We start from the raw sequence: 288,358 nt of genomic DNA on the forward strand, positions 1-288,358 counted from the left end.
GAGGCAGCTTTAGCTCCTTGTTCACACTTGCCCTGAAGCTGTAGGCCTTTGGGGCCTCAGAATTCCTGCATTAATCCACACACCGCCCCTACCCCACCCCACCATGTTTTATAGTATCCTCAGCTTTGACTCCACACATAGTTCCTCACAAGGTCATCAGATCTGAAACTAAAGATAGCCTAGCCCAGGAAAAGCCCTCAGGGAAAAATCACCTTCGGCGCAGCCTATCTTTCAAAGTTCTTGGGATCTTAATTTGCCACTCAACACATTTGTTATTCCTCTAAAAACTTTATAATTATTCTTTCTATATCTTAACCGGAAAGACTGTATATTATAATAGCTAAGAATGCAAATGCTAAAGTCAAAGTGACCTGATAAAACCCAGTCTCAACTGTCACAGTAGGGAAATTTTACTGCACCCATATGTCTGAAGGTCAGTTTATTCAGTGGTTCAAGGACATTGTCAATGATTGGGGTCTTTTTATCTTTCTTTCCTGCTATAGTTCAGTATGTTGGCTTCTTCCCACCATGGTCTCTAGATGACATTGGCAACTTCAGCCATCTTTTCTTCATGGTAAGGTCCAAAGACCTTAAGAAACATTCTCTTTGTCATGTTTCTAAGAAACTTTCCCACCCACCTCTCCTTACAGGTCAAAATATTCTCTTATGCCCATTTCCAAACCAATCATTGGTAAAATGGTATGGAGGCACAATGATTGTCTTAAATCAGTCATGATTCTGGGGCTGGGGGTGAGGTTTTTACCCTTGAGCACATGGCTGCTATAAAGATAGTTAATAGCTGAAGAAAACCAGGGTCTTATTAAAAGGACAAGGAGGGAGTTGGCTGTGGGTAGAAATAAATAATCTTGTTTTTCTTACTTTTCATTATCATTATTATTATAATTATTCAATATATTAATTGATAAAATGTATTTCATAGAGGACAGCCAAAGCTGAACCCTGAAACACTGTTAGAAATTCTCTTATATGTTTATACTACTTCATTAATCTGGACCCTTTAAATAGTGCTCCCTGATCGATTATTTTTCTAATTAACTGTTCAAGCATCTGTCTTTTTTTTTTCTTTATCTTGTTCACAAGTATAAGATAAAAGAGCTTGTCTATTGACTTACTAAAGTTCAGAAACACTAATGATATACCTATATATACCTAATGATATTGGAGGGGAGGGTGTGAGGTTGATTATCAGTCTAGTATTTCTGTCATATTTCTGTCAAAAAAATTTTATTTGGATTGATATGATTCATTTGAAATGACTCCATCTTGGCTCCTGATGTCCACTTTCTTTCCTTTTTTTTTCTTTTGGTCAAGAATCAATATCAAGTCATAAGGTCTCAAGGCTATAGTTATGCATTCTACTTTCTTCTCTTCGATATATCAATAACTTTCTTCAGCCTTCTAGATCCTCTCCACGATTCCTCACAGATTATAAATATTAATACTGGCGGCAGCTGTAACAGTGCGGGAAACATTTTGGAGCAACTTGCTATGTGGCTAGGCTTGTGCTAGGATCTTTAAATATACTAAAGTCATCTAATCCTCAGAGCAACCCTGTACATTCGGTATTGAGTTACAGAGAAGACAAGTTACTTGCCCCAGACAAAAGCATCTTAAATCTGGAGCCCACACTCTGGGCTATTGTGCAGTAATGTAATATAGCAGGCAGTCCCTTCAGTTATACCCTAGTCCTATAAGGAATAATTCAAAATATGGTCATTTTTAATCTTAGTTCTCACCAAGATCACACCAGGTTCTACCATACTAAGTTTGATTATTTTCTTTATCCACCTAGCATCTCAACCTTACTTAAATTGCTAAATTCTTAGTCACTATCTTATTAATATAATTTGCTTCTATTGATGCCATAATTTCATGTTTGAGATCCCCTTAGGGCTGTAATTTATACTACTCCCACTGTTTCCTAATGCTAAACCAGTGTATTGGACCTTATTTGTGAAAAAATTCATAAAACCTTCACATCAAAAAAAATTGACAAATGTCAACAAAATATGTGTGAAAACTTACAATAACTGTACTATAAATCACCTGTATGATGTAGTAACAAAAGTAAACATTTTCAACCTTATTTTTAGAACATGTCTGTATGTAAAACAGGAAATATTTGATTACGTTCACCCTAAGTAATGTCTGGATGTTAGCTGGCTTTAAGGGAACAAAAGTTTAATATCAACAAATAAAATTCTCTGTTAAATTCACACACATTTTGTGAATTTAGAATATTTTTATAGGAATTACAAATATAGCTATATACAATTAATTGAAATGATCCCATTCCATCACTTTTTCTAAAATGTAAAACCTTGTCCATGTATAATGTATTGCATCACTGTAGTCACTTTTTAGCACAGCTTTGGTTTTCATCATAAAATGGCAGTCAGTGAGTTACATCATATGTCCAAGGCATCATTTGTATTCTGCCTGTAGCTTTTTCTAAGTCCAGAACATTTTTCTATCCCCACCCAAATGTCAGTACACAGCTGTACTTCCTCCCAGTTTTCTCAGTGTATATGATTGCTTCTTGGTTCATCATAATAAAATACACTGTATCAATATCCATATATAGCAATGTTAGCAAATCCAGACTGAGCCTCAGATTTCATAGGCAGTAATGTAAATACCTTTAGGAGGCGATGAGTAACATACACAGCACTCTCAAGTTTTCCCTTTCCAATTGTTCTCTCTGTTTATCTTTCCCCTCTTTTACTGGATTTCTTTGGTTTTCTGACCCTGACTAGATAAGGCAATGTCTTATTCTTAAAAGTGTGGTTTGATGTATAGACAGCTTTGAGAAATTAGTAAACTATGCATCATCTCACTTAAAAAAATGCCATATGTACACATGTACATTTACTCACACGCAGAGGCAAACTAAATGTAACAAATCACCTTGTTATTTTGATATCATGCATTCACAATTCAAGTGTATTTTCTCACCTGCTAATGAAGAATTCCGATTAGATGACCTCTAGTCTGGCAAGCTATGAAAAGAAAAAAGAAACAACTTCTCATTACATAAATTTCCCACACTTGGCTGTATGAAGCACTGTAATCATCTCTTTTATCAGGGACTTTGAGGAAATTGATGAAGAAACTATTTGCATCTGAGGGGATAACAATTGATGCCACTGGTAATTAAACCACAGACTTTATTTTCCTTTTCTCACTGTTTCCACCCAATTAAGGCACAATGACCCTCTCCTAGGTGTCATTTGGGTCTCAGATGGTGGCCTTATTACTAAGAAAAAAAAGTGCTAAACATTAATTAGGGAGAATTTTTTTTCACTTTTTTGGGTACCAATCTTAACACTTTATTCTGTTTGTATTTATTTTAAAATAGACAACTACAGGAAATTCAGCATAGAAGTCTTGTGTCACATGCACAGTCCAAAATGTGGCTTGCACATTTTCAACTGCTCTGGTTTTCTTGGTTTGGAGTAGGATTTTCTTCAACATTTATTTTCTTGTCCTCTGATGAGTTCGTGAAAAGCTATGCCTTTTGCACCCATAGCTAACAAGTTCCTTTCAAATGCCACCTCACTTTTCTTGGTGGTAGAATATCTCTCAGGGTTTGATGCATAGCCCCAATCTCTGGCTGTATGCTGAAGGGGAGGAACTGGTATGGTACAGAGTATTATGATAATCTCAAAGTCAGTATTCAAAAATAGGCAGTATATAATGAAGGGGTGAGAGAGGGAGTGGGGTCACAGACAAAATACTAGATCTGTGAGTATAATAATGACCAAAATCTGACTCAGTCCTTGCCCACCTGAAGCTCACAGTCAAGTTAGGTAAAACACATTAATCAAATAATCATACAGCAAAGAAAACGTACATGATGTCTTGAGAGTTTGCAACTGGGGAGCTGAACCAACCTGAAAGGCCAAAAAAGCTTCCCTGAGAAAGTGATACTTTGATAGATGAATGGGAGTTCAGTGGGCAAGGGAACTCTGACCTTCCCAGGCTACCAAGCAGCTGGAAGAGCTTGTAGCTGGAAGAGATATGGCTCATTTGAACAAATAAAATAAGTTCACTGTTAATGGAACAGAGGGAAAAGAGAGGGTGATTGAAAGAGAGACTGGAAAAGAAGGTGGTATAAGACCAGAAAGAGCCTTATAGACCCAGAATAAAGATTTTGGTCTTGAACCTGAAAGCAATACAAAGAGATAAAGGTTTGTATCTCTGTAAAAATACAAAGTCATGACATTAACAGATTTATGTTTTCAAAGATCACTCTGGCTACAGTTTTGAGCTCTATCCTCAACGGTCTGCCTTTTTTGGAGCTCGGAGTTGTTGCTGCAGAGGATTAAAGCAACTTACTCTTCCATCACACTGAATACATCAGAGTACATAGTGACTTGTTTTTCACATCTATATTGAATTTAAGGTATTTATTCCCATCTCTCATGCCTAAAGCTGTTTAAATTACCATGGAGATGGTTTGTCTACAGTCATAGCATCACAGCAACTAATCTTAAGTGGCAAGCTTCTCTTGGTGGTGTCTCCCTCTGGAATTTATTAAATGAAATCTACATTTTGCTTTCTAAGAAAAATGCAAACTCATATATTTATTCTGACACCTATCTGATTATTGCATTTAATTACATGTAAGAGTCCCAGTCAATAGACAGGCATTTATATGTATAACAATTTTAAACTGTATTGCTAAGACATTTGCACTGTTTTTGAGATATATCTTAATACATGGAAATAGGAAATAACTAAATATTATCCCATGCTCTGTAACACACTTAAGATTTTTTTTCTGAGATAAACGTGATTGTCTGCTTAAGGCATCAATTCAAAGCAATACATCATACTTTTAATATGAACATTACCCAGTTTCTAACCCCTTTGAGCTATTTTATTTCAGTAATTCATTATCACTTTTTCTCAAATCTTGATGAAAGAAAAGCTGAAATTGCATAATTTATGTGACTAGGAAATTAATAAATAAGCTAAGGAAATATATCATCAAAGCACAGTTAATTCTAGAATACTTTCTTCACTGGTCCTCTTCTTATGAGCTGAAGACTTTTACAGTGAAATAAAGCACCAACTGTCCTGTCTGGACAAGTCTTGACAATCTGTCATGTATCTACATCCCCTGATGCCATTTGTCATTTCTCCTCTCAATTTGTAGAAATTCTAAAAATACAAAAAGACTTTCTAAGACTGGTAGCATTAATATCATGAAACAGCCATGGTATTTTTTTTTTTTTTTTTTTTTTTTTTTTTTTTTTTGCGGTACGCGGGCCTCTCACTGTTGTGGCCTCTCTCGTTGCGGAGCACAGGCTCCGGACGCGCAGGCTCAGCGGCCATGGCTCACGGGCCCAGCTGCTCCGCGGCATATGGGGTCTTCCCGGACCGGGGCACAAACCCGTGTCCCCTGCATCGGCAGGCGGACTCTCAACCACTGCGCCACCAGGGAAGCCCAGCCATGCTATTTTTAAGTTTTGTTTTCTGTTGCTCTTTTCTGGTAAAACTAGCTCCATGCTTCCACCCAGTGAGGTTTCTTCACAAAAGGACTAAAGAAAGAAGAGGAGAAAGAGAAGGAAGGGGAAAAAGAAGAATAAGAAGAGGGCAAGGAGAACAAAGAACAAGGAGGAGGACAAGGAAGATGAAGGGGGAGAAAAAGAAAAAAAGCACTTTTTTCTTTCAAATCTTAGTTGGAAAACTTGAGTGTCTGCCTTTGACCCCAGGGCCATTTCCCCAAGGACAGCAACTGCTGAGCTGTACCCAAAAGTGTCTGACCTCTGTTTAACAGACTGTGATCTTGCTATGGGCAGGAATCCTAGTAATACAAATGTCTGATTAGCAATACCAATCTAATATTGCATTTGACAATATTTCGTTCTAATGCAGCAATCTAGAAAGACATGTATTTGAAGCTCCAATTTAATACTGTTTGAAAATACATTCAGAATGAGGCCATTTTAGTGCCTTCATATTTTAAAATTTCAGAGGCATTATTTTAGATGGATACAGAAGTATTTTATATAGAAAGATATCTAAAGAAAAATAATTTGCATAATTTTCCCCAATAGATGCAGTTTAAGTGAATTTCCAGAACTGGCAAATATGTAAATACCATTGATTCATTTATTCAATAAACATGTATTGAGCATATAACAGCGGTGGGAACTGGAAATATAAGGATGATGAAAAAAATGTGCTGCCCTCACAGAGTTTCCTTTATTGTGAGGGGTCAGCATACAAATAAACAAAGAATATAATGTCAGACAGTGGAAAGAGTTGAAGAAAGTTAAAACATGTTAAAGGAATATTATAAATAATTTGGCCAGGGAATGTCTCTGAGCAAGTGACATCTGAGCAAGGAACAAAATGATACAGAGGAATAAGATGTTGTTGAAGAGCATTCCAGAATGAGGTTATACAGTGGGAAATGGCTGTGAGGTGGGCATGTATTCAAATAACATCACAACAGTAAATTGTACTTTTGCCAAGTAAGTATGTAAGACCGAAAATTATAAAACATTTTGAAGGCAGTCACTGATTTCTTATAAAACATAGTTCCAATTTAACCAAACACTTTGAGAACCATCCATATTCTCCTAATTAAAGTAAATAGCAAGAGCTTATTAATAGTTTTATTTCAATTACTTTGAGGTGGTTATGAATTTTCAAGGCCATGTCCCTGGATACACAGACTAAAGTTTTTGTTTTTCTGTAACTCACCTTCATCTTCATTTTGAATCAACACTTTTCTTGATGGAAAAGCATAATCTTATTCATCTCCAAGTCAGTTATTTCAGACCCTCTCCCTGAATGACATAAATTCAAGAAGGCTTACACAACACCATGACACAGAGGTAGGAGGTTGGAGGGAGAGGTAGGAAGCAGGAATGTTTTATTTTCTCATCTGTTGAAGTTCAAATTCCTGCTTGGTCTTTTGATATGTTCCTTTTATGACACTGGCAACTGCGGAAGAATTCTGCCTTCTCATTACGTCAACAGCCGCATAACCCATGGTTGTTTCCTGCTCTGTATCATTGTTATCACTTTAAAGATCCTTTAGGTCCTCATCATTCTCAGATGCAAAAGAAAACAATGGTTGCTTCCCCTGTCCTTTGAGAGTATGTGATGATAAAAGATGCATCCCCAAATCTCGTTTCAGGGGAGGGTTTGGGGCCCAGATGTAGGGAATATGGTCAGCAGACAGTCTCTAGCTGTCAACCCTTTCTCAGTCAGTCTCAGACTCAGTGAGCTGTCCTGCCTGAGGTCACACATATTGCTGGATGGTCTATACCCAGTGAAGAGCAAGGTGGGGAGATAGAGACCCAGCCATTTCAGCCAGTCGAGGAAACTGACTGGCAATTCTTGTTCCAAAGCTTCCCATGAGGTTGGCCAAGACTGTAACACAGACTTATCCTATCCTATCCTGTTTCTTCCCTCCTTCCTTTCAAAGATTTTAAACCCCTAATAAACATCTTGCACCCCAAATTCTGTCTTAGCATCTGCTTCTGGAACACCTCACTTGTAAAAGGGTTTACATCAATTTGTTGAGCCTACCACACCCTCTTCTGCCCGGGCATCTGATACAATTGTTCCAGTTCTATTTTCCCACACCATGGTTATCAGATGGATGTGCCATTCTGCCACCCAGGCAACCAGGGGGAATGTCTGCTTTAATCTCCCAAACTCAGAGAGGGGGATGATTTTTACCACCCAGCTTAGAACTAACACCAGAATGGGAGGCAAAGCATGAGGGTCCTTCCCAGTGAAATCATTCATTCTCAGCAATTTCTTTCTTCTGCAACCCTTCTCTCATGAGACCTCAGAACTGCAACTATAAAAATTGGTTTAGCAAGAGCTCTCCCACACGTGCATTCAGGTTCTGGATCATGGCTTTTTGTCTAACTTTAAAAGTAAAAATGTGTACTTTTTCTCTGTTCCAGGACAACTCATCCCCCACCCTCAAATGATGGGTGGATCATGTTTAGCAGCCGGAGTTAAAGGGAAGGGAGAAGGTCACAGAGTAAAAGTAAATTCACAATAAAAGAAACATACGTTTCCAGTGAGATCCAACCTCCATCTCTGTGGGGCAGTCACAGGACACACACCTAACCAGTCTAAGCCCTTCCCTGGGCTTCTTAATTACTGGAACAGAATGTGGGACACAGAGTTTTAATACCTAATGACTAAGCTGCAAGAAGTCCTAGATACTGCTAGGCGTCATGTACACCCCTCCCCTGCTCCTGGGCATAGAAAACTCACCTGCATGCCAAAACGCAGAAGAAAGGCAAGATAAAAGATCTAGGAAATCAGACAAAACCATCCTGATGACATTCAATCCCCTGAATCAGTACCTATGGACCCCAGAATTATCCGATTCCTGCTTTCCTGAAGCTGATGTTTGGCTACACCTTGGACTCTAAAACCTCTCCCAGAATCCTTCCAATATTTTTTTCCATAAGTTGGTATAAGCTGGGGTTCATTATATGGAAACAAAATAATACACCTTACAAAAATCATTGGAACATTTGAATGTCCAGTGGTGACTTTTGGCCTGTGAAATGTACCCACTTACACACACACATACACACATACACACACACACACACACACACACACAGAAGATTCTAGGCCAAGGAATAATCTGATCTCTGAATGACAACTTAATACACTCACATACTCCCAACTCAAAAAATTTATTTCCACCTGTTAATCCTGGGCTATTTGTGTCAGTATCATTTGCTTATAAGAGCTGAGAAAGATGTACTTGATTTTCCTAGTGTTGAGTGTCATATGTATTGATACTTCCTTAAAGGGAGTCCAAACATTTCTGGAAAAAATTAGTTTTCTAGTAATGCACTTACCAATGAGAGCATTCAATGATTCCAAAAATCACTGGTTCTTAATATTGGTTCTTATTTTCCATCTTTGACATCACCTAGTCATTTTCACACATCCCCTGAAGAAGATTTCATCATTTCAATGATTCCTGATAGCATAATATATTCTCCAGTGTCTGTAATTCAAATTTCACTTTGAAAACTTTCTCAGCTGCTTGTGATTGAGATTGATAGACCTAAATGACCATGGCTGCTGTAGAAGCCCAGAAGAGCTCTAAATTTTGGCTCTTATTCCTATGCATGTGATTCTTAAAGGAGCTCTGTCCAACAGAACACAACTATTCACTCCTTGTGGATAATAAAACCAAGAACCACATTTAAGGTGAGATGTCTTTACTAAGAGAGTGGGTATGTCACAATATAACAAATGCAACCAACTGCCACAACTTAACACTCCATGAATTGTGTAGTTAAGTGGTGACAAAGATGCTATTTGCTGTTCTTTGTGTATCTCAACTGCAAGACTATTGATAAACCTAGACATCTAACCTAAAAGCTAGATATTTAAGCCAGGTATCTAACCTAAAAAATAAGAATACCTGACTGTGCTGGAACTGTCAGTCCCTAAAAATAGACTTTGCCCTATTTTTGAATGAGGAATTCACCATCACTCAGCCTACCTTGAACCTCATCTTCCTCACCTGCCAGCAACACAGACTGATCTAGTTGCCTAATTGATTCGCTGATATCCGCATGAACTCCTATTTGCACCCATAAACATATTCCATTACTGGTATTCTTCAGTATGTGCATTTCTGTCTATAGGTCCTTTCCATGAAGGTCCATGGACACCTTTTCTGATGATGCCACAGCCTTACCTGGAGCCATAACACACTCCACGATATCTGTCTGGACTTCTCTTCACCCGTGTTTGCCATCTGGTAATTCAATAAGTACTAATTGTGATGTCCATACCTGGGGGAAAGACTACCCTGAAAAATTCCAAAGCTTTTCCTACTCTTCATGCCAACATACATGGCACAACCACAGGGGAATACATTAGTGAACTTAATTGCCTTTGTGCCAGCATCATCATCAAGGACTCTTTCCACAAAATGACCCATTTGATATCCTGCTTGAAATCAGTCACCATAGTCAAGATGTTCTCTAGTTGGTCTGATAGATCTGAATACACAGCCTCACAAAGTAGATATTTAGGATTACAGGAATGGTCATTTTCTATTTGTGAAATGCTCTCATAAATAAAACCAAATTAAAGCTTCCTTATAACACCATAATGCCAATAATTTCTCCCCAGGACTAGGCACATAAATAATAGCTATTGAAAATGATAATAACCATGACAGTTATAGTTTGAAATATTCAGCATATATTTCCTAATTGCCTACAATATATCATGCTAGAATATAGAGAATCAATAATGATGAAATAATTTGGATGTCTACTGTCATGGAATTTAGAGACTAGCAAAAAAGACCAATGAACAGTCAAGTACAAATAAATGTTTTTTAGTGACATAATAGAGGAAATAAGAAGTACAGGATGCTATAAGAGCACGTAATAGAAATGAATTGTGGGGAGGGAGGGTCAAGAGAAGCTCCTTGGAGGAAGTGGTACTTAAATTCAATCCTGAAAAATTAGACAATTATCAAAGGAGTTGAGGTGAAGGGGAGAGATGAGAAAGAATCTGTGTTCCAAGCAGAGGGATCAGTGTGGTAAAAAGGCTGGATGTGAAAAACAAAACAACAAACTTGGAGAACTTAAGGAAATTCATTCTAGTGGCACAAAAAAAACCGCATGAGAAGGAAAGAACTGGATGGGCAAGTACAGGGCAGATAATGAAATTCATTTAGTAAAAGACACGCTAAGAGAATTAGAATTTATGCCAAGAGCAATGGGAAATCACTAAAGGGTTTTTATACAATGGTATAATAAGGTTTGTGATTTAGAAAGGATGGCATGGATACAATGTGGAAAATGTCCTATAAGAAGACAGAACTATCCTCATCACTGCCATTATAAACTCTACTGCTTTTTGAATCCACTTTCTACTGCCCATTAATGTAAATGCATTTCTTGCAATATGGTAAAGTAGAAAATCTAAAAGCCCTCAAACTACAAAACCCATAAGACATTGAGTAGATATAAAAAACATTTTTAAATACATAGTAGGTCAGAAGAAAATATCAACATTTCAAGGAAATTTGAAAAAATGAGTAATTCAAACATGAAGAGTAAACTAAAATTCAAAACTGTAAACACCAAGTTGGTACTGTGCATGGGTAGAATGTACTGCTGCTCTAACCAAAGAGCCTTATGGATTACCTGCCTTGAGCCCTTGCCCCTCCCCTATAAAACTAGTATCCTCACAGGGGGCACCTTCATGCAAAATGAAAAGCTATGAAAATGCACCCATGAGAGGAAAATGAAAAGGTAGCATATCTGTTCTCCTAGTCTGGTTCTGTAAGAGAGAGGAAAAGAAACCTGTGCTCAGAATTTGTGATCACAGGCCTGACCTCAGTCCAAGTTTGGTGTTTGAATTCCCATCACTTGCTGAATCCAAATCTCCAAAGCTTGAAATTAATATAAAATTTTGCCCAGTGGCTGATAAATTTTTAAGACTCTTGGTAGAATTAAATGCAAAAGTCATTCTTAAAGGATACACCCCAAGTCCGGGCAATAGACGATTGCCTGCAAAGGATGAGCAGTCCAAAATTAGAAAGCACACAAGGAAACTATCCATTGAGAGCAAAAATCAGCAGATACTATAAACAGCAGATAAGACCCCCAAGACTTCAGATAATAGAACAATCTTATATAAAATACTAAGGGTACTTAAATGATTAAGTGTATATAGAAGGGAATAGAAAACCTAAATAAAAATAACAAATACAATCAGAAAAATCCAAGCAGACTTGGAAAAGAGCCAAATATACGTTTATTTATTTATTTATTTTATTCAAACAGAAAGTTACAAAAATATAATCATCCTTATCAGTTCACTCAGTCCCATATAATTAATTTTTTTCACCTTGATCTTTTGTTAGCACTTTTATGAATTCATCAGTTTTCCATTAGAGTTCTGAAAATGCTTATTCATTCAGTTCAGCAATATAGTCAGTTACCAGAAGTCTGTACTTGTCAGAGCCTTTTCCATGAATTCCTTGAAGATGAAACCCTTTTACAGGAACATTTTTGCTAAGGCATCAGAGTACACCCAGCACTGTCTGTAATGACAAAAGACTTAAAAATGACCACGGTTAAAGGTTTGATGAAAGTTCATAATAATGCAATTGACAAGGAAATTTAGTTATTTCTGAGGTATCCATTTTAAAGTAATAACTAGAATTATGACTTATTAGAACATACAAGATTTTTAGGAATTTCATGTAATGTCTGAAACATTTATATTAACATATTTCCATACAAATAACCCAAAGAAAGTTTAGTATTAGTTTTTTTTTTTTTTTTTTTTTTTTACGGTACGCGGGCCTCTCACTGTTGTGGTCTCTCCCGTTGCAGAGCACAGGCTCCGGACGCGCAGGCCCAGCGGTCATGGCCCGCGGGCCCAGCCACTCCGCGGCATGTGGGATCCTCCCGGACCGGGGCACGAACCACGTCCCCTGCAAAGGCAGGCGGACTCCCAACCACTGCGCCACCAGGGAAGCCCTAGTATTAGTTTTTAATTTTATTTTATTTATTTTTTTATAAGCAGGTTCTTATTAGTCATCAATTTTATACACTTCAGTGTATACATGTCAATCCCAATTCATCACACCACCATCCCCACCCCTACTTTCCCCTCTTGGTGTCCATATGTTTGTTCTCTACATCTGTGTCTCAACTTCTGCCCTGCAAACCAGTTCATCTGTACCATTTTTCTAGGTTCCACATACATGCGTTAATATACAATATTTGTTTTTCTCTTTCTGACTTACTTCATTCTGTGTGACAGTCTCTAGATCCATCCACATCTCAACAAATGACCCAATTTCTTTCCTTTTTATGGCTGAGTAATATTCCATCTTATATATGTACCACAACTTCTTTATACATTAGTCTGTCAATGGGCATTTAGGTTGCTTCCATGTCCAGGCTATTGTAAATAGTGCTGCAATGAACATTGGGGTGCATGTGTCTTTTTGAATTATGGTTTTCCCTGGGTATATGCCCAGTAGTGGGATTGCTGGGTCATATGGTAATTCTATTTTTAGTTTTTGAAGGAACCTCTATACTGTTCTCCATAGTGGCTGTATCAATTTACAGTCCCACCAACAGTGCAGGAGGGTTCCCTTTTCTCCACACCCTCTCCAGCATTTCTTGTTGGTAGATTTTCTGATGATGCCCATTCTAACTGGTGTGAGGTGATACCTCACTGTAGTTTTGATTTGCATTTCTCTAATAGTTAGTGATGTTGAGCTGCTTTTCATGTGCTTCTTGGCCATCTGTATGTCTTCTTTGGAGAAATGTCTATTTAGGTCTTCTGCCCATTTTTGGATTGGGTTGTTTGTTTGTTTAATGTTGAGCTGCATGAGCTGTTTATATATTTTGGAGATTAATCCTTTGTCCGTTGATTCGTTTGCAAATATTTTCTCCCATTATGAGGGTTGCCTTTTCGTCTTGTTTATGGTTTCCTTTGCTGTGCAAAAGCTTTTAAGTTTCAATAAGTCCCATTTGTTTTTGTTTTTATTTCCATTTCTCTAGGAGGTGGATCAAAAAAGATCTTCGCGTACTTCCAAAAAAAAAAAAAAGATCTTGCTGTGATTTATGTCAAAGAGTGTTCTTCCTATGTTTTCGTCTAAGAGTTTTATAGTGTCCAGTCTTACTTTTAGGTCTCCCAGCTCCATTTTTTTCCCTCAAGACTGCTTTGGCTATTCAGGGGTCTTTTGTGTCTCCATACAAATTTTAAGATATTTTGTTCTAGTTCTGTAAAAAATGCCATTGGTAATTTGATAGGGATTGCATTGAATCTGTAGATTGCTTTGGGTAGTATAGTCATTGTCACAATACTGATTCTTCCAATCCAAGAACATGGTATATCTCTCCATCTGTTGGTATCATGTTTAATTTATTTCATCAGTCTTATAGTTTTCTGCATACAGGTCTTTTGTCTCCCTAGGTAGGTTTATTCCTAGGTATTTTATCCTTTTCGTTGCAATGGTAAATGGGAGTGTTTCCTTAATTTCTCTTTCAGATTTTTCATCATTAGTGTATAGGAATGCCAGAGATTTCTGTGCATTAATTTTGTATTCTGAAACGTTACCAAATTCATTGATTAGCTCTAGTAGTTTTCTGGTGGCATTTTTAGGATTCTCTATGTATAGTATCATGTCATCTGCAAACAGTGACAGTTTTATTTCTTCTTTTCCAATTTGGATTCCTTTTATCTCTTTTGCTTCTCTGATTGCTGTGGCTAGGACTTCCAAAACAATGTTGAACAATAGTGGTGAGAGTGGACATCCTCATCTTGTTCCTGATCTTAGAGGAAATGCTTTCAGTTTTTCACCATTGAGAATGATGTTTGCTGTGGGTTTGTTGTATATGGCCTTTATTATGTTGAGGTACCTTTCCTCTATGCCCACTTTCTAGAGAGTTTCTATCATAAATGGGTGTTGAATTTTGTCAAAAGCTTTTTCTGCATCTATTGAGATGATCATATGGTTTTTATTCTTCAATTTGTTAATATGGTGTATCATATTGATTGATTTGCGTATCTTGAAGAATTCTTGCATCCCGGGGATAAATCCCACTTGATCATGGTGTATGATCCTTTTAATGTGTTGTTGGATTCTGTTTGCTAGTATTTTGTTGAGGATTTTTGCGTCTATATTCATCAGTGATACTGGTCTGTAATTTTCTTTTTTGTAGTATCTTTGTCTGGTTTTGGTATCAGGGTAATGGTGACCTCATAGAATGAGTTTGGGAGTGTTCCTTCCTCTGCAATTTTTGGGAAGAGTTTGAGAAGGATGGGTGTTAGCTCTTCTCTAAATGTTTGATAGAATTGACCTGTGAAGCCATCTGGTCCTGGATTTCTGTTTGTTGGAAGATTTTTAATCAAAGTTTCACTTTCATTACTTGTGATTTGTCTGTTCATATTTTCTATTTCTTCCTGGTTCAGTCTTGGAAGGTTATACCTTTCTAAGAATTTGTCCATTTCTTCCACGTTGTCCATTTTATTGACTTAGAGTTGCTTGTAGTAGTCTCTTAGGATGCTTTGTATTTCTGCGGTGTCTGTTGTAACTTCTCCTTTTTCATTTCTAATTTTATTGATTTGAGTCTTCTCCCTCTTTTTCTTGATGAGTCTGGCTAATGGTTTATCAATTTTGTTTATCTTCTCAAAAAAACAGCTCTTAGTTTTATTGATCTTTGCTATTGTTTTCTTTGTTTCTATTTCATTTATTTCTGCTCTGATCTTTATGATTTCTTTCCTTCTGCTAACTTTGGGTTTTTTTTGTTCTTCTTTCTCTAGTTCCTTTAGGTATAAGGTTAGATTGTTTATTTGAGATTTTTCTTGTTTCTTGAGGTAGGCTTGTATAGCTATAAACTTCCCTCTTGGAACTGCTTTTGCTGTATCCCATAGGTTTTGGATCGTCATGTTTTCATTGTCATTTGTCTCTAGGTATTTTTTGAGTTCCTCTTTGATTTCTTCAGTGATCTCTTGGTTGTTTAGTAACGTATTGTTTAGCTTCCATATGTTCTATTTTTTACGTTTTTTTTCCCTGTAATTCATTTCTAATCTCATAGTGTTGTGGTCAGAAAAGATGCTTAATATGATTTCAATTTTCTTAAATTTACTGAGGCTTGATTTGTGACCCAAGATGTTATCTATCCTGGAGAATGTTCCATGCGCACTTGAGAAGAAAGTGTAATCTGCTGTTTTTGGATGGAATGTCCTATTAATACCACTTAAATCTATTTGGTCTATTGTGTCATTTAAAGCTTGTGTTTCCTTATTAATGTTCTCTTTGGATGATCTGTCCATTGCTGTAAGTGAGGTGTTAAAGTCCCCCACTAGTATTGTGTTACTGTTGATTTCCTCTTTTGTAGCTGTCATGTTATGTATACATATGCCTTATGTATTGAGGTACTCCTATGTTGGGTGCATATATATTTATAATTGTTATATCTTCCTCTTGGATTGATCCCTTGAACATTATGTAGTGTCCTTTCTTGTCTCTTGTAACATTCTTTATTTTAAAGTCTGTTTTATCTGATATGAGTATTGCTACTCCAGCTTTCTTTTGTTTTCCATTTGCATGGAATATCTTTTTCCATCCCCTCACTTTCAGTCTATATGTGTCCCTAGGTCTGAAGTGGGTCTCTTGTAGACAGCATATATATGGGTCTTGTTTTTGTATCCATTCAGCAAGCCTGTGTCTTTTTGTTGGAGCATTTAATCCATTCACGTTTAAGGTAATTATCGATATGTCTGTTCCTATGACCATTTTCTTAATTGTTTTGTGTTTGTTTTTGTAGGTCCTTTTTTTCTCTTGTGTCTCCCACTTAGAGAAGTTCCTTTAGCATTTGTTGTAGAGCTGGTTTGGTGGTGCTGAATTCTCTTAGCTTTTGCTTGTCCATAAAGCTTTTGATTTCTCCATCGAATCTGAATGAGATCCTTGCTGGGTAGAGTAATCTTGGTTGTAGGTTCTTCCCTTTCATCACTTTAAGTATATCATGCCACTCCCTTCTGGCTTGTAGAGTTTCTGCTGAGAATTCAGGTGTTAACCTTATGGGAGTTCCCTTGTATATTATTTGTTGTTTTTCCCTTGCTGCTTTCAATAATTTTTCTTTGTCTTCAATTTTTGCCAGTTTGATTATTATGTGTCTCTGTGTGTTTCTCCTTGGGTTTATCCTGTATGAGACTCTCTGCGCTTCCTGGACTTGGGTGGGTATTTCCTTTCCCATGTTAGGGAAGTTTTCGACTATCATCTCTTCACATATTTTCTCAGGTCCTTTCTCTCTTCTCCTTCTGGGACCTCTATAATGTGAATGTTGTTGCATTTAAAGTTGTCCCAGAGTTCTCTTAGGCTGTCTTCATTTCTTTTCATTCTTTTTTCTTTATTCTGTACCACAGCAGTGAATTCCACCATTCTGTCTTCCGGTTACTTACCTGTTTTACTGCCTCAGTTATTCTGCTATTTATTCCTTCTGGTGTAGTTTTCATTTCAGTTATTGTATTGTTCATCTCTGTTTGTTTGTCCTTTAATTCTTCTAGGTCTTTGTTAAACATTTCTTGCATCTTCTCGATCTTTGCCTGCATTCTTTTTCCGAGGTCCTAGATCATCTTCACTACCATTATTCTGAATTTTTGTTCTATAAGGTTACCTATCTCCACTTCATTTAGTTGTTTTTATGGGGTTTTTTCTTGTTCCTTCATCTGGTACATAGCCCTCTGCCTTTTCATCTTGTCAGTCTTTCTGTGAATGTGGTTTTTGTTCCACAGACTGCAGGATTGTAGTTCTTCTTGCTTCTGCTGTCTGCCCTCTCCAAATATAAGCTTTAGAAATTCAAATTTTAATCGAGAGTAAAAATGAAAGTTAAATGAAGCTGAAAACATGATTAATGAATTGTTAATGCTGAGAAAATTACCAAGAAAGCAATGACTATAAATAAGAATAATGTTAATTTAGGGGATATAAAGTCAAGGCGGAAGTAAAAACATTTGATCACAATAACATGGAAGACATGATCGGAGTTAATAAAGAGAAAACATTCTAAATCAGTTATATTCTTTGGGGAAAATGCAGAAATTTGGATCTCTTTAAACTTGTTTAAATATATATGTTAAAATTTTAAGGGTAACATTTAAAAGAAATAAATAATCTCATTTCAGTGGAAGTACATAATTTTCAAATGAATAGAAAGATTAAAAGACTTAAGGCAATCTCTGTCAATCCAATAGAACACATAAGGAAAATGTAAGCATAGGAAATAATAACATAAAATAAAATGGTCAAAATAAATGAAAATAATAATTACAATGCACACAAATGTAATTTTTATTTATTTATTTATTTATTTATTTATTTATTTAATTTTTTTTTTTTTTTTTGCGGTACGCGGGCCTCTCACTGCTGTGGCCTCTCCTGTTGCAGAGCACAGGCTCCGGATGCGCAGGCTCAGCAGCCATGGCTCACTGGCGCAGCTGCTTCGCGGCATGTGGGATCTTCCTGGACAGGGGCATGAACCCTTGTCCCCTGCATCGGTAGGCGGACTCTCAACCACTGCGCCACCAGGGAAGCCCATAAATGTAATTTTTAAATCCCTAAAACATATGGGCCCCCCCAAAATGCAGATGAAAGGATAAAGGAGAAAAGGGCAGCAGATGCTGTCAAATAAAAACAAGAAATACTAATAAAAAGAAAAATAGCGTAAAACAAAACAGAATTTATAGACAAAAGAAAAATATGTAAAAGTGTTATCCGGCATAAGGAGTGATTGAATGATAAAAAGAAAGATTTTGACAGGAAGATGTTATAGTTATAAACTACACTATATGTATGTACCTAATAACATAACTTCAAAGCATTCTAAGTTCTTATTTAATTGACACAGCAAACTCATAAACTGGGTATTGTTAGTGTGTACATTTTACAGATGGAGAAACTTAGACACAAAGAGGTAAATAATTTGCCCAGACTCACACATCTAGTACACGATAGAGCTGGGACATACCCATTTGTACCACAGTCATTCAAGATTCAAAAGGTCATAAAAAAAAAATAGAGTGGAAAGCAACTCCCACAATTTATGACAAAAACAACAAATTCTTCTTTGATATTTTAGACAAAAAGTAGAAAATGAACATATGTTTCCTGGTTATCAAGCTACAGACTGACCTGAGCGTTTTCATGGAGTCCTTCCTCTCAGCTCCTACAGCACTATGTCCACTCCTCTGGCACCTTACTGTTGCCTCATACGGTTAATCGCCTTATATATTACAAGGTCTTTGAGTTTAGAAGCCATGGCTTAGAGTTCTTTGTTGCATCCAGAGTACCTTATAGAATATATTATACATAAACTATATATACATCTTTCAGCCAGTGTCTGACAAACAGCAGGTAATCAATAAATGTTAGCTCTCTGAACCTCAAAATGGGGTGGCATGAATGAGTTTCATAAGTCAGGCAGACAGGTTTGAATACCACCTCTGCTACTACTTAGCTCTGTGACATAGGTCAATTTTCTCAATTTCTTTGAAATGTGGTTATCTCATCCATTAAGAGTCACACAGTATATCCACCTTAGTGCTATAAGCATTAGTGAGAATAGTGTGTGAATAGACACTGATACATTGTAGGAGCTCAGTGAATATTACTTATACTCTCCCTCCATTAGAAAACTGATTTTATACGGTCTCCATCCTAGAGGTTTGTATTAGGCTTCTCCAGAGAAACAGAACCAATAGAGGCTGAGAAGTCCCACAATCTGCCCTGCAAACTGGAGAGCCAGGAGGCCAGTGGCATAATTCAGTGGCCTGAGAGCCAGAGAGCTGATCGTATAGATTCCAGGTCTAAAGCCTTGAGAATCCAGAGCACTAAGGGCAGGAGAAGATCAATGTTCCAGGCAGACAAAAACTGAATTCAACCTTCCTCTGCCTCTTTTTTTTTTTTTTTTTTTTGTGGTATGAGGTCCTCTCACTGTTGTGGCCTTTCCCATTGCGGAGCACAGGCTCTGGACACGCAGGCTCAGCAGCCCTGGCTCACGGGCCCAGCCACTCCGCGACATGTGGAATCTTCCCGGACCGGGGCACGAACCCATGTCCCCTGCATCAGCAGGTGGACTCTCAACCATTGCGCCACCAGGGAAGCCCTCTTTTTTTTTTTTTTTAAGTTAATTAATTAATTAATTTGGTTGCTCCAGGTCTTAGTTGTGGCTCACAGGCTCCTTAGTTGCGGCTTGCCAGCTCCTTACTTGTGTCACATGGGCTCCTTAGTTGTGGCATGCGAACTCTTAGTTGCAGCATGCACATGGGATCTAGTTCCCTGACCAGGGATCGAACCTGGGCCCCCTTCATTGGGAGCATGGAGTCTTAACCACTGCACTACTGGGGAAGTCCCAGAATTCAATTCAAGCCCTCAGTGGATTGGAGGATGCCCACCCTCATTGGGAAGGGTCATCTGCATTACTCAGTTCACCAATTCAAACGCTAATCTCTTCCAGAAACGTCCTCACAGACGCACCCAGAAATAAGGTTTAACCAGCTATCTGGACATCCCATGGCCCAGTCATGTTGACATGTAAAATTAATCATCACACTTTATTACAGACATTAGGTCCAGAGTCAACAAGAGAATTGCTCTTTTATCTTCCTGAGTATGAAATGTGAAACACAGATCTCATCGACAGCGCAGTCTCAAAATATCAGCAGTAGTCCATTAACACCAAACGATTTTTTGAAACACAATTTTAATGGACAGGATCTGAATTCAGAATGGATGAACATAGTTATTGTGACCACTACATTTTAGCAAACTGAAGCTACTTAGACAATAATAAGCAGCTCACACAGAAAAGAAGTGCTTCAGAAACATTAGAGGAATAAGATGACAGAGAATGACTAAAAGGTAGAGAATAATGCAGCCAGATGAAAAGTCCAGCACCAGCAAGTTCACCCGAGTGTGCTGCAATCAGGAACAGAGCGTTTTCTGTGTGAGGTGAGTGTATTTTAATTAGGTACATTTAGGCAGATAGTGCATATAAAGTTGGGTTGTTGACACTATGAATTCTACAAATAGCAACCTGTTTGAATAATAAGGAAAAAAATGTGCATATTTTCAAACTGCATTTCTCTAGATTGGACCTCCCACAGCAAGACCACAGATTTACAGGTTTTATTCTGAAAGAATAAACTATCCTTATAATAAAAGAGAAGGGTCCTCAGGCCCTGAGCCTTCTGACCTCTACCTTCAGTCAGATCCAAGGAGTAAACCAAAATTGGGGGAAGCTTATCAACTGTTATGAAACATAGAACTTAATCTATTTTATGAAATTTCTTTGTACTAGTGTTTGTGTCTGATACATCTTTACTGCGAGCACCTGGCATCATATGTAGTAGGGTTGTTGCTTCAGTATATTACTGAATTAGCCTAATTATGTTAAAAATAAACATCTATACTCAAACCATTTGAAACTCAAGTCAAACATTGAAACTCATGCTCAACAAAGGATAAAAAATTTTGAACCCATCAAGCCAGTTGGTAATCAGCCTGTCTCAACATTTCTCTTTGGTGTCTGTAAATTCTATTTTTCTCTTGATTGATCACAGATTCCAATCCTCCCTCTTTAAATATGCTTCCACCACAGTATAAGAAAAATATATTTACTCATGGAACTCCTGGCTTGGAAATCTCTCTCGTAGAACCCAATAATAAGGCATTTTGTTGTTCACAACTTGCAAATGTTGCTATGCAACCACATCGAGGGAAAGCGGGGTTTCAAGCCATAGGATATAGGCACACTAATTGAGGTGTTAGAATAAAATTAGTTGAATGTGTATATGTGTGTGCAGGCAAATACTGTTTAAATTATCAAACAGGGCTTCCCTGCTGGCGCAGAGGTTGAGAGTCCGCCTGCCGATGCAGGGGACACAGGTTCGTGCCCCGGTCCGGGAGGATCCCACATGCCGCGGAGCAGCTAGTCCCGTGAGCTATGGCCTCTGAGCCTGTGCGTCCGGAGCCTGTGCTCCGCAACGGGAGAGGCCACAGCAGTGAGAGGCCCGCGTACAGCAAAAAAAAAAAAGAAAAAATTTATCAAACAGTAATAAGCTGTAAGTATAAAGCAGTTTTTCTGTGAGGAAACAAAATGAGCCAGAAGAAGCAGATTTTCTAGTTAGAAGCTCATAAAGTTCTTACAGTTAATTAGGCCTATCTTTTAATTTGATCACTCAGACTGCAGCATAGGCGTAAGGCGAGAAAGAAAAGAACAGTGGGTGACACTTAGCAGCTAAATTGGGCAGGTAGCACACACCAGTTTAACTCTCTTTTTTTCCTTCTTCCATTGTGGGTAGGAAGAGTGTAAGAATATATAGAACCAGAACTTTTACTAAACCATGTGTGACAGTCATTGTAACAAGATGGAATTCATGATATTCAGAACCTCACACTTTTAGGCAAGCAAAATTTAAGGATACACTGAGAAATATGTGTGAACAGAGCCTACATGATCTGTGAAGGCAAAAGCAAAACGGAGGAGTTCAAATGGTAGTTTTCTTCTCCTACCGAAATAGATTCCCCCAAACACCCCAAAGCTTTATGTGCTGAAAAAGTTCTTTTAAAATTTTTCTCACTTGGGAAAATAGTAGTATAAATGAAATTGTTTTCCTAGAATCTGGTTGAGCAATTGCACTGCCTTTATCCTTGCCCTTCAGCTAAAGACCACCAGAAACACATCTATAATTGAACAAGTTGGGTTTATTATTCACTGAAGCAAAGAGGGAAGCTGCATGGGGAACTGTGGATCATCTCAGTAAGGGGGTGTTAGAATGTATTAGAGGGTTTGGGCTTTGGCTGGGAGCTTTTGAGGAGAGTCTAAGAAAGCAGGGCTTCACTCTAGATGCTATCAGAAAGCAGGGATGTTTCTGTGGTTGGGTATCGCAATAAAGCTCATCTATATGGACAGCCCACCAAAGTAAGGCTAAAGCTGTAATTGGTAATGAAGTAGCAGCCCTCATGTTAGCAAGGGGAGGGGGATGCTTGCCATTTTGTGGATAGCACAGTGACCTTGTTTTCGTATGTGCTTAAAAAGTTATGAGGTGTCCTTGTTTTGTCTCACTCTGTCATGGTCTCAGAGTGGCCTTGTCTGATGTTGGTGTTTTATTGTTTCTGTGCAATGGGAGAACCACTAGCTATAAGTACCAGGCCAGCACCAAATAACTCTGAAGCCTAGAGCTGTGTCACAACAGTTCCTCAATGTCAAGGGCTACTTTTTTCTTTCTCACCTCTGAATGCTTTTGGAATAATAAATCTTTTACTTATTGTGAAATTAGAATGTACATATGAACTAGGCTTGAGACCTTTGGGTACCATGTTGGATTTACCATACGAAGCAAAAGATTTACCACCACACATTATATGATCTTCTTTCGTTCACATTATCATAGATCTGTTTTCTCTGGAAATCAACACAATCCCCTCTGCTCAGTAACTAGGCTGCCTATAAATATAAGTGACAAGCACACCCCTAATGATTAAATTACTACAATAGTCAACATTTATGTAGTCCTTATTTACAGAAGAGCTTTATATCACCTTTTCTGTTATTCCTCACAAAAAGAAGACTATGGATGACCTAAAGAGAGCAGGTGGCTTTCCAAAAGGTAGATTAGAGGGGCTGAAACATGAAGTCGTATTCTGAACTGAGAATCCATTCTTAGTATGTTCACCCTTAAATTTGTACAAACTAATGTTAAACAGCATGGTGGCTGAGAGAGCAGCTCTGAGACCAGGCCACCTCCATGTGTTTTCTCTTCTGCCACTCCCTACCTTTGTGACCTTGAGAAAGTTGTTTCACCTCTCGGTGCCTCAGTTTTCATGTAGTATGAGCTAGATACTAAGAAAAGAGAATTTTTCATAGTATCTAGCTCACAGGTTTGTTTCAAAGATTAAATAAGTCAGTATGTGAAATGAGTTGAGAACAGTGCAGACGCATCATTAGCATTTATTAAGTGTCAGCTATGGTTCCAGTACCTCAGAATGTGACTTTATTGCAGATTTGGCCATTAAAAAGTTAATTAAGTTAAAATGAGGCCATTAGGGTGAACCCTAATCCAATCTGAATGGAGCCCTTATAAGAAGAGGAAATTTGGACACATAGAGAAACACCACAGCTGCATGTGCCCAGAGAAAAAACCATGTGAGGATACAGCCAGAAGGTGGCCATCTGCAAGGCAAGCAGTGAGGTCTCAGAAGACACCAAACCTGCTGACACCTTGATCTTGGGCTCCCAGCCTCTAGTACTTGAGAAAATAAATTTCTGCTGTTTAAGCCACCCAGTCTGTGGTATTTTGCTATGGCAGCCCTAGCAAACTAATGCAGACACATTTGTGAATGTTAGCCATTACTAATGGTTGAACAATCCCAACAAATTTGTTTCCAGCTCTTAAAATTTGTACATAAAGATACTGATGAGATACTGAAAGAGAACACAAAATTACTCTTTCCAATTTTTAAGAGCTGATATCTTCTCTTAGATTTTTTAACTGTTGATTTCTTTCAAGCTTCTCATAAAGATCTCTTTCCTCCTGTCCTCACAGATTCCACCTTATATATACCTGTATATAAAAGTATACATTTATTGCTTCATGCATTTAAATTAGTATATGATGTAATCCACATAGTGAAGATAAAAGGAGAACAGTTAAAGAGGAATAGAAGGATGATAAAGCCATAAATAAGTCTGTAACTAAGCTATAAATGAAAGCTAGACCATGACCAGTCACCAGGAAAAGATTCCTTCTGTTAGCGCTTTTGTTTTGAAAATTAGCAAGACCCAGTAAAGAGATTTTTACAATCCACAGCCACATACCTTCCAGCCTCTGCTGGAAGAGACACTTACGTCTACTCTGGACATAGAAAGTTAATCCATGCAGATACTGGGAATGCTCAACCAGTTCTGACAATAAAAATGTTCTTCCAGTATTGGCATATCTGAGAACAGTTACTTCCAATGAAGCCTTTCAGCCACGCAATCCTAGGTCACCTAAAACAAGGCCAGCTTCTTCACATGTCTGCAAATCTCTCTTTATCCCTTATTTTTCTTTGCTAATCTTCTGTTCCTTCTTCCCTCGAGCTGTTGACTCTACTATTTCCACTGTACATTCTAGCACCTCGCTCCATTACTGTTTAGGGGGAAAAAAGAGCTTGGAGTCAGAAGAACCAAGTTTGAGAACTGGCAGCTGTGTGAAATCACCTAAGCTAATTATTCCTTCTATTTCTCTGCTTATTCCTCTGTAAACTCAGGGAGTGCTGGCCAGGAAATAAATTAAGAAAAGAAGTATGTTGTATGGAAAAAATATAAAAATAATAAATATAGTATAGAAAAACATACATTAAATATATTGTATACAAAAATGTAAATATTATATATAGTACAAATATATATATATGTTTAGGAAAATATAAATTGTATATATTACATTAAAAAGGCATCAAGTCATTAATTTCATATTTTCATCAGAATCTATGTAAATTATCAGAGATAGAAAAGAGAAAACAAAGAAAGAATATGGATAGACCATGGAATACTGTGGATTCTTTTACTTACGAGAGTAAGGGTAGCCAAGAACAACAAGGAAACCAATCAAGTTGAGTTAAATGTCTCTTGCAAAATTGCAATGTACAAAAAAGCCTCTCCTGGTTGTCCTGGCAATAGACACCAACCCCACTCCTACTTATGGCAATAGCATTAAAATAAGAAAAAGCACAAGTAAATAGAGCAAGCATTAATTAGAAGTAGATCCATAAAAGGATAATGAAAGAACTGGGGAGGAGTGTGAGAAAGATTGTATCACCAAGACTGATGTCATTATGGGGGAGAATATGACCCATGTATAAATGGACTAACTTGAACCTGTGAACTTGAGAAACCATCTGGACCTATTCCTTCTCTCACTGTTATTTAGGCTAGGCTGCTGAAATAAAGAGAATTAACAATAATTGAGTAGCTTTAAGAAGACAAGTGTATTTCTCTCATCTGATAGTCTGAAAGGAGCAGTCCAGGCCAAAAGGCTGCTTTGCTCCATATGGTCATTCAGAAACCCAGGATCCTTCCTTCATGTTTGTCCACCATTCCTCAGTGCCTGGTCTTGAGCTTGGGAGGGAGACGAGATGGCAGAGTAGAAGGATCTTGAGCTCACCTCCTCTCATGAGCACACCAAAATCACAACTAACTGCTCAACAAACATGGATTAAAAAAAGACTGGAATCTACCAAAACAAGATATTCTACATCCAAAGACATAAAGAAGAAACCTTCATGCCTGGTCTTTATCATATGATTAAAGACAGGTCACTGTCATATCAAGATTACATTTGGCTAATAGGCAGAAGAGATTGTAGTGGGACATACCCTAGACTAGGTCCAGAAGTGCCACACATCACTTCCATTCACATATTTTTAGAGAAAATTTAGTCACATGACCATACCTAACTTGGAAATAGAACTAGCTGTGGGGTTTGGGGGGTCTAGGGGAGTTGAGAATGGAATCTGCCTCAATATCAAGACAACAAAATCATGCTAAAATAACTAGAAAGAAAGATAAATGGGAATTAAAGATGTGCATCTATCTAACTTGGATTTTTTTGTGTCTTTTTCTCACTGAATAAAAGTAGGTATAATAGAAAAATGTCTACCAATAGCTAATTCACATAAAAATTCTCAGAATTTTCTAAAAACAGTATAAAGCATATTCAAATTCTTTAGGGGAAAATGTGTTATAAAGTGTAAATCATCACCACATGTTGTTTGGGATATTTAATTGAAACAAATTTTGTAATTATTTTATCTTTTCTAATCATGTAAAAATGTAATTTAAAATCTGTTTTATGCAATTCCAAATCACTTTAAATCCTGTTCTCATTTTACATATTACAATAGCAGGAACCCAAAAGAAAACTTTTCATTTAATAAATGCAATTCAATATTATATGTTTTTGTGGTTACCTAGGTAATAGTTGCCATAGCTCTGGAATGCATAATCAGTTTAACATTTTATTCATAATTGGTGCTACACTATAGCTTCAGATCACTATTTTAAATACAGTCATAAACAAGTGTATTAACCTTCGTGTTATCTATCAGTACCAAATATGCCTATTTGTTCCATCAGGGTCAATATTTCAAGTGCCAATTTATAATCTGTTCTTCTCTGCCTGTTCCCCTCAAGATCAAGAATTTTATAAAATTTCATAATTGTATATCTATATGTGTATTGGTCTTAAAGATGCTAATAGCTATACAACTGAATCTATATAAAAAAGAGATAACAAGTGCATTTCTATTCTAAGAATATATATAGAACATATAAACCCCCAACATATTTTTAATATAAGATTTATTTCTACTAATTAGGTCAACTGTCATAATTATTTAGCCAACCACTCTCTATCTAGGAAAAACAAAAAATTTGACCTTAATTTACATGTATAATTCCTAGATCTTTAATTATTGGGTTGTAATTCATTCTGAAGAACTTAAAAGTTTTGATTGGTGTCATACCAGGCATAAATGATTACCTCTTTTAAGCTGTTTGGTAATTTTAAATCAAGAAGTAGCATTGCATACCAGAGTAAGCAAGAGCCTAACGTCAGACTTGCAATCAAATTCTATGTCTGAAACTAGCTATGTGATTTTGAGCAAGTTACCTGAAACTCAGAGCCTCACTTTTCTCATCTATAAAGGAGTTTTTCAGGATCATTTTTAGTATTAAATGAGATAATGTATGTGGAAACAATCTAATAATAATGGCATGTGTGAGCCCATAGCAATTACTATAACTTAACTACCAATTAATTTTTCCTCTACTTGGTTAATTATAGATGCAGAAATGTAAATTGTATGCTGTCTCAAACAAAAAAGTTTATATAATTTATATTGATACATTTAGCTCTTGGCATCTAAGGTAGAAACTTTTGCATTAATGAAATTTATCCAAGTCTTTTTATCAAACACAGTATTTATAGTTTAGCACTACCTGTATTCTAAAACTGTAACAGTAGAACTTGAATGCCTTCATCAACTCACTAACTTATTTCAGATCTCTCATCTGTAAGAGAAAATAAAAAATGTAGTCCAAAGAGCACAATGTATGGTGCCTTTGAAAAAATAATCTCTTCTAGGGATAAAATGTAAACGCGCACACACACACACACACACACACAAACACACACACCTTTGCATTGCTTCTCTTTTCTCAAGTTCCAATTCCCTTTTTCTTAACCTTGCTTTCAAACAAGGCTTTCCTCTCTGCTATGAGCACAATGAAACTGCTCCTGTCAAGGTCACCATTGATTTCCATTTTACCATTTCCAAAAGTCAATTCCCAGCCCGCATCTTACTTGATCTCTTAGCAGCATTTGACATAGTTGATCATCTCCCCCTTTAAAAAAACAAAACAAAAGAAAACCAAACAAACAAAATCAAAAAAATGTTGTTTTTCTAGGACACCATATGTCCTGGTGTTCTTCCTTACAGTCTGACTGCTCCTTCTCTTTCTTCTTTGCTACCTACTCCTCTTTATCTCTACTTTTGGATTATGGAGTGCATTGGGTATACTTCTCTAGTTACACTCATCCACTCTCATTGCTGTAAGTTTCATCTATACTCAAATGTAATCTCATCCAATCTCATTGCTATAAATTTCATCTATACTCAAATGGCTCCCAAATTTAATCTCCACTCTACTTCTCTCAGCTTCATGATAATCTTTTTAAACTAATTGTTTACATGTCAACTAGAAATCTAACATACACTTACTCTTAATCTAACATACACTTACACTTAATCATACCAACCACAATGACTCTGAAACAACTCTTTTTCTCCCCACTAGGACCATGAACCTGTTCCTCTCCCGTTCTTTCCCCCATGTTTCCTCAAGCCACCAGCCCAGAAGTCATCCTTGACTTCTCTCTTTTTTCATCACCTGCATTCAACTCATCAGAAAGCCATGGTGTGAAAATACACAAGAATCCTACCTCTTCTCACTGCAGCACCACTAATACCCTCGTGCAAACCACAGTTCTCCAATGTGACTTTTATCAAAATGTAAATCAGATCATGACACCCACCTGTTCAAAACGTTCCATGTTACTCAGAAAATATCCTAACCATGGTCTTAATGTTCGTATTTATTTTCATAGCCTATCTTCACAATCCCACCCCCTAACTCCTTCTGTGAATTTTCTTCATTTCAGCCACGCTGGCTCGTTCCCATGTTCAGATCTTCTCACTGCTATCCCCTCTCCTGGAATATCCTTACCCCAGATCACCAAAATGATTGAAGCTAACTTCCAAATTTCTGCTCCATTATTATCTTATCAATGTCCTTCCTCACTAACCTATTCAAAATAAACTTCCCACTTTTTCTTCTTATCCTATTTTAATCTACAAAAAAAAAAATGAAATGAATTAAAAGATGCTCCTCTCAGACCTCCCTTCAAGAAAGGATCCATTGCCCAAAAGTGAGGAGTGGGCTTAACCAACAGCCCCACTATTAACTCCTTCAGAACCTGCCTCAGCTTTGAGTACAGGTGATATGATTCTCTGGGTGACATCAGCCAACGTGTCAATACAAAGACCCAGCCATTCCTAATGAGAATTCTTTGCTCTAGAGTGCCTCAATTGACTGGTAGGAATATTGTCAGGGGCAGCATCATAGCTGACCTCTGCCCAACCCCGATTCCTTCCTTTTCTGTTCACTAATGTTAGTCCCCAATAAACCTTTTCACTCCTGTGTCCATTTCAGTGTTTACTTTCTAGAGCACCCAAGAGACACAGCAAATTATATCATATACTTGTTTATTGTATCTCTCTCTCAATAGAATGTAAGTTCTATAAAAGCAGTGAGTTTGTCTTTTCAACTGTGTATGAAAAGACATACATAGTTCCTAATGCCCAAAACAGAATCTAGGATAAGATAGGTAATCAACAATTAATTATGACTAAATAAAGAATGACTTTGAATAAGAGAATTTACTAATACATAAACAATATTATAGCACCATTAATAAAATGTAAATAAAATAGGAAAAATACCAACCACAATTTTGCCATCCCAATAAATCATCTTTAAATTATCTTTTTTTTTCTTTAGCTACATCCTTACAAAATTATTTAGTTATATACTTTTAGTCACAACATCACAAATACAATTTTTATTCTATTGGTTAATTTTAACTTAACACAAAATTTTTCTAGATTATCATAGAATGTTCAGATTATACATTTCTAGTGGTATTTATGTTTCATGAGAGAGATATAGGATAATTTATTAAATTGTTGAGGTTTCTCTAAATCAAATTTTTCAGTATTAGAAGTAACAGCACGGTAAATATCCCTTAAATGTCTGAATATTTTAGCAGTGAACAGAGCTAGGTTGGATATTATATCAGTAATATTAGGTTGGGAATAAGGAATTTTTTTTATTATTATATGACCCCAGTTTGTTGCAGTTTGCCAAAAACAATGCTATGGATGTTAGAAAAGACCTCCTCATTATGGATGGGCTTGGCAGAAATAATATAAATTAAAGGGAGAATAAGAGTTTATCATGACCTCTAGAAGTGTCTTTGAATTGTCTTTGTATGAACTCTTGAATTGCCTTCTAAATGGACATGCAGACTTAGAATTATGTTCTCAAGCTCTGTGCATACATGCTACAGATGCTAATAAGATTTTGTAACTAGGTAGTGCAAGGTTCATATCAAGGCAGTTTAACATGCCTGGTCATTAGAGCACAAGTTATTTAATTTTAATAGCAAGAGACTTTCTCTAAGTTTAATAATCTAATAATGGTCTCAGAAAATTGACAATGTAAAAAAATTATATTTTATCACATTTTAGTAATACACTGAGTAAAGCATGATTTGAAAATGTATAATCCACTGGTACTTCCTAGCCCTTGACAGAGACGAGTAGAAGCTTCATGACGTATGAGGTGATAGAGTAAGATCATTTGAGAATCCTTAAGTATCTGCCATACACTATAAGATCATTTACTGAAATTATTAAATACTGTTTCACAAAAACTCTTAAATACTCTCTTGTTCTAGTGCTCCAATTAATTCCTTGACCTATTTGCAACAAAGCTTCGTAAGGACTTTAGTCTTAACCTGCAGTACAATTGAAATTATTATACTCAATGTAATCCCATTACGAGAGCAAAACATGTATTTCGTTGTATTTAGTTAAGTTAGGCTAAGCTATGGTAACAAATTCCAAAATTTCAGAAGCTTAACACACCAGAAGTTTTATTGCCCATGTGTCAGTGTGGCTCTTCTTCATGCAATCATCCAAGACCAAGTTTCTTTCCATCCTAAGGTTTTATCATTCTCATCAGCCTCTGCAAGTAGTCAAAACAAGAGGAAAGAAAGCATGGAAGAGGCCGACCTACTATTGCAAAAGCCTCAAGGGGCTTCCCTGGTGGCACAGCGGTTAAGAATCCACCTGCCAATGCAGGGGACGTGGATCCGAGCCCTGGTCCGGGAAGATCCCGCATGCCAGAGAGCAACTAAGCCTGTGCTCCACAACTACTGAGCCTGCACTCAGAGTCCGCGAGCCACAACTACTGAGCCTGCGTGCCACAACTACTGAAGTCCGCGCGCCTAGAGCCCCTGCTCTGTAACGAGAAGCCCGCGCACCACAACAGAGAGTAGCCCCCGCTCGCCACAACTAGAGTAAGCCTACGCGCAGCAACGAAGACCCAACACAGCCAAAAATAAATAAATAAAATAAATAAATTTTTAAAAACACCTTCAGATGAGAATGACACATATTATTTCACATATTTAGCCATATAACTACACTCTAATCGCGAGGGAACTAACACAATCTAAATATGTTCATTACTACAGTCTTACTAATATAAAAGGAGAGAATGATTTTGGAAGAAAGAGTCTCTTAAATATTTATACAAAATTTAAACACTATATACTTAAAAATTGTACTTAAGACCACTCCTTAGAGATAACTACTGTAAAGTGTTGTTACGTATTCCAACTTATTGTATTCATATGTTTAAATATATTTTAAATGAGTCCATAGTGCGCCTAACATTTTTCAACTTTAGGATAAAATTTAAAATTCTTAATATGGCTAGCAAAATGCTAAATAGACAACTTCTTGGCTTCCTCTTCCCATCCATCACTGCACCCAGCCACATAATCCTTTCTTCTGTTCTTAGAACATTCCCATTTACATCTGCAGTTTCTCTGTCTGGAACCTTCCAGTTTCCTCAGGACTAGAGCCTTTCCTTTCTTCAGATATCAACTCAAAAGTCATCTTCTTAGAGAAGACTTCCTTCAGCACTGATCTAGGATAGTATCTTCAATACATTGACTCTATCTCATCAACCTATTTAATTCCTCTTTAGCATTTATCACAGTCTGAAATTATCTTATTTATCTTCATTAGGGGATAAGTTCCAAAAAAAAAGGATGTTTCTGTCAAGTTTGGTTTGTCTGGTGTATAGAATGGTACCTCGTATACAACAGGTGCTCAGTAAATGAAAGAGTAAACGAATGAGTGGTTCTATGACTTTGTAACAAACCAACTGAGAATTTAGTGGTTTAAAACAACGATTTGTCATTTCTCACCACTCTGTGGATCGGGAACTCAGGCAATACCCATCTCAGTGGTTCTTCTGCCCTAGATGATATTGACTAGTTTCATTCAGAAGCAGTTGCAGTCAACTGGAAGCTCATTTAAGAGCTTCTCAACCTTCAGAATGTCTCTCAATGTGCTGCTAATCATTCAGTCATCTAGCCTGGATTTCTTTACATCACGTCTGCTGAGATCCAAGAATGGGAAATGGAAGCTGCAGTATCTCTTAAAGTTTAGTGTAAAAATCCCAGAATTGCACTTCCACCGCAGTCTGTTGGTCTAAGTAAGTCACAGTCTAGCTCACATTCAAGGAGAGAGCAAATAAACCCTGTTTCTTAGATTCTGTGCATGTACAGTGAAGGGAGAAAGTATTGACAGTCATATTTGGAAGCCATATACCATATACCCCAGTATATGGAAATGCTGGCATAAAAGATTTGAACATTTTAAAAATCGATATTGCCAAACGGTCTACAAACAGGCTAAAAATATTGTTTTGGAGTCTGCCCTAATTTGCTCAGCAACCCTCTCCTGGATGGATCATACTTTGATTCTTATAGATCAATGAAAAGGAAATTTCAAGTCACAGAAAAACCAAGCTAAATCAAATGTCTTCAACCTGTCCTTTAGTCCAAATTAAGCATAATGTACCTAAATTATTTGAACTTGACCACTCTGATTTGGGATTTCTGACTGAACATGGGAGTCCACCCCTCTGAAGCTTCCTGAGCTCCAGAGATATTAGAAGGTAAATGAGGAAAAAGGAGAAGAGGTGCTCAGATCCATTATTATTTTCCCTGGACAGAGAGTGATGCTGCCAATGAAATTTAGCCACGGTCCCCAGCCTTATTCCCTTTAGCCATCTGCTCAAGCAAAATCTCATTAGAGGAGCTTAGCTAAGAGATAAATGCTTTTCTCTCCATTAAGTAAGGTAGGTGGGCAATTTTCCTGAACAGTAGAGACTCGAGAATGAGCTATAGATTTGTTATTCACTCTCCCTATTAGGAGAGGTGAAGATATATACTTATAAAAGAGATCTCAACCTAGTATATATTAGATTCCACTGGGAAAAATGTTTTAATTAGTAGTGTCTATGCTCCACTCCCAGAAATTTTTACTTGATTGGTTGGGGGTATTTTCTAAAAGTTACCAAGGAGTTTCTCACATGTAGCCTGAGTGAGACCTCTACCTTAGAGTAAAGAGTTTGGTAACAATTGGAAAACTTCACTTATAAACAATGTCTATAGTATTGTTTTTCTCCAGACCCATTAAAAGAAAAAAAAATTTACACAGCTGACATTCATTAGAGATTCTCCTGAAAAATTCCCCCATAGCAAATATTTGTTACTCCTACCCACTGTGTTTAAAAGTGTCTGTTTCCTCACACCCTGCCAATTAGATATTATTAGTATTTATTTTTGCTGCCTTTTGTTAAACTAAGTAGAGGCAACCACTTAAACATTGTTTCAATCTGTAAATATGTATAGAAAATAAATATACACAATAACATTTTTACTCCTTTAATTCTTTAGGTTAAAACTGATGCTACAAATCTTTTGCTTGTAATAAAGCAACATGACCTTTGCAAGTCACTTAAATTCTGTCTCAAATTCCCTATGTCTAAAATAAAGGTAATAATATAGATTACAAGTGTTGTTACAAGCATTTAGTGAAATAATATATGAAAAGTGCTTAGCAGAATGCCATACATAAAGCCAACACCCATTAAGTGATAGGTGTTTTCGTTCTATTATTGTTGTTACCTTCTGCTATATATAAGGCACATGTTATCATTTGATAATTCATTTCATGTTTTCATAGATAAATGCACCCTAGTCAGGCTTTGTCTCTATCATTTCACAAATACTGTTTATGTCAAAGCCACCGATGTCTTACATTAAACCAAATCCTGTCTGCTCTTTTCTGATCTTATCAAAGAACAGAGCCTAGTATTCAATAAGAATTTGTTCAATGTATACACAGACTTATTAACTCTCTTTATGACAGAAAAACTAAAACTTGAAGAGCTAGTGCAAAATATCTCTGGGCAAAAAAATAAGAGTAATCACTTTCCCTGAAACTTTGCATACATTCTTTAATTACTTCTAAGTAAATTTGTCAATCAATTAATGTTTATTCAATTGCGAACTAAGTGCTGTCTGGAAATAAACAACAAAACATTAGGCATGATCCCTAATATCAAGGTGTTTTAAATTTAGATGAGACAAATAACTATACATAAAAAGTTAACTACCAGGCAGCAAACATTAAATGCTAAAGAATGACACAAATATGAATAAGGAGAAATAGTTTAAGATTCAAATGCATGTACTTCACAGGATAATAATCAGGAGCAGTTATTTTTGTTTTCTTCATTGTTGAAATGTAATTGCATTTTTTAAAGATTTTGATGCCCAACCGAATATGTAATCTGGTAACAAAATTTTGAGAAACCCTTAGAAAACTATTTCAGACAATTCAGGAAAAATAAAAACAAAAATTTTAATGATGCTTATTAAGAAAAATAACTAAATTGAAGTCATCTTCAGGAGGATTAAGTGTTTGGGAGAGGGAAAAGAAGCCTGTGCTGTTTTGGGCAGAAATTGACACATTTGGTTGTTCTGCCTCATATACATATTTGAGGAATTATTTGAAAGCTAATTATATATTTCATAGTTGTAATTTTAAAATAAAGAGTTAATTGCATATTCCTAACTGCAGAGATTTCTACCACATATGTGTGTTTCCCAAAAAAATAAATTTTTTTCTTCAGAGTAACTGTCTCTGAAGTCATGACTCTTGAGGTGAGTCTAAATAATGCAAATCAAAAAAGTGATACGATTTTTAAAAAAAATCATAGTGTGGCTAAGCTTATCAGATTAGTTTATTGTTTGTTAGGAAGATCTGAGGTAATATAAGCTCATCAAATGCCTAGAGAAAATGAAGGATGCTGTTACTGGGAAAAAGGTCACAGAAAAGGGAAATGTAAAAATAAATGTTACCTACTTTACACTTTTGAAAACAGCTGGCCTGGTCATCCACCAACAGCAAAGTTCTTTAATTATTCTTGAAAGAAATGGCAGGGAGGGTCAAGTTTAAGCATAACCTATCAGCAAAAGACAACAGTCCTCAATTTTCCATGAAAACAATTCAGTAATATGTAGTCTTGAAGTCATCCTGTATGCCCATATCACCATGGTAACCTCCAGCTCAGTCTGGATGACGTCTGCAGAGCATAAGAACATTCCTTTAAAGAGAGAAGAATGCATGCAGGTCACACACATACAAGCACAATGCAAGAGAATAAAAGATTCATTTACAGGGAAGTGCAAGCTGCATGTTGTAGGCGCGCAAAGTTTGGATAATAAAACCTTTCTGAGTCTCTTTTCTTATATGAGGCATGCAAAAATTTAACCCCAACTATTGAAGCTGGGAGCACCTCCGATTTGGCAAGAAGAAAATACCTATAAAATAAAATGTGAGTAATACGGGGATATTTTTCCTGGCTACATAATCCAGAAAGCTATTTTCCCCACCCAAAACCAAGGTGGGAGAAATCTGATTTCTCCTCTGGAGATACAAAACATCTTTTTTTGGAAGCCATGTACCTCTATTCCCAGGCATTACTGTGTAAGGCATTAGTGAAATATATTTGCACATAAGGAAAGCTGCATTTAATTCAATGTTAACGATAATACATTTATCCATGTGAGAAATAAGCACAGACAAAAATAGTTAGAAATAATAATAACAAACACTTTTATAATGCTTATTATTTAATAGACACTTTACATATATTTACTTTCTTAATTCTTCCATCAACCCTGTAGTATAGGTGCTATTATTTTCCCTCTTTATAGACAAAGAACTAAAAACACAAATAGGTTAAGTAATTTTCTCAAGGCCACGCAGCTAATAAATGACTGATCCAGAATTCAACCTGAGACAGTTTGGCTCCAGAGTCTGTATTCTTAATCACTATGATAAGCCTATATTACCACACAGAATTCTTTTTTCTTTAGTTTCGAATGATAAAATGCCTCAAGTCTGCTGTTGTGTTAGTTACCTATTGTTGCATTAAAAATGGTTTAAAACAATAAGTAATTATTATTTCAAAGTTTTTGTGAGTCAGGAATTCCGGAGTAGCTGGGCTGAATGTTCTGGCTGAGGGTTTCTTATGAGCTCGCAGTTAAAATCCTAATGAGGCTACAGTCACTTGAAGGCTTGGCTGGGGCTAAAAAATCTGCTTCCAAAATGGCTCATTCTCATGACTGTTGGTAGAAGGTCTCAGTTCCTTACCGCCTGAACTTCTCCATCTAGCAGTTTGGTTAGCCTTACCACATGGCAGCTGGCTTCTCCCAGAGTGAGAGTTGCCCCCAGAAGAGTAGAGCAAAACAGTTGCCAAATTGTCCCATACCATCACTTCAGGCATAATCTATTGGTCACACAGAATGCCGTATATTTATGAAAGCCATACACAAAGGTATGGGTATCAGGAGCAGAGGATCACAGGGAACCACCTGGGAGACTGCTGATCATAACTGTAATTTGAATTTATTTGATTAATGCAAGGCAGGGCTGGGACAAAAAAAAAGGCAAGTGAGGTGTCTATGGGGTAAAATTTAAGGAGGCACCAGGGGCCTACCCTGCACTTCTGTGACCCAGAGAAGGAGTACTTCTGTATGTTTTGTTCCCTAGGCACCTTTCTTGCTTCACCCTAGTACCAGCCTTGGTACAAAGGATAACAGGTTTCCATGTTTTAACTTACTGTTTTTCCAATTATTTAGTACTGTTGGTTTGCACCTTCAGGGGCTTCCCAGATGAAATCCAAAATGGGCCCTCGTACAGAGAGAGCATGGAGAGCGGAAGAAAGAGGCAGACACTCCAGATTGGTAGGTGGCGGATTTATTAAGCAAAGGAACGCAAGGATTGACTTGGGCACTGCAGAATGAGTAGATCTCTGCTCCATCTGCCAGAATCTTAAGAGTTTATACAGAGGCCTTAATGTGGTTCAGATAGACACTTGGTCACGTGGTCTCAACAACACATTGTTCTCTCAAGGTTTGCTCCATAAACACTCTAATATTGTGATATTTGAGTTACATTTATGCCAGTTTTTCTGGGGCAGTGGTTTATGATCTTACCCTAAAAAAGTTAAAATTACTTCTTCATCGTGAATTACAGCATAATTTATTCAGACTTTGCAGTGTTTGCTCCTTTGTCCTACAAAACTCCGTCATCATTTTTAAATGCAAGAATGTGACCTTCATTACTAATTGTGATCTGGCAATAAGAACAAGAACTAAATTTCATTTTTTGAATTTAATTTTGTTTCATTGAACTTTATGAAAAAGGGATAACAAAAAATTTATGAAGTAAACAATAGTATAAAGTAGTGACAACAACAAAGGAAATAGTTTATCCCTACTCTGGCATATAAACTTCTTTTTTAACCCGTTTTCTCCTAGTCATGGTCTAGTTGCACACAATAAATCCCAGCAAAGATATACTTGTTTTGTTTTTCACTTATATCCTAAATATTTATCAATGTATTATGCACTAACCCTCTCTATGTGCACTACTGCCACATAATTCCTATATCATTTCACATCTTGTTTTTAAAAGCGTCTTATTTCAGAAAATTTCAATCACATAGGAATGTAGAGATATTGGTCTAGTAAACCCTTTTACCATAACCCAGCTTTGACAATCATCAGTCACCTAATCAATTCTAAATCAGAAGCCATTCAAACCTCACGAAATTAAATTAGATATTTAACTTGAAAATTAAGTTTTTACAGCATTTCTCAACTCCATGAGAGACTTTCACTATTTTACTAGTACATATGAGTAGCCTACCTCACCTTGAAAGGATACTTTCCATGGACTGAACTGACAACTAGACAAGAATGAACCAAATGTCTTTGAGTTGCCCAAAAGGCTAGACTGCATTAGAAAATTCCAGACTGTGTTATATATATATTAATAGATGCAAAATCATATTAGAAGAAATTGAAAGTCACCCCAAATTGAAAAATAGCAAAGCCTCTAGAATCGTCAATTAATGGTGACTTGTTTATCTTTTTCAATTGCTTCAATCATTGTAAAAAAAAATAATTTTTAAAGAAAAAAAGTTTGAGAAATGATAAATCTGGAGAAAAAAAAGAAAAAAACAAAATGTATTTTGTTATCTGAGACCTGGGGAGAGGAGCTATTGACTGCCGAGTTCAATTAGGTTTCAGAGAAGAAAGTCAGAATTAGCAAATCCTTAACAAGCCACTCTGGCAGGAAGTTAATTTTTGATTAAATAACATGATTATAGAGTGAGGGAGCTTAATTCATAGGGAGATATTGGATGATATCCAAATATATTACTTATTTCTGAGAATTAAAAAACAACTTGAAATAGCATGAAATGATCTTTTAAATAGCATTAAGATAACAACTTAAGAATTGATAGCAACTAGTGATATCTACCTAATACTTAAATATTAACTATTAGCATGGGTTTGGCAATGTAATTCATACTAATATATTTTTAAACTTTTGTTTAAAATATGACAAAGAAGTTTCCATTGTTGATTTGAACACACATAAAATAGGTAACAATGAAACCTACACTCCAGAGAGTTGATAGCAGCTGTAAAAGGAAAACTGGACTAGGTACCAAATGATTTAGATTTTAGCTTTAACTCTTTCTCTAAATTCTTATATATTTGGACCTCAAAATAGTTTGTGTAAAAAGTATTGACCTGAACTAAGTTAAATAGATGATTAAGCTAAAATTAAAAAAAAGATTCTCTAATATATGCAATATAAAAGGATAATAATTAAATGTAAATGGTAGTTCTGTTTAAGGTTCTATTTTCAAATCAGAAATCATAGAAAAGCTCCAAATGATCTGTCTGTGTTGAACTTATATTCAGACAGGGGGAAAAAAGTATACGTTACTGTATGATAATGTTAGTATATAATATCAACCAGACAGGCTTTCTTCCAAAGCATAAAAATAAAAATACATACTCAGCGTAACATAGCCATTCTAATATACATTACTAATTATCAGATATGTATTAACACTGCTTAATATACATTTCATTGTAAATCCAATTTATATTCTCCATTTGTGATGCAGCACTTAATGAGTCCAATTACTGAACTTTTGAGCAATGATTGTAACTAGCCTGGATTATTTGATATACTCTGGGACAAGGCCTATTTCACTACAGATTCTGAGTAGGAAACAGAAAATACTCTAGATCTCAAAGCGTAGTCTCTAGTTCGGCAATCCAGCAACTTCTTATATCTTGATATTCTTGCATCCTACCCCCATGCCTAATAAATCAGAAATTCTGGGAGTGCAGCCAGGTAATCTATGTTTTAACAAGTCCACCAGGTCTCTCTGAGTCACACTAAAGCTTAAGAACCACTGCTCAAGATATTTTATGTAAGAGTGAATGAAATACAGGTTAGGTGCTTACAGAATCATTGAGAAGGCTACAAGAGCAAGCTCTGAACAGGGTCTCCAGAAATAAAGAACAGAACAGAACTGACTCATTAGGGAATGACCACCTCTGGGTCCACTTCTGGAACAACTGATCTCAAGAACATATGCTGTACCTTCAGGATGCTGAAACTCAGAAACCACTGTTACTGCTTCCACCTATGTGCCTCTCAGTACCAGAAGCTGTGGAGTGGAGCCTGAGACGCAGCAGCAGAAGCACCTCACATCTCCATGACTTTATTTCTCACAGAATAACAGTCAAAGCGGACAGGAAGATTGCCTCTGCCTCCCAAATCTGACACCAGTGCACATGGAGAGATCCCCTGTGCAACTAGAAACATGGCTACATGGGAATAACAGTGCCGACACTGGCATCCAATGGGCATCATAGTTCAATCACTACCTGGACATGATCTATACTGTTTTGAAGTACGTAACTAGCATTATCATTTGGTTTCATCACGGTCTTAAAGTATAATTTAAGAGCTACCGAGGAAACAAAGGTTTAGAGGCAATTTAAAAGAATTTTAAAAGAATCACAATTAATTTGCTGCGTGTCATTATCATCATTTATGAATTTGTACACTTGCATTTTCATTGGGTAACTTGAACAAGTAAAACAATGCCCAGCTTTACCTTGGGAAGACGCACCTAAGCAATTTACATAAAGATGACAAACAGATAATTGATTGATAGATAGCAATAACTTACATTTGTATAATATAGTACTTTACTCTCTATACACTATAATTGAGGTAAGTAGAGTATAATATATGCATTTTCATATGAAGAAACCAAGTCTCAAAATTATAGATTGCCACATGATCGTAGCTGAATAATAAGTAAAAGAATGTATGTCTGGGCTTCCCTGGTGGCACAGTGGTTGAGAGTCCGCCTGCCGATGCAGGGGACACGGGTTCGTGCCCCGGTCCAGGAAGCTCCCTCATGCCGCGGAGCGGCTGGGCCCGTGAGCCGTGGCCGCTGAGCCTGCGCGTCCAGAGCCTGTGCTCCACAACGGGAGAGGCCACAACAGTGAGAGGCCCGCGTCCCGACAAAAAAAAAAAAAAAAAAAGGAATATATGTCTTCTAACTCCTAGGCCAGTGTTTATTCCAACACACTTTAATGCCTGACTATATGTCCTCTGAGAATTCTTACAACACACAGCATTATAGAAAAAAATGGGTACTGAGCCAGGGACAGGAAAATAGTGTGAGTGCAGGGCAAACAGGAACAAAGCAGGGGCCTAAGGCTGAGTTTTAAAGAACGATCAAATTCAAATGAAACCGTTGCAAATCTAATACAATTCTAGGTATATTTGTATATCCGTCAAGATAAGCTTAGCTATGCTGAGATAACAAACAACCTCAACATCTGAGTGGTTTAAAACTATGAAGGTTTATTTCTTGCTCCATTGAGGGATACATGGGAACCCTAATCTGGCATATCTTCATTCAGGAACTCAAGCCAATGAAGTAGCCATTAACTGTAACACTGCAGATCATCCAGCCAGAGGAAGAGCACACTCTAGAGAATTTCTTACTGGTAGTTAAATGACGCACTTCACTAGCTCACACGTCACTGACCAGGAGGCAGCACATGGTCTAACCCAACTACAGCGGAACTAGGAAGTGCAATCCTATTACATGCTTGCAAGGTGGAAAGAAAGCTGTAAATACTTGGGAAATAGAATGAATGTCTACCACAATGTCAAAGCCAAATTAATAAAGGAAGTTTTTATCAAGAACTTGGAACTGAAGGTCAGAGACAGCCAATTAAGGTAGATGATGCAATGTTGATATAAACTTGGTATCTGTGAGTAACCATTTTTCCATTATGGTCAGAGGGAAGTAGGAGAAGCCAGTCTACAAAGGAAAAAAAAAAGTGAGGCAAATGTTTAGAGCAAAACAGAGAAAAGTGACTAATTATAGATCAGGGTCCTGATGGCTTTCTTGATCTTGACTATAAGTGATTTGAGACCCCCTAGCTGCTCTTGAGTTCCACTGGGTAACTCAATATATATCATTACAGTTCCTGTTTTTCCTAAATTCACTCAAGTTGGTTTCTGTTTGCAATCAATAGAATATTAATTAAAGCAATCATACTAATTAATTCCATAGTATTTCTCTATCAAGTAAAATGCAATATAGAGTCCAACCAATATACTAGTTTCTCACATTAATGGGCCTTACTTTATTTTCCCTGCCCACAACATACTGATACAGAAAATTATTTTAATCTGGAATTGCTATCACAATATTAAAGAAAGGAAGATAATGGTATTAAAGAATTTGGATATTTTTCTCAAAGTTAAAAAATTGAATTCCATTAATCTATATGAACTCCAATGAAAATAAATTGTAAATTTTTTAAAGTTTTTTGCCAAAACAGAAACAAACAATGATGAGATTTTTTTAAGAACTGACAAAGTGCCAAATGACCAATCAAGTCATCTAAAATTTAAAATATTAAAATAAAATTCATATCAGCCAGAGAACAAATTATTAGAATGTATAATGATATTCAGAGAAATGGAACACTGTTCAACTCAAGCAAACAAAATGTTCAAATTCAGAATGACATGTAAATTACTCCTACCAGCGAAAGTAGAATATATAAGAGAAAATTCCTAAAGTTCCTAAAATTCTTAACATGATTCTTCCAGGAACATTTCATAACAGCTACATATGTCATGTCCTTGAGTGCAGCTGTGATCTTCCATATATTCTCAAGTTGCAAAGTGACAATTGTGGGACACAACCCTTTTTTTGTTAACTTTATATGCAAGAAAATCATTTGGTTCATACTGTGAAAAAATTAGACAATCATGAGTAAAGGCTGTCAGATAGTCCAAGCTGTCAACTTGGTCTAAACATTTCTGAAAAGACAAAGTAATTTGACCAGAACTGCCAAAAATGTGCAACTACTTTAAGTGCATGCTTGAATAAACATGAAACAATATTTGGATTTACTGATCAACGATAAGATTTTGTGTTACATTTATAAAATTTCATTCAAAAATGTTTTCTCTTAGTAAGATAGCCAACAGTGCTTTTAAATATCAAACACTGGAATCTATTTCTTCAGAAATGCAGCATAAATAAAAGTATGATATTAATCACACAAAGGTTAAGTGTGATGATCTGAAGTAAAACACATACTACCTATGATAAGATTGTGATTCAATCGTTATATCTTCCTGCATAATCCCCCTAATTTGTATCAGCAAATCATACTTGTCTAAGCACAGTATTTTACAATATTTTTCTTTTCTATTTACATGGGTTATAAAAATTGTGATTTTCTTATCATTCATAATCTGTAGTCTCAAGTAGATTCAAAATACTGACCAGCCATAAACATTAGCAGACAGAGACCCAGTGGTGAGTGGCTGTCTGCAACATGGTGGTATTGATTTATTTTAAAAATAGTTGAGTGTCTGCTCAGTGCTAGACATTGTTTTAAATGCTTGGGATTCAGCTAGGAAGATGACAGGCAAGGTCTCTACTTTAGTAAATGTTAATAACTTGTTAGAAAGATATTTTAAAACAAACAAAAATATGGGATATAAGTGCTATGAAGAAAAGTTGAAGAGAGTAAAATTACAGACATATAATGCACCAATGCCGCTTCTCAGGACTCAAATTGGATATTCCAACAGCCTCTTTTAACCTCATTTCATAACCTCAACATTAGAGTATTTGTTTATCTATAACATGTGTACACAGTAATAACTAGTTTTACATGTAAAACCATAGCTTAAAAAATATATTTATTAATATTAGCTTGGTTTTTCCTCAAAATGGAGCAACAGAAACTTTTTTATACCCATTTTAAAATAGAGAAAATGAGCCTCAGGGACCTTAAATGGCTGGCCCAGGTCTATGTGACATGCAGGGACTTGAACTCAAGTGCACTGAAGAAAATTTTATTGCAATTCTTTGTTATGTCAGGCACATGATGGATATTATAACAATGAATATGGCATATCCCTGACTTGAGTGTTTTATCCAGGATATGGTTCACTGTTCTTAATCCCTGGGTACAAACACTAAAATTAACCTGGAAAAAAATCTAACCCATAGAAAACATAGGATCCTCTGAAATAAGTCAGAGGCTTAGTCTCTGTCAGTCTTCCTTCTGGTAGATGACTGTATCACCTCCAAACCATCAGAGACTGCATGCAAAAAATTCAGGTTTTCCATCTTAAGATTGAACCTTCCTTTTTACAATTTATAAATATCACCAAAGATAAATGGAAGAACCAGAGAGCAAGCTCAAGAGAGAACATTAGCAGAGACATCCTTGTGTTCCGCACGCATGACTGACATAATCACACTGGAAGACTGAGGTGGGGGTTCCCACAGCCCTAGTGGTCATCAGCAGAGTTGTACTCAGCGTCCTGTGCAGGACGACGGAAGTGGCTCTTCTTACCATCTTAAATGTGCTTTGATACAAATAGCTTCTCGGGATCATTGATGTGCTAAATGGCTTTTGGAGAAATGGACTTAGAAAGCTAATTGAGAGGCAGTCCAATAGATTTCCCTAGAGGTACACTAGTAGATTTTCATGACGAACAGTGTTGCTAAAAATGGAAGTGTTCATGTTGGTGATAAAAGGCCTAATATTGGCTAATGTCCACAGTAGTACAGAACAATCAGCAAATTTTTAACAAATGCTTTCATTTATGCCTCCAATAATACAGGTAAGGTTTGCAAATCAAGTCTTCCTTGACTCAATGAATTCATGTTATTAATAAACATGAAAGTAACTTTTTAAAAGTATATTTGACTTTATTGTACTCTATATCTCAGGGAAATCTCTTACATATGTATCACTTGTCAAAACATTACAAATTGCATAAAACAGCATTTAAACATTAGAATTAAAATAGTAAAAGGGGAATAATTCACTATTTTTAAATTCAATTCTCTATCTTTATCCTCCTCTCAGAATTATCTAATGGATATGGCTAATTACCTTGGAGAATATGCTTCTATACAGTTTTCTTGCACTAGGACCCTGGTTGTTGGAGGTCATTGAGAGGATGTGACCACTGCTTGACCCCAAGCTGGCTCTAGGCAACTGTAGACTCCCCAACCCCTTCCCTGTTTTTAAAATGTCCATTCTGCATACCGTTCCCAGAGCAGTTTTCAAGAACAACGCCTTGAGAGAACAATGTGTTGTTGAGACCATCTGGACCGTGTACCTGACTGAATCCAGTTAAGGCTTCTATAGAAACTTTTAAGATTCTGGTGTGTGGGTGTGGAGATCTACTCATCTTGCAGATACCCAAGACAAGCCTCATATGTAATTTCCCTTGCTTATTAAAACTGCCACCTACCAGGACTTCCCTAGTGGCACAGTGGTTAAGACTCCATGCTCCCAATACAGGGGGCCCGGGTTCTATCCCTGGTCAGGGAACTAGATCCCACATGCATGCCGCAACTAAGAGTTCACGTGCCACAACTAAGGAGCCGGCAAGCCACAACTAAGGAGCCTGTGAGCTGCAACTAAGACCCAGCACCACTAAATAAATAAATATTTAAAAAAGAAAAAGAAAATACAGATCTCTCTCAGGATAGCCACAGCTTTATTAAAAAAATAAAATGCCACCTACCAACCTAAGTGCTCATAAATGGATGAATGGATAAAGATGTGGTATATATATACATATATACATGTACAATGGAATACTAGTCAGCCATAAAGAAAGATGAAATCTTGCCATTTGCAACAATATGGACGGACCTGAAGGGTATTATACTAAGTGAAATAAGTCAGATGGAGAAAGACAAATGCCATGTGACTTCACTCACGTGTAGAATATGAAAAACGAGCAAACAAAATAAATGAACAAACCAAACAAAAACAAACACATAGATACAGAAAGCGGAGTAGTGGTTATCAGAGGGGAAGGGGATGGAAGGCAAAATAAGTAAGGGGATCAACTGTGTGGTGACAGGTGGAAACGAAATTTTGGGTGATGAGCACTCTGTAGTGTATACCAAAGTAGAAATACAATATTGTACACATATATAATACATAATGTTATAAACCAATGTTACCTAAATAAAAAGTAAATTTAAAAAAAAGAGAAAAAAAAGCTGCCTCCTTTTGTGTGTGTTGGGGCAGGGAGCATTCAGATTTCACCTGGGAAGCTTCCAAGGTCACAAACCAATGCCAGTCAGTCAAGGTACAAGTAAATGAGGACAAGACCCCAGGAATCTGTATAACGATTTTGTTCTCAACAATTCCTTCCAAGGCTCCCATGCAATCCTGACACAGGCCAGACCCTTGTGTGGAGCCTATTGTGCTCAGGGGACATGGCCATGCATGTGCTGTGAGCCTGGTGCATAGAGGATGCTGGTTCTCAGGCAGCCCAAACACAAGCCTCCGGCATGAGCACCTGTGCCCAAACAGCAAGGATAATCTCCCAAATTCAAACTCATGGCTTAACAGAGCTTGGCACTGTTGGAGCACTCCATGAATACCTATTTAATTGATTAACTAATGATAAGGGAAAGTGGCAGAATCCAAAAAGTGAGCATAATACTGTCAAATTTTAAAAACAGCAAAGCAAGAAGAGTCAAGAAAAGATGATGAGACTTTCCTATTTAATTAGTATGCCTTTGATGAATCATAAAATGTGCAATATGCTGAAATCATGTCAGTTTAGACTGACTAAAGGGAGTCTACAGTACATAAGCCCCACTCCCTTGTTCTCAGATAGGTGAATTTCTCAACTTTCCAACAGAATGGTTCTCTCATCTTTTTTAGAAAACCTCCAGGGACAAATGATTCCACATCTTCCTGAGCAGATTGACATAAAAATTTCATGAGAATAAACCTAATGGTGTTAGATATAAAATTGGTGATTAATCACTGTACCATCTTGAAACTTAATTTTTCTTACTCTCCTAGTAAATCCTTTATAAGGACTGTTTCTATTTTTTTTTTATGAGTATGTTGAAGAATTCACACAAAAGGTAGAATTCTCACTTCCCTTTAATTTTTACAGATAATCTTAGAACAATTCAGGTAACTAAGGTTTTGGGGGGAAACAGTTCTTACTTGTACATAAAGAACTATTACATGCTCCATTTTTCTGTAAATAATTCCATTGGCTGGATTGACAAACACTGTCACAAAAACACAGAATTTTTTTAAAGCCATAGATCACTGCATATATATTTAGAAAAAGCCATAAATAAACATGCATTTCTCCTTATTAGGAGAACTTAAATAGATGTTTGAACATTAAGGCAGTGATGATTCTAAAACATAATGAAATTCTAAGTTAAGCCTTTATGTTTGTTTTGAAACCAATATTCATAGGCAACTGTGACCAAAGCAAACTTTTATCTACCACGTTGAGTTCATCTGCCCAGGATATGTTATTTATCCACTACCAATAATTCTTCTACAGAACAGGAATTAGTAGCAACACCATTGATTTACTTTAATGAATTCTTAGGAGTGCTTCTATTTAATTTTTATTGATTTTTCTGATAATAACAGAATTGTAAATATAAAAATTAATATCTATTTTATTTGTAGAAATTTTGGAAAACTGAAAATTATGAAGAGAAAAATAAACCACTTGTATTCCTGACAACCAGCATTCCAGCGCTAAATTCTCCTTATATTTTTGGTATATTTCCTCCTGGACATTTTTAATTCACAAATGTAAGTAAAATTAGGGTTATTTACTGAGGGTATGTGTGTCAGTAGCTATATGTCTATACACAAATACACAACATATGTTTAAAGAGTTTTGCATCATCATTCTTAATTAGACATTAAGTCATTTACGCAGCACACAATATATACTGACAACAAACAGGAAAAAAATGTGGAGCAAAAATGAAATGGATATATCAAACTCAGAGTAATAGAGTTACCCTGATAGAGCTTTAAACTTAACACTAAGCTTCCTGGCTTAAAAAATATTTGATACAATAAAATCAGGTCTGCCTCTGCTATCACATAACAAGTGGCCCACAGGGCTTTTGTAACCTTTGCTTGATTGAATTACTGCTACTGAGAGATTCAGTGAAGCATTTTCTACTTCACAGCAGTCTCCATCATTCTGATATTTACAAATATCAAAGAGCAGCAGCCTGCAGACAAAATCTTTCATTGGAATAACAAAGCTTTTTCAAAATATCCAATATAAACTAGCCCCTTTATAAGTTCCTACTAAATCATCAACCCCCTTTTATCTTACACGTTTGCAGCGTTTTCTAATTTCTTACACATTAAGGAAAGAAGCACATCAGAAAAGTTTAGAAACGTTATTCATTCAAGACTTTCCTGTGTTTATCTGTATGTTCTAGTTGTTTTTTTTTTTTTTTTGCGGTACGCGGGCCTCTCACTGTTGTGGCCTCTCCGGCTCTGGAGCGCAGGCTCCGGACGCGCAGGCCCCGGGCGCGCAGGCCCAGCGGCCATGGCTCACGGGCCCAGCCGCTCCGCGGCACGTGAGATCCTCCCGGACCGGGACACGAACCCGTGTCCCCTTCATCGGCAGGCGGACTCAACCACTGCGCCACCAGAGAAGCCCCGTTCTAGCATTTTAAATGAGTGCTCATGTGATCAAAAATAAGTGACAAAATACTAAGGTTATTAACTATTCTACAGTCACTTTCTCTGAATTTTTCATGAGTTTGATTTTCAAAAGTAAGTTGGAATTACATTTACTCTACTCCATACATTATTTCGGTTTTGTATTATCTGCATTGTATGTATAAATTTATGCCAAAAATTATCCTTGTTCAAAAGAAAATTTAGGTTCTTCTCTAAACTATGTGACTTCGGCTGAAAAATAATAATAAAAATAATAATAATAATTTAAAAGTGGGAATTCCCTGGTGGTCCAGTGGTTAGGACTTCGTGCTTTCACTGCCGAGGGCCTGGGTTCAACCCCTGGTTGGGGAACCAAGACCCCACAAGCTGCGTGGTGTGGCCAAAATAATAATAATAATAATAACAATAATAAAATTATGTGACGTATGGTGAGCCAACAAATATTTAGGCAAGTTTTGATTATATAGGCATAAACTTCTAATAATAAAGATATTTGATGGAATAAATATTTTGAATTCTTAGATTTATTCCCTAAATCAGTAAAAGAACACGTTTAAATAATTTTTAATTCCTCACTATTAAAACAGTACCTTGTACACCCTCTGCTGGCTTGAAGAAATAGTTTAACTGTAAAAAGACTTCATATATTTGTATAGTTATCTAGCATAGAAAAAACAGAAACACTTTAAATGTTACATAAAGACTTCAACTATAATAATACAAGTAAAAATAAGCATATTTATTCTATTTCAGGCTAAAAAATTACAGTTTAGTATCATAAGAAGTGAGTGTTGAAAGAATATTAACATAAGATCACAGTAATCAAAACAATTTGAGGCAGGCACAAGAAAAGACAAAAAGTGTAGAGTAGAGCATCCAAAAGAGTGTATTAGGAATTTAATAAATGACAGACATGACAGTTTAATCAAGTGGGGAATGAGGACTTTGATAACAATGAATGGTGACATAATTAGTCACATTTCTGGAAGAAAGCAAAGATTAAACCTTTACCTCTGTACAAAGGCAAGTTCCAGATGAAATTTTAAAACTTTAAATATAAACTCTAAACCCATATTAACACTAGAATAACATTTTGGAAAATTTCATAGCTCTCGATGGAAAAAGTCTTCCTCAACAAGACAGGAGATTCAAAAGTTATTAGGGGAAAGGTAGTCATATTTAACTACACATACATTGTCATAAGAGGAAAACACCATAAACAAAGTCGAAGGCAAGTGATTTGGGGCAAATATGGCAACAGATACGATAGGTAAAGACATACATTCCCTCAGACACAAAAAGGGTTTATAAGTTGGTAAGAAAAATACAAGGAACCTAATAGAAAAAAGAAACCAAAGTCTTACTCTAAGGAAATTCATAAAAGAAGAAATCCAAATAGTCAATAAGCATACAAAAAGCTGCTCATCCTCCCAGGTAGTTGAGAAAAGTGAAAGTGAAATGCAACCTCACAGCTGTTAGAATTCCTGTTATCGAAAAGATGAGGAATAACACGTGTTGGAGAGGATGTGGAAAAAAGGGAACCCGCATACATTGCTGGTAGGAATGTAAATTGGTGTTGCCACAGTGGAAAATAGTATGGAGATTCCTCAAAAAATTAAGAATAGAACTGTTATACGACCCAGCTATTCCACTTCTGGGCATTTATCTGAAGAACAAGAAAATACTAATTCGAAAAGATATATGCACCCCTATATTCATTGCAGCGTTATTTGCAATAGCCAATATAAGAAAACAACTTAAGTCTTCATTGATGGATAAAAGGATAAAGATGTGGTATATATACACAAGGAAATACTACTCAGCCAAAGAAAGAATGAAATCCTGCCATTTGCAACAACATGGATGGAACCTGACAGCGTTTTGCTAAATGAAAAATGTCAGACAGAGAAAGACAAATACCATATGATTTCACTCATATGTGGAATCTAAAAAAAAAAAAGAGGAACAAACAAAATAAAACAAAAACAAACTCATAGATACAGAGAAAAGACTAATGGCTGCCAGAGAGGAAGAGGGTTGGTGGGTAGGTGAAACGAGTGAAGGGTGTCAATGTATGGTGGTGGATGGTGACTAGACTTGTGGTGGTGATCACTCTGTAGTGTATACAGTTGTTGAACCATAATGCTGTACACCTGAAACATAAAAAATGAAAATGAAATGCACAGTGAGGGTTACAAGTCATTAATAATATAATTATCTTCAGCCTTGTGCTAATTAGCGAAATTTTAAAATACAGTAACATACAGTGCAAGCTGCTTCAGTCTTTTAAAAAATATTTGGCAATATCTATAAATCAAACACACACACACACACACACACAACTTTTGATGAAGTAATCCTACTTGGGGGAGTCTATCCAATAAAAGTGCCACAGTACAAACATGTCAGGCCATGTATTTAGTGACATTTAAGGTGATATATTTGTAATGGCAAAAACTAGGGAGCGTTCAAATATCCATCAAAAAACTTTGGTACAGTCGTTCTCTTATGCAATTATTTAAAGGAAGATGTAATTATATGCATATATATTGATCAGAAAGAGATATGTATTGATCATAATGACTCATTAAGATGAATTTAAGAAAAGCCATAACAGCAATAGGCTTTTTATATACGATTTTTTATGTTTGTGTGAGCATAAAAGACATCGAGGAAGAAAAAGAACTAGGCCCTTTAGAGTAGCTACCAAGTGGTAGGAATGAAGAGGGTGGAAGTGAATTTTAACTTCATTTATATATCTTTGAATTTTTAATTAGTTAAAATGATTACCAATACATTCATAATTTGAAATTTTAATAAAGAAGATAAAATTGAAAAGAAAGAATTAATACGAAGTATTTATCTTTCAGGACATAAAGTACATTCTGTACATATTTAAGTTATAGGCTCTATCTTAATTCCTCTTTGTTTTTCTCCCCTTCCCTCCTCCCCGCCCCTCAAAAAAGTAAAAGAAATTCTATCCACCCAGCAGTGTGTGTCCATGAAATATGGGTGGAGAGAAGTGAAAAATGGCAGGGGAATTTCCAGTATGGAGTAGGGGAACAATGACACGCCAAGCACACATATTTGAGAAAACTCCCCAAGGGGTATTGAACCCCAATCCCGTGCTGAGAACTACAGTTTTACGGATTAGGTAGGGAAAACCTTCTCCTCAGTTGCTTACCATGAGTTTCACTGTGGGGCTGGCTGTGATCACAGGTGCCAGCAATACTGACTCCCAAATAGCTTCAAAATTTTTTTAGAAAAGTAGTGTAGTATTTTTTTCTCATCTTTGGCTGCACATTAGAATCAACTGGGGGGCAAACAAACAAAAGAATAGTGTGCACATGCTGGTTGAATCAAAATTTTGGAATTGAGGATTGTTTCTCCTCTGCTAGTACATTTTAAAAGTTCTCCAGATGATTCTGAAGCACAGGGGGTTTGAGACCATTAACAGGGTTAAGCGCCTTAAACCTGGTGCTGAGACAGTTAACTAGAATCCGCTGCATGCCTCGGCCAGACTGCCTGAAGGAGGTAAGAAGATGGTTGTTGCCAGATAGAAGAGAATTTGAAACCAGGAACTTTAGACACACTGCTGTATTTTTTTTTCTTTCCATGAATTTTTAGACACAGTTTTACTGAGGTATAACTTGGGGGCTATCGTGAATAATGATTCTTCTATAAACTTTCGTATCCAAGTCTCTGTATGGATATATTGTATATTTTTTCTCTGCTTTTTAAGTAGATACCTTGGAATAGACTCACCAAATTGTATGGTAAGTGTATGTTTAACTTTTTAAAAAACTGCCAAATATTTCCAAAATGTCTGTACCATTTTACATTCTCACCAGTAATGTTTGAGGATACTGAGACAACTTTCATGTATCTTTCATGTTTCTGCACATTTTGTGAGCAGAGCAATTGACTGATCTCTTGTCTCAGGCTATCTCTTTTTAAGTATCTTCGTATAGTGAACAGCCTTGAAAAAGCCAGGAGCACGTTTGCTTACTACCTAGCAGAATAAGATAATGTCTTCCTCTGAGGCAAAGATCAGCAGATTTGAAGATTCAGTTTCAGAAGATTCAGATTCCCTAAGCTTAGGGCTTTTGAGCTGTGATAAATATCCACTGCACTCACAGCATCCACCTGGCCCTTACTGCCATCACCCTGTGGGAATTAGGGCTCAGGGACCTGATGCAGGAAAATAATACTCTGGCTACTGCTATTGTTTTAAGTGATAAACTGTCCTTTGTCTCAGAGTCAGGGGTCTTGTGTCTTCTGCCAGCATCCACAAAATGTGGAAGGCTACTTTGTTAGCTTTCATGTAGGGTAAAATCTCGGACCTTTCATGGTTTTTGGCAGAGAGTTCTAGTTTCTCCACATCATCATCAACACTTGGCATTTTCCCCTTTGGATTTTAGCCATTCTAATAGGCGTGATTTTAATTTGAATTTTCCTAATGACTAATTAAACTGGGCATCTTTTCATGTACCTACTGCCATCCTTATGTCTACTCTGGTGATGTCTTTATTCAAATCCTTGCCCCTTTTTTAATTGGGTTGTTTGTTATTATTAAGTTGTGGACGTTCTTTATGTATTCTGGATGCAAGTCCTTTATCAGATATATGATCTGCAAATACTTTCTGTGGCTTGTGTTTTCATTTTCTTAATGATGTCTTCCAAAGAACAAAATTTTTAATTTGAAGAAGTTGAATTTATCAATGCTTTCTTTTGGGGATCATGCTTTTGTTGTCATGTCCTAGTAACCTTTGCCTAAGCCAAGGTCTCCTGTGTTTTCCTCTAGAAGTTTTATAGTTTTAGCTTTTACATTTAGACCTATGAGCCATTTCAAGTTTTATATAGGTCAAGGTTTTTTCTTTCTTTTTCTTTTTCTTTTCTTTGTGTGTGTATGTGTGTGTTTGTGTGTGCATATGGTTATCCTATTGGTCCAGCACCATTTATTGAAAAGATAATCCTTTCCCCATTGAATTATCTTGTCACTTATGCAAAAAAAAAAAAACAAAAGCAAACCTGATCATTTCTACATAGGTCTGTTTCTGGGCTCCATGCTATTCCATTCATCTTTATGTCTATTCTTACACAATTTGCACCATCAATAAGTGGGAATCTGGTTTTATGGTCTATTTGATAATCTCTCCTCATTCTGATATTTTTGGTTGTTCTAATAATTAACTACTTCCATTCATCAGTCTTATCATCAAATGATAATTTCTTATTTCCTCTCATATTTTCTTGAGGGCTCTGCTATACAATACATACAAAAAATTGAGACAGTCTCAGAGTCTCATTGAAAGGGACTATACCAGGTAATCTTTTTAGAGACAGACTCATGGTTACAGCCTTTGGAGTTTAAGTGAAAATTGCTCAGACAATTTTTAGGCAGCCCGGAGGACTGGATTATGATTTTCAGGAATCGTGCTCATTCAGAAGCAGAAGATTTCAAGAAAACAGATCCAGAAGAACAGGAATTAATTACATAGACTCAAATACACTAATGAGGCATATTTACTTGTGGTTATTTCTTTGGGCATACTGTTATTATTATTTCTAAATATCTATTTTCTGATGTGTTTATGAGGATGCCTTTCCTTTTCTTATTAATCCATTTCTAGCCCTCAATTTAGTAGACTATGCTCTTGTAAGTTGAAATGAAACCTTTAGAAAATGATATCTGAGTCTCACTGACCTCTAGAATTTAGAAAGAGATGCTTTCATTGAGTCTTACTATTCATGGCAATTCATTTATTTCATAGGTTCAATAAAAATCCATCTTTCATTTTACCCGGACACATTTGACAAATTGACAGTGCAGCCAAGGTCATAATAGAGTATTATACTTGATAATATGTCGCAGAAGCTCACCATTAAGGAATAAGTGTTTCACTTCACATATGGAACCAATGTCCACAACATACTCACACCAAACTGAACTGGCATCTATTATATGAATTACAAGATCCCAGTCCCAAACTGATAAGAAAAGTCACTTCCTGGTAGGCCAGGGCTCTTAGACTATTTGGGTGATTTCAGAAAGAGAGTTCACCCAAATTCATAGGGACTGCAAGAAGTCTTATACAAAGAGACTTTTGTGCTTGGTTTTCTAGATTCAAAACAAAAGAGCAAATAAAGATTTAAAAAGTCCAATCCTATATTCCTTATGAAATTTCTAGATAAAAGTTAATTTTCTAAGGGCTTCCCTGGTGGTGCAGTGGTTGAGAGTCCACCTGCCGATGCAGGGGACACGGGTTCGTGCCCCGGTCCGGGAGGATCCCACATGCTGCGGAGCGGCTGGGCCCGTGAGCCATGGCCGCTGAGCCTGCGCGTCCGGAGCCTGTGCTCCGCAATGGGAGAGGCCACAACAGTGAGAGGCCCAAGTACCACAAAAAAAAAAAAAAAAAGTTAATTTTCTAGCCTAAATTTGCTCAACCCTGTATTTTCTATGAGCCTTTATTAATGAGCACTTCTCAGTACAGTAAGCCTATGTAAATAATTAGGTCAAAACACAATGACACCAACCATTTTTGTGGTTAGGCATAGTCTTTGGAGATTACTTATGATCATACAAGGACAATGCTCGAGAAAAACTGTCTAAAATTTGGAAATAAGATGATGGGAGAGCAATATATCCTTTCAATGTCATATTGGAATATTGTTTAACAGAGAAATCCAAAGAATATTTTATTACCCAGAGAAATCAATAATTCTATTGTTTGTTTGTCATTATCACCTATCAATTAAAGACCCAGACCGTATGATTTTACACGGTAACTTGTGTATGTTTGTCTGTTTATTTTCTTTCAGTAGAAAATATAATCCCCCAAATTATGGTTTTATTGCTCTGTAGGGTATTAACCAGTTTTGTATCTAACCAGAAAGCTTATTTGGTATTATTTTTCCAATGACAACCCAACATCTGTTCCTTTGAACAAACTTAACCTTCCTGCTAGTTACCTCGTTAATGAATTGAATACATTTTTACAAGTGTTCATTCGATATTTTATGATAATATTCTTAAACTTTAGAAAAATATACTCTGACATGTCCATGGCACAAAACTAGAACTCTTGCTCTAGCTGATTAGGGAAGTCAGAGAAGCCTATCCATAGAATTGATAACTGAAATTCATTTATTCATTCAACAAAATATTTATTCAAACGATAATATATATTTTAAAAATATTTATTAAACATTTACCACATACAAGGCTCTCTTCTAGACATTATAGATACAGTGGGAAATATGGCATACCATTTCCCTGCCTTGAGGAAACTTATAATATTCACCTGAAGAGACACACAGTAAATAAAATAAATAAGATACATGTAAGTTAGTGATAAGTTTTTAAAAATAAGGCAAAGGAGGGAGATAGGAGATATGTATTCGGAGGAAAAGATTGCAATTTTACTTCTGATAGTCATTGTAGGTGATCTTTAATAAAGACCTAAGGAAAGATGAGAGAGGGAGCTGTTTGACTATCTGGCAGAAAAATGGTCTAAAGCACTGGTCCTTAAACTTTTTTTTATCTCTGAACCCCTTCTTTTTAAACTCTTAAGATTTATTAAGGAAAGAAGTCTTTTACTATACATGGACACATACACGTATGTCTCACCATTCACTGTATTATAAGTTAAAATCACACAATTTCAAAATATTTATTTATTTAAAATGAATGAATAAGATAGTAGAGAGGCTTACATGCTAACATAAGTAATGCAGTTTGTGAAAAATAACTATTTTTTAAAATAACTATTTTCTAAAATAAAAAACATAATAAGAAAAATGACATTACTCCATAGTTTTGCAAATCTCTTTATTTTTTTCAGACTTAATAAAAGACGGTTGGGATCCCATATATGTTTCTGTATCCAATTTGTTGCAATGTGTTGTTCTGGTTGAAGTATATGAAGGAGTTCCTGCTTCACATATATATATAGTTGGGGAAAGAAGAATTATTTTAATAAAGCCTTTGGGGATAATTAATTTAATTTTTAATAATGGCTGTGGTTAGCAGCCAGTTAAAATTCCACACCTACCAGGCTGGCAGCCTCCTCAGTAATAAATACATTTCTTAGAGCTTTGATGAAGGAAGTATTCTCAAGTATCCATCTTTGGGATATGGTTGGAAGGGGCTGAGTGGATTCATTCCAACGTTTCTGTCTTTTTGAGCCTTCGGACTTCTTCCTTTAGAGTATACCAGCAAAGGTCAGGCATTTCCACATGTAAAATGTGGGTTATTGATGAGTCCAGGCTTCAATGAGCCAATTCATCAGATTATTAACAACTTTTCACATGCTTAGGCCAATATATTAAATTTCATATTCTGGCTGAATGCATCCATGACAGTGATTCAGCCTGATTATGCCTTATATTTTATCCTCCTTGGTCTAATCCCTTAAAATCCACTCCCACACCCATTCTTTAGTTTCTTGCCAATAAAGATTGGAGAGGTCCTGAACTCCTTTGGGTGTGTGGGCCATCTCCTCATAGAGCAATCCTCGTCCAGAAGCAGTGATGGGTGTGTTGTGAGGGGAGTTAGTTTGTGATTCAAGTGCAGTCATTGAAAGGCTTTTATGCAGAAGAGTTTTTTTTTTTTTCCTCTCTATGTCTTATATTTGAGTGAATTGATGGTGGGAGTGGGGAGAACATCAAAGTTCCCAGCTTCATCCTTGCTACTCAAATGATGCTTTCTCATGGTTTAAAACTCCACCCCTTCTGCCACCAATACTTTTCTATCAGTGTAAGAGACCTGGCCCACTTGAGAATTTATTTGAATTCTGAAATCCTCAGAATTGGACCTTGGACTTGGTTCTCACCCTCTGGCCATAGGAAATGAGGAACTCCTTCAAGACTTCTTTTTAAACTTTCTAATCATCCATGCCAGATATTTTTAGTTTTCAACTGTTCATTTGCCACGTATATACTCTCTAGGGCCATCAGAAAGAGCCAGGTGACACCACAACTTTTATTATTATTATTATTTTTTTTTTGCGGTATGCGGGCCTCTCACTGTTGTGGCCTCTCCCGTTGCGGAGCACAGGCTCCGGACGCGTAGGCTCAGCGGCCATGGCTCACAGGCCCAGCTGCTCCGTGGCATGAGGGATCTTCCTGGACCGGGGCACGAACCCGTGTCCCCTGCATCTGCAGGCGGACTCTCAACCACTGCGCCACCAGGGAAGCCCACCACAACTTTTATAATCACTGTTTTTGCTATAACAACAGAGTTTTACATCCACTTGAATTCCCAATACTGTTGCCTGCCCATATACTTCATCACATGCTAAAATAAGTGATCATGTGAGTAATCATAATGTCACTGCATGTCATGGATTACCCATGTCCATTCCCAGCACTCCTGAAATATGTGAGCAATCTATTTCCAAAATTTGAAGTTCTGCTTCCTGAGACCAATTTGGGTACCAGTTATTATACCAGTCAAGATCCTGGCAGGAAACAGGTGACATAAACTGGAGAAGAGGTTCGTAAGAAAACTATGTACACAGGTACAGGCAAGGTGTAGAGAAACCACAGGATATGATTTGATGTCATTTCCAAATTCTTACCCTCCCACCCTGCCCTTAGGACTTCATTTCAGTATGTCACACAAAATACAAATTTGGAAGTCATCCAAGATTATCCCTTTTCTATTACATCCCACTTTCAATTAATTAAGTACATCTAAAATAACTGCTCTTCCCTACAACATTGTTCCTACCTAGTGTGGCATCACGGTTCAATTCTTACTGAATCATGAGAATTTTAGTACAACATAAATTGCATATACAGGAGCATCGGGAGAGGACGTTAAAGAAATAAGAAAGTAGTAGGTCATGGAGAAATCCATTGTCATAATGAGGTCATTTTCTTTAATTCATAGCAAAAGGAAGAAAACGGGGTTAGCAGAGCCCTTTATATTTTTATATTATTTGTGTTGTCACAGTTGAACACTCAACTTGAGAAAATGCATTAATACAACATCAGCACAAAAGATGTGAATTTTAATATGTAGCACATCCAATTACAGCACTACAAAGAGAATTAGGAGAAAAGCAGCTATAAACATCCAGCTGCAGAGTTTAAGCAGTCTCATGCTGTGACTTTAGATAATGCAAATTTTATGTTCTCATCTCATTTTAGAAAACAAAATGCATTATATTAAAGGTCAATCTGTATTATAACCAGGGAATTATAAACTGTAACACAGTTCAGAGAACATATAGACTTTGTTCTTTATTTTGATCAGTATTACTGGGGAAATGTTCAATTGCATTACATGAGATGAAGAAGGCCAACCTGTCTAAAGGTCTCCCTATCTCAAATATAGTACCATTTATTAACTATAAAGTATCGGGGTGAAACATGTCCACAGCTCTCCCTGCCTATGCTGTATTGCCTGTTTATTTATGTTAACTATTATATATATAACTACGTTAACTACAAAATGTGACGGTAAAGAATAACGATTGGTCGCCTATCTGTGTTGTAGTAACATTTGTTAATATAAAGTGTGGATTGTTACATTACTTACAAATTAAATGTAAGCTAAATTCAAGTTTTTTACTTAGTCCATAAGGGATTCTTCAGGCCAGACAGCCTTTGTACAATTGTCTAGCTTTGGTTCAAAGGGGACTATCTGTTAGAAGGAAAGAACAAATGTCATGTGTTCCAGAAAAGGGCTCATTAAATCTCAGGATGATAGCTGGACATTTTTGTTATTCTGAAATTAATCATTATATTGTTAATGGTTCTTTATATGCACAGGAGGGGAATAAATCAGACTTAAGAAATACATGGTCCGGATCCCCATTCTTCCTGTAACCTATGCCCATCAAACCCACATTCTTGGGTTCCTCAATTTGGATATCCATTCTTTTTTTTTTTTTAATTTAAGGAACTTATAATTCCAGAATGTCATTTTGAGACCTAATGTTAATTGCTTTAAACAAAAACAAACAAAAAAACATATGTAATGAAAGCATATTTCCTCTCTAGAATATCTGTATAAGATTGAATCTTCTAGAGAACCGAAAGTTTCTAGAAACATACTACAATGTATCAGGATATTATTGAAAAGGAATGTGGTCATTATTTTGCTTCTTTTTTTTTTTTTTTTTTTTTTTTACTGAAGTATAGTTGATTTATAATGTGTTAGTTTCAGGTATACAGCAAAGTGATTCAGATATAAATATATATATATATATTCTTTTTCAGATTCTTTTCCATTATAGGTTATTATATGATACTGAATATAGTTCCCTGTGCTATACAGTAGGTCCTTGTTGTTTATCTATTTTATGTATAGTAGTGTGTATTTGTTAATCCCCAAAGCCTGATTTATGTCTCCCCGCCTTTCCCCTTTGGTAACCGTAAGTTTGTTTTCAATGTCTGCGAGTCTATTTCTGTCTTGTAAATAAGTTTATTTGTATTATTATTATTTTTTAGATTCCACATGTAAGTGATATAATATGATATTTACCTTTCTCTGTCTGACTTACTTCACTTAGTATGATAATCTCTAAGTCCATCCGTGTTGCTGCAAATGGCGTTATTTCATTCTTTTTTATGGCTGAGTAGTATTCCATTGTATATATATATATATACCACATCTTCTTTATCCATTCATCTGTTGATGGACACTTAGGTTGCTTCCATGTCTTGGCTATTGTAAATAGTGCTACTATGAACATTGGGTTGCATGTATCTTTTCAAATAGTTTTCTCCAGATATATGCCCTGCAGTTGGATTGCTGGCTCATATGGTAGCTCTATTTTTAGTTTCTTAAGGAACCTCCGTACCGTTCTCCATAGTGGCTGCACCAATTTACATTCCCACCAGCAGGATAGGAGGGTTCCCTGTTCCCCACATCCTCTCCAGCGTTTATTATTTGTAGACATTTTGATGATGGCCATTCTGACTGGTGTAAAGTGATAACTCAGTGCAGTTTTGATTTGCATTTCTCTAATTATTAGCAATGTTGAGCATCTTTTCATGTACCTGTTGGCCATCTATATGTCTTCTATGGAAAAATGTCTATTTAGGTCTTCTGTGCATTTTTTATTGCATTGTTTGTTTTTTTGATATTAAGCTGTATGAGATTAATATCAAAATTAATCCCTTGTTGGGATTTTAGAAATTAATCCCTTGTCGGCCTCATTGTTTGCAATATTTTCTCCCATTCCATAGGTTGTCTTCTTATTTTGTTTATGGTTTCCTTTCTTGAGCAAAAGCTTTTAAGTTTAATTAGGTCCCATTTGTTTATTTTTGCTTTTATCTCCATTATTCTAGGAGATGGATCCAAACAATATTGCTGCGACTTATGTCAAAGAATGTTCTGCCTATGTTTTCCTCTAGGAGTTTTATAGTACCTGGTCCTATGTTTAGGTTTTTTAATACATCTTGACTATATTTTTGTATGTGGTATTAGAGACTCTTCTAACTTCATGCTGTTACATGTAGCTGTCCAGTGTTCCCAGCACCATTTATTGAAGAGACTTTCCTTTATCAATTATATATTCTTGCCTCCTTTGTCATGGATTAATTTACTATGAGTGTGTGGATTTATTTCTGGGCTTTCTGTCCTGTTCCACTGATCTATATGTCTGTTTTGGGGCCAGTACCATACTGTTTTGATTACTGTAGCTTTGTAGTATAGTCTGAAGTCAGGGCGTCTGATTCCTCCAGCTCTGTTCTTCTTTCTCAAGATTATTTTGGCTATTCCGGGCATTTTGTCTTTCCATACAAATTGTGAAATTATTTGTTCTAGTTCTGTGAAAAATGCAATTGGTAATTTGATAGGGGTTGCATTGAATCTGTAGATTGCCTTGGGTAGTATGGTCATTTTAACAATATTGACTCTTACAATCCAAGAACATGGTATATCTTTCCATCTGTTTGTCTGTCATCTTTAATTTCTTTCATCAGTGTCTTAAAGTTTTTGGAGTACAGGTCTTTTGCCTCCTAGGAATAAATTCCTAGGTATTTTATTCTTTTTGATGCACTGGTAAATGGGGTTGTTTCCTTAATTTCCCTTTCTGATATTTCATTGTTAGTGTATAGAAATGCAACAGATTTCTGTGTATTAATTTTGTATCCTGCAACTTTACCAAATTCATTGCTGAGCTCTAATTGTTTTCTGGTGGCATCTTTAGGATTTTTCTATGTATAGTATCATGTCATCTGAATCCAGATGGTGGAGCTTCATGTTTTTTGGAGCCAGTTACACAAAGTGATTTTTTTTTCTATCTCCCATTTGTACAAAGTACCATTTCAAATTAATTAAAACAAAATATCCTTTCTTTAAAAATGGTGGTAATTATCATAGCTTTATGATAAAACAATATAATTAGGAGCTTTCATCTTTCAATAAGCCTATGTAAGGAGGAGTTGGAAAAAATAATCATATTTTTTTCACTCTCTTTCAGATCTGAAAGATAGACAGTCTTTTTCTATATTTTTTTCCATTAAAATTGAATATTTGTGTGATCCAAAAGAGTTTTTTTAATCTTTTAAATTTTATTTTATTTATTTATTTTATTTATTATTTTTTTTTTGCGGTACATGGGCCTCTCACTGTTGTGGCCTCTCCCGTTGCGGAGCACAGGCTCCAGACACGCAGGCTCAGCAGCCATGGCTCACGGGCCTAGGTGCTCCACGGCATGTGGGATCTTCCCGGACCAGGGCACGAACCCGTGTCCCCTGCATCGGCAGGCGGACTCTCAACCACTGCGCCACCAGGGAAGTCCAAGAGTTTTTTTTAAAGCACAAAAAGGAATACTTTGTAACATCCACCTGATACACATTATGGCTTAGTTTAACATAAAATGTGTTATGAATTTTTGTATAGATATTTTATGTAAGACAGAAATGTAAAGAAAATTTTATTCAAAAAGTGTTTAAAGGTTTTTATACACAAATTTCATTACATTGTTTTTCATTTTAGGATAGTCATAATCTAAAAGTCAATAATTTGCAATTAATTAGAAGATTATGGCTCAACATTATTAAATATTATTTACCTATAAATAATTAATATAAGGATTTATCAGACTAATGATATAAAAATATGTTTGTAATATAGTAAGTGGAATATAAGACACTATACAGGGAAGATGTATACCAATGCATTAGTAGTTCATAATTTTACATAGTTTTCCTTTATAAAAAATCTGCATTTTCATCTGACTCTGATATTTAGGGAAAATCTATAATATTCATTTACTTATACATTTTTTAAATGTACTGCTGCTTGGCTTATTCTTTAGCATAATTCATACTCTACAAAAATTTGTTGGCCACCAGATAGCTAAGAGAACCCTTTTGTGTATACATCTGATACTGGAAAATAAGAAAAGACAAGTATAGATAGTTCTTAACTATAATTTTTTTAGAAACATGTTATATGTGAGTTTGATAATTTTGAATATCTCTTCTTCATTTTTATAATTGTAAAATGAGTCACTGGCTTAAAAGAAACTTTCATCAAATAAGTAATGAATATCATTCCTATTTGGAAACAAGATGCTTCAATCAACTGAAGTGCAATTTTGAAAACTTTTTTCGCAAAGAACAAATTTTGAGGAATTTATTTGAGGTGAATACTATTCTCTGTATGAAATGTGTGAAGCATGGATTGCACATCAATTTATTAAATTTGATTAAGGGAGTATATTACAAAGAATGATAATTTCCTCAATGGAAAATGGCAACAATAATAGTGTTTATCAGAGGACTGATAAGGGGAGTAAATGAGATAGTGTATATAAAGATCTTAGTATAATTTTGGGCAACTGACTATATTTTATTGCAAACAAGTTGATTTAATCGATGTGTAACATCTCAAAGAAAAAATGAGATACACAATATTAAAATAATAATTAGGTAACTTACTATGTGTCAGTTACCAGTATAAGTGCTTTGCATGAAATAACTTATTTATCCACTTAAATTACTCTATGATTTACATATTATATCAGGTCTACAATCTTTCAGCTATAATTTTGAAAGGCAAAAGTCTCTGAAAACTTTGTTTTGCTTTGTTTTGTTTTTCACACAGGCAAAAATCTGACCTGAATTGATATGAGGCTATTTTTATTCTTGAATTATCTCTTAGTTTGAATATTTATTCATTTTGCTGCAGTAATTTTAATATGCTGCTTGAATCCCTACTGTGACTGTTATGTAAATATATGGTGTTTGCACTGAATTACCTATCTAAAATCCAAAACATTCTGAATTTGAAACACCCTTGGACCCAAGGGTTATGGAAAATAAGTTATGAACCTATATTATCATGCTCATTTTTCAGAAAGGTAAACTGGGGCACAAAGGTAGTAGTTTTTTTGTAATGTCACACAGCTTGTAAGGAGTAGACTTGTGATTAATTTTCATGTAAACGTTTAACATGGTTCTAAATGGTTTTCTCATCATTTCTTCCTTTTCCACTGACTCCAAAGTCTGCAAAGATTATACTGGTCAACCGAGAAGAGGCAGTTGAGACTAGACATTAATTTATTCAAATGTGTGTGTGTCATGGTTACTCCAAAGTGGTGCAAAATGCTGTGCCAGCATGTACTATCCAAAAAAAACCCAACTGTGGCTTACTGTATAATAATCAGTCTGAAATGTGGAATTACAGGGTAAGCAAATTTTTCAAAGGGCTTAAATATCTGTCTTGATTGAAATTTCACAGATGGAATTTCTAGAGTTATCCATGTAGCAGCTTGGGGTAGATGTTAGGAAATTGAGTTTCTGTCTCTGGCTTAGAAACCAAATCGTTGTGTGACCTTGAGTAAATAAGTAGTATTTTACTTCATAGATTCCCACTTCTAAATTCTAAATTATATTTAAAATTCTGTTTCTATGAAATATAAATGAAATAAATGTACATGAGTACAGTTAATTGAGCCATTTTTAGTAAGGCCTAAAAGTAGTATTTATTACTATTTCAATGTGTAATCTTGAGGCAGTTTGTCCCATTTCATAGTATCAGAAGCCAAACTCGAAATTGTCATCTACAGTGTGTCCCAAGATTGAACATTTGAGCTAGTTCTCCAACTCTTTAATAGCTTTTTAAAAAGTGGCAAAACAATAATTTTGTAATCACAACTCTAAACATAAATTCCATCCTTAGTCACATTGTAAATATGTAAGTTGATAATTCAAACATATGTTCCTGTCATACTTTACATAAATTATTAATGTTCCCCGGCTTTAGGCATTATTGAGACAGTAGAATACTGCAAACTCTTAAACTATTTCAATGAAGAGCAAAGACCTATTCCCTCCTTTCCCACTAGATTAGTGGTTTCTCATTTTGAGAACAATATGTATTCCATTATTGCTAAAGCTTCTTTGTATACAAAAAAGTTGTTGTCACGACTCCTGTGGATGGCTTACTATTTAGGCCACTAATGTAAAAACATTCTATTAAATCAAATAATGTGGATAAGCCTTCAGAGTTGATGATAGCGTATACACCCTGGGAAGCATATAGAAATATCCAGAATTATGAATTGTGTTAATCCATATTGCAGAATATATCTCAAAAAAATAATTTTAAAGGGCTAGGCATGGGTTGCTCTAAATTTTAGGCCTCTCTTCTCTGATTCAAAACTTAGATTTGTTTTTTTAATTAATTTGTTAATAAAGTATATCAAAAATAAATTTGCTTGGAAAAGCAGTTTGGGAGTAAATGTAATAAGTGAATTTAGCAGTAGTTTATCACTTTTTAATAAAGGAAGCAGTTATTGTGAATGTTTACAATTTAAAATGATACACTGATACTACGCCAAATTATATGTAGATTAGGAAAAAAGAAATCCAAACTACTCTTCTCAAAAAGCAAGCATAAAATGCAGGTCACACAGATATGCTAATGCTTTTTAAACAAAGTCAGGTTTTAATCTACATTTAAAAGCACAAAAAGTCACCTTCAAATCCTACTGCCATGGTATTAACTCAAGCAGAATTTCTAAAAGACTTTCTCATAAGGATGGCAAGTGGGAGTGAATGGTATTAAAGATCTACTTGACTTTTTCCACTTCTATGAAACCAGCTCCTTCTACTAGTTTCTCTATTTCTAGTGTATTAATATTACATATACTATAATAATAGTATATGATAATAAAATAATTTTAGTATGCATATGTATAATAATAAAAGACCAAATATAGGAGGCTCTCACAAAAAAAGTTTGGGGGGATAAGAAATGGAGTTAGGTTTTCTATAACCCTGAGATGGTGAACAATCTCTGTTCCATATTAGGAAAACAAGATCTCTCAGTGACATCCATTGGATGGCTATATCTGGATTGGTGGGTTAAGTAAGCCCTAGGCTGGGTTAGAGTGTTTGTATGGTGCCCATTTTAGGATTCCACCATCAAAGCACCTCTGCATTATATGTGATTTCCCCAATTTGGGATTATGGCATTTGGCTGCCTCTGCTTTGTATGTAGTGTGCCCAAGAGGTCAAAGTTCATCTGTCCCTTCTTGTGGTTATCCCTCTATCCCAGAGGAGAAAGTTTGACCATAAGGAATTCAGCCTACTCTAGCATAGAATCATCTTTGAGTGTCACTATATATCAGAGGTTTAGCAAAAGATGATTTTCTGAAAAATTTTCTGAAACCTATACAACTGTACTGTATTACCATAAACACAACTGCAAGTAGAAATTTTCCTTGATCCAAGCAAACCTTCTAGCCAGTGATGAACTAATTTTGGTGGATGGAATATTGCTTTGCCTTCACTAATGGATTCTGTACAATCTGTAAGGTTGACATGAGGTAGGCTAAATTTCTAAGCCTAATCAGCTAACAGGTAACATGCAATAAGCCCTGGTTTCACCAACCTGATATAGGGAAGAAGGAGTTACTCAAAATCAAACCTTAGAAAACTTGCACTGAAGACCCTTGGTATTGTATCCCACTATCATTTTTATATTATTTTTTATTTCTTACTTATACCTGAAAGTGACATGTATTTGTGTTGATCATTATCTATTATTGTTTTTAGCCTCTGAAATTGAGTTGTAACAAAAGTTGTCCCCACTTAGACCTCATGGCCTGTGTGGGTTTTGATCAGGTAAATTGGGCCTCTGCAGAGAAACACAGGAAAGTTTTCCCAAACCTCATATGGATCATGGTCATTGGGGACTAGAGTAATCACAGATGCCTTGCATAATAACTAGAATTACAAGATACTAATAGCATGGAGATATTCAGTAAAAAAAAAAAACAAACTAATTTCCCATATACCCAAGTGTTTCTGCACTAAATGCTATTGCAAAGGCACAGGCTAACTATAACCATGTATTTCGAATACACCAAGAACTGCATATGGTTAAACTCAACTATGCTGAAAGAAAACAATGATCTAGTGATATTTGGGTTAAATGACCAAGAATACCAGAACAATAATTACAAAAAGAGAATGATTGTTTTAAAGAAATTCATTCAGCTGTCTTATTTTGTCAGTTTCAGGCATGGGCTATATATCCATTGTCATCTTCTTGGTTCACAGTTCTTGGGCAAAGTGACTGCTTCTTGTCTGCTTCTGGAGACTTTTTTGACTCAGCCTGTTTAAGGTCTCATGTGAGTAGAAATCCACTGATTTGGTAGTTGGTAGCTTGGTTGGCAGTTTGCTTGCGCTGTGAAACATGAGCCCATAATAAGAACAGAAATGGTGTTCAGTAACGTCGAAAAGCATTTTCAAGTTGGTATGTGTTATGGATTGAATTGTATCCCCCAAAAAGGATATATTGGAGTCCTAACCACCAGGACCTCAGAATGTGACCTTATTTGGAGGTAAGGTCTTTACAGAGGTAATCATGTGAAAATAAGGTAATTTAGGGTGAGTCCTAATACAACTGGTGTCTTTATCGTAAGGGAAATTTGGAAACAAAGGCATGCACACAGGTAGGACACCACGTGAAGACTAGAGTTTGCTAATACATGCCAAGGAGCCAGAGCTAGAAGAAAGACGTGAAGCAGATCTTTTCCTAGTGCCTTCCCAGGGAGCATGGCTCTTCCAACACCTTGATTTCAGACTTCTAGCCTCCATCCCTGTGATGGACAATTCTGTTTTTCAGAAGGTTGGTCTGATGGCTGTGAGTCAACTGTAGCTGGCTTAAACTGAGCAGTTATCCATCCGAAGGTTTGATGGGGAAGGACGTCAACTTGGTGGGGAGAGAAGCATCTCATACAGCTGGGGTGGTAAAAGCTGCTCATTTAGCATGTAGCCCTGCAAGGACATTGCCGTTGGCTTTTGGTCTGCCTATGTGCTTCTATTTAATAACCATTTTTTTCTTTGTGAGTTTTGAATAGCTTCTACTAAATCATTGATATTGTTCCCCCAGTTAGTCAAAATATCTGAAGAAGTCACAAATCCTTTAGGTTTCAAAATCATGAGCAATTCTAAAAGCATATCTTTTGTCTTTTGCCACAATGAAGGCTTCAGTCAGAGCTATTAATTCTGCTACCTGGGAAGATCAAATATTATGAAATGGAGCCCCTTAATGGCTGCATTTTCAGCAGATACAGAAAAAGAAGAGGCCTTTGTAATTTCTAAAATAAAATCCATCTATAAACCATATTAAATCAAGATGAACTAAAAGGGGTTCTGTAAGATCAGTCCTGGGCATGCTTTCCTCAGTTATTGCTAGTCACATGTTTCCCCTTCATCCTGAAAAGAAATCAAATTACAAGAGTAAGGTTTGAACTATGTTAAACAGTGATGTTTAAGAGAGATAAAAAGGGCTTCATAAATGGAAAAGTTGCTGATAGAGAAATCTTGAGTGTTGTCTAAAAGTAACAATGATTGTTCAGCAGGTGCAAACCAAAGAGTAAGTGAGAAGCAAACAACATATTAGCAGAGGCTTCAACCAGTCTGACAGCTGCTGCCGAGTTCTGCAAGCATAAAAACTATGCCTCAGTTACTAAACTAAGGACTAGGTTAAGAGAGGCAACCTACAGGCTCCGGCGAGCTAATACTCCTAATATATCATCCTGTCTCTCATGAACAAAAGGAGAAGTGTTCGACATGGTTAGGGGTACCCAAAGTGGGGGATTGTTGAAGAGAAGCAGTGAAAGTGGAGAAAGCTGCTTTCACTTCTGCTTCGCATGGAAGAGACTCAGGAATTTTTCCTTTAATAAGTTCATGAGAGGACTGAGCTACTTTTTTTTTTAATTAGGCATTTATTGCTCGCAATAACCAGTTAATCCCCCCAAAATTCTTTTCATTGTTTTTTAGTTTAGAAAGTTGGTCAAATGGAATCATCTCTGTTCTGGTGAATGGAAAACATCCATGGCTGACAGATTCTGACCCAAATAATTTATACAATTTCTTAACAAAATTATAGCTTTTTTTCTACATGGTTTGTAAAGCTTTTCAGCTGATATTGAAAAGAGCTATATGAAGTCTTCTTGTGAACTACTTAGATTAAGAGGGCACAGTAATCTACATATTGTACAAGGATGAACTCTCAAAGAAAAATTAAATCCTTTTGTTTAGACTGACTTGTTTAGATGGAAGGAAATATGAGAATTCTGTAAATCCCTGAGGTATAACCATCTAGATATACTGTTAGTTTTCCCACAAAAATAACAAGTATTAACTGTCTTTATCTGTGTCTAGTAAGGAAAGCTGCATATAAACTGACCACTGTGAAATATTTACTTTTTCAGGGACGAAGGACAGGGCATATTTGTGTTGGGAACTACTAGGAATCTAGGGATCACAATTCTATTGCTCACCTTGAGATCCTGAACAAATAGGGGTAGCCTTTTCTGATCGGTTTCTTAACTGGCTGTGTGGGAGTACTGCAAGCACTAAGATGTGGCCATCCTTATTCTAATAGACTCAGAGGAATGAATTTTATTCCTGAGACTTCTTCAAGTTTGAATGGATACTGGGATGACCTCAGTGGGGGTTATAAGGATTCATTTGAATCTTAGTAGGTCATTTTCCAATATTCTGCTTACGTCAGTAGAGTCAATATTCTATTCACGACTAATCCAAAAAGTAGAAGGATGCTAACATTGCACCGGAGAGGACGGTACATGTGAATGAACTGCTATAATTTGGGTTGTTCTGATGTGGTGCCACCTGGCAAACCTTTAATTTCATGATGTTGTTACAGAGCAAGTCTCAAGTAAGCTTGCTGGAGCAGAGGCACACAACGGAAATTAGTAAAACTTGCAAGACTAGTAAGATCATAGATTTCAATGTCTTTTGGAGGCAACCTCCCCAGTTATTTTATTAGTACTCCAAGGAACAGGTTGAGATAAGTGGTGAGATTTAAAACAGAAAATGAAGCATCCTCATTGAAAGGCCTGCATACAAATAGATATAACGCAGACAGTGCTATATCTTGAGTGTCATTGCTGGGTCCCTAATTTGACTTCACAAGCCCCTTTCTCAGTTTCAGCAGGTAGCCACTTTTCCAGTGCCTTAATCTCTTTAGAGATGTCACATTTCCTAGAATGTTTTATACCTACCATGTGACTGAACCATTTCCCTCCCAGGCATTTACCCAAGAGAAATGAAAGCATATGTCCACACAAAGACCTATACACAATGTTCACAGTAGCTTTATTTGTGGGAGCCCCAAACTAGAAACAACCCAAATGTCAATCAACAGGCAAATGGATAAACAAATGCTGATGCATCCATACCATAGAGTACTTAGCAATAAAAAGGAACTATTGATAAATGCAACAACACAGATGAATCTCAAATTTGTCTGACTGAAAGAAGCCAGACAGAAAAGAGGACCCAGTAGATAATTCCAATTTTATAACATTTCTGAAAATGCAGATTATCTATAGTAACAGAAAGCAGATCAGTGGCTGCTAGGAACCCATCTGGGGAGCCCCTGATAGGATTGATGACAAAGGGCCATGAAGAAACTTTTGGAGATAATGGTGATGGATTTGTGATTGTGGTGTTGGTTTCATGAGTGATTACATGTGCCCAAACTCACCAAATTATACATTTTAAATATGTTCAATTGATTATACCTCAATATATCTATTTGTGAAACCCAGGGTCACTAGGCCCATGAAGTGTGCATCTCTGATGTAAGGCTCTCAGCTCCGTGGGTGACTCCATCAAGTGTTCTCAATGGCAATTATCCAAATACTTAAAGAGAGCCCAGTGTTAAACTGCCAGTAAAATGCAGATGTCCCACATTTTAGTATAAATATTTCCCTTTCAAACTCCTAGGGAGAAAATAAAGTCTATATATTAAATTACCTTTCAAGTTAATGTCCAAAGGCAAAAAACTCAAAACCCCAAATCCAATTCTCTTGCCCTTATAAGGTAGAAGTCCAACAAGTCCCTTCCAGTTTCTTATTTTGTTCACTCACAGCCAGAAATGTTAATGCCTAGATGGATTCCTACAGCAGCTGCAGCCTGTGTGTTTTACTTGGAAATGGATGTAGCTCATTCAGCTCCTCAAAAGTTAATATTAATTCAACATCAAGTCTATGGTGTGTCTCAATTTTTAAAAGGTCCAAAGAATAGAACATCCAAAGTAATTATAACACTTGCCTCACACTCACCAGATTTACACAGCAGTTATCCTGGACACTATGTTCCCAGAACCCAAGAGTTGTTATTGTCAAAGACAATTCATAGTACAAACTCTATAGTAGAAACTCATGGGTCTGTAGGAAGGAGAACTGGGGATGGCTTCAGCCTCATCATAATGCCAACCAGTTTATGCCAATTGTCAGGGGTCCATGCCCTGCACACTTCAAATAAACTGGAAGAAATTTTTCAGCAAGAAGTTAGATTTATCACCATGCATTTAGCATGGCACACTGTATCTTCTCTCTGGCATTTCAAACACTGATAGTATCTTGCAAAGTATAGATTTGCTGTGGAGCAGTCCCAATCATGGGGTGTCATTTGTGGTCCTGATCTTTCCTATCTAGTATTATCAAAATCTCTTTATATTCAGAATTTGCTCTTTTACACTGCATTTTATGACTGGCATGATTTATTTATTTACTTATTTATTTTAACATCTTTATTGGAGTATAACTGCTTTACAATGCTGTTAGTTCCTGCTTTATAACAAAGTGAATCAGCTATATATACACATATATCCCCATATCCTCTCCCTCTTGCGTCTCCCTCCTTGTACTTTTTAAATGCAGAATGCTCAGTACAGTGGGAGGACTTACCAAAACCTTAATGCAATATTGGGCTGCATCTGTTACCACTTATAAAGGATTGCACGTTACTATGCAATGTTTTACAAATATTATTGCAGTTCTTTTGTTTTAATGATGATAACCAAGCCTTTCTCATTTTACAGTGATTGCAAGGAGGCAGGAGAAGCAGTATTCCAGTACTTTCCCTTGGCTGACAAACCTACCAACAGAGACAACACTGGTAAGGTCCAGTAACAATGTTCTTACATGATAGGGTCCCACGGGATCTGGAAAGCTTAATTCCTGCTGTGACACTGCTGGGTTACCATCATCATTCAAAAAATATTACACTAGCAAGCTATGTACATCCACTTAAGGAAAAGGTTATAAATATCAAACTCTGCTTTATAAAGGCCTCACTATAATATGGTGGGGGCCAAAGGTAGAAACCTGCTTACAGGTTTCTGGAAAGACCATCCCCCTATAAAATGTACTTAATTTAAAATAAATTAAAAAGTCGAAGGGGAGTCTCTGCCTCCTTCACCATTCCATTAGTATGGAATTTCAAAACTGTTATAGTTGATTGCTAAATTTAAACATTTGATTGAAATGATTCGTTGAAAGCTCTGCTCCCTTATTTTCAAAACACTTTATTTCATCTGAATTTCATATGGTATAGAAGTTATTACATGCTTGAACCTGTTGCTCAAATAGCAGGTTCTTTCAGTTCCTTTTTTTTTTGGCCATACCAAGCAGCATTCGGGATCTTAGTTCCCCGACCATGGATGGAACCTGTGGCCCCTGCAGTGGAAGCATGGAGTCTTAACCACTGGACTGCCAGGGAAGTTCCCTCTTTCAGTTTTGAAGGCCAACCTTCATTCAGCAGCAAATAATTAAGAAACAAATCATATATAATGCAGAGCATATACAGAAAATTTTCTTTTAGAAAAACAAAAAATATTTGGACATTTTATATTTAGTATAGCTTAGCAATCCAGTCTGTGTTGACAAATTTAGTTAACTGTTAGGAGGGACAGTACATATACAAGAGAACTCATTAGCCAGCAGATATTTTAACCCTTGATTAATCAGGCAACATGTCTGACCTAATTTTTTTCTTGTATTTTTTTTAGAAGATACTCCATTTGTAAATTCAAGTTTGGTTGCCCCTTTTTAGTCTTTTTGCTCAATATTTTGAACACTTCCATTTTCTTCTTTTTGTAGAGCCTTTGAGCTTCTTCTCTCTCTTGTTTTCTCCTCTCAAATTCCTGAAATTATTAACATATATAATTTTCATTAGTAACAAACAATAGATATTGTTCAATAATTTTGTTGAAATAGCTATCACCATGCAAACACTTCAGGTTTGTCTTATATTTTGCAAAATGTGAGGTGTTACTCGTAAGTGCAGCAGTGTACCCTCTTTGCCGCTATGATACATGCTATGCCATAGAATAATGTAAAGTTATTAAACAATTTTAATTATTTGTATACAAATAAAATTAAAGCACAAAGAAGGCACATTTATTTAATGGTTTCACATTTAATTAGATCCACTGAAGAGTCAGAAGTGACGTTAGAGGTTATCTAGTCCATGTAACACAAATCATTTCCAGAATATCTGGTATTCTTTTAAATTTGCCATCTGATCCAGATTTAATTCAAGAAGCATTTACTGACTACAAGCTATATATATGTAAAATATTGTGCTAGGTATTATGGTTTTGATTATTTAAGAATTAATCATGCTCATCTGATTTGCTAAGATAAAGACTCAAATTCATTGGAGTTTAAAGAAAAATAATTTGAAGTTATATAAACCTGAAAATCACTACTTGAAATACAATATTCTTAAATATAAAAGTTAAAAATTCTTAAATAATGCAATATGTGAACTGTTTTTCAGTTTCCCCTGTAATGCATATAGCCCCCAAATGATACAGCCTTACATTTGTACGGTGACATAATTAACAAAGTGCTTTCATACACGTCACAGCATATTCCATCCTTTTAAAACTTTTTATGCTAGGATTTATCTTCACCTTACAAATAAAGGGCTGATGCTCAATTTTCACGGTTACAAAGATGTAACATTTATATATACATAAAGGAAGTTTTTTTTGAAACAGTAAATGTTTTTCAGTATAATGGTCCATATTCCATCTGGTATACTATTTCCAAAGGTGGCAGGTTTCAGAAGGTTGGTTAAAAAAATGCATAATCTTAACTAACTGTGAAACAAAGGTCCAGTTTTTCCATGGAGAAATGTTTCTGCTTTACCCTAGTCTGCCATCAGTTTAAGAATAATCATACGAATTTTAGATGTTAAACTTGCAGATTTCTTAATTACACGATTTGTAAAGCTAAGACATAAAAGAAATTATATGTCAGCACCATCTTTGGGGTATTTTTGATCGATGTGCTCTCCTTTTTAAAGTGATAGATTAATATAGCTTCAATATAAGAAACAAGAAACCACAAATAAAATAATTTTGTTGAAGCTGTGGATACTTTTGTTCTGCTCATTTGAAAAAGGCTGTTATAATTTTGGGTTTCAGAATGATAACAAAGTGTGGTAACTTTTTGCTAAGTTAATCTAGTAAGGTTTTTAATAAGCAAAACCAACTCTTTAATGTAAATTTATGAAAATCATCTACATTTTTAAAAATTAGTAGTTCTCAAATTTTATTACGCATAACCTCTTGAGGCACTTGTTAAAAAAAATGCAACTATCTGGACCTTACTCTTGAGAAACACTGTCCCAGATGCTCATATTATTAACCTATGAGCAGTACCTTTAAAATCCTATTCTTGACTACTACTATCACCTCTCAAGGGTAATATAAACAATCAAGGAATCTGAATGTTGAAATTCTCCAGCTCTTCTCAGATTATTCATTTACTCAGCAAATACTTACAGAGGGCATACTATGTGCCCCATATTAAGAAGAAAAGCTTACATATACACTTAGGATAAAGGAACATGAATCTAAATATTTTAAAAGTAGATCTTACTTGTCTCTTAGCAGCACGCTTAGCTTGTATCTGCTCATACTCTTCCTGTGCTTTTTGATTTGATGTTTTCTTTTTATTTTTCTTTGGAATAGTAATGGAACTTTGCAAGATAAATGAAAACAAATCACAAGTATTAAAAATAATATAACCAAAATTATGACACAATTATGTCAGATAGTATTTGTATAGTCAAATCTCACTAATGCAACTTAAGGGGTGGGGGTGAAGAGAACTTGAAAGGAAGAGGACATTAATTTTATTAGTAAAATGTCCAAATAACATATTAGAAATTTTGTTACAGCTTTCAAGATATAGAAAATAGTAAATGGAAAGTCTTGGAGAAATATTTCAACCAGGGAAAATACAGAAAGCTCTGAAAGATCTGAAAATGTTTAAAAATAGGAAACCAGCATATGAATGGTAGAAATGACAGACTGAAAAAGGCACTAATTTGAAGGATGTTATGAAGGACCTTGTGGGTGTACATGAACTTTAATCCCAAAGTTCTTTGACCAACTTGTCTCTATTCCGTTTCATTTATTTTTTTAATTGCAACCAAGTCTATGTCCTCTTGGAAAAAAAAAAATCCAGGTTAATAATAACAGTAGTAGTAGCAGTTAAAACTCATGTAGCACTTCCCATGTATCACATGCCTTTTTAAATACCTATATAAATGAATTCATTTAATCTTCACAACATCTGAGATAGGTCTAAGATACCATAGCGTGTAAATAATCCATTCTGGGGTTGTACAACATGGCAGCTATAAATTACATACTTACTATTATTATTTGCATTTTAGAGAAGAGGACATTGGGCACAAACATATTAAAGCCAGGTCCAAAGTCCACGATGTTAAGCACTACACTACAATACCTCTCAAAAATTAAATTATTTTTAAAAACATACATTAATAACAGGAGTTAATCATGGTCCAAGTAAGTTAAATGTACTTGAGAGGCTGAAACCTAAAACCCAGGTCTCTTAATTCCCATTCCATTACTTCTTCTATTAAGCCTACCTGACTTAATTTATAGTCATTTAAGCTAACATGAAAGCCTCCATGAAAATATTTTCACATAATTACCTGTGACTTCTAATATGCCTTAAGAAAAATCCGAATTAATACAGAAATTGTTCTGTAATCTCTTTCCTAAAACCCTACTTACATCTACAATGAAGAATTTCAAAAGATGGTAATACATACTTTATTCTTATGCTACATTGTTCTTCTGGATGAGGCTGCTCAATGCTACAATGTTCTTCAGACAAAGCCTGGTCAGTGCTACACTGCTCTTCTGGCAAAGGCTGATCAACTTGTTCTTCTGACAGAGGCTGGTCAGCTTGTTCTAACAAAGACTGGTCAGCTTTTCTAAGCTGCTTCCTGAGTCTTTCCTCTTCAGCTAAATAGAGATGTTTCAGATGATCAGGGTACCGATCCGTGAACTGGGATTCCCGTGAGGTTTTAGCCTTCTTTTCCCTCCATATCAATTTCTTGTAATTTTGCTGAATTTTTAGTTTTCTTCGAAATGCAAAGCCTTGTCCTGTTGAAGAATATATCAGTCATGAATTACTTTCTGAGAAAATAATTTGCATGAACAATGTAGTTGCTAAATTAAAATTAAAAACCTTTTATATCATCACGTTTAGGTGCTAGAATTACATTATGTTTTGCTGTAAAACGTTATTTCAAGAAAACAAGTTTAAGCTAATGGAATGAACAGTATACTGGTCCTTCGCAAAAAGACCAGGCTAACGGTAATTGTGCAGAACTAAAGAATCTCAAAGAAGGAAAAAAGAGTAGAGTGTTGCACAACTCCAACTTATTGTACTCACAAATCAAACAGATTTCTTAATTCATCTAAAACACTTAACCTAGGTCTTCACTAAATACCTCCGGGAAAAAACCCTCGCATCTATTACCTTACGTTAGAGAAAATACGACTGATTTTCTAAAGTAATTCAACGCAAACGAGGAAAGACGGTGTATGACTTTCTCAACAGCAATTATCAGAAAACTACCTATTTAAGATTTATACATTCCAAATGGGTTTTTAAAGTACTTACAAACAGCAAGACAAAATGAAAAACACAAACTAAAACGAAGCAAATAAACACAGTAAGAGAAGACTGGAGGGCTCTGGGGTATTTGTAATCAGCAAGAGTGTGGGGCAGTACATTTCCGGCCTCGCCTTCTATCCTTTACCGTAATACATGCACAAATGGACTCATAGATTCTCTCTGCTTACGGTTTCACGGGGAAAATGTAAACGAAAAGAGTTCTCATTAAAAAATGGGATTAAGTCGAGGAAAATGTTGAAAGATTTAGAGCAACACTGCCTCGCCTTCCCGTCCAGAGCTCTGAGACGCCCACGGCTTCAGCAGATTTAAGAATAGATTTCTCTGCCCCAAGTACGGCTCGGTCTGGTTCCTAAATCCTTCCCAGCTTGGGCGGATCGCGTATCCTAAGATTTCGCAGGCCCGAGGACTTGTAAAAGGCTGCCTTCTTACATACATACCCTCGCGAACGCTCCCCGCGAAGGCCTGCGGATGACTAGGTCGCCACGTCCTCCGTTTCATATTCTTATTTCTGAATCCGACCAGTGAAACTCCTTCGCCACGCGACCCAAAGCTCCCTGTCTGCCCCCTTGCTGCATGCCTTACCGGCGCCATGGCACACCAACCGCGGCGCCAGAAAAACACAACTGGCGCGGTAAAAAATACGTCATCAGGCAGAAGCAATCAGCCGCCCACCCACAGTCCAGATCGGAATTCTATTTATCCGGCCTATACTTTCCACTGAGCCCTTGCCTTGCGGCCACGTTTGCGCCACCTACAGCCCGGGAGGGTGGGCGTCATGGCGGCTTCTGGGCCGCTCCCGGTGACCCAGGACCTGTCCACGTTGCATGCCAAGTTGCAGGGGCTGCTGCGGTTCCTGACGGAAGCCCTGTCCATTTCCAGTGCACATACGGTGGACTTCTACACGGAGTCCGTGTGGGAGCAAGTGGTCGACTTGCCCCCGGAGACAGTGCTGGCGGCGCTGAGATCGGCGGCGGAGGCGGAGGCCCAGCCCTCGGAGGCGCGCCTCCAGGTGGAAGCCGAGAGTGGATCAGGTGAATGGCGGGTGGGCGGGGCGTTCAGGAAGGCGGAGAGACATCCCGCCCAGTGAAGGGTGGTGTACCGTAGCGGAAGTCGAGCGGAAACAGGTACGCGGCGGGACTGGCACTGGCGGGGCAGGGATGCGCTGCCTGGTAGCAAGCGGAGCCCCTTCTCCGCTTCCTGGAGGCGTGGGGCGGGACGCTCCTCCCGAATCCCCTGTCTTCCATGGGTGCTTGTGTATTTCCACAGTTTAAAGAGAGCAAGAAACATTGCTAGGACCTTTCTTCATTTAGTAATTAAACAATCATTTTCTTAACCGGAGGGGAACAGTGCTTATAGATTGCATGTGGAGCACAGCAGAAGATAAATCAACACCTAACAATCAAGATCATTTCAAATGGTGATTATGGCCGAGAAGAAAATAAAACCAGTCAACTGTGATAGCGACTGTGTGAGGAGGCTGCTTTCACCTGGTTGGTCATGAGCATGAGAAGGCGCCGGCTGCAGTGAGCCACAGGAAGGGATTTCAGGCCCACGGAATCGCGGAGGCCCAAGGCAGGAAAGAGCGGGGTGGGTTGAGGTTCAGATGCCTGAGTGGCTAAAGCGAGGTGCCGGGCAGTGGCAGGTGCGGCCAGGGAAGTAGGCAGAGCCGGATCCCGCGGGGCTCTCTGGGCCTCGGAAGGATACTGGGTTTGAAGTAGGATGAGAAAGCTTTGGGCAATTTAGTCAATATAGTGTCTTAATATACTTTACATTTGAAAAGATAACTGTGATAGTTATTTGAAGAACAGACTAGTGGGGCAAATCTGAGAGGCCAGTTAGAAGGCCATTTCAGTAATACAAGGAAGAGATGAGAGGATTGTGGGCTAGGATGGTAGTAGTGAAGACCGGGAATATTTGCTATCTCTTTTGAAAACTGTTTATAAAATATCTACTACTGAAACTTAGATTCTACTAAGGCAAGTACATTTTGGAAGTAGTATGATGAGAAGACACCAGCAGGATCCTGGGATTTCTTCTACTTTGTTTCCAGGCTGTCCCAACCTTGCCCTTGCTGGTGAACTTGATTCACTTGAGCATTCTCTGAAGGCAAAGCACTACTGGCGGGCCTTCTTATGATAGAACTTGGTAAATACTGGTTTCTTTAAAGTCACTGTGTATTGTTGGAAAGTTAGGCACTTTTTTTTTTTGGTCGTTAATACAGTGTATTATTGGCACACTTAACAGTAAAGCATACATAAAATCCAGCTGTTTTATAATACACGGAGCCACTGTCTTTTCACATATAGAGAAACGCATTAATATGCAAATGGAAAAATTAGTTTTTTTATAAAGTTTCACATAAATACACTGGAATTGCTCCCAAAGAAAAGTCCCCATAAAAGAACCAGGTTAGGGCTGTACAAAATATTATACAGGAAATATACTGTGAAAAGAAACAACAGTCAACTCAGATACAACAAGAAAAACACAAAAGAGTTTCAGATTTATTAAACTGCCCACAAAATTAATGGATTACATGGCTTGAAAATATTTGGATCAACAGAAATTTTACAAACGCCTACATTCTCAATGGGCCAAGTGCCCTTCTTGACATAAAAATCTACCTTGGTGCCTTTGATGACAAAAAGACATTTCTTGTTTCAGCACTCGGGCTCGATTGAACCAACTCAGGATGGAGGACCAATTGACCTTAGCTCGGCCATAAATTACCCTGCTGGGCCCTCTTAGCTGTTACCTTATGAAAGGAAAGGTGAAGGGGGAAAAGAAGATAAAGGTACATTTAAATTACTTTCCAAAAGTGGATTTTTTTCCTTTTCTTTTTTTGCTGAAACAAGTAACTCTCAGATGCAAGTCAAAAAGCAGAAAATATTTTACAATATTAAAAAGTCTATCTGTAGTTGGGTTCGGCATAGAATGAGATCCTGAGCACTGAGGGTTTATTAACAATATGGCGTTTGTTGGATGGTTGGGTGGGGCGGGGGGAGTGAAATTAACAAATGTGGTTAAAACCGAGCCAGGAGAAGCCTAGCTTTTGCTCTTATTTTATAATTACGATCACTGCCAGTATCTGTGTTACCTGTGAAGGTCTCCAGGGAGGGGTCATGGAAGTTTATTTGGAATGATCCTCTCAATTAAAAAAAGAAAGAAAGAAACTCAGATCCCTGTGGTTTAGAAATAGTTATTTGCATGGAAAAGTTTTAATGTCTCTTCCTTTCTCTGCTGTGAGTAAGGATCTGAAATAGTGATTGTAACTCACAGGGGCTATTGACAGTGGATTCTGGAGCAGGTCAATCTTACTGGGAAGCTTGGGGTGGGGGGTTTTCTGATTTGGTCTCTTGAGTGGTGGGAGGTTTACTGTTCCATGGGCTACTGTTCCCCAGGGCTGGTGAACTGGTGAAGTCTTCCTCGTCGTCCATGCCGTTGGCTGCATCATACTGCGTGTTTTCTAATCTAGTGATTAGCCTTTTGTCTTCATCCCCAAACTCCCCTCGCATCAGAGTTGGCTCTCCTACCACCATCAAATCCTCTGAGGAGGACTGGAAGTGACTCCTTCAGGGCCCCTCAATGCTTCTCCTTAAATTGGCCAGAAGGGGTCACTGCTGTTGAATGACACAGGTCTCCATCCCTCCCAGGGTTGAGGCTGCAGTTCGGGATCGCTCCTAGCCCAGGTACCTGACTGGACAGACTCAGGTTGGCAGCTGGCGTCTTCTTGCCGTCCGTGCTGTTGGCAGTGTTCCCAGTGCTGCTGCTGGTGGAATTTTTTTCTTTTTGTCTGTTTCGTTGTCGGTTGCCTTGTGGGTTCTGGCGGCTCCACCATCCGCTGCCACTTCTGAAACAAGCAGGTCTTCAGGCAGTCTTGTGGACTGAGGTTGTAAGTTTTATGTCTGGACATCAGTTCCTGCATTGGCTCCAGTATTACACGCAACCTGAGGTAGTTGACGGTGAAATTTGTTAGCCCCATCCTGATGTTTTTGGACAGCTGATCCAGGACCTGAGGATCTTGTGCATGCATGGCAAGCATGCTTCTTGGGACTAACTCTCTGTATTGTCTAATGGTAAAGTGCCATGTTTTTATTCTCATGAGATCATCAAAGGTGAACTCCAAGGTCAGCCTGCCTTCTGTACACATCTTGGTAAACATGGGCTTCCCGTGCTGGGTGACCATCACACGCTGTCTCAGTCCACTGTGATGGATGAGCTGTGGTAGGGTTCTTTTGAGTGTTTGAGAATGTAATACAGGTCAGTATTTAAAACACAGTGCTAAAGTAACGGGGGATGAGGGTCCTGCTGATAGCTGCTAGTGTTGGAGGGTCTCCTGCGGAGGCAGGGGCTGGCTGTGGCACACCGTGGGGACAAGGACCCTGGCGGCAGAAGTTCTGGGAAGTACTCCTTGGCGTGAGCCGTCCCAGAGTCTGCCATTAGCCCCACCAAAGAGTCGGGTAGGCTCCAGTGCTGGGTCGCCTCAGGCCAAACAACCAGGCACTTCTTCAGTTTACTCTCAAAATGCCTAATACCTATGATAACATGGCAACTTAAACTCCAAAAGAGTTTAAGATCATGTCTGTCCTGCTGTATTCCAGCACCTAGTAAAATACCTAGCATGCATAATTAAATACTCAATGAATATTTGTTGAATGAGTTAATGAATGACTCATTCTGGCTTCCAAAAGAGTAAAAGAAACTAATTAAATATGAAGCCCAAGACTTTCATATGGGTTTGACCTAGGCTTCATACAATGAAAGAATTAGATTGTTTACATATCCTAATAATAACAATAATAGGATTAATTGATATTTACTATTTTCCCTGCAGTGTGTTGTTTGTTTGCATATTTTCCCTTTTAATATTTACAGTAGTCTGGCAAGATGGGTTCTGTTTTCCCCATTTGTGAAATTGCCAGTTGAGGAGGTAATATACTAGGAGCACAGCTTGTAATGGAGATGCAAGCCTGGGTCATCGGACTCCACAGAGTCTGAGGTCTTTACCACCGTGATAAAGGTTTTTCTGGATTATTTAAGATTGAAGTACAAAGGGCATTTACTATCAAAACTGATATTTTGATGACATGGATACATTTCTTATTTTTTGTTTTGTTTTTATTGTTTCCCCTTCAAGAATGTAAGAATTGTTTTGTTCACTGTTGTATCTTTAGTGCCTAGAATGGTGCCTGGTCAGAGTAGGTGGTTGATAAATATTTGACGAATAAATAAATGAATAATGCCACTTATTTGTTCTCTCAGCTAGGAACAAAATACATCTTTTGAGAAACACAACCAATTTTGTGTCAATTCAACAATAATGGAATCTAGACTAGATTATTCACCTTTGAAATGTCTCTGACCCTGCAGAATTTTATATACAAGATATTCAATTGTACAAATGGTCTGCCACCTCCAATATTAAAAATAATGATTTTTTTATAATATATGCTTGTAAGGAATATTAATTTTTGTTTATGTAAAGATTATGTAAATATGGACATTTTCTCCATTACTATATAAAGTCTATTGTTTGTGTCAGAGAAGAGTATTTTTTGCTCTTTGACCAGATTTGTATCTTATTAAAGAATTGTTAGTTTCTCTATAAGTATAATTTAGCACTTAATTTTTATACTGTTTAGTCAGATGGTACAGATTCCAATTCTACCAGCTCTGTGACCTTGGGGAAGTTTGTTCATTCATTCGTTCATTCAGGGAACACTTACTTAGTGTCTGCTGTGTGCCAGTACTTATCTAGGAGCTAGGGAAATAGTAAATAAAGCAAATAAAAATCCTTATCTTCACCTTGCTTGCATTCTAGAGGGAATAGAAATAATTTTTTAAAAGTGCCACAGAGAAGAATCAAGTAGCAAAGAGAGGAGTAAATAAGGGGATGGGCAGGAGGAAGATACGTTTGCAATTGTAAATAGGTTGTCCTAGCAAAACTTCATGGAAATAACTCTGGACAAAAAATCTAAATAAGGAGAAAATGGAGTCATGAAGCTATCTGGAGGCAGAGCATTCCAGACAGTGAGAACAGGGAGTGCAGAGGCCCTGATCTGGGAGCAGGCATGGTGTGTTCAAGGAGCAGCAAGGAGACCTGAATGGATTTCCATTAGGGTCTCACAAGGAGTGTGGTTTTCTGTCAGCTGGATATGAGGAGTTACAAATAAACACAGTTCCCAGAGCTGCACTGAGTTAATGCACAGTATGTGAAAGTACACTAGCATATGTCTGGCATAATCATTTGGTATTTTATGAGACCAAGTTGTTTCTGAAAATCCTCAGTGTAGCCATTTCAGTAGATTTCTCTTGCCAGGTGATATTCTGGCCTGGTCAGAGTCCTGAAAGTTTCTTTTCCTCTGTTCATCTAAAAAGAACTAGAGAGAAAACAATATTAATTCTCCACAATTAAAAAGGAAAGATGGTGAAAATAACTGTATTTTAAGGGCATAAATTATGGGTGTTGTGGTTTGAATTGTGTCCCCCCAAATTCATAATTCGAAGCCAAAAACCCCCATGTGACTATATTTGGAGATAATCTTTAAAGAGGTAATTAAGGTTAAAAGAGGTCAAAAGGGTGGTGCCCTAATCCAATAAGAAGAGGAAGAAACACCAGAAGGGTGCGCACAGAGGAAAACTATGTGAGGACCCAGTGAGAAGGCAGTTGTCTGCAAGCCAGGGAGAGGGGCTTCACCGGGAACCAGCTAGCTCTGCCAGCACTTTGATTTTGCACTTCCAGTTTCCAGACTGTGACAGATTTCTGTCGTATAAGCCACCCAGCCAGTGGTATTTTGAATGGCATCTTGAGCAGAATAATGCTATGGGCTTTGCAGACTGACTGCCTGGTTCAAGTCCTAGCCTCACCACATACTCCTTTGGTTAGCTTGGGCTACAACTCTTTGTGCCTTAGTTCTTCATCCATAAAATTGGGATAAATAATTATTGTACCTACTTGATGGGGCAGTCTGAAAGTTATGTGAGTAAATACATGGTAAGGGTTAAGCAGAATGCCTAACAAAGAGCAGCACTTAACCCACGCATTCACTTGACTCATGTTTACTGAGTGCCTTCTACCTACCAGGCCCTGTTCTAGACCCTACTGTTATGATACTGAACACAATAAAATCCCTGCGTATGTGGAGCCTATGTTTTAGTGAAGGTTGATACCCAGAAAACTGTATATGTGCGCGCGCGCACACACACACACACACACACACACACTCGTTTTCCAGGAGGGGAAAGTGAAAAATGGTCTATCTGAGGGAAGAGTGTGTCGGGCCAAGTGAATAGCAGGCACCAGGTGGGAACATGCTATGTGTGCTGGGAGCACAGCAGAGCCATCCAGGTGAGATTGATCAGAGATGAGGTTTGAGTAGTGGCCTGAGGCAACTTCATGTGGGACTTGCAAACCATACTGAGGGCTTGGCTTTTACTCTGAGTGGAATGGAATGCTCTTCAAGGACTTCATGAGGTGGTATGCTGTGTGATTTATGTCTCAGAGGGATGACTCCGGCTTCTTTGTGGAGAAGGTGAGGGTGGAGGAGGTGAGGGTGGAAGCAGGAGGACAGGATAAGGCTATTAAAATATTCCAGGGTGGGCTTCAGGTAATGGCTGCTTGAAGAGGTCAGGCAGTTCCTCCAGCAGGTAACAATGACAAACACTGACCGGATTATTAAAAACTATTGGAAGGTTCTGGAAGGTGACCAAAGGGGGACAGAAATATGAGCAGAGTTTGATGTTGGAAAACTGCTACTGATTGGGAAGAACTGTGAACTCATGACTTTCTTGCTGGGGGTGCTCCAAACCCCCCTAGATCTGGCAGTCTGGAACAACATTCTTCCCAGCTCAAGATGGCCACAACAGAGTTCAGAGATGAGAGCAGATGGAAATTTAAGGAGCACATTCTGGAAGGAGGGCCACAGAAGGGCTGAGATTTAAGATGTGAGTATAAACTCTGGCTAAAACCCTGGATGAAGTATAGACACACACCCCCTCCCAAACACACACACACATGTGCACATGCAGGCACGGGAGACTAAGAGAATCCAGCAAAAACACTGACGAAACTAGGGGGATCGTGAACCCTTGAAAGACAGAGCTCCTGGCAAGATGTGCAGACTTGCTGCACCTTTGACGGAGTATATTCCCCAAGCTGTGTAGACAGCTTGGGTGGCAAAAATCAAAAGCCTGATTGAATTTCTGTATCAATGGGCAGAATTCAGGGCTGGCAGAGTAACTGGAAATTTAGGCTGGGGAGCGTTGGAAACAAATGTAACCACAGAGAGGATGAGCCCCCCAATCTGACTATCAAATCCACCCAAATCTTCATCTGCCTGCTGAACTACACAGGCTCAGGGATACCCTCAGGGGGCAGGCTAATGAGCAACTGAGCAGAGACACCAGCTGCTGCTCACGGAGGGGGAGATAGATTTCAGTCTGAGTCCAAGCAAGTTCACTTCTTAGCAGAATAACAACAACAAAATCCTTAGAAAAACAAAATAGATCCACTACAATAAATTATCCACAATTCTGCTTTTCAACCAAAAACTACTAGATGTGCAAAGAAACAGGAAAGTATGACTCATACTCAGGAAACTGATTCCAAGTGAGCCCTGATGCTGGATTTAAGTAGCTGTGTTCAGAGAATTAAAAGAAAGTGTGACCCAAGGGGGGAGAAAATGAGTTAATAGGAGCCGATCTTGATTGGGCTCAGATGTTGGATTTAAGTGGCTATCATAAATATGTTCAAAGAAATAAAAGAAAACAGCCTAAGAATTAAAGGGAAACACAGTATTAATATTAATTATACGACCTCCCTTATAATTGTTTTCATTGGAAGAGTACACACTCATTGACAATTATATTGTTTCACACGACCTGTTGCTGATAACACGCTGTCACACAGTTTCTGTGGGGTAGGAATTCAGGAACAGACTAATGGATGGACCTGGCTTAGGGTCTCACGGTTTCACAGTCCACTTGCTGGTGGGGCTGCAGTTGCTGAAGTTGGTTGAGGTTGGGGAACTTGCCCCCACAATGTCTCACTCACATAGGGGGGTAGTTGGTGCTGCCTGTTGGCACAGGGCCTCAGTTTCTCACCATGTGAGCCTCTGTGGGGCTCCTTTCATGAAGGCCGTTGTGTTTGCACGATGTTCTTGTTTTTGTCTGTGCTCAGTCACGGTTGTGGACTTCGCATGGCCACAGACTTGGTCTGATATTGGTGTACTACTGTAAACGCTTTCATGTTTAATAGGGAAGAGTATGGTCTGTATGCCAGCGCCAGCTCCACCCCAGCTATAAGCTGTCACAGCTGATTGTTATTGTTGTTATTTTTTTCCTTTTTCACAAGTGTATTACCTATCTTACAAAGTTGTAGTAAAGCTGAAAAATGATGTAATGTGGCTCCTAACATAGAACTGGGAATATAGCATGGATTCAACAAGTTGTGGCTAATAAATGATGAGGGTTGTGGTAATGATGATGTTGGTGGTGATGGTGTAATTAGGCCTTTCTTTCCTTGGAAAAAATAAATTGTCAAGAACTTCTGGAAATGTATGTGCTCCTATAATACCCCATATACTCTCCCATATCAACACAGGTCATCCTGTTGTCATCGTCCACTGGCTTGTCCCTATCTGCAGCTAGATTATAAACTCTCTAAAAACAAAAGTACAGTGTTTGCCTTTTTCAGTTTTGTGTTCTTAGCACATTGAACCGTTTCTGCCATATAGATGAGTAAATTTTTCTTGAAGATCGAAGTGAAGCATAGATCTATAAAGAATGTTATTGAAGGTACCCGTGGAAATATGGTACTGAACTAGTGTGGTTTCTGTCCATATTATGTTTGTCATCATTGTTTTTGTATGACTCGATCCAACTCATAGGTTTAACTTAATTTGCTATTCTTTTCCTGTGTGAAAATGCAGTACTTCATTCAGTACATTGAAAATTACAGAAAGATACCATGAGAATCTGGAGATAAAATCAAGGCAGGCATCATTTCAGGCTAAAATTTCTGAAAGTTTATCACATATATGTGTGAGATTAACCATCTGCAGAAAAAAGCCAGTAGTGATAGCTTCTAAATACTTTACTGATAAAACAGTCTCCTATATCTCCTCTCAAGGATTAAGATTTTGTTTTCCCCACTTCAAGGGACCTAGGCTGTGTCCTTAGGAAGTAATGACTACATATATAAATCTGTAACATTCTCAAGTGAATTATCTTTTGGTCTTCAGGAGTTAATTGGTCTTCATAAGTATAGAAAAATCTTCCAAAAGGCAAATCGGAAGAGATTCTGAGTTAGGATAGCCAAAATACTTTATGAAACCAACATAGATCATGACTACACAGGCCACTCAAACAGCTACCCAGCTTGATTAAAATTTTCTTTAAGAATATCTGGCTTTATTTGTTCTAGTTGTAATTCTAAAATTAGGAGACAGTGTCTCATCAAATGAGTGATATGGGTTATCTCAATGTAAAGTAATAAGTTTATAAAGTCAGTTTCTTATAACTTTGTGTAGAATCAGTTGTGGAAAACCTATTCAGCTCTCAGGAAATCCAGGTTTCTGTGCCTGCAAAGCCATCCTCTGTGACTTTGCCAAAGCCCAGGGCTGCTCTAAGACTCTTTCAAAGCCTCCAGGGCCTCTCTTGACTCTCTTCTTTCAGCTTCTTGAGGCCCATATGCTACTTCTCCTGTTTCTTGTTATCGCAACTTACATGATCCTTACCAGGATTGGGTGCTGAATAAATGTTTAGAACTGGTTCCTTTTGGTGAGCATCTGCATAATTAATTTACTATCATTTTAATTGAACAACACAGGAAGTTTTTGCCTATGATAGATTATTTTGTTGCGGTTTCTCTTAAAGTATTTTTATTGCATCTCAAGAAATTAAATTGCTTCTTGGCCATTCTAAGTATTTTTTTCTTGGTGGTGGTGATGGTGGTGATTATGGTGCATTGAAATTGTGCTCACATTTAATTAGAAACACATGAAGCCAGAAAGCATGTTGGAAATAGAAAGTGAGAACAACAGAGAAATAATTAGTGTCGTCTGTTTTACTCTGTCGTATTTAATTTTTATCCTTTCACTTTCCATATGTATTTTCCTGAACTCTATTTTCCCTTTTTATATTTTTCTGGGTCTTTTTAGCAGACTTCAAGGGTGGAAATAATTTCATACAACAAAGAGATAGTGGCAACTGTCAGCCCAGCTCCTGGGTTGCTGCTGTAATTATGGATAAGGGTGACAAAAATGCAAACAATTCTTTGGGAACTCAGGATAATTTGTCATCATATTTTATTTATTTGATATATATAAAGTGCTTTCCGATTGTTCCTTTTAGGTAGGGCCATTTAGAACTTGAATTTATATTCTAGTTTTTAATGGTTACCCCCCCAACTTCTGATTTCCCCCATATCATTCAATTATTAAGAAGTTTAGTAAAACAAAGTTCATGAAGATTCCTCTTATCTATGGCAATTTTTTCCCTCATTCTACTTAAATTATGCTTATATTTAGCCAATCAGAATAAATGTGTCTTCTGTTTTTTTAGATATTCACTTTTATGTTGCTTGGTACTTTAAATTATTTATTTATTTTTGTTAGACGGGCGTTATCTAAAAAACTCAGACTAGTAACTTAGACCATCAACAGTAAGAGAGGATCTGTTTAGTACTAAAAATACTGGAGAGAAAAGTGTTATCTTTTCAAAGTTAGATTAATCTTAAAACTATGAAATTTATATTAAGAATTAATAGCTATCTACCAATGAATAAAAGGATAATGTTATGTTGTTTTAAATATTTAAAATGATCTCTAGAAGCCAGAGAAAAAATACTTAGTTGAATTGTCTGTTATAATATTAACATTGGGTAAAGTAAAAATTGAGGAAGAGTAAAAGATAGTGATTCTTAATCTCTTAGGTCACAAATCCCATTAAAAGGCTAATTCAGATGAACACTATCATACCTCTTCCTTAAAAAGAGGCATATATCTCACACATAGATGTAAAACTTTACAGATAGCTTTTGGTGGTTCATAAGCTTCTTTAGCTCTTAGACCTCAGGATAAGAACCGCTGGTTGAAAGCATTATTAGTATTACAAAGCTCTTTGACTTCATCTTGCTTTAGACCAGCACTTGTACTCATTCTTCTTTTTCTCCTCATCGCTTTTTGTTCCTTATTATGATATATATTTTCAAACATTTCTTTAACTAATCTTTATGAAGTTCTGAAACTTCCCTTGTGAGGGGAACTGCATTTCCGATATAGCTGCAGAGTATTAGACTGGTATCTTTAGGCAATACCAATAACAATTACTGAAAATGAATTCTTCCCTCTTTCTTGATCGTTAAAATCAGAGTGGCGAATGTAAGGTTTAGGTGGGCATTTTATTTGTTTTTTCTCTATTGCAGTCACCTTAAATAATGGTCCCTAAAGAATAAAATTGATCTGGTTTTTATGAATTATACACATCATTTACAAAAATTAAACAAGTAAAGAGCAAGATCGGAGCAAGATCTGCTGGAGGTATGGTAGGAATTAGAGAAAGTGTATATTTAATGCAAATTCCTCTTGCAGGTTCCTTTTACTTGGCACATGATTATAACTGAATTCAGCTGAGTAGAATAGACACACATCTATTTTGTGTTAATGTTGAAATGTAAGTAATGGAGTTCAGAATAAGAATAGCAGATGAAATTAAACTCAAGTTAATGAAACGTACAATGGAAAGAAGTACAATTTTAAGAGACAGGTGTGACTTAATTTTACTCTCTCAAAATCCCTTATTAGTAATTTAATTTTACTTACAATTACTGTTTATCTGGGACAAAAAGTCCTTTATTTTTCCTGCCTCAATAATAAACAAACTGTAAAGTCTTTTTTTATTCTTGAAAGCCTGGAAGTCTAGGCCCAAGTCAATGTGTGTATAGAAAGGAAATACTGGTCTTCTGAGTAAGAGATCAATGGCAGCGTTAGTTACTAAGATACTGCCATCCTTGAGGCACTGTGGGGCAGTGAAGCCTGCCGTGGTGTTCAGAAAATGGCAGCGAAAATAGGAAATGAGGTCTCTGAGGTGGGAACAAGAGAAGAACAAAGAGATTGATTTCATAGCGCTTACTGCACTGAAATAGGTTCGTTTTTATTCTTTACAATTATAAAGCAATTTTTAAAGTTTTAGAATCTAAACTTTATTTTGTATTTTGCTAACAAAATCATATTTGGTTTATTAAATTGAATTTATTTTTCAGAAAATGTTTACAAATATTTAATTTATTCTTCAGTGCTTCTAATTTTAAATGGAGTTTGAAGTTGTGGAATTTCTAGTAATCTATCTCTTGGTTTTGGTTATTTTCTGAAAATAGAGACTTCTGATGTAGGAAATTAAAACACTATGGTAAAGCAGACTTGAAACTATATTAGGTCTTTAAGGCATAGTCAGGATTATAATCTATCTACTGAATTTCACTTCAAATTTAGTAAGAAATATCATTGGTAATAAAATTTCTCCCTTGAGCTTTCAAGCTGATTCTAGGACATGGTGTCCACTGCTAACCACTGGGCTCCCAAACACTGAGAAATTCTTGCTTTCAACCTACTTACGCTGTAGAACCCAGTGCTGGCTGTTGGACTTGCACGTTGTGTCTCAAGTTGCAGCTTACCTGTCCCTAGTCATGCTTTCATTCTAACAATGGAGGGCTTGCATCCAACTTCCAGAGCCCAAACTTCCTTTCTCCCAGCAGGCCCCGTGTTTAGAAACTGAATGTTTGTATTGTTCATTGTTTCAAGTTCTTCTCTAGTAGCCTATATGGTATTCTGGGCCTAAATATTTGAGTATTTTCTGCCCCACATTCTTCCAACAAAGTCCCAAGTGCTGTGTTAGGACACTCAGTTACTTAATTCGGATTTTGTGCTTTGGGAGTTGCCTACTATATTCTAGGCACTGTTTTAGGATGGTGTGTGTGTGTGTGAGGGTGTGTGTGTAATTAAATACTTACACGTATATATGTATATGTACATATTTAAATATATGCCTATGTGCATATATATGTGTACTCCTTAAAATACTGTAAAGGAGATATTTGCCCCCCTTTAGTAGATGAAGATATCAAGTCTTAGAGCAGATAAATAGATTGCTCCTGGCCACAGAGGGAGAGGCAGTCTGAGAACCAGAATTCAGACCTAGATCTTGTTCATTCATTTACCCATTCATTCATTGAGTATGTGCTATGACAAGCATCATTCTAGGTTCTCAGGATACAGCAGTAAACAAAAATATGTCCTCTTGCATGTTACTTACTATGTCAGATGGTGATAAGTGCTATAAAACATTGATACAGGATCAGTGAGGAATGAGAGTTGAGTGAGGTTGCAGTTTTAAATAGGGTTGTCAGAGAAGTTTTCACTGAAATGGTGACATTTGATTAAAGACCTAAAGGAAGTGAGAGAGAGAACCATGAAACTATCTGAGAGAAGATGGTATCAGACAGAGGAAAAAACAAGTGCAAAGACCTGAGTAAGCACATCCCATGTGGCATCTCAAAAGAATTCTAACTGGGAATTGCTGAGCCCTCTGGAATCCACACTGAACATTCGTGGCCCACATGCCTTGTAAGTGATAAGACACTGTATCCCGTAGATGAATCATGAGTTGTTAACAAATTAGCTTTATCAGGTTCAGTTATTACCTTGCACATCGTAGGCATCCCAGAATTGTTTATTTTTTAACAAGTTTATTTTTTATATACCAAATCAATTTTCTAAACTTCTGTTTCTTTGTATGATATTTTTATTTTCCTTCAAATTAAACTATGAAAAGGGTTTGTTAGAGTAGTAGTACTGTGGTTAGATTTTCCTGTTTTTATATTTAATTTGATTTCTATCAAAACTTAATGTGAAAATGCTTTTGAAATGGTTCCGTGTAATGGAACATTCAGTGTAATGTTAATATTGGCACAATAAGGATATGCATATCAATTTTTGTTAATTATATCATTCTTTCAAAGAGCATGGTTTACATGTTGAGATAACATTCATATGCAGCCATAAATTATGTTGGAGCTTTTGCAAAAAGTTTCCCAGCACATAATGGAGTAATATAAATTGACTTATTTTAAAAAGCAACAGCATATATTCTGTTTCTTCCTTAAATAGATTATACGGTTATGGATATACTTAAACATTCATAAAATTTAATATATCCTATATATAATTTTCATAGTTCAGCAAGACAGCTTTAACTTTTGACTGAAGTCTACTAAACAAGTATAAAAGATTGAAGCCTAAAGTCAACTGTTGGTAGAAGCCAAAACCTTAAAATGTATAATTAAACCTGCATTGAATATAAGTAGGTTTCCATTTTAGAAAACATGTTCAATTCAGCTCAACCAACACTTACTGAGCATTCTGCTATGGGAGTTCTATTGATAAGGAAAAAAATCACTACTGCGGTAACACTGGTGGTACTAATAGAGTTTGAACCGCGGCGGTGATGGGGGGAGGGGGGTTCCAAGTGAAAGACATTTTTACATTAGGTTTAATGGGTGACTGGATATGTGCATTGAGGGTACAAGGAGCATTTAAGATAATGTAGACTTAACTTCAGCACTGGGTGACTGATGACACTATTAAACAGGATAGTAAATAGGAAAAGGGAAAGGTTTGGTGAGCTTGAGAACTTTCAGTTCAGTTTTGGGCTTTTTGAATTGGAGACATCTGTAGGACATGTAAAAGTGAGTCCATAACATTTCTATGTCCTTGTGAAGATTGTTATTAAGAGGGCACTGTTGACTTCTTCTTGAAATTCTGGACCATAGGACATTTTTAGGGTGTGTGATGATAACAGTAGTGACCTTTGCCCTAACCCCTGTAACACAGTTAAACGTCAGAATTTAGCACATAATTGTATTTTATATCACATTCTAAATGTTTTAAATCACTTTTGTCTCACCTTGTGATTGTAAACATTAGGGCTGAGATGACGTTTTATGCTCTTCTAACAGGCTCAGAAGTACTGTTGAAGTCCCTGTAGTGGCCTCAGTGAAAACTACTACCCCAGAATCTTAGAATTTGTTTCTCTCAGTGTATCTGGTGATGCTACAGTAGTAAATGTATTGAGGAATTGCTTTCGTTCATCCCTTCATTGATTCCCTACTTACTGAATACCTGGTATATGCAAGGTATTATTGCCTTACAACTGGGCATGAAGCAGTAGGGATACTTTGTTTCTAGAAATAGATAACTACAACAACCTCTTATCATAAAAACTTTTAATTTTCTTTTCAGAGACTTATCAGTTGTTTTAAATGTAGAAATTACTCTTTTTACTTCATGAAATCTTAAAATCACTTCTGGTAAAGAGGGAGGTGTTGAGGGGAGTGAGGGAAGTGAAAGAATTAAGAAGATAAATGAGTTTGAAACTGTCTTAAAGATATTACCATGTATTGATCTCTGCCAGAGGGAATTCTTGTTAGACCTGATTCTGACAGTCAGTCTGCCTAGCACTTTTTTAACTGCTGTCTTTCCTGATTTCATTTGTTACTCACTGCAGTGGCATGTTGATCGAATGTGGGAATTAAGAACAAGGTCTGCCCACAGCCTTGGTTCACATGCCTTGCTACTTAGTGTTTGTGCGAACCTGGCTAAATTGCAGCCTCTCTAAGTTTTGGTTTCTTCCTCTGTAAGTGGGGATATGAGCACGATGTAACTAGCTTATAAGTTCGTTCCATTAAATGTCAACTGTTTGGCACAGTGCCTGGCCCAGAGTATATGTGCAATAAATGTCAGCAATAATAGTGGTGAGATAATTGTGAATCCTAACAGTACTCTGTCTTCCTTAAAGTGCTAGATAATATTCAAGTAAAATACCAGACATTTAGTTTTGAAATTTTTTAAAATTTTAAATGTCAACATTATATATTCATTGATTGTTTCTATTTTATTTTTAGCTTTAAAACATTATTATTCATTTCTCTATGTTGAAATTTTCATAATCCAACATGTGTATGTATAACCTTTCTACCTTTCCTTGTATATTGATCTCTGCTGTAAAAAAAAAAAAAAAAAAGGATAGGGATATACTGATATCATATTTAATAGAATTAACTTCTCCCTTGCCTCTCTGGTGCCTTTGCTCCCTCATGCCCAAATAACCTATCTTGTAAGAAACTTCTGTGGGTGTACAAAAAATAAGAGTAAATAAAGACAGAGCATGTAATAAAGCAGAACAAGTACTTCCAGTAGAGGGAGATATTGGCAAAACAATCAAACCGCAGAATATGCAGGTGCAATGGGTATCAAATTTAAAAATGAAGCTTTCCCTGTGTAAAAAATTTAACTAATTAAGAATTTAAGTAATAAGTTGGGTAACACTGTGGTTTTTATTTTGCTAGTTGCCAAACCCAACTCAGTGTGCAAGTCTCTGGGAATGCACTATGAGTACTACGGATACTATTACCGTCACCACGGAACTTTCCTCACGTACTGTTGCAGAGATAGAAGTAAAGACAAGATCATTGACACCTCTCATCTCTCTGAATCTCTAAAAATCGCAAGTAATGTAGGTTATAGGCTGGGTCATTTGAAAACAAAGTTACAAAAGCTATATTTTCATAATTCAAAAAGATTTTTTTCACAGAGTTCTAGACTATCTGAATAAACTGGTGTAGCCTTAAGTGACATAAACCAATGGACTGAATCAGAACACTATCCTTTTTATAAAAGGAAACATTGTTAAAAATTTAATATCTTTGCAGTTTAGATCTCCAGATTTCTGAAATTACTAGGAGGCCTATAATTAACAGCAAATTAACAACATTAATTTGGCTTGGATTGGAATTTTTTCAAATATTTTCAGTAGGATAGTTAAATTGATTTGAAGCTTTACTTTTCCAACAGAAACATCCCATTTCTTTCTGTTGGCAGCATTGTCCAATAACTGACTACTATAATAGCCCCTCTGCACTTTGAAATTTACTACTCTTATTCTATCACATGCTAAGAAATTGCTGCCCTGGAACTTGGGGATGTTGAGACTGCCCTTAAACCTGAGCGGCTCACTTAACAGTTGACTGAGTTTTCCCCTCTGTATCATGCCTAAATATTTTGATGTGGATTTTATTATTTTTTGGCTGCATTAGTAAATTCAGTTTGTAAAATGTCAAAAGAACTTTATATAATACACAAAATGTATCTTAAATAAACGCACTATAGTGATCTTGTAGTTTAAATTTCTATTTAATAGATTCAGAAATGGAAGTTATACATCTCTGCTGATTTTCTAGTTAATTAATTTGGTAAACATTACTACCATCAACTTAATAGATATTAGCTTTCAAAAGGTACTGTCTTAAACATGTAGTTTTTAGTTATTTAGCATTCTGCAAGCCTTCTTCAATTTTCTTTTAATTTTTGCCAGGGAGCATCATTGTTTTTTGTGTTTAAGTAGGTTTTTATAATTTCATAGGTAACTTTGGAGTTCTTTGAACTACTAATACATATCAGAATGCCTTTTTTTAAACCTTCATAAATAAATTAATATGCATGAAAAATGACTATAGGAAAATGAAACTGAACAAATAAAAAGCAAATCTGTACTGATGTGTATCCATTAGAGTAGTTAAGATTATGCTACAGTAATAAGCCTAAAAACTCAGTGACTAAAACCAATGAAAGTTACTATTCACGTATGCCACATGTTCATTGTAGTTTGACAGCAGTGATGCCTTTGTTGTCGTCACTTGGGGACTCAGGCTGAGGCAGGTTCTATCTTGACAATTGCAGTTCTGGGCAAAGAAAATGTAGTGACTCTTTTGATATTTTTAAAACTTCTGCCTGAAAATGGCATAGTTCACCTTGGCGAGATGTAACCACATCTGAGTTCAACAGGGTGAATGATCCTCACGCAGAGAGGGACACTGGATGTTGCAAACAGTGTGGCAGTTTACTCTTCTAAAGTGAGCATTCAGCAACTATCAGTAGTTTCTGTATGAAGCTTAGACAATGTCTGGTTTGAAACTGACTATGGGAAGAAAGTGAACTGTTTTCACCTAATCATAACCAGATTAGTTTTAGAAGTCGTACTGCCAGTGCGTTGAACACATATACACACACGCCCACACAATTCTACATGGTCCATATGATGCAGGAACTGTTTTACAATAACATTTATACCATTGAGAATATTGCTGTTCTACATGCAGTGTGCACAGGGAGTAACGACATTTGATGGACTGACCTCCTTTAAATTCACAGTTGTACGTCAGCCAGGACCATTCATAAATTTAATGAGTGCATTACAGTTTAGCACGGTTTTAAATTTCTTTGTTTCTTTCTTTCTTTTTTTTTGGCTTTTAAAAACACAACAAAAAGGCCAAATTTTTATTTGGAATCTAAGTGTTTAATGGTATAGTGTATTAAAGAGAAAACTGGCTGCTACAAACAGCTAATAGTTTAAATAACAAATATAATGGAAGCATTAGTGATATTGCCAAAATTCACACCAAAATGAAAATATTATAGTTTGTTATAAGATCGGTGATTTTTGTTTTTTGTTTTTTAAGTCTCCAACAAATTAGCTAGTGATTATTTATTTTGTTGCTAACAATTCTTTTTATCTTGATTTTTTAGATATTACTGATTTTCCGAAAATATTTTGTGAAACTTCCCAGAAGCTGGTGAGTGTGGAAGCCTTCGCTCTGGCTGCTAAATATTATTCTGTACAAAACTTGGGAATATGTACTCCTTTTGAACAGTTGCTTGTAGCCCTTCGTGGAAATCAAAAACAGAGAACTGGTAGGTGTGTTTGTGTGTGTGCATGTATGTTTTTTAGGCATTTAGAAGCAATATATTGTTCATATATGTATATATTTCCAACATTTTCTTAATTTATTTTTAGACCTTATATCATGAGCCCCGATAGACTGATTTGTTCTAAATGAGTAGGTTTTCTTATGCACCATATTAAACAGAAAACTTAGGTATAGATCTCCACATTTTTTTCCTACATCATAGTCTAGTCATCAGTCTTTTCTTTTGTAGTTAATTGTTTTATATTTCAAGGAACATTTTTAAGAATGTTATATGAGTCTTTTCATTTTATTAATTCAAATTTGATTCATAGCAGCTAAACTGATAGAGATCCATCTTATAGACACCGCAAGAGGATCTCTGTATTATTTTCATATTTAATTATAGAAAACATGAGCATCAACTGATGATTCTTATTAAGTTTTGTTTCTTTAGTAGCAGTACTTTAATTTTGTTTTATTTTTGTTCAGGTGAAAATGTGAAGCCAGATGAGTTTATGAATTTGAAAAAATCTCATGAAGTTCAGGCAATGTCAGAGCTCATCGGCAGTGCTGCTGATTACTGTGGAATAAAGCAGGTAAGAGTACTTCCCTGTATATTCATGTGTTTAAATTACTGCCACTTTGGGGGGTAGCATTCAAATTTCCTTTTCTACTGTCACTGTCTGGCCTTTAAAATGTCATTAAGTAATAGCTGATGTGAGATGTCACATCACATCTGATCCTTTAAAAATGCTCTCATTTCCCAATATACTGCAATAAAAACAAATTTATACTAAAAATAAGATACGACTGTTAATGTTTTGCCACAAATTTCACTCTTTCCAGAGTAGATAAGAAGCTATGGTAATTCTCTTTTTCTTATGTTGTAACTCCAATTTGAGGCAGCATTATGAAGATGGCATTCTGCAAAATTGTTTACCACTAGGTGTTCTCAAGGACCTGGGTTACCATGCTGTGGTCTGGGGCACCTGCCTCATTATTGTAACATAAAGAAACTTGGATTCTTTCATAGTGTCAGAATTATAATGCATTCCTGTTGTAAAAAATAGCCTTTATGAAGGGTAGTAATGTCTGAAAATAGATGTTAAAATAAAATCAGTGATTGCCTCCATTGGCCTATAAAAATAGTAAGTTATTTTTCTTATCCCTACAAGAACATCTGTGGGGGTAATGGAGGATTTTTTCCCTTCTTCAGTTTTTATTAGGTGTTAGAATCTTTTCCATGTATTCTTTCAGACTTGTGGAGAGTTTGAGATTGATTAGAAAATGATCACAGTTTGGGCCAGGCATGCAGAACCACTTATGGCAACATAGATCTCTAGAGTAGGAACTAAAAGGCAAGAGCCGAGGTAATAGTTTTCAACCTTTTCTCCAGTGTATCATATCTAAGCAGTACCTATCAGGATCGGTAACAGGCTCACCATGACAGTAATACTCAACCGGAGTAAAAAGGGCAAGTACACAATAAAATTTAACAAACTGCTGCTGTACATAACACATGGATGAATATTAGAAACATACAAATGGTTGGGAAAAATAAGCAATTTACAGAAGACTACGTATTTTATGGTATCATATTTAAAAAGCTCTTAAGCAAAATAATGGTATATTCTTAATGCAAAAAATATATGCAAAAAAACCATTAAAGAAGCAAGGGAATCATAAACAGTAATTTGAGAATAGTTGTTACCTCTGGTAGGGGAAGCAGGGAGATGGGATATGGAAAGAAAACATAGTTATATGGAATGGAAATACTAACATTCTAGTTCTTAGGATGGCTGGTGGGTTCATGGGTATAGCAGACGCTACGGGATGCCTTATTCAGAAACTCTTGGGCCTCACCATTTCATGGTGTGCCGGGCTGCTTTCTACCTAGCAGTTTCTACATTTCTTTTCCTGTGGGTTTTCTCTGTCTGCTGAAGCATGGCACTGCCTGCATACAAGTTCTGGGGATTAATTCCTCCCTGTGAGCATCCTTGAATTAATGACTAATACACGTTGATAAACAGATACATCAACTCCTGGACTTTCCAGGTGGGATGACTATGAGGTATGTGTTCTACAGTAGCTCTCCAAGTTTCTCAGTGTGATTAAACCCAGGTTGTCCTAAAGTGGTATTTTGCTTAAGAACATACCTTTTATTGGGCTGTCTTCCTTTCTCTTTTTTCTCTTCTCTATTTCCCTGTCAGTGTTTTCTTCACCTCCCAAATACATCACTTATACTTAAATCTTCGAGCGGTATTTATTATTGTGCTTTATAACTTTACATTTCAACTACACTTATTCTTTTATTTATAAATTTATTTATTACATAATAAATAACTTTAAATTAATAAAGTGGATTTATTTCTAAAGTGCAGAGAAAAAAATTTGAAATAGCATAATATTTCATGTTAGACCTTCTCTAAGGGAACTTTTTTCATAGTGATGGAGATTGTTTCTAGTGAGTGAAAACAACCTGTATTAAAGACTTACAGGGTCTTTCTCTTGAAATTACTTAATAGCAATATTTGATTCTCAAAATAGTTAAGTTTGAAATGTATGATGTGTATACTATTTTTACTTTTAAAAAGCAGATTTAATAAATGTAGGTTTCATGGGGATAGTTGGAAACCCAAATACTAAAATCTTAACTTTACTAGTGACCAAAAAGAACTAGAGAAGATAAAAAAACAATTTATTTTTGCCTCAACCACATTGCTCCCTACATGCCAAAAACCTTTGCCTCTCTCATCCCCATTACCAAGGCTTCTTACTTCTTAATTTTTATTCCTAAAATATGTTCATTCATTCACACTTGGATGCATGCATTCATTTATTAAATATTTCTTTGGCTCCTACCATGTATCAGGTGCTGTTATAGATGCTGAGGATACAGTAGTAAACAAAACAAAACGTATCTTTGCCTTTATGTCATTTATACTCTAATGAGGAGAGATAGATAATAAAATCATTATAAGTATATTTTATTGTATATGTTGATATACTTTAAGAAGAAAAAAAATAAAAAGGAAGTAGCTAATTCAGGGATGGGAGATTAAAGCTTTTGATTAGGAAGAGAGGGGCAAGTAAGACCTCATTGTAAAGATAGCATTTGAGTTAAGACCTCCTTCAAGAGGTAAGAGAGTTATCCATTAGAATATCCAGATAAAAAATTTTTTAGATGGAGGGAATAACACATTCAGTGGCCCTAAAGCGGGAATATACTTGGTGTATTCTTTCTTTCTTTCTTTCTTTCTTTCTTTCTTTCTTTCTTTCTTTCTTTCTTTCTTTCTTTCCTTTCTTTCTTTCTTTCTTTCTTTCTTTCTTTCTTTCTTTCTTTCTTTCTTTCTTTCTTTCTTTCTTTTCTTTCCTTTCTTCCTTCCTTCCTTCCTTCCTTCCTTCCTTCCTTCCTTCCTTCCGTCTTCGTTGCTGCGTGTGGGCTTTCTCTAGTTGCAGCAAGAGGGGGCTACTCTTGGTTGTGGTGTGTGGGCTTCTCTTGTTGTGGAGCACGGGCTCTAGGCACGTGGGCTTAGTTGCTCCACGGCATGTGGGATCTTCCCGGACCAGGGCTCGAACCCATGTCCCCTGCATTGACAGGTGGATTCCTAACCACTGCGGCACCAGGGAAGCCCCACTTGTTGTATTCTTGAAAGAGCCAAGAAGCCAGATTAACTCCAGTGGTGAGAGCAAGGGCAGAGTAGTAGGAGCTGAGGTTGGGGTGGCAGAAGCAGGTCATGAAGTTGTAGAGTCTTAGAGGCCATTGTGATGATTTGGGCTTTTGTCCTGAATGAGATGGGAAGCCGTTGGAGCCACTGGATCACTCTGACTGCCGTGTTGAGGAGTGTTATGAAGCAAATATTGGGTTAGCCAAAAAGCTTGTTCGGGTTTTTGTAACATGTTGTGAAAAACCCGAACAAACTTTAGGGCCAACCCAATATTTCCATTACCTTTGCACTCTTCGCCATAGTCTTTGTAAACATTCAAGCTGGCCGTTTTCAGAAATTAGCTCATATGTAAGCATGAGCTTCCAGAGTTGAGGCAAAAAGCTTAGTAACAAAGGAGGTTAGTAGCAGGAGATAAGTTTAGGGAAGTGATGAGAGATTTTACTTAGAGGCGTGGTATGATCAGTCTTTGTTTGGCTCTCTTGAAAATAGACTCAAGGAGGGAAGGTGAGAGCAGGGAGATCATTGAGGAGGCCGTTGCAATAACCTAGACTTAGGGTGCAATTGGTATGAAATACCCTTGGTAAGACTAGGGATTTTTTCACAATTCAGGTGGAGGGTATGAGAGAAAGAAAAGAGTCTTGTTCTCCACCTGGGTATGGAGATACTATTAACTATGATGGAGAAGATTATGGGAGGGGTAGGTTTTACAGAGACTATCAAGAACTTAGTTTTGAACGTGTTATATTTGAGATGCTTATAAGACATTCAAGTGGAAATGTTTAGGTACACTGTTGGATATGAGTATGAAGTTCATGGTAGAATTCCATACTGGAGTTATAAATTTGAAAGTCATTAGCTTATAATAGTAGTTAGATCTCCAGGTCAGTCAACAAAATATAACTCTCCTATCTGAAGTCTAGTACCATACTAATACTAATATTAAGAAATGTAATCACTATGTGTAGCAATATTTCTGTGAGAAAGTCTTCTAAGCAGAATTAGGAAACAAAGAAGATACCTCCCACCAGGTATTACACTGGAGACTCCTCTATCTTCAAACCTATAATATGATCCAGGAAGGAAAAGACCGTTGTGAATAAGGGGTAAGAGATCAGGATTGTGGAGGTTTTGCTACTCAGATAATAGAGTTTGAAGGCAAAAATATGTATGATTTATGTAACCTTTAATTGCAGAGTTTGCCATTCTCTTGCTAACACTGTATATATTACTGAAAGGCCAATTTGGAGAGGGGTAAAAATCAATTTGGGTCAGTAAGATATAAGTGAGCTGATAGATTTTTCTAGGAAATTTTGCCTATTACTGAAAAGGGTTTCAGATATTATATTGTGAAGACATGATTCTTAGATTTTCCCCAGCCATCTTGCAATCAGAGGAATTACAAATACATTGGCCCAGAGGCCATATGTGGTTGAGCCTCTGGTTGGTTCAGCTACTCTACTGCCAGATTTCTTAAGTGAGGTGAGTTTTTCTCAGTGATGGAAATTTGATATTCTGTCACTTGCAGCCAAAATTTTCCTCATTCACAAGTGGAATCATTATATGCAGATCTGGGAACAAACTCAATTACCTCTTGGTAAGAAAACATCTGTATTGGGGGGAACAAATGTCCTGGTGCTTACAAGTAACCCATTGGTTGCTAGCATTAAGCTGCCATTGGCATCAGTGAATGTGTTTTTGTAGAAGGAAGGGAATGGAGAGCTTTGCTTTCTCTAGAGATTCAGATATGGGGAAATTGATTAATAGAATTTCTACTCTATAGCCCTTGTATTCATGAGTATGGTATCTTCAGTTAGATTGTAGTTCCTTAGGATCAAGATATATAATGCTTCTGTATTTCCCATAATACCTAGCCTAGAGATTAACATTAAAAAGGGGGCATAGGGAATTATTTGTAAGCTAGACACTTATTTAGAGGACATCATTTATTGGAGTTTTACCTATGAATTGCAATTTTGCTTGAATTGAAATTTTTGAGGATTTCATTGATGATATGCATTATTTCAAATATAGGAAATTTTCCTTGAGTGGCTCATATTTATGTCAGGATTTAATTGATTTTAGGAATTAAAGATTAGATATAATGAGATTAGATAATGATTTCCTATGATAATATTTCTGTAATTGTCCATTTATTTCTTATGAAATGACATGAGAATACAGTAAACAATCTTGGTAATTTTATGTCTTTTATCATTTTTAGTTTTATTGAGGTATAATTTATATATTCACCAATTCTAGGTGTACACTTTGATGCATTTGATAATTGTATGCAGTTGTTTAGCCACTGTAATAAAAAATATTTCTGTCACCATAAAACGTTTCCTCATACCCTTTTGCAAGATATTTCCTCCTACATTCTCAAGGAATTACTGCTATGCTTGTAGTTTTGACTTTTCTAGAACATCGTATAAATGGAATCAAATACTATGTAGATGTTTGTGTTTGACTATTCTTTAGCGCATAGTTTTTAGAGTCATCAATATTTTTATGTGCATTGACTCTTTGTTCCTCATTTTTGGGTGTAGTATGTTACAGTATAGATATACCACAATTTGTTTTTCAATTCATTGGTTGATGGATATTTGAGTGGTTACCAATTTTTTTGGCCGCTATGAATTTATTCACATACAAGACTTTGTGGACATGTTTGCATTTCTCTTGGGTAAATAGCCCAGAGTGGGATTTGTAGGTTGTATAGTAAAAGTGTATGCTTTAACTGTATGGTAAACTGCTGATGTTTTCCAGTGACTGTACCGTTTTACATTTGTGTGTATCTCATTATAATTTTAGTTTGCAATTCCCAAAAGAGTAGTGATATTGGGCATCTTTTTATAGTGGTCATTTGTATATCTTCTGTGAAGTGTGTGTTCAAATGTTCTGCCCATTTTTTAATTGGTGGCTTGTCTTATTATTGAGTTGTTAGAGTTCTTTATATATTCTGGATACAAACCCTTAGTCAGATATATGTTTTGCAAAATATTTCTTACCCTTTTTAACTATGTATTTTGAATAGCAAAGGTTTTAATTTTAATGAAGTCCATTTTTCAATTATTTCTTTGTAGTTTATGCTTTTTATGTCCTACATAAGAAATCTTTTTCCCCCCCAATGTCACAAAGATATGCAGGAATTAAAGATATGCCTGCTTGGCATATGACATGCAAAAATCTTTTTTTTCCCATACAGACATCCAGTTATACCCACACTGTTTGTTGAAAAGACTATCTTTTCCTTTGAATTACTTTAGTTGTTTTGTCAGAAACCAGTTGACCATATAACTGCGGGTCTATTTCTGGACTCTGTTTATTCCATGGATTTATATATCTATTTTTATACCAGCACTACACTGTTTTGATTACTGTAGTTTTTTGGGGTTTTTTTTGTTTTTGTTTTTTTTGCGGTACGCGGGCCTCTCACTGTTGTGGCCTCTCCTGTTGCAGAGCACAGGCTCCGGACGCGCAGGCTCAGCAGCCATGGCTCACAGGCCCAGCCGCTCCGCGGCATGTGGGATCTTTCCGGGACCGGGGCATGAACCCGTGTCCCCTGCATCAGCAGGTGGACTCTCAACCACTGCGCCACCAGGGAAGCCCTGATTACTGTAGTTTTATATTGATTCCTGAATCAGTGTAAATCCTCAAATTTTTTCTTTTCAAAATCGTTTTGGTTATTCCAGGTACTTTGCCTTCTCATATAAATTGTAATATCTGCTTATGAATTTCTTTTAAAAACCCTGCTTGGATTTTGATTAGGATTGCATTGAATCTATATGTCAGTGTGGCAGAATTGCCATCTTAATATTGAGTCTAACTATTTCATGAACATGGTATATCTTTATTTAGCTCTTTTAAATTTTTCCTATGCAATGTTTTGTAGTTTTCAGTGTATAGGTCTTACATAAGCTTTGTTAAATTTATTCCTAGATTTCTATTTGTATGCTATTTTAATTCAGTTGGTTTTAAATTTTATTTTCTAATTGTTCTTTACTACTGTAATGCATGTGTTCTGATGGTTCATTATTCATTTCTAATGAGCTTGTATCTTGACACATTGCTAACTTGACTTACTAGTTCTTTTAACTTTTGTATGCATTCCTTAGAATTTTCTACAGATACAATCATGTCATCTATGAAGGAAGACAATTTTACTTTCAATATTTATGTTTTTTACATCTTTTCCTTGACTTATTATTATACTGCTTAGAACTTCTCTTAAAATTTTGAATAAAAATGATGAGAGTTGTTGGTTTTTAATAGTAATCAAAAATTAAAATTAAAAAAAGCATAACAGGTTATATAAATTATACATTCCTTTACTTGCTTTTTAAAAAAGTATCACGAATGCATTCTGTTACCATCTGACTAAAATCCTTTTAATTAATTCTGGTTTTCTTTAGATAATTGACCTGGGTTCTGGAAAAGGCTATCTAAGCTCCTTTTTGTCCTTGAAGTATGGCTTAAAAGTTTATGGAATTGATTCCTCAAATACCAATACTCACGGAGCTGAGGAGAGAAACAGGAAACTGAAGAAACATTGGAAAGTCTATCGTAGGCGGTCAAAATTAGATGTCAATGGACTGGCATTACAAATGACAAAAGAAAGGAAAGTGCAAGATGAAATTAAATTTAAAGCCGATATTGAGGGAGTATGTAACAGCAGTACTGCAAATCAAGAAAAGATGTCGACCTCGGACTTTCTGCAAGATTTTTCAGGCTCTGTAATTTCTAATATCAGAAAACAAATGGAAAACCTACATGTTTATTCACATCGAGAAGAAAATTTGTGTTTTGAAAATGCCTTTTCTCTTAGGGACCTTTTGCCTATTAATGCCATAGAACCTACTTCTTCATCCCATATACCCAAGAGAAAAATGTCTGAAGGAAATAAAGAGAGAAGAAAAATGACATCAAAGTCAAATGAATCCAATATATATTCACCTTTAACATCTTTTATCACTGCTGATTCAGAACTACATGATATTATTAAAGATCTGGAGGTAATTTTATTTTTTTAATTCCTTAATTTCATTTATATATAAAGGCTCTAAGACATAGAATTAAGTTTTAATGGTAGCTTACTTAACCTGCGTATCTTATTTGATTACATTAATATAAAGTACCAAGAAAATAAAATTATATTCAGGCTTTCATGATTTCCACAGCTGTCAAAATCTGACAATCTGACAATTATGATTTTCCAGAAGGGAGTACCCTCCACTCATTTGTAAGCCTAAATTAAACAGAAGTACTAATACAAAAGCTAGTCAGCTAAGTTCTCGTTATGCAATTTATGAGTTGTTAAAATTCCAATCCAAGAAAGCTCTTACATTTTATTTAAATTTGAAGTAAAGATGTACCTAGGGCAGTATTATGTTTAATGTTAGCCTTGTTAACCAAATTTGCAATTTTCTTGAGCAAGACCAACTTCTGTGTATTCTTAAAAAATTTGAACTTTTTCTAAAGTACAAGTATGTCAAGTTATGCAGAGATAATATATCTTAAAGACAACATTGTATGTGAAAACAATATTGTAGAGGAGTTTTTAGAAATCATTTGGCCTAACTCATTGTTTTAAAAAAAGCAGGGTAGCCTTTGAAGTTATAATATTCTACTCTTGTTAATTTTTTTGAAAATTCTTCCCTAAAGAATGAATAAACAAAAGATACCAGAATTCTTTATAAATTTAAATCCTTGTTTGGTAGCTAACCAGTGTTTTGTTACTTTGTCATTTTAGAATGGGGAATTTTTCTTTTTCCCAGATATTTCAGGATTTCACTAATTATGGGAAACCGGTTAATCCTCATTAATTGTTTTTCCTATATATGAAATCAGTAATTAAGTTATAACTTAACCTTCTGTTAGGGTTAAACAGCCCCAATTACTTTAACCTGACTTAAAAATGTATACATTTTTAGTGCTTATTATCATATATTTATGTTTTTAAAAGTCTTCTGGAAAATATATGATCAAAACTATATGCAGACTTTTATAAGAATTTGACTTATAAAAGATATGCTGGAAGATTATTTCTTGGGTCCTTAGTTAAGTAGCAATTTAATAACCAGAATTAACCAATACCTTCCATCTCCTCCCCTCCCCACCCTACAACACATACATACAATACTTAAATATTTTACTGTTAGGATAACATGCTGATTGCGTATTTTTGTTTGCCACCTGCTGGTATTTTTAGCTAACCTTGTGTAATGAATACACTGAAAAATGAGATTAAATATTTTGGTGTTATCTTTAGGGAGAACTACCCTAAAAGAGAGAGATTTATGTCTCTGTTATCTACCCTTAATTAGCAATAAGCCCTTTCTCTCTGAATTCCTTTTTTGTTTATAACATTATAATGTCTAAATAAAACCTACCCAAACTATGTAGTCATTGAGAAAAGCAAAATAGTTGCACAACACTCCAGAAATTGTGCTTTGAAGAGAATGTTGGTTGAAGCAACAGAATGTTCTATCAGGTTGAAGCAACTTACAGGTACAGTTATTTTCTTTAGAAAGGTAACACTTCAGCCCTGTCTATGTCTACATTATATGGGCTAAAATCACATTTTTGGTAAAATAACTTAAGTGAAAAAATTGTATTTGTTCTGAAGATAGTTATAAAAATATACTTGATTACAACTTAATGTCTATTATTTTGAATTTATAACATGATGATGATGATGATGTAAGAATAGAAGACGTTTACTGAATTTTATTGGATGCCAGAGATTGTACTAACTCATTTACCAGTATTAACTTATTAAAGTCTTGCAATAAAGTCTTGCAATAAAGTCTTGCAATCTCACTGAGGTGAGATACTATTATTAGCCTCATATTACAGAAGAGGAAACTAAGGAACTGAAGAGTTAAAACAAACAAACGGTATATTGATCAAGATTCTGTGAGTCCATGCCTATGCACCCATTCTGTATGTGTATACATCTAAATTACGCTTTGGGTAATTAGGAGAACATTTCATAGAATTTTTACATAAAATTCGTGTTATAAAATTTAGAACAAAAACTTTATATTGAATTTAATCTTGTCATATTTGATGCAGTGAATGAACTAAGTAAACTTTTGGTGTTGGAGTAAAAATGCCTACTTAGCAACACTTAATTTTTTTTTATGACAATGTTTTATAAGTTTCGATGGGTATGGGTGAAGAAGTGAATTTTAAAAATTGACTAGTAAGGTATTAATGTGTCTCAAATCATAAGTTTGTCCTAGTAATGCAGGCTACGTTGTATTGATCCAGCGTTAATTTGAGTAGTCATTAAGCAAATATTAGTTGTAAAAGAAACCAGAGAAAATTCAAATGAGTAAGTAACCAAAGACACTAGAAAATCAACTGAAAGTTATGTCAGTTTTGGTAAAAGATCGGTCATTTTGCCTTTAAAGGCAATAGTTATTTGTTATGAAAATAAAAGACATATAATATTTTCTAGGTAAAATTTCATCATTTTAAAAAGCTCTACATCTTCTAATAAACATTTAAATGTTTTTTAACCCTCCTTTTAATTTCCAAAATTTATTTTTTAAGGATTGTTTTATGGTAGGTCTGCATACTTGTGGTGATCTTGCTCCAAATACTCTGCGAATATTTACTTCCAAGTCTGAAATCAAGGGGGTTTGCAGTGTGGGTTGTTGCTACCACCTCTTATCTGAAGAGTTTGAAAACCCACATAAAGGTACAAGTTCTTCATATCCCATAATTTTATTTATTTGAGCATAATGGCTGCTTTGTATCTCTCCTTTTTTTGTTGTTGACATTATTGTCACTTTGAATTAACATTTGAGATAATATCTGATATTCTTGCAATATTAGAAATGTTACATCAAATGAAATTTGATGAACTATCACTTGCGTTGTATTTTATTATAGATTTTTTAGTCATAGTATGGTCTTAATGAATGCCGAAAACTGCAAATATGTGAAATTTTTGTGTGGTGTATTTTTAGAGAACTTCGGTTTAAAAATATTTGTAAGATATACATTTACTAAGGTAGTAAAGCTAAGTTATTTTGTCATAAATATAGAATGGACAAGGTTTGTTTTCATTTCCAAAGCCTCAATTTTGTAACGAATATTGATATTTGTCCCCTCAAAAAGTTTCTTACTGTAGTTTGAAGGGTCAAAATACTATGATTTTAAAAAGCTAGGAAACTGTGCAATTGTATGAAAACTGTGCTCCCTGGGCTGAGAAGGTGCCTGAGGAGCAAAGTACAGAGTACATTGACAGGACTGAAAGCACCTACAACCCTTCATCCAGAGCAGCTTCTGAAATTCCTCTCTTTGATCCATTTTATATCTCTTATTAGACACATGGCTTCAAAACCACAGGTTCAGGTTAGATGGTTATCTATTAATATTAGCAGTTTTCTTTTCTTTTAGTTTAGTGAAGTGTTTATCAACATCCAGTGTCCCTTGCTAAGAATTTTTAGGTCAGGAAGTTGTGTGAATATAGATGGTATTGCTTGCTCTTTTTCTCAATTTTAAAACCCAGATGACTGTAAAAATTTGATTATTTGTCATTTAGTCATTTCCAACAGGTAAAAATGATGATTGTATGATTCTACTGAAAATTGCCTGGGTGAAACAGGTCATCCTTAAAACTGGCAAAGGTTTTTGGGGAAAAGAGTTAATTGAATTTGAATTTTTTATGTCAGGGTTCTAAAAAGTATCTTTTAGGAAAAGTACACAGAAGTAAAATTGTCCATATATAGAGATACACAGAGTGAGAGAAAGAAAGCAAATTGGCAAAAAGTTAACAATAGTTTAATTTAAATGAAGAATATATGTTTGTCATGCCATTATTTCCAACTCTTCTCTGAGTAAAAAAATTTTCAAGATAAAAATTGGGGGGAAAAGTGAACCTAAAAAATTATTTATTCTAAAGTATATACCCAAATATTTACATTAGTTTTTAGCCCTTTTTGTGCATCTTTCCTAAAAGAAATGAAAAAAAAATACTTTAATACAATCACAGTTTTACAGCTTTTAAAATATTAAATGCAAAGTGTTTTCCTGGATCAGCAATCATAAAATTTTGGGTAGGGAAGTTTTTGTTCTTAGTTCAAGAGCTTCCTGTTCTATAGGTACAATGAAATGGGTTTTTTAAATAATTGGCTTAGTTCAGGGTAGGTGTAGCCACTTGGTGTGTCTTTCAATTCAGAGATACTGTCTTACAGTGTAAGATCTTTAATTTCAGTTGCCCGCTTCCTTCTTTCACTTTATCATCATGCCCCCCCAAATGCCTTCCCCTTCCAAAGGGCCTCTCTCTCCTCTTTAGGTGTTACATCTCAAGTCTGCCATCTCTGGTCGGGCTGGACCCTTGCAGCCATTGCTCAGTATCGTCAGGTCTCAGACCTAATCTCTGTACTTTACACCATGAGTGGGATCCTCTCTTTTGGCAGCGTGCTTTGTTCTCTGTCACACACATTTTTCTACATCTGACTCTCCTTCTGGAGTGATCTCCAGAGCTGGTTCTGCTGGCTTGAGATGTTTATTTCTTCACTTACATTTAAATCAAAATGCGTAGTGTACATGTGGCTTATGAGTAATTTTATCCATTCTCTGTCTGGTTTTTGTTGAGTATGTAAAGAAATTCAGATTTAAGTGGCTGTCGTTATTTTATGACAACCAGGATATGTCATTGGTACATTTTTCATCTGATGTCTGGTTCTTCAGTTCTGTTCTTTAAGGGGGTTGGCAGAAGCTACTTGCCAGGGTAGGAAAAAAATTAAGAGAGTGACCAGTTGCTCCTTTGCCTGTCCATTTTCTGTCAGTCTTTAGGTACCTTTTTTTTCCCTAGTCAAATAGTTGTTTAATATTCTTAATTATACTTATTTATAATGTGTTTTAATAAAGTGTAAACAGACATAAAGGAAGATATATATTTTTAGAGCTAAGTAAAAAGATTAGAGAGAGACCTTTGGGTTATGAGACCACTTTAGTTAACTTTTCTAACACACTATTGCATTAAATTATTTAGAAGAATTTATTGACCAGGTGTTCAGACTGAAATGAGAAATATCTTTGAATAAGGCATGTTCAATAGAGAGGCCTCTGCACAATCTGAAGGAAGAAGAAGGGTTAGTGCATCCACATCTTCAGCCTCTCCCACTTCGTTTCTGCCATGGAAAGATTTGATAGATTTATGAGTAGAGTGTAGACACTAGTTTTTATTCACTTTTGTATCTTCAGAACTAAGCACATTGCCTCAAACATGGTTCATGTTGATCAGTGTTTGTACAATGTGTGTTGAATAGATAATTGAGTGGCAGTTACCTTGTTCACTGCATCGATAGGATGACTTTGGGCCCAGGACTCAGGCAAGAAAAAGTGTTGGAAAGGTTTGTTAATGACAGTGACTGGCAGCCACAGACTCTCATTTTCCCTTCTTACAGGCAGAGTTAATTCATGGAAAGGCCTTCCTGTCAAAAATATCTTAACCATTGAGAATCATTGAGATTATCAGGTAAACAATACTAAGCTTAAGTGGTTAAAGCTAATAGTAACACCTTAATGTTATTTGATTTCCTCATAAATACCTGAAAAGAACAGAGAGTTGGGAACCTTGCTTGTCAGAAAAGCAAAGAGTAAGCAGGAAGAAACAGGACTCAGTGATATGATGAATTAGGTGAAGATGTATGCAATGTGAATACCTTCAAATACTTTGGAAGGAAAGAGTTGGAAAGCCAAGAGATAGGAGAAAAATAAGTGATAGGAATAACAAAAGCAACCTTGGTTCATGTTGCAGTTTTGCCTAGCTTTGGACTGCCACATTTTCTCATCTCAAAAACCAGGTGGCAAAAATCACTCCCTTCTCTCTTTCTCACACCCCTGTTTCCATTTTTCTTGCCTTATCTTGGCTATAGTAAAAGGAGAGAAGATATGAACCATCTCCTGCAATTTTTATAACAGTGTTTCTCAACTCTGGCTGCCCAGTTGGATCGTATATGACAGTTTCGGTGTCTAGATGCCTGGGACCCACTTCTGACCTTCTAATGTATAATCTCTAAGGGTGGGATTTGAATATAAGTATTTTTAAGAAGCACTATAGGTAATTCTGATGAACAGCATCGTTGAAAACAAGTGTTTGTTATGGTTCCTAAGAAGACAGAATTTTAGAAGATGTTCTGTAGAAATATATTCAAGGTTATTTGTAGTTATTTTAACCTCTCCCATGCAGAGACTTAGGTGGACTCTGCTCATGGGCTGTTTGCATATCCAAACCAAAGGCTGAACCCAGAAGGGTCCACAAGGGTATATCAGAGTCTGGAGTGCAAAGTAATTAACCACCCCCGCAAAAGTCCTTGAAGCATAGAGCTCAGAGTGAAAACCTGGGGAAACCAAACATAGAGGGCATAAATGCACAATAAAGTTAAGGTTTAGAAACTAGACAAAATCAAGGGGAAAAATGTAGAACAAGAAAAAAATGTCCAAGATAATTATTATGAGCACCACTAGAATTTTGATAGCTTAACTTTACTGATGAGCAGTGATGTCTGTGTGTGTGTGAAGGCAGACAACGCAAACAGTTTGTTCCTGTCTATTTAGCAGTGACTGTTTGCAAAGATGGAATATGGATGTGGTCTTATTTTGTATATACGGCATATGCTATATAGTCCTAGTATTCCTTGCTAAAATAGAAATCCACCACTGTACAGTTTGATCATTATATTGAAATAACTAACTTATAGGACAAGGTGTTCGCATGAACAAGGTTAGAGTATTTCCTGTCATATGTCTAGGACTAGGTTCCATGGAGCTATATTTCTGAATAATCAAGTATGGCATGTGTCTCTCCCTTCATATCTTACACACCTGCCTCTAACCCTCAGTTTGTTTGCACAGCTGTTTTTAAGTTTGGATTGGGGCAGTGTTGCCCTTTGGGATGTAAATTTGAGTTATTAATAGTCCAACATAGTACAGTAGAAAAGTCTGGTATGTACACTGCAACTTTTTATGATGATGTGTACTATGTAAACAATATGTGTTTTACATGAATATGTTTACCCAGTATGCTGTGGTAGACCATAGAGGTGGTCTGTCATGAATGTTAATTTTCAAAAATACCTCAAAACTCTCTGAGCAATTATGAATACCAAAGTTCTACCATATGTTTTAAAAACTGCTTTAAATATTTATACATTATAAGCCAGTAGTTCCTAGGAGAACACGAAATACCAGAAACAGTATTATTTAATGCAGTGCTTTATAGAATATATATGTTTTCCCAAGCTTGACTTGTTTCAGTGTTTTGTCTTAATATTGATCATCATTATCATAATTAATTTGAAATATTGATATTATTTCTTTCCCCTGAAGTTTGAGAGAGAGCTTCTTTTGGTTGTTTTTCCCATAAAGGTAGAAACATGCTGAGGAAACACTACTGGTTACCTATCCAGATCCACATCTCTCTTCTTCCTTGCTAACTGAGCTATGATTTTGTTCAAGCATCAGTTATTAGGAAGATTGAGCCCTGCTATAGCCTCAGAAATACGTGACTCTCAATCTAAATTAGTTATGGTAATTCCATTTATTTAGGAAAGGATATGAGACACAGTTCTTATCAATGAGGAGCATATATACTAGAGAGTTTCCTAGGAATTTTTTTTTTTCTGTTAAAAGTGAACACAAGACAGAAGCAGCGCTTTTTTTCTGCCTCTGGACTTTATCATCTGTATGTGTTTTTTCAGCCTAACGTATCAACCTGCTATGTATTCTGTCAGAAATTGATGTTAGTGCTGAAACTGAGTCATTCAGGCCCAGTCCGAAGAATGAATGGAATTTTCTTTTCCTGTATGTTTATATGATCATATCTGAGGCCTAGGAGTGTAGCACGAGTAGAGAAAGAGTTGGGGTCCTAGAAAGTCAGATCAGGTGGTTTCATAGAGCTTATTGAGTGGCCTTAATAGGAGCTCCTTCTAGAAGCAGCCCTTGTCTGGGCAGAGACTTGTGCTTGGTCTCTCCCTACCTCTTCCCAGCCCAATGTCAGGGAGTCTGCTAATATCATTAGTGCCTCCAAATACTGCAGATCTGCAGAGTCAAATATGAGTGGTGTAACCCTTGAAAGCCTATGGCCTACATTCATGTTTACCCCGGCCTTAATGTTTTACTGGGGAATTAAGGTGATCCTCCCTAGAACCCTCCATCTCCTTTTGTTTTTTTAACCAAAGGAGGGCTGTAGATCATCTTGTAGCGGCATCTTTCAATCTGGTCCTGCCATTTCTGTATCAAATAGAAATTTGTTAAGGGGATATGATACCTTTCTTACTGTAAATTGGTTCTCAATATGTCACCAGTAGGAATTTTAAGGGAGGAGGCTAGATTCTTATATAGTCATCTTCAATGTCTTTTAGAATTAACAGTTGGTTTCATTGCTTTAAATTTAGAGGTACTTCACCTGGAAAGGTATCTGGATGTTGAAGGAAAATACTTTGAGCATGTTATTTGAAATTGTAACATACTGCTTAAAAATAAGTGTATCTTATATTTTGAGATCTTTTGGATATTCAGTATATACTGTTAAAAACTCCTAAGATAGTATTAGCTAGTTATTATCAGCATTACACCATGTATTGTAGCTACAGAAAGGTATGACTAATTTCTTAGTCAAGTAAATAGCAGTGAATTAAGCTCTTCATTGCAGCAGTGCACACAATTGCTGTCTTTTCAGTAAAGACTTAACAGTATTTTCTATCTCATATAATATGTATTTTATTAAACAAATCTCTTTGTTTGCTTTCATCTTTTAATGCTAGAAGTTTGGAGGATGTAGAAGAATAAAGTGTGGTTTCTTTTTTCAAAAGAGCATGTGCTTTACTTCCATTTCCAGCCGTGTATGATTTTTCTGAGGAACTCTCCTGCTATAGTTCAGCTAGACCCTGCCTAAATTAGAACATGTATTTTTTTAAGCGTTGCTGACTCTACAAAAATAAGGGAAATCTCCATGGATCAAGAAAAATCAAAACCAAAAAATTAAAAGGAGAGAAGGCGAAGAGAGAGGAAGAGGAGTTGAAACTAGAGCAGGGAACTGTGAGCCGTAAGATAGCAGATGGTATTGTCTTGAGGCAAATGCTGGTCCCATTGGGATCTAGAGACTAACGTTGGGCCCCTACATGGTGGGGGAGCTGGACCTGAAAAGCTCATACTAAGCCATGACCTTGAATGAGACAAAGCAGTCTTCCGTCAGTCCCATGCCGAAGCAAATTCAAATCTTTGTGGGGGAATACTTCCCAAATTCTGGCCTTTGGAATTTCTACTGATTAAAATCTACCAAATGTAAGCTCAGAACTTAAAAAAAAAAAAAAAAAGGTAAATCACCAAATCTGCCTGGCTAGGTATCCTGCCTGCCCCTCACCCCATTCAACTAAAAATACTGAATGTAATTAAATTTCATTTCTTAAAAGCATTGAAATACTGGAAAGATACATAGTATTTATCAGGTCAATATACAGGAGAAGGTAGGAGTCCACAAAGATGATGGAAATGCTGAAGCTACTAAGGGTATTTGTATACCATGGCAAACTTGAGCTTTGGTTTCAAAGCCCTGCAAGGAGTGGGTTACAGATGATAAAACTTGCACTTAGGCAAACACAGAGAGGAGTCCCATAGGACAGACTCTTGTAAGTTGAGACCACAAGGATAAGGACTAAAGTTAGAGCAGCTGTAGTAGAAATAGAGTAGATTGAAACATAATTATGTAGAGGAGTAGAGATAAAGGAGAAGGATTGTCAAGGACTATTATCAGATTTCTGTTCCAAACAACTCGGTAGGTGATGGTACAGCTTACATGATGGGAAAAACTAAGGAAGGACCAAGTTTCAGGGCAAAGTTTTGAACGTGCTTAATAATTTGAGATGGCTTTATATATGAGTGATCATATTTTGGGGAAGTTTTATAAATACAGACATCTAAATACATGGAAATGGAACTGTTGTAGCATAATCACATAGGATTTATTTTTCTCTTATTTTCCAGAAAATCTGTAAGGTAGTAGCTGACATTGGTTCATATGGTTCAAGGGTGTGAGGGCCAAGGTCTCTGCAGTTTTATTGGCCTTTCACTATGGTTACATAATGGCTGCTGCTGCTCCAGCCATTGTAGTTCAAATGGAAAGAAATATGAAGATGGAAGAACTTTTCCCATGTGAGACAGCATCCTTTAAAGAACTTCCCTGGAAATTCTACCCAACAACTTCCTCTCCTCCATAGGCCATCTCTAGAAGGCTGGGAAATGTAACCTCCTAGATGGGCACATTGCAGCTCCAAATGAAATCAAGATTCTGTGAGTAACAAAGAAGGAGAAACTGGATATTGGTAGGCATTTAGCACTGTCTGCCTCTCTGTGTGTGTGTGTGTGTGTGTGTGTGTGTGTGTGTATACACATGTGTAATATTAATGCATGAATAGGTCCCTGGAAGGGGGAGAGTGATAAGGAGTGTGGGTAATATAACAGTATTTACATGTAACAGAATGTAATCATATCCATTGTCCTCTTCTTTCTTTTAATAATATAACTCCTCTTAGTTTTAGTAGAGCAAACATCACCCAGACACACAGCTAGAGCCCCTGTCTTCCATGTGAGAAAATTTAAGCCAGTAGAATGTGAGTCAGATAATGTGTGCAATTCATTTATTTATTTATTTATTTTTAATTTTTATTTTTTTGTGGTACGCAGGCCTCTCACTGTTGTGGCCTCTCCCATTGTGGAGCACAGGCTCCGGACGCGCAGGCTCAGCGGCCATGGCTCACGGGCCCAGCCGCTCCGCGGCATGTGGGATCTTCCCGGACCGAGGCACAAACCCGTGTCCCCTGCATCGGCAGGCAGACTCTCAACCACTGTGCCACCAGGGAAGCCCTGTGTGCAATTTATTTAAAAGGAAACTGCTTGCCCCCCTATTTTTTTTTTTCCACTCTTCCTACTGGCTAAGGAATAACAATCGCCTAATACTAAAGTTGGTAGCTAACTCTTCAAGGATGTCAGAGCAGCCTGACCCATATGGGTCTCTGGGTAACATGCTCTATACTGCCTGCCTCTCTCTGTACTATGACAAGAGAAAAAGATTTCTATCTTATTTAAAGACCTATGTTCTAAGCTCTTTTGTGGTACCCTATCTAGTACAGGTAGATCTAAGGTCTTGTTCTGAATGCTTCTCTTTTGGTGAAACTTTTACCTTGAGACTGTAACTGTTAGGCACTATGAATATACAACAAGCCAACAATAATTGCAACAACAAAGAATAACAAATTTTATGCATATGAATATATACGATTTATAAGTGATTTCTTAGAGGTAAGAAAAAAAGAGACTATAAGTGTTAAAAGAGCTATTCCAGCCAGAAGGTAAAAATTATTTCCTGTTAGGAAATCAGGAAGAGCTTTGTGAAGATAGTAACTTTTGAATTGAGCTTTGTGGGGTAGGATTTAGGTAGACAAAAATGTGGAGAGGGCTTCCCTGGTGGCGCAGTGGTTGAGAGTCCGCCTGCCGATGCAGGGGACACGGGTTCGTGCCCCGGTCTGGGAAGAGTCCACATGCCGTGGAGCGGCTGGGCCCATGAGCCATGGCCGCTGAGCCTGCACATCCGGAGCCTGTGCTCCGCAATGGGAGAGGCCACAACAGTGAGAGGCCTGCGTACCGCAAAAAAAAAAAAAAAAAAAAAAAAAATGGAGAGGAGCATTCCAAGTATTAGGAACAAGGTGGGTTAAGGCATGGCAGGGCACTCATTGGAGATGGATGAATATTCTAGGTGATAACCTGATTCATATAAAGTACAGAAGTGTGATATGAGGTGGAAAAGAAAAGCAGGAGTCAGTTCAAAAGGACCTCATATGGAAAGTCCATTTTGGAAATGAGAATTTTGAGCAGAACAATAACATGACCAAAAGCAGAAATTGTTAAGGCCTGTGATTTTTCAACCATGAGATTCACTGGGACCCTAGCAGTGGAACAGTGGGGAAACCTGAAATCGTGGGACCAAGGCTAGGAGAACTAATGCAAGAGAAGCATTCACCCCAAAGGAGGTAGCTAGCTGCTGACGCTGGTATTCAAAAGGCAAACTCCAGTCAGATATGAGCTGACATCTATTATCAAAGGGTCTTATTGGAAAATTGGAGCACACGCAGCGGGAGTTTCTGATCAGATGTAAAACTACACATGATGGTTAATAAATACTATGGCAAGGGCTTTCTCTGGCTCTCCCAGTATATTGACTGACATGTGGACAGTGAAAATGAAAGAGTTCTACTTAAAAAAAAAAAATGATGAGCATTTACTATGAGTGTAAAACTATTTCAAATATAATACTTTACTTTTATTAATTACTTTATTCCTCATAATACTCTATAAAGTAATACAGTCATTTCTTGGTATCCATAGGGGATTGGTTCCAGGACCCTTGTGGATACCAAAATTCATGGATGCTCAAGTTCCTTACATAAAGTGGCATAGTATTTGTATATAACCTACTCATATCCTCCTGTGTACTTTAAATCATCTCTAGATTACTTATACCTAACACAATGCATATGCTATGTATATAGTTGCCTGGTGCACAGCAAATTCAAGTTTTGCCTTTTAGAACTTTCTGGAATTTATTTTCCAAATAGTTTCCATCCACAGTTGGTTGAATTCTGTAGGTGCGGAACCCAGGGATATGGAAGGCTGACTGTACTGTTATTATCGTGTTCATTCTCAGATGAGAAAACTAAGTTACAGAGAGGTTAAGTAACCTAAGATCACACAGTTAATAAGTGAAAGAGTTAGAATTTTAGCCCAGTCGTTCTGGCTTAGATTCACACTCTTAAAACTCAGAGCTGGGGTAGAGGGATAGGATTTGGCCTCTGGGGAGATTCGGTTAAATTTTAAACCATCAGGGCTATAACCCAGTGTGCTAGCATTCTGGATGATACCAGTTTTATCAGAGGACTAGAATCTAAATGAGAACATGAGACAAAATTATAGGCAGACTGTGTGGGCATAAATAGGGGTGAGTAGGGGAAGATGCTCCTCAGGGAGTACACAAATGCTAGTTCTTCCAGGGTACAGAATAGAGGCCAAGCACTAGTTCTAGCCCTCACCTGGGTTTAAGAACAGTGCTCCTTAAATATGGAAAAGCTTGGTTAGTTTGAGTTTAGCAGCTGGGTAGGGACATTGATTTGGCAGATACTGAGACAGTTTGGGGATCGGTAAATGTGTCCTTTGGGTTAAGACAGTTCCCTAATCCCTGCCTCCCTCTCTTCAGTTTTGTGCTCTATAACTTGTTCACAGTCGAATGAAGTGACCTGATGCTGTTTTCCTTCTGTGGAATATGGTTAGGCTGAGGTGTCTCTGAGTGTCCCAACTCACATAAAAGTGCTCACCTTTTGTCTGAAGGAGCAGCACTATCCTTCAAGGCCTTTATTTTGTGTTATGGTTCGGTAAATATAGGTACTCATAAGATAAATGTGGCATCTCCCACTTTTTCTATAAGCTGTCTTTTTATGCAGATATCAGCTATTTTGTTTATTAGGATTAAGATATTATTAAATTGACATGACTTTAATAATTCTATCCTATTTTAATTTCTCCTTTTTTGCTTTTATTCCCTGTACTACATAATTAGCTTCTTTTTTACATCTTTATTGGAGTATAATTGCTTTACAATCCTGTGTTAGTTTCTGCTTTATAACAAAGTAAATCAGTTATACATATACATATGTTCCCATATTTCCTCCCTCTTGCGTCTCCCTCCCTCCTTCCCTATCCTACCCCTCTAGGTGGTCACAAAGCACCTAGCTGATCTCCCTGTGCTATGTGGCTGCTTCCCACTAGCTATCTATTTTACGTTTGGTAGTGTATATATGTCCATGCCACGCTCTCACTTGGCCCCAGCTTACCCTTCCCCCTCCCCATATCCTCAAGTCCATTCTCTAGTCGGTCTGTGTCTTTATTCCCGTCTTACCCCTAGGTTCTTCATGACTTTTTTTTTTTTCTTAGATTCCATATATGTGTTAGCATACGGTATTTGTCCTTCTCTTTCTGACTTACTTCACTCTGTATGACAGACTCTAGGTCCATCCATCTCACTACAAATAACTCAATTACGTTTCTTTTTGTGGCTGAGTAATATTCAATTGTATATATGTGCCACACCTTCTTTATCCATTCATCCAATGATGGACACTTAGGTTGCTTCCATGTCCTGCCTATTGTAGATAGAGCTGCAATGAACATTTTGGGACATGACTCTCTTTGAATTATCGTTTTCTCAGGGTATGTGCCCAGTAGTGGGATTGCTGGGTCATATGGCAGTTGTATTTGTAGTTTTTTAAGGAACCTCCATACTGTTCTCCATAGTGGCTGTACCAATTCACGTTCCCACCTGCAGTGCAAGAGTGTTCCCTTTTCTCCACATGCTCTCCAGCATTTATTGTTTCTAGATTTTTTGATGATGGCCATTCTGACTGGTGTGAGATGATATCTCATTGTAGTTTTGATTTGCATTTCTCTAATGATTAATGATGTTGAGCATTCTTTCATGTGTTTGTTGGCAGTCTGTATATCTTCTTTGGAGAAATGTCTACTTAGGTCTTCTGCCCATTTTTGGATTGGGTTGTTGTTTTTCTGTTACTGAGCTGCATGAGCTGCTTGTAAATTTTGGAGATTAATCCTTTGTCAGTTGCTTCATTTGCAAATATTTTCTCCCATTCTGAGGGTTGTCTTTTGGTCTTGTTTATGGTTTCCTTTGCTGTGCAAAAGCTTGTAAGTTTCATTAGGTCCCATTTGTTTATTTTTGTTTTTATTTCCATTTCTCTAGGAGGTGTGTCAAAAAGTATCTTGCTGTGATTTATGTCATAGAGTGTTCTGCCTATGTTTTCCTCTAAGAGTTTGATAGTTTGTGGCCTTACATTTAGGTCTTTAATCCATTTTGAGCTTATTTTTGTGTATGGTGTTAGAGAGTGTTCTAATCTCATACATTTACATGGACCTGTCCAGTTTTCCCAGCACCACTTATTGAAGAGGCTGTCCTTTCTCCACTGTACATTCCTGCCTCCTTTATCGAAGATAAGGTGACCATATGTGCGTGGGTTTATCTCTGGGCTTTCTGTCCTGTTCCACTGCTCTATCTTTCTGTTTTTGTGCCAGTACCATACTGTCTTGATTACTGTAGCTTTGTAGTATAGTCTGAAGTCAGGAAGCCTGATTCCTCCAGCTCCGTTTTTCGTTCTCAAGATTGCTTTGGCTATTCGGGGTCTTTTGTGCTTCCATACAAATTGTGAAAATTTTTGTTCTAGTTCTGTGAAAAATGCCAGTGGTAGTTTGATAGGGATTGCATTGAATCTGTAGATTGCTCTGGGTAGTAGAGTCGTTTTCACAATGTTGATTCTTCCAATCCAAGAACATGGTATATCTCTCCATCTATTTGTATCATCTTTAATTTCTTTCATCAATGCCTTATAGTTTTCTGAATACAGGTCTGTTGTCTCCTTAGGTAGGTTTATTCCTAGATATTTTATTCTTTTTGTTGCAATGGTAAATGGGAGTGTTTCCTTAATTTCACTTTCAGGTTTTTCATCCTTAGTGTATAGGAATGCCAGAGATTTCTGTGCATTAATTTTGTATCCTGCTACTTTACCAAATTCATTGATTAGCTCTAGTAGTTTTCTGGTAGCATCTTTAGGATTCTCTATGTATAGTATCATGTCATCTGCAAAGAGTGACAGCTTTACTTCTTCTTTTCCGATTTGGATTCCTTTTATTTCCTTTTCTTCTCTGATTGCTGTGGCTAAAACTTCCAAAACTATGTTGAATAAGAGTGGTGAGAGTGGGCAACCTTGTCTTGTTCCTGATCTTAGTGGAAATGCTTTCAGTTTTTCACCATTGAGGACGATGTTGGCTTTGGGTTTGTCATATATGGCCTTTATTATGTTGAGGAAAGTTCCCTCTATGCCTACTTTTGCAGGGTTTTTATCATAAATGGGTGTTGAATTTTGTTGAAAGCTTTCTCTGCATCTATTGAGATGATCATATGGTTTTTCTCCTTCAATTTGTTAATATGGTGTATCACGTTGTTTGATTTGCGTATATTGAAGAATGCTTGCATTCCTGGAATAAACCCCACTTGATCATGGTGTATGATCCGTTTAATGTGCTGTTGGATTCTGTTTGCTAGTATTTTGTTGAGGATTTTTGCATCTATGTTCATCAGTGATATTGGCCTGTAGCTTTCTTTCTTTGTGACATCCTTGTCTGGTTTTGGTATCAGGGTGATGGTGGACTCGTAGAATGAGTTTGGGAGTGTTCCTCCCTTTGCTATATTTTGGAAGAGTTTGAGAAGGATAGGTGTTAGCTCTTCTCTAAATGTTTGACAGAATTCGCCTGTGAAGCCATCTGGTCCTGGGCTTTTGCTTGTTGGAAGATTTTTAATCACAGTTTCAATTTCAGTGCTAGTGATTGGTCTGTTCATATTTTCTGTTTCTTCCTGATTCAGTCTTGGCATTTCTAAGAATTTTTCCATTTCTTCCAGGTTGTCCACTTTATTGGCATATAGTTGCTTGTAGTAGTCTCTCATGATCCTTTGTGTTTCTGCAGTGTCAGTTGTTACTTCTCCTTTTTCATTTCTAATTCTATTCATTTGAGTCTTCTCCCTTTTTTTCTATATGAGTCTGGCTAATGGTTTATCAATTTTGTTTGCCTTCTCAAAGAACCAGCTTTTAGTTCTATTGATCTTTGCTATCATTTCCTTTGTTTCTTTTTCATTTATTTCTGATCTGACCTTGATGATTTCTTTCCTTCTGCTAACTTTGGGGATTTTTGTTCTTCTTTCTCTAATTGCTTTAGGTGCAAGGTTAGGTTGTTTATTTGAGATGTTTCCTGTTTCTTAAGGTAGGATTGTATTGCTATAAACTTCCCTCTTAGAACTGCTTTCACTGCATCCCATAGGTTTTGGGTCGTCGTGTCTCCATTGTCATTTGTTTCTAGGTATTTTTTGATTTCCTCTTTGATTTCTTCAGTGATCACTTCGTTATTAAGTAGTATATTGTTTAGCCTCCATGTGTTTGTATATTTTACAGATCTTTTCCTGTAATTGATATCTAATCTCATAGCGTTGTCGTTGGAAAAGATACTTGATACAATTTCAATTTTCTTAAATTTACCAAGGCTTGATTTGTGACCCAAGATATGATCTATCCTGAAGAATGTTCCATGAGCACTTGAGAAAAATGTGTATTCTGTTGTTTTTGGATGGAGTGTCCTATAAATATCAATTAAGTCCATCTTGGTTAATGTATCATTTAAAGCTTGTGTTTCCTTATTTATTTTCATTTTGGATGATCTGTCCATGGGTGAAAGTGGGGTGTTAAAGTCCCCTACTATGAATGTGTTACTGTCGATCTCCCCTTTTATGGCTGTTAGTATTTGCCTTATGTATTGAGGTGCTCCTATGTTGGGTGCATAAATATTTACAATTGTTATATCTTCTTCTTGGATCGATCCCTTGATCATTATGTAGTGTCCTTCTTTGTCTCTTCTGATAGTCTTTATTTTAAAGTCTATTTTGTCTGATATGAGAATTGCTACTCCAGCTTTCTTTTGGTTTCCATTTGCATGGAATATCTTTTTCCAACCCCTCACTTTCAGTCTGTATGTGTCTCTAGGTCTGAAGTGGGTCTCTTGTAGATAGCATATATATGGGTCTTGTGTTTGTATGCATTCAACCAGTCTGTGTCTTTTGGTGGGAGCATTTAAACCATTTTCATTTAAGGTAATTATCGATATGTATGTTCCTATTCCCATTTTCTTAATTGTTTTCGGTTTGTTATTGTAGGTATTTTCCTTCTCTTGTGTTTCTTGCCTAGAGAAGGTCCTTTAGCATTTGTTGTACAGCTGGTTTGGTCGTGCTGAACTCTCTCACCTTTTGCTTGTCTGTAAAGGTTTTAATTTCTCCATCAAACCTGAGTGAGATCCTTGCTGGGTAGAGTAATCTTGGTTGCAGGTTTTTCTCCTTCATCACTTAAAATATGTCCTGCCAGTCCCTTCTGGCTTGCAGAGTTTCTGCTGCAAGATCAGCTGTTAACCTTATGGGGATTCCCTTGTGTGTGATTTGTTGGTTTTCCCTGGCTACTTTTAATATGTTTCCTTTGTGTTTAATTTTTGATAGTTTGATTAATATGTGTCTTGGCGTGTTTCTTCTTGGATTTATCCTGTATGGGACTCTGTGTGCTTCCTGGACTTGATTAACTGTTTCCTTTCCCATATTAGGGGAGTTTTCAACTATAACCTCTCCAAATATTTTCTCAGTCCCTTTCTTTTTCTCTTCTCCTTCTGACACCCCTATAATTCGAATGTTGGTGCATTTAATGTTATCCCAGAGGTCTCTGAGACTGTCCTCAGTTCTTTTCATTCTTTTTTCTTTATTCTGCTCTGCAGTAGCTATTTCCACTATTTTATCTTCCAGGTCACTTATCCGTTCTTCTGCCTCAGTTGTTCTGCTATTGATTTCTTCTAGAGTATTTTTAATTTCATTTATTGTGTTGTTCATCATTGCTTGTTTCCTCTTTAGTTCTTCTGGGTCCTTGTTAAATGTTCCTTGCATGTTGTCTATTCTATTTCCAAGATTTTGGATCATCTTTACTCTCATTATTCTGAATTCTTTTTCAGGTAGGCTGCCTATTTCTCCTTCATTTGTTAGGTCTGGTGGGTTTTTATCTTGCTCCTTCATCTGCTGTGTGTTTTTCTGTCTTCTCATTTTGCTTATCTTACTGCGTTTGGGATCTCCTTTTTGCAGGCTGCAGGTTCGTAGTTCCCGTTGTTTTTGCTGTCTGTCCCCAGTGACTAAAGTTGGTTCAGTGGGTTGTGTAGGCTTCCTGGTGGAGGGGACTAGTGCCTGTGTTCTGGTGGATGAGGCTGGATCTTGTCTTTCTGTTGGGCAGGTCCATGTCTGGTGGTGTGTTTTGGAGTGTCTGTGGCCTTATTATGATTTTAGGCAGCCTCTCTGCTAATGGGGGGTGTTGTGTTCCTGCCTTGCTAGTTGTTTGGCATAGGGTGTCCAGCACTGTAGCTTGCTGGTCGTTGAGTGAAGCTGGGTGTTGGTGTTGAGATGGAGGTCACTGGGAGATTTTTGCCGTTTGATATTATGTGAAGCTGGGAGGTCTCTTGTGGACCAGTGTCCTGAAGTTGGCTCTCCCACCTCAGAGGCACAGCACTGACTCCTGGCTGCAGCACCAAGAGCCTTTCATCCACATGGCTCAGAATAAAAGGGAGAAAAAGTAGAAAGAAAGACGATAAAATAAAGTAAGATAAAATAAAATAACGTTATTAAAATAAAAAATAATTAAGAAAAAAAATTTTTAAGTAAAAAACAAAACAAAAAACCGATGGAGAGAACCCTAGGACAAATGGTGAAAGCAAAGCTATACAGACAAAATCTCACACAGAAGCATACACATACACACTCACAAAAAGAGAAAAAGTGGAAGAAATAATAAATCTTGCTCTCAAAGTCCACCTCCTCAATTTGGGATGATTCGTTGTCTATTCAGGTATTCCACTGATGCAAGGTACATCAAGTTGATTGTGGAGATTTAATCCACTGCTCCTGAGGCTGCTGGGAGAAATTTCCCTTTCTCTTCTTTGTTCGCACAGCTCCTGGGGCTCAGCTTTGGATTTGGCCCCGCCTCTGCGTGTAGGTCGCCGGAGGGCGTCTGTTCTTCGCTCAGACAGGAAGGGGTTAAAGGAGCAGCTGCTTCGGGGGCTCTGGCTCACTCAGACCGGGGGGGAGGGAGGGGCACCAACTGCGGGGAGAGCCTGCGGCGGCAGAGGCCTGCATGACATTGCACCAGCCTGAGGCGCGCCGTGCGTTCTCCCGGGAAGTTGTCCTTGGATCCCGGGACCCTGGCAGTGGCAGGCTGCACAGGCTCCCTGGAAGGGAGGTGTGGGTAGTGACCTGTGCTCACACACAGGCTTCTTGGTGGCGGCAGCAGCAGCCTTAACATCTCATGCCTGTCTCTGGGGTCCGTGCTGTTAGCCGCGGCTCGCGCCCGTCTCTGGAGCTCCTTTAAGCAGGGCTCTTAATCCCCGCTCCTCGCGCACCAGGAAACAAAGAGGGAAGAAAAAGTCTCTTGTCTCTTCGGCAGCTCCAGACTTTTTCCCATACTCTCTCCTGGCTAGCCGTGGTGCACTAACCCCCTGCAGGCTGTGTTCAGGCAGCCAACCCCAGTCCTCTCCCTGTGAGCCGACCGAAGCCTGAGCCTCTCGGGCTGGTGAGTGCTGGTCGGCACCGATCCTCTGTGCGGGAATCTCTCCGCTTTGCCCTCCGCACCCCTGTTGCTGTGCTCTCCTCCACGGCCCCGAAGCTCCCCCACTTTGCCACCCGCAGTCTCCGCCCGTGAAGGGGCTTCTAGTGTGTGGAAACCTTTCCTCCTTCACAGCTCCCTCTCACTGGTGCAGGTCCCGTCCCTATTCTTTTGTCTCTGTTTATTCTTTTTTCTTTTGCCCTACCGAGGTACGTGGGGGGGTTTCTTGCCTTTTGGGAGGTCTCAGGTGTTCTGCCAGCGTTCAGTAGGTGTTCTGTAGGAGTTGTTCCACGTGTAGATGTATTTCTGGTGTATCTGTGGGGAGGAAGGTGATCTCCGCGTCTTACTCTTCCGCCGTCTTCCCCCTCTCCCATGATTAGCTTCTTATTTTATTTCTAATCATTTTCTGTCTGTGTGGGCTACATGGGCACTGAGAGAAAGGAGGTTGAGAAAGCTTCAGGATGAATTCTGCCTATAATGTAGAGGTATGTGACTTATGAAGAGCCACATCTTGGAAAGCAAGAGAGTGGTTAACCATACCTGTATCAATTTAAATACTTTTGCCTACAAATAATAGCAAGTTTACTTAACAGTGGCATAAGCAATAAAGTCATTATCTCACATAATCAGCAGTCAGGAGGTAGCAGTTTTAGGGTTGGTTCACTGGCTTCCTGACATCAGGGCACTGGGCTCACGTCTAGACTTCCCTCTCCGGGCTACAAGGTGACAGCTGCAGTTGTAAGCATCATGTCTTCATGAGAAGTAGGTATGAATTAAAGCCTTTCTTCTCAAGCATCTCTCTCCTTTTGTCAAGGAGGAAAAAAATCCATCCAGAAATTTCTTAGCAGAATTGCCTCATGTCTCATTGTCTAGACATAATTCACAGGGTACCTTCTGGCTGCAAAGGAGTCTGACAAAGTGAATATTTGACTTTTTCAGTTTCTGTTTTGGGGCAAGCAGAGTAGACAGGCGTTAAAAATGACTGTTGAATAGCTTCTAAAAGGATCTGCAGAAACATCCTTTTTCTTCTCCCCCCCGGCCCACACTTCTTCCTTGTCTCCTCTCTCTGTGTCCTGATTTTGGGGGTTGAGAGGAATAACTCTCTAAAGGAGAGGTGCAGTGATTTCTCCATATATTCTTTTGCTTTGGTACCACCACATTATTCAACCATAGGTGGTTTAGTTTTTATCTCTCACGATGGACTCTGAGCTCCTCTAAGACAAAAAGCTTATCTTTAAAATTTTTCTTTAAATGCCTAACACTCACCATAATATGTGGTATTATAGTAAGTGCTCAGTTAAAGAAATGGCATGAAATGAAATTATAAATTAAGGAAAAACTGATTCTACACTGTTTAAAACTAAAGAAGGAACAAAAGTATTTGATAAGACATCTTGAGAAAAATAATTATGTTGAAATAAGTAGTTTGAGAATTAAAGGTATTAGTCTGGCTTTGCCCTTCATAGCAAAGTTAAGAAACAGGTTAGGGAAGTTTTACATTCCAGAGATCACTAGAGCAAAATGATGAAAACACACTACCCTGGTGAGATAGAGGTCTTATTGAACTTTAAATCTCTATAACCTCAGATTATAAATTATAACTCCTCTCTTTATTATTCCTTGAGAAGAAACAAAAAGATTACAGATATTCACCTATTAACTACAAAATTTTTTTCTCCCAAGCATGTTATCTTTCACCACAAAGCATATGATGACCACAAAGTTGTAAACTGTTCTTGGAAGAAAATTGTATTTGTTCTCTTGATTATAGTAGTGATTCTGCATTTGTTTTACTCAGACCCACATTAAATATATTTTATATCACTACCTAGTATGTATATAGATAGATAAATAGATAAATAATACTGGTACTGAACTTTTATTAAAAAGTACTTTTTATTCTTTTTAGTTAATATTTGTTCTTTGAAAGGTACTGGGTCTCACAACACACAATGTGTGCTGGTATTCTTTTTCTATTTCTTTCTATTGTGTAAAATATTGATCACAATCCACTAAATTAATTTCGTGATCCAGTAGTGGGTCATAGCCAGTGGTGTGACGCTAAATATTTTAATGGTTTGCTCCATCCCTGAATAAAAACCCTAATATGTAGCGTTTCCTGATTTCCATGATATAAATACACCCAGTTTGGCCAGTTTCAAGCTATCAACCTGTTGTCACTGAATGCTGAACTGGGAAGAGATGACACAATCTCTCTCTCTCTGGAGCCAACTTCACTGCACCACTGGCTTTAACCCACAGTTTGAAATAAACACAAATTTATGTTTGTTATATGTAAGTGAATTAGTTGTCTTGTTGATGCTAGGAGAATGTTGCTCTTTATGGTTGAGCAGGTATTCCTGCCAATGGGGGGAGGTTTGGTCGATGCATGATGCAGATACACAATGCACAGTGCAGGGAGAGAGGAGGCCAAAGAAGACTTTTTTATGTTTAAATTTTTCTTGTCTTGCCATAAAATACAAATTTTATTTCACAAGAGTATAGGTCTGATTTACATAGTTGAATTATATTTATCCTTTTAGTTTTAATATATTCAAGAAACTGGTAAGATATGAATGCTTCAGAAATCTGGGCAGTTCAGTATAATTTCAATATGCCTGTTATCCTTAGATAATATTTTGAATACCATATACAGTTAACCTTATTTGAAGGCTAAAATGAATATGAAGAAATTTTCATAGAATTGTGCTATAGCCTTTGATGCTTATTTTAAGCTATAACATTCTAAGGTGGGAAATAAGTTTCCAAACTTTTACAACTAAAATTCAAATGTTATCTTTACTTGAGAGTGTGTCAGTCTCTACCTGGCAAGTCTTCAGATACCCTTGAAGAGTATTTGTAAGGAAGCCTAGGGAGTCTTAGTCCATCCTTGAAAAGGATAACAAGGAACAGAGACTGAACTTCAAAACAAAAGGGTTGGTAAATGATATATATTTGACTTAAAAAAAATTTTTTTTTGTGAGAAACTATAAGGTGCCTATCAACCTAAATTTTATTTTTATAAAGCATTATAAAAATGACACAGATGCATGTCACACACACAAAAATAAATTTTAATAAAGTACTTTGTACTGTGAATAAACTAAAAATATTAAGCATTTATTTACTTACCTTTTAACATAAGTAATACATAGATACATTATCATTAATAAAAAAATTCTGACAGTATACAAACATGTACAATAAAAAGTTAAAGCCCTTTTATGGCATCACTACCCACAGTGACACTGCCTTCTCATACTTCTTTCTATGCATGTACATATACAAATACATATATGTACAAATATTTAGGATTTAAGATACATGTAATGATTCACTAATTCATTTACCTATTCTTCTAACAAATATTTATTGCATGTCTACAATGTGCCAAGTACTTTTCTAGGAGCTAGAGAAATGGAAGGAAAAATGTTCCTGCTGTCATGTCCTGTCATTCGATCCTAGTGGGTAGAGACAGCAGAGTAATAAGCAAATAGGTAGGTAGATAGATAGATAGATAGATAGATTTATATCTATCTATCTATATATATATATCCTAATGTACCCCCTGTCCTGCCTTTCCCCTGTGGTAACCATACATTTGTTTTCTATGCTGTGAGTCTGTTTCTGTTTTGTAAGTAATGGTAACCATACATTTGTTTTCTATGCTGTGAGTCTGTTTCTGTTTTGTAAATAAGTTCATTTGTATAATTTTTTTTTTAGATTCCACATATAAGTGATATCATATTATACTTGTCTTTCTCTGACTTACTTCACTTAGTATGATAATCTCTAGGTTCATCCATTTTGCTGCAAGTGGCATTTTTCATTCTTTTTTATGACTAATATTCCATTGTATATATGTACCTCATCCTCTTTATCCATTCATCTGTCAGTGGATACTTAGGTTGCTTTTATGTCTTGGCTATTATAAATAGTGCTGCTCTGAACATTGGGGTGCATGTATCTTTTTGAATTAGAGTTTTCTCCAAATATATGCCCAAGGCTGGGATTGCTGGATCATATGGCAACTCTCTTTTTAGTTTTTTAAGGAACCTCCATACTGTTTTCCATAGTGGCTGCACCAATTGACATTGTCACCAACAGTACAGGAGGGTTCCCTCTTCTCCACACCCTCTCCAGCATTTATTATTTGTAGAATTTTTGATGATGGCCATTCTGACTGGTGTGAGGTGATACCTCATTGTAATTTTGATTTGCATTTCTCTAATAATGAGATGTTGGGCATTTCTTCATGTGCCTATTTGCCATCTCTATGTCTTCTTTGAAGAAATGTCTATTTAGGTCTTCTGTCCATTTCTTGATTGGGTTGTTTGTTTTTTTGATATTGAGCTGTTTGAGCTGTTTATATATTTTGGAAGTTAATCTGTTGTCGGTTGCATTGTTTGAAAATATTTTCTCCCATTCCATAGGTTGTCTTTTCATTTTGTTTATGGTTTCCTTTGCTGTGCAAAAGCTTATAAGTTTGATTAGGTCCCATTTGTTTATTCTTGCTTTTATTTCTTTTGCCTTGGGAGACTGACCTGAGAAAACATTGGTACAATTTATGTCAGAGAATGTTTTGCCTATGTTCTCTTCTTGGAGTTTTATGATGTCATGTCTTATATTTAAGTCTTTAAGCCATTTTGAATTTATTTTTGTGTATGGTGTGAGGGAGTGTTCTAACTTCATTGATTTACATGCGGCTGTCCAGCTTTCCCAACACCACTTAATGAAAAGACTGTCTTTTCTCCATTTATATTCTTGCCTCCTTTCTTGAAGATTAATTGTAGCTGTGTGGGTTTATTTTTGGGCTCTCTATTCTGTTTCATTGATCTTATGTCTGTTTTTGTGCCAATACCACACTGTTTTGATTACTGTAGCTTTGTGGTATTGTCTGAAGTCTGGGAGGGTTATGCCTTCAGCTTTGTTCTTTTTCCTCAGGATTGCTTTGGCAATTCTGAGTCTTTTGTGGTTCCATATGAATTTTAGGATTATTTGTTCTAGTTCTGTGAAAAATGTCATGGATAATTTGATAGGGATCACGTTAAATCTGTAGATTACTTTGGGTAGTGTGGCCATTTTAACAATATTAATTCTTCTAGTTCAAGAACATGGGATATCTTTTTATTTCTTTGAATCACCTTCAGTTACCTTTATCAATGTTTTATAGTTCTCAGCATGTAAGTCTTTCACCTCCTTGGTCAGGTTTATTCCTACTTTTTTTTTTTTTTGGACACAATTTTTAAAGGGATTTTTTTTTTTTTTACTTTCTCTTTCTGATATTTCATTGTTAGAGTAAGGAAATTCAACAGATTTCTGTACGTTAATCTTGTAACCTGCTACCTTGCTGAATTCGTTTATCTGTTCTAATAGTCTTTATGTGGAGTCTTTAGGGTTTTCTATATAGACTATTTTATCATCTTCATATAATGACAATTTTACCTCTTCCCTGCCAGTTTGGATACCTTTTATTTATTTTCTTGTCTGATTGCTGTGGCTAGGACTTCCAGTACTATATTGAATAGAAGTGGTAAGAGTGGGCATCCTTGTCTTGTTCCAGATTTTAGCAGGAAGACTTTCAGCTTTTCCCTATTGAGTATTATGTTGGTGTGTGTTTGTCATAAATAGCTTTTATTATATTGAGATACGTTTTCTCTATACCCACTTGGTGAGAGTTTTTATTGTGAATGGATGCTGAATTTTATCAAATGCTTTTTCTGCATCTGTTGAGGTGATCATGTGGTTTTTGTGTTTTCTTTTGTTGCTGTGGTGTATCACATTGATTGATTTGTGTGTTGAACCATCCTTGTGACCCTAGGATGAATCCAACTTGATCATGGTATATAATCCTTTTATGTGTTGTTGCATTCAGTTTGCTCATATTTTGTTGAGGATTTTCACATTTGTGTTCATCAAAGATACTGGCCTGTAATTTTCTTTTTTGGTAGTATCTTTGTCTGGTTTTGGTATTAGGATAATGGCGTCTTCATAGAATGACTTTGAGCGTCTTCCCTCCTCTGCAGTCTTTTGGAAGAGTTTGAAAAGAATTGGTATAAGTTCTTCTTTGTATGTTTGGTAGAATTCCTCAATGCAACCATCTGGTCCTGGACTTTTGTTTGTAAAGTTTTTTCTTTATTACAGATTCTATTTCAAGTCTAGTGATAATTGTTCAAATTATCTGTTTCTTCTTGATTCAGTTTTCATGGGCCTTATATTTCTAGAAACTTGTCCACTACTTCTAGGTTGTCCAGTTTATTGGCATATAATTGTTCATAGTATTCTCTTATGGGTTTTTTTTTTTTGTATTTCTGTGGTATTGGTTTTTATTTCTCCTCTTTCATTTCTTTTTTTGTTTATTTGGTCCTCTCTCTTTTCTTCTTGGTGGCCAGAGGTTTGTTGATTTTGTTTATCCTTTCAAAAACCCAGCTCTTGGTTTTATTGATTTTTTTCTAATTTTTTTGAATCTTTATTTTATTTATTTCCTCTCTGATGTTTATTATTTCCTTCTTTATGCTGACTTTAGGTTTTGTTTGTTTTTCTTTTACTAATTCTTTTAGGTGGTAGGTTAGGTTGTTTATTTGAGATTTTTCTTGCTTTATGAGGAAGGCCTATGTTGCTATGAACTTCCCCCTTAGGACTGCTTTTGCTGCATCCCATGTGTTTCATATGTTTGTGTTTTCATTGTCATTTGTCTCAAGGTATTTTTGAATTTCCTCTTTGATTTCATTGTTGACCCATTGGTTTTTTAGTAGCATGTTGCTTAGTCTCCATGTAATCATTTTCTTCTCATTTCTCTTTGTGTGGTTGATCTCTAGTTTCCTGTTGTTGTGGTCAGAAAAGATGCTTGAAATAATTTCTGTCCTCTTAAATTTGTTGAGGCTTTTTTTGTGAAGGGACAGTTTTATATGAAGCAGCCAGGGAAGACCTTGTTAACATAACATTTGAGCAGACATTTGAAGGATGAGAGAGGAACCAATGCAGTTATTCTGGAGAAATAGTGTTCCAGGCAGAGGGAACAGCAAGTAAAAAGCCCGAAGGGAGGAGCTTGCCTGCCTTTTTCAAGGAACACTGCAGACACCAGTATGGATGAAACAAAGTGTCAAGATCAGAAGCAGGGAGATCAGTTAGGAAGCTGATCTACATGAGAGATGATGGTGGTTTAGATCAGAGAGGAGCAGCAGAAGAAATGGTTAAACTCTCAATATTATTTTTAAAGTATTGCTAGCAGAACTTATTGACAGATTCAGTGGGGGTGTGAAGGAAAGAAGAAAGCCAAGTGTAATTCAAAGATTTTTGGCCTGAAACAATGGGAAAATGGAGTTGTCATTTAGTGAACTGGATACGACTGCTGAAAGAATAGAATTGAGGTGGAAGTTGTTTAGTTTTGGACGGGTTGAGTTTGACCTTCCTTTTAAAAATTCAAGTGTGGAGGCTATATTATCAGTGGATAGATAATTCTGGGTTTCTGAGGACAAATCTGGGTTAAAGATAAATCCCTGAGTTATTAACATATAGATAGTAAGTCTGAGTGAGATCACTTAGGGAGCAGAAATGTTGAAAAGAAGTACAGAGACTGAACCTAGGAATATTCCAAAGGAGTTTGGGAAGGTAAGGAGGACCAGCAAGATGACCTAATAAGGAAGAACAGTACAGTGTTGCTCTCTTACTTAGCAATGTATCTTGGAGCTCTCTCCATTGTTAACATATATAGATTTACTAAATTTGTTTAATGCAGGACAAAGTATTCCTTGGAATGGATGTACCATATTCTATTTTGCTTCTGCTATATTGATGGTATTTGTTTTCTAATTTTCTCCTCTAACTATAATTTTTATCTAGTTCCATAGTCTATCTGGATTATTTTTGTTTATTTGCAAAATGGTTTTAATTTTATATTTTTCTGAATGCTATTTATTGAATAATCCATGCTTTCACACATTGATAGGAAATGACACCTTTCTCAGATAGTGCATTTTTAGGTTCTCTTCTTTTCCCTTAATCTGTTGGTTCCTGTGATAATACTATACTGTTAAAATTACTGTAGTTAATTTGAACCTTTGAAATCCAGTAGAGCAAGTTCCCCAAAGTTCTTATTTTTCAGAATTTTCTTAGATAACCTCATTCATTTTTCTTTTATATGAGTTTTACTTACTTACTTTAAAAAGAGTGACCATTTTACTTCATTGGTCTGTGTAAGACATACAGATGAAATTTTATATTTTTTAGAGATCAGATATAGGGTTATTGAGTGAGTTTTCCCAAAGAAGAGATTTCAGTCACGAAGGGCTCGCTGACTGCAGCTCATTTATTGTCTGGGCTCAGCAATGGAAGCCAGGATATTCAGTGCACGTATGGTGAACAATGCCAGATAGGAAAGTCGAACAATAAGGCTTTTGTTTCATATTTTGATAGAGTTCTTTCTAATATTTCTAGTGTAGATGTGAAGAGGGTAGACCATCTTTTAGAGAAAGAGATAGTTAATATTTAAAATTTTTATTTAATATTAACAATTAGGAAGCATTTTAAAATTTGATGATGAAATATTTTATTTATCCAGAGATCTTGGCAAGAGGAAAATTGAAATATTGATCACATCAACAATTTAATAAGGCTTAGGTAGAAAAGTTTACTTGAGTCTTTCATTTGGGATTAAAGTATATGTGGTTTACAGTGCAAATTGCTAGAAAAGTTGCAAAATGTTTTATGCTTAAAAAGAGTGATTTTTAAATTATCTCATTTTCTTTATAATGTTTAGATCATAATAAACATTGCTGCCCAGATTTAAAGTAAAGCTGATTTTGATAATTTGTGTGTCAAATGAGTTTTAGAGTCAGATTGTTAAAGTCCATTTAAAAAAAAAAAAGCCTGTTGGGATTTTTATTGACATGCATTGAACTTAAAGATCATTATGGGAATAAATTATGTCTTTGATATTTTTTTCTCTTTGTAACATAAATTATCTTTTCATTTATTTGGTTGTTGTTTTAGATATTTGAGTTAATCTTGCCCAGTTTTAGTTTGGTTTATTCCTAAGGATTTTGTTGAGGTTTTTTTTCTTCATATAAGAAATATTTATTGGGTGCCTGACACATGCTAGTCACTATTCTAGGGACCAGGGATACAAGATTGATCAAAACAAAGTCCCTGCCCTCATTAGGTTTATACTCTGATAGAAGACATCAGGGAATAGAAAAACAAATAAATAGATACATAATGTCAGGTTATAAACAGGAGAAAAACTAAACAGGGAGAGGAGGGTCAGATATGTAAAGAGTAAAGCAAAATCTCTCAAAAATCACTTTATAGGGCTTCCCTGGTGGCGCAGTGGTTGAGAGTCTGCCTGCTGGTGCAGGGGACACGGGTTCATGCCCTGGTCCGGGAAGATCCCACATGCCGCGCAGCGGCTGGGCCCGTGAGCCATGGCCGCTGAGCCTGCGCGTCTGGAGCCTGTACTCCGCAATGGGAGAGGCCACAGCAGTGAGAGGCCCGCATACCGCAAAAAAAAAAAAATCACTTTATATATTTTTCCCTATCTTTTTTTTCCTATCTTTCAATAATAGTCATTGTGGTTTTAAATAAGATAGTCTAAAACCCTCTATATACAAAGGTATAATGTAAGTTGAGATTATTAATTTAGGTGACAAAAATTTGTCTCTAACAACTTAATACTTGTTTATATTTCCTAGATAAAATTATATGTCAGATTTCATTTAGGTCTAAAGAAATTTTAAAAGTGTGTATTTTCAAAGTAGAGTGAGGACATGTAGATAATCTTGATTCATCTGTGTAATTCTGTTGATTCAGTTCAACAAAGTTCTGTAGTAGGCAGTAGAGGATGTATGATAAGTGAGATACTCTCTTCCCCCTTAGGGAGCTCATGATGTAATGAGGAGTTCACAAGCAATTACGTAGAACTTTCATACATGTCTCAGAGTGATATACTCATGACCTATAGATCTTAATCAACTACAGATATGAATTATTGAAAAGATGAATGAAAGAAGTAATGAGTGATGGATGTATAAACCAAATGCTATTAAGACTAGAAGAGAGAGTAATTTTTCATAACTAAGGGATAAAGGAAAGCTTTCTAAAAAAGGTGACATTTGGTCTTCATTTAGAAAGATGAACAAAGAAGTTAGGGCCAGATTATGAGAGCCATGAATGCTATACTGAGGTCTCAGAATATTATTCAGTGGAAAGCAAAGTATACTTTGTTCCATTAAAATATTTTTGAGTGTTTAATGCAAAAGAGTTGCATACATTCATTTACATTTCTGAAAAGTAGTAATTTTTCACATAATAGAAGATAGACTGGCATGGAGCTAGATCAGAGACAGGGAGCCTGGTTAGGGAGTAGTTATACGAGCCCAAAGCAAGGATACTTTAGATAAGAACAGTAGGAGGAGACAACAATTTACCAGGCCTTTTCAGAGATAAAACCAACTAACATGGTAACCAATGGTAGGGAAATGTGGTAGGGTCGGGGTGGCGAAGGCTAAAGATGATGGCAAGGTTTTAGGTTGGTTGACTACATAATGATATATCATTATGGGGGAAGATCAGATTTGTGGGCTTAGGAAATGAGTTTATTTTTGCATATTTTTCATTTTAGAAATGTTCAGCAAATACTTTAAAATTCTTACGTCAAAATCCAGAAAGAAGTTCAGACTGAAATAATGTGGAAATTAAATTTAAAGGAGTAGATGTAATTGCCCAGAAACTGGAGTGAGGCATCTACAAGCCAAGGATTGCCAGCAACCACCAGAAGCTAGGAAGAGGCAAGCAGAGATTCTTTCCTAGAGCATTTGGAGTGAGCATGATCCAACTGATACCTTGATTTCAGACCTCTAGCCTCCAGAACCGTGAGAGAATACATTTCTGTTGTTTTCAGCTACCCAGTGTGTGGCCATTTGTTATGGCAGCCCTCAGAATGTATTACAGGGATCATCAGTACATACTGAGATATGGACAAGATTGTTTAGGGAAAGAGTATAGATAGGGCAAGAGTTCAGACTAATTTTAGGCAATTTAGATAGACTTAACTATGCCCAAATTTTACTTTAAATAGCAGTAAGACCAGGCAAATGTGATACTTGGTTACCATACAAAATTTTTAGTACCCATTACATTCTACCTAGCCGCTTCATACTTTTGTTTACCAGATGAAGGCATGTGAGTTTATGAGCCTTTATTCAAAGAAGTATAAAAGGGGCTTGGGGAGTGAGAGGATTAAGCCTTAAGAACATTTAATAGAAAATAATGAGCTATCAAGGGGCTATGAAGAGCATTAGGCCACAAATAAGAGAGAATACCATGGAAGCCAGATGAAGAGAATGTTTTAAGGAGGGAGTATCAAAAGCTCTCGAAAACCTACAGTAAGAAAAATACCCATTGGGTTTGGTCTCAGATGCTGGTGATGATGGAACTAAGAGCTGTTTGAGTGGCCTATGTAGATCTTTTCAGAAAGATACTGCTACTCTTAATATAGAGGAAGGACAAGAAGGCAAAAAGAAAGGGAAAAAGAATTTTTTAGCAGGTATTACATTTACCCAGTCAAGAGCTAATGAAGATTGAAAACGAAAAGGAGATATAATTAAGAGGATGCGTATATAAGAACTTGGAGACTAAAGGAGAGAAGAGTAAAAGGTTGTTCTAAAATTCAAACTTGTTTAATTAAGTGGATAATATTATTAACACAAGAAGGAAGAACTAGTAGAACATCTACATTTACAAGAGTAATGCATTTCTAAAGCCAGCAAAGACTAAGAAACTGGGCATATATGCAGAGAAAACCATAATTCAAAAAGACACATGCACCCCAATGTTCATTGCAGCAGTATTTACAGTAGCCAGGTTATGGAAGCAATTTAAATGCCCATCGACAGACAAATGGATAAAGAAGATGTGGTACATATATGCAATGGAATATTCCTCAGCCATAAAAAGGAATGAAATTGGGTCATTTGTAGAGACGTGAGTGGACCTAGAGACTGTCATACAGAGTGAAGTAAGTCAGAAGGAGAAAAACAAATATCATATATTAACGCATATATGTGGAATCTAGAAAAATGGTACAGATGAACCCATTTTCAAGGCAGAAATAGAGACACAGATGTAGAGAATAAACGAATGGACATCAAGTGGGGAATGCCGGGCAGGAGGGTGGTGGGATGAATTGGGAGATTGGGATTGACATATATACACTAATATGTATGAAATAGATAACCAATAAAAACAAATCATATCTCATGTAAAAAAAAAAGACTAAGAAATGAAATAGAAGAAAAAAACAAGAGGCTTCATCTACTCCAAAATTATCATTTAAAGATAGCATGAAAGTGCTCATAAAGGAAAGCAACTTGATTCGCTGATAAGGAAGCTTAATGCCCAGTTTAACTAGATTTCAGTATAAGTATATGAATACAGTTAAATAGGAGACCGAGACTTAACAATAGAAATGGTGAACACAGTGACTTTGATTCAGGACGTAGAAGGGAGCCTCATTCTTCACTGCAGTCAGAATGAAGGTGGTGAAATAGATTCTAAAGATTATATTGAATCAGTATATGAAAGGCTTTGTTTGAGGGTGTCTCTCTGTATCAGTTTTTTGCACTTGTTCTCTTACAAACTGAACAGCTGTGAGGCTGCTGTGACCTCAGTCAAAGAGGAAACTGTGATGCAGACTCAGAAAACTTCAAGGTGATTACACAATCATTGGGTTGTCCAGAGGAGTGAGTCTCTAATGTGGTTTCACATAGCCCTGAGCCAAGGCTGGCAGTTGCTGTAAACTGCCCTAGGACCTTAAAGTTCATGGGTGTTTTGGATAGAGATTTGGGGAGCCATGTGCATGGAGTAAGACTGCCCTTCAGCTGTCCTTCACACTGTTATGTAGGGTTGAAGGGATAACTTTCTTAACACACAGGTTAAGGGCACCCTTCGGTAGGCCTTCACTATGGTGGCAAAGATAAGTTTTATGAGCCCTAAGGAAGACAGTAACCCTCCTCCCTACCTCGTCACCTTCGTCAACACAAGTTAGGGAACATGCTTGCCATCTTTCAGCCTCCATTTCTCCAGTGACAGCCCTGTGTGCTCAGTATGTGACTGCTCCCCTGCTGGCTTCCATGCTATATCATCTGAAATCAAGAGGAATGCCAGGAGTCCTGTGTATCCGTGTCTGCATCTTCCCTTTATCAACTGTCAAGCCCAGAACTCTGTATTCCCCTGAAAAATTCCTTCCTCCGCCCCTACCACAACACTCACAGCTTCACCGCTATCTCTCTAAGGATGGTAAAGACCAATTCCCATTGTGCCTTTGATCCCCATTCATGTCAGCCCTCACCAGAAACCCTGGCCTCACGATTCATTCCTAATTTCTGGGATTCTCATCAAATGTATCTCTATATGTCCTTTGTCCTGACTAGTCTTCTACCTCTCCTCAATTCCAAAATTTTCTGGAATTTGGTCATTCATTACTAAAAGTGTCTTTATCTGCAGCCTATTCTCTGAAAATTCCTTTACTGTCTAATCAAAACTTAGCTCTTTGCTGAGGAAGCATACTTCCCATCCTCATCGAGCAGTGCATTTTTCTGTCTCAGTTCCCTTGTATGAGGTAATTAGCCTCTCGATTGCTGCTTCAAGACTGTATGCATCATCTAATGCTGTTTCAGAAATCACCACAAAACTGAATGGCTTAGAGACAGAATAAATTTTATTATCTCTTACAGTTTCTATAGGTCAACAATTTGAGAGTAACTTTGACATGGATTTCTTAGATTTTTTTTTTCCTGGAAATAATATACCCCTTCCATTGTAATATATTTTCCAGAAATACTCTTCCCATTTCAATCTAATGATAAGTTATAATTTTTCTCAGTCAGTTCTTTTAGATTATTATTGGCAGAGGAAATTTCTACTGTTTTCAGACAAGTAGACCTGCTTTTTTCCTGGCAACATAAGGTGAATTGCAGAGCAATGATGGCACACTAATTATACTTTTCATTACAAATGCATTGCTTGTTTCTTAAGTGGGATTCTTTTCATGTTCTGTAGTAAGTTGACTTTCATCTCTTCTTTTCCCCTAGTAGAAGTTTATTTTGTAGGTATTTGGTTGGGATATTATAAGTTGAGAAATTGCTGGCTAATCATTTTAAATGGTAAAATGTTCTGGTATTATGTTTTTGGAGATAAACTGTATCCTGTTGGAAGCACTTTGTTTGTTTGTTTTTCATTGTCTTCCCCTAATATTTACATGGCTTGCTTCCTCGTTTAAATGTCTGCTCAAATATCACATCTTCAAAGAAGACTTCTGTATTAATTAGGGCAGAAGTATTCAACCAGTGTGCTGTGGATGCTATATGGGAGTTCCCGGGATACTGCTTCCTTCATCCCATGGGTTTTGCCTCAACACAGTTATCTGTTTATTCCACTGTGATGTACAAAATTTGCCATTTTCCCAGAGGGCTAAGCTACAAAAAAAGTTTGGGAAGCATTAAGATAAAGATTTAGGTGCAAAATGGGTTCAAACCCAAAGTAACAGTGACTTCAACAAGACAGATGGATATTTCTGTTTCAGTCCAGAGGTAGACAGAGTTAGTAAGGGAGGTCTGCACCAAAAAGCCTTCCAAGAACCCAGAATCCTTCTATTTTGTTGCTCCACCGTCTGCTTGCCAACATGAACACATTCGAGGGATGAAGTAGGGTGGAAAGTGTGGGGGAAAGATCATGCCCGCCCCCCACTCCTCTTTGAGCATTTGCACACATCATTTCTGCCCTCATCCAGTTAGCCAAAACTTACCCTCTAGCTATCCTAGTGACTGCATGGGAGTCTGGGAATTGCAGCCTTTAACCCGAGCAGCTGAATAGCCAGGTAAAAATTGAGTGCTGTTACTACAAGGAAGAAGGAGAGAACAGCTGGGGGAAGGGAAAGAACTAGCTGTTTTATTGGTTAGCACTTTTCCTAACACTCTCAATAAAAGACCACAACCCCATTTCTCTAGCCCCTTACCCTTTACAGTAAAGTTTAGATATTTCTTTCTTCAGTTGTAAGAAAAAAATTGAAGTACTTAGAGTAGCCCTTTGATTTAGCAATAATCATGTTTCAGTTAAATCATAAAGCCTTCAGTAAAACTCAAACTGCTGTTTCAAGGCATCTTGGAAATTGACAGAGAAGTAGTCCAGGGTCCCTAGTTACTGGATAGGCTTCAAGGGCTCCATGATTCCTGGGCACTTGTAAAGTGAAATTGTTTATATAGCCTGGTGGTTAAGAGCATGGCCCCTGGTGTCAGACTGCCTGGGTTTAAATTCCAACTCTGCCATGTGCTAGATTTGCAGCTTAGGCAGTTTTCTTAACCTCCCTGTGCTCACTTTCTCTATCTGAAACATGAGAATAATAGTATACCTATTTCACAGAATTGCTGTGGGGACTAGTTAATACATTTAACGCTCTTAGCATTTAAAGCTAGTTATTACATTTAAAGCACTTACAATAGTGCCTAACAATATTAAGTGCTGTATAAATACTAGCATTATTATTATTTATATTCCTAGGGCAGGGTCAGTATCTTCCATCTGAGTATCAATAACGTCTATTGTAAATATTACTTTAATACCTGAAAGAAATCACTATCACAGACTTATGATCTGCATGAAATTTAAATTTTCTCTATTTTAATAAAAAATCATTTGACCTTTCATAACATGGAAGTTTATTTAGTGGAATCTACCTCAACAGTATTTTCTTTTAAAGCATTTTCTTGTTTTCTAGTTCTGTTTTACTTAACCTAATAGAAAATTTATATTCATCTCAGTTTTCTTTTAATTGCCACAGTTTTGATAGGCTTCAGCTTTTCTAGACTTTAACTTAAAATAGAAATGTTTTTTTTCCTTTTGAGAAACCCTGTGCAGTTAATAGTTGTACATAAGGGGCTTACACATCTGCAAGTTGCACGTGTAACTCTGTTAGTGAGCTGGGCAGCAGATACCTGTGATTAAGCAGAAAATGTTGATTTTTTTGTTGTTACTCAAACCATAAATGCAGTTGAGCCAAACTGAATCACAGTTGAAAATCTTACAGCCTGTCAAGGGAGTGAAAAAATAAGAGCCTATACAGCTGTTCATTTTCTGGAAAGTGAACATCGTGGCTGGAAAAAAAACTGGTGCTTCAACATTGTTAGGAATGAATTAATATTGTTCTATAATAAATTGCCAAATGTCACATTTAATAAACCATTTTATTAGAAAGTCGGGTCAGCAGTAAATGCCCAGTATCTCATTACTTATCTTCTGTAGTTACACTGAACATGCAAAGTATTTCCATTTTAAATTGCTTTTGCTAAATATTTGAGAAATAATTTTGGCAAATTGGTTGGTATCAGACCTGGAGCTTAAATACAAAACAGCTGTTGTTGAGAAAATACCATTTTTATAACATTAATATGCTTTTAATTAACATACTGGAATGAACTGTTAAACATTACCACTTACATGTTTAACTACTGTTTGACTTTCAAATGACTGATTTGCTTTCTCAATAGATTATTTACTTTAACTAAAAGAGGAAGAATTTTATTTAAATAATCCATATTTTTCTTCCAGCTGCAGAATGTACCCAAGAAAAGTGGGGATTTCCAATGTGCCACTATTTAAAGGAAGAGAGATGGTGCTGTGGCCGGAATGCCAGAATGTCAGCATGTTTGGTATGACTGGTTTTTTTTCCTGGACTTAGAGTTTTATCCAGATGTTGCAGAATTTTATTTATTTATTTTCGGCTTCATTAAATGCCAAATTTTGCAGAGTGTCATAATTAATGTTTTTGTGCATTGCAAATTATGAGGAAAAAAATGACTTACCCTTCCAACATTACTCACTCTGCATGCAGTGTGATAACAATTTATAATTATACTATAATTCTACATTATAGTACTTAATTTCTTACATATAATTACTTTAATTATCATATAAAATGTACCAACAACCAAGTCTTAAACACAGAATTACTGTAGTGCTTTATCCACAGCTCTGTGGTATGTTTGTGTTTGTTTGTAGCAGATCATTTGGCCTCCTAATTTTTTATAAAATGGGAAAAATATTATTAAGCTACCTGGGATATGAAGTAACTATCTAGTTAAGTGAAATCTTTATTTAGCTCGTGTCCTTAGACCTAGAACACTTTAGCCCACAGTCTTCTCTGTTTGTGGTGTTATGTTGGTTTAAAAAGGAACAGATGCCAGTTAAATGGTATAAGTGGACTTTGTCATCATAAATTTAAAATATAGCTTTTAAAATAATGTGTTTAATGCCCAATCCCAAGATAAATTAACTATTTTGTAGTCATTATCTCAATATTTTTTATATTGCCAGTAACACAGCAATATAAAAAAGTGTTCCAGTGTTCTGGGTCACATATCTGAGAATTAACTTCGAAATCTTATTTATGCTCAAATAATGATTTCCTTTTGTGAGTCCTCTTAAAATACTTTTCTGGGAATTTGCCTTTCTTTCATTATATTTGTAAATGATACTCATTTAGGGTCTTGTTAGAATGGGAGGTCATTCTTGGAATGACTTGGTCCCCAGAATGCTGGCAGCTTATACCCTCTAGGCAGGAAACTGAAATAGTCTTTTATAGGGAATCTGATTAGCCTAAGAGAAAAGACTAAAGATATTGGCATTAGGGATTTCACAATGAAATAGGACCTTTGTGGTGAGATCCACAATTAAAAGTCCTTACTCATAAGCACAGTGCTTCTAATCAAGTTTATGATTACCGCATTTTAATTATCAAAAAGCCAAGAATCATTAGTTGTCTAAGAAAGTCTAACATGAAAGAAAAGAGATCAGATAAACAAATAGAAGAGTAGCAACTTGGAGGAAATGGATACTATCCAAAGTAAAATAAAATAACTATTAGTATCCCTTAGAAAAATAAAATGATATAATATATCCACAAAATAAAAATGTTTGCTATAAAAATAAACATTCAACAAACCAAAAAGAAGAGTTTTTGAAAAATAAATTCCAGAATGTAGAATTTGTCAACCGTGCCGCACTTAAGAACTTTGCCTGACCAATGTCAGCTTCTCATGGAATGCCCCTCTCCTAAACTCTATCCCTGTCTTTGCTCACCTTGACTTCTTTTTTTGATGCTAATCTAGGAAAGTCTAAGGAACATATTTCTTTTGGTGCATCTTGTTTTATTGCCTTTTGCTCCATAACTGACCTTTTCTACAAATATTCAAAACTTAAGGGGTTGAGAGAGAGACAGACAGACAGAGAGAGAGAGAGAGAGAGAGAAGTATACCTTTCTGGTGACACTTTCAGATAAATTGTTAAGGGTACTAACCAGAGGGGAAAATTTAATTACATTAGTGCAATCTTGTCAGTATACTTTTAGCCTGATAAAACTGTAAAATATTTTAGATTAGTATGAAATGAATATTTGGTATATTTAGTGGCCAAGAAAAATTATTAATGTTTGTAAGAAACTGCTTATCACCTACCTGATTATCTTTTATTATGTAATCAGAATTTATCATTGGTATTTCTAAAACACACACATCAGCAACACATACCAAAAGTAGTCCTGAGTTATATGAGATTTTTATTGATGCCAAATCATTTATTATTAAAAACTTTTGTATCTTTATTATTGATAGTTTGGCCTTTTAGCAAAGCAAGTAACACAAAAATTTAATCTGAAATGAACACAACCAGTACTGTAAATGAAAACTCAGTGTTTTCTTCAATAACATACTTGTTCTGGGCCTGTTGTTACTTAATTTAATACAAAAATTGTATAATAACTATCTTCTGTATTCATAACACTCTGGTTCTTGATGTAAATGAAGGTATCCTTGAAGTCAATGGAAAAATTACATTTTTTTTCCTTCAAAAAATTTCTTTAAAGCAAGCTTTTATACCATGAACTCATTTTCCCACTAACTCTTCATGGTGTGAGGGCATGAGAAGTAAACCGGGGTTCAGAAAACAAGTTTTTAGTTCCTATTCACCTGCTAACTAGCTGTGCAGCTTGTGTCAAGACCCTGCCATTGTCAGTGACCTCGTGCATCTGAGAAAATTGCACTTGGGATAATCTGCACATTTTCTTTCAGTTTTAAAAGTACACGATTCAGCTGTATCTAAAAAGTATTATTTATGAAGACATAGCCATCTGAAGCAAATATGAGTACTTTAAATTTGTGTAGGAAGTATATGCACTGTTACATTTTTCTTGTAATGTAAAAACATTACATGTTTTTCTTTATGTTTGAAATATTTTCTAACGAAAACCTTAAAAATAAAATCTTAGCTAAAATGTTATATCTAATTTAGTTATAAAACAACGTAAGTGTAGAAATGCATGTCTAAAAAGTTGAAAGTTTCAGAAGGCCCTATTCCATTTTTAAATTATAATAAATCCTTTCATGTATGTTAGATTATGAGTATTTTTGAGAAATATTGGGAAAATTTTATAAAATATTGGGAAAATTTTATAAATATTGGGAAAATTTTATAATTTTTTTTATAAAAGTGTTTTGAATTTTAAATAAATATCAGTGTAAAAGCAGCTACATATAAAATTGCAAAAATATGTATTACTTTCTCTTATGGTGACTTGATCATATGTGAATTTGATTTGAATTTGACCATGCAGACCAAAAATATATGTACTTTTCTAAACTAAGATTTCAACTATAATCAGTTCAATATAATCTTGTTTAATAAAAGATGAAATTATACGTTTATAAAAAATTGGAAGAAAATAAGTTAAAAAGTAGTACGTATATAAATATGTTTATGTATGTCTATACATAATAATAGTTTTGGATTTATTTGATTGTTTTAGCTGCAATAAAAGTGAGCCAAGAATATGTCATTTTATTTCTTTCCTGTTTTCTAATTCCTTCTAAAATTCAAGGAGTGTATACAGTTGGGGTGTGTATGTGTTTGTGTGCATGACACACATCCATATATCAGCCCTAAATTATACAAGTGTACCAGTTAACATTCCTTAATGTTATTAACACTTTTAAGTGTATAAACTTATATGTTATCATTTAATTAATCTTTTTAAATGTCACTTTTACAAGCCCTTATACAGTGTGTTTATAAGTCTTATAAGACAAGACTAAATATATCAGCTGTCTTTGTCTTATTTTTTTCTCCTTAAAGGCACTGGAGCGCGTTGCAGTCGGCCAAGGGGTAAGTGAGCGTTTTTACTCTAATCCAACTGATGAATGTGATAGTTTTTCTCAAAGTACTCTTCATACTTGACCTGCTGATGAACCTAAAACCTGATGGATTTTTATAAGTATCACCTGTTCTTGTCACCTATTCATATTCAAACTTATACATTTTCTGTAAGTTTACTTTAAAAGAGAATTTACTTTAAAAGAGAATTCTCAGGAAAAGTAAATTGAACTTTTAGGAAAACTTCCACATTATACTCTTGTACTAATGTCTCATTTATTCATACTATATTAAACAGTCTATAAATATTTCTAAAGAATGTTATTGCTGACTGTCAGCCTTTTATGGGCTTAGTTCAAGCAAAGATAAACAAGGTATAGCATTCAATTTATTTTTTAACTCTAGTCCAAACCACACATTTTAGTTGGTTGCTTTTTAACTTTCTTCTTTATTGACTTCATTAGTCATTAGTTGCAAAAAACAAATGGGTTTTTACATATAAACAGATGTTAAATGTATCCTTCACATATTCATGTAATTGCCTTTTCCTCTACCTTAAGATTTATGAAACATATTAGGAATTTTAAAGTATTTTTTTAAGAGTTCCTTTTAAATTTTTCACAAAAGTTTTCTTATTGCCCTAAATTTTAGAAATTTCTCTTTTGCTTATTTTCAGGGAGGATTAATATGTCAATTTGAATTTTTAAAAATAATAGTAGCAACAAGTATCATTTACTGAGTGCTTTCTCTGGGCCAGACACAATGCTAAGAATTTTGTGTGTTTTTTTTTTTTAAATACTCATTATACCTATCTGAAAATTGATAAAAACTGATTTTTTAAAGGCATTTGAGCATATTGTTTAAGTGTGTAAGCTTTAGTCTCAGACTGCTGGTTTGCATCAGCAGTCTGCTGGTCTTCATCAGTTACTGGCTTAGTGATCAGAGACACATCATGATTTCTCCATAGCTTAATTTCTTTATCTGTAAAATAAAAAAAATAATAATAGTAAAAAAATAAGAGTAACAATAATACCTTCCTCATAGAGTTTTTGTGAGGATTAAATGAGTGAAAGATGTAAAATGCTTAAAACCATGTCTATCACGTAGTAAGTGTTCAATAAATATCAACTGTTGTTACTGTTACAGGTGGTTAATAATTATGATCATGAAAATAATACCTAAGTTTAACACAGAGCTTACCAAAGTACTGTTCAAAGTTTTCTTCATCAATTAAAGTGCTGCATACATGGCCTGTGAGATCGGGACTATTATCCCATGATACACATGAGGAAACTGTTAAGTAGTGAACACTGAGATTTGAGTCTCTTGACTCTGGAGCCCTAGCTCTTAACTACAGTACAGATCAAAATAGTGGTTCCTTTGGGGTCTGGAAGAGGAAAGAGCCTTAATCATAATAGTGCCCCAATGCATTTGTGCTCTGTTTTTCAATTTCCCAAGGGCTTGTTCATGTTTACAGTCAATCTTATGAGTTGGGTATTCCCCAGACTTACATGAGAACATGATATACAGCAGAAGTTTAGTAGTGCATTCTAGCTCAGTTAATTGCAGTGTTCTTTTAGCTTAGTGCCCTTTCCACTAGACCTGTAAAATGCATGTCTAATATATATATACACACAGACACACACACACACACACATATATATACACTTTAAGGGTGTACTCTTTCTGCTCCCTCCCATTTTAAAATGCATTAAACTGTTAAGTTGATTTATCACTTGTGAAGGAAAGAAAGTAAACTCTGAGCCACATCTAGCTTATTCCTGGAGTAGTCAGGCACAGGCTGCTCGGGAGATGTTGACTTCCTTCCCACTTACCCCCATCTGTATTTATCAGGATGGATAGTCCTAGTTACTCCAGGAATGCACATTCGAAGGCACTTCATAACTCTCCTTTCTCTTAGGAAACAGCTGTAAAGCTCTTAATTACTCAGGGTAACTTGGGAAATGATGATTTATTCTATCCTGCTTGTGTTCCTCTGTGCATTCCATTTTTGTATGTTCTCTTGCTTAAAATACATTTCTTGGTCTTTTTTGGTGGCCTTTCTACAATCAGTTTTTTTTTTGTTTGTTTTTTGTTTTTTGCGGTACACGGGCCTCTCACCGTTGTGGCCTCTCCCGTTGCGGAGCACAGGCTCCGGACGCGCAGGCTCAGCGGCCATGGCTCACAGGCCCAGCCGCTCCGCGGCATGTGAGATCTTCCTGGACCGGGGCATGAACCCGTGTCCCCTGCATCAGCAGGCGGACTCTCAACCACTGCGCCACCAGGGAAGCCCTACAATCAGTTTATAATAACAATATAAATGTACATTTATTTCTAAATTATTTGGATACCATTTTACATAATTTTTCTAAAAGACATGGGAAAGGAGAGCTTTATTTTTAAGAGTTTCTTTGCTTTCCTAAATGAAAGTATATAATAAAAAAATGAATGACACCCTATCCCTGCCAAAGTGTCAGAGAGGCAAAATAGCATCATGACTTGGTACTACTGGGACATCAGAGCTAGGCTTCTTCAGTTCAAATAACAGCTCGACTATTTTTAGGAGTTTCATATAAAATTTACATAAAAAGGAAATTCCTCACAGGGAGATCAGCTCAGTGCTTTGTGATGGGGGTGGGATAGGGAGGGTGGGAGGGAGGGAGACGCAAGAGGGAAGAGATATGGGGACATATGTATATGTATAACTGATACACTTTGTTATAAAGCAGAAACTAAGACACCATTGTAAAGCAATTATATTCCAATAAAGATGTTAAAAATAAATAAAAATCCTACCTATTATAGCTAATCAACTAAAAAGTTAAGAACTTTGTAAGCCATTTATAATACTAATATTTCACTTCATGTAATAGTTTATTTCCCAAAATGCCTTGTATTTCAGTAGAACAGTATAAGAGTAGGTGTTAATATATGAAAAGGGATTTCACCATTTTTGTGAGAGAACTGAAAGGATTTGGGGAAAGTGGGGAGCAGATGATAGAGATCTGGGGCACTGAAGAAAAAAATTACTCAAGATGAAAAAACATCAAATGGAAAATATATCCAGAGAGAGGAAATTCTTAATGAAATATTTGGAGAAATCTTCAAGAAAGGAAAGTTTAGAAATCAGATTTTGTCTCAAGTCAAGAATTTGTATTTGGAAAGAGATTTTACATAAGGAGCGTGCCTTTTGAAGGTTATAAATTTTAGTGTGAGCACTCAAGTATGTATTTGTGTCTGCTTTCATTGAGTTATTTTAGGAGTTGAGTTGGAGACTGTGGTATCCCTAACACCGTTTCCTACTGTAATCACCCTCCTCACTGTTGTCAACATCCAGAGAGGATATAACTTGTGTTGTTCAAAGTGCTCTGTCAAGACCCTACAAGTCAGACATTCTCCAGTGACTTAAGAAGGCAATGCCGTCGGGTGAAGACCCAGGAAAATAATGCTTGACCCTCGACTCCCAACTTGTGGTTTTTTGTAGTCTCAGCACCTGGGGCCCATAGTGTAGGAACTTGATGATAGATGGGGGAATGGGACAGTAGAGTAGGTTTTCTGCCTGAGCACACAGGCAAAATTTTATTTTCTGTTAAACTCCACCTGAATCCAGATGTGTTCTCATTGAAAACAAATGAAGATAACAATTTGGGCTCAGAAGGAGAATAGAAGTTACAAAAGGATAACTCAGTGAAGTACACATTCCACTGAACTCTATCTTTAAAACATTACCCATAGTTGGAGAGTTTTTAGTTTTTAGCTTACTTGACTTCTCAGAAGCATTCAGTATTGCCAGCCTCCCTCCATATTTGCTCATTTTTCCTTTTTTTTTTCAATAATAACTTTGCATGGAAGCAAGGTGGTTGTTGCTGATATCTCTGTTGGATGGGGATGTGGATGGAGTTTTGGCAACTTTTTGTATTTTCTTAGTTTAAGGGTACCTCTTACATTGCTACAGTGAAGCACTCTTTCTTTTATGTATAGTACTTTTTTACCTTCTACTTTGAAACTCTTATGCGTCATTAGGGACCTTCTCTTCAGCCATTCCTTTATTCCTACCTTTGCACCTTCACAGACACTTCCCGCCTCTTTTTCCCCAGGAAATGAAGTCCTGCTGAGACTTCAGTCTCTGATCTCATGCCCTTTCCAAGGCCCTTCTTTTCAACTCTGTAGTAGCAATGCTGTGATCTTTTAGGCCTCAGACATATTTTAGTATGTCCTTACTTAGGGTAGTACCTTCTCTCTCTGGCTGTGAATCCTTGGTAATATCTCTAATCCACTACCATTAGGAAAGATGCACATTCTTATCTCTTTTGCACACATCCTACATGTCTGCTCTCTTACACAGGACTGACTTGGTTGGTCATGAAGTTTATTTCTACGTTTTTAACTGATAAACACTCCATTTGGGTCATTAGCTAATTTTTCTTTGATTATTCCTTTTCTTCCTCATCCACTACTACTTCTTTCATAGTTTCTTCTATTTTCTCAATGAGAACTAGCCTCCAAGTACACTGTAACTTAGAATAGAAAAGTTATAAAATTATCCCCTATGTTTAGCAACAAACTCAGGTTTCTAACATTCACTTATGGTTCTGACTCTCAAGTATTGATTTGATTTCTCTTTTTTATTTGTTTCTTGTGCTCATATATATCTGCATTTTTTTCAGCTGCCTACTGAATCACTCTTCTATCGTGCCGTACTTCAGGATATTATTAAAGATTGTTATGGCATCACCAAATGGTATGATGATTTCATTTCAATAAGAATAACTATCCTGTATTATAAGTGAAGTGACTTTTAGTTTTCAGGTGAATTCATTCAGGGTCACTGTTATTAGTAGAAGAAGCTTTGAATTTGAGCGTGATTTCAGTAAGTAACAAAGAACTATGCAGCAACCGTATCTTAGGTTAATCATTATTAAAGTAAGGGGTTCTAATGATTCCCTTTTGTCCTGAAAGGTTGTTGTGATGATGAAGAAATATATGTAAAATGTACTTCAGAATTTGAGAAGTATTGAAATGTTATATGTAAGTAATTCAGTGAATATAATATTATAATATGAGCAGGGGTTATATTTAAAATATTTCACAACCACTACAGCATAAACACTTAACTAATTAGAACAGATATCAATCTTAAATAGTCAGTGTGGCCATTCATGTCTCTACTGGTAGAATAGTAGCCTTGCATATGTTTTGTTTCTGTTTTCCCCAGATAATGGCTGCCTATACAGAAAGGCAAGGATTAGGAGAATTTTTCATAATATTGGTTTAACAACTGCCATACTCAAGCATACATCCGCAGTCCCTTCAAGTTTCATGAATGTTTCTTTGTACTAGTTATAATTTTAGGATTCTGATTGCCATTTCGTTATAATAGGATTATTCTTCAAACTAAAATAGGGTAGTTTTCAAGTTTCAAAAACAAATCCAAACTTATTAACAGAAATAGAAGCTATTTTCAGATTAGGTATAATTTCTCTAAGAAAAATAGTCTATTTTTTTACTGAAAGAAATTATGACATACAAATATCTACATATACCATTGTTTTTGTTTGTTTTTTTGCGGTACGCGGGCCTCTCACTGTTGTGGCCTCTCCCGTTGCGGAGCACAGGTTCCAGATGCGCAGGCTCAGCAGCATGTGGGATCTTCCCGGACCGGGGCACGAACCCACGTCCCCTGCATCGGCAGGCGGACTCTCAACCACTGCGCCATCAGGGAAGCCCAATATACCATTGATTTTAATTCTCATTTCTATGTAGATAACTCCCAAATCTGTGTCCCTATCTCCATTCTCTTTTCCATATATTCATCTTCAAAATGTCTGAAAGTGAATTTCTCATGGTTCCTTTCTCTAAACTCACCCCAAGATGCTAACCTTGTTGGAAAAAGTCACAAAATTGTGCAAATTCATGTCTACTCAAATATTGACTGCCTGCCTTCCTTTAAGACCTCAAATTTGTTCATTACTGTGTTTGTTGTTCTCTTGATGACCTCTTAAGATCATCTACACCCTTTTCTGAACCTTTCTTCTCACTTAAAAATTCAAACCTCTCCAATCCTCCACATTCCTGCCTGCCTTTATTACTCAGTAGATGTTATTTAAGACTTCTTTGATTCCAGATCTTTATTGAGCTTTCAGCCATATTTGATCATGTAATAATTTTCTCCAAACTCTCGTCCTCATTGTCTTCCATTAAGCTGCATTCCTCTAAGTTTCCTTTTCCTACCTTGAACTCTCATCTGTCTTCTGTAAGCATTTTTCTTCTTATTCATCCCCTTGGTATATCCAGAAATTCTCTAGTGTTTTATATTTAGCTGCTGTCTCTTTATATTTCCTCTTTCTCTTAACAGTTACCCTCACAGCAAATAACTTAAATCATGTATCCAGCTCCTACGTCTTTTTTGAAGTTCAAATCTCTATTTCTCAGTACAGAGCAACAGCTTCTGAACAGCCTCACTTAAGTACCTTAAGCACCTTAAAAATACACCAGATTCAGCCACAGCCAAAAAACAAAGTCAGCTTCCCACCCTTCCTCTTTCTTCTGTCTCTTGACTTCTTTTTGTCTGTCTGTCTTGTCTTTTTGACTTTCTTTTGTCTGTCTCTTGACTTTCTTCTGTCTCTTGACTTCTTTTGTCATTTCTGGGGAATTGCATGGCCATTATCAAGCTTTAGAAATCTTAAAATCATATTTGATTCTTTTCTTTTCTCACCATCAAACCACACATTCTAATTAGTTGCCAAGACTTGCAGGTGTTATATTTTTTAACCCAGTGGTTGTTCATTGTGGGGCAGGCAGCCTATCAGGTTCTGAATGCATAGGATGTAGTGTCCACACAGGAGCCTTCCGTATTCTAGTCAGGATGGCATGTGCAGAAACCAAAGAAAATGATAGAAACCTGCTTCCAGTAATAGCAGACTAAGTAATTAGGGCTAACCCTCCTTCTGAGAAAAACTAAAAATGCTAGAGATGTGTATATATGCAAGTGTGTGGTGTGTGTGTACAAGTATGTGTGTTTGTGTATATGCAAGTATGTGTGTATTTAAATTTGTTTTTAATTGGTTTGAGAACATCAGAGACTATCAAGGAAATTAAAAATTACACAGCAAATATCTAGGAGAAGATGGAAACCAAGAGAAATGAAGCCAGCTTTTAGGGCTTCATTTTCCCCAAGATGCCATTTCTTAACTACGGAAAAGGGGAATTCCCTGGCAGTCCAGCGGTTAGGAGTCAGCACTTTCACTGCCCAGGCGCGGGTTCGACCCCTGGCCGGGGAACTAAGATCCCGCAAGCCGCGCGGCTCGGGCCAGCCAAATTTAAAAAAATAAAATAAAACAGCAATAACAACAACAAAAAAGAATGATCAATAGCAGCAATGTTTATAGGAGCAAAAGTCTAGGAATAAAAATTTCATTAATAGGAGAATGGATAAACTGTTGTGGAATACTGTGCCTTAGTGAAAATGTATGAATTACAACTACATGCATCCAAGTGGATGAATGTTGTGAATCTAAACGTTATAGAAAAATTCATATATAATTTGGAAACAAGCACAAACGGTATAATTAATTCAGGAATGTAAATATGTGGTAAACAATCAAGAAAAGCATAAGAATGATAAACACAAGCAATATTCAGTGGTATAGTATCCTATGGGAGGGAGGACAACTGAGTGGACAAAGTGATGAGGTGGGGAAGATGAGGGGCACATAGGAATTTCTAGAGACCATTAATGTTCTATTTCTCAAGTTTGGTGTTGCATATAAGTGCTCATTTTATTGACATTCTTTATACCTTATACATAGTATTTTGTAAATACTTGTTTGTGTTCAGCAGCAGTGAAATTATAATCTCATTTCAGGCTACACCCCAGGGTTAGTTGAACTACATATTATACTCCTAGTATCTGTTGCAGTCACCTCATTATAGTAATAAGGAAAATTAAGATAAAGTGGTTAAAAGCTTGTCTTAAGTCATACAGCCTAAAAGAACCAGAGCTAGGACCAAATTCATAGTCCACAAAAGTCTTCTTTTTAGTTTAAATTCTTTGGGATATTTTTAACATGAGTGGAGTTATAGGTCTCCCCTTGTTAACAAGATTAACTTAATTGGAATCTCTGGCCAGCAAGATTACTAAAGACAGAAAATAAGATCACTGAATTATTTCTTCTGCATTTTGTTTAGCTTTCCTTGCTAATTAAATAAATTATCTTCAAGTGATATACTGTTTCAGACTACTTGAAATATTATTCCGAAAGTTTCTTTAAGTTTAATTGTTTATATAACATAAGATTAGAAGTAAACTTTTTTTTTTCATTTTAACATCTTTATTGGGGTATACTTGCTTTACAATGGTATGTTAGTTTCAGCTTCACAACAAAATGAATCAGTTATACATATACATATGTTCCCATACCTCTTCCCGCTTGCGTCTCCCTCCCTCCCACCCTCCCTATCCCACCCCTCCAGGCGGTCACAAAGCACCGAGCTGATCTCCCTGTGCTATGCGGCTGCTTCCCACTAGCTATCTACCTTACGTTTGGTAGTGTATATATGTCCATGCCTCTCTCTCGCTTTGTCACAGTTTACCCTTCCCCCTCCCCATAGCCTCAAGTCCATTCTCTAGTAAGTCTGTGTGTTTATTCCTGTTTCACCCCTAGGTTTTTCATGACATTTTTTTTCTTAAATTCCATATATATGTGTTAGCATACGGTATTTGTCTCTCTCTTTCTGAGTTACTTCACTCTGTATGACAGACTCTAGGTCTATCCACCTCATTACAAATAGCTCAATTTCGTTTCTTTTTATGGCTGAGTAATATTCCATTGTATATATGTGCCACATCTTCTTTATCCATTCATCCGATGATGGACTCTTAGGTTGTTTCCATCTCCGGGCTATTGTAAATAGAGCTGCAATGAACATTTTGGTACATGACTCTTTTTGAATTATCGTTTTCTCAGGGTATGTGCCCAGTAGTGGGATTGCTGGGTCATATGGTAGTTGTATTTGTAGTTTTTTAAGGAACCTCCATACTGTTCTCCATAGTGGCTGTACCAATTCATGTTCCCACCTGCAGTGCAAGAGTGTTCCCTTTTCTCCACATGCTCTCCAGCATTTATTGTTTCTAGATTTTTTGATGATGGCCATTCTGACTGGTGTGAGATGATATCTCATTGTAGTTTTGATTTGCATTTCTCTAATGATTAATGATGTTGAGCATTCTTTCATGTGTTTGTTGGCAGTCTGTATATCTTCTTTGGGGAAATGTCTATTTAGGTCTTCTGCCCATTTTTGGATTGGGTTGTTGTTTTTCTGTTACTGAGCTGCATGAGCTGCTTGTAAATTTTGGAGATTAATCCTTTGTCAGTTGCTTCATTTGCAAATATTTTCTCCCATTCTGAGGGTTGTCTTTTGGTCTTGTTTATGGTTTCCTTTGCTGTGCAAAAGCTTGTAAGTTTCATTAGGTCCCATTTGTTTATTTTTGTTTTCATTTCCATTTCTCTAGGAGGTGTGTCAAAAAGTATCTTGCTGTGATTTATGTCATAGAGTGTTCTGCCTATGTTTTCCTCTAAGAGTTTGATAGTTTGTGGCCTTACATTTAGGTCTTTAATCCATTTTGAGCTTATTTTTGTGTATGGTGTTAGAGAGTGTTCTAATCTCATACATTTACATGGACCTGTCCAGTTTTCCCAGCACCACTTATTGAAGAGGCTGTCCTTTCTCCACTGTACATTCCTGCCTACTTTATCAAAGATAAGGTGACCATATGTGCGTGGGTTTATCTCTGGGCTTTCTATCCTGTTCCATTGATCTATCTTTCTGTTTTTGTGCCAGTACCATACTGTCTTGATTACTGTAGCTTTGTAGTATAGACTGAAGTCAGGAAGCCTGATTCCTCCAGCTCCGTTTTTCGTTCTCAAGATTGCTTTGGCTATTCGGGGTCTTTTGTGCTTCCATACAAATTGTGAAAATTTTTGTTCTAGTTCTGTGAAAAATGCCAGTGGTAGTTTGATAGGGATTGCATTGAATCTGTAGATTGCTTTGGGTAGTAGAGTCATTTTCACAATGTTGATTCTTCCAATCCAAGAACATGGTATATCTCTCCATCTATTTGTATCATCTTTAATTTCTTTCATCAGTATCTTATAGTTTTCTGCATACAGGTCTTTTGTCTCCTTAGGTAGGTTTATTCCTAGATATTTTATTCTTTTTGTTGCAATGGTAAATGGGAGTGTTTTCTTAATTTCACTTTCAGATTTTTCATCCTTAGTGTATAGGAATGCCAGAGATTTCTGTGCATTAATTTTGTATCCTGCTACTTTACCAAATTCATTGATTAGCTCTAGTAGTTTTCTGGTAGCATCTTTAGGATTCTCTATGTATAGTATCATGTCATCTGCAAAGAGTGACAGCTTTACTTCTTCTTTTCCGATTTGGATTCCTTTTATTTCCTTTTCTTCTCTGATTGCTGTGGCTAAAACTTCCAAAACTATGTTGAATAAGAGTGGTGAGAGTGGGCAACCTTGTCTTGTTCCTGATCTTAGTGGAAATGCTTTCAGTTTTTCACCATTGAGGACGATTTTGGCTTTGGGTTTGTCATATATGGCCTTTATTATGTTGAGGAAAGTTCCCTCTATGCCTACTTTTGCAGGGTTTTTATCATAAATGGGTGTTGAATTTTGTTGAAAGCTTTCTCTGCATCTATTGAGATGATCATATGGTTTTTCTCCTTCAGTTTGTTAATATGGTGTATCACGTTGATTGATTTGCATATATTGAAGAATCCTTGCATTCCTGGAATAAACCCCACTTGATCATGGTGTATGATCCGTTTAATGTGCTGTTGGATTCTGTTTGCTAGTATTTTGTTGAGGATTTTTGCATCTATGTTCATCAGTGATATTGGCCTGTAGTTTTCTTTTTTTTTTTGACATCCTTGTCTAGTTTTGGTATCAGGGTGATGGTGGCCTCGTAGAATGAGTTTGGGAGTGTTCCTCCCTCTGCTATATTTTGGAAGAGTTTGAGAAGGATAGGTGATAGCTCTTCTCTAAATGTTTGATAGAATTCGCCTGTGAAGCCATCTGGTCCTGGGCTTTTGCTTGTTGGAAGATTTTTAATCACAGTTTCAATTTCAGTGCTTGTGATTGGTCTGTTCATATTTTCTATTTCTTCCTGATTCAGTCTTGGCAGGTTGTGCCTTTCTAAGAATTTGTCCATTTCTTCCAGGTTGTCCATTAGAAGTAAACTTTTTTCATGGACTTAAAAACTATAGCATTTTTACTCTATTGTAATTGTGAATTAGCATTTAACACTTATGTTAAAACTCAATAATTTATATAATTTTTAAAATGTTATAATTAGTCCTTATCTGGAAACTTTCTAAGGGAATAAAATGCCAAAGAAAACATTTAATGGGATATGGGATAAGAATCCTTTAGAACACTTCAAAAGAGAGCAGAGAAATTGATGTGTATACTTTACTTACTTTATTATTCTCTTTCATAATGAGTACTGTAAACAGCTGTAGAAGAAATACATAAATTTTGATGCCTGTAATTATGAATTAGTTTAACTTTCATTATGATTTTGCAGTGATCAAATAGGTATGTGAAAAACCAGATCATGAAAACTGGCTCACCAAATTAAAGCTACTTATTTAATCCATAATGTGTGGTCAGATTCACAGGTCTGTATCTTTTAAATTGAAGAGTATTTTGAAGATTTTTGTAACTTCCTTAAGTGATTGCCATTTTCAGCAAAATTTTATGTTAAGTCTTAAGAAATACTTAAAGGTCCTTTAAGTCTTTCAGTAGGTATTAGCATATAAAACACAATATAAATAACTTCATAAGTATTTTCTGATGATGGAGAAACTGAACTTTGATACTTTCTGTCCTTCCTGTGCTTATTTTTATTTAATATATGTCTACTTTACCTTTTCCTATAATTTCCTAAACTAATGTTGCCTCTTTGGAAAATGCTACAAGGAAACCATGTTCTTACAATTGTATTTTGGGGAAAGCATGTGGGTGGTGTTGGATTCACTTGAGTAGAATTTTAATTAGATCTAGTGCATTCACTTTTATTAAAAGAAAGAATACTGATTCCTTTTTAGCATGCTAACCGTGCTTTATTCTGACAGAGGGCCCCCTTTTAATCTGTTCTTCAAGTCCCATCATTTATCTTTCAGAAACAGTTATGTCACTTTTCTCACTTCAAAATGTTTGATAATTTCTCTTCTTTATACTCAGAAACTAAAATATCCTTATTATGGCATTCAAGGCCATGTCTAAGGTGCCACTAATGTCCTTTCCAGACTAATTCACCACCCCATTCTTCCTTCTCTGCACCCCAAGCAGCTGCCCATGTACACTGTTTGTATACTGGATTATTCATCATTTCCATGCAATTATTTTTGGACCTCGTATGCTTCCTTGGAGCTCCTTTGCCTACCTGAAATATTCTCCTCCCCATTTCTGCATCTTTTCTTTCCCTGACCTCTGGCAGGTGAAATCCTAGGCATTCTTTAAAACCCAGTTTGGAAGACATCTCTGGTATCTTTCTCTTCTCCACCTCACTCTCTCCTCCCATAGTACTTAATCTGGGATTCACTGCTCTTATTGAATCTAAATGTACAATGAGTTGTTTGTGTCTGCTCCTCTGCCACCTGGTGAGCCCTGATGGCCAGTTTTCAGCTTTATTAATTGAAGTCGTCTATCATAGTGGTTAAGAGCACAGATTCTGAAAATCCTCTTTGGAACCATTTTCCCATCCAACTACTATCCCATATCTGTTCTTTCCTTTACTGGAAAACTCCTTGAAAGTGCTGCCAATTTCTTTCCCATTTCACTTGAATTCCAATCAGACCTTACTTCCATCACTCCATCAAACTCCCCTTTTCAGGGGCACTAATGACCCCATGTGGCTAAATCTCCTGGTCAGTTCTCAATCCTCAACTTACTTAGCCTGCCATAAGTATTTCACACAATTTACCACTTTTTACTTTCATGTGCTAGAGAAAATCCCTCATAAGATAGTCACCTTTTTCTTTTTTTTTTTCCAGTTTATTTTGCTGACTCCTCTTCCTCTTTCAGACCTCTCATTTTTGGAGTGGTTTTTTCTATCAGTTCCTACTACCTAGGTGATCTCATCATGTCTCATGGCTTTCAGTACCATATATATGCTGGTGAATCTCAAATCTAGAGTCCAGTTAATAACAAGCGTATTCTTCTAGTTGCTCAGGCCAGGATAACTTTGACCTCTCTCTCTCACACTGCCTGGATCCAGTCCTTCAACAATTTTATAGTCTGTCTAATTAAATATATCTAAAATTCTACCACTTCTTAACCATCCTCAGGGCCACCACCCTGGTCAAAGCCACCATCATCTCTCATGTAGATTATTGTAATAACCTCCTAATTTGTCTTCCTGCTTCTGTTTTTGCCCCCTAGAGTCTAATCTCCACACAGTAGCCACAGTGATCCTGTTAATATGTTTAAGTGAGATCTTGCTCACTGTCTTCCCATGGTTTCTTATTCACTTGGAAGTAAAGCTAATATTTTCACTATGACCTACAAAGCCTTATATGATGGAGCTACTCATTATCTCGCTGATCTCATTTCTACTATTTTCCCGTTTAATGTCTGTACTGCTTTCCTTGGTATTACTTGAAAATACCAGGAACACTTTCTACCCCAGAGCCTTGCCACATAATGTGTCCTCTGCCTGGAATGCTCCTCACCAGATATCCACATGGCTAGTTCACTCTCTTTCTTTAGTTCTTTACTCAAAATTATCATCTTTATGATATCCACCATCACTCCTCTCTAACATTTCTTATCTGCTTTCTCTCCTCTGTCATCAGCTTCTCATTAGTTCATATTGCCATACAGTTAGTCCCCTACATACGAACGAGTTCTGTTCCGAGAGTGTGTTTCTAAGTCCAGTTTGTGCGTAATTGCAACAAAGTTAGCCTGGGTACCCAACTAACACAGTTGGCTATATAGTACTGTACTATATAATAGGCTTATAATACTTTCCACACAAATATACATAAAAAACAAACAAACACAAAAAATAAAGAAAACATTGTTAGTCTTACAGCACAGTACCTTGAAAAGTACAGTAGTGCAGTACGACAGCTGGCATCCAGGGGCTGGCATCAAGTGAACAGGAAAGAAGAGTTACTGACTGGAGGAGGGAGAGGAGGTGGGAGATGGTAGAGCTGAAGGATTGTCAGCAATAGGAGACAGAGGGCAAGCTGCAATTTCACTCACACCTGACGTTGATGGCACAGGTTCTGGTTCCTTGCTGGATTCAATTCTATCTACCCTCTTGAAAAAATGATCCAGTGATGTCTGAGTAGTAGCTCTTTCTTTCTCATCCTAGAAGACATTATAGGAATGGATTGCATTCTGAACAGCTGATGCAACCTTTGTGTACCATTCTACATTCAGGTCCTGTGCCTCAGAAACGGTAACAGTGTCTCCTCAAATAAAGAAAATCCCCTTGCCGTTCCCTGCGACGTGAATCTCTTCAGTTCTTCAGTTACTTCTTCCTTTTGTCACTCTACTCTCGATTATTTTCACCTTTGTTTCCATCATTATCGCTTGGCACTTCTTAGCAGTACCAGCTACATCACCGCTGCTTTTACACTTGCTTCCGGACATCCTGGGCTTGTAATAAAGATACTGTACTACGTACTCTATACAGTACTGTACAGTAAAGTACACAAAAGCACAACCTCTTGTAGAGGATTCACGCACATGACAATGTACGCCAGACACATGAACTAACTTACGTGATTGGACAGGCAGACTCACGTTCAACTCTTTATCGTTTGGTCATGTGACAACCACCACATAGTAGATAGTTTTAGGATATAGAATCAGAAAGAAGTTTTGTTTGGCATGGGGATTTTGGTTTGCTTGCTTGGTTTTTTCAGACAGAGAAACTTGAGCATTTTCCGATGTTAAGAGTAAAGACTCAGTGAGTAAAGAGAAGTTGAAGATACATCAGAGGAGGCAGAACAAGATGGCATCCAGATCCCTGATCTTAGGCATTTTCTTGCAGAAAGCAATTATATTAACTATATTAATTATATTAACTAATTAACAGAGAGAAGGATTTCTATTTATCTTCACACACATCAGCAAAAATTAAGACTGCAGTGATTCTGTGATGTCATAATGTATAACTGTAAAAGGTAGACTCCAAATCTTTAGCGTTAAATAATGAGAAAAATGCAATAGGCACTTACTAAAAATTAAAATTAAAAATGGGATTGCCCCATATTCCATTTGTTAACGGTCCTATTCTTTGCTTTTACTTTCTATATAGGTAAGTTTTGAGATTTTTTTTGCACCTCTCTCTTTTTTCTCTTGTTTCTTAATTACTAGAATTGCAGTATTTACCCTTAAAACTAGACCCTCCTAAAGTCTGATGAGTGAAGTATTCTTTTTCTTGTAGCTGCAAAAGAGCAGACTGCATTCTACATCATAAACTCTCTTTACACCTATTATTTTTAAGAAGGTTGATTTGTAAGACACCCAGACTTTAGAGATTAGTGCCATGTCCTGCAAAAGTAACCTTTTACCTCCTAAAGTTCTAAAAGCCTGATTCATTATACTAAATCTTGTGTTGCTTTGGTAATAACATTTAAATTGACATTCTGTTTCCTGTAAAATATACTTTTTTTTTCTTAAACCAAAATGGACTTATTGGTACTTCCCTTCTCCTTCTATACCGTGAAAGTAATAAAACCATTTTTTCTGAATTTTTTAACAATAGCACTCTATTTTCAAATACAGTTTTACATAGAACCAAATAAATTTAAAAAATTTTAGAAAAGGACTTATTTCTTACACAATTATCCTTTTCATATTTTATGGAAAATTGTAACCCTTTAAAGTACCTCTTTGGAGTCCTTAAGGAGAACAGTTAAAGAGTAAAAAATTGTTTAAAAAAAATTGTTGTAACCTATTTCTATAGGTTTTAAAAAAAATTGTTGTAATCTATTAAAAAAATTGTTGTAACCTATTTTTTAAAAAAAAATTTTAAAAATTGTTGTAACCTATTTCTATATTTTACATGTTGGCCTAATTTTAGTATGTTACTTTTATAATTTTATCATTTGTTTTATCAGTATTGCTGTTCGCAGTACTGTTGGAAACTGAGACATTTTGAAACTTAATTCCTCCTCTAAGAAAGCTTACCCTAGTCCATTCCAGCAGCTAAAGCACTCCCTACTCTGTGCTGTATTCTGAGCACCATCTTGTGCTTATCACATTGAATTATAGCATTTGTTCACCTGTCTTCCTTTATAAACTGTGGATGATTCTACCCCTAGAACCCAGCACAATAACAGGAAGATGACCTCCATTCACTGAGTGTTTGTCAGACACTGAGCCAAGCATGGTACATACATAGACTCTCATCTTCAACCTTCTACTGCTGAACAAGGAGAGGCAAAGAGAGGTTTTTAAGTGGTAAATACGTGGTAGAGCAAGGAATCAAACTTATTTCGCTCCTGAGTTCACATGGAGTCTGCCTACTTCTGTTTGTCTATAACACAGATGTAGACATTCTTCATCTGCAGTTTAACAATATCAAGTATAAATCCTGTTGAAGAATTGTGCCAGAGTTAATATTTAATAGTAGTTAATATCCCAGACTCTGAAGCCAGACTTCCTGAATTCAAACTGTGGGCAGTTTACTTAACCTCTCTGTTCTTTAGTTTCACCATCTTTAAAATGGGGATAATAGTGGGACCTACCACATGGAGTAGTAGTAAGGATTAAATAAGTAAATGCAGCAAAGGACTTAGAGGTCCTGGCACATCGTAAACATGAAATAAATACTAACTGTTATTATTTTGTTTACATTGCAGCATTCCTTATATATTTGTTCAGTAGTTCTCTCTCTCTATATTTTAAATCACATTTGCTTATTTGTATAGTTAAGCCTGCCTTCCTAACTCTACTTGATTAGCAAATAGATCTATTTACTGTATTAACGCATTTCATGTTTTAGTCTGACTAGATGTTTTTGTTTCTACAAGCTGCAAGAGATATTTATTTAATTATTTAATCCATTTATTGAGATCCTGCTATATTGGAGCATCTACGCTAGGCACAGGGGATATGGTCATGAGCAAAACAGGTGGAAACTCTGCTCTCCAGCTGCTCACAGCAGTGATCTCAAACATATTTTTAAATTTCACATCTCTGTCAATAAACATTCTTGAGCATGCACCCCCAAAATGAATACTTAATTATTTGTAAGTGATATATGTGTCTTTCTACTAGTCTATTGTATAGATTTTTAAATAAACTGAAAAATTGAAAGTAAAAAGGTAAAGATAAATAGAAATTAAAATTCTAATATTCTCTTTCCCTTGGGGTGTGTTCACCCCTCTTTGGAGTCCACTGACTTAAAATAAAGACAGACACTCAGAGAAACAAAAAAGAGTAAGCATGTGAAGGAATAGTTCTCTGTGTTAGGAGCCTAACTTCATCTGGGAGGCCAGTGAAGACTTTCCTAAGGAAGCAACATTTAAGATAGGATCTGAAAGGATGAGTTTGGGATTCCCTAGGCAAAAAGATTAGGGGTGAAGTGTAACACAAATAGTGTTTATAGACAAAAGCATGATGTGTTCAAGAAACTAGAAAGACTGTCACTGTGAATGGAGAGGCAGTGTCCTAGGAGTGTTAGAGAGGTTGTCAGAATGGACCAGGTGGTACAAGGCTTATTATATACTATGTTAAGCATTTAGATCTTAATTCTAAGAGTCATGGGAAATTCTGGAGGAATTAAAGGAGAAGTAACATGATCAGATAATCACCTTTCTAGTTCTATTTGGATGATACTTTTCTCCCTTACTGGTTGCTGCTAAAAGCAGGTCCAAAATAGTATACCTCAGCAAAGGATTTGAGGGACAAGTCTTATGTAGCAAATTATTGCTTAACACACTAAAAGTAATCTAATAATCATGTTGTGAGATTTTGTAACAGAAAAGGGGTAGTATATTCTGAAAAGAAAAAGTAAGACGAGGGCAAATTAAAATTTTAAATGTTTCTCTTATTTTCAAGCAATCTGAAATACAAAACCCAGGAAACAAGTCGATACCACCTACACTTATACTGTCTACTGTCTTCAGCTTACAATGGTTAGCACTTTCCTGTGAGCTTCTCACTCTGGCTCTTTTAACTTTGTAATCGAAGAAAAATCCAAATGATAATTCCAATTATGATAAAAACAACAATCATGATAGCAAAAAAAACAACTCACATGGTGGCACAGTTCTGAGCACCTTACATGTGTTACCTAATTTCATCCTCACAGTGACTTTACAAAATTGGTACTATTAATATCCCGTTTTTATAAACAGGGAGCTAGTAAGTGATAGAGACAGACTGGAAGCTACACTCTTATCTACTGTGCTCTGCTTTCTCTCTTAAGCTACTCCATTAGGTGGTGATAGATGGTATAAAATAAGAACCAGGGGCTTCCCTGGTGGCGCAGTGGTTGAGAGTCCGCCTGCCGGTGCGGGGGACACGGGTTTGTGCCCTGGTCCGGGAGGATCCCGCATGCCGCGGAGCGGCTGGGCCCGTGGGCCATGGCCGCTGGGCTTGCGCGTCCGGAGCCTGTGCTCCGCAGCGGGAGAGACCACAACAGTGAGAGGCCCGCGTGCCGCAAAAAAAAAAAAAAAAAAGAACCAAAATCACTATCTCATGGGAAAGAATTGCTTGCCCCTCTGGATTAAAAAATAATAATAATAAAAGTTTAAAAACCTTTTAATATGAGGAGCAGGAAGTTAATATTAAATGGCTTTTTTTCTTTTTCTGGCTACACAGTTTATCATTTCAGTATACTGTGATACATAAGATGTCCATATCGATTATATGATATCTCTTATATATAAATGTGTAAGATCTGAGAATTACACAAAAACTAATAAAAAATATAATTTCTGTTTCCTGGAACCTATACCTTTTCAAATGACTATTATTTCAAAGCAGTTTTCTGAGCAGGAAAGTGGTAAGTGAAACTGCTCTTCTAACAAAATAGCATGACAATGTAGGCAGGAGTGAAGGGACAAACATCAGCTTTAATTAGGAAGTAGCTGTAATAATTAGGACATGAGGTAATAGCAAGTGTAATTAAAGTGGCCATCTAGAAGTGGAGCTGAAGTTATATATTTGAGGTATATTTCAGTGGAAGAATTGGTAGAGCTTCATGTCTGACTAAGCATAGGGATTAATATTTATACTGCCAAGAGTAAATGAGCTTTTATTCATTGTTTTTGATACTTGGAGGTGGTAAATTTTTTATTCTCTTGATTTTTACATTATACTTAAATACAACCAAAACTGTGAGATGTGATAGTCCAGCATTGCATTATTTAAATTTAAAACCATCTCATATTTTGTTTATGCTGTAATGAAAATCTGCAGGGCATAAATGAGATCAAGTCAGACCCAACTCAGCAGCATATGGTGCTTTCCCAATGGCTGGCATTGAAGTTCTGTTTGCATGGCTGTTGGATGTCACCACTATTAGCAGGTGTTGCCATGAAATGTGCACTGTAATGTTGAGCCAGTAAAGTGAAAATGTGCTTTGCAGCACAATGGAACCTTTCGGAATACCTATAGTTCCCTTTAAAAATGAGGCTTTTTTAATACTAAGTTTACAACTTCTTTCTCACAGTATTGTCTTCATAATATTGTCTTCCACTGTTGTATGTTGAAGGAATTCTCAAAAGCAGATCCCGAATATTTTTGTAATATGTAAACTAAAAATGTTCACAAAAATATTACTACATTATTATCACATGTGGAGCTTGTGCCATATGCACAGAAGGTATTTAAAAATATTTCATGACTGAATTTAAAATCATCTATAATTTAAATTGGAAAAACTAAAGAGTGATTTAATTTTGTTTTGCAGTGATCGGCATGTTGGTAAAATTTATTCCAAATCCTCTTCCTTTCTGGATTATGTCAGAAAGTCTCTAAAGAAGCTTGGATTAGATGAGTCCAAGGTCAGTATATGATTACCCATTGTTTTTATAAGAAACAAGAGAACTTCTATGGGGTTATGAATTGAGATAATACAAAATTATTTGCCCTCTACTTTTCTCTTATTCATGAAAAATATCTAAATTATATTGAAACCAAACTTCAGTTACCTTTATTCCAGTTCACCTTTTCTGTCAATATTATATGGATAGTTTGCTGTTGTATACCTCCAGAGTGATTCCCCTTTCAGGTTTATTCAGGTAAAAATGTGCCAATTTTCAAATCAAAATAGACTTAGCAAGCAAGAGCAAATGGGAATTGTAAGTACATCAGGAGACGATGGTTTTAATTTTAAACTGCATGTATTTAAAGGCTGTATAACCCATTAAAATTAAAAATCTTAAATTCAAAAACACTTTGAATGGTAGAATCCTGGAAAGTGGTAATGTCATAGAAAGCCCAAGGTAATAATTGAGAACATATTGTTGAAGACACAAAAGGTAAGCTGATGGACTAGTGGTAATAAATAGTCTAATACTGAGAAAAAAATAACTCTCAACATGATTCAAATGAGTTATTAACTAAAATATTAAGTTGAATCTGGATCACTTTGGTATTTTGAATTGATTTTAAATTGAAATAAAGAATAAAATAGTTGGTTAAGGAATGGTGATTAAGGTGGTTAAGGTTTCTTCTTGAAAGAGAAAAATTATACAGATATGGTTAAGTTATATCAAAGCCAGAGGGTATTATTATTTATTGTACCAGTTATCCATTTACTCCCCAGTTGCTTTATTACTTAAAGCAATTAGACTGGTACGAATAAGTTTCCTCCTGTAAAATAGCTCTGAAAAAGCATTTCTAATTCATAGGATTTAAGAAAAATTAAATGAGGTAATAGACATAAAATGCTGAATACAATGTACATAGTAAGTGCTAACTAAATAATACTAGTTTTTATGATTCTTATCTTTGTATATGTACTACTTATAATAATACAATTGATATGACTCCTATAAACATTTTTATTTAGTCACCAAAATGAAGATCCTTCTAGTCTTGCATAAATAAGAATAGACAGTGTTATCTTAGCTATTTTATTTCTGTTTTTTTAAAATATTTTTAATCAGACTGGTCTTCCTTCCAATTAGTCTTTCTTAATGCATACATTTACTTCATGTCTCAATTCCGCGTCTTACATTTACTATCAGGAACACAAACCTAAGCATAATTTTTATAAATATAGAGCTAAGTTTTTACTTAAACTAAAAATGTATTATCCTTTGTCAAAAACCAAACTGTAAAAATCCAGAAAGAGTGTTACTTATTTTTCGTGATGGCTTTCTCTTCCCAGGTTTGTCTCTAATAATAACCATAGTAAATGTTTCTTAATATGCTTATTATATTACTGATTAGAATATTAATAATAGCTAATATTTACTAAGCACTTACTATATTATAGTTATTATGCTAAAGGCATCATAACAGTATCGCATTTACTCTTCACTAAAAGAGTAAGATACTATTATTATTCCCAATGTAATGATCTAGAAAGAGAGGCTTACAAAAAGGCAAGTCATTTTCTCAGAGTTGAAGAGCAAGTGGCAGAGCCGGAACTTGAACGCAGATTCAACTTACATCAGAACCTCCGCTGTCAACCACCACTGTACTGAGAAGTGAAATTAAAAACAAAAGGAAAAAGACTAATGTAGCTAAGTATCACCATAAAATATCAGTCTTAAATGATTACCTTTATTAGTTAGCAAAGACAATTAATAGTGCCCTGCTGATTTTTCTCTTAAAACTATTTAAGTTCATTGAAAGATAAATATGTTGAATAAAATGGGTGAGGAAAAGAAAAGGAACAAGAAACCCAAGCTGGAAGGGGAGGAAAGTACAGAACCTAATAAGGCATTTCAAAGGTGGGGGGGTGAGAGGAAGCAAATAGATGAGTACGTGTTTTGAGGGGTTTTTTGTTTGTTTTTATGTTAAACAAGCGGAATTGAGAGTTGTGTCTGTCAGGCCAGAGTGGTTGGAAATAGGATAAGTTATTAAAACCAAGCTTATATTTCTGATATAATACAAAATCCTATTATTTTTCTCCCACATTATGAAATATCAGTGCTAAAATGAAGGTTTTGACCACAAACACAATAAGAAGAGATTTATGAATAGTTTTATTTAAAAAATAAAATTAATTTTCACAAGATTCTAATTACTAAAAAGTATCAAAACCGCTTAAATTTAAAATATTAGATATACCAAAGTGTTTAAAAGATCTTTGACTAAATTTATAATCATTTATTAACAAACTTATATATAATTGAAAGTGTGGTGAATACCACTGATGTGTTTCTGATCTCTCAAAGCACATCTCTTCATATTCAAAACTATGTAAGCAAGTGAAGTGCCTAGAAACCTCCTAACATGTTCTGATACTTTCTTAGTCACAAGAAATCATGTAAACATGAGGAAAAACAACATTCCCAGACAAATCATCATTCCAAAGACCAGAACAGAACAGCATGTGCTGGATATATAAGTGGTTCATACACAGCTTAAAATATCAATCCATAAGTCCTGTAGTCAGTTGTGACAGACAGCATTGGACATTTTCTCTTAGAGCAGGATTTTGTCAAACTCAGCACATTTGGATAATTCTTTATTGTGGAGAACTCTCCTGTGCATTGGAGGATGTTTAACATCTTTGACCTCTACCCACTAGGTGTCCGCAGTAGCACCCTAATTGTAACAATCCAAAATAAATAAATTTTTAAAAAAATCTCCAGACATTGCCACAAATGTCCTGGGGGTCAAAATCACCCCCAGTTAAGATCTGCTGTCTTCAAGCATTTGTCATTTTAGTGATTCCATTAACATTCCCATTATAGACCCCATATTATCTTAAAATGCCATGTTACACCAAGAAACATAGAGTGGGGAAATGGGGAAAAGCAGTGATTCTGTTCTTATATTTTGAAGACTTTTTATCAAAATGATCCCCTCCTTGATTTTTAATTTTTCATAGCCTTAACCGTTTAAGGGTGATATTGTTTCACCCCTGCATAAGATACAGTTCTGTTTAAGAAGAGTGTTTAGATTTCACAGTAAAGCCAAGCCACTGAAAACAATAAATTGTGGCAGAACATCAGCTACCTTATATCAGCAAGTATACTGTTTATAATAGATGGACTACTTAGAATGACATTTTACAGTAATATTACTTGTAATTGAGTAAAGTTCAATTACTTCTTTGTAAAATATTTTAATACAACTTTGCAGTTGTCTAAAATAACAAAATCCTAGTGATTAGCTTTACCTAGACCTTAAAAAAATTAGGTATTTTTAAATTTTATCTTCTGTCCCAAACTTTGGCATCTCACCAAATTTCAGAAAACCTTTAAAATTGTATTCAAGGTTTCATATTCATGGACCACAGCATTTTTTTCTTCTTTTGTATTAATTTTCTCTCTTTCTCCTTCCACATGCATGTACTGCACACACACGGATACATGAGCATACACACACACACACACACACATCTGTAAATTTTTGAAGCATCAGATTTTAAAAGCAGCAAAACTACTATTGCTTGCTAGACAACGAACGAGCTGGAGCATTTGTCCATAAGAAGGGGAAATAAAAGGAGCTTATGTTCTAGAGCTTGCATGTATGTGTGTTTGTGTGCTGTATACATATGATGAATATTCAAATAAATATTACTCTCAGATATTGAGAATGAAATAGACAATAAAACTGGTGATTTAACAGGAGTGGGGTGTGTGCTGTTGAATGGACAAAGTTGAAAATCACTAAGATAGAACCTTAGTGGAAGGGATAGAGGATAACTCAGAAAATTATCCTTAAATATTTCTCCAAAACAGGCCAACAAAAGCAAAACTTTTGAGACCAAAATCATTTAGTTATTCGCCAGCAAACATTTATTTTGAAGAATCTCCCATGTGCCAAGAAGAGTGGAAACTCTGGAGCTACAAAGATAATTAAGACATAACCCATGAGAAAAGAAAACAAGTAATTATAGCATGAACTTACAATGTTTGACATATAAGTATGTATGCTTGGAGTGACTCACTCTGCCTGTAAGATTTCTCAGAGGACATTGATGCCTTAGCTTGGTTTTGAAGGGTGCATAGGAGTTCATTAAGCAAACAAGGTGGGAAGGTAGGGAGCAGGGAATTTCAGGTGTGTGTGGTGGGGGGAATAGCTTGTACAAAACCACAGAGAGTAAGAAACATGATTCTGGACTCAGCACAGCTGGAGCATAAAGCAAGTAGAGGAGACAGTGGTGAGAGATGAGGCCAAAGGACTAGGCACATGTGGAGAGACCAAATAAACTGATCTTTGGACATTAGATCAAAGATTAATTAGTAGTAATCATAATCACTAGGTGGTTTCAATAGAAGTGGGAGGGCAACAAAAAATACAAGGAGCTCATAAACTTCCATGTAGTAATATTCAGTGGTTCCTCGGTATCCATGGGGAATTGGCCCCCCACTGATAACAAAACCCAAGGATGCTCAGGTCCCTTATATAAAATGGTATAGTACAGTCAGCCCTCTGTATCTGCGGGTTCCACATCTATGGATATGGGGGACTGACTGTATCCAGAAATGATCTATGTTATATGAGGTCATCTGACCCTAAAGAAACAGCGAATTCCTGATACAGTTTAAATATATATAGGAAGCCTGTCATCTTTGGTGATATGCAAAGAACATGTGCATTATTCCCATAAGTAAGTTCCTACTGCGTTTTACAACCACTATAATAACACAGGCATACCTCAGACTGTGGGTTCAGTTCCAGAGCACCACAATAAAGTAAATATCGTAATAAAGCAAGTCACGTGAATTTTTTGGTTTCCCAGTGCAGATAGAAATTATGTTTACACTGTACTTTAGTCTATTATGTGTGCAATAGCATTATGTCTAAAAATATAATATACATGCCTTAATAAAAAATATTTTATTGCTACCCTCTTGCACTGTTGGTGAGAATGTAAATTGATACAGCCACTATGGAGAACAGTATGGAGGGTCCTTAAAAAACTAAAAATAGAATTACCATATGACCCAGCAATCCCACTACTGGGCATATACCCAGAGAAAACCATAATTCAAAAAGACACATGCACCCCAATGTTCACTGCAGCACTATTTACAATAGCCAGGACATGGAAGCAATCTAAGTGTCCACCAACAGACGAATGGATAAAGAAGATGTGGTACATATATACAATGGACTATTACTCAGCCATAAAAAGGAATGAAATTGGGTCATTTGTAGAGACGTGGATGAATCTAGAGACTGTCGTACAGAGTGAAGTAAGTCAGAAAGAGAAAAACAAATATCGTATATTAACGCATATATGTGGAACCTAGAAAATGGTACAGATGAACTGGTTTGCAGGGCAGAAATAGAGACACAGATGTAGAGAACAAACGTATGGGCACTAAGGGGGGAAAGTGGCGGGGGTGGTGGTGGGATGAATTGGGAGATTGGGATTGACATGTATACACTAGTATGTATAAAATAGATAACTAATAAGAACCTGCTGTATAAAAAAATAAAATTCAAAAATTCAAAAAATAAATAAATAAAAATACTTTATTGCTGAAAACTGCTGACCATCATCTGAGCCTTCAGCAAGTCCTAGTCTTTTTGCTGGTGCAGACTCTTGCCTCGATGTAGGTGGTGCTGACTGAGCAGGGTGGTGGCTGCTGAAGGCTGGGGTGGCAATTCCTTAAAATACGGCAACCATGAAGTTTGACCCACAGATTGACCTTTCACATTTTCTCTGTAGCAGGCAATGCTGTTGGATAGCATTTTACCCACAGCAGAACGTCTTTCAAAATTGGAGTCAATCCTCTCAAACTCTGCTGCTACTTTATAAACTAAGTTTATATAATATTCTAAATCCTTTTTTGTCATCTCAACAGTCTTCACAGCATCTTCACCAAGAGTAGATCCCATCTCAAGAAACCACTTTCTTTGCTCATCCATAAGAAGCAACTCCTCACCTGTGAAAGCTTTATCGTGAGGTTGCAGCAATTCAGTCACATCTTTAGGCTCCACTTCTAATTCTAGTTCTCTTGTTGTTTCTGCCACATCTGCAGTTACTTCCTCCACTGAAGTTTTGAACCCCTCAAAGTCATCTATGAGAGTTGGAATCAGCTTCCTCCACACTCCTGTTAATGTTGTTATTTTGACATCCTCCCATGAATCATGAATGTTCTTACATCTAGAATAGTGAATACTTTCCAGGATGTTTTCAATTTACTTTGCCCAGATCCATCAGATGAATCACTGTTTATGGCAGCTATAGCCTTACAAAATGTATTTCTTAAATAAGACTTAAAGTCAAAATTACTGCTTGATCCATGGGCTGCAGAATGGATATTGTGTTAGCAGCATAAAAACAGCATTTTAATCTCATTGTGCATCTCCATGAGAGCTGTTGAGGTGCATTGCCAATGAGCAGTAATATTTTGAAAAGAATCTTTTTTTCTGAGCAGTAGGTCTCAACAATAGTCTTAAAATATTCAGTGAACCATGTTGTAAACAGATGTGCTATCATCCAGGCTTTGTTGTTCTATTTATAGAGCACAAGCAGAGTAGATTTAGCATAATTCTTAAGGGTCCTAGGATTTTTGGAATGGTAAATGAGGTCAGCTTCAACCTAAAGTCACCAGCTGTATTAGACCCTAACTGACAAAAGAGATTTCAGTCTATTCTTTGAAGCTTTGAAGCCAGGCATTGACTTCTCCTCTTTAGCTATAAAAGTCCTAAATGGCATCTTCTTTCAATATAAGGCAGTTTCATCTACATTGAAAATCTGTTGTTTAATGTAGCCACCTTCTTTAATTATCTTAACTAGATCTTCTGGATAACTTACTATAGCTTCTACATCAGTACTTGCTGCTTCACCTTGCACTCTTATGTTACAGAGACAGGTTCTTTCCTTAAACATCATGAACCCACCTCTGCTAGCTTCAAATTTCTTCTGCAGCTTCCTCACCTCTCCCAGCCTTCATAGAATTGAAGAAAGTTAGGGCCCTGCTCTGGATTAGACTTTGGCTTAAGGGAGTGTTGTGGCTGGTTTGATCTTCTATCCAGACCACTACAACTTTCTCAGTATCAGCAATAAGACTTTTGTTTTCATATCATTCATATGTTCACTGGAGTAGCACTTTTAATTTCCTTTAAGAAGTTTCCCTTTGCATTCTCAATTTGGTACCACATCCACCTACCTTGAGTTCTAGCCAAGGGTATATCAGCAGCCTCAGTCCTACCATCTACTGGTGAAAATAAGGTCAATTGCTAACCTATCTTCTGATCAGGTAGCGTGTGGGGAGAATCTCTGAACGACTATGTATCTCTCATCCAATCATACGACCCATTCCCCATGAAGTTGAAGTCTGGTCCACCTTTGTGTACCTGGACCCCCTTATATAGATCTATAAAAAGATGATTTTAATAAATAAATGGAAGAGAAGAGAAAAATCTTCCATGGAAAAGAATTCTAAATAATTTATTTGGATATTGCACCCTCACTCCTTAAGCATAACTCCTCACTCCTTAAGTGTGGGCTGCAAGTTGTGACTTTCTTCCAAAGCATACAATGTAGAAAGGGGAAAAGGAGGAACATTACAGTGAAGAAACCTGACAAATACTATCTCAGCCAAGTACTCAAGGTCAATATCTACAGTGATAAATCATATGGATAGTATGTACCCTTAATATGATGTGAGGAATATCATACTTAATTCTGTAGTCTTCCTCTCAAAACCCATAGCCCCAGTCTAATTATGAGGAAAACATCTGACAAATCCCAGTGAAGGAACATCCTACACAATGCTTGACTCGTACTCCTCAATACTGTCAAGGTCATCAAAAACAAGGCAAGTTTTGTGAGTCAACTATACTCCAATAAAAAGAAAAAAGAAAAAAAACTAAAAGGCGAGTCTGAAAAACTGTCACAACCAATAGAACTAGATACAATGTAGTAAACTGGATGGGATCCTTGAACTGAAAAAAGACATTAGGTAAAAAGTGAGAAAATCCGAATGAAATGTAAACTTTAGCTAATAGTAATATATCATTATTGGTTCATTTACTATAACAAATAACTGTATTGTAAGGTGTTAATAATAGGGGAAACTGGATATAGGGTATATCTAAACTCTGTTATCTTCAAAATATCTTTAAATGTAAAACTTCTAAATTATGTTTATTTTTTAAAAATAATGTGAGCAAAGCTAATGTTTATTGAACCTTTGCTTTGTGCCAAACATTGTGCTAAAAGCTTTGTTTATATTATCTCACTGAATGCTAAGGATGGCTTTATGAAATGAATAGTTATCCTCATTTTATAGGTAAGGAAATTGAGACATAGGTTAAGTGGATTTCTTAAAGTCCAAGTCTAGGAAATTGGGGAGGAAGGATTCCAATGCAGTCTGTCTAACTGTAGAGCCAGTGCTCCGTTTTTGTCATATCCATATAACTTATTAACAGACATTGAGCTCAAGAAGAATGCTTAGCATTTTTCTAAAACTAGCGTTCATCAGACAAATAAGACTACAAGGAAGAATAAAGAGAAAACTCTGTGCTTGCCAATAGACAAAATAAATGTACTTCTAAAGCAGATTGAAGAATTGAGGTTTGAAATAAAGGCAGAAGAAACTCAAGGAATGATGAATCTTACTGAAGCATTTAATGAAGAGATGCTTATATCCAGAACTTTGATTCTTGAAACTTGCAGACAGAATGAAGTTGATCAAGCATTTGAAGTGTATTGAATCATAGGACATATACTAACACAGGGGTCCCCAACCCTCGAGCTGAGGACCGGTATAGGTCTGCAGCCTGTTAGGAACTGGGCCGCACAGCAGGAGGTGAGCGGCGGACGAGCAAGCGAAGCTTCATCTGCCGCTCCCCATCACTCACATTACCACCTAACCCATCGCTCCCATTACCGCCTGAACCATCCACCCCCCACCAACCCCCCTCCACATCCGTGGAAAAATTGCCTTCCCTGAAACCGGTCCAAAAAGGTTGGGGACCACTGATCTAACACAGCTGTATTGGAGTTTAAATGTCAAAAAAATTGTAAGAAAAGTAAGGGAGAAAACCTAAAGCTCCTCAATATGACTGCTCCTTCACTGTCTCTCACCCAGTTTCTCTTTAGGACTGGATATCTCCCTGAACCTAAATGACAGCTCACTGAGCTAGGGCCCTGTTATACAGCTCAACTAATATTAATCCCTTTTTCTGGAGTCTAGGAAATGGGCAGCAGGGAGCAATGGAATTCATGACCAAAACTCCCAGCTGCCATTCAATGTGCACTTCATCTTGTAAGTTCCCATGTATGTCCTTGCCTAAATATGATCTACACTCAGGCACTTCCTCAAGTCTGACGCCTCCTTTATCTCTAGGATGCTTGCCCTATCTTGGCTCTTACTGGATTTAACACCCAATTATGTCATCTGTAAAATAAGACCATGAATATACGTATGTTACAAATTGATATTAGAATTAAAAAACAGTGTCTTCATAAAATTTCCATAGATTCTCTGATCTAATCTTATGAGACACATATTAATATAATTATATCCACCAAACTTTTGGTGTAAGAACAAGGCCATTTATTTTGTTTTGTTTTTTGCACACAGCTTTGCATATGGTTTTACTAGTTGGATTTCTACCTTAACGTCTGTCCATCAAACATACCTGTAATGCATAGTTTACAGTATCCAGCTTTGGATTACTCAAAGTAAAGCAAAAGACTTCCACTTTTTTTTTTTAATAGAAAAGTAAAGGTGATGTTCTCACCTTTTCTCTTCAAAATTACACAAAAGCAACAAATAAAAAGAGAAATAGAAACACAAATTCCTTTTTGACAAAATCAAAAAGCATATTAAATCTCAAACCATGTACATTATGAAGTGCAGTGAAGATAAAGAAGGATGCAGAAAGATGCCAAGAGAAATTGCCCAGGGCTACAGATCACCAACAAAACCAATAATATAGTTCTTTAAAGTAGCATATCCTGAGGAACAAAATCAACAATTCCTAGTTTGGAACAAATGCAGTTGATGACCAGGGTGGTGCTTCTCGGTTTGGCATAAAGGGGAGACAGAATATTGGAGAACCCAAGGAGTCACATTGAAAAGCCATGTTTGTAGGAAGCAGTATGCTGATGAGGCAGGATTGAAAAAAGATTGTGAGTTCTGAGTTGTCCTGTAACTGCTGATCTCACATGACAGGACAGAAGTGAAGACTAAAGGCTATAATTCAAACACATACACAATTTTTTTGAGAGGAGAGTTTTTGCTGGCTTGAAGTGCAGACCTAGATCTAGTCCAATATACTCTACTGCAAAAATTTGGTCCAGGAGGTACTCATTTGATTCAAAGATGGGCAAAATTTTAAAAAGGGTTGGAGAGAAGGCCATAATCTGCTTGGGTTCTATACCAAAGGGGAGATCTTTTCTGGAAAGCTACACTAGAAATTGGATGAGACGAAGCTTTACTTGTCACTGTTACCTACCCTTTTGTATTTTTTGAATTCAAAAGAAATTTCATGTAATAGAAAAAGAATAGGGGCTTTGAAAAAATATTTAGATATTTTCAAGGAAATCTGAATACAAATCCTTTCAGATTTTGGACTCTTTTTATTCAGTCTTTCATTTGTTTTGACCACATATAATTTGACAGCAATTTCTTCTGGTGACGCTGCTTTATCAGGCCTTTCACAGAGGCATTCAACTTATAGAGAAACAGCTTTGCCTTTTGTATTTGTATCTCATTGGTTTTGTAATATTTATTCATGTCATATTATAATATAACTGGAATAACAAGTTTTAGAACAAATACAATTAATTCAGTAGGCATAAAGCTCAACTGGTGGGAACAGAAACATGTAAATGATCTAGAAAGTGGCCTACTAACCACAAAGGTTCAGTGTACTATGGGTGTCTTATGTTTTAGAGAAAAAAAACAGCAATGCTTGTTGATGAATTTGTTAAGTGGATGTTAGAAGAAATTACCTTAAGTATGAATATATGTCCTTACTGTATTCCTTTTGCCTTTGAGTTATTCTTTAGGATATATAGTTTTAGATATATTGTTTAAATTTTAATTTTGTTCAAGAACTGTTTATTGAGCTCCTACCTACTGTGCACCCCAAGCATAGAAACAAGTGAAAGTATGTATTTCATCACTACTTGTTGAAATCAAACAAAGTTAATAGGCTGTTATTAGTGATTTTACTTAGGATATACTGAATAACCTATATTGGTACAGAAGATTTAAATGAAAGAATTTAGTTATATTGACTTGTTTCATGGATATCCTTAGAGCTCTTCAGACACCTAAGGTTGTTTTAAATTGTTATGTTTGTTTTACTTTAGGGTATGTTTGATTAGAAAAAAATATTTTTAACTGTTATTAAATTTATTATTGTTATTTTATCTTGAAGCTGCCAGAAAGAATTATAATGGACTACTACGAGAAGTACAAGCCTAGAATGAATGAGCTGGAGGCTTTTAATATGGTAAATCTCAGAATTAAACATATTAAATTGAATATGTTGCTAGACTTGAGTAGGATCCTATTAAATTTTTTTATGGGGCCAACCAATCTGTGTTGTTTTTCTCTTAATGTAGAAAAACCGTTTTGGATCATTTCCTATTTTAGAACTATATTAGGTGTCAGTAATGCAATAAAGAGAACACATGGTAGATTTCTCTTAAAGTGTATTATAAATGCATGGAAAGAAGTTTTAGAGTTCTTTGAACACATATTGGTCTCAATGCAGTTATTTCACAAGCATTCCTTTTAATGAATTTCATTCTTAGTACCCCTTTAAAAGCTTTCTATCACATATGTATGATTGCTTTTGGATTCTATCCCAAAGTCACTCAAAGGACATTCTTTTCCTTTTACTATTAAAGAAAAACTTTTGATCTCTGAAGTATTTATTTTCTGAAGATGTACAATGAGTATTGGAGATTTGGCCTTATATGAGTTTCTGTAGATACATTTTCTTAAACAAGTGTTAAGCTAGTATTTTTGTTTGTTTTAAAGTACCACCGTCCTATCTTATACTTTCTTTTAGTTGAAAGTTGTTCTGGCTCCTTGCATAGAGACACTGATTCTTCTGGATCGACTTTGCTACCTGAAAGAGCAGGTAAATTATGTTAATTTTAAATGCATAACAAATATATTTATTAAACCCAGTAATATGGATCTGCTTATAACTAGGATAACATTCTTTCACATAAAACTAGTAAGATAATTTTTCTCATTATATTTTCCAAGTCTAAATATTCTTTCCATCTCTTTTGAAACAAAAACATATGTACAACAGATGTTTCCAGCAAAGCTACTATAATAAAGTTTACATTCTTTTAATTTTATGGTAATTACTATACAGTAGACGATGCACACAAACCATCATATATGACATATTGTGTAGCTAAAATTAATAAAGGCAAGATGTAAAAGATATCATTTTTATGCTTCATTTTATAAGAATCACCTTTTAATTCACTTTTGAATTTTTGGACATATGCACTCTGCAGTTTAGAAATTTCCTTCTCATCAGTGATAATTGCTTCTGTTTTTTTCAGTCTTATTTGTTTTATCTTTGTTGAATGACCAAAAAATATGATTTTTTGTTATCTTTGGGAAAAATGTGTTTTTCAGATTCTACTCTATGATCAAAATAATGTTTTTGAGCTCTTTAAAATTAAGCCCATTTGTGGATTCAGCCTTGTTTCCAGTATAAACTCTTTATTTTAATAATTTTGTTTTATCATATGGAGAGCTTTATTTCTTTTCAGCAAACTGCTTGGAACAGATGGATTTTAATAATTGGTATTTTTATGGAGAAAGGCAATTTTTAAATATTTACATAATTATGTACTTTCCTAAGCTACTAACTAATTCAAAATCACTGGAATCTTTTGGTTCTCAACTTGTTAGTTCACAGAATCAGCCTTATTTTACTAGGTACTCATCATTTCCCTTTTAAAACAATTTCCAGTGACCTAAATAAAATAGGTAGGCAAAACAGTATGCACCAAGTTTAACAGATTGGTAACGAAGTGATAGAAATCATATAATTGTTCATTTTGTTAATATTTTAAATAATATTTTACTATTATAAAAGTAATACACACTTATGTTAGAAAAGTTAAAATGAAGAATATAAAAAAAATTAAAAGTAATGATTATCTCACCTTTCAGCATTAGCTATTAAATTATTGATATGTTTTTTAGAGCTTCTAATATATGTTTGTTGCATGTATATGTATGAGCATATTATTTCTACTTTAAAATTGGAATAAATTGTAAATGCAGTTTTGCATCTAATTTGTTTCATTTGTTTTATTTAGAATTTTTCCATCTCATTAAATGTACTACAGAAGCTGAATAATGTTTCATCATATAATTTATTTAAGTAATACCCAGTTGTCTCTAGCCACTTCCAGTTTTTCACAATTGCAGCAAGGAGTAGCCTTGTGGTTCACTCTCTATGCATATCTTTATTTCCTCAACATAAATTCCCGAAGGTGAATTTCTAAGTGTTAATTTTATTCAACAAAGAATAATTTTCTTTTATATAGTTTGTTTTTCATGTAGTTTTTATATTCCAGTATGTAGTCTAACATCTCTCATTTTTATCTTCAACAAGTAGTTGCCTATTTAAATCACTTACCAATTTGCAGGATGATATTGCGTGGTCTGCACTTGTGAAGTTGTTTGATCCTGTGAAATCTCCCAGATGTTATGCCATTATTGCACTGAAGAAGCAGCAGTGATTTCAATTGAAGCAAGGTATTAGATGTATCTGTTTGTGGAATCAATTGCTAATTTTGCTTTTCTAAACATTAATGCCATGTTACATAAATATTTGAAAAAATTGCTATATATTTTAAATAGGCAATAAAACAATAGCTAACAACAGAATGCCTTAATCCATTTTCCATTGTCAAAGCATACATTAATTTTAAAAAAATCAAGAACTCATGAAAATATTATAAAAGGATTTGACCTACATTTCTGAGTTAGTACGTCTATAGGACATTGTAATCTGAGCCTTGCTTCCTGTTCAGTATTTGAGACCCTTGCTATTTGCTGCATATCACATTTTGACTTTTTACCAACTTAAAATCAGATGAAAGGTATAGGTATAGATACAGTACAACTAGTTGGTCCTGAAGATCATTAGCATTTTCTTTCACATTTTGGAAGGATTTTTCATGTTATCAGGAGAGAAAAAGTCATGCTTAAATAAATACCCAGGAAGCAGGCCAGACATAAAAAGTGCTTAATATAAAGCATATTTTATACTGTGTTTTAATCTAAATTACATAAGGAAATATTCTGTGTCCTTAAAGGAATATGTGTCTTATAATTGAGATATTCACTTTAAGGATTCTTGGGGCTATTTATCTTACTAAAATAAAGGATGGGTTGTCAGTTTATGAATCATCTGGTACTCTGTAAAAAACCAATCTAGGAGAAGCAGGAGTGAATAAGAGAAGACCCACACTCTGCCCAGTATGGTACAGAGTCCTTTCATTAGCAGAAAACTTGAGGTTTCTAATACACACAGAAGAGATGGACAACTGGGAAAAAGCTTCCTTGATTATCAGCTAGAGACTGCATAAAATTCTCCCAGAAGAAGAAGTAACTGCTTTCTTAAATTTTAGAGTCTATACACAGATGAGAATAATTTTTTGCTTTGGGTTGTGATACTGAGTTTGTAGCCAGTATATGTGTGAATGATCAGGTGCTTTGTATACCTAGTACAACACTGGGAAAATTAGCCATTTTTTAAGTTTTTTATGCTGAAAACTTTAAACATGTCCAGAAGTGGAGAGTAGAGTATAATAAATCCCCATGTACTCATCACACACTTCAGTAATTATAAACATTTTACCAATCTCGTTTCATCAGGACACACATGAAAGTGCACACAGACACACATTTGCCACCCATACTCACCTTCCCTGGAGAATTTTAAAGTAAATCTCAAGCAGTTTGTTATTTCACATAAATACGTAAATATATATTTCTAAGTTAAGGATTTCTTTCCATAATAATCTATTACTTATCCTCATTCACATTTCCGTGATTGGCTCAAAATGTCTTTTATATCAGTTGGTTCAATTCAGAATCAAAACAGGGTTCACACATTTGCATTTGGTTGATGCGTCTCTTTAGGTTGCTTATTTTATTCTATTTTATTTCCTTATATTGTTTGCTATATGAGTATCTAACTCAGGAGCAGAAAACCGTTCCAAGCCTACCTTCTTTCCTTTCATAATTTTAACTTCTATGTAAAATTTTAAACTTTTTTTCTGATGCCCAAATATTTATATAACATTCATTTCTCCTTATAATAAAGAAAAAAAAAAGAACCTTATATAGGTAAAGCTCTACTTATATGGGTAAAGAGAAGTGAATTACAAATGTTTTAATACCAAGGAAAGTATGTAGTTACTTCCTAGTGTTTCAAAACATTGTCAGAAATTGCATTTACCAATTAGAGCTTTCCATTTTTTATTAATCAGAGACAAATGTGAGATTCCAGCATCTAATCAACATGAGATGATCTGTACGGTCACACTGAGATGATAACATTTCAGCAGAAAGCAAAGAAATACAATATTTTGGTAGGACTTTATACATGTGAATCCCTGTTGCACTGTTTGTAGACTCATCTCATAAAAACCGCTCTTTGAGAACTCGTTTACAAGTTGAATGAAAGAGTGGTGCATTAGCAGGAGCACCAATTCTGACAATTACCTTCTGGGTGAGTTAAAGCAAGACTCTTAATATCTCAGAGCCTCATTTGTAAAGTAGGGTTTTATTTAATATTTATTTTATAAACATTTATTGAATGCCTACCATGTGTCAGAGATTATGCTAGGTAGGCACTGGCAGTATGGAGGCAAACAAGACATGTCCCTGTCCTCAGAGTTCAGTGAAGAAGACAATAAAATTACTAATTACAGTAATTAGAACTATAATTACTGAACAGGGCTGAGAGGATCAGGGCATAGGATTCTTTAGAGTATCTCCAAATCAATAGACTTAGGGGGAAGAAGGACTCAGTAATATTAGTACTGTAGTTTAGATTCATGTGACTTAAGTTGTTTTGTGTCCTTGCCTAAGTCACTTAACTATTCGGTGTACCTCAGTTTTCTCATCTGTAAAAAATAATGTAAGAATAGAATTTACTCATAAGGTTATTAAGAGGATTGACGGACTAAATATATGTTATTCAACTCCCCCAAAATATCTCCAGCCACCCTGTTAATCAAGCAAAACTAAATTTATTAGAATTCTCTTCAGCAATAGAGGACTTCCCCTTGACCGTCTTGACTGTCTCTGAAGGAGGAAGTCAAGAAAGGATATTTATAAGATTTGGAAGTCTGGGCTCAAGGAGCTTAAGGCAGCTTTTTTAAGGTGGAGAACAGACTGGGATTGGGGAAATTTCATGACGTAAGTTTTATGGTTAGTATCTATAGCAAGGTGAGGGCCTTGAACCAAGTCTTGATAAGTAAACTGTTGCTTAATAAGTGAACTCTCTGCCAAGGAAAGCAGATTGTTTGTCTGAGATAAATTAATATATGGGAATTTCCTGAAACAAACAATGAAGTTATTTATTGGTTTACAGTCTTATCTTTCCTGGGGAAAGTTTTCTTGCAAAAAACAAATAAATCATGTTGAAGCAGGTGGTCTCAGTTCTTAGACCCCATAGCTCTGTCACATTGATGCAGATGGTTGTGGTTCTCCATGTAAAGTACTTAATTCCTGGCACATAATGCATAATATAAAAGCAATAGTTGTGTTTTTTAAATGTCCTAGAGGGAGAGAAGTGGGAACTTACTTATAAGTTATGACATTGATTTTGTAGGGGAAAAAAATGTGTTCTAGATTCTAATCAGACAACTTACAAATGGATTTTTATTGTCCCCATTCAAAATTTGAGGAATTGTCCACATTTAAAAGTGGATTTGATTACTGGATAAAGAACATTACTTTATGCTCAGTAGTATGTTTCACAACAGCAATTTTGCTTGCTGACATAATCTGTCATTTTAAGATTAATATTCATTTTTAGATTAATTTCTAACAGTGATTGCTCTGTATCTATAGGTATAAATGCTGAGACTTATGCAAAAGACCTCCCACACTACATGCATCTGTTGATTGTTCTTTAATTGGCATTTCTAGCTACTGTGCATAATAATAATTATTATTATTACCCTCTTTAACATGCATAGTTATTCCAAAGTCTTTGTCATGAGGCATGAGGTTTCTTTTTTTCCTGGATGGCTATGAGCTAAATTGACTGCGTTTTTTTAATACATGTTTGTTTGTTTTTTTTAATTGAGATATAGTTGGTTTACATATTATATAAGTTTCAAGTGTACAACATAGTGATTCACAATTTTTAGAGGTTATACTCCATTTATAGTTTTTATAAAATATTGTCTATATTTCTTGTGCTGTATATCCTTGTAGCTTATTTATTTTATACATAGTAGTAATCCCCTACCCCTATCCTGCTCCTCCTTCCTTCCCTCTCCCCACTCACAACCATTAGCTTGTTTTCTATATCTGTGAGTGTTTCTTTTTTGTTATTCTAAACAAAATATAAACTAGTGAACAAATATTCACTAGTTTGTTTCATTTTTTAGATTCTACATATAAGTGATAACATATAGTATATGTCTTTCTCTGTCTGACTTATTTCACTAAGCATAATACCCACCAAGTCTATCCATTTTGTTGCAAATAGCAAAATGTCGTTCTTTTTGACGGTTGAGTAGTATTCCATTCCATATATATGTGTGTGTGTATACACATATATGTATATGAATAGTACATATATAAATAAATATATGAAATTTCCATATGCTCTATTTTTTTTCTTCCAGTTTTATTGAGATATAATTGACATACAGTACTGTTTAAGTTTAAGGTGTACAGCGTGATGATTTGACTTACATACATCATGAAATGTTTATCACAGTAAGTTTAGTGAACATCCATCACCTCATGTAGATACAAAATTAAAGAAAGAAAAATAAATTTTCCTCGTGATAAGAACTTTCAGGATTTACTCTCTTAAAAACTTTCATATATAACATATAGCAATGTTAATTATATTTACGTTGTGCACTATGTTCCCTGTTATTTATTTATCTTATAACTGAGAGTTTGTACCTTTTGACTGCCTTCATCCAATTACCCCTCACCCCATCCCCCTCCTCTTGTAACCACAAACCTGATCTCTTTTTCTATGAGTTTGTTTGTTTTTATTTGTTTTTAAAGTATAATTTACCTACAGTTAACACTATGTTAGTTCCTGTTACACAACATAGTGATTTGATATTTCTGTACATTTCAAGATGATCACCATGATGGCTCCAGTTATTATCTGTCACCATACAAAGATAATGCACAGTTATTTTTTTAATTGAAGTATAGTTGATGTACAATGTTGTGTTAATTTCTGCTATACAGCAAAGTGATTCAGTCATATATATATATATATATATATATATTTCTTTTTTTATCAATATATTCTCTTCCATCATGGTTTATCACATGATATTGAATATAGTTCCCTGTGCTATACAGTAGGACCTTGTTGTTTATCCATTCTATATATAATAGTTTGCATCTGCTAACCCCAAACTCCCAGTTCATCCCTTCCCCACCCCCCCAACCCTTGCCAACCACACTGTACATTTCATACCCATGACTCATTTGTTTTGCAGCTGGAATTTTGCACCTCTTAATCTCCCTCACCTATTTCTCTCCCTCCCTGTCCCTGACCCACTCCCCTCTGGCAACCACCTGTTTGTTGTCTGTATCTATGAGTCTGTTTCTGTCTAGTTATGCTTATTCATTTGTTTTACTTTTTAGATTCCACATATAAGTGAAATCATTCAGTATTTGTCTTTCTCTGTCTGACTTACTTCACTTAACATAATATCCACCAAGTCTGTCCATGTTGTTGCAAATGGGAAAATTGTGTTCTTTTTTATGGCTGAGTAATATTCCATTGTGTGTGTGTGTCACATCTTCTGTTTCCATTCATCTCATTCATCTACTGAGGAGCACTTAGGTTACTTCCATATCTTGCATATCTTGGCTATTGTAAATAATGCCGCAGTGAACACAGGGGTGCATTTATCTTTTCAAATTAGTGTTTTTGTTTTCTTCAGATAAATACCCAAGAGTAGAATTGCTGTATCATATGAAGTTCTGTTTTTAGTTTTTTAAGGAATGTCCATCTGTTCTCCATAGTGGCTGTGCCAATTTACATCCCCACCAGCAGTGCACGAGGGTTCCCATTCCTCCACACCCTCTCCAGCATTTGTTGTGTTCTTTTCGTTGATAGCCATTTCTGACAGGTGTGAGGTGATAGCTCATTGTGGTTTTGATTTGCATTTCCTTGCTGATTGGTGATGTTGAGCATCTTTTCATGTGCCTTTTGACCATCTGTATGCCTTCTTTGGAAAAATGTCTATTCAGATCCTCTGCCCATTTTTGATTGGATTGTTGGGGATTTTTTTGATGTTGAGTTGTATGAGTTCTTTGTATATTTTGGATGTATTATTATTAGATGTATTAGATGTATCATTTGCATATATCTTCTCCCATTCAGTAGGTGACCTTTTCATTTTGTTGTTAGCTTCCTTTGCTGTGCAAAAGCCTTTCCATTTGATGTAGTCCCATTTGTCTATTTTTGCTTTTGTTTCCTTTGCCCGAGGAGACATATCCATGAAATATTACTAAGATCAGTGTCAAAGAGCTTACTTCCTATGTTTTCTTCTAGAAGTGTTATGGTTTCAGGTTTTACATTTAAGTCTTTAATCCATTTTGAATTTATTTTTGTGCATGGTTTGAGAGAGTAGTCCCCTTTGATTCTTTTGCATATAACTGTCCAGTTTTCCCAACACTGTTTGTTGAAGAGACTGCCTTTTCCTCATTGTATATTCTTGCCTCCTTTGTTGGAGATTAATTACCCATAAAAGTGTGGGTTCATTTCTGGACTGTCTATTCTGTTCCACTGATCTATGTGTCTGTTTTTGTGCCAGCAGCATACTGTTTTGATTACTGTAGCTTTGTAGTATTTGGAATCAGGGAGCATGATACCCCCAGCTTTGTTGTTCTTTCTCGAGACTGTTTTGACTTTTCAGGGACTTTTGTGTTTTCATACAAATTTTAGAATTATTTGTCCAAGTTCTGTGAAAAATTCCATTGGTATTTTGATAAGGTCCCATATGCTTTAAATTTAAGAATTATACACCTAAATACCTTTCAAGTCAAAGAAGAAAGTGGAAATCAGAAAATATTTTGAATAATAATGAAAATAATTGAATTGAATTATAATTTTTCATTACAGATCATTGTAATTTTCATTACAAATTAGACATCAAAACTTGTAAGATGAGCTAAACCATGATATAAGGAAATATTAGCTGTGAAAACATAATAGCAAAGAAAAAGACCGAAAATCAAAAGATTAGTAGTTAGTGGAAGAAAAACACACAAAGAGATAATTAACACCTCTAAAAGTTGGTTCTTGGATAACTAATGAAATTGACACAACTCTGAAAGAGTAATCATTTAAAAAAAAATAAAACAGTTAAATAACTAAGGAATATAAAAGGGAACATCACTATAGATCCTACAAAAATTAGAACGGTAATAAGAATATTATGAACAGCTTTATACTGATAAATTTGAACATTTGTGTAAAAAGGAAATTTTTCTCAAAGAAATGCAATATGCTAAAATTGCCGAAAGAAGAAAAATAAAACATAAATAATCATATAACTGTTATATTGAATCTGTAATTAATCCTCTATTAATTTCCTACATCTCAATAAAAGTACTTTGTGGATGTTAAATGTAATTCAGTTACCTACTATCTTGTTAGTTCGCAGCTATGTGACTATAACACTTAAGGTTGGGGAGAAAGATTTAAAAGATGTTGATAGTTCCTAACCTTCAGGAGTTCATAATCTAGTCATTGAAACACATATGAGAGGCATATGGAAGAGTTAAGAGTTAGATAATGACATTTGGGAGGAGAAGAAGAAAGTGTCTACATAAACACACAATGCTTTACCATGAACTATGTCCTAGATTGTTGACTTCTGTCCCATTCTTCCCCTTAATTATAGTTTCCTTTGGGTTGTTTCTAAATGTGGTCAGTAGAATGGCTTGTTTTCGTGGAGGAGAGGACTGTTTAAGAAATAATCTGTTATGTGCTCTGGTTAACCTGTGACCAAAGGAACTGAAAGTCTCCAAACCTTCCCAGATGATTTGTACTTGGCCAGTGATACTACTGGCTACATGTATGGGAATTTATTAGTTGATGTATTTATCTCAGTGGATTTCCTCATTAAGTTTGCAGATGTTTTTTCAATGAAAGACCTTTTTTTTTTAATTGTACTGTTTTTATCAGAATTTTCCAATGAACAATCCAGAATAAGAGAGTTAACACATTTCAGCACAGAACAGAGTAGCGTGTATTTAAAATTCATGGGAGGAAAAGCCTTTAATTTGTACTCAGTTATGATTGAACATGTTGGATTTTAGAAAAATAGAGGCAGTATGCAAATTCCAACCTGAAATTCAACACATTGCTTTCCATTTAGTCAACATGGGGTTTGGTGTGCATCAGTTAATCATGTTGAACTAAATGCACATGTATTCAGAGTTAGCTGCCCTCTCAGGAAAGAATCCAGTCTTCTAATACTGCCACAACTCTTTTAAGAAAATTAGTTGATGGTGGTTTTCCATCGAGTAAACTATACTCAAATAATGTGTTTCAAGGAAAGATAAAACAATTCCAGATCCATTTGATTATCACAACAGACATCTCTGGTGCTCTGGTGACTTCAGACTGTTTCCAATTTTAGTAGACAATATAACTGTGCAGGTAAACCTCTGTGAATAAAAGCATAAGGGACAGATTTTTTAATCATAAAGAAAAAATGTTAGTGCTCTATTTCCACTTTAATCCAAAAGGAAAGGAAAAATAAAATTAAAATAAATAAAAATAAATAAAAATAAAATTGAAGGCAAAGGAGAGGGTTCACTTTTAATGTATAGGATGTTGACCATCTTTTTATGTATGTAAACAATGCCTTTAAAGGCTCCACATTTACATTCATGTTACCAGCTTATACTATATTTGGGAAGTCATCCCTTCATAGCAGGTTTTACTGTACTGAAGAGTGATATTTAGTAGTTTTGAGGATCGGCATTTACAGTGTAAGAACTGAAAGCTTTTGCAAGGTAAATGATTTTCTTGGATAACTTTTCTCTAATTAATAGCAAATACTGTCCATTTCTCTTGAAAATAAACAGATCTGAATTTTTAAAAGTATGCTTCATATTTTAGATCTCTAGCGCAGTTTTTTTTTTCTTTTTTTTTTTTTTTTTTTGCGGTACGCGGGCCTCTCACTGTTGTGATCTCTCCCATTGCGGAGCACAGGCTCCGGACGCGCAGGCTCAGTGACCATGGCTCACGGGCCTAGCCACTCTGTGGCATGTGGGATCCTCCCGGACCGGGGCATGAACCCGTGTCCCCTGCACCGGCAGGCGGACTCTCAACCACTGCGCCACCAGGGAAGCCTTCTAGCGCAGTTTTAATATATGCTTTTGTTAATGAGATTCTTGGTAATGTGTTTTCATTCTAATAAATTGGTTGCAGATGCCTAGAGAAGAAAGGATTTCATTAAAATTGCTGCTGTTAATAGCATACCTCCTACCTTTAAGATTAATGAAACAATAGTAAATTCAACCAATATCTCCTTACTCTTCTATTATTATGAAAATTAAAACTTTGTATCTCTTGGAGCTTTTTTTAGTTAATAAATAAAGCAGTGTTGCAGAGCTTCTGAAGGTCATAGTAGCCTGGTGGAGTTACATCGAATACACATTTAATTTACGTCTTGATTTTTAGATTCTAAACTGTCTACAAGATGCAAATGCATAAGAAGGGTAGGATAGCTGTTTGTCAGGGCCAAAATAGAAATGACATCTTGGAAAAATAGGAAACAGAAGACGAAATCTCTCTGACTTTTCCAAAAACAGAGTATATGTGTTTCTGATCAAGTAAGACATATAAAGTCCAACAAAACTTCATTGAACATCTGTAAACTGGTGTTTTCACACTTAACCTCCATTCTCAGAACAACAAATTAATTCAATAGTATTAGGGATATAGATTGTTAGTATCAAAACAGTAATATACACCCAAGGAGGAAGCCGTAATACTTGAGAACAGTTCACCCATTTTTCATTCACTCTAGGGTTTAATTATTATCTTGAAAGCATAATGATTTCAGTACCCAGTGTCTGCTTACAGACTTCCTTTTTGTTCTTTCCTTTTGTCTAACCCTGTGATCTCCAGACTTTGGTGGGCCAAAGAATTAAGGTGTATAGTACTATATTCAAAACTAAACAAATAACCATGTAAATGTATTTTCTATAAAAATGTGTTACAGGAAACACATTTAAGAGATCTTTCAGCTCACTGTCATAGATTTAAGAAAAAAAGATTCAATGATAAGAATCCCATTGACATTCCAAATAATGTATTTTGTTTTTACTACTTTGGATAATAGATTCATACTTGGCTTTTATTTTCTTGTAAGTATATGCTAAGTTAAAATCAGAACTTTGCAATTTAAAGTTAAAAGTGGCAGCCCGAGGCCACTTTTGAAAGAATTGAACACCAATGATAGTGGTTAGTTTGTTTTGTTTTGTTTTTATATCTTTATTGGAGTATAATTGCTTTACAATGTTGTGTTAGTTTCTGCTGTACAACAAAGTGAATCAGCTATATGTATACATATATCCCCATATCCCCTCCCTCTTGCGTCTCCCTCCCACCCTCCCTATCCCACCCCTCTAGGTGGTCACAAAGCACCGAGCTGATCTCCCTGTGTTATGCAGCAGCTTCCCACTAGCTATCCATTTTACATTTGGTAGTGTATATATGTCAATGCTACTCTCTCACTTCATCCCAGCTTCCCCTTCCCCACCCCGTGTCCTCAAGTCCATTCTCTATACCTGCGTATGTATTCCTGCCCTGACACTAGGTTCATCAGTACCGTTTTTTTAGATTCCATATATGTGTGTTAGCATCTGGTATTTGTTTTTCTCTTTCTGATTTACTTTACTCTGTATGACAGACTCTAGGTCCATCCACCTCATTACAAATAACTCAATTTCGTTCCTTTTTATGGTTGAGTAATATTCCATTGTATATATATGCCAGATAGTGCTTAGTTTTAACTTACTTGGGAAGATCAGTGAAAACCAAGAAGCTTCCTGCCCATGATATTAATTTTAATTTTAAAATAAATCTTGGGTCTTCCCTGGTGGCGCAGTGGTTAAGAATCCACCTGCCAATGCAGGGGACTCAGGTTCGAGCCCTGGTCTGGGAAGATCCCACATGCCGTGGAGCAACTAAGCCCGTGCGCCACAACTACTGAGCCTGCACTCTAGAGCCCGCGAGCCACAACTACTGAAGCCCATGTGCCTAGAGCCCGTGCTCTGCAGCAAAGAGAAGCCACCGCAATGAGAAGCCCGCGCACTGCAACAAAGAGTAGCCCCCGCTCACTGCAACTAGACAAAGCCCACGCGCAGCAATGAAGACCCAACACAGCCAAAATAAATAAATAAATAAAATAAAAAATAAATAAAAATTTAAAATAAATCTTAAGATAATTACTAAAAATAAACCTAAAGATAATTGCCAGTTATTAAATACCAACTACTTTGACATTTTACATATCATATATACAAGGGCCACCCCAGAAGAATCAGAGAGGGGTTTTATAAAGAGGCCTGTAAATGAAATTTGAAAATTCCAAAGAAAATTTTAAAAACATCTAACTAAATAGATGACCACACAGCATAATGTTAGGACAATAACATTCCAAAAAGCTGGTGGGCATATAGCAATGCTTAAAACTTCAACATATGAGTTATAGAGTATATTTCTTAGTTACCAGTACTGATCTTTCTGGACACCAGAGTGATAAGCTAAAATTGTAAGAAATTATTCCAGTATGTAATAACACTTCTTTTTACATTGAAGTCCACGCCAGTGGCTTGCTTCCTTGTCCAAAGATTAGCTTCCAGTCTTAGAAATAATATGGGAAGCAAAGATTAAGCAGGAGATTCCCTGCATCACCTTTTTTTCCTCAAGTAAGCTGAGCTTAGAGTTGTATTACGCAAAATTGCACTCTGCAGACCAACAGCATCAGCATCACCTGAGAACTTGTTAAAAATGTAGAATCTCAGTCCCTACCCCAAACCTACTCAGTCAGAATAGGTATTTTAAGAGACCCCCAAGTGCTTAACATTTGAGAAGACAGCCTCTTTAAGGCTCCTCTGAGAGAGTTTTATGCCCAAGAACACAGAAGACCCTGCCAGGCCCCTTAGTATCTACTGCATTCCCAGGTTAGGGAGCATGCAAATCCCAAGGGTGCTCACTCACAGCCCTGCCCTAAATGGACCACATCTTGCCTCATGCTCGAGAGGTCTGTACCTAAGAATATTAGACCTCCTTCTCTTCAGTCACTGCTGAAGAATAAATACAAAGGAGACCAGAATTTCACAAATTCCTTCTGCCTTCAGCTGACATTTTTTAACAGGCATTACTGCAACAGGACTTGTTAATAAATTTGGGGATTGAATTGTGGGGTTTTTTGCAGCCATTTCTCACAACTGACTAAGGCTATGTCTTTTCAATATAATGTAAAAGATTTAGTTTGTAAGTAAAATTTAAGAATGTGAAAATGTTCTGTATTATCTGTATATTTACCATAAAACTCTAACTTATATATATGAATTAGGAACAACTCTTCAAAAGGCCTTCATATCTTTTGGTAGATGCTCCACATTTTATTCCGTGCTTTTTCTGCTTATCTCTGATTATGGTATCTTTCACCCATGCGATCTTTTCATATTAATAAAGATAGCAGACCAGTTGGCATTGGAATTTTCATAGAATTTATTTTAAAAATCAAGATACAGTGAATCTATTGAGGCAAACAAATGAGGTTCCTGGGCTAAACCTCAAGTTGAGTTAACATACAAGCTGTCATTTTTACAAATCCATGAAAAATAAATGAGGAATTTGGCTCTCGAATAATATGATCATGCTATTTAAAACTCTTTACTTTCTCTTTTTTGGTTTTAAAAAAAAATGAAGAAAGTATAGTTAAATTACTCACATTCCCACCACCAAGTAGTTATTTTCAGTCGGTCCAAATGCATTTATTGTTTATATCTGCCTTAACAATCAACATACCATTTATATTCTGCCTCTTTTACTTAATATTATGTAAGAAACATTTCCCCATAATTCTACACTGCCTTCATCGTGATCATTTTTAATGACTTAAGAGTCCATCCTAATGACATATACTCTATTTACCCATTATTTTATTGTTAGACCTTCCAACCTCTTGCTATTGTGACTGTTGTGAATACATTTGAGCATATGACATTCTCTTTTTCAATCATTTACACTGTATGACTACATTCCCAGAAGGATAATTGCTAGTTAAAGGTTGATAATACTATTAAGTGTATCATACACATTAACTATTTAGGAACTCTGCTTTTTTCAATCCAGGGCCAAATTTGGATTTAGTTCTTTTCATAAAAGCTGCCAGCTTGAGAAATCATTGATGGTTAAACATAGAATCCACAGACAGCTTCAATAACAATGAACTGCAAACCCTGAATAGGCTCCTGCCTAGATATTTGTACATAAAATATAAGGAAACATAGGCAAGCAATCTACTAATGACTAGACAGAAATCAGTTCAGATAACTGAGGTCTACATAAGCGTGCCAATAAATTAAATTCAAAGATACCCTCCAAAACTGCACAAATGACCAGTCACCAAATATAAGAATAAATACAGGGCTTCCCTGGTGGCGCAATGGTTGAGAGTCCGCTTGCCGATGCAGGGGACACGGGTTCGTGCCCCGGTCCGGGAAGATCCCACATGCCGTGGAGCGGCTGGGCCCGTGAGCCATGGTCGCTGAGCCTGTGCGTCCGGAGCCTGTGCTCCACAATGGGAGAGGCCACAATAGTGAGAGGCCCGTGTACCGCAAAAAAAAAAAAAAAAAAAAAAAAGAATAAATACAAAGAACTTTTCTATGTGCCCCATTTGATTATGAAAAAAATAATAATAACCTACAATTTAATCTTTCTTGTAACCTCTGTTTTTGTCTTCCCCAAAGAATCCACCTCCAGTCTAGTAAATGCTAAAAGCACATAGTTTAACTGAAATTATGAGCAGCCACAGAAGGCCAATTTAAACAGATATCATAATCAAAACAAATTTTACCCCACTTACATGTATTAGTTAATAGATGTCAAAATGGCCAGCTTGACAGGAAGAGAAGAAGGAGCCACTTCAGTTATAGATTTCATGAAACCCCCCCAAGTAGTTCCTCTTATATGCAGTCCAAAGGTGTTGCATAAGCCCCTTTCTGGCAAGTAGGGATACAGCATCAATTTCTTTGACAGTTTTGGAAGTCTACTATTCAAATTGCTCTTTCAGCATTGCAGCCTCCATGGAAGCTTCCAATATGTTAACATAATTCCAGATTCACTATCCTCAAGTGTGTTGCCATCTGAGAGCTCTCTGAAGGAGTCTCCTTGAGTAGCCAGATCTGTTTTTAAAATTTTAGAGGTTACTCCAACTTTATATTTCTCTTATATACCTACGTACCATTATACAGAGTGTCCTTGGCAACTACTCAAATTTTAAAAGGTTTTTTAAACTCCAAATGACATGATGGATTATAATAATAATGCCAACTAAATATTGAGTGCCTACTCTATGCTAGGTGCTGTTCTAAGCACTTTGTATTTATTAACTTACTTTATAATCTTTATAGCAATCCTAAGAGGAAGGGACTATTATTTCTGCTGCTTTACTGAAGGGAAACTTGAAATACAGAAAGGTCCAGCAACTTGCTCCAAGTTGGAGGAGGCATGGGAATGGTAAAGTCAAGATTCACATTCAGGCATCTGGCTTCAGAATCTAACTGCTTAGCCACTACAGATGCTGTCTTACTTCTTGATTATTTGAGGGTCTTCTGTGTTGGTCTTAATGACTTGGTTTCCTCTTGAGACAGTCAAGATATTGGTGGATGCATAATGCTATAAACTTCAAGTAATTGATGATTTCTTGGTTGTCCTGCCCCTAAAGGACAGGTCTCATAATCTACCAGTCAGATGGAAATGTTTTTGCAAATGGCAGGAAAAATATTTGTTTTTTTCTGAGACACCTAAAAAGAGTTTCATTATTAAAATGAAGGGAAATATGTGTACAACTAAAATCATAAGTAAAGTGTTCTTGAATTTTCTGCTCCAAATAGTAATAGATATTTGCTTTATTTTTTTATATTGGAAAATTAAAGCTGAGAGTTAAAATCACTTTTTCCAAAATCATCTAACTAAAACTGGGAGGTACTAAAACTCAAAATAAATGACAATTATAGACAATATTCAGAGAAGGCCACTCAGTGACATGTCTGGAACAAGACAGACAAGCCCATTCTCAACATCTCTCTTCTGGCTAACATGTAATTCCAACTTCATAGCAGTGACTACTCTCAACCCACTTTAATCCTCCTGCCTTCTATATTAAAAAAAAGAATAAGTAAGACCAGTTATTGAATTTCCCTAGCTTTTTGACAACCTCCAATTCAAAACTGGACCTCATGTTTTTAAATCCTTCCTACAACCATGCATTACAAGCCCAAATCCTATAAGAAGTTCCTAAAAACTCTCTCTTACTGAGACAACCCCCCATTCTCCTGGAGTGCATGCCCCCCGGCTGCGGTCAGTGAAATAAATCTAGTTCGGACTACAGTTTTGTTCTTAGTGCCCTTTGGTTGATGGGCTATAAAAGTTTCTTGATTGTTTCTCTAGGTGGAAGGTGGTGCTAAAGCACACTGAAGAGCAATATTGGGGAGAAAACTAAAAATTCCATTTCAGATATGTTGAGTGCAGGATACTTTTGAGAAATTCAAGGAATATTAAAGAAACACGTCTAAAAGGGTCTGTAGAACAAAGGGAAAGCATGGATACAAATGTAGAAGTTATCAACGTATAGATGGAAATTGAAGCTAGAACATGGATGAGATCACTCAGTGCAAAAAGCGTAGGGAGAAAAGAATGGAGAAACTAAAACTCCAATATGAAGTTTCTGTAGAGAAGTGTGAACAACAAATGCGGCTGCGAAAGCACATCCAGAGATAAAGCAGAAGGACCAGGAGCAGATCATCATGTGAATCAAGGAAGAGGATATTTCAAGGCCTATGGAGTAACCAATGGTTGGAAGCATTTGAAAGATCCAGTAAGAAGAGAACGGGAAAATTCCCATTGAAGTCCGTCATTGACATTTTTTGTGAAAGATTTTTCAGAATTTTGATGGAAGCAGAAGCCAGAATAAATGGCCGAGGGATAAGTATGAGGTAAGCTAAGTGAAGGAAGAAAGAAGGGTCTTCCAGGAGGAGGGACAGAGTGATAGTGCTATAAATAGTGGTTAAATGAATGGGTTCTAGAGAGACTGATCAGAGTTCAAATCCCAGTTGTGTCCCTCACTTGCTGTGTGACCTTAGTTAGGTTAGTTAACTTATTTGTGCTTCAGTTTTTCCATCTGTCAACTGGGGGAAAAACAGTAACCACATGCAGTTATGAGCAGAAAGAGATCAAGTAATAGAGATCCTTGTATATAGTAACGTCTCAATAAGGATAAGCAACAATTATTGTAAAAACATGAGAGAGCATGACTCCATTAGGGGCTTGAAAGTTGTTTAATGTGAATGGTGAGTACGGAGATAAGACCAGACAGGTTGACAGGGTCCTAGGCCTGGAAGCCGTGAATGACATGCCAAAGAGATACATTTCCTCTCAAGGCATAAAAGGTTCATTGAGGGAGTTTAGGAAGAGAGTGATGTGATTATAGTTCTATTTTAGAAAAATCGCTCTGACTATATAGCCTACAGGATGGATTGGAGTAGAATCAAGCTGAAGGCCAGGGCAGCAGTTAGGACCCCATTTCAAAAACCTAAATGAAAAGAGATAATGCCTTGATTAGGGCAGAGGAAGTAGAAATGGAAAAGAAAAAAGTTAAGTCAAGGAGGTAAAATTATCATGACTTGGTTACTGATTCTATATTGTAGGTGAGACAGAATGAAGTCTAGGATACTCACCCTTCACCTCCCCTCAAGTTTCTAGCCTGGGTGACTAGCTGAGTATCACAGCCATTTACTGAGGAAGAAAGTCTAAGAAGGAACAAAGGTCTAAGGGGTTGCTTATTGTTCAATTTTGGATATGCTGTGTCTGATAATACCCACATGTTGAAGATATCCAATATGCAACCTGGAACCCATAGGAAACTTTGAGCTGAAGATCTATTAATGGTTGTTTAAATCCTGACCGTTCAAGGGGTTACTGAGGAAGAATATCTAGAAAGAGAAGAATGTTGAAAAAAATGTCATTCAGAGAGATTATCTAGGAAAATAACATTAGTTGACAACAGACAAATGTTAAATCTTCTTGGGAATTTCTTAGAAGACAAATGATGGCAACTGCTATAGCCAGCTAACATCCAGCTTCTTTTATTCAACAGTGGAGAATTTACGATGAGATGGGGAGTGGGGACCAGGGGGAAGGCTAACCCCTCTCTCCTCCACTCAGCCTCCCAGCCTCGCCTCACGGTCCATGTGATGTGAGAAAATAAGCATCCGGCACTGGAGAGATTGGCAAGTGGTTCCTTGAGAGTTAACCAAGCTTCAGGGTGGTAGGTGTTTGGTGAATAAGGTGATAGTATAGGGTCATTGGTTTTCTCTAAATAAGGATTTCCAGAAGCCCATGGTGGAAAGGACCACAGCAATGGGAGAATGAGTGAGAAGGGGGAAGAACACAGTAGGTTACATGTAAGAGCATGAGCGGACAAGATGATGGGTGGTGCATGTGTTTTGTCCACTCAGGCCAGGTGAAGGCATGTAGTCCAAGCTTTTGGTATTTCAAACAGAGGCCATGAGAGGCCTCCGATGGTCACTTTCTGTCTCTGCACATGATAATTACCTCATCCCAGGCAGTAGATGTTGCACACTTAGCCCAAGTCAAACCCTTTGCCTTACCTTTTTGCCTGGTGAGCTCTGCTCACGTTTCACAACCCATCTGAAATATCACCTTCTCAGGAAAAACCAGGACTCTCATTGAGCACATAATGGATATTGACAGGATATTAAGCAGTTAATGGGAAAATGATCACACTAAAACAATAATAATAATAACATTGAGCCTTGAATTGGGAAGCCTATGTTCTATTCCTGGTTTTGCCACCAAGTATGTGACCCTGGGCAAGTCACTTCACCTCTTCAGGTCTCAGTTCCTTTATTTACATAATGAGAGAGTTTATATAATGAGAGTCAATGAGAGAATTTACATAATGAGAGTCAATGAGTTCTGTGATATTTTATAAGTAGCCCATGACACCATGGCCATCGCTAGGTTGAGGGACAGAATGCAGACTGGGTGGGCTGCCCCAGAATGCTGGTAGGGCTGACAGAAACCCCTGCTGATAGATCAGCATTACAGATCATTCCAAAGAAAGCTATACCATAAAGGAAGCCTACTAGCAGCCTGGCTTTCCTTGGTGTGCTGCCCTCAACAGCAGAGCCTGCTCAGTCTTAAAGGACCAGGACAGTTACCCTACTTTGGATTCTCTATGGGATCTGTGGTTATCTCAGAATCTGCAGAATCATTCAATTATCAGTTAACTCTTAGGGAGGAGAGAAGTGAAGGAGTGAAGGGGGAAAGACTTTGCAGAGTGGACTTCAGTGCTCTTTGCCAAACTCTTACCTTTCCTACAATTTACCCACATCACTTCTCCTTCCCTCCCTCCCACGGTCTTATTCAAAGGGATCCCTTCTCCTTTTTCTAAGTGTAGTTCTGTTATCTGTGTTCATAGGTCCAAACCTACTGCTCTAGTACAGAACAAGGGCAAATAACTAAATAATAATCATATGTTTGAGAAGGAAAAGAAAGGACAACCACCACTAGACTCTGTCCTGTATCAACATCACCCCCCTTCCTTTATATTATAAAGTTTGAAGTAAAAATCCTGATTAAGGGGAAGCCACAGCTCTATGTCTCCAGTTCCTTCCCTCATTCACTGCCAACTCACAGCAACCAGATCCCTCCCCCAATCCCAGCAACTGGCAACCACACCACCAGATCCACAGGATACTTTCTTGACTATATTACCGTGTCTGCCATTGTTGAGGAACCCCTTCCGTAAACTTTCTAAAACTACAGATATCATTCAGCCTAAGTAACCACATTTTTTTTCTCTTTGCCCATATCTCCTGTCAAAGGGGTGAACACAGACAGCCATGTTTTATACCCAAGACTCTTAGGACCGCTGGTGATGGGAGCATGAGTACACACCTGGTCAAGGCAACCTAGATCCTTGATGTGACCTGAAGAGAGGTTAGACCTGTCAGATTCTCCCTTTCTCAGGAGTTTGAAATAGACAAAAGTATGGGGTGGAAGTTGAAAAGTCATGGTATATAAAGAGATTCTAGGGGCAGTGTTTGACCATGTGAAGCCAAAGTTATGAGGGTCAGAAACTGAATGAGCAGAGAAAGAGGTCATTAGAGAGAAGAGATAAAGCCAATACACAGAAACAGGAAGGCCGTAAGATTCAGGGAGATGGAGAGAACATCTGACCCCCAAGAGTTGCTTCCCAGAAGCCAAAAGAGCCACTGCTCCTAGACTGTTCTCCTTCCACTATCTGTTCTCTCTCTGCCTTCTTTGAAGCCTCTTCTCTATTTGTCCTTTAAGTATTAGTCTTTTCCATTGAAGGCTCTGTCCTTGGGCCTTTTTCATTCTACACACTTTCCATGGGACATGGTCCTGGCTCCCAAAAGGACCTGTATCTGATGGTGCTCAGATCTGAATTTCTAGGCTACCTCTCTAGGCTACCTCTCTCTCCTGAGCTCTAGACCTGTTTATTCATCTGCCTGATGGACACTGCCACTCCCATGGGCATTCCACCAGCACTTCAAAATCAACATGTCTAAAATTAAACTTCCGGTCAAACCTACTCTTCCTCTAATACTCCTTTTCAGTGAAGTAAACTTTCAGCTGAAAACTATAACCACCCTAGTGGTTATAGTTTGTATATATATATATATATATATATATATATATAGTTTATAGGTTATAACCACTATAACCTCCTTGCAATCCATTGGAACGTTGTCATGTTCATTCAACCTCCTACCTTTCTCCTCACTGCCTCTCCTCTCCAGTCCCACTGCTACTAAGTTCAGAGCCTCATAACTGCCCTTTGGTTTCCTTGGCATGAGTGTCCTACCCCTGCTTATAATTCTTCTATGGCTTTCCAGTTTTCCAACAGGAAAATCCAAACTCTTAAGCAGGGCATCCAAATCTTCCATGATGCTTCCCTTGCCTAGTTCATTCGTATAGTCTTTCTCTGCACTCCATCTAACCCCAGTTTCAAATGATCCAGACTTGCTGCAACTCCCACGGCATCTCAAGTGTTGCCTCCATCTGGACTTTGCTCTCACCGATCCTTCTTCCAGGAAGGCTAGCATCCCTTTCTCTTCCTGCCAACACTTTCCTGTGTTCTCCTTCAGTATTTATGAGCCTGCCCCCACATTTAAATACTCTTCTTTTATTATGCCCCAGTGGTACTCCGCACAGATGACTGTGACAGCATCAATATCACTTTATCGTGCTTAATTTTAAAATGTTTGTATTCCTCTCTTTGACCTAGAAGGGCAGGAAATCTATCATTTTTACTGTTTGTCCTGTGCCTAGCAGTGAAAGCGTTCAGAGCATGCTGGCAAGGAAAGGAAGGAAATGAATACACTGATCCTCCAGGGGGAAGGAAACTAGCCTATCCTCTGAGAGAATCGAATAATGCCCAGTAAGTAAAGCCATGAAATTTTATGGTCATAATTTAAAATGTTCTCCAAAAAGAAAAGAAACAAAAAAACAAAAAAAACCCTCTCCTACAGAGGGCAAGAAAGAGCACCATCCTCTTCCTCAGAAAGTATAATATCACTTCAGCAACTGGAAGCAGGAGCCCCTCAAAGACAGGCAGCCTGTTTCCCATAAGGATAACTGAGCAAGATGAAGCAATTTCCTCAAGTAAACAGAAACCCTCAAAAATATAAAGATTTTTCATCTACACCCCTATCTTACCAAGATGTGTGGGTGGAATTTGCTCCATTTAGACCCTGGTAAACAAAGTGAAAAATAAAGCCCATCACAAAGGAATGGTCCCAGTGCCCCAGCAGACACAGGCAGGAAAGGCTCTGTCCCAGCTGCCAACAGTGCTGGAGAGTCAGTTGGTGCCTCACTAGCTGAGCAGCCCCTGCTGCTGGCCGGCTGAGGAAAGCCTTGAGGGAATGTCTCTTCATAATTAATCCAGGTGGGAGAAGACCTCTACCCCTCTAGACTGGGTCCCGTGGGCTGAAGTGTTGAAGGAGAAACTGGGATGGTGAGCCTGTCCGCAGGTGTCCCTCCCATTTGTACCATGGTATCTAAGCACGCTCTCAGGTACCACTCACTAGTCCAGGAGGGAAGGAACTGACTGAAGCCAAGGATGCACACTGAGAGAGCTCTTGGGTGGAAGAGGCGCTGAGGAAGGCACAAGAAGTGAGGAGGGGCCCTTCCGGAAGGGCTGCGTCAGCCAAGGGCTTTGCACCTAGTAACTTCTGTGGGGGGAAGAGGGAGCCTGAGAGAAAGAACTTTTGCCTGCCAGGATAAAATAGTAAATGCAAGCTGAATATTCTCATCAAGAGTGGGAAGCCGCTTGACTTCTGCATGCTGAGAAGGATTGTCTTCCGGACACATCCGGGGGAGTTGGAAGGCAGGCCATGCATATTTCCCCCGTTGGCCATTCCTCTGCCCCAAGGCTGCAGGCAGAGGTAAGTTTCATGCTTGCACAGGTTTCCTCTGTGTGAGTCTCTTCCCATTCTGGTTAATGCTTTCTTGTTCTCTAGGTTTCCTCATATGTGTCAATTCCTGTGAGAAGCAGTGGCTGATATTCTGCCCATACCTCCACCGCCACCCAGGCGAGGAGTAAGAACGTCATCTAGGTGGCTGCCATGTGGCGAGCACACAAACAGTACGTTGCCAGGCCTACTTCCTATCTGCCTGCAATTCTGGGCCGAAATGACTCAAAGGCAGGAACCGTGAGAAACACCATTGAATCTCCAGATTCTGACATGGAGCATTGTTCAGTCTCACATGTTTAATTAAGGTTTATTGAACCTTTATAATATAAAATATGTTATATATCATAATTATATATGGTATAAGATGAAATAACCCAAAGCTTGTAATATTGCAGTGTTCTAAACTGAAGCATAAAAGACACTCTGAATGGACCTCTCAGGCTGGAGGACAGCCTAAGCAGTATGTCTATGAAATGGGAATACAAAGGGCAGAGCTAAACCATTTCTATGCCAGAGAGCCCTTGGGCCCCTTCTCAAGCAGTGTTTTTTAACATATAGTAAAATACATAATTTGACAAAGGAAGCAAATCATATAGAGATAGTTAACAACAGAGCTTTTAAAAATGATAATTTAGTAATATGTGTGTTTATTACTCATTAAATAACAAGATCAAGTAGCAGTTCTAAAAACTACTATGGGGACTTCCCCGGTTGTCCAGTGGTTAAGAATCCGCCTTCCAATGCAGGGGGCGTGGGTTCGATCCCTGGTCAGGGAGCTAAGATTCCACGTGCCACAGGGCAACTAAGCCCACATGCCACAACTAGAGAGCCTACGTGCCGTAACTACAGAGCCCACGTGCTGTAACTACAGAGCCCACATGCTCTGGAGCCCACTCAGTCACCACAACTAGAGAGAAGCCCACGCGCCGGAACGAAGAGCCTGCGTGCTGTAAGGAATGATCCCATGTGCCGCAACTAAGACCCAACACAGCCAAAAACAAACAAATATTTTAAAATAAATAATAAAAACTACTATGATTTTGAAGTAAAAATAGATGTGAGCAATATTTGAAGATATCGACCACAGCTGTAATGTGACATGAAAATATCTGCACCTTCTATTGGCAAGAGCTTCAGGTACTGCCAGTCATACTGAGGTTTTTTTGTCCACGTTTATAATAGAAGGAAACACTGAATTTCAATCAGAGGTTAGTGAAAATAAAGAAATAGGTTTTCTCCAAGATCCACGATCATGGATGCCCTGAATTCTATCTGTGGATCCCCTGGGTTCAGTATACCCTCTACCTGTAGAACACAGGAAAACAGACCACCTAAAATAACAACTATGAACAGCAATTCTTCCATATTTAGAGGAATGATATCGCCCCAAATCAATGTAAGCCTCTACCTACACTATATGATAAACAACTATTTCAGGAGTACTTAGGTTTATGAAGGATATCAGTATTCCTTTATATATTTAAAATGTAAAATTTTATAAGGCTTACTATAAAATTGTAGTAATCAAGAGTGTGGTATTTGTTTAAAGACAGTTAAATAGGTGAATGGAACAAACTAATGAGTTAAGAAATAGGCCCACATATTTATAGGCGGTTGATTTTCAACAGAGGTGTCAAAGCTATTCCAGGGGAAAAACACTCATTTCAACAAGTGGTGCTAACAAATAATTAGGTATCAAAATGAAAAAAAAAAATCTCAACCCTTACCACGTATCACATACAAAAGGTTACTTGAAATGGATTTTAGATCTAAATGTAAGAGAAAACTAAAAACCTAGAATAGAATGTAGGAGAAAATACTTTAGTTAAGGAACGGTTCCTTAGGATACAAAAAAACATAAACCATAAGCAAAAAGTCTGACAAATTGGTCTTCATCAAATTTAAAATGTCTGCTCTTGAAAAGACACTTAAGAAAATGAAAAGCAGGATACAGATTGGTAAGAACTATTTGCAAAGCACGTTTCTGATAAAGAGCTTATCGGCAGAGTATGTAAATATTAAAACAAAAACTCAGCAAAAAGAGAGGCAAAAGATTTGCACAAATATTTCACCAAAGAAGATATGAAAACAGCAATGAACACATGTAAAACTATTCAACATGATTAATCAACAGGAAAAGATGAATTAAAAGGAGATAATCACTACACACCCATTAGGATGGCTAAAATTAAAAGGATTGATAATACTAACTGTTGGAGACAATGTAGAACAACCCGAGCTTTAAAGATTGCTGATGGAGATGCAAATGATATGGTTATTTTGGAGAACAGATTTTTATAAAGTTAAACATACCATATGACCCAACAATTCCATAGATGTTTTCCTAGGAGAAATGAAAACAGAGGTCCATACAGCAAATGTTAATTGTTGCTTTATCCATAGTAGTCAAAAATCCATCAATGGAAATACTTCTCAGCAACAGCTAGCAATGAACTGCTGATACCAGCAACAACATGGATGAATTTCAAAAGCATTACAGTAAGTGGCTAAGCAAAATAAGCTAGACACCTGCTGTACATACTGTATTTATATGTCATTTATACAACATTCTAGAAAAGTCAAAACTGTAGAAACAGAAAACAGTTCAGTCACTGGTTGCCACTGGGCTGTGGGTGAAGGGAGGAATTGCCTACAAAGGGGCATAAGGGAACTTTCTGGGGTGATGAAAATGTCCCATATGTTAATTTGGGTGGTGAACACACAACTTGCGTGTGTGTCAAAATTTATTGAACTGCACTTTAAAAGGGTGAATATTATTGCATGTGACTTGTATCTCAATAAAACCCGACTTTTAAAAAATTCTAAAGTTTTATCAAAGAGAAATGATAAATGATACTTTGTTACTAGAGCTAAATTGTCATGTTAAAGAATCCAAAATCAGGATTTTCCACCCAAAATGAAAGGCACTTGTCCATACTCTAAATACAGAGAGGAACAGATGTATTGGCTCAGTATCTTATTGGTTTTGTATGCCATTTGGAAATTGGATTGTTTTGACAAATTACTTGCTAGCCAGGAAAAGCATTAAGGGATTATTTGTCCACTGTGATTTCAGATTTTTCCCTAATGATAAAATCATTTGAAATAAGAGGGCAGCCAAAGTAGTTTTACTCAGGGAGATACTATTTCATACATAGACATGTCAGAAACAGCATAAGCAAGAAAAGGAGATTACTCCAATTTTTATTTTAACTTCACGTGTTATAAATAAGAGCAGCAAACAATTTCAATGCTAAATAGCACAAAATTCAGATTTCCTTTTAAGAGCTTCTCAACTTAAAGACTTGAAATCATTTATTAACGTGGGTGTTGTAAACTTCACATTGCAATTTGAATCTTCTTAATCCATTTTTTTAAAATAAATTATTTATTTTACTTTTGGCTGTGTTGGGTCTTCATTGCTGCGGGCAGGCTTTCTCTAGTTGCAGCAGGCAGGGGCTACTCTTCATTGCAGTGCACGTGCTTCTCATTGCGGTGGCTTCTCTGGTTGTGGAGCACAGGCTCTAGGCACATGGACTTCAGTAGTTGCAGCACATGGGCTCAGTAGTTGTGGCTAACGAGCTCTGGAGCACAGGCTCAGTAGTTGTGGCACATGGGCTTAGTTGCTCCGCGGCATGTGGGATCTTCCCGGACCAGGGATCGAACCTGTGTCCGCTGCATTGGCAGGCAGATTCTTAACCATTGTGCCACCAGGGAAGCCCTCAATCCACCTTAATACCTACTTTAATGCTATTTGAGGATACCATCAGATTATATCGTTGATTTTACTTGTTTATGGGCTCTAATGTCTTCCTACTGTTCTATAGAACGTTTTGCTTTAATAGAATTCTATGTATTTCAAGAATTTCTTTGCAGATAAGTGGTGTGTCCTTCAATAAAGCAAAGAAAAACTTTAAAATCTTCATTAAAGCAATATTCTTCATTTATTTGTTCATAGAACATTAACATTATCTTCCTTATCTAAAAGAGCTCTTTTCTCAACTACAGTTCATAGGATGAAGAACCACCACTTATTTTAAACGAGCTTCTGTGTAACTATCAAATTAAATGAATTAATATTTACCTTTGTGCTTTTTAAAAGTATTGTCATAACATTGGTTGTTTTAATGAACTAGCGGTAGATAGTTCAGTTTATTTTTATATTCTTTTTTTTTTCTTGCCAGAAAGACTAACTAAACAGCTAGATTAGTGCATATTTTTATATTTTTCTGCGGATATACTTGATCTCTGAGTAATTATTTGCTGTATTCACATGAGGTTTATTCTTTTGTATCTCTAGGTCTGCTGCCATCTAACACACTAGCTGCTAGCCACGTGGGATTATTTAAATCAGTTAAAATGAAATGAAATAAAATTAAAAATTCAGTTCCGTGCTCACACCAGACAAATTTCATGTGCTCACCAGCCACATGTGGTCCGTGGCTATCCTATGGAGCATTCCCATCATCACAACAGTTCTAGTGAACGGTGCTGGTCCAGATCAGGGTCAGAAAACTTTCTTCTCGTAGGGCCGGATAGTAAATATTGTAGAGTTTATGGGCCAACAGGCAAAACTGAGGTTACTGTTTAGGCACTTATATAACCATTTGAAAAGTAGATTTATTTAAAAATGGAAAAAACCTTCTTAACTTGCAGACAGTGAAAAGCAGGCAATGGGCTGGAGTTGAGCCATAGCTTGCCTAGCGCTGGTGCCAGTCATTCAGTCCTTTATCCATTAAGAACATCTTTTTTGAACAGACCTATGTTTTAAGCGCTGGACTAAATATTAAGTTTAGCATAGTGAGCAAGAAACATAGTCTCAGCTCTCAAGGAGTCCAGAACGTAACAGGAAAGGCACTACAACAAAAATTACACAATTAATTAGAGAATTATTATAATTTAACAAATAAAATGAAGGAGCTAAACAGGATTTTATGAAAGGAAGTAACAGGGGAACCTAAACTGGTGTAAAAGATTGAGTTGATTCTAAAAATTACCTGCAGCTAACATTATATTTTTAATGTATAGCAACTATTTAGACTTTCCAGCTGACCCATGTGAAGAAAGCACTGTAAAAATTAATAAATCTAGAGAATATTTCTAAGTGGGCTGATGTTCAAATATATTAATTCTTACATACCATCTGTTTTATATGTGAATGATAGAAATTATATTTGCTAACATCACATTTACTGACGTTTGGTATTTTATTTTCCTCTACTAGCATCTTTTATTAGAATAAAAGTGTATAAATTAAATGCTTCCTTGTAACTAGAAAAACTTGCCATGGACTAACTCCCCAAATGGCCCCAATTTTCTATTAATTATTTATATCAAAATTCAAATTGAACCCATTGTTAAAGAAAACAGTGTGATGCATATAAACCTAGGCTACTTTGACAGATATTTTTTTAGAACGTATGACTTCTTTTCATTTATGAGAACTCAGTATACATAATCAGCACAACAAAACGAAATAAAAATATACACTATACTGTCTTCCCATATAATGGCAGTGTTTCTCAAGATTGTATTTGATTTTCTGAGGTCTTTATGGCACTTTGCAGTTCTTTTAAATGTGGCCTTTTTTATGGTGGTGTCAAGAGCTTGCTGTAAATCTAAATATTTAATCACTGAGCACGTGAGAGAGAGTCGAGTGAGCAGAAGCCATTCTAAATTGAGCACACACCTTGAATGACAAATAGGCCAAACTGAAATTGTTCATAGATTAAATCATGTGCCTTATATCTGCTTTGTTTCAATAAATAAACCCCGAACTTAAATGCAGCTGATTGTACATCAAGATGAGGACAAAATAAAGGGCATAAAATATTTCCTAAAACTCCATTTTCATGACATGGAGTTTAATTCTTCAATTTCACTAAAATTAACAGATCCTGCTGACTCAGTTTTAAGCTGTTCTTTTATGATGACAAATGATGTACAGCAAGAAACTAGAATTTGACCTTCCCTTCACAGCTTCTTAGAGCAGTGCATATTAGAATAATGCCAAGAATAGTGGGGCTTAAAAACAAATTTAAAAATTGTGACTGAATCCATCAAGAAAAGAGTCCGTATGTGGCTCACTAGCCGCAGCGCTGCTTTTCTCTCACCTTTGCACAGTTTCAGCACAGAGCTGCTCTGTTATTCTGTGACGCACTTCCTGCAAAAATTAAGGATTCTGGCTCCCTCAAGGCAAATGTCCTCAACTCATGTTTACTGAGTGAGAAGAGTCATATCTATTTAACTCAGAGTGTTGAAGGCCTAGCACAGAAATCAGGTCTTAATGTCATCGGGGATGGAGTCAAATTGACAACTGGCACACATTTTCCTCGTGAACCATGGAACTTCTAGGCACCCAATGGTAAATCTGTAGATGAGCTCACCCCGTGCTTCCATCTGAGGTTCCTTCAGTCTCCAGGAAGGAGCTTTGCTCTGGTTCACTACACAACACCATCACTGCTGAACCCGGTGCCCTTCTGCTGGTTCCCGTTTGCTTGAACTTTTGACACAGGAATTGGTGCTGGTGCAGAGGTGGACAGGCGTCGTAATCGGCTGCTGGAGTCATAGGAGGTGATGAAGTAGGAGGAATCGGCCGTCTCAGATCTGCTCCACCCTTCATTTTTGTATAGAATCTGTGTCAGCTGGATCCCGATGTCCCAATCCTGATTCTTGAGATCTCAACTGTATCAAAACGTCTTTGGGCACAACTCAGGTTCTCTACTTGCATTTCAAATGTTCCACTGTTATCATCTATCTCTGAGACCCTCCATGTTTCCCTTTGATTCCTCAAGCCCCAGAAGAAAGCTGAAAGATTTGCTAGGATCTCTTTCCCCCAGTAGAAGCTTTGTGGCTCAGCCAAGATCAATGCTCAGACCTTAAAGAAAATGATGGCCAACAGCTGCCAGCTTATTTCAGGAAGTGATTGTCCTCTTTCTGGAATTTTTGTTTATGCCATTTCCTTACTTTCTGATATCTTTTAAAATATGTGCTTTTTTTTTGTAGTTTATTTGCCCTTTTTTTGGTGGTTGCAGTAAAAGTGTTGGCTTGCTATGACCTACTACATCCTGCCCAAAAGCAGACCTATTCAAGTTACTTTTAAGATGCTGGTATATGTCTACTGGACCTCATTAACACCTCTGTTCTGTACAGCAAAGGGGAAACCTGTGACAAGGTAGCTTCTTTGGTGAAGGGATAGAAATGAGTATAAAAGTATGCTTTAGGGCTTCCCTGGTGGCGCAGTGGTTGAGGGTCCGCCTGCCGATGCAGGGGACGCGGGTTCGTGCCCCGGTCCGGGAGGATCCCACGTGCCGCGGAGTGGCTGGGTCAGGAGCCATGGCCGCTGGGCCTGCGCGTCCGGAGCCTGTGCTCCGCAACGGGAGAGGCCACAGTAGTGAGAGGCCCGCGTACCGCAAAAAAAAAAAAAAAAAAATATGCTTTATAGAGTCTGGAAACAAACTCTAATCCTTTTCATTGGTATATATTTTAAAAGATACAACCAAGAGACATAAAACTGTTTAAAAAAATCGAAAATACACAAAAGAGCCAAAGTTGGGCGTTGTCCAATTACAATGACCTATCTTTTTTAACACAGGAATTCCTAATGTCTATTTAAATATAATTAATATATTGTATTAATATATTTTATTATATATATTTTTATTAATAGAATGTTTAGGAACTCACTTCCCACACTCATTTCTGTCCTTTCACACTTGGAGTAGCAGACTGTCAACTGAGGAAAAGATGGAAGTATGTTACCTGTGTTCACACATCCCCACCTGTCCCCTGACATATACATACACCACCCACATGTGCGTACACAGATGGCACTAATGGCAAGTAAATTTTATCAGCCTACCCTATTCTGTTGTTTGCTTACAGGGCACAGATTAATACTCTTACCAGTTGTTTTGTGGTTTTTTTTTTCAAGTAAGCCTTTTATTTTGGAATAATTTTAGGTTTACAGAAAAGTTGCAGAAATGAAGTTCCCATATACCTCTCACCCAGTTTCCTCTAATGTTAATATCTTACATTCAGACCATGCATTTGTCAAAACCAAGAAGCCAACATTGGCACATTAGTATTAACTCCAGACTTTATTCAGATTTCAGTAGTTTTCCACTAATGTCTTTTTGTTTCATGATCTAATCCAAGATTACCATATTGTGTTAAGTGTTTTGTGATTGTTTTTTGAATTGATGTTTTGTAAAGTTTCGCATTTTCTTAATTCAGTGTCTTGTTTGTGCTTCTATATAATCCTTTAGTTTTCATTTGGGAATTGTTTTGAGTGCCAAAGTGTCATGTTTTTCATACTCCAAACTCCTAGGTAGGCCTCTGAAGACAATTTGTCCTTTATTTATGACACTATATATTAAAGTAACTGAAAATATTCAAAATAATGCTTACTTTGTGCAGAGTCCATGAACTCCAACTGGAACACATAAACGTCAAATTTGAGCAATAAATTTTGATTGATTTTGAAATTCCATTTAAGGCACTATTTTTCTGTGTAGAATCTCACGGAAAATATTTTAAAATATTGTTTTATAAAAAATTGTTTCCTATGGGATCTGAAAGTTCTTTAGATAGATTTTTCATAGAATGTCTAAATGATTTAAATACCATTTCAGATTGTCAGAGTGACGGATGTTTTTAAATTATTTTATTAACAGTGATTTATCACTCAAGTTTACAGTACTCTGAACATCATTTTTTTTGCTTCAACTGAACAACTGGCATTTTTCTGTTTTGTTCTTTTCCTTGTTGTGTACTCTACTCTGAGGCACTTTCAAATTTCAAAAAAGAGCTTTTATTTGGGGGCCATCAGTGAATGGGCATGAGCCATTGTATTCAATGAAATAAGCATTGTGTGATTGAAGAATAACTAAGGGGATGGATCATGGTTCCATTAAAAGCACCAAGATACTCCTGGAAAAGCTATGAAAATATGCTCTTCCATTAAGGAAAAGCACTTATCAATGCTGCCAGTCCTGGTAAAGATTGTCTACTAACATAAAGCAGACATTTCTTGTAACATACATAAGGAGGGCATTAGGCTTGATCACAGCATAAGTATCTGACAGGTAGGACTCGGACATCTGAAGGTAACTTTGTAGCTCTCATCAACTACAGTTGACTGCAAAACTTGGCACCAGTTCAAGGGGACAGCCATGCTCTGATTAAAGGTCTGGGCCTACAGATCCGTTTGGAAAGGTTTCGCATTAAGATGATTTAGCCTAAAGAGAAAATTACTAAAGCATGGGTCCCATACTGGTGACTTGAAATCTTATTTTGTTTGGCCCAGACAGTGTGTTTTCTTTGTTTGTTTTTAATATTTGAATTAATGGCTGAACTCTGAAATGTTGGGAGGTCACACTACCAAAATCTGGATTGCCCTCATTTCTACATATCAGTAAGAAGCTAGAGGTGACGAGCAGGCCCTTTCTCGATGGGGCACTTCCTCCCCAGCCACACACAGTCCTCACCACACGTGATTGTTTCCTAGCCCTTCAACTGCCAGTTACCATCACTCCTCACACAGCTGTTTTCCTGTGATGAAAAGGCTCTGTTTCCACGGTGCTCTTCAAAGTAAGAAAAACAGCTGTGTTTGAGAAGGCAGTGTTCCTCATTCAGCGATGCTCCCAACCGGCCCTGAGGATATTTGACCTTGTGACCCTGGGTAAAAAGGTGAGGTCATGTTCACCAGAAGGTAACATCCCACTACCCTGACTTTCAAACTGGAATTGAGATATGAGTCCAAAAAAGGTGATTTTTACCTTTAAATGACTTTTACCTTATCGCCTGCAGTAATGGCGTAGTGGTTTTATGTCCAGACACTGCAGCTAGACTACCTGGGTTCAAATTCCCACTCTGTTACTTATAATAACGTACGCTTAGGCCAGTAACTTAAACTTTCCATTCCTCAGTTTCCTCGACTATAGAAGGAGGAAAAAGATAGCACGTACATCACAGAGTTGTTGCAAGGATTCCATGAGCCAGTGTGTGGGAGCACTGGAACCAGAGCCCGGTTCGTGTAATGTGGCATTAGGATTAGCTGGTGCAGTTGTACTCACTTTCTGACCGTGCTAACGTGTAATTTATTATACGTGGCTCACATTGCCTCCTAAGTTATAACTCATCCTGGTGTCTGATCTCCACCCACGCTCTGCACCTCCAGGGGTCTGTGCCAGCTCTACGGTTTGGCGGTGCATTTGCATTTGGAAGGAGGTAAATAAGACAGTGAATAAAATACATTCAGAAATGACAGGGACCTTAGAGACCATCTAGTCCAAGGGCTGGCAGACTTTTCCTATAGAGGGCCAGATTGTAAATATTTTGGCTTTGTGGCCAGATGGTTTCTGTGGCAACTACTCAACTCTGCTGTTGTAGCCCAAAAACCGCCATAGATACAGAATGTATGGGTGTGGCTGTGTTCCAATAACTTTATTTATGGACACTGAAATTTGAATTGCATTTACTTTTCACATATCGTGAAATATTCTTCTTTTGATTGTTTTTCAACCATTTAAAAATGTAAAAACCATCCTTAGCTCACAGGCCATAAAAAACAGGTGGAAGGCTGAATTTGGCTGACCCCCAATCTAGTCCCAAACCTACAAACTCCAATGCTTTCACCTGGGAATTCCACCTGGGAATTTTTGGTTGAAATGTGAAGCTACCGGGCCCCCGCTCCAAACCCACTAAATAAAAATCTCCAGGTGGTGGGCAGTGGAATCTTTACTGTGAACATGTGTGTGATCCCCACCAGTGTGCCTCTAGGAACCATACTTTGAGAAACTACCCACGGCCTTCCAATGAATATGGAGACTTCATGGCCCTCTTCATAGATCTAGAAATGATTTACAGAGGTTGACTACAACACGCACCACATTGCAAAAGTGAATGGGATCACTTGTGACCTAAATTATTTAAATGTATTCCTTACATTCTTTTATTTTTTTTTCAGAGTCTCCTGTTCACAAAGGTCATTATTTCCTTTTACTGTGTTGGAAGGATGTGGTATCATCTTGAAATTACCCTAAAATCACTGCACATTAGAGAAATCTCATTTTGTGTTTTTTGTCAATGTAAGAACATGTGCATGTTTATTGACATCCTTTGTGGTGACAAAAGAAAAAATCTGAAAAAAATTTAAATGGTCTAGTGAATAAAATCTGGTGATGCTTACTTGAAATTTTATGCCACTATGTAAAGAATGTGTTTGAGCTCACATCCCTGGAGGAGGGATGTTAATCACATACAAAAAAAAAAAAAAAAAAGCAAGAGACAGTAATGTGTACAATATGATTCCACTTTCATTAAAAAAGGAAATACACTGAAGACACTGGTTACCTCAGACGGATAAGAATAGAGGGGGAAATGGAGAATGAAGGACACAACTTTTTCTTTAAACATATCTTTATCGTTTGACTTTTTGTAGGAATAATTTTAAAATAGAAAAAATTTTAAGTGAAAATTGGAAACAAAATTTTGAATAACCTTGATAGCCTGTTTATTTGGGACAGGAAGCCATTTCCCTGATGAGAAAGAGAGGTCTGCTTCTGAGAGTCACCAACTTGGACAAAGTGGAAAATTTTAATTTATAATATGAATCTGGCTGCAAAATCACACAGTTATCATCTTCTTTTCCCAACTTAAGTCAGCAGTTCAAGAGATCCTTTGATGTGGAATTCCATGATATAAATCTCATCTAAAGTCAGGTAGAACCCTGACTTTGAACAAACCCCTGCTTTGATTAAACAAGAAAGAGGCAACCCATTCTGCTTTTCTGGTCTTTACTTTTAATAGAATATAATTTTAATACTTTTAATAGAGTATAATTTTAATAAGAAGTCTGTGGTTTGTTCCATTACAGAAAGTTTCTTAGAAAAGTAATCTATCTAAATAATTGTTAATTACACAGCTCCTGTTAGACTTCCACTTTGCCCTGGTATTTTTTCAGCAACAGATTTCTTAAGAATTGTGGAAAGCACTGTTATCAAATGCTAGTCTAAATTATTCCATCTCATTTGGACACAACTGTCATTTCCATATAATTATATTTGAGCATTAGATAACTAATGCTTTCTGAAGTCGAGAGAAAAATAGATGAATCTAATAAATCTATAAAGGAATCCCAAATTAAATATACTCAAGTTCAAAGTGAAAATTTCAAGAGAAAAAGGGGAACTTCTTTTTTTAATTGCAACTTATCCACTTGTTCACATGCCATTTATTGAGTGTTCACTATGTCAGGACCTGTGCTAGTAAATTTATATGTGCTATCACTCAAAGGGAGCAGCTCAGAAGAGTTAAGTAACATGCAGTCACTCGCTAATAAATGCACAAGCAGTGATTTAACACAGGTATGTATGTACGGACCTGATATTTAACAAACATCATGGTAGCACGGTGCCGGGCACTGTTCTAGGTAGTTTATGAATATTAATGTATCAAATCCTTATAATAATTCCAGAGGTAGGGACTTTTTGTCCATACCACTTATAGGTGAGTTCACACACCCAGAGGGAGGCTAAGTGAATGACGGAGCTGGAGCTCATACCCAGCCCAGACCCCAGAGGCCATGCTCTAAACCTCCCCAACTAGATGGCCTCGTCTGTCCTACAGGCTTTGTTGCCCACTGCACTGGTCTGATTAGGAAGGCAGACTCATAAGGACAGAAATGGAATGAGTTGAGTGCTGAAGTCAACAGCAGTGGCTCTGTAGCATTTGGAACTCTGTCATATGAAGTGACTGAAAACCCAACCCAACGCCTTCAGAACAAAAGGAGGAGAGGGAATTTATTGTGTCATGCTTCGGACTCAATTTTATCCCCCCAAAGCTTGTAATGCGGAGGCCCTAACACCCAATGTGACTGTATTTGGAGATAGGGCTTATAATTATAAAAAGAGGTAATTAAGGTTAAATGAGATCATAAAGGTAGGGCTCTGGTATGATAGGATTAGTGTCCTTAAAATAAGAGACACCAGAGACCTTTCTCTTTCTCTCCCTCCCTCTTCTCCCCCTTCCCCTACCCCCTTCTCCTCCTTCTTCTTCTTCTTTCCCTCTCTCTCTCTCACTCTCTCTCACACACACACACACATGCAGACACCAGCATAGAGGCTGCCTGTAAATCAAGAGCAGAGGCCTTCAGGTGAAACCTACTTTGCCTTCAAATGAAACCTACTTTGCTGGCACCTTGATCTTGGATTTCCCAGCCTCCATAACCATAAGAAATAAACTTCTATTGTTTAAGTCACCTAGTGTATGGTATTTTGTTGTGGCAGCCTGAGCAGACTAAGACACATTATGGCTCTGAAAAGTCCTAGGGCTAATCTAGTTCAGATACAGATGGATTCAGGGGCTCAAATACTAATATAATACTCTAGCTTTTTCTCTCTTGCTCTCTCACTCTCTTGCTGTCCCTCTGTCCCTTTCACCCACTCTTGTTCTTCTTTCCTCTGAATTGATTTCATTCTCAGCTCAGCATCCTCTACATGCCCCCACCCCTCAAGCTGACTGAGCAATTCTAGGTCACTAGCTGATCCTAATGATTCTGACGCATGATCCTAATGAAATCCCAGGGGGAAGAATGCATCTCTTCACCCAGTTCTAAACAGAAGGGTTGCAATCAAGCCTTACAGGGTTTGCTTGGGTCAGATACCTATCCCTGCACCAATCACTATGGATTGGCTAAGCCTGAGTTACATATCTCCCCGCCGGAGCAGGCAGCCTGGGGTCAGCCCCTTTTGAATTATTGGCTGTGCGTGGAGGAGCGTGTCTCCCCAGGAGGAAATCAGGATGGCTGCACCAGGAGAGAGAAGGGACGCCAGGCCAGCAATGCCAGTAAGTCCACCACAGTGTTTGTTATTAACCTTCTACTAGCTCACTAATTGTCAACAGAGTCTGTGCAGTGAAATGACTTGGGGTTTGTAAAAACTAGATGCCAGAGGCTTACCGTCAGCAATTCATATTAGATGCTTTGTTCAGAAGCCTTTTGAGGATGTATGGACCAGAGTCTCTGGTCTGAGATACTCTTCTTTTTTATTTGGTAACTTAATGCTGAGATTCAGTCTTTTCAGATACAGCTTATTGGAAACTAACAAGAATGTTATGATTAAACATGTATTTGGTCTTTGTCCCTGTTTCTGGCACAAAGCTTCTAAAACTCTTGAATTTCCTAAGTGATAAGGGTGATAAAGGTGTCTTAATATACCTAACAAACCCCTTTCAACCACACCTGAGTTTATGTCAATTAGGTAACTTTTGTAAGCACTTAAGGATGGTGCTGGTTGCCAGGGGAACCAACCCAGTGATTAAAGGGTTGGAGATTTCAATCCCACCCCACCTCTGGGGAGGAGAGAGGGACTGGAGGTTGAATCAATCACCAGTGGTCAGTGATTTAATCAATCACACATATGTAATAAAGCCTTCATAAAAACTGTAAAGGACAGCGTTTGGAGAGCTTCCAGGTTGGTGAACACGTGGAGGTTGGGAGAGAGTGGCACACTCGCCATTTCTCCATACCTTGCCCTACACTCTTTTCTACCTGGCTGATCCTGAGTTATACCTTTTAATTATAAACCAGTAATCTAGCAAGTATTTCTGAGATCTGTGAGATGTTCACTGGAACCTCCCATCCATAGCTGGTTGGTCAGAAGCACAGGTAACAACCTGGGCTTGCGACTGGCATCTGATGTGGGAGAAGGGGGCTTGTGGGACTGAGCCCTTAATCTGTAGAAGCTCAAGCTGTTCTCTAGGGAGGGTCAGAATTGAGTTGAAGTGTAGGCCATGCAGATGGTGTCAGAGAATTGCTTGGTGGTGGTGTGGAAACCCCCCACGCACACATTAGAATTGGTGATCAGAATTTTTAGAGATACTCCCAATTCAACCACTTTTTAATGTTTGTGTAAAATTCGCCTATTAAAATGCAGCTGTGTACCAAGAATGACATTCCCTTTCCTAAAAACTAGCAAGTAAATGAAATAAAATTGTCCTTTGAGAAACAAATTATAAGATATACAATCAGTGGATTAGAGTATAAATCTGCAAAGCAAACTAAAGGAGCCAGAACGGAGCTTAAGTCCAGCAGGACAACAAGCATGCAATGCATTCTTATTATTTTACTTTTGTGACTTACCATTTATGCGTGGGGCTGAAAATATTTACTTCCAACAGGAAAAGAATTACAGTGTGTTTTTCATCCACATGCAACTTTCTCCTCACTGCTAAATTTGCTAACTTTAACGGCCATTGATACCATATCCCTTTATTTCTGGGTTTTGTTTCGTTGCCTGTGTGAGAAATAAGCATGGAAACAAAATCAAAATGAAACAAAGGGCAGAGTACGAAAGAAGAGAAGAAAGAATACAGAGTGTGGGAAGGCTGGGAAACCCCATTCTGCTGAAGAAGCAGCCTGGACATTCATAGAAAAAAAACTGGATCTCATCTGGGATAGCAGTTGTTCAGTTTGTGGGAGTGTCCAAATATGTATGAATATGCATATTAACAGAGGAGTGAACTCTTACTCTGAAACTGCTGGGGAAAGAAATGGAAAGGAGCGTTTAAGTAGAAGTAGGGAAAGAGTTGCGATACCCTCTTAGCCGTAAGCAACAGAAAATAATTCTGGCCTTACCTTTAAACAGAAATGGAGGTTTTTTTTAATGAATAAAGTTTAGCTCATAGAAGCACCATAAAGCCAAATAACCAGGCTTAGAATGTGGGCAGAAACAAGGTCAGACCAAGGCCGAAATCATGGTACAGGCCAGTGTGACGAGATCACCGCTGCTGCCTTCATGGGAATCTGGACCGTGCAGCTGGCTCGTCCAGCCCTGCACACTGGGTGTCATTGTCACATGCATTCCATGGCCTGTTTTACACAGTTAGTGTAAACTGTGACTTCACGAACAGCAACTTCCTCATGTAAAGAAAGTTAATTGTAACCAAATTGTATTTAACATCTTAAAAATGTGCAATTTATCAACATCTAATAAAATGAACATACTTATATTTTATCACCCAATAATTCCACTTTGGAGTATATGCCCTGGTGAAATGCACTGAGTGTGCACAAGTATCTACACACCCAAGGATGTTCACTGGAAAATAATCGTCCTCTTCAATTTTTTTTTAAATCAGTTCCTTAAATGCAGATTAGAAGAATGTTTATCAAATGGCCAAAGCTGGGATAGAGAAAAAATAATTTCTAAAAATCAGTCTGAATCAGAAGAGAGATTCCAAATATTTTCAGAAGCCTGGAACACTAGGGTAAAACTGACAAAATGGAGTATAACTAAGTACATTTTTTTTGCTTCACTTTTTAATAACCAGCTGTATGAGTACAGAATAAAGAGGACCTGACTTTGGGGGCTATTTCCTAAGAAAATAACTTGAGATGTCTGAGTTGACCACAAACCTAATATGCACATTATATGATGGCTAAAGTAGCTCTGCTCTCAGGTTAGATCCAGCCTTGTGTTCAGTTCAGGAGGAGGGAAATTGACAAACCGGAAAAACTGCAGAGGAAGGAGATCAAGATGAGAAGTGTGACACCTTATATGAAAAAGAATAGAAGGAAACAGTAATATTTAGGCTGAAAATAAAGAATAAGGGAAGATGTAACTGTTTTTTAACATTATGTGGAAGAGAGAAAAAAACCTGAAAACCGCAGAATTTCATGATCTGTGTTCCTCCAGGGGATAAAACATAAACAAATGGATAGAAATTACATGAACATGGATTTTGTTTTGATATAAGAATAGACTTTGTAGCATCTGTAGGTTTCTAATAGTTTAATGAGGTAGTGAGCTCCTTACTACTGGAAGTAATGACGGCTTTTTATTGGGTCAGAGATTTTAAATATTTAAACTTTACTTGTTAATATTCTTTTGCATTCAAATTTTTTACTTTTCAGGTAAGAAAATAGGCTTTCAGAGTAAAGAAAAAAGAACACTAATAGCTTGGTGAATATTCTATATTCAAGATTCTTTATCTAAGCGATCTTAATCAGAAGCCATCAGATTTAATTACAAAATAACCTGGTTTCTGTCTCTCTCTCCTTTTAGTCCTCAGTGGGGCTGTTCCTTTCCCTATTTGGATGGCATCCTGGGCCAGCCTGTGACTTTACAAGTTCTATTTAGTTAATAGTCCTACACTCACTTCAAGTCATAAACCCAACCTAATTTATGATTTAAAACATGTTATTAAGTGTCCATTGACAGATGAATGGATAAAGAAGATGTGGCACATATATACAATGGAATATTACTCAGCCGTAAAAAGAAACGAAATTGAGTTATTTGTAGTGAGGTGGATGGAACTAGAGACTGTCATACAGAGTGAAGTAAGTCAGAAAGAGAAAAACAAATACCATATGCTAACACATATATATGGAATCTAAAAAAAAATGGTTCTGAAGAACGTAGGGGCAGGACAGGAATAAAGACGCAGATGCAGAGAATGGACTTGAGGACACGGGGAGGGGGAAGGGTAAGCTGTGACAAAGTGAGAGAGTGGCATGGACTTATATACACTACCAAACATAAAATAGAGAGCTAGTGGGAAGCAGCCGCATAGCACAGGGAGATCAGCTCGGTGCTTTGTGACCACCTAGAGGGGTGGGATAGGGAGGGTGGGAGGGAGGGAGACGCAAGAGGGAGGAGATATGGGGATATATGTACATGTACAGCTGATTCACTTTGTTATACAGCAGCAGCTAACACAACAATGTAAAGCAATTAGACTCCAATCCCTGGGGACTCCCTCCCAGATCCCTCCGCTGAAACTCTTACCATGGGCTGGGCCTCAGCTTTGACTGAGCCTCTCCATCCTGCTTTAGACATGTGCCTGCCGTCTCCTTTCCCCGCGGACCGTGTACTCGAGTGGAATCCCTTTAAAAACAACCGCAGGCTGACCTCACAGCCATAGTTTCTACAACTAGTCCCCAGGATCCATACACCTTAACTTGATACTGGGCAGGTGCAGTTACTGCCCAGAGGCAACTCTCTGCTGTGTTGTCATCAGCGGCTCTCACTCTCAGGCACGCTGTGGGCTACAGTCCCTGCGGCCCAGGAACACCTACCGTACTCTCTGAGTGGTTCCAGGGAAGCCCCTCTCACCAGGCTTGCCTTGGGGAGGCTGCATAACCACACCCCTCCCCGCGGGGGGAGGTAAGAATGCAGCTCTCACCCAGGAAAATCTCCTGATAGACCCTCTCCAAATCCCAGCCCTTCTGTTGTTTTCATATCGCTGCTCTCAGTGAAGGACCCAGGTAAAGGGCTCATAACGTCAGTGAACTCGAGTACTTTCTTTCCAATGGACTTGAGAATTTTGCATTTTGAAGATCTATTATATCTGGTAGCTACCATACCTTGGTGCCCTGGTCAAATTTTTAAATTAAACATCCCTATTATATTCATTTATTCCCCTCGACAAACCCATTTGATAAGCCTCAATATCCACATTTTACGGAGAGGAAAAACTGAGGCACAGAGAGATTAAGTAATTTGTCCAGACCATGACCGTACAGCTTGTAAATCGTAAGACTGGATACTATAAATGCAGAATCTGTTATCCACATGTGCACCATACTGTGTTGGGTTAGCTGGTTGTGTTGTGTAGAAGAATCAAGCTACATGTATCATTTTCCTTGTGGGAGCAAAGGGAGGAGGATTGTTGCTGCTGCACTGCTGGAACCAAACATCAATTTCTAATTAACGTAGTTCAGTCAGTGGCTGCTCAAAATCTCTCCTTGGAGGAGCAATACATCCTGACGCATGCAGCCAGAGAGCAGCTGCATATGTATGTTATTCAGCCAATTTAGCTGTTGGATTTATATGACAAAGGATCACAATAAACAGTTACTGAGCACTTACTAAGTGGCACTCACCCGGATTCTTTCATCCTTTCCTCATAACACAAAGGTAGTATGTTTCCCATTTTACGGATGAAGAAAGAGAGGCCGGAGGAAAGGCACTGGGAGAAAACACCAAAGACAGAAGCCAGACTTCTCGTTCCTGTTCCATCTCTCGCTAGTGCTCAGAGTTTGCTGATCCAATTCCATGACTTCTTAGGGCCATATTTCTCCTCATCTATCAAATGGGAAGAATAAGGTACATCCTATTTGCTTTGTAGGATCCTTGTGGTGTCAAATGGGACAATGGGTGGGGAAGAACTTTCAAAACCAGAAAGTACTGTCTACATTCAGGGAATCATTATGACTACGTGATTCCCAGCCCGTGAAGGCAGCTGCTGCAGGTAAAACTGCAAACTCTGCCTTTGTCAAGGGTCGCATGACAAGGACTGCAGTGCTGTTGTCCAACATGCATGGCAGAAGAGAGATTGTGTCCTGAAAGTCATTTAAACAGAAGGAAAGGTAACATAATTAAAACAAAGCAAACCCCTCAGAAATAGTGTGGTAGGGCTGAGACAGGGCCCGGCAGAGAAACCTTTGGGATACTTGCATTGCTCTTGAGAACTATTACAGAGCTTGAAAATGAGAGCCAGGTGGAGGAAAAGGGAGTAAGGCCACAAAAGATGAGCAGAGAGAGAAAAGAAACTCAAGCTCACAAGTTTGGGGACAGTGAGAATAACAATACTGAAAAGTGTTTTTAAATCCACTCAAAAATGACCAGAGATTCTAAGATATGACTGGATGTTTGCAGAACACAACGGCTGCTGCATGCCACAGTCTAGAAGGGAAATAATGGAAACTTTCTTTTCTCTTTTCCAACAAGACATAACAGAGGCAGAGCTGATGTAATTAATGAAAAAAAGATGGCTATTTGAAACAGTGAAAGCGCTGAACAACAGAATGGAATGGAAATGAGGCCCACATTTAGGGACAGTTCATTATTTATCTGCTGTTCTTTTTTATGTTCACCACGTTCTGCTAATATTCCTCTCTCCAGGGAGACTACCAAACCAGGTTGGTTAGCGATACAAGCATGAGCAGTTAGACGCTATGATATAAACTGCGGGTAGATGGAGTTATTCCTTGAATATCAATTAGCAGAGTCCATCCAACTTGAAGACTCTTACAATTGTACACTTCAACTTAATGGATCTGTTTTCAAATTCCCTTTAATGGCCCTTCTGTGTCCATAATATCTACTTTTCCAGACATCCTTAGTAGAAACCATTATGGACAATGTATGTAAAATCCCCTAAGGAGAGCATATGGAGGAGAGACTGTGGATTGCCAAATTTAGCAGCTCTGGAGAGAGTGTTTTTGAATTAAACTTGAGTCTATGGGGATTACAGTTCATTTATGACTGGCAAAACATATCTTCCGCATTCTGAAAGATAAATCCCACTGATATACATGTGGATTTCACAAGTGTTTCTCAAAAACCAGAAGACAAAAAAATCTTTCCACAAAATGTAGAAGTTCTGTAATAGTTTAGAATTATGATAAGTCACATGTTATTTTAGCCATATTCTTACTGTCAAATAGGGGATTCTGTAAGTGCTATACGAACTCTGACCTGAGGAAACTTGGTTCAGAAGTTGCATGCCTGAGATGTTAGGGTAAAATGACCGTTTTGAAAAACTTAAGGGACTGACAAGGCAGTGACAACAGTCTTTGGTGTTTTAAAGATACGTAAAAAAATTTCAAAAGTTTGGGGAGGGGGGAACCAGAGTATTGTCAACTTTTTCTTTTGCCAAATAAGATCAGTTTTAATTTTATTTTTACTTATTTTATTCCATTATTATCTTTTTCATAAAAAAGATAATTGATAGAACAAACAAAAAGGTTAAAGTGCAGTTCTTTAAATTTAACGTACTTAACTTCATGAAAAATCATCTTGGTTTATCTTAGTGTTCTGATTTCATGGTGGACCAGGGGAAATACAGTAGCAAACCAGAGATGGTCTGAGGAGCCACAGCTGAAAACCACTAGCCTGATTCACTTCATTAGCACAAGCTAGTTCTCTATCCTAAGCAACCATTAAAATCTAATTCAAAAACTTCCAACATCCAGCAAACTCCTGTAATTTAGGGTAAAGTGATTAAATCTTCTAGTGAATGTTACATTTATTGGAGAATGGTGTTTTATTCTGTACCCATTCAATAAATTTCTTGAAAAACAATTTCTTAATTTCCATTTTCAAGGACCTGATATAGCTAGGATTTTACCCATCTTCTAATAGTTAAAACTATTATCTGATCTTGAAATGCTAGTAAACTTCTAACTTACATGCACAAAATACTCTTAATTCTAGCTTTCCTTTTTTCATCCTTAATCAAAAAGCTTTTTTAATACTCTTTTATAGGTTAAATCAAACCATGAACTCCATGAAACTACTAAGATTGCTTGTTTTTTGGCATTGTCTTGTGTTAGATGTCTAATATTAAATGTTCCTATGAGTGAAGAATTAAGAAGCCTTATTATTCAGAGTTTTTTTTTTTTTTTTTTTTTGGCTGCGTTAGGTCTTTGTTGTTGCACGCAGGCTTTCTCTAGTTGCGGCAAGCGAGGGCTACTCTTCCTCATGGTCAATGGGCTTCTCGTGGTGGTTTCTCTTGTTGCAGAGCACGGGCTCTAGGCGCGCGGGCTTCAGTAGTTGCGGCATATGGGCTCAGTAGTTGTGGCTCGCAGGCTTAGTTGTTCTGCAGCATGTGGGATCTTCCTGGACCAGGGCTTGAACCCATGTCCTCTGCGTTGGCAGGTGGATTCTTAACCACTGCGCACCAGGGAAGTCCCTATTGAGAGATTTTTGATGTTGCAACATTTCTAAATGGAATTTGGACTATTCTAAAAATAAGTTTATTAATTCTGGTGGAGCACAATTCTTACCGTGTACTTAATTTTGAAAACCTTGATTTGGGATACTTATATTCAAGCACACTGAGTTCTTTTTCCCACCTGTTTGAAAATTAATGTTAGTACCCCGATACTTTTAGGAGAAGAAAACTAGCTAAATCTTTCCTCTGGCAAGATCTGTGAGCAATCTTCTTGAGTATTAAATTATTAAAGGCCAGGGAAGGAGAGTGTAGTTTTTTCCTCCTTACCCTGTTACTCTAAAAGCCAACATATGCTTAAATTCTATCTACACAAACTAAGCCTAAAATCCCAAGCCAGGTAATCCACACACGAAAAATATTTTTTTCCCATGGGAAATTAACCTGAATCCTGGAAAGCAGGACTAGGGAGGGGAAATGCTGATGAAGAGACTTTCACGTTTTTACTGGCATCAGTTCATGAATGTTTGAATTTTTGTTCAACAAGCTTGTCTTCCTTTTGTAATAAGTAAAATTATCAAGAATTGTTTTTGAAATCTGAAATACGTGTTTTCCTGACTATAGCAACTATGCTTTCATTCTCAGAAATAAGTAAAACACAGGTGGGAGGTGAGGGTCAAAACCCAACACATTTCTTGAACTGAAGAAATTATTGAATATAGAATTTGAAACTGCATTAAAGCTAGCAGAGATCTGTTATTTTTCTGAAATATTTACTCTTCGATTCATGCTAGTAATTTTCCCTAGACCTCACAAAAGCAGCTGCTCTTTGCTGAAATTGTCAAAATGACTTTGGCTACATTATTTGAGAACCAGTAGAGGTCGCCATGTACCATGTTCTAGCATTTTAGGGGGAGGAAAAGAACTCCTGAAAGTCTGATTGGTTGGTAAAAACTGCACAAAGGGGTCAGAAGTTTTCAATATGAAGCTTTCCTCTTGGAAGCTTTGCATAATTGAATCAATATTCAAGTCAGAGAAAAAAAAGTATAAATACAAATAATGGATAAAAGATGCTGGTGTTATAGAACTTCAAAACACAGAATTTCTTAGAAATTACATTAAAAATTCTTCTAGTTGACTTAGTTAATACAGATCCTTCTTTATGTCAAAATATTGGGACAAAAACCTCAAAAAGTTATCAGTCCCAACATGGTAAAATCCGTATATTTGTAAGTGGCTTTGTGGTCTCTTTCTACCACTATGTTTGGAATGCTTAAACATCTCAAATGCTTGTTTTTGCCCCCCAAAAACCTGTGACTTTCATTCTGTATGTTAGATTTTTTTTTTAATGTGTTAGTTTTCTCAACTAACAATATAAGTTACCCTGTCACGAAGTTAGTATAACTAGTGGCTATCACAGTTTACGAAGAATATTGAAGCTTGATATGTAATTACTGCTGCTGGGCTTCCCAAAGATAGTTTAAAGTTTAATTTATTTTCTTTAAGGCATGATTGATTTGTGAAGCAAAGACATAGTTTGGAGGCAGAATGTATAGATATCTTGAAATAATAAAAAATCAGCCCTTGGGAATTCCCTGGTAGTCCCGTGGTTGGGACTCGCGCTTTCACTGCCGGGGCCCAGGTTTGATCCCTGGTAGGGGAACTAAGATCCTGCAAGCCACGCAGCATGACCAAAAAAGAAAACCAAACCAGCCTTTTAGAAGAGAGAATAAGGGAATAAGTTTAAGCCTGGTAATTCTAGAATAGACAAATGGGTAGATATATAGGGATATGCAACTCGAACTAGGGAAATTTTTTCCTATAAACAGAATTTTCTCACAGAGAAATGATTGCTTCAGAAGTTAGTAAGCTTACCATTGCTGGAAACTTTCAAACAGATTAAATACTCACTTGGTGAGAAATGTGTTAGTGATTTAATTTCTCAGGTTTGGGTGAAAAGCTGTATTAAACTTCTAAGAAAAAACAATTTTAATTCTTTAAAAATTTTTTTAAATTGGTGACAGTGTTATATTAAAATTGAGTGATATTAGAATAATGCTAGCCGATGTGACAAATAAGTCTGAAAATGTTAGTGGCTTAACACAACCATTTCTTTCGAACTCAGGTACTGGTCCAATGCCATTTATTGATGGTTGGTGGTTGACTTTCCTCTATAGGGAGATTCAGGGACTCAGCTTCTGTCCATCTTGTGGCTCATCATCTCCTAGGGCCTTGAAGTACTTTGCCTCCAACCAGGGGAAGGGGAAAGAAAGAACAGGGAATGTACACCTACTTCCTATCTTATTGGGGAAATGACACAATTACTCCTGCTCATATTCCATTGGCAAGAGTGAGTCATACAATTCCATATAGATTTAGGGAGAAAGGGACTTTTCCACCATCCATCCCTTTCACCACTAAACATTTGTGAATGCCTTTCTTCTTAGACATGAAACAAAATCATTACCCCTTCAAGGAAGTCAACTCAGAGTTACACTCAGTAATTTCATCCAACTCAAAGTTCAGAAAATTTCAATGACGTATAATCCTCTCCATCAGGTATGAATGTAACTCTTCATCATCCAGTATCTATGTTTGTTTCCTAATGTAGATTGCATCATTGGCCCAAATCATGACCACTCCTTGCATCTGCATCATTTGCCATGTAACTTTACAGTGTCCACTCACTGTGGGTGAAAGGTTGCACCCACACTTTGAGCTCAGTCACATGACTTGCTTTGACCAGTGGGACGGTAGCACACAAGTTGTAAACAGAAGCTTGCCCTGTACTACTAACATGAGAACATGCTCAAGGCTAATCTACACAAGGATGAGCACACATGAAGCAGAGCCAATTGCCCCAGCCAAGGCGTCCTAGGTTAGTTGACAGCTAGCCAATCTTCAGATATATGAGTGAGCTAAGCCAAGACAGAGCCACCTGGCTAAACCTCAGCTGATCCTAGACAGGTGAGCAATAAAGATTTAATGCTGTAGGACACTTAGGGTTCTGTAATGGTTTATTGTGCAGCCTTATTGTGGTAATAGATAACTGATACCTTTCCCACAGTAGACTTTCAGCACTTAGTGAACAGAAACTTTATTGTTTTGTTTTCCTGTCTGTAGTAGGGATAATATCTATTAAAGTGCTTTTCCAAATTGGAATTCAAATTTTTGTTGAGCTCAGTTTCATATATCACAAGATTTAGCTAGAGAATATGCTTGAAATAATGTCAAACATAAGCATAAATCACTTTTTATATAGTTCTAGCACTTTTAACTTTTCAAGTCACTTTCAGATCTCCTTTCATTTGATTTTTATAGCAATCCTGATGTAAGATAAAACAGATATTAATTCTATACTACTATCAAATCTCTGTGACTGAGTGACTTAGTCCGATGACTATGAGTTAACAACAGAACACACTGGAATCCATATCTCCTGGCTCCTAAAATCTGCTCCCACAGCTGAATAGGCCTCATTAGAGAATTAAGGACACAACATTTCCATTGCTATCCTATGATAAATATAGTTGTGACATTTTTGCTTCATCAGTGGATCGTTTCAAGGGTAAGCTTTCTTCCTTCAGAATGATCCCAGCTTATGCCTGTTCTCTCTAATGGAATGCTAATGCCAGTATTTTCTATACCAATTAGAGGAGCTGAAGAACTAAACGATTGGTAAACAAGAATTGGATGTAAATAAATTTTGGCCTATAACAGAGTTTTTCAACCTCAGCACTATAGACATTGTGGGTTAGACAATTCCTTGATGGGAGAGGAGGGGTACCCTGTTCCTTGTGGAATATGTAGCAGAATCCCTGCCCTGTACCTAGTGTATGCCAGTAGCGTTCCCCAAGTTATGACAATTAAAAATGTCCAGATATTGCCAAATATCGCCCCCACCATTGAGAAACATGGGTCCACAGATTAAATGCAACCAGGGTTTTACGAGAGTGTCAGATTCCTTGGACATGAGAGCTGACATCTAAGGGATGAGTTCGTGCAACCTTTTCATTTTATAAGAGAAGAAACTACACCCAAGGGTTATGATGCAAGGCCATAAGCCTGATTAATGCCATGTCTTTTGACACAATTCAATAATTTCATATGCTGTATATCTGCTCCCCTTTACTCTGCAAGTGCAGTCTCAGAATTTCGAATAGCCCATTCAACTTCTCATTCCTGTTCTGGGTCCAGGTGATGATTTATTAGCCTTCCTTTGGGTTTCCATAGGAGCTTGATCCTACCCAGATAAGGTCACAGGTATATTCTTAACTGACTTCTCTTTTCTACTTCTTTAATTCACTCACACACTTGACCATATTTGCCATTCTTCTCCAGGCCAGACCCAAGTAATAGTCTTTTTTTTTGTCTCTTCTTTTCAATCTGTATTTTTAGGCCCAGCTCTCTAGCTGTTCCCAAGATGCTAACTTCTTTGACTGTCCCTAGATATTATCTTCTTTTTATCCTTTTCCTCTTTCAGGCCTTCTTTGAAAACAACCTTTACCATTCCACAGTCGTAGACCCTGGTGTACCAACTGTCTCAAGGAAAGACCTCCTACAGCCAAGAGGACCTTTTCGACACAAGATCTGCATATCTCCTTTCATTCCCATCACCCTCCCAAATCCCCAATCAGATATTCATGAGGCATATTTTCACCTTAAAAGACAAATTGTCAATTTGTCCTTGGACTTCTCCATTGCTCTCTTTCTGAAATACTTGTATGTCCTATTCCAGCGCACAAACTCTCCCCTCACTCCCCACTTGCAGCAGCTCCTCTTTCTCGTCATTGCTGTGGGGCACAGGATATATTTTCTATCCCAGTCGCTTCTTTTAAACATGTAAATGAGCAAAACAAAATAGCTCTCTATCAAATGTGTATTAACAAATTCAGTCCTTTGGGAATGCTGCTCTAAGAATTGGGTGGAAAACAATTATTTGATAAGGGTGCAAACTACAATAAAAAGTCCATAATTAAAAACTTGGTATCATAGTATTCAAAGAGAAAAATGTCATCTATTTGTATTCAGGAAATTGACTCCTTTCATTCTAGCTTATCCAGAATATAATCTGGTTTCCAATGATTATGTATTAACCAGTTATAAAAATTTGCTACCATGTGGAGTAAAGAGAAAAAACTAGCATGCCACGGAGCACTCAGGTAAAAGGCAGTTGGAAACTATAAACTCATCACTTCCTTTAAGAGGGGTTATTCATTTTCTTTTAAAATTATCTTGATTTATTTAAGAAAAAGATGAAGGTAGGGAAAGATTTGGGAAAGGAAGAGACTCAAAAATCTCTGTAGAGATTTTAGCTGGAGCAAATAAAAACAGAAAAGATTTATGAGTGAGGATGCAAGGTGCTGAGCAACTTCTGCTCCAGAAGGAACCTAATAAAAGAAGCTGAGTCCAAGATCTATAAAAATAAAACGGAAGGGGGCTTCCCTGGTGGCGCAGTGGTTGAGAGTCCGCCTGCTGATGCAGGGGACACGGGTTCGTGCCCTGGTCCGGGAAGATCCCACATGCCGCGGAGCGGTTGGGCCCGTGAGCCATGGCCATGGCCGCTGAGCCTGCGCGTCCAGAGCCTGTGCTCCGCAACAGGAGAGGCCACAACAGTGAGAGGCCCGCGTACCACAAAAAAAAAAAAAAGACGGAAGTATATGGGTATATATAGTTCTGAATGTCCCATTAGCAATTCAATAGATATTAATAAATATCACCTGGAAAATTTAAAGTTTTAATTCTCAGCTCTGATTTCAAGTTTCATACGGTTTTCTTTTTCAGGAAAAGTAATCTGCAAGCTTGAGGAGGTTCTTTTGGCTTGTTGTCTGGATTAGAAAGGAACAGTTTTTATACTTATCATATAAGCAAATAATTTTTAATGAAAACATCTTTTTAAAAATGTACTCACAGCTATATGTTTTTAAGATACCTACTAATGAGAATTTTATTTTAAGTAAACATTGTGCCTGGGTCTAGGAAACCACAAAGTGTAGAGGAAAGTTGACAGTGATCAAGTAAATTTAGGCAGTGGTTATGTGTTTGTACGTGAAAGTTGGCTTTGTAAAATTTAGTCGGTTTGCCTGTATTCCTCTTAATGCTTCATGAAAACATGATGGTCAAATAGTATAATTTACTTCTCATTTTTTATTTATTTGTGAGTATTGGCAAGGGAAAACATGGACTAACCAGAGCAGGCCTCTGAGTCTTCCCTCTAGTAGCTGCTAGACAGCAGGAGGCAAATCAGTTACCCATGGCCCCAATATTGCCCTGTAAATAACAAACAGGACACTTCAGAGAAACATACAACAATAAACATTGATTTCTTTTGTTATGAGTACAGGACTTGGCTGGTGTACTGCAGATCTCAGCTGGGCTCAGCCAATCTGAATTGGTCTTGCTTCTGCTTCTTCAGCCAATTGGGAGGCCAGCTAGGAGCTGGTTCTTCTAGGATGGCCCCAGCAGGAGCCACTCTGCTCACCCCCAAGGTTTTCTCACTTCCCTTTAGCTAAAGGCTAAAGGGACTTACTCTCATTGTGGTGGCAGGAATCCAAGAAAGCAAGCAGAAGTGTACAAGGCCCCTTGAGACCTAGGCTCAGAACTGGAATTACTTGGCTTATGGCAACATACTTATGACCAAAGCAAGCCACAAGTCTATAGCCTGGAGCCAAGGCTGGGAGACAGACTCCAGGTCTTCATGGAAGGAACTGGAAAGTCATATCTCTAAAAGGGTGGCAGAGAGACGGTTAGAAATTGAGACCGTTTTTGCAATGAATCCACTACACAGAACAGCAACCCTGGTAGAAATGGAAAACTGGAGAGGGAGGGTGTATCTTAAGGCTATATTTTCTTAGCAAGCACCCTGCTTTTATGTACATTATATATTTATTAAGGGAGGTGTGATGCTATCTCCTTTGTGGCACACTCGCTACTGACACTATTTTATATTTTAAAGCACCATGGAAAAATCAGACAAAGCAGTTCAAGTTTTGGTATATTTTAGTAATTCAGAACTTCATTTATCTAAGCCAGTTTCTCCACTACCACTAACATAATATCGTGAGTCTTTTCTTTAATTTGTTCTGCATACATAAAAGTTAGGGCTTTTTTTTTTCTTTAATCTTTCCATGGAGAGTGTGATTATTGTCTCTCTTGTTTGTGTGTATATACTTCCACTAGTACTAATTCTCCTTGGTGATAAAATCTCTTTTTCTGTTTTTTCCTTCCCTTAAGCATACATTCCTCCTCCTTACAACAGCAGCACTTTGATTTTTCTATGGGGAATTACCCCTCTTCCTTTTCGTGAAGACTGCTTATGACTGTCAAGATATAGGGACATAACTCAAACTAAACCAATGGCCCCTCTGCCCAGGGAATTTTAATACTTGGTTCCTTGGCACCTTCTTTAATTCTAGGAATTACTTCATAGCTTTCCAAGAAATTTCCTTTTGCAGGTTATCCAGATGTGTTTTCTGTTCCTTACAATTGGAGAACACTGAAAAATGCATCTCTTAAATTTTACTACATAGGCACTTTCCCTTACCTGCAATAATTTACAGTATATTGTTATCACTCCAAGTTCTTATCTATGGAGTATAACTTAGGTATTTTTACCTTTAAAAAAAGGGCAGAAAGGTATTGAATATTTGGATGGATGAGCAGCCATAGGAGATGTTGGAATGCGGATCATGGTGGAACATATAGTGTCTGTTTATATTTATTGACAATAAAATGAAGCTAGAGATAGTAGAAAGGGTGTGATCTTTGAAGCCAGACAGATCAGGGTTCTAATTATAGGTTAGCTACATACTAGATTACAGTCTTGGGTAAGGTAAAACATTTAGTTTCTTAACTATCAAAATGTGACATAAAATTTTATCATAGTAATCCTAGTGAGAATTAGAAATAATATATAAAGTGTTTGCCACATTGTAGGTGCTCAACAATTTATAAATATTAGTATTAAGCATATACATAGTGAAGAATTAACTTTACCCAAAGAGCAGTCTGTCCTTGTCCCTGCTCCTGGGAAGGAAACTCTAAACCCATGGAATTTCCCGTGTAATAAGAACAACTTTGTTATTCATGGTGGGTCTCTCAGAACACACCTGATATTTTATGGTAATGAGGTGTCTCCATCACCCTGGATACTTTATGTTAGCAAGATGACTTGAGATGGAGTCTGGGCACACTCAAACACCAACCATCTGATGAAAGGATTGAGACTTTGAGCCATGGGTTTTCAGCCTGAACTCTGGGGAGTGGAAAGGAGTAGACACTGAGTACAACCACATGGGCAGTACTTCAATCATACCTACGTAATAAGGTGTCAGTAAAAACTCTGGAAACTGAGGCTCAGATGAACTTCCTAGGTTGGCAGTACTTCATGTACAGATTACCACATCTCGATGCTGGGAAGGGTAAGATGTCCCCGAGGACACAGAAGCTTCACATTTGGAGCCCACCCAATCCCAGATTCAGCTCTGTGCATCTCTTCCTTTGGCTGGTTTTGATTTGTGTCCTTTGGCTATAATAAAACTATAATCACAGGTATACCTTACTCCTGAATTCTGCGAGTCATTCTAGTGAATTATTGAAACTGATGATAGTTTTGAGAAATCCCCAAACTTGCAGTTGGTGTCAAGTCTTGAACTGAATTGTCAGTCTGGAGGATTGTGGCCTTAACCTTGAATGTGGCTAATTCTGAATAGCATATTTTATTCAACCAAGTGAAATGAATGTTACCTCCTTGAAACTGAGAAAGAAAATTTGGTTTTTCTTCTAGGCATCTGGGAATGGTAACCGGAAATTAGTTGTATTTAAAACACGCAAATACAAGTATTACTCTTGTAATTTAGTGCATGTATTATATGTTACCGTTGTTTTATTTTGGCAAATGTTAAAAAAAAAAAAAAAAAGCCAGGCTTTCCAGGCAGGATGGGCCAGGAACTACCCTCAGCCTCGGCTCTGAGTTAATTCCCCCCAACCTGGACGGTAGCGTGTGAACCCTCCACGTGATTGTGGCTTTTCTTGAGAGGCTGTCAGCCCCACCCACCCACCTCTCAGTTCCTGTGCTGTTGGCCGCACAGCTTCCAGGTGTCTGCTCCTCTGGTGAGACGGGGCCGGGAGATTCTCTCCTCAGCTACTTGCCTGGGTGGGCAAGTCAGGTTCTAGGGCCAGCAGAAATCCTCGTTTGAGGGTTCCACCAAGTTCCCCGGTCAGAGTGCTGCTGCTGAGCAGAGCGGCTGCTTGGGACTACTGCTTGGGCGCTGCAGAAAACCTTGTTGGAATGTGGCATGGTATCACTTTGGGACCATTGTCCAGCTGCTCTTGACTTGGCCACATGAAGGCTCAGACTGTCCCAGTCTCTGAACTGAAGAGAACCAACACTATTAGCATATTTCTCACCACCGTGAATGCAAGGTGATTCAATGAAGAGTATCAGGAGGACGTCTATAAATCCCAGACTGGCATGTGCAAGTTCTGAGGAATGGTGGAATAACCCAATGTATCTGGGTAACCTTTGGAGACAGCTGAGACATGGCTGGCTACAACAGGGCAGTGGCTGACACCCAACTCAGCCCATCTTCTCCAGCCGTGTGGCTGACTGGGTCTTGGTGCTCTGGCTGACTGTCAAACCTGAGCCTCTGAGCTGGGAGAGCCGAATTCAGGACACTGGTCCACCAGAGACCTCCTGGCTCCATGTAATATCAATTGGTGAGAGCTCTCCCAGAGATCTCTGTCTCAACGCTAAGACCCAGCTCCACTCATCGACCAGCAAGCTCCAGTGCTGGACAGCCCATGCCAAACAACTAGCAAGACAGTAACACAACCCCACCCATTAGCAGAGAGGCTGCCTAAAATCATAATAAGTTCACAGACACCCAAATCACACCACTGGATGCAGTCCTGCCCACCAGAAAGACAAGATCCAGCCTCATCCATCAGAACACAGGCACCAGGAAGCCTACACAACCCACTGAACCAACCTTACCCACTGGGTGCAGACACCAAAAACAACAGGAACTACGGATGTACAGTCTGCGAAAAGACCTCAAACACAGTAAGTTAAACAAAATGAGAAATACTCAGCAGATGAAGGAGCAAGGTAAAAACCCACCAGACCAAACAAATGAAGAGGAGATAGGTAGTCTACCTGAAAAAGAATTCAGAATAATGATAGTAAAGATGATCCAAAATCTTGGAAATAGAATGGAGAAAATACAAGAAACGTTTAACAAGGACCTAGAAGAGCTAAAGAGCAAACAAACAATTCCTTCTCTAGAAGGAATCAATAGCAGAATAACTGAGGCAGAAGAACGGACAAGTGACCTGAAAAATAAAATAGTGGAAATAATTACTACAGAGCAGAATAAAGAAAAAAGAATGAAAAGAATTGAGGACAGTCTCAGAGACATATGGGACAACATTAAACCCACGAACATTTGAACTATAGGGGTCCCAGAAGAAGAAAAGAAAGAGAAAGGGGCTGAGAAAATATTTGAAGGGATTATAGTTTAAAACTGCCCTAAATGGGACAGGAAATAGTCAAGTCCAGGAAGCACAGAGAGTCCCATACAGGATAAATCCAAGGAGAAACACACCAAGACACATATTAATCAAACTATCAAAAATTAAATACAAAGAAAAAATATTAAAAGCAAGGGAAAGCAACAAATAACATACAAGGGAATCCCCATAAGGTTAACAGCTGATCTTTCAGCAGAAACTCTGCAAGCCAGAAGGGTGTGGTAGTACATATTTAAAGTGATGAAAGGGAAAAACCTACAACCAAGATTACTCTACCCAGCAAGGATCTCATTCAGATTCAATGGAGAAATTAAAAGCATTACAGACAAGCAAAAGATAAGAGAATTCAGCACCACCAAACCAGCTTTACAACAAATGCTGAAGTAACTTCTCTAGGCAGGAAACACAAGAGGAGGAAAAGACCTACAAAAACAAACCCAAAACAATTAAGAAGATGGTAATAGGAACATACATATCCTTAAATGTAAGTGTAACAAACAGATGGAGAGATATACCATGTTCTTCGATTGAAAGAATCAACATTGTGAAAATGACAGTACTACCCAAAGCAACCTGCAGATTCAACGCAATCCCTATCAAACTACCAATGTCATGTTTCACAGAACTAGAACAAAAAAATTCACAATTTATATGGAAATACAAACGACCCCAAATAGCCAAAACAATCTTGAGAAAGAAAAACGGAGCTGGAGGAATCAGGCTCCCTGACTTTGGACTATACTACAAAGCTACAGTAATCAAGACAGTATGGTACTGTCACAAAAACAGAAATATAGATTAATGGAACAGGATAGAAAGCCCAGAGGTAAACCCACACACATATGGTCACCTGAACTTTGATAAAAGGGGCAAGAATATACAGTGGAGAAAAGACAGCCTCTTCAATAAGTGGTGCTGAGAAAACTGGACAGCTACATGGAAAAGAATGAAATTAGAACACTCCCTTACACCATACACAAAAATAAACTCAAAATGGATTAAAGACCTAAATGTAAGACCAGACACTATCAAACTCTTAGAGGAAAACATAGGCAGAACACTCTTTGACATAAATCACAGCAAGATCCTTTTTGACCCACCTCCTAGAGAAATGGAAATAAAAACAAAAATAAACAGATGGGACCTAATGAAACTTAAAAGCTTTTGCACAGCAAAGGAAACCATAAACAAGACGAAAAGACAACCCTCAGAATGGGAAAAAATATTTGCAAAAGATGCAACTGACAAAGGATTAATCTCCAAAATATACAAGAAGCTCAATATTAAAAAAACAAACAACCCAATCAAAAAATGGGCAGAAGACCTAAATAGACATTTCTCCAAAGAAGACATACAGATTGCCAACAAACACATGAAAGGATGCTCAACATCACTAATCATTAGAGAAATGCAAATCAAAACTACAATGAGGTATCATCTCACACCAGTCAGAATGGCCATCATCACAAATTCTACGAACAATAAATGCTGGAGAGGGTGTGGAGAAAAGGGAACCCTCTTGTACTGTTGGTGGGAATGTAAATTGATACAGCCACTATGGAGAAGGGTATGGAGGTTCCTTAAAAAACTAAAAATAGAACTACGATATAGCCCAGCAATATCACTCTGGGCATATATCCTGAGAAAACCATAATTCAAAAAGAGTCATGTACCACAATGTTCATTGAAACACTATTTACAATAGCCAGGACACGGAAGCAACCTAAGCATCCATCGACAGATGAATGGATAAAGAAGATGTGGCACATATATACATTGGAATATTACTCAGCCATAAAAAGAAATGAAATTGAGTTTTTTGTAGTGAGGTGGTTGGACCTAGAGTCTGTCATACAGAGTGAATTAAGTCAGAAAGAGAAAAACAAATACCATATGCTAACACATATATATGGAATGTAAAAATCAATAAAAATGGTTCTGAAGAACCTAGGGGCAGGACAGGAATAAAGATGCAGACGTGGAGAGTGGACTTGAGGACCCAGAGAGGGGAGGGTTGGGCTGGGACGAGGTGAGAGAGTGGCATGGATGTATATACACTACCAATTATAGACTGGGTGGCTGGTAGAAGCAGCCATATAGCACTGGGAGATCAGCTAGGTGCTATGTGACCACCTAGAGGGGTGAGATAGGGAGGGTGGGAGGGAGACAGAAGAGGGAGGGGTTATGGGGATATGTGTATACGTATGGCTGATTCACTTTGTTATACAGCAGAAGCTAACACACCATTGTAGAGCAATTATACTCCAATAAACATGTTGAAAAAACAAAAAAACATTTTTAAGGACCTTCATTGTTCACATGTAATCTAGTCTTCCAAGATTCTATCCTCCTTTTCCTAATGTCTTATATTCTTCAAGCCATTAATTCTACCAATGGGATCTTCAGAAATGTAACACTTATATATGGAAAAAGACATATTTTCTGGTCTTAGGCTGCTGAGCAGGGTAGAATCTTTCTGAAACTTACCTGTAATATTAATGACCATCATTTAAGTAGTGTCTGTCATACGCCAGACAACATGCTCATTATTTTGTGTGTACATATTCTAATGTTTATAACCAGCCTGGAACATATTTATTATCATTCTTTTTTAAGTTGTTGATTATTGAACCCAAGAGAGACCTTTCCAAGAACCTGTTGATTACGTGAAGCTAAGTTAATAGACTTACTGCAGTAAGGGAGAACACCACTTTGACATAGTCTTAAAAGAGTAGGGAAGAGTATTTACAGGGTTTGGAGTCTGTGATTAAGTGGTTTAGTGTGGTCTTTCCTTGCAGGAAATTTATTGGAATTGGGCAAAGTTGTTGCATAATAATTCAAAATTAGAAGACACATCAAGATGAAGGTTTTAAAGGAGTCTTTTTTTTTTTTTAGAAATGGTGTAAGGCTTTATTTATTTTTTAAATATTTATCTGTTTATTTGGTTGCACCAAGTCTTAGTTGCAGCAGGCAGACTCCTTTGTTTTGGCACACGAACTCTCAGTTGTGGCCTGCATGTGGAATCTAGTTCCCTGACCAGGGATCGAAGCCAGGCCCCCTGCATTGGGAGCATGGAAGCTTAGCCACTGTGCCAACAGGGAAGTATCTTAAAGGAGTCTTAATAGTAAAATTTTCTGATAAGTTAGTTGTTTGCTCAGATGAGTAATCTATTGTTCTGATAGAAGAACTGCTGGCCAGAATAAGCAAACTCTTTGCCCAGAAAACTAATTTGCAAGAATTTCCTAAAGCAAAAAGTGAAATTATACATTAGTTTACATTCTTATCTTCCTGGACAAGAATTACCTGAAATAAATAGTTAAGTCATATTGACAGAGTTGGTCTCAATTTTCAAAAATGAGGAAATTTAGTAATTTTCCAAGGACTACACCCAGAACTCAGTAGGTCCGAAGTCTCAATTAATTCCACAGTGCTAGGTTTTCCCTCAAAATATCTTTATATATCCCTGAAAATAAGACTGCACATAGCCACATCACTTCACCACCAAGACTAAGAACTATTAAAAATGATTAAAGAAGGCAATTTATGGGATACAAACAAGCTTTATTTAATACTTCATGAAGTGGACAGTCTCCACTTGCAGAGCAGTAAGGCAGGGGAGAAAGTAGCAAGCATTTAAAGAGGAAAGAACAAGGGACAAAGAAGAGAAAACTAGAAAATGAATAAAGAACAAGGAAATAAGTAAAAAGCCCAGAGTTGGTTTGGCATTTGAGGAATGACTTGTTACTGAATCAAACTCGGGTCCCCTTGCCTGCACAGAACAAAGCCAATCTACTGACACAAGATTGTGGTGAAGGAAAGTACAGTGTTTATTGCAGGGCACCAAACAAGGAGAATGGGCAGCCCATGCTCAAAAGACCTGAACTCCCTGATGGCTTTCAGGCAAGGTTTTTTTTTTAAAGTGTTAGGGGAGAAGGTCGTAGGATGTATGATCAGCTTGTGTACCTTATTCTGATTGGCTGGTGGTGAGGTAACAGGGTGATGTTTCAAGTATCTCAATCATCAACCTTCTGATTCCAACCAGTCTGAGGTCTATGTGCTTGTAGTTCAGCATATGATCACCCTTCTCCACCAGGTGGGGGTGGGTCTTAGTTTCTGCAGAACAACTCAAAGATATGCATCCGATTGTTACCTATATCCCTTCAGGAAGAACTATGAGTCCTGTGACTCTATTGTTCTAATAATTAACTGCTTGAGTCTGCTCTTTGGAACTGAGGGAAGGTCTGGGAGATTGAAGTTATCTTCTGCAGACAAGAAATGGGGTACACAGAGGGGATTTTGTACGTGGGGAGGCCCCATAGGGTCCTGCTCGCTTTCAATCCCCTCTTTTCTTTGCTATTCCTCAGTTCTGAGGGCAACAGGGATGGGACAAGAAAGGGAATAACGTTTTGAATAGAGAGATTAATCATAAACTCAGTGGAGGAAGTCAGTTTTAGGGGGACTTGGTTTCAGGCTGACTGGCTATAGTGTGTTTCTGGTCAAGCAGAACATTTATAAGGACACAAAAATTATCCAGATTTTAATTTGCTGACGTGGCACTCTTGGCAGGACAGCTCTATCTTGGGCCTTGATGGTTATTGCAACAGAGCTAAGGTTGCCTACATCAATATTACTTTACTATCATTTTCCAGGAAGATAAGGCTACAAACCAGCAAATTACTTCATTGCTTTGTGGAGGAGGAAAATTAATTTTCCTTCTACCATTCTGAGTTATTGGCTGAGAACCCCCTGTAATAAAAGACAGATTAACATGAGAAAAACATTTTTTAATTACATAAACACATAGGGGAACACCACAAAGATATGAGACTCAGAACGCAGCCAGACAATTGAGACTTATATGTCATCCTGAGCAAAGGCAAGGGATAGGGGAATGAGGCTTCAAAGGGGGAAAGGCCATTCCTGGAAAGGTGAGAAGAGCAAATATTTGGTAAACAGAAGTTATCCTGCCAAGCAGATAAGTCTCTCAGGTAAAAAGATTATCTCTGGTAATAAGTCTCTTCCTGATACAGGCCCACCTTCTAATGTAAATTTCCTTTATAAATATAGATTTTCCTTACAAAAGCCTAACTCTACTATGTTTTCAGAGCTTTTCCAGTGTCTGCAGTTTCTTAAAAATAATCAGCACAAAATAATCCTTATACCAAATAAGCACATTAGAGGGGTGGGGGAGGGCACATTCTGCTACTTTTCAGCTTACTTCAGGGACTTCAAGAAAATTCATTCAGAAAAATAAGCTATTTATTTTCTTCGCCTTCTTAGGACAATAGCTTGCTCATCTGGCAAGCTGCTTGCTGATGAAATAATCGGTTATTCATCAAGAATCATATTCATCTCCACCTGTCTGTGACTACCAGTCTTAAACTGTTTATATCATGAAGTTTTCCCAGTCCCGAAGAGATCCCTGACTTGAAAGACTAGGATTAAACCACAGGAGCCCAGACTTTAAACCCCTGTAAATATCCATCTCTGACCTCTTCCTTCAGAGACCCTATTAAGACTCTATCAAGGTGATACTCTCTCTAACAGTAAGGACATAATAATATAATAACAACAGTAGATAATGGCCCAGGCTTGCCTGATCACCAGGTTATTCTGGTGGTTATCTATGTCTTTTGAGAGTTGGCAGTTGACATCCTTCAGGATCTGACATTCTGCCTTATGGGCAGGGGCTGTTTAGATGAATGGTAGATTATAAATAGTGATACCACTTGACATAGTGCATCATGGGTTACAAAGCACTTCAACATACATCACTTGATTTAATCATTAAAAGAACTACTTGAGGTAGATATTGTTATGATGCTTCCTTTAATCCTTAACATTCTTTTATAGGTCAACAAACAAAAGCTCAGAGAGAGGCCAAATGCTTTGGTAAAGATCAGATAGCAAGTAATCAAGATGGGACTTGATGTGTAGACGGCCGTACCATAAAATTTTTTTTCAAGTTGTTTGTGTTCAGTGCTCCCATATCATGTGATCTCTCTTTTGTCCCAATATCCTTGCCCAGTTTTCCACTTCCAGATATCTTCAGAGCACCTGTTCAAAGTTTCCTCACACCGATCTGCTATTTTTGCTTCTTTGACTCTTCTAATCACCTCTTCTCTAGGAAGCTTCCCAAGCAGATCATGGTGTGACCTTCCGTGGTTTGTAGTTAAAAAGTTAACAATTTCTTTGCTTTTTCATATTAATGTAGTTTATTTCTCCTAATCTATTTGAGGTCCTTATCTTCTAAAAGGCAGTCTTCCTAACTAAAAGGGCTGCTATAACTTCCTTGATAAAAGTAAATTCAGGCTTCCCAAGTCTCTCAAATGAAAACAATCTCTATGTGAACAGGGGTTACTGAGCCATCGACTGACCCTGAGGTTTAGCTTCCTCTTGAATGTCATGACACATCATTGTGCCACTACCATTATGACCTCAGGGGGCGCTGCTTCAGCTTTGTTGGATTATTCTCAGCCAGAGACACAGGAAAAGGTTCTCTAGGTTGTGTTCTGCACAAGGGCTCCCAACAAACTGAGCTAGTGTTGGTAGAAATACAGCTCACATTCCCCTGGCCAGCCTTACCTGCCCAAAGGGGAGTCCTTTTTCTAATTTGCACAAAGGCAGCATGTAAATTAGTGAGGCTCACATGCCCTGAAATATTTGCCTAAGACTTAACTAAATGAAAATACTAGAGAAAGTAACTTACTACTGAACAATCTAGTACATAAATGTATTTCCAACTTGCACTTTTCTCCTGAAAATCTTCCTCTTGATCTCTGGACCAGGATTCTCAACAAAGACCACATGCCCCTAAAACAGAACAGCATTTCAAACCCTTCTAGAGTCCTTGGGCAAGGAAAATGGGGATAATAAGGATATATTATAAAGACTCTGTGAGAAATATGGAGTTTTTAATACCATGCCTGGCACATAGTAAATACTCAGGATTGGTAGCTATTATTATGATTCAATAGCCTTTGACTTCACTTTTCCTCTTTATCATGCCCAACTCCATATTCAAATTCATCAGTGAAAAGATTAGACTTTTAGCACTAAACAGAATTTATATGCCTTTAACCTGACTCTTGACCTTGAATCTTAACACAAAGAAATAAGCATATCTTTCTTCTAAGGAAATAAAACATGAATAATATTTATAAAATATTTATAGAATATCTATGAAAGAGCATTTTCACATATAATGTTGGAGTGTATATACTAAAAGTACTTACTAGATATACATGTTATTAAAATGCCCATATCATACCAAAACAAAATTTTAAGTGTGATAGATTTTTATTTTAAAAATAAAAGCTCTTATGTGTATAATGCTTCTTTTTATAACTGCCAGCTGTAATCCACCAAGAGTCAGGGTGCCTGGTCATTTACCAGGACAGAATTCAGACTCTCTTAGAAAATATGCCTGTCCCCTTTGACTTAGAGAAGGCAGGCAATCCTTCCAGACATGTCACCAGCCTAGGACTCATTTCATTCTCCTGCTTGGAAGGACTGATAGCATCTTGTGATTACATTTGCTTGTTGGTGCAGCCTTTTATAAAGAGCTGAAGTGTGCCACGGAGTGTCATTTAGACTCAGTCAAGCTGGATTGATATAAAGTAGAATGTGTTAGAGATAAGAATGGAGTGATATTTTTAGATCTTTTTAAATTTAAAAAGCTTTAAGCCACCATTAGCACATTCATTAAAGTAGCATTCAATTATGAGATGGGTTTTTATGCTTATATAATATATCAAATTAAGCAGAAGAAAATAACTTTAAGACTTCTTATTTTAACTGGCTTTACATTTTACAGGTTTTAGAAAAGTAATTCTTAATTTTTCAATTAATCTTTTTATTAAGGACTCCCTGTATGACTGGCAATTCACTGAATACTTTGAGAAAAACTGAGATTAGTCTAAAGTAGTGAAGACATCCTGTAGGGGGTCGCAGTTTTCTTACTCTACTTGGAAACAAGCCTGGACCCCTATCTTCTTCTTCATCCCTATTATCTATCATGGTGTAGATGAGGATCCCATACCCAAAAGCCCAGGGAAACCAGATAGGTAAATAAACAAAGGGACATGTGCCTGATATCGTAGTTGTTACTTAGTTCCAACCAATTGAAATTAAAGGCCAACCCAGTTTGAAAAATCTGCATATTTATGGAAATTCTTTTCCATTTTTAAATGTTGGCAACTAATTCAAATTAAAAGAAAAAAGTATATTCTGTAGGTCTATTCTGTGTGGGCCAGCAAGAAAGTAGCTATGATCCAGAATCAGAGCGTAACCTACCAGGTGCAACTCTGACTTAGAGTGAAATGAAATTAGAAGACAGAAATGTTAGAAACATTAAAAGATAACAGGCAGAAAGAAAAAAAGTATACTGAATTCTTTGGTTACAAATGACATAAAATTCAACTCCAATTGGCTTATTAAAGGGGGACCTATTTATTATCTCACCTAAGTGAAAAATCCAGATGTAGGACTGGATTCAGGCAGGGCTGGATCTAGCAATTCAAACGATGTCAGCATCGTTTCTCTCCAGTCCTTCCCTCATCTTTCCAAGGTGTCTGCTTCATCCTTCAGGGTTTACATGGTGACCTCAGTATATTCAGGCTTGTCCATTAGAGTTGAAAAGTAGCTGCCATGTTCTAAACTTCACATCTTCACACTCTACCTACTGAGAGATGATAGGTTCTTTAGCTCCTGCAGAAGAGAGAGTAAATTTCTCCTTCCATAAAGGGCAAAATGTGTCTCTTTGTATGTAACTACCTCCAGTGAGGTTGTGGGCCCTACCTTGGACCATAATGGCCAGGAGATGGAATCACCATTTAACTTAAGCCACTGAGAGTTTCAGGGGCTTCTCTGGAGCAACCCAACCCAATAATACATAGCTGCGAATAGCAAGGGTAGTTTCACACCATTTTCTTCAGGGATTACTGCTATAGGGAAAGGGAAATAGAATCACAAACAGTAATTATACACCAGATTAGGGGGAAGCTATTAAAGAAACTGAAAGTAAAATACAAATTAGTAGGAAAAAAAGTAAGAAAAGTTAGTGCCAATAAATGTGAAATCTTCAATGTGGAAGGTGTGGGGATCAAAGGCAATTGCTCCAGGGAAAAAACATGTAAGAACAGAGAATACTTACTCTAAAAGTGCTAGAAGAAAACATGGAATAATTTTCACTTTTATAATTTTAAAGTGAGAACTAGTTAACATACAAAATTCAGAAGCAATAAAGAAGCAAAATAAATTTAACTATGTAAAACTACAATAACACAATTTTATTAAAAATAAGGCAAGTAACAAGCTGGTAACATATGCAACTCATATGACACACAAAGAAATAATAGCCTTAATCTTTAAAGAATACTTACAAATCAAAAGAAAAGATAAACCCAATAGGAAACTGAGTAAGAGGGAAAAAAATGACTTAGAATATAAAAAGATGCTTAACTTCAGTTATAATTAAAGAAATGTAAATCAAAAGAAGCAGATGTTATTTTTTTATATATTAGATCAGCAAAGATCAAAAAAGTTGGTGTTATACAATGTGGCAAAGCTGTGAGGAAACAGACCTCTTCACTCATCCTTGATGGGTGCAATCTTTTTAAAGGACAATTACCAGCATTGCTCAAAATTTAATTGTACTACCTTACTGTTACAAAATTTAACTTCAAGGATTATATGTGTCAATGACTTTCAGTCAAGGAGCACCAGGAATGCACATGTAGTTGAACTGGTTGGATTTATGACTCATTATAGCAAAGTAGAATGCATACCACAGGGAGCCATGACGTGCCTCAGTAAGAGGGTTCATTTCTAACTCCCTGTTATAGGATTTCAGCTTTGATTGGATGCTTTTGGGGAGAGTCAAAGGAAGTGAGACTTTGAACTAGATTGGGTGCTGTCAGAAAGTCAGGACAAGTCTATGACTATCTCAATTAATCTTATCTAGAGGGAGGGCAGACTAGAATGAGGCTAAAGCTATAATTAGTAAAGAAACAACATCCAGTCTTATTAAGTGGAAGAAAGGCTGCTTGGTATTTTGTGGTGTTTGTACAGTGACCTTGTTTTTGTCTGTGCTTAGAGAAAATTACGAAGTGGTCTTGTTTAGACTAATTTTATCATGGTTTCAGAGTGACCTTGTTTGATGTTGATGTTCCATGAAATTGTTTATGTCCAACAGGAGAATAATATGGTCCAGCTGTGAGTGCCACGCCAGCTTCAAACAACAGAATCCTATCTGTAAGTGATATCAGGGCTTTCTTTATCTTTCTAACTTAAAGCTATACTTTTACTTATACAAAGACATTTATGTACAAATATGTTCAATATAGCAATACTTATAGCAGAACATTCTAAATATTTACCAGCAGCAGAAAGGCTAAATCACTGATTATTATAGTTATATACTGGGTCACTATGCAGCTTTGAAAAATGATGTAAAAATGTGCTGATAAGAAGAATTCTAAAACATTGTTAGGTGATAAAAGCAAAGCATAAAATAGCATTTGTTTCTGTTTGTGTTGAAGGTCATTACGGTTGTTTGGTAAATATTGTTTCATCCCCCTTCCAGGATAGGAATAAATTTCCTAATCTTGTGTTTAGACAGGGCTATGTTATTAGTTCTTGTAAATGAGTTATCAATAAGACATGGACCATTTCTGAACTGTAACATTTAATTGTTCATCTAAGGTCCTTGGTAACTCTCTTCCTTTGTCATGGCTACTGACAATGATCCAGATGAAGGTCTGGATCCCAGAATAAGAAAACCATGAATCAGAGCCTCCAGTTGACCTGCAATAGAGACACAACATGAGAAAAAAAGCCTTATTGTTTAAGTCACTGAGATTTGGGGATGGTTAGTAACCACAGCATAGTCTAGTCTATCCTGGCTAATACAGTATTAGACCAGAATTGGAGTGCTACAGTGAAAAAGGGGGGTGGGAAGGGCTGTGGGATGAATTGGGAGTTTGGGATTGACATATATACACTACCGTGTGTAAAATAGATAGCTAGTGGGAACCTGTTGTATAGCGCAGGGAGTTCAGCTTGGTGCTCTGTGGTGACCTAGATGAGTGGCATGGGGAGGGGAGGGAGGTCCAAGAGGGAGGGGATATATGTATACATATAGTTGATTCAGTTCATTGTACATCAGAAACTAACACAACATTGTAAAGCAACTATACCCCAATTTAAAAAAAAGAAGAATATGTGGCATTGGGTTAGGTGTTGGGTGATGATCAGTGAGAAAACTTTTATCGGAGGCTGTAAGGAGGAGGGTCCATATTATTCAATAACAAAACACATGGTAAAATTGTCATCAAAAAAAATTATAAAGCAGTTAATATACCTATTAGAATTGAAGTCTTAGGGGAAGAAGTTGAAAGACAAAATGTTAGTAGCAAATGTTAGTTTCCATTGACTACATTTGGCAAAGTATTACAAGAAAGACGTAAGCTCAGAATAGAATTAGCTGTTTCATAAGCAGGAATACAGTTGCGCTTTCAACAGGTAGTTTCAAGCCATCTTTTGTTTCAGAAAAGTTCTCTTGATTTATATTTTCTAGTATTTTTTATCTTCCATTGCTTTAGTTTTTGTCCTCAGGATCCCCTTTTATATGTGTGTTTAGTCTTCTTTGCTTGTCATCTATAACTATCACTGTCTCTTGAATACTTTTTAACACCTTACTTCTTTTTCATTTTTCACCTTTTACTTTCTATTTCTCTTAAGGCATTCATTGTGTTTATTAATTCCTTCAGGTTTATTCTTCAATTCTGAAATGACTTTTTCATTTATCAATAATTTTTTACATTTGTGAGCTCAAATTGCAAATTTTTCTATTTCTTATTCTGTTCTCCAATTATCTAATTTCTAAAATTTTAGAATTAAGATTTCTGTTGTTTCATGGCTATTAATGTTTTCTTAAATCATTTTATCTTTGAAGAATTTGGTTACAGTTTTCATCTATTTTTGTGTTCAAATTATCCTGGCATGCCTTCATTGTCTGTAGGGATATTATTTTGCTCTTTATTTTCTTTCTTATTATAAAACTGTCTCTTTATAAAAATCCTTTTCTGTTGTGCTTTTCATTTGTTATGCATTTTTCTGTATTAGAGAGGGAGGAATCAAGATAGCTTTCCTAGAATCATAGCTCTAGATTTCCTTCTGTAGTATTCAAAATGTGTTCAAAAACAAAAGTTGACATTTTCCTGAGATCTGCTAACTCTGGTTCCTTCTCCCCAATATTTTCTTGAACTTTTTCTTTTAGTTTTTTCCTACTGAAGTTCTACTCTCAGTACTTTTTACTTGATGCAAGATTTGATACTGGAAGGGAATTTTAGCTGATTACTCTCAAAGGTTTATAAAGCCCAGATTTGTCCAACACCATCATGCATACCATGGTCCCTTAGCTCACACTGTGAATTAAGGTCTGCAGTTCTCCCTCCCAGTTCCAGCTGCTAGCCTCGAATTTTCTTGATGAGTTTACCAGTGAGTACCTGCTGGTAATTTGGATACTTTTTAGCTCTGGAGCCGTCAGAAATTTTTGTCTTTCCTCTGCTTTCTCTCACATCACTGTTGAAATGGTGTGAGTCTTCTTGGTGGTTGTGGTTGGTCTTCACCTGCTCATATTCAGGAGTTTATAGTTAACCTAGTGGTAGATGTTGTCCATGTGTTTTAGGTTTTGCTGTCCTAGTCTCTATACTTGTTTGTATGACGAGATTTGGGGAAATTTAAAAATTCTGCCACCATCTTCCCAGAGTCCTCCACCTTGAATGTTTAAACACCTACCTTTTTGGTTTTATGCTTTTAAATGTTTTTATTCTTTCTTAAATATATATTTTATCATATTTTTATATGTTCATATATATGTGTATGTGCGTGTGTGTGTGTATCAGTGCAGTCACGTGACATGTTGAATGGAAAAAACAGTGTAAATTTATGATATGCATTCCAGCTTTGTAACTATTGTAGGTGACCCAAATCTCATTTTAATTCTCTAGTATCCATATTTTGATCTCTAATCCATATGCACACATGTGCACATGCACACACACACACACACACACACAATGAGGACTCCTTGAAAGGTAGATGATGCCAAATTTTAGGGCAGAAAATAAAATCAGTATGGACCTGGGCCATCTGTTTATTTGTACTAATTTCATAAATAAGGAAACTGAACTCCAAAGTTTGTTGCTAGACACAAGCATGCTTTAAAAATGTCAGCAGAAAAAAAAAATGTCAGCAGAAGTGCTGAAATAAAGGGAAGCAAACTACAGAGACCCTTACTAGTCAAATTTATACAGTTTGAGCATTAAAATAAGTTTAATGATAATAATTCTTGTGACAATTATAATAGCTAAACAGATTGAATATAAGAAAGTCTAGAAGTTCCTAATAATACTCAAACAAGAAAAGTTTATAGAAGATCACCAAAAGTTATCACAATATACAAGAAGTGTGTGTCTAATAGAATATACTTCATATTTTATTGATCCAAATATATAAGGTGTTAACATACAAAAGTATTAACTAAATATCTATCTATAAAGTTTAGGTATATACTTTCTTTGATCAAAAGAGTCCATAAGAAAGCCAAGTTATCTCAGCAAAAGTAGATTCAGTAACAAGAAAAGGAAAGCCTGATCAGCACATGTAATTAATCAGATTCAAAGGGTGTCCACAGCTAATCAGCTTCACTGGTCACATACAATAATCAAGTAAAAGGAGGGTTCAACAGTGTGTTCTAAAATGATAAATTAACCAAATGTACAAAAGAGTAAAGCTGACTATGCAGACACAACCCCTCATCTCCTAGGAGCTGACAATTCTTGATCGTCCAACTAATTAAAATAAAATATTAATAAGAAATATATAAGATTTTAATAGTACTGACAAACCACACTAATGTATCAACGTGACAAGGCAATGGATAGGATAAAACTTAGAAGAATTCCTTACCTCTTTGAAAGCTACCAAGTCTCAAAAAATTAAAACTTTTATAAACAAAGCAAAAAAATTAAAAGCCTCACAATGTAATGATTAGAATTTTATTAGAAAAAGGAATTTTCTCCAGATTAGCAGCCTAGAAATCACCTTAGACTGCTCAGCCAGAGCCATGTCTCAACCAAGAATTAAACTTTTCATAACTCGTAACAAAACCTGATTAGGCTGAAATGATACCATTTTCTTAAAGATCTGGTAAGATTATCAAAACCCCATGTAAGAACCTTAATGGAAGCCTAGGAAGATAAGACAAAAAAATAATAAAAAGAAAGACAAAATAATATATTATATCATATTATACTGTACTATATATATAATAAATATATAATAAATATAACTTTATTTCTGGCTTTAGTGTAAATGTGTTTAATTTGTAATCATTGTAGTAGTATGTTGTCTATTTTTAAAAGGTGTTTAAGACATTGAAAGTAACCTAAAATATAGTGTTTGGAAGTATCTGATAAAAAATAAAAGTTTGGGGAAATTTGCTAAATTCTTTAACTTTGTTTTATTAATTTCTTTAAGTAGCTTTTAGAGGAATTTAAAAACTGATTATTTACTATAATCATAAGATTAATAAATTAGGTACTAATAAAGCCAAATATTAGTGAGTGTTACTCTCTTACATAAAGGGCCATGATATAATAAAAACTATTGATAATATTCTAGTCAGGGGAAAGCAGAAATTTAAAAAGTAAATGAATGAGTGAGAAAATTTCAGGTAGTTTGAAAGAAGCAAAGTAGAGGGATGCAACAGAATGTTGGAGATGCATTACTATGGACTGGGGTCATGGAAGATCTCACTGAAGCTGTGATGTTTGGGGTGAGGCCTAAATGGTAAGAAAACACCAGTCCTGTAAAGATCTGGGGGCAGAGAGTTCTAGGCAAAAAACAGCAAGAACAAGTGTCCTAAAGCAAATGTCCTTTGCTGTATCCAAGACTTAGAATGAAGGCCAGCAAGGCTGGAAAATAATGGGTGAATGTCAGAATGGTAGGAGAAAAGACCAGATCATGTAGGGCCTTGTGAGCCACAGTAAGAGGTGGGGATTTTATCCCCAGCACAGTGAGAAGTCATTGGAGGGTTGGCTGCAAAGGAGTCAGGAACTAATTAACTGTTCCTATTTGGGGAATAGATTGTTGGGGAGCAAGAGGGGAGGATGGGAGGTCAGTTCTCTCTTTACCTGGATCCTAGTTCAAGTACTCCCTTGTCCCATGAAGCCTTCCTTGCTCACCTGAATAGAGATAACATCTCTCTTCTTTACACTTGGTAACACTGCATCACTACTGTCTTATGACATTCATTATATTCAGTTTTGTATTTTAGGGAGCTGTGATGTTTCATCTCCCCTTGAAAATCTTAGGATATAAGTTCCTACAAGGTAGTGACTATACCCTGTGTATCTTTGCATTTGTAATAGAGCTTAACTTGGTGGCTAACACAAAATGGATATTATGTGAAGATGAAGAAGTAAGAATTTATTTTGCTTATGGCAATACATAGAATCAATTCAGCTACAGCCTATATAACTATTGAAAGAATTAAAAGATAAATGACTGTTGGTTTCTACATTAACAGAGCACGAAGAAGGTGGGGGAAAAATATGTCTCAACTTTTTATTCAGGGCCAAGTCAACGTCTGTTCTGGATAAAATAGAGAAAATATAACTGTTTTAAAAACTTAAGGGTTTAATTAATCTAGGTGGGAAAATGGGGTTGGAAACATTACTGTCAGTTTGACTGACAAGGTTCCTTTGGGAAAAAAATGAAGAAAGAAGCAAATAGCTTCTATATTCTATGTTGTTGGGAGAAAAAGAAATTCAGAAAGCACGTCATGCAGTATTAAAGGCACAGAATTTCATACATCAGAAGAGCATAAGCTGTACTGGGGAAGGCCAGGACTAAGGAGAGGGATTGGGGTCAGCACAGAATGGTGAGTACGGGTGAGAAGAAGACTTCAAAAGTGTGTGACACGAGCGCTACTAATCCATTAGCGATGTTCCGAATAGAAGCAGAGGAAATGCATCAGGTCTATAAAACCACTACGTTATAAACTTCTTTACTTACCTGGGGAGAACTCTGTGAAGTTGGAAAAACAGTTTTAGGGAAAAAAAAAAAGGAATGTTAGTTATCATCTACCTAAGCTTTGTATTTTGTAGGTGAGGAAATGGCATTGTAGAAATATGAAACAACACACTGAGGTCACACAACTAAGTAACAGAAATACCGAAATGTGAACCCAGATTTCCTAATTCCAGCTCTTTGCTCTTGCCAGTATATACTCTGCAAATTGTGGGGTTACAGTCCATTTCCCCTTATTTTTGTCATAGCGCTTTAAATTTTTGGGGGGGGGGGTTGGAAGGGATTCATTCTTGCCCTTGTCTGTCATCTTCAGGGACTGTTGGTCAAGTTGTCCCCCAGCTAGGGCTTGAGTATATGACCAAATGCTGACAAATCAGACTCATTCTCTGGGACTTTGAATCCTGAACACGCTGATTCTAGGACAGGAAAACTGATGGAGCTGAATCATCGCAGAGGTGGCAAGCTGACAAGCCTGTCAGTGAAATTCAGCTACTTGGACCCCTAGAGCTACTTCATTTTTGCTCCCAGTGAGCCTAGTTCTTTCACTTTTCCTTCTGTTTTCAAATTATCCCACGATATTCACATTTATTTATTTTTTATTATATTGTTAAAGCTCTTGCTTAGCATAGCAGAGTCCATTTCTTTTCCTTATAACCCAGAAGCTCTAATTACTACTCTGTTTCTAGGAATATAAACATGTCAGGACATGAGATGAGAAATTAAAGAAACAGTGAAAAAGGAGAAGAAATGACCAAACTGAAGTTTCACAAATAAGACTGAAGGAGAATTTCAGATTAGGGTGTACATGTATTCATTCGTGTAGATTTAATACAGTTTTATTAAATATCTAATCTGTGTCCAGCAGCGGTGAGATAACAACCTGTGGGTATCCAAATGAATGGAAATAAAATGATCCCACAACACGTCAGGGACTCAATATGTGAGCTGGACAGTCAGATGCAAAGAAAGTGGGACCCATGAGTGAGGACTAATAGACTGGGGTCAGGAGCAGTCAGAACAGGATCTACAAGAGGACTGAGCTACTTGGATCCCCAGACACACCTCATTCTTACTCCTGAGCCTGGTTCTTTCACTCTTCCTTTGATTCTGGAAATTCTGAAATTGATTTCTGCATCTGAGTTCATAAGCAGCATGAAGAACAGAAGGCACAGAGATTCCTTGACTGTCTTTCCATCTCTTACCTGGGCCTTGAAGCTCTATTAAAATGTCACTGGAAAAAATGATCCAAGAGATGTGACTGGAATTCTTGCCTGATGTTACATTTAGTACCCCCGAGCCAGACAGTTAAACTTGCTAGGCCTCAGTTTCCTCCTGTATGCAATGAAGAAACAACACCCACTCTGTTTACCTCCTGAGTTGTGAGAAATACATGAGAAAATGGATGCAATGGTTTAGTAAATTGAGAAAAAAGACCAAGAGAAAAATGTTACTTTCCCTTCAGCATCGTTTCCAGCCTTTGTTATGAACAACCATTTCTCTCTCAGCCATGGCAGAGCGAGAAGCTTTTAAAAAAGTTAGCTAGGGCTTCCCTGGTGGCACAGTGGTTGAGAGTCCACCTGCCGATGCAGGGGACGCGGGTTCGTGCCCCGGTCCGGGAAGATCCCACATGCCGCGGAGCGGCTGGGCCCGTGAGCCATGGCCGCTGAGCCTGCGCGTCCGGAGCCTGTGCTCCTCAATGGGAGAGGCCACAACAGTGAGAGGCCCGCGTACCGCAAAAACAAACAAACAAAAAACAGCTAAAGAAAAGGAGATTGAGATAGTATTCCAGCTTCAAAGGCCAGCCTTCCGGTTATGTAGCTCCTAGAAACAAGGACAGAACAGAGGCTCTGAGAAGAGTTTTGACAAAAATTAAAGTGCAAGAAAGGTATACCATGACTGAGAAATTGCAGGAGTATTCATTCAGAAAATATGTGTATTGCCATGAGAAATCATTAGTTTGAGGATGAGAATATATCTTTTATTTCTGAATCTCATGTCTCTAGCTTATGTTTATCACAAGTAAATACTCACTGAGTAAATGAATGAACAAAAATTACTCTGGCCTTGACCCAAATGCATATACTTGCCCACTGTGATACTCCTATCTCTTAAAGTAGTGACATTAATGTGCTGTTCAGAAGGGCAAACTAGTTACAAAGGTTTGCCTACTATCCCTCTGGAGTTTTGTAATTTTACATCACTGGAGTAAAATGATAGAAATACAGAATGAGAGAACAAGACTGGGAATAAGCTAATAACAGTAAAGGTAAGGGACCAACACTTTATTAGGAAGTTCAATTCCATGAAAGCAAGAATGAGGGAAAGAGAAGTAAAGTAGGGAAGGAGGAGTCAAAAATTAAAGTGGTACATCTCTGAGCTGGCCAAACGTTGTTAAATCAGGCAACTGATTTCTTGGCTTCAGAGAGATCTTCAGAGAGGCCATGTGATCTACTATGTCCCAAAATAGTCCATAGTCAGGGAAGATGAGAGAATTATTCTGCTAGCCTTTTCGTGTCTCAGGTCTTCCTGCTCAAGCCCTCCCCACATCACAGCACCTCAAGATTGTGTTACCCACTTCTCTGGGAAGGCTCTGGAACACCTATAGGTTCAGTAAAGCTACTTGGTCAGGTTCTTCTTGCCAGCACTGGCACCATGTTTGGGCCTCTTTATACTGTAGTTGTAGCAGCAACTGCAGCAGAGACCTGGGTCTATGACTGTGGGAATGGATTGAGCCATTGGTAGGGGTGACAAGGGCAAGAGGCCAAGCAGATAACTAAGGCACACAGGGAGAACAGAGTGGCTGCATGGATCTGAAGGAGTACTTACACTGAGTCGGAATGGGTTGAGCCATTGGAAGGGGTGACAAGGGCAAGAGGCCAAGCAGATAACTAAGGCACACAGGGAGAACAGAGTGGCTGCATGGATCTGAAGGAGTACTTACACTGAGTCGGAATGGGTTGAGCCATTGGAAGGGGTGACAAGGGCAAGAGGCCAAGCAGATAACTAAGGCACACAGGGAGAACAGAGTGGCTGCATGGATCTGAAGGAGTACTTACACTGAGTCGGAATGGGTTGAGCCATTGGAAGGGGTGACAAGGGCAAGAGGCCAAGCAGATAACTAAGGCACACAGGGAGAACAGAGTGGCTGCATGGATCTGAAGGAGTACTTACACTGAGTCGGAATGGGTTGAGCCATTGGAAGGGGTGACAAGGGCAAGAGGCCAAGCAGATAACTAAGGCACACAGGGAGAACAGAGTGGCTGCATGGATCTGAAGGAGTACTTACACTGAGCCCGGTATAACTCCCAAACTCCTTTTTCAGGAATTTACGTTAGCCCAACAAAGCGAGGGAATAAATGTGAGAGGCAGGAAATAGAGAAGCAAAACTGAGGATTAATGAAGGGGAAGAATGACAGCTACGAAGCAAGGCTGGAGAGCAAACAATGCATAGGGGAGCCGAAAAATGGAGGCCTTTCTATGAAAGATCTTCATAAAAATATGTTTAAGACATGATAAGATCAAATTGTTCAAGAAAAAAAGAAAGGCAATTAGAAATTCCAGAAAGCAAAACCAAATCAAACAGCAAATTCCAATAACTGATTGGAAAGCTAGATATACATTCTAATAACCTTGAAAATCTAAAAGTGAAAAGTATAAGTGTTAGAAGTTAAGCTAAGGTAAAGATTTGAAGAGATGAAAGAAAAGCTAGTGACAGTCATTTTCACCTTACAAACTAGGGATCTGAGATGTTGGTGATCAAAAAAATGAGATGAATGAACATTAAGTAGAATTATTTCAAGTGACTTTAAAAAGTAATTTGACTGTACATTCCTAGCAGGATTTAGTCTAAGAACAAAAGAAAATCATGAAAAAGCGTTGAACAGCATTATGTAATGATATTTTAAACTACTAATCATATGTTGAAGAGTAGAGAAAATAAATAATTGTGCTAATGTCTTTAGGAACCAAGGTTTGTAAAATAAGGAGGAGAAATACAAAATCAATGAAATTAACTAAAAGCCAGGTAATGTTTTTATTGGAATGTCAGTACATCTTATTTATTTTTATCTTGTTAAAAATAACAAAATATAACAGCTTATTTCATACCTTTCTATATTGAAAAGGCTTAGAAACAGTGACAATCTATAAAAGAAAAACCACAGTGCCCAGATTTTGGTCTCTAAATATCATCTCTCTAAAAAGATCCAAGGATCCTTTTTAAACTGGTTCCGTGTCTATGACAGGACATATACAAGATGATCCTGAGATATCTTGTTGGACTAAAAGCAAGGAAGCTATCCAGGACTACAGGAGTCATGTCAAAAGGTCTCAGGAGCCAACTTGAAGAAGTTCTCACTGGTATAAAATGGAAAATTGGGCATCGAAAAGAGTAATGATCACACTGTTTAAAACAGATCACATATGTAAAAAAAATCCATGAATTCTTCATGATACTAAAAACAAAAAAAGGCAACCTCATTGGTTTGCTAGAGCACCACCTTATTATTCTGAAAGTTGGTAAATAAAGGAAATAAATCAAGCACTTACCTGCCTTTCCTATACAAACCATGTTTCAAGGTAACAAATAGTTAATGTGGAAAAATTCTTTACAGTAGAACAGATAATTCAGAAGGCATAGGAAAATTAAGAAAGTCAACATTTTATAATCCTTAGTGAAATAACAGATCTGGTCAAAGATCATCAGTGGCTGCTAAACCCATTGGGTAAATGTTGATGGGGAATTTTATGATAGATGGAGTAGACTGACATTCCCTGGACCCACTAATTAATCTTCTCATCACTCAAAGAGGAGCCACCAGATCTGAGGCCTCTTATTCTAATATGATATTATAGGATGTACACAGCACCATCCATGAAATATTATTGCAAAAAAATTTTTTAATATGAATTTAATTAAGCCTGTAGGTCTAACTACCAGTTTTGTAGAAAGCGTTTTAAAAACTACTTATTAACAACATTATGACATTACACACCCAATTCAGCTATTTCACGTTTCTGTTTTCTCTTTCTTCATGTGAGGAAAAACTGCTAGTTTGAACTACCATGGAAACTATATAATTATTATTCTCAAGGATTACAAATACTTTGTTCTTGAAGTCCAAAGTGATCTCAAGAAGGGTATCTGAACTTCATTCATTTACTTATTCAACCAAGATTCATTGGCCATCTCCAGGCCCAGTGCTGCACTAAATGCTATTGATTCAGAAATGCACATTAGAGTCTCTGTCCTGGATTTGCTCACAATTCCCTCAAAATCTAGGACTCCATTTTTAGAGATAAATTAACTGAGCAGAGATATTTGGAAGGGAGTAATGGAGAGAGCTCTGACCTGGTTATCTAAATATCATAGTTGGTAAAGTAGACATTAGACATGACCCAGGGCATTATTAATGAGAAACGTTAAGAGTTTTAATTTTGGAAATTGAAACATACGTTTTTGTGTTGCATCATAACATGGCTTATTCTCAATTTGTTCATGGCTTCTTTGAAAGTCACGTTTATATAGAATTGCTGGAATTAAAAGAAAAATCAAAGTCTTTAGCATTTAAACATGAACTGTTTTAAATTGGTTGGCAGGTTATTTCACTTACAGATTTTTTGTTTTAAAGAAACTATTGCAGATAAAGGGTTTGGGGATGAAAGTCAACCAGAAGAGTAATAAATATTTTGTGTCATTAGTCAAAAATGGTTTTCTAGGCGAGTCAGCTGATTCTTAAATTTTTAAAAAGAAGAATAATCGAATCTCTGGAATTTTATTCTCAAATGACAGAATTCAACAAGGAATTTCCTGTAGTGGTTGCTTTCTTCATATCAAGCAAAGAGATTATATGCAAGTTTGTCATGTAATTGGAATAATATGTCACCTTTGTAGAGGGACTTGAGTTGCATTTTGCTGTCCAGTAAGCATTTTTCTATCATCTTGGCTGGAGAGAAAGCTCAGGAGAGTCCCTAGTCTTTGAAATAACTTTGAAAAAGAACTTTTTATATTTTATAGAATACATTTTTCAACAAATTAACTAGAGTTATGAGAGTTTGGAAAAATAGGTCCTCTGATATTCCTGGGGTTAGTGAGAGTTTAACTTGTTTTCAAAAAGAGTCTTTCTGTTTTATTGGCCCTCTGTAGGCAGCTTGAAAGGCTACTTCTGCACTTAAACTTGTATCAAAGTCTCACTTTCAGAGGAAGAGACCAATGTAGCCATTTGAATCTGGCAAAAAGAACTCTTTAACTTGCCCTGAGGACAGTGGCAAGAAGCTAGAATGTAGAGAAAACAATTAGGACACCAAGAAATGGACTTCCTGGAGATACTCTGAGCAACTGTATGGGAGATTCTTTCAAGAGAAAGCTCTGAACAGGGGATGTGAATATGATAATATAGATTGAGATTATCTCCCAGCATCCCTGTTCTGGGAAGTTCTTCTTATCTCAGCTCATCCCCTTGGCACTATCTTTGAGTACCTTGAATCTTAATACTTTTTGGTATCCATGTTTTTTGCTACATACACAAAAACTCAGAGATAACTGGCCAATAGGGGAAAAGGAAGAATAGTGAAGCAGAGGCATAAAAGGATGAGAGAAAAGACATAGGAAATAGAGAGAGAGTCCTGAATATTGGCATGCTGGACAATGTTTAACAATCAGCTCCCTACTTAATGAAAAGAAAAAGGGACTAATTGTAGCATTGGCCAAATTCTATGGTATGAATTTTTCTACCATGGCTGATTTAAAACAACTACCAATGGGATGTTACCAAATGTGAGTTGGAAAGAGACTCCTAGTAGCACACCGTTATATAGTATTTCCAACATACAGATACAATAAATCTAAATAATTTCAGGAGCCTATATAATAGTAAAATACAAATAGATAATATTAAAATCAGTAAGAGTAAAAAAAAATTAGGAATTGGTGAGACCCAATTATTTAGTATCTAAATAATGCAATTTACTTAACTGTAAGTTTGTTTAACTTAATTTTTAATAATGACTGTTTTACAACCAACTTACAAAATTCCTAAATTTAATAATCGACTCTGGTGATCTGGTAGGGCTGTTTCTGGTACACCAGTGGTCCTGATGGTATATTCATGTCTGGTTTCAGGTGTCTTGTAAGTCCAGCAACCCCATTTTCGTCCCTGGCTTACCTAAGATAGCTCAGTGTCTTTATAAAAGGTCTCTCTCTCTCTGTTACACATAACTCACCTTGGATTTTGGCCATTTGTACCACAGGTAGCTGTTTTACTAGGAATTGCATCTCACTACAATTTTAAAGAGAGTAGGAAAAGGAAAATATATAAAAGAAGCCGCTAATAGCGCTTCCTTTTTGCTGATGCCTTGTGTAAAATATTGTGGTTAATATTTTGAAATAAACTAACTTCAGTTTCTTTTCCTCATGGTTTCTCATACGGATTATCATCCCACCATCCAGGCAGCCACAGTAGCTTTGCTTATGAATGCCCTCAGGGCCATTGAGGATATAACTGAGAAGAAGGCATGGTTCATCTTCAAGTTTCAGATTAGGCCTTTTAAAAAGTCCATGGTTTAAGCAATAGTCTTGAAAGCAAGCCTTTCTATTATAGAAGCTATGCTTTCTTGAGTGATAAAACGTTTTGATGATTTCCAAAGCCTGAGATCCTTGGAGTTCTCAGAGCACAATGTTTATGCATAAATCAGAGAATGAGCAGGGACTCTGTGACAGTGTAAAAGCAATTTTCTATCTCAGAGAGATAGGGAAGTTAGGGTAATAAGGGAGAATTATTAAGGGCATGGCTAGACTTTAGATTGTGGATCCCTGAAGGGTGCTCATATGTTCTACATTTCTGGAATGGGGTTGGGTGGGTAGCAGCATAATGAAAACGGTGATAGAAACCCAGAACATATTTGAGAGGCTCCCAGAATATAAAAGACGACAGGTTTCTGCAATGTACTGAGCAGTAAAGTAGAATGCCCAAGAGTGTGTACCAATGCCTGGGTCTAAAGGCAGCCTCATAGATACCCCGAATCCCAAGGAGAAGGGAGGAAATGCCGAGAACAGTGGTTTGGGAAAAGCCTAATAGTAGGGGGAATCAATGTACGACCAACGTTCAAATTAACCGGAGGCTACTGCAGCACTGGGACTCTGGCAGTGAATGTTACAGAAACCAACTGCCGTTTCCAGACACATTGAATTGCCCCTAGCAGAGGCCAGGAAGAACAGAAGATGGTATTTAGATCAGAGGTAGCAATTTGCCAGTACTGGCGTTACCCCTGGGAACTCATAGTGCTTCTACAGAGTACAGGCGAAAGAGAAAGGGATGAGAAGCACAGTCTGAATTGACTGAGTAACCTCGAGGTGACTGTATTTCACAGTGAAAGTGATGGAGTTCTCCTGAATTGGTAAAATTTTATTATCTACCTTTAGTAGATACAGATCTTGTGAACAAAGTTACATTGTGTTGTACATAGAGAAACTTACTTTTACTTTTTCACACCTGAGAGTCTTCGAAAATAATTTTTATAAGTACTTTCCACTAAAAATTTCTGGTTCAGTTTAGGCTTAGGAATAGGGATCAGAAGATCTGAGAGGTTTTTATTCTTATTATTTTTTTAATTGAAGTATAGTTGATTTGCAATGTTATGTTAGTTTCAGGTGTACAGCAAAGTGATTCAGTTATACATAAATATATACATTCTTTTTCAGATTCTTTTCCCTTATAGGTTATTACAAAATAGTGAGTATAGTTCCCTGTGCTGCACAGTAGGTCCTTGTTGGTTATCTGTTTTATATATAGCAGTATGTATATGTTAAGATTTAGAGCTCAGGTATTCCTTGCCCTATTTTATACCTTGAATTCTACCTAAGAAAAAAAGTGGAGTTCAAGAACAACCGAAGCACACCCTCCGTTTGTCTATGGGATTTACCAATTGCTGTGAGGCTATATTCTATTCATATAAATATGTAGGACCCATAAATACTTGTTGGGGCAACAGTTTTCCCCATCCAGTTTTGATATTTCCATCAACATTTGAAGATTGGAGTAAGTCCAAAGTGAAATTTAGGATTTGTCCATTCTAAATATTTTATTCTGAATCCAGGATTCAGACTAAAATTTTGTTTTGCTTTATTTAAAATAATATGAATTTTTTAATATTACTATAATTTCATTTGCTTCGCTTTCATATTTTTCTTTATTTAATTTTATATATTCAATCATTTTTATCATTTGTTTAGTAACATAGCATTTGTAACCAAGATATATTTTTTGCTTTAAAGCTAAAGACTGTACTGAATCTCTGTTAAACTCTCAGTTGTTAAAGCCAAATCTCTAAAACATTTCATTTTATAAATACTTAAATATTCCATTTCACAATTTCTATTAAATGCATAAATGATGTTTTTGCAGTCTTGGCACCAGACACTGTCCATTGAAGTAAAAATATTCTTCCAATTTTCATCATTTTACTCCAAGGTCTTATGATACGTTATTTGATTCTCTACAAAGTTTATTTGATAAATGAGAGTAAATAAAAGTTTATCAAGAAAATATTTAAAGTGATTTACATCATCCAGTGACAATTGAATACAGTGACTAACACAGTGCTAAATTAAAACATCTGGAAATTTTGCTAAAATTTTGCCTGGAACTCTCAACTTTCTCCCTAACTTTCCTCTAACATCATCTATACAAAATTCAATAAGATTTTTATGTCATTTTTCTCATTAAAACTGTTCTTCTCAGGTAATAAAATTAGGTTATTTTAGCTCTTGTTCTTTCTAGCTTTACAAGATCAACAAAAGTACTAATATATATATATATATATATATATATTTTTTTTTTTTTTTGTGGTACGCGGGCCTCTCACTGTTGTGGCCTCTCCCGTTGCGGAGCACAGGCTCTGGACGCACAGGCTCGGCGGCCGTGGCTTACGGGCCCAGCCGCTCCACGGCATGCGGGATCCTCCCGGACCGGGGCACAAACCCATGTCCCCTGCATCGGCAGGTGGACTCTCAACCACTGCGCCACCAGGGAAGCCCTAAACTATATTTTAAATAATAAACTTCAGATTTTAAATAAATTATTAAAACATTTTTATGTGAAACAGTTGAAGCTTCATTAATAATTTAAAATTTTGAAATTCCATTGTCTCAATATATGTTTTCTGAGCATATATTGTTAATTTATATACATACATTATTCACTTAAGTATGGATTCAACATAAAGCTCTCCTATTATGAATTTCCTAGGGAAAAATTGTTTCAAAGATTAAATCCCACTGAAAGTTATAGTCTAAAGACATAAATTTAGAAATCAAATTGTTCTATTAGTGAGGTAAATTTCCAAAGAAATGAAAGTACAAAACCTGTAAGTTAAAATCTAAGGGAATTAAAATTTAAAATCAAATGTACTTGTTCCTATGAATTAAAATTCAAATAAATTAAAACTCAGGGTCAAAAAGTTAATAGGATAGAGAATATTCTAACAGTTCTAGACCAAAAAATTTAGAAAATAAAGCAATCCCCAGGCTTGATGCAGTCTACCGAACCCAGGCTTTAGTGTTATCAAAGACCATAGCAGAAACTCAAGCACTCATGAGGAAGAAAAGGAGAGACAGAGAACTTCTTGTATGTTTCAACCTCACCAGGTGAGAATCAATCCAATGTCAGCCACTCACAGTCTGTGCCTAGGGTCCTTAAACTTAGTGGCAAGAAATTTCCCATTTAGAGATTAATTTTGGCAGTATGATTATACCACAACTGGCAGGAAATTAACCTATGCATATGATTTTCTCTCTCAGAGAGTGACATTTTTGACATCACTGCCTTTTGCAAGTTCAGAAATTTCTTATGGTGGCAGCCCCAGTTATCAGGTCTTAAACTGAGACCTTTCTGCATGTTTAATACTGCTTAATTTCCTTTTACTCATTGATCCTGGTGTTTTTGGTCCTCCAGTGCTGAATTGAATATAACATAAATTGTATCTACCCACAAAGACTCTATATCCAATATTTTCAGTCCTGCTACAGAAAATTTGACAATGCCTCTTGCTGTGGAATTGCTTAAGTCAAAGAAACTTGCCTTCTGGTAAGATTTCTCCTTTATCCTCCACATTTGTTTCAGCAGAAAAGTCATCCTCAACCTATTCAAATATTGAAACTTCTCTTGAGTTTATAGTATGTACCTCTTGGGTCTAGGGTAGGGTAAACTAATATCTCTGCTATGTGCTCCCAAGACATGGAAATTTCTCACAATTTTAATGTGCTGAACATGAATAACATTTCTCTTGTTATTATATCTTTTTCTACCTCAATTGTCTCTCAGTTCTTTTCAGGAAGTTGAATCTGCTTTTTAAATAGATCCTTTTCTTCTCTAACCAATATAAAATTAGTACCATTTACAAAATCTCAAGAGCTTGGTTTTTTTCGCTATTACTCTGCTCTCTGGACAGACATTTATTTGTCTAACCATTTTTCATAAATTTGGTTCAGTGAGGATCTTTCATAATAAGAAATAGGAAATGAGTGAGCTCTGGTCCTGCCAAAGCAACTATTTTTCAGATAAGTCTTGGCCACCTCCGTGTCTGTGTATTGGATATTCTCACCCAGGAGGAATTCTCCCAACAGACCAACATCTGTCCAAAGCCTGACCTTGATCTATTATTTTCCAGCTTGGCTTCCCTTGAATAATTTTGTTGCACCTTTTCTTGGAATCTCAATTACATAAATTTCTTAATCTGGTTCCCCCAGGACACAGGCAATAGTTGTTGCTTCCCCACACAGAGTAAGAGTTTCATTTCACTTTGATCCTCTGTAATCCTTTGAATATTTTATCATGGTCCTCTGGTCTTCCTTTTGCAGACCAGTGCAATTTATTTTAACCATTTCGAACAGCTGTCACAATCTTTAAGGGGTAATTTCCAGAAAATTCTTACTGTAGATGCTAATTGTGATTTTAACAGGGTTTCCTTCTGTACTGTATTTTCCTAGATGTCTATCCCTTCTGGGGAAGTGTACTCCAGGAAGCTTTCTGAGAACTTGTCTCTCTTTCTTTGCTAGATTCTGTCATAATCCAGCACAGTTTTCAGTTAATTAGTCAAATATGAGCCCCAATCACATTTTTTTGTTTGTTTGTTTGTTTTGGTTTTTTTTGTTTCTTGCGGTAAGCGGGCCTCTCACTGTTGTGGCCTACTCCCGTTGCAGAGCACAGGCTCCGGACGCGCAGGCTCAGCGGCCATGGCTCACGGGCCCAGCCGCTCCGCGGCATGTGGGATCTTCCCGGACCGGGGCACGAACCCGAGTCCCCTGCATCGGCAGGCGGACTCTCAACCACTGCGCCACCAGGGAGGCCCCCCAATCACATTTTCAGAACGGTTAGACGCATACTTATCTCCCTTGTGCTTTTATCTCTTTCTGACTTAGCCTTCATCATTTTTCCATTCCTATCTCTCTGCTTTAAAATTTCAACTTCCTCCTAAGGAAAGAGTAATTCTCCCTCTAGTTTAATTCTTGGTTCTTATCTTGCTGATCCCTTTCTGATAAGACTGAAGGATGTTTTTTAAACTACTCTGGTTTCTCCTTGATTTCCTGAACAAAACGAGTTCCTAGAACCAGAATATTCCAGGCACAAGACTCTCAGTTACTTTAGTCATTTTAGAAGCCTGGAACTCTGTATGGATACCAAGTACCCCTGTATGTGTGAGTTAACACTTTGTATCTCCAAAATCTAAAGACGAAGTCAGAAAACATATCTTCAAGTCCAAAGCCAACCTGGTACCACATAATTGAAGAAATATTTAAGGGTCTGTAAACAAATGGCTTGAAGGCAAGGAGTTAGCCCATCAACCTGGGGCAAAAATCAGGTTTTATAGGTTCGAAGCTTTCTATAATTTTGAGGCCCCCTTTTAAGAAAAGAACACAAAAGTTTGGGCAAAATTAGATAAGAAAAATATATAGCCACTGAGAATGAGAAAAAAAATCACAGTGTATAAACTTTTAAAATCTAAATAATGTCACCAAATCTAGAAAAATAGTATATTTTATTAATTGCTTAAAGCATCTTGGTAATAATTTTCTCTGACATTTTTAGTGGCATGCTTTTTGATCGCCTCTTCTTACGATAACGATACATTCCCAGAATTTTCTATAGAGAGTATAGAAAGATAATTCAGCCTATTCTTAGGTTGACTGAATTTTTTTTATTCTTTATAGGACCCATCAAATACTTTACTTCACACACAGGTATATTTAGTATTCATCATACTGCTATGGAGTTGTGTTCTACAAAGAGGAGTTCTGTTTTATTATTTTCTACCTGAATGCCATCAATATAAGAAAAAAATGATTACTAGGTATATTTATGAAATGTATTTCTGATGTTTGGGAACTTCCATTTTGACCAGGGATTAATGAGAAAGGAATAACTATATCTAATTTTCTATGTTTATAGGTGGAAGAATAGTTCACATGTCAAGCCTTGTTTTTCTTCCTCTGCTCACATGTTTCTGTTCTATCGTGATATGAACTTTGGGCCTGCACCTTTGTATATGTTTGCTTAGTGAGTCAGAACAGTGAGCACTGAAGAACTCCCAGAAGTTATTCCTACCCAGGGATTACAAGCAATCACTTCTTTGAAAGTGACTATGAACCACATAAATATATCTCACTAAATCCAATTCCAGTGTATCTCCAAATCAATTACCCTAAGCAAGACTCCAAAGCAGCCTGCAACAATTTGTCAAAAGAAGCAGTCTCTAAGCAACTGCAGTGAAAATGTCTTAATTCTCAGATTCCATAAAAACAGTCATATGAGTATATTGGAAGGGGCCCATGCAACTGAAGGGCCCTGAAACAAAAACCTAATTAGCTTCAGAATGAATCTGCCCCTCTCCTCTGCAGTTTCTTCCCAGGGTCCTAACTGGCAGTTGAAAGCACAGGAAAATGGCACAGAATCCAGGACAGCATAGCTTTTCTCCCTTACCCAGGTCTAGCCCAAATGACTTGAAGCTAGAAGAAATAGAACTCTTGTAACTCACAGAAAACGTAGCTGCTGTTTAAAACCCTGGCTTACCTAATTTATCTAATAATGTAGTTAAATAGAAAATATTTCTTTGGTCTCTGTTATTCAAAAGTTATTCATCAAAACTCTGCCCAGGCCACACCATCTTAGGGAAGTCGATACCTGCATATTTCAAGGTTAAACCAAAGCAGCCTGAGACTTGAGTGTGCTCTCCTAAGGCTGGCTTGGCTGATATTAAAACTGCCTTTGCTGGTGGATAAGGCAAACAAGGCTCAGTGACAAGCCAAGGTGGGAGGAAAATCCTCACCCAAATTCTCGTGCTCAGTATTATTTTGATCCTCAAATTCCACTAAATTCTGTTTCTCAAGCTCCCTGGTTATCAAAGATGCTGGGGCAAAGGAAAGGCATAAAGAGGTCTCCACTTTCTAGCTTCTCTTAGCCTAGGTTGCTCCCTGACAGAAGAGTCTGACATGTGGGTTTGCAGGCAGATACTTCATTCCTGGGAAGTGATTCTAGAGAATGGTAGTGAAGGATGAAGACTGAGCCCCTGACATGAAGGAAAGTCCATACAACAGTGCTTTTTTTTTTTTTTCTATATGATACTATTTATATGTGGAATCCAAAATCTAATACAAATGAATGTATATACAAAACAGAAATAGACTAATCTCAAATTGTTGGATATTTAGGTTGTTTCTAATTTTTCACAATTATGAAAATTCTTGTAGAATAATCTTTGTGCATCCTCCTCAGAATAAAGTCCTAGAAGCAGAATTGTTGAAGAGTGCATGCAATTTTAAGTTCTTTAATATGTATTGCTGTAACAGTGCATTCTTGAAAAGTTCATGACTGGGAGCAAATGGGTCTTGATCTCATTTGGAACATATGCAGATCCATGTAATATACACCTTAGAACCGTGCCCCAGAGAGAAGGAAGTGTTATCTACCAGCTCCTGTTCCCCCATTGGTCAAAGAGCGTTAACGTCCTTGCACATCATGTTGTGTGTGCATGAGGGCAGGGTATACGTAATTGCCATGCAAGCTTGAGTGCTAGGAGAGTTTTCTTAGGCATCCAAAGCTGTAGAGTTTGAGAAGCCCTGGGGCAGAGACTGAGAAAGAAGTACAGCTGAGGTGAATTGCTGTCAGGGTACACTTACACAGAGCTGGTTACTGCAGCATGGCTGGCATAAAAGGAGGGCCAAAAGGATACGAGGCTGACCACAAGAGGTATCAGACCCACTGCTAAAGCTCTGAACCAAGAAGGAGTTTAGACAAACTGGCTGATGGGGGAAAACACCACCTTTTTTTTTTTTTTTTTTTTTTTTTGCAGTATGCGGGCCTCTCACTGCTGTGGCCTCTCCCGCTGCAGAGCACAGGCTCCGGACGCGCAGGCTCAGCGGCCATAGCTCACGGGCCCAGCCGCTCCGCGGCATGTGGGATCTTCCCGGACCGGGGCACGAACCCGTGTCCCCTGCATTGGCAGGCGGACTCTCAACTGCGCCACCAGGGAAGCCCAACACCACCTTATTAATATTAAAGGTGATACTGAAGAATATGGCTTAGGTACATGGCCACAATGTACCTCCTTATATTGAACCTCAGACTTAGACACTCACAGGTGACACTTGGCCACCACTGAACTTCCCACTGGGGTCTGCCCCTACAAGACGCAGCACGAAGGAACAGAGGACAGTGTATGCTTCCTGCAGGCAGCTGTCTCTCAAAAGGAAGAGTGAGATGTAGGAGTTGACTGAGCTGCGCATGCTCGACCCTTTGTCCAAAGGCTCATGCAGAAGAGGGAGTTGTGGGGTTGAAAGAGGGAGAACGTTTCTGCCAGTGGCATTTTCTTCAGGAGTAGAGAAGAAGCATTCCTTTCTAGCAGGGTATTATCCTTTAAGATTGTTCTCCACCAAAAGGAGAGCCAGGTTCACATAGGGTTTAGGAGAGAAGAACCATGGAGGCACTACCTCTGCCCCCGACCAAGGAAAGCAGTCACCTGCGTGGCTCAGTTTAGCTCAGCCCTGGAGCGCGGCACTGTGCTGTAGGGCCAAAGCCTCAGAGTGATAAGGGGCATGCACACAGCATGGGCTTGTCTTCTTGGTGACCTCTAGGAAAGGGTGACTTGTGGAAGGATAAGACGGGGTATTCAGGGTCTCAGGTCCTTCCCTTCTCTTTCTCTGTCACCAACTCTAAAATAAATTACAGCCATCTGACAGTCAATAAGTGGTCAGAATTTCCGGATTAAGGGGGTAAACTCAGAATTATCCTTTAGAAAGAAAGGAGGAAAGTCACAAATATTTCTTGGCCTAATATGTATCAAGAATAATGTTAAGTGTTTCACAAATTGTCTCCTTTAACCCTTACAATAAAACTGTGTATTATAAACTTAATTTTACAAATGGGGAAACTTATACCAGGAGATACTGGAAAACTTAACAAGTGATAAAACATTGAGCTGAAATTAATATTGTTTGACTCCAAAACCTATATTTCCTAAACTTTATTATATCTAATATAGGAACATTAAACAGCATTAGTATGACCTTTTCCCTATTAAAAAAAATTCCCAAATAGATTCATTATAAAGGAAAGTATCTTTTCCTTTCTCTCTCCTCAAGTTGCAATACCAAATAAACTTTTGACAAAGCTGGAACTCCCATTGCATGGGGTTGTTTCCATATGCAAGAGTCTGGGCTTAACATGCTATGTAATTATTTTCAGGTTCTAAAAATAAAAATCTCGTGCCAGTAAAGCACATAGGGGGAAGTTTTCAGTCTTTAGCATGAGCAAAGAGCCTGAGCACTTAAATGACATCTCCAAAATTCTTAATATTTCCAGACAACTGAAATGCTAGTTCATACAGCTCATTTCTAGTTGTCAAAATTTCACATTGCCATTAACGAGAGGCAATGAATGCAAGATTCTTTTCTGAAAATGCTTCATGTGTTAAGAATCACTCAAGAATTCATGACATAGTACGCCCTTGTACTTTTCCGGCCATAGAAAGAAAATAAATTGAATTGTAATGGTAACTATAGCTATCTCTAGCTACATTATAAGCTTGTCTGCCCTTCTACAAGAAATTTTCACTTTGCAGGAAGTTTTCCAATTTATTTTACTGAACTGTTGAAGCAAAAGCAAGCATATCTGAGCTTTTTATAAAAGTTTAAGCAAATTTATTTTTTTAAAAAGAAGGAAAGGAATATTGCTATGAACCTATATTCTCAGAAAGAACCCAAGAAGACAAAATAACACAGCAAAGGCCAAGGAAAACAAAACAAAACAAAACAAAAAGCCTGGGAAAACGTTTTTAAAGAAAAGTCAGGCACAAGTCCAAAAGCATGATGGAAAGGCAAATTTATCCCATTGAAGAAATGAGAAAAGCAATAGTTAATCCTCAATTTCCTTTTTCTGACCTGGAGATAAGGAATCACACAAGTATCAAAAAGGCAAACGATAAAAGACTAGGATTCATCCCCAGCATACCCTTCCCTTTCAGTCCTTCCCTGATCTCCCTAAGCAGAACCCACACCCCAGCTTCCTCCTACCCAAGACATGCATACCTCCACAATTGCCAAGAACAAGGCCCTGGGCACTCTTACATTTGGTGGTCCCACCCCACATTATAGCAAACATTAAAACACATCCAGGGACTTCCCTGGTAGTCCAGTGGTAAAGAATCCACCTTCCAATGCAGGGGACATGCGTTCGATTCCTGGGCGGGGAACTAAGATCCCACATGCCGCAGGGCAACTAAGCCCGTGCACCACAACTACTGAGCTCGTGCACCTCAACGAGAGAGCCCACGTACCGCAAACTACAGAGCCCACATGCCCTGGAGCCCATGCGCCACAACTAGAGAGAGAAAACCCATACACCTCATCTAGAGAGAAGCCCGCGCGCCACAACAAAGAGCCCACACTGCAACAAAAGATCCTGCATGCCTCAACGAAGACCCCACGTGCTGCAACTAAGACCAACGAAGACCCCACGTGCTGCAACTAAGACCTGACGCAGCCAAAAAAGAAAATAAATAAATGTTAAAAAAAACAACACACATCCACATCCTGCAAAGTTGACATGATTTAATAATAGTTACCATTTTGGAGCACTTACTTGCTGACAGGCACAGTCAGAACACTTTATGCCTGTTCCATTGTCAAACCACCCTATATGTAAGTGTTATAATTACCCATGTTCCACCAGTAAGGAAAAAATGACTAAATAACTTGCCCAGGATCACATAACTAGGAAATAAGAGAACCAGGATTTAAGCCTAGGGCAGTATTATTCAAAACATCATAAACTATCACTAAACTATCATGACATAGTGGTATGTTCTATAGGTATTTAAATAAATATGTATTTTCGTTTTGCAGTTGTCTTTTCATAATTTGGAGCCAGTGCATTTTTTTTTTCAAGCATTGTAATATTTCACAGTCCCTTTAAAAAAGTCTATGGTCCCTTTGTTCTGTTCCTATAGTGACTATTAAGTAAAACAACAATACTTCCCTTATCACATCATGTTTTTCTTCCTCACCTGTCTCCCTTTCTAGAATGTCAGAAGTTAAATAGTACAGCGTCTTACACAGAGAGGCATTCAGTGTGTGTTTAACAGTCAAACTGAAGAGTGGCGATAGAAGGGAGAAGAACTTAAAACTGAGTCATTTGCTAAGGACAATTTGCTTAAAATTAACTCAGGGCTGGTATTTGGAGGAGGGAAGTGCTCTAGGGAAATGGCCAATTAGCTAATCATGCAGTAATAGGGAAGGGGGTTATTGAGGCAATGGCTTGGATATCATGTTCCCAAATCAAGCTTATAAATTCAAAAGGAAGGTTGTATTGAATATTTTCCTAGAGAACTTCAAAAGAGGGAATACATAATCCCTCAGAAGCTGGCCGACAGATAGATGATTGTAATTAACATCTCTCAAGGGGTCTTATATCTCTAATATTTTGTTGTCACATGCTTTGAAATTTATATTATTTGTATAATACCAATATTTAACCCCATAATTGTATTATATCAATTATAAGTGTTTCATTGAGCCCACAAATGTTATATATTATTTATAGCAGGTCATTGTCTTTTCACTTATTTGAAGGCATATCCTATATCTTTCAAACTCAGAGGATATTGTTAGAAATAATTCGGTTACCTTGTTAAGGTAATCATAGAGACTCAATAGTTAAAACAATTTAAGTCGTACTTATTCAGCTTCAACTATATGCTTATCATTGGTTCAGAAGTGGGGAAATACACCTCTTACTATTTCGATGAATGAAAATATATATGCATACCAGTCAGTAAAATAACAATGTTAAAACATACCATCACTGTTTATATGAATGCTATAGAAACTAAGGGTCATAGAGGAAAGAGTATCAAATTAGTAGGACTGAAATTATTAAGGATGATTTTCCTGGGGAGAGCAACATTGCAGAGTTGTTTTTTTTTTGATTATTCATATATATTCTTATCCTTTTTTTTTTAACATCTTTATTGGAGTATAATTGCTTTACAATGGTGTGTTAGTTTCTGCTTTATAACAAAGTGAATCAGCTATACATATACATATATGCCCATATCTCTTCTCTCTTGCATCTCCCTTCCTCCTGCCCTCCCTATCCCACCCCTCTAGATGGTCAAAAAGCACCGAGCTGATCTCCCTGTGCTATGCATCGCAGAGTTTATAAGCATATGGATTTTAAAGCCCAAAAGACCTGGGTTCACATCAATTCGCACTACCTATTTTCTTTGTGACTTTGGTCAAAGTTATTTAATATCTCATGTCTCAATTTCCTCACCCATGAAACAGAAATAATAGTCACTCATTGAGATATGATAAAGATTCAAATGCGACAATTACTGCAAAGCACTCAGAATAGAGTGGGGCTCATCCAAGGAACTTATTAATGATGTTGAGGTAATTAATGATTAATGATGTTGAAGCAGTAGTTGCTGTCATAGTCCCAGTCTTAGCAGCAGTAGTACTAATAGCAGTAGCACTGGTAGTAGCAGGAGCAGTATTATTGATAGTAGTAGTAGTAATGGGAGTCATAACAATAATCAGTTGAGCTGAGTTGTGAGTATCAGCAAAGAGTAGAGGAGAGAACACTCTAATGGTGACAACATAGGTTAGGAAATAATTATGAGTGTTTATTTTTATGTTTATCAAAATATAGTTGATTTACAATGTTATGTTAATTTCAGGTGTATAGCAAAGTGATTCAGTTAAACATATATAACTGGGTGTGTATATACATGTATGTATATATATTCCTTTTTAGATTCTTTTCCATTACAGGTTATTACAAGATTCTGAGTATGGTTCGCTGTGCTATACAGTAGGTCCTTGTTGGTTATCTATTTTGTATACAGTAGTGTGTATATTTTAATCCCAAACTCCTAATTTACCACCCCCCTTTCCCATTAGGTAACCATAAATTTGTTTTTTTATGTCTGGATTGTTTATTTTTAGATCAGTGAGTTCACCTAAAGTGTAAAAAATGATTACAAAATAATGGGAAATAAAACTGAATAAGTAAATTAACAGTTGATTGCAAATTACTAAGACCAGTAATTTTCTTTTGTTTGGAGGTGAGAGTGGGTGGGTAATCATGAAATAATTCCTCTAATAATCTTCAGTTGTCATTGTGATGCATCTACCTGGCTGAATGGGATGGAGATTAAGCTATTATCTTGAATGGAAAGAAAGGAATATTTGAGCGCAGTTTTGTTATCTCTCATTTAGTAGTCAAAGGAATAAGAAGTAACCTCGAGTAATTTAGGCTGAGGATGCAGGGACATTCTCAACCATTTGGAAGCGTGCTGGTAGATATTTCCTGTTATTCATGTGATATCTTCAAATCTCTTTTGGATCATAAAGATTCCTGAGGGGGAAAATAATCTAAGAAAGCAGCTGGCAGTGGTTGCCATGCTACCAAAAGTGAGCTCTATGCCTGTCTTCGGTTATTTCTGCTTTGGACGGTATTTTGTGCCATTTGTGCCTCAAGGAAAACCAGGCAGTCCAGGCTGGACTGGGCTGTTTGGTTCTCCGGGAAAAGAAGAAAAACACAGATCACTGCCCAGGGGAACAGGGCTCATTAGGAGACAAAGGTGACAGGTGTTTGCTCTCTGAAAAGACTAGTAGCTATAGAAAAACTCAGCTATGGTGGATTTCCAGTACATGAAAGCTGTTAGCGGAGGGCAGATAGAACAGACTGAGAAGGGAGGGTACAAATAGCGTGACCAAACCTCCTCATTTGCTTGGGACTGAAGGGTTTCCCAGGATTTCAGACTTTTGATTTTACCACTAGGACAGTCCCGGGCAAACTGGAATGGTTGGTCACCTAAGTAGAAGCCGAGCCTTATTTTCTGGGCAGGTAAAATCTCATTCGATGGGCAGCAAAACCATATGCTGAATGTAGATGTACTAGCAGAACCCAGAGATGATGCATCAAACTAGCACTTAAACCATGAGCCATCAGTGGGTAAAATCATAAAGAGTCCACCCAAAGTCACCAGTTGCTTCCTACATAAGAATAAAGAGATGTGTAACATTTATTGATCAGTAATAATGAATCTGAGATAATAGTCAAGAACATAATAAATTGTTGCTTCTGATCTTGAACAAAATTGCCCACAAACTACCAAGTTACTGAGAGAGAGTCCGTTTTCCTTTTTTGCTGGGGAGGCTTAACATCATAGTGGCTGTGCTCATGGGACTTAATGTAAGACAGATCTGGCTTCGAATTATGGCTTTATTGCTTTTACACTGTGTGATCCAAGGTAAATTTCTTCATGTCTCTGTGAATTAATCTCCTTTTCTGTATGATTATAATACCTATTCCAGAGTGTTGTAGAAATTGAAATTAAATTAGAACAGTAAATGGAATATGAGTAGTCAACAAATATTGAAGGCTCTCTTGTTTAGTCTACTTTTCTCTTGGCTCTTCTTTAAGTCAGGTTTCAATCACAGATAATAGAATGCCTTAACCTACTATAAACAGAAAGGGATTTATTTCAGGGAATTCGGTGCTTACAATATCTTTAGCTGCACTGAGGAGCAGGTTCCAGGCTGAGCACACAGAGCAGATCCCCGATCTGCAGAATTGTTCTTCTTCTGCTATAATCAGGAAAGCTACCTTCACTTCTGTAGGACAGCTAAAGTAGCACGTTACCTGCTAAACTGGGAAGTTGTCCCTACAGCTGTTGGGTCCAGAGCCAGCCACTTCTGCCATGATCTATGCCTGCAAATTGGCTATCTCACACCCTGATTCTCTTCCCAGAGAATTCATTTCTGATTCAGTGTTTAATGAGAACATTTCGTTGGTGAAACTGAAGTCATGTGAAGAGCCCTAGCTACGATGTTGTCTAAGAAATGTGTGTTTCTTCAGGCTCTTAGGGGTTGGAAATTATTTCAGTTGAGCTAATCCATAGCTTCCACCACTGCTCTTATAAAATGGTTAGTTTTATGTGTCAACCTGACTGGGCTAAGGGATGCCCAGAAAGCTGGTAAAGCTTTATTTCTGGGTGTGTCTGTGAGGGTGTTTCTGGAGGAGATTAGCATTTGAATCAGTAGACTGAAGTAAAGAAGATCCACCCTCACCCATATGAATGGGCACCATTCAGTCTGTTGAGGGCCTGAGCAGAACAAAAAGGCAGAGGAAGGGCAAATTTGCTCTATTTGCTTGAGGTGGGAAGTTCATCTTCCCCTGCCTGGGGAGATTGGTTCTCCTGGTTCTCAAGGCCTTCGTACTCAGACAGGGATGTACATCACTAGTTTCCTCAGTTCTCAGGCCTTAGGACTCAGACTGAATTACATCGTTGATCTTTCTGGTTCTTCAGCTTGAAAATGGCAGATTGTAGGACTTCTCAGCCTCCATAGTCACATGGCCCAATTCCAAATAATAAATCTCCTATCTATCTATCTACCTATCTGTTTATCTATATCCTATTGGTTCTGTTTCTTTGGCGAACCCTAATACAACTTCTGTTTTCCACAGTTAATTACACAAATGAGCAAAAACACTTATAACCATGCACTGGAATTTGAGTAGAACCTTTCCAAGATAAAGCAATCCTTGGGTTCTTTAGTTTAAATAGGAGAGATTCTTACTCTAAAAACATGTTAAGATAAATTTTTTGCACTGTGCTGGTGTGTGCTCTTATCTTTCTGTGATATGGGTTTAGTGACTTCACTGGTACTCTTTCTCCCTTGATATTTGGCTGAGCTTTGAGTATGTCAAATCCAAAGTTAAGATCAGGGTAGAACTCAACAGCCTTCTGGGAAGCAATCATATATTCCCAGTAACCATGGTCTTTGTCAATGATAAACAAGAACTCAAGAAAAGAGAATGTAAATCATGTCACCAAAAAACATTTATCTGGCTTTTGTTGACATGAGCATCTTGGCCACTTTTACTGACTAAAGTGGCCTTATCTACAACATGCATTCATGCTGCTCCCCTCTGCAGAAATTATCATCCAGAAGGATTTCAAAGGAAAGAGAAATTTATGTTTAAGAGTTGTAGCATCAGAACTTTATGGGGTTATTTCTAGAGGTAGGAGGTCCTTAGAGATATATTGCCAACAGCAGAGACCTCATACAGAAGTCAGAGAACTCAATGATTAGCACTGTTTTTAATTTGTAGATTAGAGGAGTGTGATGTGAAGAAGTCCGTAGGGGTGCAGCTCCAAATCTGCAAAGCAGGGGCTGAGTTGGGGGATAATTGGAAGCAATAAATGTCTTTGGGGGTCCAACCAAGAATGACCACATTTCTAATTGAACCATGAGCCTGGAAGGTACTGTTGGTGTATGTTAGCCATTTTCCTACCTCCCAGCCTTCATTATCTTCCTTTCCTTCCAGCATCCTCCTTCATCAGCTTCCTCTTGCTCCAGAAACTTGACTGATCAGGTGCAAAACTATATGGTCGATCAGTGTCCATTTCTTAATAATTATCTGTTGTTGAGTTGAAAGTTCCACATTGGCCAAAGATCTTTGCAACTCTTCAACAAGGTAATTGCCTTGCTAAAGGAGAAGATGTGAAAAAAAGAACAGAGAAATTTACTTTTTCTGAGTAAGCTAAGATCATCATGGAGAAATGTAAGAAAGGAAAACAAATGGAAAAAATATATATATATATTTGAGTGACAGTTTCATTCTGAGCAGAGGCATACATTTGACATCCTAAATCACAGTTGGATATGACAATGAGTAGGATTAATTAAGCATCACCAGTCAAGAAAACAATAGGAGCACAAAAAAAATTTTAAGGTTATGCATATCTTCCAGTTAATAAACTTCTCTCTAGTGTGTTATCTATTTAAAGATGTACCCAAGTCTTTCCTTTGAATTCAAAAGAGTCAGCGTTTAGAAATAATGATTCTACAATGCAATGGCTCTTGAGTGCATATAAATGATGTGTGGTTGCTCCAAAGAACCCTCATACCAGGTGCAAATGACAGACACAACAGGCATGATGACAGAGAGTTTTTGTAAATAGCAACAGGAGGGTTACTTTACTAAGGGTTCCAGCATCCACAGCTGTTTCCCTTCAGCTGATGTGGCTGAACTACTTGGTTAACAGACCTTATAATACTCTCTCTGATTATGTTACTCTCTTTCTCTGTTGCATTTTTGAGTATCAGGTTGATACAACACTGAAAAGGGACATTAAAAGATTCTGATGAAACCTAGAAAGATTTCAAACTCAGTGGTGTTTGCTAGGTGCTATGCTTTTCTCTGTTGTTTGTTTTAACTTAAATGAAACATGAAAGTTTCAGAATATGAAAGCCCTTCAAGTGTTATTTTTTACTGTGGAGTGAATGAAATTTTATTTGAGACCTGCGAAGTATACGGTTCAATTGAATTTGGCAATGACACAGTCTTTGTTCAGGGATTTGAGTCAAATCACTTTCATCAGATCGATTGTATTCATGACTGAGATTATTTGAGTTTGCTTTTGTTTCAGTATTTGATACCACGCATGCTGACATGTTCTCTAGCAGGGTTATTGTTGGCCATAGAAACCTGGGTCAGCGCTAACAATAGCAGACCCCTCTGGATGCGTGGTTGAGTGTGCTGAACTGGTAGAGGCTCTTCACGTACCTAGGACAGCACTTATGTATTCAAAATGGTACAAAGTGAAGAGTCAACATCAACGTTTAAAAACAGCATTTATCATCAGCCAGTTAACAGAATAAAATGCCTAATATATCAGTGCTGACTAAAGCAGACTGCAGTATGACTTGCTTGATGATTCAGTGACATTTTCCCATGACCTGGTGATGAGTTATTTCTTCAGTAGTTTTACTAAGGTTAATAAAACAAGGAGGATGGATCCCAGTGAGATTAAGACTTTGTGAAGGTGAACAAAAGACCACTAGCTTCTGAAATACTGTGAGCATATATATTATTCTTTCCTCAGTAAATTTATGTTTCAATTAATGAAAATACCCCAAAAATATTCTTCTCGAACTTAAGCTATTCTAGGATTCAATTCAGTAACCTGATCTTTAATGAAAATTAAAATTTGAACTCAGGAATTCTGAAATATTAAGAAAATATCTGTTCAGTGATGTCCAAAGGATGACTGATGTGCTGAAGACATGTGGGAATATCTATTTTCAATTGTATACTCTTAGTTGCTGGAAAAATGCTAATCAAAATTAAGTTTAAGTGGTTGCTAAGCATCATGTCAAGGTATACACTTAATATTTTTAAGGGTTATAAGGAAATTTTGGACTTCAAGCTCACTCTAAACCCAAAAGGGGGTAATCTCTGATAACAATTTAAGCTTTAGGAAACCATTGACATGCTATAGTCATTTCCCGATACTTTCTTTAGGTTGCCTATAAATGTCTTTGTGACCAGCAGGGTCCAAAGACACTGTAAGATGTTCTATCTGCTTCACAGACACAATCTTTCAAAAACAAGATTCATCATCTTCTTCTCTAAAAGCATCCATCCTCTGAGTTCCCTAGCCTGGTAAAAGTTCTCCAAGTCAGACACCTAGACAGTATCCCTGATTCCACCCTTAAGTCCTCCCCCACCTACAATCCACCACCAACTCCTGTCAGTTCTAACTCTTAGGTATCTTTTCAGTCTACCCACCTCTCTTAATACCAATGTCCCTACTCTAAGTCACCATTGTGTGCTCCTGGATTAGGGCCACAACCTTAGTGGATCTCCTTGCTCTTTCTATTTTATCCCTTTGATTTTCCACACAGTAACCAAAGGGACTTTTATAAAACTCAAATCTGCCATGCTTCTCTTTAAATTCCTTCACCAGTTTCCCATGTGTCTTAGGACAGGATCTACACTCATTGTAAAATAAAAGACGTCCAGTACAGCCTGCTATCTTGCCTATAAATGTGAATTTTGGCCTCCAGATTCTTGTCCATGCAATTCCATCTGCACAGAAATAATCTCCTCCCTTAGCCTAACTTTCACTAGTCCTTCAGTGGAAGGTGTCAGCTGTATTATTTTTCCAGGAATCCGCCCGTAACTCTTCCTCCATCCCCACATCAAGGTCACGTGTCCTTACATTGTGTATCCACAGCACTCTGTGCTTATTGCTCCCAAGACACTCTGTATGGTAATTACCTGTTTATCTGTCTGTCTTTGTCCATTTGATACAATCTCTCCAAAGAGAGGAACCTTATCTCCTCTATATAGCTCCAGGGCATAGACATATCTCACATCTTGCACATAATGGGTGCTTAATCGGCAATTGTGGAATGAACTAATGGTGTGAAAATTGAGTTGAAACAATTTGTGGTATATAATCATCTAAATAATCTTTTAAAATCACTGTAAATACATAGCAGAATGGAGTAATATAGATTCTTTGAACAAGGGACTTAGGAATACATGGGGTCCACCTCTAGAGGTTTACATTCTAAAGTAAAATTTGATTGCTAGCCATTCCAAAAGTTTGTGCTTGATAACAAAGGCATCTATGAAAATGGAGTTAAATATATCTAATCAACAGTTCCATGAGACTTAGAAGGGAGCCAAGGAAAGCAATAAACAGTTATTAGAGCACAATATTATCAGAACAAACTGAGTTCATGTCTGGGGCTCTGTTACTTACCAGGCATGTGATGTTTAGTTAATTAATATCTTTTTTTTTTTTTTTTTTTGCTATACTCAGGCCTCTCACTGTCGTGGCCTCTCCTGCTGCAGAGCACAGGCTCTGGACATGCAGGCTCAGCAGCCATGGCTCACGGGCCCAGCCGCTCCGCGGCACGTCGGATCTTCCCAGACTGGGGCACGAACCCCTGTCCCCTGCATCAGCAGGCGGACTCTCAACCACTGCGCCACCAGGGAAGCCCAGTTAATCTCTTTTTAAACAAGGATATGGTGATCCCTACCTCATGGATTATGGGCAGTATTAAATCAATATTATGTATATAGTATTAACCATGCCTATCTTCTAAATTGGGAACTTATATTTATGTCATAGCACTCTACTTTCTACCTCAAGCACCTAGCCCATAATAGGTATCCATTAAATCTTTGAGTAATATTAAGATGACAAAGTATTAACTTGCACAGAATCCTAAAATTGGTATAAAATGACAAGATGGGGAGGGAGTCACTTAATGTCAGATATCCACAGAAAAGTTTCCAAAGAAAGTTATAAACTTTCTTGCCGTGAATGTCAATGAGAGTATTTGAAATTCTAATTTTAAAATGTTTTCCATTAATTTTTCAGCAAATTTTTTGATTCAAAAAGTTTGAAAATCATAGGAACTTTCCAATCCATGGACTGCCCTAATAATTCCAGAGTTGAAGGACAAGCATACACCTGAAAGGCTAGCCATATAGTACAGAAACCTTTATAGAAGAAATATACTCCTTTCTTAAAATGTATTCATTGAACCCTTTTTGTCCTTACATTTGGTCCCAGGCACTGCATTGATGTTAAGAACGCTAAAGTGAATACTAAACATTCTTGTTTGCAGGAACTAACAGTTACATGGCAGAGACGGACAGGTATACTGAGAAACACTACCATGTGATAAGTTCAGTGATAAGAGTTATACACAGATGCAGCTGTGTGGCTGTAGGTAACTTGGGAGATACTGCCCTAAGGAAATGTCTCTACAGTGGAGTCCCAGTGTTGTCCAATGTTGTGGAGGGGCATGAGGGAAAGATATTCTGGGCACAAGGGGAGGTGAAAATAGTGTGGTGCGTGCGCATGTGCGTGCGTGTGCGTGTGCGTGTGTGTGTGCGTGTGGGTGTGTGTGGGTGTGAGTGTGCATGTGGGCATGGGTGTGCGTGTGCATGTGAGTGTGGGTGCGCATGTGTGGGGGGGGTGTGGGTGTGTGTGGGTGTGTGTGTACTACAAGGTATACAATGCTGATGGAGTGGCCAGAGATGAGACTGGAGAGAAGACAGGGGCCAAATCCTGGAGCCCCTTAAATGATATGTGAAACCTTGGACTTTATTCTGAAGGCAATAGGGAACAGTGACATGTTTTATGCAGAGGAGGGATGCCAAGGACATCTGTGCATTTTAGGTAGAGCATCGGTGTATCCTGTAAACCAAATGTAGAAGACATTAGAAGCTTCCTCCTCTCTGCTCCAGTAGGAATTTATACATAACTCTTATCAAAATGTTTTGTGAATCTATTTGCTTCTATTATTTTCCCTAGACCTGTGGTTCTCAGACCTGAGTATAGATCAGGATCACCTGGAGGTGTTGTTAAAACACAGATTATTAGGTAAAGTTGGGAGCCTGATTTTCCATTTCTAATGAGTTCCAGACTGATGTTAATGATTCTTACCCTTGGCCGTATTACGAATATCCCAGCTTTAGACTATGATTTTGGCTTACTTATTATTTATCTTTGTTTCCTAAACATCTAGTCCAACGTCTGTTACTGAACAGGTACTCATTAACTATTTTCAAATAAAAGAGTGAAGGAATGAAAAAATTCCAAGTACAGGGTAAATAAATACATTAAGTAGAATAATTTTGTTTTCCTCTTCTTCAGAAATTACCATAAATGATAGAGGTGCATATGTTAGTATAAACTGTGGGAGAAAAAACAAAGAGTAGCAATAATAATGGTAAAGAAGAGAGCTAAGTTAGGAATCTGAAGATCTCCATTTGCTTCCGGTGCCTACGTGAATAGAGTAGCTTTGAGCAAACCATTTTACTTTCCACAGTACTATATCCATGCCTTAGTTGGATGATTAAGTGGACATTAGCAATACTTCTTTGAATAGGCCCTTTGAAAAAATCTCAGAATTTATTCGTATAAAGTCTATTGAATTTAACTTTCATATAATGAATAGTGCAAATTGAATAAAAGTTCCAAACGTACTACAGCAAGCGTTCTCTTACATCATGTCCATAAATTCTTTTCTACTTGATAAATTATCTTAAAAAGAAACTCTATATCCATTGTAGCAGTATGCTGTGCTTCATAGGTGAATGCTTCAATTACGGACCATACTTCATATGGGTGGATTCTGTTTTGATTCAGAGGGTGAAGGACCCACTCTTGGTGTTTCTTTTTCCAGGATGGGTCATGTTTATGTCAAGTAATCCTTTCTTTCTCACTTTATACACAGTGACTAAATTTTCAAGATGGCAGGAATGCTTCACTGCTGCTATATATAGATGGAATTTTTTACTTGGTTAAGAATGAAATCTGCTTATCCCATAGTGTATTCCAACTAACTAGAATCAATAAGCAGAGATGCAGTGTAATCTCTCAGTTAAAATATTTTTGACAAAAGTTCAAATATCCTCTTGGACATTGGTGTGAATTTACCCACAGTACTAGAGTTCAGATAATATCACATTCCCCGAAATTTAATCTGGTTCAGGCTCTACCCACCCAGATAGTAGAAAGCCCAACTTAGTCTGTTTCTAGAAGATACTTCCTCTTCTCTTAAAATTATTAAAGAACAGGAGGATTTATAAAATCTAGAAGAGGAAAGACTTTGGCTATTAAGTCCAAAATGGTCATGATTTGAGGTTCTTTTCCAATCCACTGAAGAGCAGCTCAAACCCACCTCCTCCTGTAATGGCATCCATTCCCAGGGTGCCAAGCTCAACCACTGACCCTAACATCTATGGAGCTGTCCACAACTTCCCCCCACCTTGAGGTGCTTGCACTTCAGATATTTCCACAACAGAACTGACCTACCATCTCTGCCAGATCCTTCAAGTCTCAGGAAATACATTCTACCCTCTAGGATTGTATTACTCCCTTTTTCCCAATTTGAATCACCAACCTCCGCCTTGCCCTCTCTCTAATCACTCCAGGTTCATTCTCTGATAGAACTAACTCTGTAACAAAGGCTACCTTGTCACCTAGTTCATAGTTTTCCTTTCTTAAGGTGTAAAGCCTTAAGTCTCAAGACTTTTAATTTCTCGTCTACAGTGAACCAACTTCAACTGGGATTAGTGCAGTGGTCTCCTAGTAGCTCTCCTTGCTGCCTCTCTCTTTAACCTACTGCTCCTTTTGTATTTGCTCTAGGTAATCCGGAAACATAGAACTGATCGTTTTAGAACAGTGGTCAGCAAAACGATGATCAAGTGTACAGGTCAAACCTGGCCTGCCTCTTTTTAGTTTTTTTTTAAACCATCCTAAGCTAAGACTTCATTTTTACATGTTTCAGTGATTGAAAACACATTTAGTTGAAGAATAACATTGTCTGGGATGTAAAAATTATGTGGAATTCAAAATTCAGTGTCCATACACCCAGTTTTCTTGGCACATAGCCATGTTCATTCATTTGTGGATTGTCTGTGGCTGCTTCCACATGACAATGGCAGAGGTGACTAGTACACACCAGTTGGCATGCCAAACCTCATATATTTACTAACTGGCCCTCTACACGAAAAGTTTGCCAACTCTTGTCTTTGAGCACTGTTTGAAAACCTTCAGTGAACCACATCACTCAGTAAATAAAGTCCAAAGCCGTGGTCTTCCGCATGAAGTACCATAAACCTGTTTATTACTCAGCCCTCCCTCCTCCTTCCCTCTGCCTTTCACAGTCTCGACATCCAGCTTTCCAGTCACACAGTCCTTACCATTCCAAAAAATGACCTTGATTTTTCATTTCAACTCACTCTTGCAGTGTTTCTTTTTCCCCCCCATTTGCCTGACTTATTTCTATTTATCTTGAAGACTTAGCCTAAATATTGTATTTAATCGAGTTAGAAACGTCCTACTCTCTGATTTAACTCCCTCCTAATTCTATTAGATGACTCATCACATTGAAATACATACAGGTGGCAAACATTAGCTTTGTCGCCTAGGGTTCATTCCCTCGTCTCGTGACATTAAGATCCTGATTTAGGTTTTTCTAGCCTCTACCTCCTTGCCTCCTGTGTAATCCCCACCACCTGGCTAAGCCAGTGGGTGCATTCCATCCGCTTAGCCATAACGGCTGCTTCAAAGTACACCCAGGCCAAGCAAATCGGACCTAGTAAGTTTCGATTCCAGGACTTTTGTCCTCCTATGACCTTATTTGGTTTCCGTCAACCTCTCATCTGTAGGACAAAGTAAAGGCAAGCACAAGCCTGAAATCACTGGGGGCAGTGAAACATCTGGTGACATTGTTTGAGCCCCAGATGAAGCCATACCTGAAACCAGAGGGCCCCTTGAACATCTCGGTTACCTCGGTTAAGATCTCAGTAGGAACTCTTTGCTTGAACTAGTTTGGGACAGGCATTCCATCACTTGCAGCCAGAGGAGTGCTAACTGACACACTGTCTGCTTTTTCTCTAAGACTCACCTCTGTATCCCTGGCACATGCTTCTCTCCCTGACACATAGGATACACTCACTACATGTTTTTGAAATAAATTATTTTTACTTTCTTATGTTCCTGACCGCTTGGAAGTAGGATGGAAATGTCCCACCTCCTGAAGTTACATGCCGTCACTGCCTTCACTTTACCGCTTATCTACTTCAGTGGTTTTATCTGGGCTCGAGAGCTGACCGGCTCCCGAGTGCTCTCTTAGCTTGAACTTGAACTGTGATTAGTTCAACCTTACTGACATAGGCACAGGTTCTAGACGCTTTCTCTTTCAAACATCATTCTTTCGTTTCTGGTCTCAATGTTATATTCTTATCAAAGCTGTAAGATGCCTAAAGTAAGAACATGGCCTTTAAAGGTGTGTGGTCCTAGGCTGGAATACTGGACTGTTACATAATACTCATGATACCTTAGATATTTCTGACTCCTCCTTGTAAAGTGAAGGGAACTGTATCTATCTTAGGTTGTAACAGTGAAGGGAAGATTGGCACAGGCCTAAGCACAGTCACTGGTACATAGTTAGAACCCAAGACATAGTTTTATTATTTTAATATAAAAAAACCTTGCTTTTTATGTTTTAGATGCAAAGCTTGTGGCATGCATTTAAATTTTTATAGAGAATTAGATTTTTTTTGCTTTGAGAAGTGGGTGTTTTTAATTACTAAGAATGATTTTGAAAAGGAAAGTCTGATCCCTTTCAGCTTCATTGTATTCACTCGCTCTAGTTCATTTTGGCATTGAGGCTAATTAATATGCTTACACATGTGAATTAATAGTTCAGGCTCTCGTGTGAGACTGTACACTTTCAGAGTCAAAATAGGCTTCCAAGAGTCTAAGTAATATCATAAATCTAACTCCAAATTGTATAGATCTATGCATTGATGCCTTATGAAAATACCTAGAAAAGTTCATTGTACCATATACTTTTAATCACATTTATTCCTCTTTCTCTCCTCTCCTCTCCTAATTTCTTTTTTCTTCCTTTCTACAAAGGATCTGAGGAAGAAGAAAATATTGTAAAATTCTTTAGAAGTATAAAAAATTTCAAGTAGTGTTACTTAAACTTAAGTAATACTCTGTAGGCCAGATTCCAGCAAAAACTGCCTCTCAAAAATACTTCCCCCTGGGCTTCCCTGGTGGCGCAGTGGTTGAGAGTCAGCCTGCCGATGCAGGGGACACGGGTTTTTGCCCCGGTCCGGGAAGATCCCACATGCCGCCGAGAGGCTGGGCCCATGAGCCATGGCTGCTGAGCCTGTGTGTCCGGAGCCTGTGCTCCACAACAGGAGAGGCCACAACAGTGAGAGGCCCGCGTACCACAAAAAATAAAATAAAATAAAATAAATACTTCCCTGGTAGTAAAGTGACCACTACTACTGATCTGGAACCCCTATTCCACTGCTAAATTTATAGAAGGCCAAATCAGCAATTCCACCACACCTTTTCCTACCTGCCACCACGGCAGAGACAGAGTTGTGGATTTTCTTCTTAACATACACATCCAGCTGGATGTAAATGATTAGCATATAAATAATTCCAAAGCAAATAAACGTCTTCCATAGAAATTTCATTTGAAAAAAGACCTCTTAAACATTTGCCTTCGAGGGTAATAAATCTTTGAACTTACCAAATCGCTTAGCCAGCATGCATTAAAGGCATTTTTGTTTTGTTTTCATATGTATTATTCTTGCAATGTCTAGGATTGGAAATGAAATATGGATTCCTGCCAAGGATTACAGGGAAGGGGATTGTGTGGGGGCATATATACATGTAACAAGACAAGGAGGTGTTTCAGGTGAGGATGACAGGGACTGGATAAAAGGCAGGAATACATTGTTTACCAGAAGGAGATATCTAACCCCTTTACAAGGCTTTCTTCTGAACCAGAAACTGGCAAAAAAGAGAAATAGAAAAAGAGAATACATAAAGTTTAGGAGTTGAGTAATCAACAGTCACCCTTAAGTTCAGAAATGCCAAAGCTGTCCAAAGTCAAAGTTAAATGCTGTGTTCCATGAAAATAGCTGTGAAGATGATTTAGGAAATTGAGCAAATTATAGAGTTTGTACCCCTAATTTATTCACACTACTATTTGTATTCCATTCCAAAGCCAAATTATATTCCTTCTCACATCAGCTCATTGATGTCTAGACTTTAAAATAGTGCTGGCTTCAAAGCTCCAAAGTTCAGCTTTTGATTCTCAAAGAGGTAAACTATCACAGACTGCCTTGAGTATCATGCATTCTTAAAATTCCCTCTGGTGTGTTTGATTATCCTTTAGTTCAGTGACTGAATATCCTTTTCCTACCTGAGATGTAAATGAAGTCGATATGATGTCTCTCTTGCAGGAGTAACTATAAATGCTGTTCTCTTACATTCAATTGCTTTGATCTCTAATAATTGCATTAAATATGTCCAGGTTATAGAGAGTTAATAAAGAATAAAGGATATAGGAAGCTTCAATAGGAAAAATAGACTCTTAAAGGCCTAGAATGTTTCTAGTTCATCTATTTTTACTTTGGATCAGATTATGGAAATGAGACCTAGAATCACACAAATATTAAAACCTAGATAAAGCTCATGAGATCTGACCTTAAATCCTTTCACCTCTTGCAAAAATAAACTCAATTTCATAAAGGGTCAGACTGAGCTTATAAAAAAATCCCTGGGAAGCCAAAGATGAACTAGCTTTGGGAAAGTAAAGGCTCTTTAAGACCCCACCACACTTCCCTCAAGGTTTGCTATTGTCACATAAACTTATTTCTTTCCCTTTTCATGTCCTTTCCCCTACACCCTTTCTTCCAAGCCAGACGTTTGAACCAGCTTGCCAGAGAGGAGATTTGTGTTAGAGGACAAAGAGCAAATGTTGCTTACAGATAATCTGCCTTCTGGGCTTTAGAAACATATTGGGGGAAGGGAGAAGGGGAGAGTGTGTTTTGTATAGTGTGAGGTGGAGGAAGAGAAAAAAGATGGGTGAGAGAGCAAGAGAGAGAGAGTGGCAGTGATGCCTGGAGTAAGCAAGGCCTCAGTGGAGGATGGTTGAGAAGCAGACTTAGAGGAGCCGGACCTTGGGCTCAGGCCACCCGCCATCAGCAAACCTACCACCGTTGGAGCCACAGAGCTGCCTGCCTGCAAAAAGCCATGGGGGCCTGGATGGTGATTTCTAGCTCACTGATGTGTCCTTAGTGCCTAGAACAATGCCTGTCCATTAGTAAGTTCTCAATATTTGTTGAATGAATGAATGAATGAAATCAGTGGAGAACATCATGAACTGAAGTGAACACTTTAATTTCCGAGGCATTATATGCTTCTTGAATTTTTGTGGGATTCCGTGTAATGACAAGCACCCCTCCCCCCCCAAAAAATAATAGTGACTTAAATATTGACTTCCTACCATCCTGGCAAGATGGAAGTTCAGAGTCAGATTTAATTTGATTTCTCTCACAACTACACTTTTGGAGTGGAATGCATACCCATGCAAAGGTGTATCCATGGTTGCTTCCAGGTGCTGGCTATTGTAAATAGTGCTGCAATAAACACTGAGGTGCATGTATCTTTTCAAATTATGGTTTTCTCCAGATATATGCCCAGGAGTGGGGTTGCAGGATCAAAGGGTAGCTCTACTTTTAGTTTTTAAAGGAACTTCCATACTGTTCTCCATTGTGGCTGCACCAGTTTACATTCCCACCAAGAGTGTGGGAGGGTTCCCTTTTCTCCACACCCCCTCCAGCATTTATTATTTGTAGACTTTTTGATGATAGCCATTCTGAAATAATGCCATTTGCAGCAACATGGATGGACCTAGGGATTATCACACTAAGTGAAATAAGCCAGACAAAGACAAATATCATGATATCACTTATATGTGAAATCTTAAAAAAAATGAGTGATTAAATGAACTTATATACAAAACACAAGTAGATCCACAGACATAGAAAACAAATTTATGGTTACCAAAAGAGAAAGCGGGGGATAAGTTAGGAGTTGGGGATTAACATGTACACACTACTATATATAAAATAGATAACCAACTAGGACCTACTGTACAGCACAGGGAACTACACTCAATATTTTGTAATAATCTATAAGGGAAAAGAATCTGAAAAAGAATATGTGTATATATATATATATATATATATATATATATACACACACACACACATATATATATAACTGTATCACTTTGCTGTATACCTAAAACTACCACAACATTGTAAATCAACTATACTTCAATTAAAAAAAAAGAATCATAAAAAAAATGCATCCATGGGACACTAAATTCTACAGGAAGAGTCTTCAGAGCCTCTTGATCGCCCTGGGAGGGCAGCTCCAGAATTTTCACTTATGTGATATTTCTGAGTCTTAGGGTTGGCCATCTAGTTAGAGAAAGAGGTGAGATGAATCATGAAGCTGCATTTGCATAGAATTTCTCATATGATTAAGGGACCACCAACCATGCATAAAAAAACATAGAAAAGGGTTTGTTGGAAATGGGGAAGGGAGGCTAAAGTTCTCTCAAGCCACCCTGGGTGCCATCAATGCTTTGTCCTACTTCATGGAAAGGTACACACGTGTTCTCAAACACACAATCACACTTGAACACATACACATGCACGCACATACAATGCAGTATCAAACCTTTATCCTGAATATTTTTTATTCTGCTATATTAATAAAACCCTGCTGAACTGAACTAATTAAGATGAAAACAGTGTAAATTAGTTTAAGCCTACTTTAAAGATGTTTACCAGGCCCCAGCCATGGTGGAGTGGGGCTAAAAATAGTCCCCAAAATGTATACAAATGACCATTTCTCAAGTCTTTGAAATGTTTTATTAAACATTAAATTAAATTTATATTTTAAAACTCTCCCCGCCACTTTCACAATATTTTTATTGATGGGTAGCTCAAGCCACCATCTTAATGACCACAAATTCTCCACCTGGAATAAGTAAATGAGTTTCCACTGATTTAATATGTTAAAATTAGTGCCCAGAATAGTAAATAAAGGACTGAGAATCAATGGGTCTTGAGCCAAATATGGTTATCTTCAAATTCTACTATATGTCCCATTTCTCAAATATTTATTGGAAAGCATGCTTCTGAATATTTCATTCATGTTATGAAATCCACACATTAACACACATGGACACTGGTTAATTCAACAACCTCAAAAACACTGAAAGAATTTATGTTGTGCTCTTTGGTAATCTTTTTTAAAATTATAATTTCCAAATAAAATAGGGTAACACCAGATAGAGAAATCAAAGATCACTGTATCACAATGTTATAACCTCTGCAGATCTGTGGCTCTCTTTCCTATTACGTAATAATTATGGGATGACAAATCATTGACATACAAGTACACAAGCAATAAATGGATAGATACATTATGTATGCTTGGGTTCAAAGTCTAGTGGAAACCCAAGCTAGAGTATGAAACTGGTATTTATAAATATTAGTAACAAAAATTCAAAAGGAACATGCAATGGTATATGCTTAAAATATACAGCCAAATTTAGACATTCTCTAGTAGGTCATGTACATTTTTATACAGTATTTTGTTTTCATAAAAAGAAATCTGGAAACACATAAAAATAGGAAGAAAAAGAAAAGGATGTTCATAGCCCTACCAATCTAAACACATCCAAAGTTAATATTTTGATTAATTTCCTTTGCCGTTATATATATATTTTTATATAAATTTATTTATTTTTGGCTGCTTTTGGTCTTCGTTGCTGCGTGCGGGCTTTCTCTAGTTGCAGCGAGCAGGGGTTACTCTTCGTTGAGGTGCGAGGGGTTCTCACTGCAGTGGCTTCTCTTGTTGCGGAGCATGGGCTCTAGGGCACACGGGCTCAGTAGTTGTGGCTCGTGGGCTCTAGAGCACAGGCTCAGTAGTTGTGGCACACGGGCTTAGTTGCTCCGCAGCATGTGAGATCTTCCCGGACCAGGGCTCGAACCCATGTCCCCTACATTGGCAGGTGGATTCTCAACCACTGCGCCACCAGGGAAGCCCCTATATAGTTTTTAAGGCATATTTGTACTTTATGTTACATCTTTTAAATTTTTCTATAATGTAATAAGCATTTTTCACATTATTTATGCTTTTCATCACATTTTAATGGTTGAATAATATTCTGTTTAGTTGATATATCATAGATTGCACAACTATTGTCTTCAGCACTTCATAAGCCTTTTAGAGTTCTTTGTTGTATATGTTTCATATTAAGATGATATTCTCCCTATCTGTCTCTCTCTCTCTCTCTTTCTTTTTCTTTCCCCTCTCACCCTCTCTATCTCATTATTGGAATTAACAATAGAATTTTGTGCTCTTTTTGTTGTCTGCATTTTGGTTTCTCACCCGTAAAATGCAAAGGGAAAGATGTGTCCCCTTAGAAGAGAGCTTAACAAACCTCAGTGCATAATAAGCATTCACTAAAGATTGTAGGATAAATAATTGAATGAATTAACAAATTATGACAGGAAATTCCTATTGGGCTTTAATTGTTTGAATTAGGAGATAAGAGGAAGAACAGCATACCAGCATACTTCCCTTATTTCCATTCTGACTCCATCCCATCCTGAGCTCTGTCCCATGGCTGGTCACCATCCATCTCTATATTCACCTCTGCCTTCTCCTATATTCACTTTGGATTTTAGATACATCAACGGGGAACCCTCCAGAGCAGCATGCATGTACTCAGAAATGATGAAGTAAAGAGAATATTGTCCATTCCCTTAAAAAATTAGCTAGGGGCTTCCCTGGTGGCGCAGTGGTTGAGAGTCCGCCTGCCGATGCAGGGGACACGGGTTCGTGCCCTCGTCCGGGAAGATCCCACATGCCGCAGAGCGGCTGGGCCCGTGAGCCATGGCCGCTGAGCCTGCATGTCCAGAGCCTGTGCTCTGCAGCAGGAGAGGCCACAACAGTGAGAGGCCTGAGTATAGCAAAAAAAGAAATAAAATAAAAAAATAATAATAATTAGCTAGATCTTGTCTCTTCTCTTTCCTCCTACCTGAAATCTAAATTCCATTATTTTCTCACTGCAGAGAACATGCACAGCTTTCCACTGGTTGTCCTGTGCTCCTCAAACTAAGATATCAAAGGTTCCCCTGATCCTGGCTACATTTCTTTCAGCTAGAGACATTAGACAGGTGATCTGAGGTACTATTCTAAGTTCATAACAAATGTTTTATCACAGTTGCAGCTTTTCCCCTTCTTAGATTGCTAAATTATAGCTCAAAGTCCCCAGCTTCATATTATGAGTCACATTTATCATAATAAGCTCCTGTATGTAAAATATGCCATTATATCTACTATTACTTTATCACTTCGAAGAAATTCATGTGTAGGAATTTGGGCCTTCCTTCAAGACGAATTTCTTTATTAGGCTGTGGTTATAAAATGCAATCAATTAGCAGAGCCTGCTATCATCCAACCATTAAAATGTGATGCCCGAGGCTTTTAAATTTGCTCATTATTATCTTTTGATTCCTTTGTAAATACAGTTTGCCATTTGAAGTGCTTTGCTAATTACTGGGAACCATGTTCCATTTCTGCAAGCTGGTGAAATATATAATTCTTCACTGAAATGGAAGAAGGGT

At 37.1% G+C, this 288,358-nt stretch overlaps 2 protein-coding genes and 1 pseudogene across 2 annotated transcripts; 1 reads left to right on the forward strand and 2 right to left on the reverse strand.

Moving 5' to 3' along the window:
* Positions 1 to 69,866: 69,866 nt before the first annotated feature.
* Positions 69,867 to 77,579, reverse strand: CCDC59 (coiled-coil domain containing 59). The gene is made up of 4 exons (XM_022552439.3): positions 76,988 to 77,579; positions 75,676 to 76,012; positions 74,469 to 74,568; positions 69,867 to 72,721 (listed from the first exon to the last, which is right to left on the reverse strand). The coding sequence occupies exons 1-4, from the start codon at positions 77,139 to 77,141 to the stop codon at positions 72,560 to 72,562; spliced, it is 753 nt and encodes a 250-aa protein (XP_022408147.1). The 5' UTR covers positions 77,142 to 77,579; the 3' UTR covers positions 69,867 to 72,559.
* On the forward strand, positions 77,267 to 231,506 carry METTL25 (methyltransferase like 25). The gene is made up of 12 exons (XM_089921079.1): positions 77,267 to 77,581; positions 96,188 to 96,352; positions 96,838 to 96,944; positions 104,429 to 105,028; positions 107,574 to 107,721; positions 141,914 to 142,014; positions 145,490 to 145,519; positions 150,175 to 150,248; positions 165,461 to 165,554; positions 177,031 to 177,105; positions 177,670 to 177,741; positions 179,285 to 231,506. The coding sequence occupies exons 1-12, from the start codon at positions 77,326 to 77,328 to the stop codon at positions 179,375 to 179,377; spliced, it is 1,815 nt and encodes a 604-aa protein (XP_089777205.1). The 5' UTR covers positions 77,267 to 77,325; the 3' UTR covers positions 179,378 to 231,506.
* On the reverse strand, positions 79,511 to 91,257 carry LOC149748046 (LIM domain-binding protein 2 pseudogene; annotated as a pseudogene).
* Positions 231,507 to 288,358: the final 56,852 nt, after the last annotated feature.

The sequence above is a fragment of the Delphinapterus leucas genome, chromosome 11, assembly GCF_059928025.1.
Source record: "Delphinapterus leucas isolate spDelLeu-1000000601 "Yukka" chromosome 11, BTC_Dleu_Yukka2, whole genome shotgun sequence".
NCBI classification, from domain to species: domain Eukaryota; kingdom Metazoa; phylum Chordata; class Mammalia; order Artiodactyla; family Monodontidae; genus Delphinapterus; species Delphinapterus leucas.

Coding starts and splice junctions, on each gene's coding strand:
- METTL25 (XM_089921079.1), top strand. CDS start 77,326: ATGGCGGCTTCTGGGCCGCTCCCGGTGACCCAGGACCTGTCCACGTTG. Junction 107,722..141,913: donor GTTTGAAAACCCACATAAAG/GTACAAGTTCTT, acceptor TTTTTCTTCCAG/CTGCAGAATGTACCCAAGAA. Junction 165,555..177,030: donor TTGGATTAGATGAGTCCAAG/GTCAGTATATGA, acceptor TTTATCTTGAAG/CTGCCAGAAAGAATTATAAT.
- CCDC59 (XM_022552439.3), bottom strand. CDS start 77,141: ATGGCGCCGGTAAGGCATGCAGCAAGGGGGCAGACAGGGAGCTTTGGG. Junction 76,013..76,987: donor CGCGGGGAGCGTTCGCGAGG/GTATGTATGTAA, acceptor ATTCTTCAACAG/GACAAGGCTTTGCATTTCGA. Junction 72,722..74,468: donor AGCGTGCTGCTAAGAGACAA/GTAAGATCTACT, acceptor TAATAATTTCAG/GAATTTGAGAGGAGAAAACA.